We start from the raw sequence: 285496 nt of genomic DNA on the forward strand, positions 1-285496 counted from the left end.
CACAGTGGAGATAAAATAAATAAAGTTAGAGATATAAAATTATCTCTTAAAAGGTAAGTATAGGTTATGTAATCAAAACAAGATAATATTTATAATTTGTTATTTATTTATTTTTCATTATGTTTTCACATTAATAATATAATTTTTTCTTTACAGGTTCGTTGATAGAATTACCCGAGCAAACTGATTGCAATCAACTACAATTTCCTTATTGTAAAACTTGGCAAAAACGCAAGAAGAATCACTCCAACCTGCAGTTTTGCGTATAACGTCTAGGCTAACACCCAATCTGTTGGCTGTAGAAGTGGCCGAATGCCTAGTACTATGAGCAGTGAATATTTTTGTGTCTATACCGCTATTGTGAAGTGTGTCTTTAATCCAGTGACTCAATGTTTGTGATGATACTTTTGAGTGTGGTTTTTTATAACTAATAAATAAAGTGTTGTTTTCTGAACTGCGAAGTGAAGTAGTTTTATTTATATACGTTTGTAAACATCTAGCTGGACAAATTTCTGGTTTTTCATTAAAAAATGGAAGTCTTAACACCGGTTGAGAAGTATTTGGTCGAGACGTCTTTATTATCTCAGGTATTTTAATAATTATTTCAGAAGCATAACTCATATCAATATTTTGCATTTGAATCAACGAAAAAGTTTGTACACGGTGTGCGGTAGCTAAAGCCAACAGAGTGAGTGTCTTTTTAGAAAGTGTTTCTAGATTTAGACCTTCATTAGGCCACTTTTGAGCTAGAAAGTTTAACACAATGCTTGGATCCCATGTTACATTATATTTCGGTGCGGTAGGTCTCAATCTAAAAACACCCTTCATAAAACGCTTGATTTTTTCGTCATCAAGGGTTTTTCCTAGTAACAATGACAAAGCAGATCTATAATTATTAAGAGTGCCATACTTGGCACCTGAATCGAATATCTCAGTTAGAAAATTAATTACAACATCTACCGACGTATTTTCATAATCATATCCATTGTTTTTGCAAAAGATAAGCCATGACTGTATACAACCATTATATTGTTTGTAAGTGTTATCGCTTAATGATGACAACATTATTTCTACAGACCTAGGGGTCAATGACCTGTTTAATAGTGCTTTCCTGATAATTTGGCGGCAACTAGTGACAGAGTCTTGTGAAGACTGTGGGTTGTTCTGAAAGGAGATTGTAACAAATTAATATTCGGATCAAAATGTATGGATTCTGAAACGATCAATTGTTTAAACAATGGGTACCAAGGTTGTGTTGGCCAATTTGGAACAACTACAATGCCCTCTGCTCGGTCGTGTATAATTTTTTGAAGCATTTTTAAAATTAAAGCGAATGGAGGAAAAGCATAAAAATATAGTTTTCTCCAAGATATTGTAAAAGCGTCTATTTTCCAAGCATCGGGATCATTTTTCCATGTGACATATTTGTGACATTTGGCATTACATCTGCTGGCAAATAAATCTACTTCCGGTTCACCAAATAACTGTTTTATTTGATCATAAGCATAATTTCCTAATTCCCATTCAGTATCACTAAACTTTTTACGGGATAATTCATCAGCTTGAATGTTTTCCTTCGTGTTTATGTATGAAGCAAACACCACAATTTTACGATGTTCGCACCACTGCCATAATTCTCTTGCAATTAAGTTTAAATGTTCGAATTGTACACTTCCCATTCTATTTATACATGAAATGGCCGTGGTGTTGTCAATACGTAAGAGTATTTCGCAATCATACATATCATGAGCGAAAACCTTTAAGCCAAAAAATGCTGCTTTCAATTCTAGTTCATTTATGTGACATAATCTTTCAGATTGCTTCCAATACCCGTGAGCTTCATTACCATTGTTGTAAGCCCCCCATCCTGTAGTAGAAGCGTCAGAATAAATTTCAGTTTCAAATTGATTAAATCTAAAAGGGTTGAAATTACGATCTACGTGTCGTGCCCACCATAATAAATCAGATTGTAAGGTTTTTGGGATTGATATAACTGCATTGTAACTAGGGTTTTCAAGTAAACATAAATACTTGTGCCGTTCAAGTAACTTGGTGTACAACCAGGAAAATTGCAATGCAGGACAAGCTGACGTAAGAAGACCAATTAGTTTTGCAAACTCGCGTAATTTACACCTGTTAACGTTTAGGAATGAATTGACATTTTCTCTAATTTTATTTATTTTTGATGAGGGTAATTTTAATTGCATATTTTTCGAATCGAATATAAATCCTAGAAATTTGCAACTGGTGCTAGGGATCAAGCTACTTTTCTCATAGTTAATTAGAAAACCAAGCTTTGTTAATGTAGATATTGTTAAATTTACGTTCTGTTTGCATTCATCGTATGTTTTTCCTATACAGAGGGTATCATCTAAATAACAACAAGAGAGGTACTTCTCCCGTCTGAGGTATTCGTATACTGGTTTTAGAATTTTCGTAAACACAAACGGCGAGGACGATAACCCAAAGCATAAACAATTGAATTCGTATAAAACATCATCTAACATGAATCGAAGGTACTTTCTATGTGGTTTGTAAATGGGGATTAGATAATATGCATCTTTTAAATCAATCGTAGACATGTAACATTTATTCGTAATCAGTTTTGACGCTGTACGATAATCCTCCATTTTAAAATGGGATGTTTTTACAAATTCATTTAAACGTTTTAAATTTAAAATAAATCTCTTACTACCGTCAGGTTTAGGTATTAAAAATACGCTAGATAGGAACTCGTCAGGATGGTGTTCGCATATTGAAATTGCGTTTATATTTAATAGTTTTTTTAATAGCCATATTGTAATCAAATCTTTCTTGCTCTGATTTTGAATAAACTACCGGAGGATCTTGACAAATTGGAGGAGATAAAAATGGTATCTTATAACCCTGTATCCACGATAAAATAACACGATCATCAGTGATGTCAGACCAGGATTCAGTGAAGTACTGCAAGCGGCCGGCGTATTTTACCTCAGGGTCTATTGTCTCCGCTGGTATCTCCGAGGAGGCGTGCGCTCGCGCTCGCGCTGGCGCTCCCGGGCCCGGTAGCGGGTGTTGTACCTGCTGGAGGGCGCCGGCGCGGGCCGCGCCGCTGCTGCACGAGGCCGCCCCGCATCCGACTTGTTGTTGTAATTCGTCATCTTCCGATACGGGGTGTTGTAGTTTAAATTTCCTTTGTTTTGTTGATACCTGTTTTTCTTTATGAAATTTGCTTTATTAAATGGATTATATGACTTTTGTGTATTTTTTAATGTATCTCCTGATTTTTGTACAGTCTGCGCAGCTTTCAGTTTTTCGGACACGTTCTCGCCGAATAAAAATTTGTCCCTTTCTGTATTAATTAAAGTGTCCTTCAAATCAGTGTTTATAGCGGAAATCACAAAGTTTCTTCTCATTTTCGTTTCGGTAAAATGAGAATCGCATAGAATACGACATGCGTCGCTAATGGGTTTTAGTATGTCAGGCGATGAAGACTTTTGTTTTATTAGAATATCCGTAGCGTGCGAGAGTGCCGACAACGCTAACGCTATCTGTTTTTGTCTAAGCATTAAAGAGGTATCTCTTTTTATCAAGGCATCCGGTAACGCTGCTTTAGCTTCAGGGTTTAAAATGGGAGGAACTAACAAAGTGCAATTGTTAGGTATTAGGTATTCTTCAGCTAACTTGTCTTTAACTTCTTTTTGTAATCCTTTGTTTAATACCTCCTGCCATCTACAAGCTACGTCCTTGTGAATACCTTTTCCCAAGGGCGTATCCAACTTTGGAGCCTCGCCCAGTAAATTGAGGATATCCTCGTCCAATTCTATGTCCTCGATCGAGGCCGGTGCGGGCTCCGCGGTTGGCGCGGGCTGTGCGGGCTCGGCGGGTACATACTGATCTGGTGCAGACGACGGGCCTGGTTGAGGAGATGTCAGACGTACAGGATCTCGACTGGTTTGCGCTGCAGCTGTTTCCTCCTGGTGCGATGTCCCCGGCGCTGGTGAAGCAGACCTTTGACCCGACGAGGCTCGACGTGAAGCACGTGGTTCATTATCCGCCGAAACGGACCCGTCTTCGCCTGTTTCGAACAAAAAACGTGTAGGTATATAGCTAAAATCTTAGCTTGTGTTTTGTAACAGAGATAACCCAGGATAGTTTCTCGCATTACATTGAAGCTTTTTACAAAAGCCATATATATGGTTTTTTGAATTACGACAGAGACTACCCAGGATAGTAGCTCGCATCGTTTTATAGCGTGACAGTAACAGCCCAAATTTAGCAGTACGCATCACTTTTATAACACCACGTGTTCTTTATAGACTTACCGCTGCTATCATTATCCGAAGACGAGTCGGCCACTCTTATGCGGCGGCGTGACTTTTGCCAAAGTCTGCGCTCCAACTTTCTTATTTTATTCCGAATAATATATTCGTCGTCGTCGTTGTTTCTGCGTTTCCTCTTCATACTGCTGACTGATGAGTAGGTAACGTGTTGCGTGACGTGCGAAGGCTTGAGCACGGAACCGTTGAATGATTGAAAATGGCGGTTAACGGACCTACCGGGACGCCGTAGAGGGGATGGAAGTGGGAACAAGTTTTTAGTGTTGCCAGTGTATTGAAAAAAAAAAAAAAAAAGATCTTTAAAAAATCGTGCAAGGCTAATGCGTGGGGGCGTAACTACAATATGTAAACCATAAATCGCAAAGAATGAAGTTGCGAAATATAATAGTATTTCAAAGGACTGTCTCATTTCAAACATAGACAGAGACACAGACAAGACATCCTCTAAACTGAGCATAATAACGCTACCCCCTCTGCCACTTATACGGTAGTTTTACTCCATCTTCGAGTCAATCCCGTGCCGTGATTGGTCCGTGTCTTTGAACGGACCAATCACGGCACGGGACTCGCTCACCTCGTCCCCCGCACCCCAGTATTTTTGGCAGCATCGGTTTCATGAAATAATTGCTCTAAACTCCGTCTAGAGGATTCCTAGTCTATGGACAGAGAGAATCATACTATCTTTGTCTTACACTAGTACTAGCACCCAAAAAAAAGGATGAGTATAGTTTTCCTGGTTCTTACTGACTGACAAATTGGTTTGACCAACTAAATTTTTTTTTTTAATAAATGATTGGCCCTAATTATTAAATCACTATTAACCTTGGGAGAACTCCCTTTCTTTACAAAACACTAATCTAAGTCTACATTAGACAAGTCTTCTGTGATCTTCTTGATTTCCGCGTCGCTTCTCTTCTCTTTCGCCTTCTGCGTCATCTTCTTGGCTTCTTCTTTCTTCTGCCCGTATAGTCTTTGCAGTTCGTCCATTACCTGGAAGTTAAAACTAGTAAAATTAAATAAGTTTTTGGCAAAAATTTAATTTTTGGTACAAGCTTTTATCGCTGACTGTACTTTTCTTACGACAGACAACTAATACTCATCGAGGCAATTCTAAAAACCCCTAACACAATTAGGTTGCGATGTTTCATCACAGAGTTCCTATGGCCACCTCCTGTCTCCATCATCAGATCAGCTCGATGGTACCATAATATTGCATTGTCACCCGACTTACATGTGTATGCAAAACTTCAGCTCAATCGGAAACCGGGAAGTGGATCAAATTTAACTTGCTAGATTTGATTACAGACAGGCAGACAACGGGACAGGTGAAACTAAATAAAAGCTTGTAAAATAGAATACGACAACGCTTTTCGCTATAGCCTCGTAAGGCCCAATGAGCATTATAATGTACACTCTGTTTTAATCTAATTCGAACCTTTCAAAAACTACATAAGGTAGCATTTATTCTGTGTCATTGTTTTCTAAAACAAACGAAAGTCAACCTAATCTACTATACAACAAGGTTCTAATTACCCTTCGGCCACGTGTAGAGGCGCCCTGATCGGACGCTCCGAGCCTTCGGTACTAAGAAGGATTTGCGTTAGGGACGCTTGGCTTTCAACCTCAAGCTTTGCAAGAGTTTCAAAGCATCATCGACCCGCCGGTTCTCTTAACTTAGAGAGGGTTTTGACCGCATGGTCTTCGGCCTTCGGACTTGTATTCCCGGTTCTCTTATTAAGACACTTAGGGTTTTTTGACCTTCGGTCTATGAGAAGTCTTGTCTTACCTCAGCAGGTATGTGGTCTGGCCTGGGCTGGTGTATCTCGTACTCCCCCTTGCTGTTCTTGACCAGCTCCACCACGGAATCCTCCAGGCTCGGCAGCTCGGTGGATGCCTGCAGTGGTCGCCCGGGACGCCATATAGCTGACTCTAAATTGGCCAAGAACTTCAGAGCCGAAGTGATCAGAACCGAAAGAAACACCAATACTGTAGTTCTGTGTTGGAACACTAACCTGCCGCAGCTCATCCTTTGGCCACGTGTAGAGGCGCCTTATCGGACACTCCGGGCCTTCGGTACTAAGGAGGATTTGCGTTAGAGACGCTTGGCTTTCAACCTCAAGCTTTGCAAGAGTTTCAAAGCATCATCGACCCGCCGGTTCTCTTAACTTAGAGAGGGTTTTGACCGCATGGTCTTCGGCCTTCGGACTTGTATTCCCGGTTCTCTTATTAAGACACTTAGGGTTTTTTGACCTTCGGTCTATGAGAAGTCTTGTCTTACCTCAGCAGGTATGTGGTCTGGCCTGGGCTGGTGTATCTCGTACTCCCCCTTGCTGTTCTTGACCAGCTCCACGACGGAATCCTCCAGGCTCGGCAGCTCGGTGGATGCCTGTAGTGGTCGGCCTGGGCGCCGCATGGCTGACGCCCAGTTTTGGAGGTAATTGCCAGCTTCGGTTTGGAGGAGCTGAAATCATTTATAATTGAACAGTAAAGTATATTTCAGAATACATTAGTTACGTATATACAATCCCAAGTCCCACATAACCGTCCGGGTTTCTCCCCGGCCCGGCGGTATGCATAAAAGCATTCCCCATGTAATTTAAAAAAAGTTTAGAGCTGCGACCTCCTACAAAAACGAATGGCTGTCAGAAAAATACGTTAGGTTAGGTTAGAGCTGCGACCTCCTACAAAAACGAACGGCTACCAGAAAAGTAAGATCAACTACCATAAACATCACCTTTAATTAAACTTGATAGCTTTATGCCACCAAAATAGTATGCAATACATTTATCGGCGAAATCAATATTCGATTAAAATACTATTATGATCATCAACAGTATGCCAAAATATGGTTCTGGATTATAAAACTCTGCGAAGTGATTGTATGGTAAATGATACTATGCGAAAGGTAATTCTGCCGAACCACATTTCTGCCAAGTAACATTATGCAATACAAATTTATGTCAAAAAACATTCTGCAACACATTAGTAACTCTATTGGATGCTATAATACTTTGACGACTGGTCTGGCTTAGTGGGTAGACCCTGCCTGTGAAGCTGCGGTCCTGGGTTCGAATCCCAGTAAGGGCATTTATTTGTGTGACGAGTAGGTACAGATATTTGTTCCTGAGTCTTGGGTGTTTATATGTATTTATGTATTTGTATTATTATATATATCGTTGTCTGAGTACCCACAACACAAGCCTTCTTGAGCTTACCGTGGGACCTAGTCAATCTGTGTAAGAATGACCTATAATATTTATTTATTTAATATTGCGACACCTAAGCCGAGCTACGGGAGGTTAGTGCTAAAACACAGGAATATAGTAGGTAGGTACAATCGCCATCAATAATATGGGAGCGACCAAGGTGCTGAAAAGTAGGGTTTGTTACGTTATTTTAGAACACCTTTGCAGCTTTGAATAATTTTACGGTTTAGACTCACTTGTTTTAAGTCACTCGCGCGACATGTTTCGGAGAGCCTAGGTCTCCTTTCTCAAGCACTAACAGTTGACTAACAGTCGGTGCAGTGTCGTGAACGCTGCTCGCACTGTTAGTGCTTGAGAAAGGAGACCTAGGCTCTCCGAAACATGTCGCGCGAGTGACTTAAAACAAGTGAGTCTAAACCGTAAAATTATTCAATGTTAGCATGTCTCACAACAGTTTAAATTCGACCTTTGCAGCTCTGATATACTTATTTGACGACGTGTCCAACTGCCGGGAAAAGGTGTCCTATTCCTCCACCACTCATCACGGTTTGGTGCATGATCCCGCCAGTCGCTGCATAAAGGATGACCCAGGTTAGACCGGGCCGTGTCAGGGCCGGAGCTTCCGGCGCTTACTTTTCATCTGGCTGATCACGTGAAGCTTTCCGTAGAAAACGAAGCTCCGGCCCGGGCACAGCCCAGTCTAACCAATATGGCCCACGGGTCCGGATGCATCGGCAGACGTGTCCCGCCCGTCTTTAAAATGATTCTATAATTCCATCTCGGAATTGTAGTTGGTTAAAAACAAGGTTTAAACAGAGATAAAAGATATGAAAACTAATCATGGCTTTCCAGTACAGAAGAGTCCTTATGCTTGAAGTGCAATAATAAAATCCAACAGAAATTCTTGTTCAGAACGCATCCTATGTGACGTCACGGACGGCCGATTGCGTCCGAAATTCGAAGATCGGCAACGATCGGATCCGTATATAACGTCCGCCGCCAGCAGTCAACGGCAATCTTCCAAAATCTATTGAACGACATACTGTACTTGTAGTTGTACTAAATTAATTTAATTTTACAAATAAATCTCTGTACATAAGTTAAAATAATAAGTAACCTTATAGTAATAAGTAGTATCTGTTAGTTTAATATTATGTTATTACCTGTGAGTTTCTTTAATTGGCTTCCTGTATCTACCAAAATTTCTACGTTAATGTCATAGCTGTTGGATCTCCAAATAAAAAAAAAATAAAAAAAGTCTTCACTTAGGCATCCCTTCATCACTAGAAAGGAGCTATGCTTTTTATGACATTCGAGAATTCTGTGACATTTAAATTGAATTTACTTTAGTTTAATTTTTAAATTTATGGCTATTTCTTATTCTAGTTAACCTGACATTGTATAATTTGTTTCAAAGTAAACTTTGCTCATTCTGTTATCAATAATGGAAAATGTAATTAAGAATAAGTGTTAATTTAATCTTATCTCTAAGTACCTACAATGTTTTGACGTGTAATGTATCCGTGCATATACGAAATAAAGAAATATGAAATATGAAATATGAGCCTAGGCCTCAACAATTCTGATAGAAAAGTCGTTATTGCCATGAAGGATAAGGACCCTTCTCTATGGAAGGCCACAATCGTATTACCTTTTCCCTGGTTTTGGTGAGTTTGGGAGGCGTTGGCGCTTGCCGCTTCGCGTTGCTGCTGCCTGCCGATCCAGCTAAAAAAGATGTAAATAACATTTTAGAAAGTAGTTGGGCAAAAACGGCACTCACAAGATATATCGGAACAAATTGGTATTAAAATCATTTTATACGTATTTTAGCTCCCCAATTAGAGGTGTCATATGTCAGCACTCTCAGTTCTTTGCCATTGCCAGGGTTGTGGTTCACGAAAGATTTTGGATTGAGGGATTTAATGAAAATAATTCCCTTAATAAAAAGATAACTTTTTTTAGAAAAAACTAATTAATCGGCTCGACTGATCACTGATCATGTTCAAAACAATAATCGCGGAAAATATTTATCATCGTCGCGTTATCACAATTTTGCCACGGCTCATGGGAGCCTGGGGTCCTTTTGACAACTAATCCCAAGAATTGGCGTATGTATTGAAATATAGCTTATAGTTAAATTCTAGGTCCATGGGGTCCCAGCGCGCATAAGTTGTTCGCAGAAATCGCGAAGCGTCTGGTTGACGTAACTGGTGACCGAAGAGCTGGCGGCTACCTCGCACAACGTATCAGCATTGCGATACAGCGAGGAAATGTCGCCAGCATCCTTGGTACAATGCCTCAAGGGCCTATTTTAGATTTAAGCTAGTTTTTAATTTCTTTTAGTAATACACTGTATATATCTTGTTTGTAAATAAATGATTATAGCTTATAGTTTACGGGTAGGTAAAATAACTGTGACATACGGACAAACAGACCTGGCGAAGCTATAAGGGTTCCGTTTTTTGAATTTTGGCTACGGAATCCTAAAAAGTGTACCTTTACTTACTTAGCGGTGCTGTGTTGGTCTGTGGGCCTAGCTCGAACATCACCTGGAAGTCGGCATGGTTGCCGAATGCGAAGCCGAACCCGACTCGCGAGTCCGTTCCTGGAACACGACATAACCCATGAAACAAGATGGAAAACCAATATGACAGCACAAACACGGGTCGATAAATTTTGAAGACAATAAATTCCTGCTAAATTAAAGTAGGATTTGAGAATTTACAAGAACTATATGGTATTGATTTGGTCAGTTTTTATTGTTTTTATTTTACCGTTCTGTCGTTATGTATCCATGGCAAATTACAGCTTTCTAGCACTAACGACCACGGAGTAACGCCTCGGACCATAGACTAGGAATTCTCTAGACGGAGTTAAGAGCAATTATTATTTCATGAAACCGATGCTGCCAAAAATACTGGGGTGCGGGGGACGAGGTGAGCGAGTCCCGTGCCGTGATTGGTCAGTTCAAAGACACGGACGTCACACAAATACACTTTGACTCGAAGATGGAGTAAATAAAACTATCGTATATTTGTGGCAGAGGGGGTAGCGCTACTATATGCTCAGTCTGAAGGATATCTTGTCTGTGCCTCGGACAGACAGACAGACAGACGGGCATGGCGAAACTATAACTACGAAACCCTAAAATGGTTGATAGCGATTATTGAAGGAAACCTTTCTTGATTGGTGGGATGTTGGAGTACGCCACAGACAGCAGCGAGGGCAGTTCCTCCGGGATGATCACGGAGCCGTAACCTGGAATTATACAAACGTATAGTTTAGCTTTAATTCATAAATATAGGAAAAAAATATACACAGCGAATTGCTGCTAATGCTGCTATCTTGCAGTTTTATTAACCACAAATGCTTTAAGCTGAATAATGTCTGACAAACTGTGTAAGAAATAAGTCCCTGCCTAGAGCGAGACTCGAACCCGCGACTACGGGATCCAGCCCGACCGAATTCCGTTATTTTAATAAGAATAAGAAATATATAATCTTAGCACAAAAAATAACATAATACATAAAATAAATTTACTTATTTCAAAATATTAAGGTATCGTTGGCAGACGTTTCCAAATTAATTCGGTATTCGAATGTTTAGGTATATTTTTTTATATTAGCTAATTATAATATCATTGCACATTGCACCCTAACTTTAATAGGGTCATTGCGCTAGTTTTCGTCCAGCTCTAGTTTTCGTCCACTTGACTAAATTTGAATATAAACCTACATTGCTGTACAGAACTTATTGCAATCCTTGTGTTTAACAATATATGTATCTATCTACATAAAAATGATATTTTGCAATTAGCAAATTAAAAATGAAACAAATTATTTGCTAATCCGTCAAGTGGACGGACACTAGCGCAATGACACTAATATACTGTATAGGTTAATGTGCAACACCCTTCCAGCGTATTATTTAATTATTCTGTTAAGCATTATAATATTGTAAGACCTGTTTACCAACATGAAAGTAATAAAGTGTTATAGGTAAGTACGTTCTATGTTCCACCGTCTTGTTCAAAACTAAACAAAATACCAGTTTCGCACATAGTAAACGCAATTTGCACATCTTAGCGACTACCTGTACATGTAGGTACATTACACAACATGACCCGACGCTGTTGGCCAACTAGTTGGGGGCGAGGCGGCACGAAAACTACATTCCAAGTGGTTTTCCTTAAATAAAAACATTGCCAACATTTTTTACATGCTTTTATTGATGACTATACCTACTTTCTGTCCTTTGCATATCTATCAATTTCTCTTCATGCCATTTGTAATAGCGGAATGAGCCGATTGAGCCCGAATTCGATTTGTATGTATTTTATGGCCCGGAGTTCCGTTTGGCATATTTTGACTGTATATTAAATAGATCAAAACGGATCACGTATTTTAAATAAAAAAAAAATTTCGCTCCATAACGAGAAGCTTCAACAGGAGCACGCGTTGGCAGACCCACGCAGACTGAACGCACATTAGTTTGCGTCGGTCCGCGGCTTGGTCACTTTTTCTTTTGTATATGACATATATTTCAGTTCGTTAACAATAATTTTTTGGCCTTTCTCTTGAGATTCGTGCTATCGAAATTTTGACGAAATATTCATTTGCACCGATTAGTCATTAAACTTTATCTTTACGAACATACTTATTTATGTAATACTAGCTGTTGCCCGCGACTTCGTACGCGTGGATTTGTATATTGGTGGTTATATATTCTACATTAGCTTAGAACATTGTGCAGCAAGTGATTGCGGTAGGACGGTTAATCATTTGTTAATTATTAATATTATACAACGCATGAGACTTTGTCTTTCACAACCTACGAAGTTTCAAGCCCCTAACTGAATAAAATTGTCCTCGATATAATCCCTCTAAACCCCCTTAGAAGATTTTCATGTCCTCTATTTAATAAAACCTACTACCTAACTACCTATTTACGAAGTTTGAAGTTCCTAGCTTTAAATAAAATTTGAACCCTATACAAACTTTCAACCCCTTTTTAATCATTTTAGGGGATGATTTTTTAAAAGCTGAAATTATTTTTCTTGTATTCTAATAATATGCCTTCATACAACGATTCAAGTCCCGCACTCAAAAAAATGTTTGGCCTCCAAACAAATTTTCAACCCCTTTTTCACCACCTCGGGGGATGAATTATCAAAATCTCTGAAATTAGTTTTCTTCTCTTTTGATAAAATACATTTTTACGAAGTTTCAAGTTTGTAGCTTTAAATAAAATTTGAACCCTATACAAACTTTCAACCCCCTGTTTTAACCCTGTTAGAGGATGAATTTTACAAAACGCTAAAATAACTTTTCCTGTCTTCTAATAATATCCTCAAATAGAAAGATTCAAGTGACGCGTTCGAAAAAATGTTTGATATCCATACAAACTTCCAACCCCTTTTTCACCACCTTAGGGGATGAATTTTCAAAAACGCTGAAATTGGTTTTCTTGTATCTTAATTTAATACCTTTTTGCAAAGTTTCAAGTTCCTAGCTTAAAATAAAATTTGCACCCTAAGACGCACTTTCATCCTCTTTTATCCCCCTTAGGGGTTGAATTTCCAAAAACGTAGCAATTACTTTTTTTTGTAATCGGCTATTATGCCTTTCTAAGAAGTTTCAAAGCATTTGTAATGGATTAAAACTTTCAACCCCTTTTTAACCCTGTTGGGGGATGAATTTTACAAAACGCTGAAATTATTTTTCCTGTATTTTAATAATATCCCGAAATACAAAGATTAAGTCCCGCGTTCGAAAAAATGTTTGACATCCATACAAACTTTCAACCCCCTTTTTACCACCTTAGGGGATGATAATTCAAAAACGCTGAAATTAGTTTTCTTGTATTTTAATAACATATATTTTTACGAAGTTTCCAGTTCCTAACTTAAAATAAAATTTGAACTCCATACAAACTTTCAACCCCCTTTTAACCCTGTTAGGGGATGAATTTTACAAAACGCTGAAATAACTTTTCCTGTCTTCTAATAATATCCCAAAATACAAAGATTCAAGTCCCGCACTCTCAAAAATATTTGATCTCCGTACAAACTTTCAACCCCGTTTTTACCACCTCGGCGGATGAAGTTTTAAAAACGCTGAAATTAGTTTTCTTGTTTTTTTAATTAATTACCTTTTTACGAAGTTTTAAGGTCCTAGCTTAAAATAAAATTTGCACCCCACGACAAAGTTTCATCCCCTTTTTTACCCCCTTAGGGGTTGAATTACCTGAAACGTCGCAAGTCCTGTTTTTTGTCATCGGCTATTATGTCTTTCTAAGAAGTTTCAAAGCATTTGTAATGGATTCAAACTATCAACCCCTTTTTAACCCTGTTAGGGGATGAATTTTCAAAAACGCTGAAATTACTTTTCCCGTCTTATAATAATATCCCCATATACAAAGTTTCAAGTCCAACACTCTCAAAAATATTTGATCTCCATACAAACTTTCAACCCCTTTTTCACCACCTTGGGGGATGAATTTTCGAAAACGCAGAAATTAGTTTTCTTGTTTTTTAATTTAGTACCTTTTTACGAAGTTTCAAGGTCCTAGCTTAAAATAAAATTTGCACCCCAGGACAAAGTTTCATCCCCTTTTTTACCCCCTTAGGGGTTGAATTACCTGAAACGTCGCAAGTCCTGTTTTTTGTCATCGGCTATTATGTCTTTCTAAGAAGTTTCAAAGCATTTGTAATGGATTCAAACTATCAACCCCTTTTTAACCCTGTTAGGGGATGAATTTTCAAAAACGCTGAAATTACTTTTCCCGTCTTATAATAATATCCCCATATACAAAGTTTCAAGTCCAACACTCACAAAAATATTTGATCTCCATACAAACTTTCAACCCCTTTTTCACCACCTTGGGGGATGAATTTTCAAAAACGCTGAAATTACTTTTCCCGTCTTATAATAATATCCCCATATACAAAGTTTCAAGTCCAACACTCTCAAAAATATTTGATCTCCATACAAACTTTCAACCCCTTTTTCACCACCTTGGGGGATGAATTTTCGAAAACGCAGAAATTAGTTTTCTTGTTTTTTAATTTAGTACCTTTTTACGAAGTTTCAAGGTCCTAGCTTAAAATAAAATTTGCACCCCAGGATAAAGTTTCATCCCCTTTTTTACCCCCTTAGGGGTTGAATTACCTAAAACGTCGCAATTCCTTTTTTTTGTCATCGGCTATTATGTCTTTCTAAGAAGTTTCAAAGCATTTGTAATGGGTTCAAACTTTCAACCCCTTTTTAACCCTGTTAAGGGATGAATTTTCAAAAACGCTGAAATTACTTTTCCCGTCTTATAATAATATCTCCATATACAAAGTTTCAAGTCCAACACTCCCAAAAATATTTGATATCCATACAAACTTTCAACCCCTTTTTCACCACCTTGGGGGATGAATTTTCGAAAACGTAGAAATTAGTTTTCTTGTTTTTTAATATAGTACATTTTTACAAAGTTTCAAATTCCTAGCTTAAAATAAAACTTGCACCCCATACAACCTTTCATCCCCTTTTTAACCCCCTTAGGGGTTGAATTTTTCAAAATCGCTTCTTATCTCTTGTACACTTTATAAATTCAACCTAGTGTGCAAATTTCAACTTTCTAGCTTTTGTAGTTTCGGCTCTGCGTTGATGAATCAGTCAGTCAGTCGGTCAGTCAGGACACTTGCATTTATATATATAGATATACATATGTATGTTTATCTAATCTAATACCTTTAAATGAGCAATTCTTGTTTATTTATTTATTTATTTATATATATATATATATATATTTCGGGGATCTCGGGAACGGCTCTAACGATTTCGATGAAATTGGCTATATGGGGGTTTTTGGGGGCGAAAAATCGATCTAGCTAGGTTTTATCTCTGGAAAAACGCGCATTTTCGAGTTTTTATATGTTTTCCGAGCAAAGCTCGGTCTCCCAGATATTATTATATAATACTTGCATTTGTAGGTATTTACAAATGTATTTGTCAATTGCCTTTACTGGATTGTTCGTTTCTCCTTGCACCATCTTTTAGTGTTTCTCGTTGGCCCTATGGTTGACTGGTAGAGAATGCCTTTTGCAATTAAGTCCGCCATTTGTACATAATTGTATATCTTTGTGCAATAAAGTTTAAATAAACAAACACATATGTATGCAAGGCGCTTTATACCTACTCGTATAGTCGTCCATTACGTAATGTATAGTGATAATGAGTAGTTCAGGTCATGGGCATCACACACATACTAGGCACATAAGTGCACCCGCCATCAGATATATCGGCGCGGCCAAGGTGCTCACAAATATCTGAGCGCGCCTCATTGTCAGGGCGTTAGAGTGCCTGTTCAGATATTGTGAACACCTTGGCCGCTCCGATATATCTGATGGCGACTGTACCTACTTGATTGCACCTAGAGGTGGTCAAACTTTAGAAATCTATTATTAATTTGTTATTCTAATGTTATTAATAACTAATAACAATATCGGCAGCTTTCATTGATTAGTTCGGAAAGAGAAGACACATTCCACGACTCTTCTCTTTCTGCACAGACTACCTAAGTTTTTTTTATGATACAGGGGGCAAACGAGCAGACAAACCGCTAGATGGTAAGCAATGTAACGTCACCCCAGACACCCCAACACCAGAGGGGTTGTAAGTGCGTTGCCGGCGTTTAATATGGGAGTACGCTCTATGCTTGAAGGTTTGAAGGTCGTATAGGTCCGGAAATACCGCGGGCGACAGTTCATTCTACAATTTAGCTTTGAAGGCAGGAAGTTTCTGGAGAAACGCACAGTTGAGGACTGCCAACTAGCTAAATGATGAAGATGACTTACAGCAAAACAGCGATCTTCAGTAGGAAATTGAAGTAAATATTTAACATAATTATATCCTATTTACTATACTTATATTTATCCTCGGTCTCTCGGCCCATCCCACCAGATATAACGCTATTTAAAGATATGTGACGTTCCACGGCAAAAGGTACCTTATGGCACTTGGCGCTTACGTCGCATAGCGCCGCAATAATAATAGCGCGCGGCGGCGGAGCGGCGTTAATAATAGCGTAAGCGCCAACGGCCATAAGGTACCTTTATCCGTGGGACGTCACATATATCCTTTTTTGGAAGACGGTGAAAACAATACATATTTAAAACGTTACCGATTTGTTTTTTTTTTAATTGAATAGCGATTCATCATTCGATGATTTTTGGTAATAGTTGTGAACGATTTGTAACCGATTTGTAACAAAATTGTAGCGAAATTTTTACTGTGTTATTTAGATTAATTCAATTTAGGTAATTATTACGAGTAAATACTTATTTTAGATTCGTTGCAATACTTCCAATACGATTACTGGTTTTTCAAGTTTGCCTACGAGTCTGACATTATATGTACAATAGGGGAACTACATGGTTAATATATAATTATATCTTCAAATGAAGTGACTCATATAATTTCGATCGAACTTCACTTCAAGAAGTTCGTTTGAATAGTTTAATTTGAAATGTGGTTTTTCCAAAACACTAGTTGATTAAGTACCTACGCCTTCTAAATCGATTATGAGAACAAGCGATTTACCCGAACCCGTAATCAAACCAATTACGATTATTACGCGAGTACTCACCCAATGAAAGTAGACACAGAAAAAACAACGATTTCACAACCATTTTTACTTTTAAAGGAAAAAAACATAAAAATCACACAACCAAACTCATTTCTCACAAGACGTAAGTCATTAAAAAATTGAATTAAAAATCTGAACTGTCAATGCCAAGTTTTGCCGCCAAACTGAGCTCAGGAACATATGATATCCGGACTAAAACTTTCACTGCTATTAAAAGATCATAAATTAATATTTGATCCAATCAATAATGAACCTAATCACATATCATTAAAGTATACATTCCATCCATCTGAATCACTGCAGTGATTCATTTTCGACCGGCCGCGAACTCGTTCCTCGAGTTCGAATTTTAAAATCGTTTAGAAGTATCTATCAAACAAAACTCATTGCAATTTGATATCTATGGACTTTCAATAAAGTTGGAATCGCATTGCGTTTGATCTTAATTTGCTAATTGCATATGTGTGCGTTTCCATTCTCCGCGACCTAGCGTAACTTTCGAAAAGAATAAAATGACGTAATTTTGCTAATTCAAAACGAACTTCATTTTATAGTCGATAAGACACAACTTTCCTTTTTCAGAACGTGGCGTTTATGACGTTTTGCTATATAATTTGACCACCACTTTCATATTTCGAAACCGATAGTGGTTTGCACTGTGCATTTTCCAGTTATATCATGTGTGTGCCTATTGCGTCAAAAGTATGTTTACGATTTTGCACCTTGCTGCTTTGAAATAAGACGCAATTTGTGGACATATTTCTGACGCTTACTGTACAATATGAGTTTTCGTTTAGTGTTAAAATGACACAGTGTCTGTTGTGTCAAAGTGGGTAGTCATTTTAAGGTTTTCCATAGTTTGGACAAAATTACGGAGGTCATCGCAGGTCCCTGGTTACGTAAACAGCAGTGAATGCATGGGTTTAAACAATACCTACATAATATATCTATCTAATCTAATACCTTTAAACGAGCAATTCTTGTATGTATATTTATTTATTTATATGTATTTGACGACCGGTCTGGCCTAGTGGGTAGTGACCTTGCTTGTGAAGCCGCGGTCCTGGGTTCGAATCCCAGTAAGGGCATTTATTTATGTGATGAGCACAGATATTTGTTCCTGAGTCATGGTTGTTTTCTATGTATTTAAGTATTTGTATATTATATCTATCGTTTTCTGAGTACCCACAACACAAGCCTTCTTGAGCTTATTGTGGGGCTTAGTCAATTGGTGTAAAAATGTCCTAATATTTATTTATTTCATTTTTTTATTTATATGTATATATATTTCGGAGATCTCGGGAACGGCTCTAACGATTTAGATGAAATTTGCTATATAGGGGTTTTCGGGGGTGAAAAATCGATCTAGCTAGGTTTTATCTCTGGGAAAACGCGAATTTTATAGTTTTTATATGTATTCCGAGCAAAGCTCGGTCTCCCAGATATTAGGATATAATGTCGTAATTCCGATAATTGTGTAGAATATCGGCTAATTCCGAAAAGCACCAATAACTTCTTCATATGCTTTTACTCGATGCTGACGCCAATTGCCACTTTAGATGGTTCTAAAACTTGCATGCGATTTTCGTTACATTGCGATATTTGGTCGATGTACTGAATTAATTGTACCTACTCTGTAGTTAGTTATGTTTCGAGCATTGCATGCAAGTTGTGAACTGTCTAAATGAGACTTAAGACTTAAGGGGCCCACTGATTAACAGTCCGCCGAACGGTAGTCGGTATCGGCCTGTCAGTTAGAACAAAAATTTAACAGTTCCGAACAACTGACAGGCCGATACCGTCCGGCGGACTGTTAATTAGTGGGCCCCTTTAGATTGTAGATAAGGTAATAGAGGAGGCATTTTGGCCCAAGCAAACGGACTCCTTCGCTCGCGCTCGGTCAAATATTATTAGGAAAATACTACCACGTGTGATTGCCTTTTCACGAACTGTATGTTTTTTAGCTAACTTGTTAATTGCTAAGATAATTATAAAGTCCCTTCGCAAACTCGTGAGAATTTCTCTCAATTGCCAACAATAGGTTTTTTATGAACTTAGCAATATAGTCGCGACATTGTATAGTCAGTAGGTGAAATAGCTGGTCCTGTCTAAATTAATAATTATTGAAAAATTGTATAGGTAGTAAAATGAAGTTTTGTGTGTGCATTTACGTTATGATTTTTGCATGTAAGTTTTATCACAATCAACGTTTTAATTCAGTTTTTTTTAATACCTAAGATACGTCGGTTTTCCATTAAGGAAAACATCCTATAATAAACGTTTAAAAGCGCCTTAAAACTGCAAGTACCTACTGCAAGCACTCAAGTGCCAATTCTACCTACGTCTATGAGGTCTACTTTCACTATCCCACTAACCCGGGGTTAACCCGTTAAATCGTTAACCCAGTGTCAATTTGTACTGGTAACCATGGTAACTCCAGTTTTAACCGGTTAACCCCGGGTTAGTGGGATAGTGCAAGTGGCGCTAAGAGTCGATACCTACTTAAATGTATGTGTATGTAGAGACTCTTACCTCCGGGCAAAGTGTAAATACAGTTTTGCAGTGATCTGTTTTAGATTTAAGTTCTATTTAATAATAAAAAAAATGAGATTACCGTGTGTGAGCCCCAGGATTTCCAAGTGAGCCGTGTTAAAATACCGCCAACGCTAGGAAGATGATGATTTATCAAATGGAAAAGTTAGAAAAGATTTGATGTTTAAATTCTACCCCTCAAGGTATTGGGGTTGGGTTGGGGGCTGAAAAATGATGGTCCTTCGATAAATACATATAGTTGGTAAATAAGAACAAAAAAAACCGGCCAAGTGCGAGTCGGACTCGCGCACGGAGGGTTCCGCACCATCAACAAAAAATAGAGCAAAACAAGCAAAAAAACAAGCAAAAATACGGTCACCCATCCAAGTACTGACCCCGCCCGATGTTGCTTAACTTCGGTCAAAAATCACGTTTGTTGTATGGGAGCCCCACTTAATCTTTATTTTATTCTGTTTTTAGTATTTGTTGTTATAGCAGCAACAGAAATACATCATCTGTGAAAATGTCAACTGTCTAGCTATCACGGTTCGTGAGATACAGCCTGGTGACAGATGGACGGACGGACGGACAGCGGAGTCTTAGTAATAGGGTCCCGTTTTTACCCTTTGGGTAAGGAACCCTTAAAACTATATCATCCTTTTCTTTTGGGTGCTAGAACTAGTAAGACAAATATAGTATGATTCTCTCTGTCTATGTTTAAAATGAGATAGTCCTTTGACAAACTATATTTACTTTGTTGACAGGTGTAATAGGCGCTGAAGACACATTCCTGATAGTGCCCGAAGACGTGCCGATGGCGCTCATCGGCATCTACGGGTTCTCACCACCGATTCGTACTGGTAAGACCAACATTTTTATCGCGTCTTCGGGGTTTTTAGGGTTCCGTAGCCAAATGGCAAAAAACGGAACCCTTATAGATTCGTCATGTCTGTCTGTCTGTCTGTCCGTCTGTCCGTCTGTCCGTCCGTATGTCACAGCCACTTTTCTCCGAAACTATAAGAACTATACTGTTGAAACTTGGTAAGTAGATGTATTCTGTGAACCGCATTAACATTTTCACACAAAAATAGAAAAAAACAATAAATTTTTGGGGTTGTCCATACTTCGAACTGAAACTCAAAAAATTTTTTTTCATCAAACCCATACGTGTGGGGTATCTAGGGATAGGTCTTCAAAAATGATATTGAGGTTTCTAATCTCATTTTTTTCTAAACTGAATAGTTTGCGCGAGAGACACTTCCAAAGTGGTAAAATGTGTCCCCCCCCCTGTAACTTCTAAAATAAGAGAATGATAAAACTAAAAAAAAATATATGATGTACATTGCCATGTAAACTTCCACCGAAAATTGGTTTGAACGAGATCTAGTAAGTAGTTTTTTTTTTTAATACGTCATAAATCGCCTAAATACGGAACCCTTCATGGGCGAGTCCGACTCGCACTTGGCCGCTTTTTTAATTTATTATTTTATAGGGCCTTTATTTATACTGTTGTATATATATCTTCTTATAAGTAGTTTAAAAACATGCAAAATTTATATTTATATAGGTACCTACTTAACCTTTTCGACGCCGTGTCAAACACAAAATCTGTCACGCTGACGCCACGTCACCGAAGTGTTAAAACTGAAATTGAACTTTATGCATATGCACGTAGGTCTATGTTGCTCTGTGGTCTGTGACCGGTAATCGGTCTTTGGCGTTGAACCTACGGTGCGGATATATCGGTCATTGGCGTCCAAAAGGTTAAGTGAATATTTGTTTTCGGGGTTGATATTAATTAAAAGTTGCGCAGTATTACCGATTATATTTAACTCGCAAAATACAGGGTGTTTTGTTTTCTCTGACCAAACTCTGAGAGGTGAATGTTTTACTATGGGGCCGACCCCAATATCACAAAAAAAAAGAACTGTCCTATAGAAAAAAAAATACTTTCACCGAAGTCACGCCATTTAGGGTTGGTTCCAGCTAAATTGTACATTCCATAGCGTAAGTATAAATGACCAATTCAGGTAGGACCCTAAATGGCGTAACAATCCCGTGTGGTGACTGTACATAAGATCAGAGGGCCTACCGCGAACTACGTTCGACGTGTTGCCTCCCTGTCACACTTACGTACGAATTTACAAGAGCGACAGAGAGGTAACACGTCGAACGTGTTTCGCGGTAGACCCTCAGAGGTAGACAATAGGCGTCCTTATCGCAGTTATCGTTGAGAAATTAAAATAAGTAAACGTAGCTCCTAGTTAAGACTAGGAGCTTCATATAGTTATTGTTGTTGATAGAGTAGGGGAGGTAGGGGACCATTGGCCAGTCGGGAGGCTCGGACACTCCCTTGTAAATCGACCTCATCGTCTAGCATGAGTTGCGTTCTCGCGCGCGAGTCCATACTTGAAGTCGCGCATGTATGGAGTCGCGCGCGAGCGCGAGAACGCAACTCATGCTAGCAGGTCTGATTTACAAGGAGGTGCCCGAGCCTCCCGACTGCCCAAGTCCCCTACCTCCCCTACACATAGGTATTGTTTCCAGGTAAGGACCACCGCGTGGGCTTTGGGTTCCGATTCGGGAGCCACGCCGATTTTCAGGTCATGTACGAGTTTGGACCGCAGATGCGCACCAAACCCCTTCAGCCTATCAGTAAGTACATATACTTATTAGGTACTAGACTTATATTATATCGACCGGGAGATGGACCATCGACCATGATTACCTTTTCGATGTTTGTTGTTGTGTCCCGGCCGATATAAGCACAGAATAAATAATAGTACTAAGTACAGAAGACTCACTCTCTAACAAAACGCGTCTGTTACGAGAGCACAGATATGGCCGCTAGGTGGCGACAGCGCCACGCGCGGCTTATGGCTTTCCCCAAAGTTGGGGCGAAACGGATGTACTTTTAGCTACATGTAGCAAAGCGACGAAATCGCGGAGTGAGCCACGCCTGATATAAGTCTTGTGAAACTAACCATGAAAGATAGTATGATTCTCTCTGTCTATGTTTGAAATGAGACAGTCCTTTGACAAACTATAATTTAATATTTTTATTTTGTGTCATTGCAGAAATCCGTTCGGCAGCGTACAGACAACGCGTGACGCGGCGGCGCCCTCTGTTGGAGCTGTTACTGCGAGCTGGCTTGCTGCAAGTAGCCGAGGCAGAGGCTGAAGTCACGTATGATGAGGACTTAGATCAGCCTAGATAGCCTGGTAATAGGTTAAAACTTTTCAGAATTAGAAAAAAGTAAAAAAAAAAAGTGTTTTTCTTTTAGGTCTTTTACAGTTTCCTTATTTTTCCTTAACGTCTTTACCATCTCGCTGCCAGTCGAAACAACATTTTTGCTTGGAAATAGTTACCTATTTACGATACAAGTGCGGAAAGTAGGAAATGCGCAACGAGTGGCGATAAATTAAAACACGACTGAAGGGAATGTATTAAATCGACAGGAGTTGCGAATTACCTATTCGCACGTGTATCGTACGTTTTACAGTAGGTACGACATATGGCATATTACACTTTAGACATAGGCTCGGAAAATGCTCATTCCCCCACTAGTGTGGAAAAGTAGCACCATATGTACCGTACAATTATTCTAACGGCTCCTGATATGAATGAAAATTAGTAAATTTGTTGTATCCTTTCAACAGGACGATGGGTTTTTTATTGCCACCAAGGGTATAATAAATAATAAAACACAAAATTGTTGAATAATTATAATATCGTATTCATTAATATATAACATTAGTCTTTTCCGCAAATGGCATTACACTTTTGAACATTAAATAAAAAAAATATCTACAAGATCCGACCGTACAATGTAAAATTATCAGGGCAATGTTACAACTCGACTTATTTCAGTTTATTATTAAAAAAAAAAAAAACAGTTTATATTTGTTTTTCAAACATATTTTACGCACCCAGAATGGAAGACTGTTTTGGCACTCGCCTAGTAGGGTCAAGGAGGGTACAGTGGCTCACTCAACCTAATTTCAACAGGAGAGGCGATATTTGGGCGACAGAGCCACTGTTTCCGCCTATACCCTACACAGACTTCCTTTCACTTTAAGTAGTTTCCTACAATAGGAAATGAATTATACTTGCAGCGACCTTATAGGCGAGGAGGCGAACTTTTGTAGTCTAAAAGGGTCTAATGCATAGCTGACCTCCTAATTGCCATTTGAATTTGAAATTAATAATGAAAGAAATAAGTATGGATGGTTGTATTTATATTGTATTGAAATCGAACGAAACAAAACAAATGCAACTCTTTTCCAATTGAATATGGTTTAAATTACAATAGTACTAATTGTAATGGTGGTAACTGGTAGGACAGTGGGCCTTACGAGGATAAAGGGATTGTTTCATTATAAAGGTTAATTTTTAAGTGTTTACATGCAATGAAATATATCAAATTGTAACGTCACCCTGAAAACATTCACGCACGCAAGCTACTCTCCATTTTATAAATACCAGATCAAAATACTATATCTCAAAAAGTGTGTGTATATTCCAGAAATTATCCGAATTCATAGTCACACACAATTCATAAAGTGTCATTCAATAGAACTGGCTAACTATGTAAACAAAAGTTACTAGTAATTTGACATTCAGTGTCAATTTTAGTATGGCGATTTGTTTACATGGTTATCAAGTTCTATTGAATGACACTTTACATGTTTGATTTACAAAATGTTTTGAGGGTACATATTTTGAAATCTCTGGTATGAATAAAACGAAGCAACTACCCACTACAGCTTATACTAAAAATTGTGACGAAAATTGCAAAAAAACACTTATGAACTACGATAACATTGACCCAACGGACGTTAATCGATACTTAGAGTTAATTACCAAGTAATTAATGTTAATAATTAGATTATAACTATGCCCTTTATACAAAAGTTAGTATGGAAATCGCGTCGCTTGCACTGTCTTAACTCGTTCCATAGATCCGTAGGTCCGTAATATAATGTACTAATTATAGTACGAATCTAAAATGACTTTTAAACCTTATGAAGGAATAAGGATTGTAATGGTGAATCAACTTTTTCTTGTCAGTCGTTGCCATGGTTACGTTCTCCTGGGTCACTCTTTAAAACCTGATTTTTAGGCATTTCAATTCACCAAACATGCTTTTTTGTGATACTTATAAACCCTTTCCATTGAGGGTCGTCTACCAAGCGTGTAAGAAGAACGTGGTGTACAATGTCTTCTAACAAACTATGCTAATATTGTCTCTTGGCTGACCAGACAGAATAACAACAAGAAATAGTTGATCCACCCAATATAAACTGAAATAAATGTCATATATGTACTAAGAAAATGTGACCCAGGCCTCCAGTGCCCCAGGCTGGAATCGAACCAGCGTCCTCTGCTATCGCGGCAGGTGCCTGTTGCCATTCGGCCACCGGGCCACAGCATATATGTATAGTAGTGTTTCTACTTGAATTAAAAACATATTAAAATATTTTCTGAAAATAATTTAATTTGTTCCAATACGTATGAATAAGGATTAATTTTGAAATTAGAACGTTCGTAATAGAACGAGATTCAGATTAGATTTGTACTATATTTAGTACTGTGTTAGGATAAAACAGATTTAGTTCAATTATGAACTCTCTGATCTTTACAGTATTACCTTTACTAGGTCTATGAAGCGAATAGGACTTATTCCCACTTCTATAAGTTACAGCGAAATCTGCGCTCATGAAAGTTTTGTTTAAAAAAGCTATTAAATGGGCCCGTACGCTTGTTTACCATTTTCCTGCATTTCTGAACTTAACCTTCTAATTAATGAAAAATCCAAAATTTGTCACTGCAATTTAAACCTATTATGTAAGAAATAGAGTTGTTTGCTTTGTATAAAAATTGAACAATACAAAACAAATGCAACTCTGTTCCAATTGGATATGATTTAAATTCCATCAAACTGAATAAGTACTATATGTGGGACCTTGGGCCTTACGAGGTTAAACTATTACGACTGTCTATTTCATGTTTCAATCCGAATGAACGCTTATTTAATTTCACAAACGGGTCTAACGCGATATATTTTCATTGTTTTCAGTCTTTCCGTGACCACAGCTGGTGCAACTCAGCTGAAACGTCGGAATTTAAGGTAAAAACAATGAAAATATATCGCGTTAGACCCGTTTGTGAAATTAAATGTGTACAAATCGCGAGAGTTTAAAGTGTTATATTGCAAACCGATACGAATGAACGCTGCCAGTTTTTGTGTAACTTATATGAGTGGTTTGTTTCGACATTTTGCAAGAAGGGCGTTGCAAGATACAAGAAATGTGCATTGTAGGCTAATTCAGACGACTCACAGCCACCAGGTGGCGCGGCTTGAAACGTGAACACCAGCACAGAATAAATAATAGTACTAGGTACAGAAGATTCACTCTCTAACAAAACCCGTTTATTGCGACAGATATGACCGCTAGGTGGCGCAAGCGCGAGAAGGCGTCCGTTCCGTAGCGGTGCGCGGCAACTACTATGGCTAGACCGCATGTACTTGTGTACATGTGGGCCGCATGTACTTGTAGCGACGCGACGAAATCGCGGAGTGAGCCACGCCTGACACCAGTCAAATGTGAAATGGGTTATGACAAAAATCATTCCGTTTGTAATTTTAATTTCAAATGGATACACATACATTAGATATGTTTATTTAGACTTTTAGGGCTGATTTAATATTCGTTTTATTTATTATCATTTATTGTAAATGTAGCCGGTGAATCGTATGTTTGGTGTAAGAGATATGTTATTAGTTCAATTTAGTGTTAAAGATAAAAAAAACTTTACTTCGAAAAGCAACTTAAATATAATACAAACAACAACAAAGTAGGAAAAAAGATATGTCTTATTTATTGTCAAATATGAATATGTCAACAGATATTCGTATATTTTTGATGATAATATTAAGATGTTTTTACATGTTACAATTTTGAGAACTAAACATAAAACTAGTTCAGAACTATTCTGTCATATTAAAAGATGAATAAAACTATTATTTGTCATATTTTAACCTTTTAACCGCCATAGAATACGTCATCGAGCGTGCTCGTGTCGCCGGGAGGTATGAAGTTACACGATGTTTTGTCTTATTTATCAGACAGCGGCGAAATGAGCCCGATTTTGTATGTCTTATATATCAGTCTACGGCGGAGAAAAGGTTAATAATTGATAATCATAACCCCATTTCCTACATCTCAGTCGGTAAAATCACGTTTCACGCTCCGCCATTGACACTAGTTCTACACACATGCAATTTAACAATAAGTTTGACAATTCACTCCTAGTACTTGGACGCAAGAAACAGATTGCGATCGTTACAAATTGAGCTCTATGGCTCGGTATTAAGATTATATTTTACAATTCAATGTTCTGATACATATAACCTTTATTATAGCAATATTGCCGATGTAAAGAAACCATTTCAGAAGTGGACTTGAAAAGCTTGACTTTAGTGAAATTAAACCTTATTAATGGGGTTGGAAGGTTCAATTTAGGGTACACAAGGCGTAGATCTTGCTATTTGTTAATATTAAAAGAGAAAAATGAAATAGTGCTAGTTATTCGACAAAAGATGGCGCTAGTGAATATAACAAAAGTAAGATAAGACAGAAGACGTACGTACAAAAAATACACATGTAAATAATTATATTATTGCGTAAAATAAAATACATCATAGTGGCAGCTGAAAGAGTTTAAAAAACAAAAACACTAGCGCCATCTAGTGACTAAACTAAGCATTATTTATAAAATTATCAACCTATTTGAGCGCATTTCTAAAACACGCTCAAATAAATATGAAATGGGCATTAGTGTCATAATTTAAGTTTCGTGAAGCGGCTGAAATGTACAGTTGTCACTTATTTTTAATATTTACACCCTTACAGTAGGAGGTTTAAAATTCACAATTCCGTTATTTCTCTAAATAGGACACACATGTAGACATATAACATGTAGTTTACATTCATAATATGTATTGATCTTAGACCATATATGTACATATACATATGTACCTCTTTGTCGTTTGTCATAAAGATAATCACTACACCTTATAAAACAAAGTTCCCCGCCGCGTCTGTCTGTTTGTGTGTTTGTTTGTTGGCGATAAACTCAAAAACTACTGAACGGATTTTCATGCCGTTTTTAGAGAGTGATTCCTGAGGAAGGTTTGTTTATAATTTGTTAACCCGTGCAAAGCCGGGGCGGGTCGCTAGTACTGGCATAAGATGCAGTTATAATAGATCTTATTGACAAACACGAGAGGTAATATGTATCGACGGTACCTTTTACTTCAAACTTTTCTTAAATCTTGATTTTTAAAAGCTAAAATCGCAAAAAAATATTTTTTCTTACCTGGTTTTGTGCATTTGTAAAATTACTTAATAAAAACATAATTGGAATGATAAATAAATGCAAAATATAAATACTATCTAAAAATGGCGACGGATTTTCCTTTTTTTTAATAACTCTGATTAAATTCGTTATTTAAAAACAATTTAGAAACCAATGTAAAATATACAATTTAACAACGAATGGAATAAATAACATTTACAAACAATAAAGTTTATCAAATAATACCTTAAGCTTTTTAAAATGTCTTTTTAGTTTATCTCACATGGTTATACCGGGCTAAGCCTAGATGGCGCCACCATTTCAATTAATTATACTTAAATTCAAATGAAGATATCTCTACGGCTATCAAAAAATGATATGACAGTTTTACAGCTAGAAATATCTTATTGAGTCTTACAGAAAAGGGATTGGCTATTGTTACCCGTCACTTAAAAGTCAATTTTGAGCGTAATTTCCACACATTTAATGTCAAAAAGGTCACCTTGACACAAAATGTGACATTTAGCGTCTGTACTCTGTAGTATCAAACGGATTCGAATACAATCGTTTAAAAACATGCATTTTGTGTAATAATCAGGGGTCGGACAAAAAGTGCGGATGACGTAAAAATGACGTAATCTTGCACACAGGATGATGTTTGAGTTTGTATTTAAACTTCCGTGTGACATGTAGTAACAAAGTAGTATTAATGAAGTAACAAAATAATCGTAAATAAATCCATGGAATTAATAATACAGGTGGTAGGGTGATGTAGTGAATAAAATAAATTTCACGAAACTTGCCACAATATTCGAGTAAAGATGACATTTTAGAGCGTTTTCTTATACATTAGTAAATATAAATTTTAGCTAAATATAATCGTGAAGATACAATAGCTAAACAATAACGAAGTCAATTTATTGTTCATCTGATTGACAATGTGTCAGTCAAAAACGTACTTACTCATTTCAAGTGGCGATATCGTTTAATAAAGAGGTTGATAAATGATAAGTGATAATTGTTTATGAAAATCAAAAATACTATTTGAAATCATCCTATAAGTGGTTTGACGTCATCCGCACTTTTTGTCCGACCCCTGGTAATTTGTCATTGTTTATTTGAAAAATATTTATTAGGTTACGTTATTTAAGAGAATTGTTACAAAATTACCACAAATTACGGAAATAATGTTAATTTGTTTCGAACAAATAAACATCTTAGGTACACATCAAATTTTAGGCTTATTATTCCTTGTACAATAAATAAAGTGGTGGCGTCATTGTCCTACAAATCTCCTTGTTATGCTGTTAAAAAAAAAGTTAGTATTTCACTCTTGTAAAACTTACAATTTTATCGCAGAATAAAATCAGAGTTTCACAAATTTCTGCTACTCAATCACATGACGAATAATCTTCCATATTTGTCATGTGGTAAGGCAGCGTCCAATGTTTTTAACAATTTAAAATTTATTTACACCAGTCATAATGTCCAGTTAAGTACAGTCAGCAGCAGAAGTTGCTAAGCGGGCGAGGTGTTCAAAATTACCTTGACGCGCTCTTATTCTCTTAAAAATAAAGTCGCGTCAAGATCATTTTGAACACCTGGCCCGCTTAGCAACTATTGCTGCCGACTGTACTATGCTTGCGAGAATAAATGAATAATCTCTAGCAATGCGTGATGCAGGTTTCTCAATTTTATTGCCCTGGTAGGGCAATAAATATCAACACATTAAGAGTTATTTTGACTGGCGTTGTATTGTAAATAATATTAAAAAAACAAACAGTTTCTAATAAAAATCTTAAAAAGGCCAATACTGGAAAGAATAAAATAAAATTCAATAAATATATAATGTCAAATGTAAACTAAATAATGGACGCCGCACAATCACAATATTAGTCTTAAGTTCTTAACATATTTTTAGCAAAATAGACATACAATGCCCTGGTTACAACTAAAACATTATTAGGACGACTTTCATAATCAAATCACTAGATGGCGTTGCAATATAATTCCTTAACCAAACCAATAGATGGCGTTGCGGTCCAAGTATACAAACATTCTTATCGATTTAGATATAATACTTAATACGTCATTTCTAATTCAAGGCTGAGTAACCCGAAAATACTCTAGGCCGATTTCTATTGACATTCTAAGACCACCGTGACCAGTGTAATTTCGTGTAAAAAGGGACCTTGGGGACTTTTCACACGAAGCGACACAAAAGTTCTAAACAAACATAGTTTAAATTCCATCACAGGCTAAAACACACTTATAATTGTCCTACTACTCACCACCAGATGGCGTCCTCTCAGTTGTATCACCTTCACACTCTGTAACACTTTAATTCAAACTATTCACCACTAGATGGCATTGCTGACTTTAAACATCTTAACATAATCTTACATACTTTTAATTCGAATCCACTAGATGGCGTGACCTGTCTTGAAAAGTTTAGTATCGACTCATCAGATGGCGCGAGCTGTCCTGAAAAGTTTAGTACTAACTTTCGACAGTAGGTGGCGTTTTGAACGTCGTTTTTACACGTTTCTTGGTATATTATGTCACGTGTTATGTCGCCACATATACTAGCTGCTTGCCCCGGGTTCGCGCGGTGGTAGGGACTGAGGACTCTGCGAGAACTGGTTCACCATCTTGCTTTGCATCATGTTCAGGAGTATGTCACTGTATTGTTCCATTAGGGACATGTTGTTGGATTCTGTGGAGAGAAAATTGAGTTGATAATAGATATATCACCTAAAACACAAGATACAAAGTAGATCTTTGCAACATTCCAATAAAACGATTGCTCGAAACGATTAGTATTGTCATAGAGAAATATAAGTAAAAAGACAGTGGTAACTCCATACATCAGTTTTCTTACCAAAACGCGAGTTATTTCGTAGTCGACATCTAGCGTCAAGTAGCGGACATTATCAGTTCTGCTAGTTGACAATGGATGTCGCGGCAAACAAAAACTCTAATGCTCAAAAAATTTCAGCTAATATTATAACCGGAAACTCTATTTTCACTTCCTTGTGCTTATAATATTAGTTGGAAATTGTTTTAGTAGTACATTTTTCGGCAGTAGCGACAGGTGTGACATCTGGTGTCAAGTAGCGGTACTGATAGTTCTACTACTTACCGTTAGATGTCGACTACGAAATAACTCGCGTTTTGGTAAGAAAACTAATGTATGGAGTTACCACTCTTTCTTTACTAATATTTCTCTATGGTATAAGTTACTCTGTGGTTTACGAATGTTTACGATGGGTGCTAGTGCTGCACTCTGGCGGCAGAACATTGCAGTAATACCTATTGCCTTTAACGTACCTTTAGACACGAGGTGCTCAAGTTTCTGCCTCGCACTATCCACGTTCATGCCCCTATACTCCCCCTCAGTGAAAGACAGGCTGCTCGGGGCATCGCCGTTCTATGCGACGGCGCCGCGGAGGACTTTCTGCGTATCTAGAATTACTGCTTCTAGATCTAATGACAGACACAATAAATAGTTATTTGCCTTAACATACCTTTAGACACGAGGTGCTCAAGTTTCTGCCTCGCACTATCCACGTTCATCCCCCTATACTCCCCCTCAGTGGACGACAGGCTGCTCGGGGCATCGCCGTTCTGTGCGATGGCGCCGCAGAGGACTTTCTGCGTTTCTAGAATTGCTGCTTCTAGACCTAATGCTAGACACAATAAATAGTTATTTGCCTTAACGTACCTTTAGACACGAGGTGCTCAAGTTTCTGCCTCGCACTATCCACGTTCATGCCCCTATACTCCCCCTCAGTGGAAGACAGGCTGCTCGGGGCATCGCCGTTCTGCGCGACGGCGCCGCGGAGGACTTTCTGCGTTTCTAGAATTGCTGCTTCTAGACCTAATGACAGACAAAAAAAAATTATCATCATCATGTAATGTAAGTAATAGTATTGTTTCCCAAAAGCATATTAGTATTAGAAATAAGAAAATTAACAAATTTACATTAAAAATACATTAAAGTTAACTATAAACTAAATTAAAACTAAACTCAACAAGGCTAACTCAGTCAAACAACTCGTCCCGCGCCCTTCCAGACGCAAAGGTGCCCATCACGCTCGCCGCATTGCCACGCTGAACCGCGATGGACAGCCTCTGCATCAGGAAAGACCCGGAACGAGGGTCATGACCTCTCTCCCTTAAACGCTGCCCCAATTCACCCAAGAATATTTTGGCCTCAGCACACCAACACCCGGACGTCTCCACTGCCAACGGGACAAAAATATACTTGGTCAGCAGCACTGACAATCCAACCTCTAGACTGAGCTTAGGCCAATTCTTTCATGAAACCGATGCTGCCAAAAATACGGGGGTGCGGGGGGACCAGGTGGGCGAATCCCGTGCCGTGATTGGTCCGTTCAAAGGCACGGACCAATCACGGCACGGGATTGACTCGAAGATGGAGTAACGCTACCGTATGTGTGGCAGAGGGGGTAGCGCGACTATGCTATGTCTAGAGGTTGGATTGTCTGTGGTCAGCAGCGCCGAGTACTTATCGCGCTTCCGAAGTGCCGCAAATTCAGCCGCCGCTCCTGCCGTCCGGGACGTTCGGCCAATGTGCGAGGCGGCAAAAGTGCTAACACACGTGGCATCCCAAATTAGACACTTTTTTTTTTTACACTTACCCGTCTCCCACGGAATAAGCGTCAACCCGTCAGGTCTTTTGCCGTCGGACAACCTAAGGCCTGGAGGATCCAACATGCAAGGCACATTTGCTGATAAAAGTGCCCTCCGCACAATATCATTCAGGGCATGGTGGCGTGGAAACCTCCCCACACACCGACAACAACTCAACGCATGATGACCATTACTCTCAACCAAAAAAGTTTTAATTCATAAAGTATTGTTTGTCCGCATTTTCGTTAGTCATCATTTGTTTGGTTGAGAAACGCGTTACTTTTCAGGATTGCCATAAAACAAACCTAACCTAACCAATCTATCCTTACGAAAATCCTGAAAAGTTAACGGTATTAGTTTTAGGACTAATGATTATATGATATACAATACATTATGACTTAAAATTTTATGTGAAACAAAGAAATTACATACATACTAGGGCAGTAAAGTAAATGTCTCAGATGTCATGTGGTCACGAGGTCGATAAATATGTGATCTGAGGCTTTCTTATTTCCTAGCCGAGGTGTGCCGCAGACGAAATCGCGGGCAAAAGCTAGTATAATATAATACGAAATGGCCTCATCTCAGCATGTTGCTGGTGGCTTCCAGCGCTGGTCTTCCGATGAGACCATCAAGTGGGAAGAATCACGGTAACAGACAAGATGAAAAAGACATAAAATAACACACAGTGAACAAATAGTTAAATAAGAATAAGATACAACATATCGATGTATCACAGCGGGATGAAAGTTGACGTTTTCCGGTCAGAAGGCAGAAAAGGGTTGTTAATGTGTTTTCTTACCGCTAATATCAGCGGCGGCGCCCGGCTCTTGCCTAAGGCTCCGGTACAACTGAACGACCTTGCTGGCTGTGCGCGTCAACTGCTCAGTCAAAGCTGAGCATAGCTGGGACGATGACACTGAAATTAAATAAATACATACATACAGGTGATAAATATACATACATTCTTTTCGGGGCGGTCGTCTACTTTCCTTCACTTAAGAGGGAAGTATACATATTTAATTACACAAACGGGTCTACCGCGATATAGTTTCATTGTTTTTACCTTAAATTCCGACGTTTCAGCTGAGTTGCACCAGCTGCGGTCACGGAAAGACTGACGTCCCAGCAAATGTCAACGGAGACATAAATAAAACAACACTGAACTACCCGAAACTAGTTTATAAAAATATTAGGGGCAGACAAAGAAATTCAGCTTTTTTTATATTATAAATGGGCTTACTCATGGCCACAGACTAGTCGAGGCGAAGACGTGGCCTACGATGGAGCGAGCCTGCCCAGAAGGTGTCTACGCTACTCTAAAGGGTAGCTACGTTAAAGTTTAATGTTTAGTTTAATGTGTAGACCCGTTTGTGTAATTAGATTATGTGTAAAAAACGCAAGTTTAGAGGGCAGTATAGCTCAGTCAGTACAAAAGGTAATTTTTTTTTACAATTTCCATTTCTGGAGGAAACGGTTTCCACTAACTAAATCACAACAAATCACTTTGATTTTGATGTCGATCGCTTCAGCATAATATGTTATAGATTTATAGGTTTCGCTTTAAAAAAACAGGAAAACCTTATAAACCTCATTGTCTCAATAACATACTAAAAAAATATGGAGAATGGAAAATATGTAGAAGTGGAAAAACGTTTTCTCTTTTTTGTATGGACGACAGTGTTGGCCGAAACGTGCAATGCAATTGAAAATGTTGGCCATTAACCATTATAAATTGAATCGTAAACTGTAATCGTCCGTTACGGTTTAAGGTTCAACTTATAATGGTTAATCACCAACATTTTTAATTGCATTAACGTTTCGGCCAACACTGATTGACGATCACGTGCTTATACTTCCCTCTTAAGGTAATAATATACAACTAGGTCAAACCAAATTGGCAGCAAATAAGAACAAAAAAAACTATATTCATCCTTTTCTTTTGGGTGCTAGTACTAGTGTAAGACAAAGCTAGTATGATTCTCTCTGTCTACGTTTGAAAAGAGACAGTCCTTTGACAAACTATAAATGAACTCGCGCTGCGGGTCTGGGGTAGGTGGGTCCGTTTTGCCGCGCGGCCGGCTCGAGGGCTGAGTGAGCCGCGCCGTCACTTCTCGCGCCTTCGCGGACAGGTCGCGCTCCGAGCCACTCCGACCTGAATAGTACATCTTAATAAATGAACTCACGCTGCGGGTCTGGGGTAGGTGGGTCCGTTTTGCCGCGCGGCCGGCTCGAGGGCTGAGTGAGCCGCGCCGTCACTTCTCGCGCCTTCGCGGACAGGTCGCGCTCCGAGCCGCTCCGACCTGAATAGTGCATCTTAATTAGCATGTGCTCCAGATGATGTTACTCTGTGTTGCACTCTTTTACTTATCGCCACTTGCACCATCCCACTAACCCGGGGTTAACCGGTCAAACCGTTTACCCGGTGTCAAATTGTACTGGTAACCATGGTAACTACAGGTTAAAGCGGTTAACCCCGGGTTAGTGGGATGGTGCAAGTGGCACACATCGTATTTTTTTATTAACAATAACAGGCTAAAATGGAGCTAATGATACAAACGGAGCCAATATCCGATAGGAAATGCTCCATAGAAAACGCAAGTAAAAGCAAGTAGCCATAGTCAACCGTATTACTTATAGGTTGATTTTCCTTTTTTTAGTAATTAATGAGTTTTGGTAGTCACTTGACGATGTATCCTGGTCACGGCACCAAATTGTAATGTATGCTTTAGACAGTCATCATGTTGAATGTGTGAGCGGTACATCGCTCTATACGTGCATAACGCTGTCTCGCTCACACATCGGAGCAGCGTGCGAATACGCATCAGTGTGAAAACCGCATAGTACTTTTGGTTACTGAGATGCTTTTAGCTTCACCAACCAAAATTAAACGAATACCTTTTAACATTAGGTCTACACGACTGCAAAAGTGCATACTCACTTTATGAATGGAATTCATTCATAAAGTGGGTATGGACATTAACAGCTCGCTGTACCTGTACCAAAGAAGGCTTGGTTTTTAACACATTCTGTGCCGAAAATCCGACTATCGGGTATTTTATGATTTCGTTCCCAGGCCGGACGACCCGATAGCCGGGATGGTGGTACAGCTTTATAGGACGAAATTGTTGTGGCCTGGCGCGGATGTCTTGTTTGGCTGGGTGGCAATGAATGTGTTAAGAATCATCTTCAATATAAAACCAACTTACCAATACGTCGAGCATCGACGCTGCCCGCTCTCGGCCGGGGCTGCCCAGGCTTGTCTTCGGCCTCGGAGCTGGACTCCTCTTGCGCGGCCGTCGACAGCGACACTGTTAGTAAATGTGTACGTCTACTTAGCTGTGGGTTATTTGGGCTGGCACTAAGGTACAGTGTAAAAAAGGTTTAGTTGCGGTACACCGAAAAATGATACGTACTTTATTTAGTCTACATTGTACTGGATCCGTTGACGACTGACGGGGTGTCTAACTTTATATATAATTAATTAATCTTTATTTTATTTTTAAGTTACATACTATGTTACTAACCATAGTTTTGATAAGTCTTGTAAATATGTAATTACTAACAATTTTATGGTTGTATGTCTGAATTAAATAAATGAATTGAATTATAAATCAAAGATTCATTGACTGTGTAAAAATGTAAGATATGTGATTGTCACTGTCCCGATACAAAATGATATGACTAAGTCTCACGTCCAAGTGTGCTTCCACTTTGCTTTGAAGTTGGGTACACATAGTGAAAGCACTCCTGAATAAGTTTTTGGCAAAAATTTAATTTTTGGTACAAGCTTTTATCGCTGACTTTACTTTTCTTACGACAGACAACTAATACTCATCGAGACAATTCTAAAAACCCCTAACACAATTAGGTTGCGTTGTTTCATCACAGAGTTCCTATGGCCACCTCCTGTCTCCATCATCAGATCAGCTCGATGGTACCATAATATTGCATTGTCACCCGACTTACATGTGTGTGCAAAATTTCAGCTCAATCGGAAACCGGGAAGTGGATCAAATTTAACTTGCAAGATTTGATTACAGACAGACAACGGGACAGGTGAAACTAAATAAAAGCTTGTAAAAAATGCTACTACCGCGACTGAACCTATTTTTATACTGTATAATCGGTAGAATTCTATTTGTTAATAATTTTATAGTTGTCATTTGGGACGCTGCGCTGCTAAAGTAAGAACGCACAGCACAAAAAACACTTACATTGATCCGCCTGTTCCTATCTCTATCGTACGCGCGTAATTATATTGCTTATTATGCGCGATAGAGATAGTAACATGTACGAAATTCTACGAAATTTCGAATTAATACGAAACTATGAAATAATATCTCACTTTCAAGTTATGACAAATTACAAAAAGAATTCAAACCTAATTACTACTCATGTTGTTCCTGTCTCGCGTCATCTGTCCCTTACAAAATGACACTAGATAGAAAGAGACAGGTGCCGCAGGGTTAGGTAGGTACTAAGCAGTGGCTGTTGCACTACTGTGCATTATTTATCAATTATTTTGACAAATATTTATCACATACACTATAGGGAGCTAAAGAGTTGCTTTGAGAAACAAAAACATTTTAACGTCACAATTAATCCCCAGCTTATAATGAATTTAGACGGAAAAAATACAAGATGTACTTAACAAAAATAGTGAGAATCCGTGTAATTTAACGTCGAAAACGTTTTTCTTCTACTTTTTCTTAAGGGGCTATTCATAAATTACGTCATTTCAAATATACTATTATTACGTAAATTATATTTTACGTTCATAAATTACGGAAATTATATTTATATATAATACATAATTTACGTAATTTATGAACAGCCCCTAATCAGAAGATGATACCTACCAAATATGCCCTTAAGCGGGTCCAACTATTTTTGTTACCCCCTGTAACTGAATGCGCAACAACTTGTAACTGAAGTCTTATGGACTGGCATGCTATGGTAGGACATTTAAAACGTATTTAGACAGGATAAAATCATTACAGATACGCTTTATGAAACTACTAGTGGACAAAAAAACCAAAAATCGCTGTAAAAAAAGTAATTATGAGGAATTATTTGCGGAATGCCGTATGTTGCCGGTTCATGAGGAAGTAGGGATGTTGCTGGCAATAGAGCAGTTCAATAAGGATGAATTTAAAAACTATGTAAATCACCCCAGGTTCACGAGAACAATCAGTAAAAAAATGTTAGAGGTTCCGTCTTGTGGTAAAAATTATTATGGAAAAAGATGTAGGAAGTACGAGGGGTGTTCAAAATATTCTCGGTATGAGAATGAAAACAAACAAGTACGAAAAGTTTGATATTTTTATTTTTCAATATACTCCCCCCCTATGTTCATACACTTAAAAGATCGATCAATTATTTTTTTTAATCCTGCATAAAAATATTTTTTATCTTTGGTGTAAAAATGCTCCTCCACTGCCGCCTTCAATGCTTCATCATCGGAAAATTTATTTCCACGCAGATCCTTTTTAAGATTGGGGAACAAAAAGAAGTCGCTGGGGGCTAAGTCCGGACTATACGGTGGGTGAGTAACAGTTTCAAACCCACATTCAACAATAGCTGCCTTGGCAATATGAGCAGTATGGACGGGGGCGTTGTCATGCAGAAGCATAACACCTTTGGTTAACTTTCCTCGCCTCTTTTCTTTGATTGCATCCTTTAATTGACGTAGAATGTTAGCGTAGTACTGTCCTGTGATATTTACACCTTTTTCTTTATAATCGATCAGTAATACTCCTTCACAATCCCAAAATATCGTGGCCATGACCTTGCCAGCTGAAGGGATGACCTTGAACTTCTTGGGATGAGCTGAACCCTTAATGTGCCACTGCATGGACTCTTGTTTACTCTCTGGGTCATAATGATGAACCCAGGTTTCATCTCCAGTAACTATTCTTTGCAGCACCTCATCAGGATTTTCACCGCACAGGTCAATAAAATCGGAACAACAAGCTACACGCATGTCTTTTTGAAGCCGAGTCAGCATTCGCGGAACCCATCTTGCACTTACTTTTGACATATTAAGATGGTCATGGATAATATCATGTACGGTACCAATAGAGAGATTGGTTACTTGTGCTATAGATTTTACCTTCACTCGACCATCTTCCAATATAAGTTTTTCCACTTTATCAATATTTTCTTGTGAAGTAGCTACTACAGGCCGGCCAGGTCTAGGGTCGTCTTCAACACTCTCCCTTCCACGTTTAAACTCGCTTGACCACTTTTGAATGGTAGATAAAGAAGGAGCAGACTCACGGTAAACACAATCCATTTCCTCTTTTATGGTTTTTTGATTTTTACCCTGTTTTGTCAAGAATTTTATCACGCATCGATGTTCTAATTTAGTTAACATTGTCAATTCCCACATGATGTTCATGTTTGTTCAGCAATTGCAGAAAAACAAAAGAACATCTCGGTTCGAATTATACTTTTTTTTAATGTCAATGAATAAACCTTAGCGGCCAGTAACGAAAGAAATTTTAGAAGAGGTTGTAAGATATCAATACCGAGAATATTTTGAACGCCCCTCGTACTTGATCCCAAAATTGTATAACGAAGTACCGTATGATATAAGGGAATGTAAATCATTTAGGATGTTTAAATTTAAAATGAAAATGTTTCTATTAGACAAAATTAAATTAAAGTTACCGTCATAAGCAATAAGATGTACCTACTGTTAACAATTAATTAAGCAATTGCCTAAGTAGCTAAGTTTACCCATCTATGTTTTAAGGGAGTTCCCTCTGCCAACAAACTGTCCTGCAGTTTGGCAGAAGAAAAAAATATGTATGTTAGGGTTTATTTCATCTGAATAAACGATTATTTATTTATTTATTTATTATATTTTTTTTTTGTTCTTGACATTCGACAATACCTAGGTTCTTTTTATTATGACATTGTTTAATTTGTAAATTTTATATTCTTCTATTTTTTTTTTCTGTTTTTAATGTTAAATTGACGATCTTTTAATGAAAGCCTTTGTTTTATCCTGTTGTGTAAAATACTGTGTCTTTTTCTTTAAGAAATAAATATATCTAATCTAATCTAATCATAGAAAACACCCAAGACTCAGGAACTATCTGTGCTCTTCGCAGAAATAAATGCCCTTACCGGGATTCGAACCTAGGACCGCGGCTTCACAGGCAGGGTCACCCACTAGGCCAGACCAGTGGTCAAAAGTAATCTGACAGTTTACTCTTTCTTATTATTACATGTATAATTTATTTCTAGGAAACTATTATTGACTACAAATATGTCATGAAAACTACACTAACCTGAGCTATAGGCGTTGGGTAACAGCCTCCGTCGGCTGTTGCTAGCCTGCTTGTTCATGGAGCTGATCGTGGGTCGCATGAGACCCGCGCCGCGGGTCCGAGACGGGGCAGGGTCTGACTCCGAGTCACTCTGGAAACGTCATTATTATCAAGTTTTGAATGTAATATTTAAAACCTTCGCGTTTTGAACACATAACTCACATTTATAGACCAGTGATACAGAAGTTAAAGCCAAAGGATCTATCTTCGGACGTGTGCGTGGATATTGTGAGTGTTGCGTGTCGGACTATTGACAATAATTAACATTATGTGTAGTGGGTGGTTTGAAAATGTGATGTCTACCCCAAACTTTTGCATACACTTTTCGTCGGGTAGTTGCACAAAACATTTTGCTGGGACATCAGTTGGCCGCGACCATGACCAGTGAAACCTGTGTCGAAACGTCGGTAAATAAAGGTAATTGAATAAATTTCGCGTTAGACCCGTCTATAAATGTGAGTTAATAAGTTTTGAATGATTCACGGTTAGTTTCACTAGACGTATATCTAGCGGGATATGGACTTGGGATTTTTGGGATTAATTGTCAAGCGGACCCCAGGCTCCCATGAGCCGTGGCAAACTGCCGGGATAACGCGAGGAAGAAGAAACGTAAACACCTCAAGAATAATGCCATAAATTAAAATTCAATCAACGCCAGGCGTGGCTCACTCCGCGGTTTCGTCGCTTTGTAGCTAGCTAAAAGTACATCCGTTCCACACCAATTTTGGTGGCTAGCCATAAGCCGCGCGTGGCGCTGTCGCCACCTAGCGGCCATATCTGTGCTGATCGTATCAGACGCGTTTTGTTAGAGAGTGAGTCTTCTGTACCTAGTACTATTATTTATTCTGTGTCAACGCACCTGATTCAATACTCCTACGCTGCTGCTCCTCGTCATGTTAGATTTGGCGGTATACCGCGGCGCAGGCCTGGCGAAGCCACTAGGGCTCTTCACCGGACTAGCGGATGCTGCGGGTTTGCTTGCCGCTGCTACAAAAAATTCAAACATTTACCTCGTGCGGCCCAATGTACATTAGGATGTACACTCAGTTTCGATGGAATGTCAACCTTAATTAAAAGCAAAGTAGGTAGCGTTTCAAGTCTCGTAAAATTTTCGAACAAATGAAATTCAACCTAATTGAAAATACAACAAGGTTCTAACTTCCTTGGCTATAATTTTGTATGGCGGGAGGTTAATGGCGTTATACATAAACGTCTGGTTTTCCCTATCAGTCATTTAGTCATTTTGCGTTTGTTATAGAGAGAAAAAAAATACAAAGATTTGTTAAGTTTTACGAATAACAATCGTTCAGTATATACTTATTTAACATCAAGGGAATTTATATAAAAACACATATTGTATGGTTAACAAGAGTTTAAAGTTATGTTAGCAGCGCCATCTTTTTTACGAGTACATATGTATATCAATACCACACTAGGGTTCTAACACTTCTAAAGGGGCCCACTGATTAACAGTCCGCCGGACGGTATCGGCCTGTCAGTTAGAACAAAAATTTGACAGTTCCGAACAACTGACAGGCCGATACCGTCCGGCGGACTGTTAATGAGTGGGCCCCTTAAGAAACATGCCTATCTACAAATTATACCTACTCCATTTAATTAAATACTAAAAATACTACAGTGCAGTAAAGTGCTTTCTAATTACAATAACTTATAAGAAGCGTGAAAGCTTAATGACAGCAGTTAGTAAAAAGCAATGAACAAGCTAACAAACTGCTACTGAAAATCATGCAAACAAATAGGGAATATTACGCGAAAGTCTGCGTAGGGGGGGCGCCACTCCCACAATAAGTGACAATCTAGGGGTCTACCGCTAACGAGAGTCGACATTTAGTTATCTAACCTCAATGTCACTCTTGCATATTCGAGCGGTAAAGAGGCAGATAGCCGAGTCTCGATTTCGCGTTTCCCGGTAGGCCCTTTGTAAACAAACCGCCTTGATGTATCAATGTCATATTTGCCTGACTGTGAAAACTGGTCAAAAAACAGTTTAAGGTACAGTATGTATAAGTTTATGGCAGTGGTTCCTAACCTGGGGGTAATTACCCCCGTGGGAGTAAAACTGGTATTTTACGGGGGTAATAAGCTAACCTAATATAACAATACAACAAACGTACACGTTTTATTTTTTATTACCATTGGGAGGAGGGGTAAAATCAGGTTTCCTAGTTAGTCATAGGGGTGACCGGACTGAAAAGGTTAGGAACCACTGCTCTATGGTATACTTAAGTCACTAGTGCTGCACTCTGGCGGCAAAACATTGCAGTAATACTCCCTAGTCACGAAAATATAGAGGTTGGGGAAAACGATTACATGTAATGCATAAAACACTTTGAAAGAGTATGTTGTGTGCACCCATATATTTTACTAACTTACCTTCCAACGTTAGTTTATACCGATTAGCTTTCCTCTAAAATAAACCGCCACCAAGCAAATATAAATCCCTTCACCACAACTTACACGACCAATCTTGAAATTAAGTATTAATATACAGTCAGCAGCAGAATAAGTTGCTAAGCCGGCGAGGTGTTCAAAATGATTTTGACGCGACATTGAATGAATGAATTTATTTATTACAGACAACATTAGGTCCACATACATCTCTAGACATTAAAGTTAAGAGTTAATTAGAACGTGTCAAGGTTGTTAAGCGGGCGAGCTGTTCAAAATTACCTTGACACGCCCTTATTCTCTTAACAATAAAGTCGCGTCAAGATCATTTTGAACACCTCACCCGCTTAACAACTTCTGCTGCTGACTGTACGATACTGTACATTATGTGACAATTCTAGTTGTCAAAAGTTGTCGTTTGTTTATTCAAGAACCAATAGCGCTATCTAGTTCAGCTGTCACATAAGATATTTAGCACCACCACCACCGTGTATCAACGCACACAGACCTTGCGTCCTAGGGGCCGGTAGCGGCTTAGCGGCCAGGTCCGAGAGCGAGATGGCACGCCTCATGCCGGAATCTTCTTCTGGTGCGTACGGTGATAGATGCGTTCGGTTCGCTGGTGGACAGTTCTAACCTTAAATAATCTTGCAAGGCAAATAGGTCTTACCTTACAGAACCTTACGGATTCCTCAAAGCTGATCATGGTACCTGACGAACCTAATAAGTAACTTAGCCCGGGAAATAAGCCCACGTAAATCGGTGTGAGTTTTGAAGACTAAGTACCAATCTACATCTATATTTGAATTAAAGATACATTTGATTTTAATAAGTTTTCGTTCTAAACTCTATAAAGAGCAAAATAATAATAACCAAATGCGTTGCTTGTAAATTGTCTAGTTCAATGTTTTAAAATAGATATAAATAAATTCGTATCAATAAATCTACGACAACCAACAAGACAACAAGACATTCATGGATACCAAATATATGCTTTTAGATATAAAAACAACAATATTCAAAGTAAAAAAGACATGCAGAAAAGATTATGGCCAAAAGACACCAACACTGTACAGTTTTAGAATAACTAGATTGTTGATATTATACAATATTAGCATAAAATTATTATTGACTAGCTGTTGCCCGCGACTTCGTACGCGTGGATTTACATATTGGTGGTTATATATTCTACATTAGCTTAGAACAATATGCAGCAAAATATTGCAGTAGGACGGTTAATCATTTGTTAATTATTAATATTATACAACGCATGAGACTTGTCTTTCACGACCTACGAAGTTTCTAGCCCCTAACTAAATAAAATTGTTCTCGACATAATCCATCTAAACCCCCTTTAGAAGATTTTCATGTCATCTATTTAATAAAACCTACTAGAGTCGCACCAAGAAAAGTCTGCAGCAGATTTGATAGCCCACGCAGTGTAAGTGTTATTTATACGTCATAATTTCATAGAAGTTTGACGTTTAAAATGACACTTGCACTGCGTGGGCTATCAAAATCGCTGCAGACTTTTCACGGTCTGACTCTACCTAACTACCTATTTACGAAGTTTGAAGTAAATAAAATTTGAACCCTATATAAACTTTCAACCCCTTTTTGACCATTTTAGGGAATGAATTTTTAAAAACGCTTAAATTACTTTTCTTGTATTCTAATAATATGCCTCTGTACAAAGATTCAAGCCCCGTTCTCACAAAAATGTTTGAACTCCATACAAACTTTCAACCCTTTTTTCACCACCTTAGGGGATGAATTTTCAAAACGCTGAAATAGATTTCTTGTATTTAAATTTAATATCTATTTGCAAAGTTTCAAGTTCCTAGCTTAAAATGAAATTTGCACCTCAAGACGAACTTTCATCCCCTTTTTAACCCCCTTAGGGGTTGAATTTCCAAAAACGTCGCAATCACTTTATTTTGTGATTGGCTATTATGCCTTTCAAAGAAGTTTCAAAGCATTTGTAATGGATTCAAACTTTCAACACCTTTTTAACCCTGTTACGGGATGAATTTTCAAAAACGCTGAAATTACTTTTCCTGTCTTTTAATAATATCCCCAAATACAAAGATTCAAGTCCCGCGCTCGAAAAAATGTTTGATATCCATACAAACTTTCAACCCTTTTTTCACCACCTTAGGGGATGAATTTTCATAAACGCTGAAATTAGTTTTCTTGTATTTAAATTTAATATCTATTTGCAAAGTTTCAAGTTCCTAGCTTAAAATGAAATATGCACCCCAAGACGAACTTTCATCCCCTTTTTAACCCCCTTAGGGGTTGAATTTCCAAAAACGTCGCAATTACTTTATTTTGTAATCGGCTATTATGCCTTTCTAAGAAGTTTCAAAGCATTTGTAATGGATTCAAACTTTCAACCCCTTTTTAACCCTGTTAGGGGATGAATTTTCAAAAACGCTGAAATTACTTTTCCTGTCTTATAATAATATCCCCATATACAAAGTTTCAAGTCCCACACTCACAAAAATATTTGATCTCCATACAAATTTTCAACCCCTTTTTCACCACCTTGGGGGATGAATTTTCACAAACGCTGAAATTAGTTTTCTTGTTTTTTAATATAATACATTTTTAGAAAGTTTCAAATTCCTAGCTTAAAATAAAACTTGTACCCCATACAACCTTTCATCCCCTTTTTAACCCCCTTAGGGGTTGAATTTTTCAAAATCGCTCCTTATCTCTTGTACACTTTATAAATGCAACCTAGTGTGCAAATTTCAACTTTCTAGCTTTTGTAGTTTCGGCTCTGCGTTGATGAATCAGTCAGTCAGTCAGTCAGTCAGGACACTTGCATTTATATATATAGATTTATTGTATGGCTTACATATGGCATAGGTACGATAAATCAATAATAATTTTATGCTAATATTCGCCTTTCCCAGGTAGCGACTGCATAATTGACATATATTTATAGAAAACTCTATCGAGTATACCAATTTTCATGTCAAAGTATCACCAATTGTGCCAAAAAACTTACAGTATTGCTGTCACGTAACATCACTATGAAAAGCATGCGAAAACGACGAAAATCTGAACATGCTCCCAACCTTGAGGGACAAAATGCGACGGCAGGAGGGGGGAGTGGAGGGGAACTCTTTTGGCTAACGAAGACAGCCTTACACCACCCCCTGAATGTAACACTGGCCTGAATTTAGCTGGCGGCATCATTCTATTCTCCATACAAAGTCTTGGAGTCGGCACACGAATTATCTTCCTAAACGGAGGTTTAGGTTTATTGAAATATAACGATAGTCTTTTTGGAGAGTTCGTGCAACTTGAACTTGTTGTTGAGGATTCGTAGTTTTCGCTGTCCAAGTGTACGTCAGTTTTAGGTATAACCATTTCGTTGTACACTCTCTGTTTTAGCATTTTAGGCGGTTCAGTTTCGATAGTGTTGTTTAGTTTTTCTTCAGGCTCGTTGCCTGCTTCGCAGCTAACTTCTATAGCTTCTGTGACTATTCCTCCTATCTGGTCTGTATCTAAAATGTCCGGAAGACTTAGATTACGTTTGATTTCTTTCCCATCTGAATTGGTTTCTGTGTCTGTATCCGCTTCTTCTAAAGTCAGCGATGCGAAGTTAGGGACAGTTTGTTTCGATGCTAACTTCTCAAATTTTCTGGAAAGTACTTTGACGACGCCTTTTCCATCGTTTATGTTAGCTTTGAGCGGTTTCATTCTATATTCTTTTAGGATTTTCTCTTGTAGGATTTTCCGTTCCTCCATTTCAACTAATTTATTAATGATTTCTATCTTTCTCTCGATGTATTTGTATTTCTTTATTTCATCGCTCATCGCTTTTGGGTCTATGTTTTCTTTTGTTTCTCTAATCCTAGACGAGCAAGCGTTGTCGATTATAGACGTCATCTGATTGCTTTGGTCTTTAATAAACTTTCCATAACATATTTTATTGTTTTGTTCCGCGTAGTAATCTAAAGAGTCTTTGGCAAAATCATTATTGTCTTCAAGGACATCTAGGGAATCCATGCTAACTTGATCCATCCTTTCCATTCTTTGCATTGCGTATATTTCAAGACTATCCATTTGCATTTCAGATTTATTTTCATTTACATCTTTTTCTTTAACAAAAACGTCAAACGATTTCTCGGCTGAGTCATTTGTGTCCTCAATTTGATTTGAATTATTATCTTCAAGCGGCTTTTTATTTGATATAAAGTTTTTGTTCTGCAATCCGTCTAATTTAGCTTTATATTGAGACGATATTGAGGAACTTAATCCAGACTTCTCTAAGCCTGCTTTTAGTCTATTATTAAGTTTGACTGAAGACGTTCTTTTGATAGGTTTCGGAGGTTTATGTGGAACAAACTCCATAGTAATCTTAACGTTGTTATTTTTCTGTCCAGAGCCTCTCTCCAAACTCTTCGTAGTATTGTTACACTTAGCTCCATTGGCCTTTTCTTTATTAATCTGATTTTTACTCATTTTCGTTTGCGTGTTCTTTCTTATCTGTTCTTCGAATTTCTCTAAATTCTTTTGCACGTGAGAGTTGCGTTTTTCCATCAAATTCTTAAGAGGATTTGGCTTCGAAGCTGGTTCTAGTACAACTTCGAAACTGCAGCTTTTAGATTTGACCATAGCCTTTGTTTCACATCCTTGCATCTCACTTTTATACTTCTGGTTCTCAGAAAACTTTGGCTGTAGAGACTTGCTTGTACTAGCCATATAATCTTGCTTATTTAGCCTTGGTATTTCATCTGTTGATTTCTTATCTTTAGTGTATTGCTGTACATTATTTCCATCGAAATAATACGCAATATTCTTAGCTGGAGGAGGTGGTGCATCTTTAGAAGTTGAATCGTACAGACTTTTTGATCTAGTCACAGTTTTATGACCGGAAAATTCGGAAACGGGTATTTCAAATCCATATACTTTAGCAGCAGGTGGCTTAGCTGGGGGTTTCGGTGGTGCTTCAACGTATTTAGGACTAGCCTCTCCCAAGTAATTATTATACATGTAGCCACCGAAATATGGAACGTTGTTAGGACTGGAACCATAACTTTTCGATGCATTATCGAATTCATAGCAACTCTTACTGTTCCTAGGTATACCGACAGCTTGTTTTGACATTTGTTTCATAGGTTTAGTGCCTTCGAAGAGCATTTCTAAAGGCGCACTCTTAGTACATTCAGAATCATCTGACAAGACACTTTCTAGAGAGTTACAGTTGGTTCTAGATAGATGATTATCATTGTCTAAGTACATTTCATCGGAAAGCACTGATTCTTGACTGCAACTTGTTTTCATGTATTTATTCTGATTTAAGAAGAAACTAGCGCTGCTGTGTCTGTGTTTATCTAAATAATTTTCATCAGGTTCATTTAGATTTTCAAAGGAACAATTTTGCGAGTTCAAATTGTATCTACTATCATTTAGTTTGCCTTGTTGAAAAGCTACTTCGTTACCGTATTTCAAGAATATTTCATTAGAAACACTGGATCCATTGGAATTGTCACTTAGAACAGATTCATTAGATCTAGTAACACATCTCTTAGTTAAAACGCTTTGGCATCTGTACATGTTAGAATAGTTAGCATTCATGGCTTCCTCGTCCATGATATCGTCTAAATTGGAAGGCATATTCCGCGGCAAAGTCGAGCTTTTCTGTCCGACTATGTACGAAGGTTTCGCTGGTACTACAGGCTTATCCATAGATCCGTATATCTCATAGTTTGAAACGGCACGTCTTGGCATTCTAGCTTTATTATGTTTCTTGCAAACTTTTTTAGAATACAGCTTATTTTTGCAACTAGCATCCTGACTCAAACTACAATCTTCTAGAGAATCAGACGAAAAATTGCCATCGTCTTTTTCTTCTTTCGTAGGTTGTAAATCTAAATCGCTCCTATTAGGTTCATATTCATCCAAATCTCCATATTTCCTAGTGATTTCTGCTATCATCTTTTCAGTGTCACTTTTAATACTATCAACAATACTTTTACCGTTATCTTTCATAGTTTTATCAATACCTACGAAGAAGCTTAATGAATTCCTTTTCTTAGCATCTAAAGAGCTATTTGCCTGATTAGCGTGATTTTGAGTTACTTTATCAGCCCACTTACATTCTTCTGACACTGGTGACACTGGACAAGATTTATAATTCTTGAAAATGCTTCTAGCATTAGGTTTCAACTTCTTATTATCCTCTTGGTGCTTATTCAAACTTAAATGGAAGTTTCTAGGCTTAGGCGGTTCTTTTTCTTCTGCAGAAGGAAACAGTCTATTAAAGACTTTTGAAACAGGTTTTTTAGACATATCTATAGTGAAAACTAATGGTTGTTTCTGTTGTTCTTTAAATACCATAGGCCGAGCTCCTTGTACGGTGAAATTCGTTCTCCTATCGTTTGTAACGTTTTGTAAATTTGAATGTGGGGGTACATAAGGAGGCATGTCATATTCAGGTATGTATTTGTTGACGTTAGCGGGGATGGCGTAAGGGTTCTTCTGACGGTAGTCTAGGTTCTGAGGGTTTAGGCTGTCGTAGAAGTTTAGGCTGTCTAGGGTCTCCTCGGGGCAGGGGGGGACTCCTGGCAGCGTGGGGCAGATAGTTAATGAGTCGATGGTGTTAGTGTCGCGTAGCTTGATGTCACCGTACAGTTAGCAACACAAGTACCCAAAGTTGCTTAAAATTCCCAGCCTTAGGGCTCATTTAGACGGTGCGAGAACTCGCATGCGAGTTTCATTACATTGCGTCATTTGATCGGTCGGCTAAATTGACGTAACCTCAAGGGTCCGCAATGTAACTAAAATCGTATACGAGTTCGCGCGCCGTCGAAATGGGGCCTTATTCATTTGAGATGAGATGTGAAAGTCATTTTAAGCTTTTTTTTGCGTAGCTACTTTTGTTGCTCGCTGTACATCGTTTGCAAACATGTCAGTGCAAACGGTTTTAGTAATAAGTAATATTTTCGAAGGGTATTTTGAAATTGTTACTTATTACTAAATAAAAAATCACACATTTGAGCGTTTTTCAAAAAAAGTGTACATTTCATTCATGTCTTCAAAATATTGACTTCTTGGGCTCATTTTACTCAGAATCATTTGTACATTCACGCCTCATACATAAAAAAATGTGTCCAAAAGTTTCCTTTCCTGATCGTCACATTCATGTATGAATTTTTTTTTATTTGTATGAACGTGACGCACTGAAAAAAAAAATGTTCATACAACATTTTGGGACACATTTTTTCATGTATGAGGCGTGAATGTACAAATGATTCTGAGTAAAATGAGCCCAAGAAGTCAATATTTTGAAGACATGAATGAAATGTACACTTTTTTTGGAAAACGCTCATTTGTATTAATAGGTAAATAGTAAAATATAAAAAATTATATAGTCAACGGTCAAAAATTGTTAATAAGGCGTTATTTATTAAAATCCTTCTCATAGTTAGACATTATTATATATTTATGTTCATGTTTTATGAACAGTATGACTATACTTAGGTAATTTGTGGCAACTAATAGAATAATTGTAGTATCCACTAATTTCCACATAAACTTGAACCAGGCGCCTATCCCCACAAATAATCTTATTACACAGGAAAATAAATCTGAATTACGCTTAGCAGAGGTTTTTTAAGAAACACAGTATATGAAAAATTAAATTCAAAGATTTTTTTTAAATTTGGGGATTTGTTCGGAAAACCTTCTAGATTGGTACAACCTAGAAAAGGGTTAAGGGTGGTATTCCACCTGTCCAATTTCTTTGTCCAATGTGTATTTTGTCTCACATTTTGCTTAACCTGTCGAATCCCACGATATGACGTCACCATAAGCGTTCTGGCTCATATATGAGCCGTGGGAGCTGACAGATTAATGAGAGAGTGAGATGCAATGACATTGGACAGATAGAATACCTCCCTAAGAAACACTCTGCACAACATTTCTAGACATCGGCTGATGAGAAGTTATGTGTCTTCAACAATTTCCAACTACATCCATCATTAAATTAAACCTTATTCCCCTTACCGTATGGTCTGGAATTGCTCGGCACGGCCATGGAGACGGGTCGATTTCGGTTCCTGTCCTTTTCGGGGATGTATGAGAGGTCCGTCGTTGATTGGCTGGATTTGAGGTTCGAGCGGAACGCCACCTGGTGGAAAGACAATACATTTTTTAAAATATAAATTTGATTAGATGATCAATTTAATGAAAGACAATTACATAATAAGTTTGCATTGATGTCAAAAATATAAGAATTTCTGTCATGATCGTCAAAATAAAAATGAAAATAATAACAATACTAATGAAATAAAATTATAGCTCCAATAAGGATTGTCAACACAATTAGAATAAGTGTAAGGCCTGAGTGGACGCTCGCTCGGCGACGCGTGCAGCGTGGCTGTGGGCTCGCGCGTGATGTGAGCAGCGTGCACTAAGGCCGCTCCTATACGTGCGCATTTGTTTAACATGCACGCCGCACGCCCCGCCCCGCCGCACGCACAACAAGAGCGTCCACTCAGGCCTTACACTAAGAGTAAGTAGGTAAATACTTACAAATCCAAAATATAAATTAACAATGTCAAAACTACAAAACAACAATAATACAAATGCAACAATATAAATACAAGAACAACAAAAATAAAACATTTGCCTATCGCAGCTATACGAATATTTTATAAACTCGTAATTCAATTGGTATTTTTATTTCCTGTAAATAATATCGCTATACGCAAAGAAAAATTGTTTAAAATTTAAACTATAAATGTTCGCGCCAAAAAGGCATCAGCCATTCTTGTGAGCTTGTGACGTCATAATAGCAATGCAGTAACAAAGACACGTCAAATGTGAAGTGCAATTTGAACACCGGTTTCTGCTACGGTGACGTCACGCATGAGACTAAAACTAAAATGGTGGTCGGCGTTTGTGGTCACGTGACATATAGATAATAAAAAACCGGCCAAGTGCGAGTCGGACTCGCGCACGAAGGGTTCCATATCATTACGCAAAAAACAGCATGGCGGAGCCCCACTTAAATATTTAATTTTATTCTGTTTTTAGTATTTGTTGTTATAGCGGCAACAGAAATACACCAACAGTGAAAATTTCAACTGCCTTAGCTATGACGGTTCATGAGATACAGCCTGGTGACAGACAGACAGACAGAGAGGGTCCCGTTTTACCCTTTGGGTACTACTTACGCTCTCCAGTTGGCGCCACATCCAGTATCCGGCGATGTGCGGTTAGTCCAGGGCAGTCCTAAAGGTACCAGGTACCAGGCTGACATAAGCATGTGACAGTACTCGCGCTCTCGAGCTGACACCTTATCTCCAGTATCCGGGGGTGTGCGGTTAATCCACTTAATCTAGGGCAGTCCTAAAGGTACCAGGCTGACATAACCATGTGACAGTACTCGCGCTCTCGAGCTGACGCCTTGTCTCCAGTATCCGGGGGTGTGCGGTTAATCCACTTAATCCAGGGCAGTCCTAAAGGTACCAGGCTGACATAACCATGTGACAGTACTCGCGCTCTCGAGCTGACGCCTTGTCTCCAGTATCCGGGGGTGTGCGGTTAATCCACTTAATCCAGGGCAGTCCTGAGGTACCAGGCTGACATAACCATGTGACAGTACTCACGCTCTCGAGCTGACGCCTTGTCTCCAGTATCCGGGGGTGTGCGGTTAATTCACTTAATCCAGGGCAGTCCTGAGGTACCAGGCTGACATAACCATGTGACAGTACTCACGCTCTCGAGCTGACGCCTTGTCTTCAGTATCCGGGGGTGAGCGGTTAATCCACCTAATCCAGGGCAGTCCTGAGGTACCAGGCTGACATAACCATGTGACAGTACTCACGCTCTCGAGCTGACGCCTTGTCTCCAGTATCCGGGGGTGTGCGGTTAATTCACTTAATCCAGGGCAGTCCTGAGGTACCAGGCTGACATAACCATGTGACAGTACTCACGCTCTCGAGCTGACGCCTTGTCTTCAGTATCCGGGGGGGAGCGGTTAATCCACCTAATCCAGGGCAGTCCTGAGGTACCAGGCTGACATAACCATGTGACAGTACTCACGCTCTCGAGCTGACGCCTTGTCTTCAGTATCCGGGGGTGAGCGGTTAATCCACCTAATCCAGGGCAGTCCTGAGGTACCAGGGTGACATAACCATGTGACAGTACTCACGCTCTCGAGCTGTCGCCTCGTCTCTAGTATGCGGCGGTGGAGCTCCTCGCGCCGACGTGCCGCTTCAGGGTCGGTCGGCTTGGCCGGCGTGCGCGGCGCGGGCGTGGGCGCTGTGCGAGGCGCGCGGGACAGGTGCTGCGCCGATAGCGATGTGTGACCTGGGGGACATTTCATGTCATTATAGAGATTACGTCACGGTGCCTTTTTAGTTTAGAACTTTCTACAAACGCTTTGCCTGAAACGAAAGCATATACAAATACACGTCAGTACTATAAGGCAATGTCAGTAAAAGATCTGTAACCGTAATCACTAGGTAGATTACATTTTTTTCTCAAATATGCAATGAAATGTCGTCGCTCCGGGCGTTATATCAGGCTTCGAAGTATCACGTTTAGGGCGGAGCAACTCCAGAGAACTGGCGGTCTAGCATGAGTTGCGTTCTCGCGCGCGACTGCATACTTGAAGTCGCGCAAAATGTATGGAGTTGCGCGCTCAACTCATGCTAGACCGTCTGAAGGAGAGGTGAGGAAACCGGACTAATCCCAATACGGGCCTAGTTTACCCTCTGGGTTGGAAGGGCAGATGGCAGTCGCTTTCGTAAAAACTAGTGCCCACGTCAATTACTGGGATTAGTTGCCAAGCGGACCCCAGGCTCCCATGAGCCGTGGCAAAATGCCGGGACAACGCGAGGAAGATGATGATTGAGATTACTGAAGGTAGACATACTCAATATATTTTCTCTCTGCACCAATTGTAGGTATCTTGTTTGGCCCTATGGTTGACTGGTAGAGAATGCCATTTGGCATTAAGTCCGCCATTTGTACATTGTTGTACATTTGTCTTCCGATTCTATTTCAAACCTGCCACTTCGCTGACATTTCGTCAATATTTTCTCGACAACACATAATCACATGCGAAATTCTCGTTAAGTACATCGATCTGACCAAACCTTTTGACTAAGTAGACTGATAAATAACGCTACGCACATTACAAAATATAAAGATTAAATAAATTCTACATTCCATAATAAATGCATTTTATGCTGATGTACCTAGTATCGATCCAAAAGCCACTAAACCTAGTCACAAAATTATTTAACTTGAGAAGAGAAACGTTAAAAGGTGTACCCCAAGGAAGTAACCTAGGTCCATTATTATTTTTAATTATACATAAACAATTACAGTAATTAGACATACCTCCAGGGCTAGTATCCAACTCGGCGCCGCTGAGGCTGTCAAAGGCGGACTTAAGGTACTTCTCCCGTCTGACGGCTGTGTCTATGCTCTCACAAGAGCCTGAGAGAGGATTGCGCTCCGCATTATCTCCCGATGGCGTTGAGACCTGAATATAAGGATACTTAATAATAAGCATTTTAAAGATATTTAACGAGGTACAATGCAAAGGGAGAGTAGAATGTTTTGAAGGTATAGTCGCCATCAGATATACCGGAGCGGCCGAGGTGCTCAAAATACCTGAACACGCACCCTAACGCCTTGATAATACAAGCGTGTTCAGATATTTGTGAGCACTTTGGCCGCTTTAATATATATGTGGGCGACTGTACAGTAACTTTTACTGATGAAAGTAAAGTATCCGTCTTTGAAATAGGACGTTCGTTGCTCTTTTATGTAAAAACAGCTGAACGGATTACGATAAAATTAAGCACGCAAATAATTCATAATCTAGAAAACAATCTTGGATACTTTTTATCCCGGAATTCCTCCACTAAGGGGGTGCAATAGGGTGCAATTTAGTACGAGAGCACTAAGATGGAGGGGGTAAATATATATGAAACTAACCTCATCCTCATCCTCTTCGTGTCCAGAGCCGCTAAGCGAGGCCCCGGTCGCTGGGGGCGCTAATCTGTCTCCAGACCACTGTTTTGAGCGCCGCATCGACTGCCGCAGTTCCTCAGCGTCCATCGCGTTCACCATGAACTCTCTGTGAAACAAAATGCTAAGTTAACCTTTTGGATGCCAATGATCGATATATGCGCACCGTAGGTTCAACGCCAAAGACCGATTAATCGGTCACAGACCACAGAGCAACATCGACCTACGTGCATATACATAAAGTTCAACTTCAGTTTTGACACTTCAATAATGTGGCGTCTGAGTGACAGCTTTTTTGTTTGACACGGCGTGAAAAAAGGTTATAGTTGCCAAAAATCATGACAGAACTGGAGTCAAAAGACAGAGACAAAGGAGAAACTAGGTCCTATTGGCATTAATCCGGTTTCCTCGCGATTTTTTTTACCGATAAGCAACTCGTAAATAAGCGCTACATATTTAGTACTTGTTTTATGAAACTCACGGCGCCGGGCACTTTTTGAGGTGGGGAAAAAATTATAAACTCGAGACAGCGTAAGGCGATCACGTGACCGTAAGGGGCGTAAGGCGATCACGTGACCGTAAGCCCCGTAAGGTGGCCACTCGTAATTTAAATGGCATTTAAATCAATAAAGAAAAACTCAATGTTATTTGGTATTTATGTTGCGGACTCCTTTTCAAGACTCTTTACCTATGTTCAAATAATTTGACGTTGTCATGGCAGTATGTAAATAAACATGTCAATGAAAAAGTGTGATCTTATTTGAGAATGATAATAATATATAAATTATATAATAAATAAATAGAATACCTCCGCTAAACGTATGTATCGTGTTACCGGGCGTCGGTAACATAGTGAGGTGAGTTTTCACTTATATCGGCACTCCCGGAGTGCAAGCGTTGTTGCTTGTTTTTAAAGACTACATCTCTTCTACCATCAATAACTTTGGATATACAGTAGAACCCGCTTAAGACGATTCTGAAGGGACCTAGCAAAAAAATCGTCTTAAACGGGAAATCGTATTAAACGTGAACAAATAAAACTATAATAATGGTGATAATGAGCGAATGAAATCTAAGTGTAGGAGGGTATAAGTACACACGCGGTTAAATAATCTAGGAACACAAACGATAAGCTCAACTAGAAAGTCGTGGTACTCCACGACACTGACTGCAAATAAATCTGCGAGTGATAGCTTGCACTCCGTGCTCCATAACGGTCAAGCAGATGGCATCACATTCTCACGCTGATAAGGACCCGATCACCCGACAAAAGATATAAGACGAAACAAAAAACCAAAAAAGGTTGCATAACATTACGACGGTTGTCAAAAACACAAACGTGCAGATGGTGCGTAACGGGACAGATGGCGTATTAAGCGGGACGCGAGTCGTATTAACCGTGAAAAAATGTATGAAAACAGGCCTAAAGATGCAGGGACCGGCGTAAAATGTCGTATTATGCGGGAAATCGTATTAAACGTGATCGTATTAAGCGGGTTTTACTGTAACAAAATGTCAATCTTACCCAGGCGTATCGTCATCATTGTTTCCAGGATAGTAAGTCGGTCGGTTTCTCTCAGAGGACGACGTTCTTTCCCCATCCGATATGTCCTCAATATCGCCATCGTGTTCCGTCGACTCTTGTTCCTATAACAAACATAGTCATTATTAGACCTAGCATACGAAGTACATAATGATTTTGGTTTCAGTGTCCTGAAAATTCATCATCTTCCTCGCGTTGTCCCGGCCTTTTGCCACGGCTCATGGGAGCCTGGGGTCCGCTTGGCAGCTTAATCCCAGTAATTGGCGTGGGCACTAGTTTTTACGTAAGCGACTGCCACGGTGCCATCTGACCTTCCAACCCAGAGGATAAACTAGGCCCGTATTGGGATTAGTCCAGTTTACTCACGATGTTTTCCTTCACCGAAAAGCGACTGGTAAATATCAAATGATATTTCGTACATAAGTTCCGAAACCTCATTGGTACGAGCCGGGGTTCGAACCCGGGACCTCCGGATTGCAAGTCGCACGCTCTTACCGCTAGACCACTAGCGCTTTTTTTTCTGAAAATTCAATAATTAATTTAAAATGAATATACCTACTCGAATCATAATGGTAATTTATATAGATAAGGTCAATGTGACTAATTCCGTCATAGAGGCAATTCCGTCCGCGAGCGTATATATTTCTTTGGTTTTTTAATCGTAAAAAAAAACATTTGCTTTTGATTGCTGAAAGTAAAAACAATCGCTGCTTTGTCGATGAGTTCATCAATTTTGTTTATTGTTCAAGAAAAACGCAAGTGGACGGAATAGACCATATGACGGAATTAGCCACATTGACCTTAACCCAAATTATAGACAACTTAAAGTTTTAAAAACGAAATTAGCCAAATTAAAACACAACATTGTGTTTATTTCGCGCGTTTATAAACAATTCCTTTTTAACGTGATATAAATTTAGTTACGGATTGTTTATTTCAGCAAGCAATAGTAAATACCTACTTTTTAGTTTACTCCTAAAATTGTATAAGGTAAACGTACTAATGCTCGACATGCTAGTGCCCAATAGATGACACCCTGCTGTCACCTCTATTGACAATGACTTAAGAGGCTACAGGAGTGGTCATTTCGCCATACAAACGTACTCGACTGTTTCCTCCGTGGGTTTTGAAGCTAGAGCAGTGATTTTTTCAACAAAGATTAATATTGTCAATATCTGTGTCGGACCGTTTTGCTTTTTTTGATATTTTTGTTTTTTAAGGCGCTAGAGCCCTTAAAAAATGGCCAAAATGGCCTAATTGACTATGCCGCAATGAGAGGCGTAGTATTCAAAACTGATATCAATTAGCCAAAAAAGCAAAACTGTCCGACACAGATAATTTCATAATCATTTAGATTTCCAAATTTGGTTACGATTGGTTAAGTTTTGGAGGAGGAAACAGTCGAGTACAAAACCTCGATTTTTGAGATTTTTACGCAGGATTTTTCGCCTTGTCCTTATCGCACTAGTTTTAGGAGCCGCTTCCGTTAGCGAGACGGGTATATTTACCTAAAATATTTAAATCTCAGCTCCTGTTTCGTCTTAAGTTTCAAGATGACATGTACTGGGACTGCGTCGAGTACCAGTACGTTTACCTTACTACCATTACATTTCCGAACGTTCAAAGGTCAAAGGCGCAAAAGCATAACAACCGTATGCGCATTTAGTTCAATAAGAACTAGTTTAAGAGCCCATCAACGTGACACTAGCGCCACTGCTAAATAATCGTGATTATTTAAATTTAACGAAATATATTTAAAAAAGGTGGCCGCTACGTACTGTATCTTGTATTAAAGTACCTTTTGGAATACATCAAACTAGTTTCTATGTTGCTGGATTCGTCAATCTATGCGTCCAAAGTTAAAACGGCCGTTTTTGTTTTGAGTTTATAGATTGACGAATCCAGCAACATAGAGGTTTGATGTATTCAAAAGGTACTTTAATACAAGATACAGTACGTAGCGGCCCCCTTTTTTAGGGTTCCGTAGCCAAATGGCAAAAAACGGAACCCTTATAGATTCGTCATGTCTGTCTGTCTGTCTGTCTGTCTGTCCGTCTGTCCGTCTGTCCGTCTGTCCGTCTGTCCGTCTGTCTGTCCGTCCGTATGTCACAGCCACTTTTCTCCGAAACTATAAGAACTATACTGTTGAAACTTGGTAAGTAGATGTATTCTGTGAACCGCATTAAGATTTTCACACAAAAATAGAAAAAAAACAATAAATTTTTGGGGTTCCCCATACTTCGAACTGAAACTCAAAATTTTTTTTTTCATCAAACCCATACGTGTGGGGTATCTATGGATAGGTCTTCAAAAATGATATTGAGGTTTCTAATATCATTTTTTTCTAAACTGAATAGTTTGCGCGAGAGACACTTCCAAAGTGGTAAAATGTGTGTCCCCCCCCCCCCTGTAACTTCTAAAATAAGAGAATGATAAAACTAAAAAAAATATATGATGTACATTACCATGTAAACTTCCACCGAAAATTGGTTTGAACGAGATCTAGTAAGTAGTTTTTTTTTTATACATCATAAATCGCCTAAATACGGAACCCTTCATGGGCGAGTCCGACTCGCACTTGGCCGCTTTTTTAAAATATATTTCGTTAAATTGAAATAATCACGATTATTTAGCAGTGGCGCTAGTGTGCACGTTGATGGGCTCTTAAACTAGTAATTTATTGTGCGTCAAGCACCCTGTACACCAAACCAACCAAAAAACCAAAAAGTAAATTTAAAAAAAACCTCATATTTAAAACTGCCCAGCGACGAGTCGTCGGTGTGGTGGCGCGTGCGCGCCGTTGGCGGGGGCAGCTGCAGCGACACCTAGCGGCACGATAACGCAACTTAAATGTGAGAACTAAATGTAAAACTCCATCTAGCGCCGAGTAGATGCATTATTGTGAAACATGCCGAATGTGAACGTATAAAGTAATCATATGCGAATGCGACAGGAACTGTTTTACTATGGAAAATGGTGACTGCCATCTAGCGAGAAAATCGTCAACTAAATTTACATTTTATGTTTGTTTCTATGATTTTTTTGTAAATTGGTAGTAAAATGTTAAGCTCTGTAAAAACCAAAAAAACTGCAGTCATGCAGACACTTCTTCCTTGTAAAATGGCAGATATTTATCCGTAAATGTATGAATGATATGAAAAAAAAAAACAAAAAGATACTAAAGCAACATAACATAAGCATGAAGCAACAATACAATGTACACTTTAAGAAATATTCTTTCAATCCCTCCTTTTACAAGATCAATAAGTAATTCACCTTATATTATACTCCAGGGGCCTGTTACTCAAAAGCTTGTAACTTGTAATACAAGCGGATGTCACTTCTTGACAGCTTTTGTTAGAAAGGGACTTCCGCTTGTATTACAAGTTACAAGCTTTTGAGAAACGGGCCCCAATTCTTTTTAAACTGCGGCATCATAACAAAGCGTATGAAATAATAGTTATTTACAATACAAGTGCGAATTACCTATTCGCACGTGTATCCTACATCATTTTACAGTAAATATGGCCCTTTAATTTTCGACATAGTTACGTAATGTGCTTATTATAGCACAGGGTGTCGAAATAAAGCACCAGATGTACTGTAGATACAAGTCCGAAAAATAGTAAATTCGCACATGTGTCGTACAACGTTTTACAGTAAATATGGCCCTTTAAATTATCGACGTAGTAACGTAATGTAATGTAATTATCGCACTAGTGTGGTAAAGTAGCGCCATATGTACTGTAAAAGTGTGAAAATGATATGTACACATAGCATAACAAAAAGCACAAATGAAAATGCCGCCAATAATTAATATGGGTAAAAAAAAAACGTAAATTGTGTTTCGTCGAAATTCGAAAATGCGACTTATACAACGTGTACCTCGTCGCTGAGCAAACTTTTAAAATACCTGTACGGTTACCATCAGTTTGTCACTGATATAAACGCCGTCGAGAACGTAACTTACTTTCTATACATCTCGCTCGCACTCGCATATTCGTGCAAACGGGAAGTATAGAAAGTAAATTACGTTCTCGACGGCGTTTATGTCAGTGACAAACTGATGGTAACCGTACAGATTGTTAATTAAGCTAGCTTTAGCCGTCCGCTCGATAGGGATATTTTTGATGACTGGTGTCCGATCATTAATGATTATCTATTGAGTACGAGCATAGAGAAATAAAGACAAGAGTGCTCACTCCATACATCAGTTCAGACTATTAATTTCAGTGTCTACATCTAGCATCGAGTAGCGGAACTATCATTACTGCTACTTGACAATAGATGTAGCACCGGCCGGAAAGTCTTATCTCAACAGCATAAGACTTTCCGGTCGGTGCTACATCTATCGTCAAGTAGCAGTACTGATAGTTCCGCTACTCGATGCTAGATGCTAATAGTCTTTTTGGTACTAAAACTGATGTATAGAGTGAGCAATCTATGTATTTTTTTCTCAATGGTACGAGTATGCCAATACTCAAATGGCCGGTATTAGACCAAATTTTGGTCTATATACATAGTTTTAACGACAGCCACTATTAATAACAAAGAAATGAGCTACATTTTATTACTAAATAAGAACTTTCGGCTTTCCTTTCATGCCTTAGGGCTCATTTAGACGGCTCGCATGCGAGTTTCATTACATTACGTCAATTGATCGGTCGGCTGAATTGATGTAACCTCAATGGTCCGCAATGTAACTAAAATCGTATACGAGTTCACGCACCGTCTAAATGAGTCCTTATAAATTATCACTTTTTGATTCTTATTTAAATAAAGAACGAAAAAAGACAAAAGGCTTATGATAACGATGCATAACAATGAAAGACATCACATTCTAGCAACATAACAAAGAAGCCAAAAACAAAATGCCGCGAAAATAAGTAAAAAAACCTTCTCCAATCTCGGCGAAATGGTCAAAATGTCGTATGTTTTACGCATGGTCGCGTCGAAGTTGCGAAACAGCGCTTCCACGCGCGGCAGCTGCGACAGGTTGAGGGATTTCGGCCTCTATTGTCAGGGAATAACCACAACCAAGTGTACTAAGGCAGGATATACAGGTTTAACATCCTGGGGCCCTGTGTCATATATACAAGATGCTTCTTGTAACAGGAGCAATAAATTAAACTAAAGACTGAACTCCTCAAAATGACCAACATTTGTTAAACAACTTTTAAAAATTCTGAATCCTTTAGTGTTACTCCTTTTCATACAAAATAAATATTGCCTTCAATGTGCGCTGACATCAGTGTGTTTGACGTTGCTTGTCACGCTTTAAACGTAACAAAATATGCAATACATTGCTTCTTAGAATTAACTTTAAAGTGTAATAAAAATCAAACATGAGTTATTTTCAAAAGTTACTGAACAAATGTTGGTCAGTTTGAGGAGTATAGCCTACAGTTTAATTTATTGCTTCTGTTACAGGAAACACCCTGTATATTACGTAGACTTTGGACTCTATACATATAGTGCTAAGGTTGAAATTGGTCTAAATTTGATGTGACCAGGCCCCAGGAGGTTAAAGTGGGTTGTTTCATATTAATCTGTTTAAACGCGCATGTGTATTATGTTTGTATATTTACATTTACCCAGTGCTCAGTAAAAAAAGTATACTTAAAACTAACTGAAAAAAAATATATTTGATCGAAGAACAGAGACACGATGTATACTTTTCTTAATACATCAACCCAGTGCTTTCAATCACATGCGCGTTTACCCTAATTTTTCAAAATGCCATGGACGCATATATGTGTTTTTCGGCAGTATGAAAAAAACATAATTAGCAGAAAATTATGTGAACTCGTTAAAATTACCATAAATATTTGTTAATAATATTAATTAAACTAGAAACAACCCACTTTGCGTAAAAAATAATTAAAACCACATCCAAGTAAAATAATAAAAATAGGCAAAAAATAAACCATCACCTCAATAATTGAGTGAGTGAACAAAATAAAAGTGACTCATGCATTAATTTAAAGTATTAATTGAGGAGAATATTTACAAATACAACTATACAAAATTAATATGTGCTCTTGTGAGAACATAGTTCATATGAGGTAACCATCATCAACTTGTAGTATAATATTGGGTATAGTGTTAGGCCCAAGATACACTTTTAAGCTTTACTTACGGAAGTAGGGACAAAGCTGTACTACAAATAAGAGACGAATATCGTTATCTCACTCTAACAAATAGCTTTGTCCCTACTTACGTAAGTAAAACTTAGAAATGTAGCTGAGGCCCACGGATTTAGAGTTAAACTGGATCGAGTACATTGACCAAAAAGTGTGTCCACATGAGAAGTCAAACTAGAGCCCTGCATCTCGTTCTAATTAGGGTGACCATAAGACATCTGTATGTGGGATATTAGGATAACATGAAATATATCAGTAGGGTGTGACATTTTCTAAATAAAGTGAAATTTTAAGTAGTCGGGTTTTTTCTTTCATTTGTAGTCGGCCTCTTTAGCACTCACTCATGGTATGTTCATAAAGGTAGGCTTCCCTTTTGTCCACTTCAGCTTTTTTTAAGTGTAAGCGTCATTGAAGATCTGTTTAGCAAATATGACGTTTTTTTAAAAGTTGGTGCCTTTTTTCTATTGACGGAAATGTGTCCTACCTATAAAGAATCGATTGCATATATATAAACAGTTTGACACACCTTTTCCGTAACAAAATATTATGTATAAATGAGAGTCTGTAATGTTTAAGGAGTTAAGCACTTTGGTTTTTAATTTTGGCAATTGAAGGGATGTTTACAAAAACAACATAACTGACTACACTGGTTGACACCTGAAACGATTAACATGTTCTTAAAAAAAATGACAACCGCTCTAATCAGTTATGTTGTTTTTGTAAACATCCCTTCAATTAGGTATTCTATAACAAATCTTAAATTAAACATGCCGAAATAAAGACATACCTATTAAGTTAAACTTACTTTTACATTACCTACGTTAATTATAAGAATTCTGTGAGACCGATTCACAACGTGCCGACATCATAGTCACCCTAATGAGTTTGACAATGTTGTCTTGTATTTTTATAGTAAAATGTAATAATTGTGGCTTTCTTGTGAAACAATATTCCACAATTAGCAATTATTTCACTCCAACAACCTTTAACATACATTTCTTCACAATTTTTAAGAAATTTCGCATTCACGTGTTTTGAAGAAATGTCATCAAGTTGGGGATACCAATTAATATTTAAAGTTACTACAAATCCTACCATACTAAAATTTAGGTTTTTTTTTGCTGTGTATGCGCTTGGTTTAATCAGTTAATAATATTGGCATCATAATTATTTACAAATTACTTAAAATATATCAGAACTGTAATCTGAATATAGCACTAAAATTGTATAAGAAGGTAATTAAATTCAGTAGTTTAATGATATAATTTCTACCACAATGGTATCTTTTTAACATTGGCAACATGTGCGAGTGAGACACAGGGCTCGGGTTTTTCTATCTCAAGTGGACCGTTTTCTCTAGTCTGGTACGAACAACTTTCTGTCTCGGTGATAAGGTTCAAATTAGTATGGCAAAAAAAGTGACAACACGCTCCAGTTTAAAAAATATAACTTCATGCTGAGGCCTTACGACCCCATTGCCGGGAGACAGTGGGCCAAGTGAACATGTCTCGCGTCATGACGTCATCAAAATGGCTTCCGCCACGGTGCAAAAAGTTAAAATTGCGTCCAAACTATGTATCAAATGAAAGCAGATTAAATAAGCTACATTTGGTTAATATACTCGGGCAAACTCACTTTGTCAGTAGGAAAAGCCGCGAAATTCAAATTTTCTATGGGAGGTCAACCCTTCCCGCGTACATTTTTAAATTTGCCGCCGTTTTCTACTGACGGAAATGGCTTGCCAAACTATATATAATATCTCAAAAATAATATATATGTATTGCCAAAAGTCGGTGACTATTACCGCATTTTAACTATCTCTTCGACCGTTTCCCTTAAGGCACAAGATTAATAAGACTGTAATATCCAACATATGTGATGTTATCTATAAAAGGGACCTTATTGTCGATGGCGCTTACGCCATTATTAACGATGCTCCGATATAAATACAATGCCGCGCGCCGCTGTGCGGCGTAAGCGCCATCGACAATAAGGTCCCTTTTCATAGATAATGCCCTATTTTTTAAGGTGTACCTGTTTGTTGACGATGTCGCGTCGCTTGTCGCCGTAGCGTGTGTCGGTGCCGCTGTCGAGCGAACTGTCTTTTGACCCGTCCGAGTCGCCACGTTTGTCTGTACAGAAAAAATATTTTCACCTCAGCAGCTCAAACAAGGGTACTTTGCTACTTAAAAACAGTGAGCAAAATCGCATTTTGCTTACTGAGTGAGACAAAATGAGCAAAATGCGATTTTGCTCACTCAGTGAGACTAAATGAGCAAAATGCGATTTTGCTCACTCAGTGAGCAAAGTGCGATTTTGCTCACTGTTTTTAAGTAGCAAAGTACCCTTGTTCGAGCTGCTGAGGTGAAAATTTAATTGTTGATATATCTTAAGAAAACATGAGTGAATAGAGGTAAGTGATGAAGAAGGAATACATTTTTCGGGTTCTCTAATATGTTCTCACTGCTGAGGTGAAAAGTTTTGTGAACTACACGAGATCAAAGTTATTTACATCTCGTGCACTTTTGAGTCCCTTACTACGCTCAAGATCTTGCGCGTAGTAAGGGAGCTTGCACGGGACTCAAAATAAGCACTCGAAGAAATATCAAACTTTGATCTCTTGTTGTACAAATAACTACGAGTATTATAATGAGCGCCGGCGAGTCGATGCTACAGAACCAGTCTAAAATGTGTCATCGAGATGCGTATCAAAGACGCGTTATCGGAGAGCGCACCTACACTGGTTTGTTGAGCGTCGGACTAGCCAGCGCTCTGGTGCCAATAGGCTACATGACTAATTTTCATTTATGGTATCAATCGATCGGGTTTGTTTTTAGGATCAAATGTCTATATCTATGTAGTCAAAGGCCGACAGTCGCACTTCACTCGCGAAACGCCCTATACAAAACGACAAGGGAACGTGACGTCAAGGTCTCTGGGAGCCCATCTTGTAGTATGGACAAAACAAGAAAATTGCGTTTTTGTCGGTGAAATATTGCGTTTATGTATATAGTTGCTGTACAATATTTTTTTGGATGAAATGTAAGGAATCGAATGGTACCCTTACTTTTATCGTTTTTGGAAGTTAAAAAAAAAACTAAAATTTTGAAACTTTCAGGTCCTGTATTTTTGTAATATGTATTTCATATTTTATTTTAATATCCACATTATTGTGATAAATTGCTCGTTTGCCATCTATTTTACTAGATTTTGTTATAAAATTCAACATGTGTCATCATCCCTATTAGAATTACACGACCCTTTTTTCTTAGGTAGCGGCACGTGCGGTTTTACTTAACACAATAGACAAAGGATTAGCCGTTCGGGGCCAATGATATTATATAACCATAGATAGGTTATACTCATACTTGAGGAGCACAAAAAATACTTCCATATTTATTTCTGTGCCTACGAAGAAATCTGTTATTTTTGATTAATTTTCTTATTCCATCCATCTTTGTCACACTTGTTGTTAAACATAAGGTCGTCTCTTTCTCTTTCGGTGTGCGGGAGCTCGTTAGCACGTGCACATTTCTCGCTTGTCCAGCCGCGTCTAAAGGAAACTTGTCCAATTTGTCACAAGTTAAGCGCTTCAATTTTGAAACGCCTATAACCTATCTTTAGTTATAAATCATTGTTCGGGGCCAGCTTCTAATCTACGCACTATACACCACTATATACCATAGACTAGGAATCCTCTAGACTGAGCATAGTAACGCTACCCCCTCTGCCACTTATACGGTAGTTTTACTCCATCTTCGAGTCAATCCCGTGCCGTGATTGGTCCGTGTCTTTGAACGGACCAATCACGGCACGGGATTCGCCCACCTGGTCCCCCCGCACCCCCGTATTTTTGGCAGCATCGGTTTCATGAAAGAATTGGCCTAAGCTCAGTCTAGAGGTTGGATTGTCAGTGCTGCTGACCAAGTATATTTTTGTCCCGTTGGCAGTGGAGACGTCCGGGTGTTGGTGTGCTGAGGCCAAAATTTTCTTGCTCTAAACTCAGTCTAGAGGATTCGTAGTCTATGCTATATACATACCGTGGGGATGTATCCGCCTCGCCCACTTGCCCCTGGCGGGGGGCTCGGGCGCGGGGGACTCGGGTACTAACTCGTCGCCGAGGCTCTTCTTGGCCCAAGAGGGCAGCCGACCAATACGGAGCCTGGAAATAACACACATAGTTAGTGAAACCAATTTGTCAGTCAGCAAGAACCAGTAACACGAACTATCCTTTTATTTTGGGTGCTAGTACTAGTGCTATGTTTGGAATGAGACAGTCCTTTGATACACTATACATTCATATGTATTTATAATCACATCACCTATTCGAAAAAGGGCTTTGTCTTCCCTGCTAGGAGATATTAAAGTGCCACTTTTCTGTTCTAAAACACTATATTTTTGCATAATAAAATGATAATGAAAGATAAAATGAAAATAATTCTCTCATAGATCAAACGCAGTATATGGTATATAGTAGCAAAATTATTTCCATCTTCAGCGTTATCTCTCAATACGCACGGAATTCTATTATAGAATCCATCGCTTCGTTCAAGATTAAATGTACGCCCTCGCCATAAATGTCATTTTGCTCTCTTGTGACACAATCTGCTACATATTAGCAAATAGATCTGCTACTCCTTATCGCAAAATTTACGAACACTCAGTTAACTAAGCCATTTTATTTAAAGTTGTCCCCTACACTTTTTTTTGTGAATTTCTATATTATTACTACTCAGGACCCGAGCTCTTTCTATCCTAATAGGAGAAAAAAAGAGTCCCAAGGTTATTTTCCCAATCCGTTACCATTTTTCATTTTTAGTAGTAGTAGTAGGGGACAACTTTATATAAAAATGACCCAACTATGTCTTTATCTAGAATCATACTTACGTATAGTCAGGTACGACGGGTGTAGTGAATTTGTCATCCAATAACTCCCGTGGAGGCGAGCCGAGATGTGAATCTGTTTCACTTTCTACACCGCTCACTCCGTTAGATGGCGCCACTCGTCTGAAAAAGAAAAACACTTGTATAAGAGTTCATCATGTATTAGGGTAGATCAACTATTTCTTGTTGTTATTCTGTCCGGTCAGCCAAGAGACAATAGTAGCATAGTTTGTTAGAAGACATTATACACCACCTTCTTCTGACACGCTTGGTAGACGACCTTCAATGGAAAGGGCATAGGGAAAAAAGCGTGTTTGGTGAATTTAAATGCCTAAAAATCAGGTTTTAAAAAGTGACCCAGGAGAACGTAACCATTGGCAACGAGTGACAAGAAAAAGTTGATTCACCCATTAATAATATTGGTATGGATAGTTCACTAGTCATATATTTCACGGTAACTCTTTACTAATGTTTGAATTTTAACTCACACTAAATATGCTACAACTAGTTGCTCTGTAAACTATAGACCTCACGGGTCCAAAAACATAATCAACAAAAAAACGTCGCCTCACAAAATTTTAAGAAAGAGACTTGTAGAGAAATTTTGCCGAGGGAAACAGCTGGAGAGATATAGAAACGGAGACCTTCGGTCTCGCTCGGTCAAATATTTATAGGTTACTTACTTGCCCTGCCTTATAGCCTGCTGAGCTAATCTAGCTCGCATGGTGACCACCATATCATGAGGTACTCGCCATACAAACACACAACCATCACCAGAGGCTGATATTAGATGCTGGCAATCCGGTGTGAACCTGAAAGAAGATTAGACTGTATTATTAGGAAATAAGGGCCAGTATTCTATGATGTGAACTTCACTACATAGTATAGAACAAAGTCGCTTCCCTGTCTGTCTGTCTGTATGGTTAGAACTTTAAAACTACGCAACGGATTTTGATGCGGGTTTTTTTAATAGGTAGAATTATTCAAGAGTAAGGTTTATGTATAATTTGTTAACCCGTGCGAAGCCGGGGCGGGTCGCTAGTAAAATAATCGTAGATAAATGTTCTTTCTCACCTAAGTCCAGTGACTATTTCGGAATGGCCATACATGGTCGCCATACACTCCCCAGAGTAGTAGTCGTAAACGCTTAGCACTTTGTCCGTACACGAAGTAGCGAGATATATACCGCTATTGTCTAACGCCACCTGAAATAAAAAGGTTAAAAATGTTAGCATTTCATTTCTTTTCGATTTATTCTCTGGCTAAACCTTTTTAGGGACTCATGCGTCTGTCTGACCGTCCGTCTGTCACAGCCTATTTTCTCCGAAACTACTGGACCAATTAAGTTGAAATTTGGCACACATATGTAAGTTTGTGACCCAAAGATGGACATGTAACTTAAACAAATGAATTTTAAATATGGAGGCCATTTTTCGGGGGTAAATGAGAAAATTAAAAAATAAAGTTTTTTAAACTATATCGTGTTACATATCAAATGAAAGAGCTCATTGTAAGAATCTCAAATATATATTTTTTATAATTTTAGGATACATAGTTTAGCAGTTATTCAAGAAAATAGGCAAAAAATGACCATCCCCCCTTTATCTCCGAAACTACTGTCTAAAATTTTGAAAAAAATACACAAAATAGTTCTTTACCTATAGATGACAGGAAAACCTATTATAAATGTGCAGTCAAGTGTGAGTCGTACATAATGTACGGAACCCTTGGAACGCGAGTCCGACTCGCACTTGGCCGGTTCTTTTATCATAAGTTACATTTTTGATACAAGCTTTTATCGCCGACTGTACTTTTCTTTCAACAGTCCTCACTGACAATCCAACCTCTAGACTGAGCTTAGGCCAATAATTTCATGAAACCAATGCTGCCAAAAATACGGGGGTGCGGGGGGACGATGTGAGCGAATCCCGTGCCGTGATTGGTCCGTTCAAAGACACGGACCAATCACGGCACGGGATTGACTCGAAGATGGAGTAACGCTACCGTATGTGTGGCAGAGGGGGTAGCGCGACTATGCTATGTCTAGAGGTTGGATTGTCTGTGACAGTCCTCTACTCATAGAGACTGTTGGGTATAGGGTCTCGCCGCGGCGAAATGGTGAACACGGTAGAACTTTTAACAGCTTATATTTGCGAAACACACACAAATAGGTACACAAAATAGAAAGCTCGAAATGACAGTTATGCGTACGTGCGCTCGCGCGGATAGTATGGACCGACTGACTTGTCATACGGCGCACATACAAAACTAGAATTGCGGCTCGCGGCCACTGTTACAACTACCCTTAAGTTTAGGTTTCTTGATCTACCTAATTATATATTAAACAACATTTAGCAATACAAAATAACAAAATATGAGCACGTCGCTAACAGAGACGATTCTAACAAACAAAAACTTTCTATTCATTGAGATTGCTATATTTTATCACTTAGTATCTGTCGCCAACCCAAGTTTCAATGTCATCATAATATGTATTGCATTGTCACCAGTTTTTAGGGTTCCGTACACAAAGGGTAAAAACGAGACCCTGTCACTAAGACTCCTCTGCCCGTCTGTCTGTCTGTCACCAGGCTGTACCTCATGGACCGTGATAGCTAGTTTAAAATCACGATGAGATACAGCCTGGTGAGAGACAGACAGACGGACGGACAGCGGAGTCTTAGTAACAGGGTCCCGTTTTCCTGGTACAGAACCCTAAACACAATAAATCAATTTCACAATTGGGTATTTGACTACTAGTCAAAACGATTTTACTACTATGAAATTTATATGAAACACTAGCATGTGAAGTCTCAATCAAATTACCTACTCTTTACAGTTTTATACGGGTTTTAAAATAGAAATTGTGTCTAAAAATAACTGCTGTCTACGTGTTTCTATTAATCTCCTGGTGCTTAATTTCATGCATCGTGTAAAATAATTTATTTCAAATACCCTATTTAAAAAGGATAATATGTATTATCTTACCTTGATTAGGGTTCCGTCATCGGCCGTGGTACCTCTGAACGTCTTCGTGTGTCGGCCGTTGGAAGCGCTGTATACCCTCACGTTACGGTCCTGAAACATATTTTTAAGGGAAACTTCAGTGTAAGAATAGGAAAAGTCAAAAGTTAATAATTATTTTCTATTCTCCGTGCCAAAAGCGTTAACTATCGGCATAGAGAAATATAGTAAGAGAATAGTTGTAACCCGGCCGAAAAGTCTTATGTTGTTGAGCTATTGTCAAGTATCAGTACTGATAGTTCCGCTACTCGATGCTAAATGGAGACTATGAAAATAATAGTCTTTTTGGTACAGTGGGCCAAGAAAGTGGTATACCAGTTTTAACAAAAGTTTCTGCGAGATCTAACGATCGCTAAGGTTGACAATTGTCACTGACATAATATCATTGCAAGGGGAAATCAACCTTGTTGCCTCATGACGTTCAAACGAACCTCAACCGTAGGATGGTAGACCACATTTTTGGCCGACTGTACCAAAACTGATGTATGGAGTGAGCAATCTATGTATTTATTTCTCTATGACTAAACGAAGTTGCCGTTTTCCGGGTTCATTGAACAGAAAAATAGTCTACATACCTCGACCAGTAAATAAGCCTCATATCACATGGAATTGTCGGCCGAGGCGAAGCCGAGACGTTACTTATTTTACTACCCTAGGTATACTATTGCTTTAGGTTAAATAATAATTGAGTTTCTTACTTCATTGATATTATTGATAAGCTATGATGGGTCTCTATTGTTTCCCAAATAGTTTTAAGCCATAATGTATTGTTTGCCCGAATTTTCGTTAGTCATAATTCATTTGGTTCAGAAACGCGTCACTTTTCAGGATTGCCATTAAAACAAACCTAACCTAACCTATCTATAGGATAACTTAACGAAAATCCTGAAAAATTAACGGTTTCAGTTTTATGACTAATGATAATATGACAAACAATACATTATATTAAACAAAACCGTAACAAATTATACACCTAAACCTTCTTAAAAAATCGCTATATTTTCAGGTGAAAACCACATGAAAATCCGTTTAGTCGTTTTTGAGTTTATCGCGAACATACATACACTCAAACAGACAGACGCGTCGCGGGACTTTGTTTTATAAGGTGTTAGTGATCATGCATATATTGAGAGGAAGGGATGGGAGATTATACACCGCGTTTTTTTTTCTGTTAATTTCAAGGGTGCATTCCTGAGCTTAAATCAAGTAACTTTCTCAAAGACACCGATATTCTAATTAACTCCATTTCGGAGACTACAATAATTTATTTTTTCCTATAAGGCCTCTACAAGCGTGTACACTTGCCTTAGGGCCGGTTTACATATTGGTTAGTGTTTAGAATGAGTTCATACATTTGCTACTAAACTTAAGTACAATCTCGGTCGATCGATGTTCGAAATGACATTGATATGTCACAGATTTCAATTGTTTGGTTGAGTTAAATGTAATGCCCGTGTTACAACGCTATATGCTACATTTAATTACTTTTTAAACTTTTTTTAAAGCAATTTTTTTTTATTAACTATGCCATTTAGTTCTCTTAAACGTACTTAACCATACCCCGAAGTTAACGGAATTCAATAAAAACACGGTGTATAGAAGTTATCTGACATTCTTACCTGACAGGCTGTCAAGACGTGTCGCCCGCCGGCATCCACCTCCATGTCGTACAACGTCGTCCGACCGGACACGTTCTGACCGCGTTCGAACCTGTACCCGCCGTCCGGAGTCTGAAACACAACAAGCAAAAAAACGGTCACCCATCCAAGTACTGACCCCGCCCGACGTTGCTTAACTTCGGTCAAAAATCACGTTTCTTGTATGGGAGCCCCACTTAAATCTTTATTTTATTCTGTTTTTAGTATTTGTTGTTATAGCGGCAACAGAAATACATCATCTGTGAAAATTTCAAGTGTCTAGCTATCACGGTTCGTGAGATACAGCCCGGTGACAGACGGACGGACGGACGGACAGCGGAGTCTTAGTAATAGGGTCCCGTTTTTACCCTTTGGGTACGGAACCCTAAAAATGGAAGGAAAGTTTTAGCACTGATGAATTTCAATAAGATTTAGTATTACATGCTATACACGGTCGGTGTTATTTGATCCACTGAAAACCTGAGACACCCCAACTGTTTTATTTTATTTTGACCTCATGAGTATTTATTCTTTAATCCGATAATTATTTAAGATTAAATAAAATCTTTGTTTAGTTTTCTTCCAATTCCAATCCAATTCGATTTGTTGTTTTAGTGACGTAAAACAATTGCTATTAACTGACCATTTGCATACCTTACTGCAAGGAGATAAAGTTTACCAATGGCCAGTTAAGGGTGTTGCCATAGAGAAAAAAATACATAGAGTGCTCACTCCATACATCAGTTTTAGTACCAAAAAGACTATTAGCATCTAGCATCGAGTAGCGGAACTATCAGTACTGCTACTTGACAATACATGTAGCACCGACCGGAAAGTCTTATGCTGTTGGGATAAGACTTTCCGGTCGGTGCTACATCTATTGTCAAGTAGCAGTACTGATAGTTCCGCTACTCGATGCTAGATGTAAACACTGAAATTAATAGTCTGAACTGATGTATGGAGTGAGCACTCTATGTATTTTTTTCTCTATGGTGTTGCTAATTGACAAATAACGTGTCAAATGCTAGTTATTGATATTGTTGCATTACAAACTTGTAGACTAGGCATGTGAAAAAAAGTAGTATTGCCATAATAGTAGATACGCAGAAACTGATGTCGCATAAATATATGTCCCAGAATGCTATTACGCATATCTAAACTAAGCCGAATGGTTGGTACGCATAATTTGGAAAGACCTAATTGTGCTGAGACAGAATATTATTTACGCATAAATTCATTAAACAGAAACTTACCATCGCATAACATAAAATCGCAGAATTAATAAAAAAGTGTTGTTGTCTCTTTTAGTCTACATCGCGAACGGTGTACAACGCAAAATGCCAACATTATTTTTTTCGCTGTATCTTTACGTTAGCGATGTCGCCGGAGCCCCGCTGCCGCGGGGCCCCTATTCTGTACTGTTTGGCCTTCGGCCATCTAAAAGTAACTAACGAACCTAATCTACTTAGTAATATACAAAAATTGGTCATTTTGCGTTCTAGACCCTTTTTTTGCATAAAAAACCTAACATAGAGTGCCTTACCATTGATTATTGCAATAATCAAAAATAATAATCATATAATCATTTATTTGTCGCAATCCATGGTGTTACAGATGTTTATTGTTATTTAATACGTATATTGTTGTTTCGGACATACATTCGGACATGATTTCGGCGTTTCAAAAATCTGCTAAATTAGAGATATGCTACACAACAGTATGCATGTTAAAATTCGGCCATGCCGATATTATGCTAACAGCATTTTCGGGTAAGTAACCATTCGGCTAATTACTAATTATGCTCAATACATTTTCGGCAAGATAAACATTCGTCATGAATAAATTATGCGAAACTTGGTATGCATAATACGTTTCGGACATAAAAAACTATGCCAAATGGATGGCACCCTTCAGTGGGTCATGAAACCCCGTGTATATTCTTTCGCCACGGTTAACAAGTTCTAATATAGATATGGCCGTTAAATGCATCAAATTAAATATTATCCTCTCGTAATAATATTATAAATGTAGACTTCAATAACTACTAACGCGAATCCACGTTCCATCATATAAAATATGTCTGATACCTTAACACACAGGATAAGCTTTGGATTCCTCCGAAAACGGTGCCGTCATATTACGGTCGCTATATAGCGTTGACTGACGTCACTAGAACGTTGTCTATGTAAACAAGATGGCGCGGTTTCCTAGACGGCGTTACGTTACGTTGATTGTCAACGTAACGTAAGATGACGGCCGTCATGACCTTGTCGATAGTTTCGTGAACGTTTTATTAGATAGCGGTGACGCCATTTTGAATAAATGACACGAGATTTGAATAAATGATTCCGTATTACGATTATTTTCCTCTTCTGATGATATTTCATCCTCCAAGTAAATTATAGATGATCAAGCAAATCTTGTCAGTAGGAAAAGGCGCGAAATTCAAATTTTCTATGGGACGTTATCCCATCGCGCCTACATTTTTCAAATTTGCCGCTTTGACCTTGGTGGATGACGGTGTGTTATGACGCCGTGGTACTTTCCACATGTCGCCACCGTAAAGACGGTCGTCTTTTGCTGCCGCTATATGACGGCCGTCATATGACGGCACCGTTTTCGGAGGAATCCAAAGCTATAGAGGGTGCTTAGCCACTTTACTTACCACTATAAGTTGTCTAAACAGCACAGTCTTGTCGGCCCCACAGGATACTAGTTGAAGAGTGGCGGGAGCGGCCGCGGGGATCAGTCGAACCGCTGTTATACTGGACGAGTGCTCGTCTAGAGTTTGCAGAATCTGGTAGTCCTGGGGATGGAAATGTTTTATTTTATCTCAAGAAATGATAGACCAGTAACTGGCCACCGTTAGTAACTGGCCACCCTAAACTAAAAAAAACCGGCCAAGTGCGAGTCGGACTCGCGCACGGAGGGTTCCGCGCCATCAACAAAAAATAGAGCAAAACAAGCAAAAAAACGGTCACCCATCCAAGTACTGACCCCGCCCGACGTTGCTTAACTTCGGTCAAAAATGCCGTTTGTTGTATGGGAGCCCCACTTAAATCTTTATTTTATTCTGTTTTCAGTATTTGTTGTTATAGCGGCAACAGAAATACATCATCTGTGAAAATTTCAACTGTCTCTATCACGGTTCGTGAGATACAGCCTGGTGACAGACGGACGGACGGACGGACGGACAGCGGAGTCTTAGTAATAGGGTCCCGTGTGGTAAACTTTAGGTACGGAACTCTAATGAATTCTATTCACATATAAACAGAATTCATTTTAGTGTAAGGTGGGTAGTTATTGAAGGCTGGCCAGTTATTGAGCCCTTATACTAAAATGAATTCTGTTTATAGGTCAATAGAATTCATTTATAGTTAAGGGTGGCTAGTTATTGGCCGGTGGCCAGTTACTGGCGAATTACCCTAATGAAAACAATTGAAAATTGATATTACGCTCGTTTTGTACACTTAGCGCCACTTGCACTATCCCACTAACCCGGGGTTATCCCGTTAAACCTTGCCAGTGTCAAATTGTACTGGTTACCATGGTAATTCCAGGTTTAACCGGTTAACCCGGGGCTAGTGGGATGGTGCAAGAGGCGCTTACTCACTCTCAAACTCAAAATAGCATAGTAGGCATTTGTTTAGAATAAACAAATAACAGACATATTCAAAACTAAATCATTTTAAACAGTATAAACGGGTCAATCAACTATTTCTTGTTGTTATTCTGTCCCATCAGCGAGGAGACAATAGTAGCATAGATTGTTAGAATAACTGCTGTACCGTGTTCTACTAACATGCTCAGTAGATGTCCCATTATCGAAAGGTCTTAGTAACTACCATAAAATGCAAGTTTGGTTCATTTAAATACGAATAACCTGGAATTTTAAGAGTGACTCAGGAGACCGTAACCATAGCAACGTGTGACAAGAAAAAGTTGATTAACCCAAACATACCCGATCGACCATGAACACGTGAATGAGACGGTCTCTCGAAGCCGAAGCCAAGAGTCTTGGTTTCGCCGAGTACTCCAGGCATAATACCTCGGCGTTGTGAGCTTCCAACCTGAATTCACAAAACAAAGTTTTCGATATGTTGCTCACCACATGCTAAAATTATTTAAGAGCCAACAGGAGTGGTCATTTCTCCATACAAACGTACTCGACTGTTTCCTCCGTGGGTTTTGAAGCTAGAGCAATGATTTTTTCAACACAGATTAATATTGTCAATATCTGTGTCGGACCGTTTTGCTTTTTTTGATATTTTTGTTTTTTAAGGCGCTAGAGCCCTTCAAAAATGGCCAAAATGGCCTAATTGACTATGCCGCAATGAGAGGCGTGCTATTCAAAACTGATATCAATTAGCCAAAAAGCAAAACGGTCCGACACAGATAATTTTATAATCATTTAGATTTCCAAATTTGGTTACGATTGGTTAAGTTTTGGAGGAGGAAACAGTCGAGTACGAAACCTCGATTTTTGAGATTTTTACGCAGGATTTTTCGCCTTGTCCTTATCGCACTAGTTTCAGGAGCCGCTTCCGTTAGCGAGACGGGTATATTTACCTAAAATATTTAAATCTCAGCTCCTGTTGGCTCTTAATATTTGCTCTGTGTATGACTGTGGTCACAGAATAAATAATAGTACTAAGTACAGAAGACTCACTCTCTAACAAAACGCGTCTGTTACGATCAGCCCAGATATGGCCGCTAGGTGGCGACAGCGCCACGCGCGGCTTATGGCTTTCCCCAAAATTGGGGCCGAACGGATGTACTTTTAGCTACCTGTAGCAAAGCGACGAAATCGCGGAGTGAGACACGCCTGCTGTGGTGCTTATTATGTAGTGATTATTATATTATACAGGGTGCTTCCTGTAACAGGAGCAATAAATTAAACTAAAGGCTGTACTCCTCAAACTGACCAACATTTGTTCAGCAACTTTTGAAAATTATGAATCCTTTAGACTTCCTCTTTTTCATACAAAATAAATATTGCCTTCAATGTACGCTGACATCAGTGTGTTTGACGTTGCTTGTCACGCTTTAAACATAACAAATTTTGCAATACATTGCGTCTTTAAAGTGTAATAAAAATCAAAACATGAGTTATTTTCAAAAGTTGCTGAACAAATGTTGGTCAGTTTGAGGAGTACAGCCTACAGTTTAATTTATTGCTCCTGTTACAGGAAGCATCCTGTATATATTTACCTGTGCAACAGTGAGCCGGTGGCTGAATGTATCCACACGTCGCCAGCTCGGTCGCCGGACGCTATGTGAGCGCCGTCAGGACTTATCCGCACACATCTGAAAATTATGAACTATGTCGCAATATTTTCTCTAGAAATAAAATTATGTCTAATAAATCTTACATAATCTATTGGCGTAATAAAACCACTTTAGTTCATTTACAGATTTTACCGAATACGACTCACGGTTGTAAAGTAGTTATTTTTGAAATCTTTGAAAGTTTTTCTTTTTCATCTTGTTAAAAACCAATTTCGTAGATCTAAAAGAATGGCCTTTTTGCCCTATTTTGATTAAAATTATCCGGTAGTATAAAGATGTACGTAAACTAACCGCACACCAGTCTTCTCATCATACGACTTCGCTTTGTCCTTATCGGCCGCGCTGAGGTCCGCGTCTTTCAGGAATTTCAACTCTGGGTCGATGTACACCACTTTGTTCAGTTCCTGAAAAACAACTGGTGGTTAGCACATACCAGGGTGTCTTAGACATGATAGACATGCTAAGAACGACTCGGAATACCCAAGCACACCTCGGCATGCCTGAGTACGCCTCGGCAATATGCCGAAGGATCTCTTGCCGATAGTAGGCGCCTGGCCTCATTGTTACTTCTTGTATCTAAATATTTAGATACAATGAATGAATCCTGGTGTTTCCCATAAAGTTTTAAGTCATAATTTATTGTTTGTCATATTATCATTAGTCATAAAACTGAAACCACAGTTAACATTTCAGGATTTTCGTTTGGTTATCCTATAGATAGGTTAGGTTAGGTTTGTTTTTTGGCAATCCCGAAAAGTGACGCGTTTCCGAACCAAATCAATTATGACTAACGAAAATTCGGGCAAACAATACATTATGGCTTAAATCTACTTGGGAAACAATAGAGACCCCTAAGTTTAATTTACCTCTGCCTTTGTCCACTAGCCATTGCATTAGTTATCTCTCGCCACTTATGACCCTTTTTGCCCCAGTCGCCATCGGTCTTAAAAGTAATAGTACTTTTGAGCCCGCTCCTGCCCTGCAGGGTCCACATCCTGACCGTATCGTCACTGGAACAGGTGAGGAAGGTCCCTGCAGGAAGGGTGCCAGCTCCTGTCTGTCTGTCTACTCACGTTGCTGTAGATGTTGGGGCCGCTTCTGCCCTGCAGGGTCCACATCCTGACCGTGTCGTCACTGGAACAGGTGAGGAAGGTCCCGGCAGGAAGGGTGCCAGCTCCTGTCTGTCTGTCTACTCACGTTGCTGTAGATGTTGGGGCCGCTCCTGCCCTGCAGGGTCCACATCCTGACCGTGTCGTCACTGGAACAGGTGAGGAAGGTCCCTGCAGGAAGGGTGCCAGCTCCTGTCTGTCTGTCTACTCACGTTGCTGTAGATGTTGGGACCGCTCCTGCCCTGCAGGGTCCACATCCTGACCGTATCGTCACTGGAACAGGTGAGGAAGATCCCTGCAGGAAGGGTGCCAGCTCCTGTCTGTCTGTCTACTCACGTTGCTGTAGATGTTGGGGCCGCTCCTGCCCTGCAGGGTCCACATCCTGACCGTGTCGTCACTGGAACAGGTGAGGAAGGTCCCGGCAGGAAGGGTGCCAGCTCCTGTCTGTCTGTCTACTCACGTTGCTGTAGATGTTGGGGCCGCTCCTGCCCTGCAGGGTCCACATCCTGACCGTGTCGTCACTGGAACAGGTGAGGAAGGTCCCTGCAGGAAGGGTGCCAGCTCCTGTCTGTCTGTCTACTCACGTTGCTGTAGATGTTGGGACCGCTCCTGCCCTGCAGGGTCCACATCCTGACCGTATCGTCACTGGAACAGGTGAGGAAGGTCCCTGCAGGAAGGGTGCCAGCTCCTGTCTGTCTGTCTGTCTACTCACGTTGCTGTAGATGTTGGGGCCGCTCCTGCCCTGCAGGGTCCACATCCTGACCGTGTCGTCACTGGAACAGGTGAGGAAGGTCCCTGCAGGAAGGGTGCCAGCTCCTGTCTGTCTGTCTACTCACGTTGCTGTAGATGTTGGGGCCGCTCCTGCCCTGCAGGGTCCACATCCTGACCGTGTCGTCACTGGAACAGGTGAGGAAGGTCCCTGCAGGAAAGGTGCCTCCTGTCTGTCTGTCTACTCACGTTTCTGTAGATGTTGGGGCCGCTCCTGCCCTGCAGGGTCCACATCCTGACCGTGTCGTCACTGGAACAGGTGAGGAAGGTGCCGGCAGGAAGGGTGCCAGCTCCTGTCTGTCTGTCTACTCACGTTGCTGTAGATGTTGGGGCCGCTCCTGCCCTGCAGGGTCCACATCCTGACCGTGTCGTCACTGGAACAGGTGAGGAAAGTCCCTGCAGGAAGGGTGCCAGCTCCGTTGGCCATGTCCACGCCCCATATGCAAGCGGAGTGGTAGAGGGCGGAGTGGGATTTGCCCACCTGTGGGAAAGGAAAAATATGATATGACAATTAGAGCATACCGTCATGAATTTTTTTAATTCAATGCAATGTCGACTACGAAATAACTCGCGTTTTGGTAAGAAAACTGATGTATGGAGTTGCCACTCTTTCTTTACTTATATTTCTCTATGTTAACACATTGATAGCCGGGAAACCACTCCGGCGAATGCTCTGTTCGCAGTCGCTTTCCTCTACAAAGAGGGAAAACGCTGGGATCGGCTACGAGCGTAGCGCTACGAAAACGTTGGCAACTTGGCAGTAAATGTGTTCATACGACCGGTCTGGCCTAGTTGGTAGTGACCCTGCCTGTGAAGCCGTGGTCCTGGGTTCGAATCCCGGTAAGGGCATTTATTTGTGTGATGAGCACAGATATTTGTTCCTGGGTCACTGTTGTTTTCTATGTATTTATGTATTTGTATATTATATATATATCGTTGTCTGAGTACCCACAACACAAGCCTTCATGAGCTTACCGTGGGGCTTAGTCAATTTGTGTAAAAAAAATGTCCTATAATATTTATTTATTGATTTTTATACGAACCCTTTTAATATCTCTGACGTCCCACACGTAGAGACTGTGATCGTTGTAAACGCAGGTGAGCTTGTGGTTTCTGTCATCGTATGTTAGAGCGATGGCGTCCGGATACCGCGCGTTCGGCGGCACGGTGAACATGTGACTGTGAACATAAGTTTTTGGCAAAAATTTAATTTTTGGTACAAGCTTTTATCGCTGACCGTACTTTTCTTACGACAGACAACTAATACTCATCGAGACAATTCTAAAAACCCCTAACACAATTAGGTTGCGTTGTTTCATCACAGAGTTCCTATGGCCACCTCCTGTCTCCATCATCAGATCAGCTCGATGGTACCATAATATTGCATTGTCACCCGACTTACATGTGTATGCAAAATTTCAGCTCAATCGGAAACCGAGAAGTGGATCAAATTTAACTTGCAAGATTTGATTACAGACAGACAGACAACGGGACAGGTGAAACTAAATAAAAGCTTGTAAAAAGAAAGAACGCATTCAACTGATTTGCAAGACCGAAGTAATCCCATAAGTGTTCCGTGAACAAAATTTTGCACGGAACAATATGAAGCCTTGATGGGGCATTTTAATAGGGAGTATTACTGCAATGTTCCTGATGGCGACTGTGCAAGTGTACACTGTACTTTTTAGGGTTCCGTAGCCAAATGGCAAAAAACGGAACCCTTATAGATTCGTCATGTCTGTCTGTCTGTCCGTCTGTCCGTCCGTATGTCACAGTCACTTTTCTCCGAAACTATAAGAACTATACTGTTGAAACTACTTGGTAAGTAGATGTATTCTGTGAACCGCATTAAGATTTTCACACAAAAATAGAAAAAAAACAATAAATTTTTGGGGTTTCCCATACTTAGAGCTGAAACTCAAAATTTTTTTTTTCATCAAACCCATACGTGTGGGGCATCTATGGATAGGTCTTCAAAAATGATATTGAGGTTTCTAATATCATTTTTTTCTAAACTGAATAGTTTGCGCGAGACACTTCCAAAGTGGTAAAATGTGTGTCCCCCCCCCCCCCCGTAACTTCTAAAATAACAGAATGATAAAACTAAAAAAAATATATGATGTACATTACCTTGTAAACTTCCACCAAAAATTGATTTGAACGAGATCTAGTAAGTAGTTTTTTTTTATACGTCATAAATCGCCTAAATACGGAACCCTTCATGGGCGAGTCCGACTCGCACTTGGCCGCTTTTTTTAACTCAGAATCACGATCTCTCATGATCCTAATAGAAGAAAAAAAGGCGCCAGCCCACAAAGATGTACCCGGTCGTTATATATACACACATTGTTATACGTATGCTGTACTGTTTGTTTATCTACCTTATATTGAGTCCCTGAGCCACATCCACTCCTAAATAATGCGTCCTCGGTAAAGTGGTCACATATCGCAGGGAGTCAGGAGCGAAGTACCGCACTAGGCCCTCACACCACTAAGATGTAACCGGTCGTTATTTATACACACATTGTTATACGTATGCAGTACTGTTTGTTTATCTATCTTATATTGAGTCCCTGCGTCACATCCACTCCCAAATAATGCGTCCTCGGTAATGTGGTCACATATCGCAGGGAGTCAGGAGCGAAGCACCGCACTAGACCCTCACAGCCCACAAAGATGTAGCCGGTCGTTATATACACACATTATTATACGTATGCAGTGCTGTTTGTTTATCTACCTTATATTGAGTCCCTGAGCCACATCTACACCCAGATAATGCGTCCTCGGTAACGTGGTCACATATCGCAGGGAGTCAGGAGCGAAGTACCGCACTAGGCCCTCACACCGCTAAGATGTAACCGGTCGTTATATATACACACATTGTTATACGTATGCAGTACTGTTTGTTTATCTACCTTATATTGAGTCCCTGAGACACGTCAACTCCCAAATAATGCGTCCTCGGTAAAGTAGTCACATATCGCAGGGAGTCAGGAGCGAAGCACCGCACTAGACCCTCACAGCCCACAAAGATGTAGCCGGTCGTTATATATACACACATTATTATACGTATGCAGTGCTGTTTGTTTATCTACCTTATATTGAGTCCCTGAGCGACATCCACTCCCAAATAATGCGTCCTCGGTAACGTGGTCACATATCGCAGGGAGTCAGGAGCGAAGTACCGCACTAGGCCCTCACACCACTAAGATGTAACCGGTCGTTATATATACACACATTATTATACGTATGCAGTACTGTTTATCTACCTTATATTGAGTCCCTGAGACACGTCAACTCCCAGATAGTGCGTCCTCGGTAAAGTGGTCACATATCGCAGGGAGTCGGGAGCGGAGCACCGCACTAGACCCTCATACCCACAAAGATGTAGCCGGTCGTTATATACACACATTATTATACGTATGCAGTGCTGTTTATGTATCTACCTTATATTGAGTCCCTGAGCCACGTCTACTCCCAGATAGTGCGTCCTCGGTAACGTGGTCACATATCGCAGGGAGTCAGGAGCGAAGTACCGCACTAGGCCCTCACACCACTAAGATGTAACCGGTCGTTATATATACACACATTGTTATACGTATGCAGTACTGTTTGTTTATCTACCTTATATTGAGTCCCTGAGCCACGTCAACTCCCAGATAGTGCGTCCTCGGTAACGTGGTCACATATCGCAGGGAGTCAGGAGCGAAGTACCGCACTAGGCCCTCACACCACTAAGATGTAGCCGGTCGTTATATACACACATTATTATACGTATGCAGTGCTGTTTATGTATCTACCTTATATTGAGTCCCTGAGCCACGTCAACTCCCAGATAGTGCGTCCTCGGTAACGTGGTCACATATCGCAGGGAGTCAGGAGCGAAGCACCGCACCAGGCCCTCGGCGCAGCCCACAAAGATGTAGCCGGTCGTTATATATACACACATTGTTATACGTACGCAGTGCTGTTAGTTTATCTACCTTATATTGAGTCCCTGAGCCACGTCTACTCCCAGATAGTGCGTCCTCGGTAACGTGGTCACATATCGCAGGGAGTCAGGAGCGAAGCACCGCACTAGGCCTTCGGCGCAGCCCACAAAGATGTACCCGGCACCGATTGACATGCAGTTCGCTGATGTCGTCTGTGGAAATAGAGGTGGTTAGGGAGTTTTCTTCTACTCGCCGCTAGATGGCGCTGTCGTAAAATTATCTAATACCTTTAAACGAGCAATTCTTGTTTATTTATTTATTTATATATATATATATTTCGGGGATCTCGGAAACGGCTCTAACGATTTCGATGAAATTTGCTATACGGGGGTTTTCGGGGGCGAAAAATCGATCTAGCTAGGTCTTATCTCTGGGAAAACTCGCATTTTCGAGTTTTTATATGTTTTCCGAGCGAAGCTCGGTCACCCAGATATTAAATTATAAATCGCGATTTCATTCTTATGGCGATGCTGAATAGCACAATCCGTGTAAGCCTGTTTTTAGTGTTGTATAAATAAAGAATGACTGAGAATTTTGTTCCACTCGCCGCTAGGTGGCGCTGTTCGTAATATTCTGAGTTCTACATTGTAGCTTCATTAGGGAGGGATGAATGATACATAACAATTTAGCATATTTTGGCTGATGTTGTCTGTGCAAAATAAAGAATGACTGAGAAGTTTGTATTGTTCGCCGCTAGGTGGCGCTGTTCGTAATAGTCTAAGTTCTACACCTTTATTTACATATGGGATGAATGATACATGAAAATTTAGCATATTTTGGCTGATGCTGTCTGTGGGATAGAGAATTGGTTAGGGAGTTTGTTCTATCGCCGCTAGGTGGCGCTGTTCGTAATATTCTGAGTTCTACATCGAACCTTCATGTATGGGAACCTTCACATAATAATGATTCATTGTCTTTCTGCTCGCCTAGTATCACCGATAACTAATGCGTCCTATAAGCTGATATTCAGGCGACCGTACAGCGCCAGAACAAATCAATTTTGTCAGAAGAAAGAGGCGAAATTCTGCAATAACTATTGGAGATGGAAACTCCGCGCTTAAATTTGATTTTTCTACTGACAAATACGTTTGCCAGACTATTATCTGGTAATAAAGTGTACTTACCCGTAGTTCAACCCATTTATCGAGCAACCTCCTACTATTGAATTCGCACAGCAGTCCGCTCCTGGTAATAGCATACGTGCTGTCAGCCGAATCGCCTCTCCCACATACTACGTCGCAGAATTCATTGTCTTTCTGCTCGCCTAGTATCGCCGAGCGACCCATTAAGGGTACTGGCTCTTTGAACTGAAAGAAAAAAATAGATTTGTTAAAAAAAAATGCGTGTATACAGGTGGAAGGCATAATACTCCTTACAGTACATATGGTGCTAATTTACCGCCCTAGTGCGGTATACGTGCGTATGCCGAAAATTTAAAGGGCCATCCATACGTACTGTAGAACGTTGTACGTGCGAAAACGTAATTCGCAAATTCCTACTTTTCGCACTTGTATCGTAATGTACTATTACAGTACATCATTACAACACCCTATGCTATGCTATAATAAGCACATTACGTAACTACGTCGAAAATTTAAATGGCCATATCTACTGTAAAACGTTATACGATACGAGGCGCCGGGCTAGCACATGATTGGCGCGACAGTATCTCGCGGCGAGAGACTACCCGTCCCTTCTTTTATTAACATAGTTAGAAAAAGACGGATAGTCTATCTCGCCGCGAGATATTGTCGCGCCAATCATGTGCTAGGGGTGCTGAGCTGACAGTTTGTGATAAAAGTTTTTACATAAACAAATAAATAAATAATTTGAGCCTATATACGTCCCACTGCTGGGCACAGGCCTCCTCTCATGCGCGAGAGGGCTCGGGCTATAGTCCCCACGCTAGCCCAATGCGGATTGGGGACTTCACATACACCTTTGAATTTCTTCGCAGATGTATGCAGGTTTCCTCACGATGTTTCCCTTCACCGAAAAGCGACTGGTAAATATCAAATGATATTTCGTACATAAGTTCCGAAAAACTCATTGGTACGAGCCAGGATTTGAACTCGCGACCTCCGGATTGAAAGTCGGACGTCATATCCACTCGGCCACCACCGCTTCAAAAAAATATAGTACATCAAATTTGACGATTATAAGTATTATAACTCACCTTAGCATTTCTAGAATACTCCAGATACCAGAACTTGACATGCCTAAAGCCGACCGTGACGAAGTAATTGCCATTTTCAGCGAAGCTCACCGCTTTCACGCGTGACGATACCTGTCGGGGAATAGAAAAATGAATTCACGATGACGCACCGCGGCACGATAAGGGTTAAAAAACATCAGAGGGCCAGAGGATATAAAATATAAACCTAATTTTTAGGGTTTCGTACCCAGAGGGTAAAAACGGGACCCTATTACTAAGGCTGGTTTTAGTGTCACGCGGACCAATGTGTATTTTCAGGGAGCGTTTTAGAGTGGTCCGCACCAGGGATGTTGCGAACATCCGCATCCGCATCCGCAACCGCGGAACTTCCGCATTATTTTCAACATCCGCATCTGCATCCGCAACCGCATAAAATTGATGCGGAGCTTATGCGGATGTCGAACAAGTCGGTACAGGAACGTCTTAACGGCGGCGTAAGTGCTAGGTATATAATTTCGTCATTATTACCTATAACCAAATCGTCTAGATCCAGAAAAGTCGGCCAAGTTACTGTTTATTAAACGTTTCGTTTATTTTAAATAAAAAAAAATATTAAAAAGGTAATATTTGACGTTTTTTAAGTACCTAATCTTGACATCCGCATCCGCAACCGCGGATGTGAGCCTTTAAATATCCGCATCCGCATCCGCGGATGTCAAAAAATCTGCATCCGCAACATCCCTGGTCCGCACGGACGACAGCTTTCTCATACAATTTTACGGTGCAGAGCGATCCGCACGGACGGTCCGCGTGACACTAAAACCAGCCTAAGACTCCACTGTCCGTCCGTCTGTCTGGCACCAGGCTATATCTCATGAACCGTGACAGCTAGACAGTTGAAATTTTCACAGACGATGTATTTCTGTTGCCGCTATAACAACAAATACTAAAAACAGAATCATCATCATCATTGGCCTAATGCTACGGAATCCTTCGTGCGCGAGTCCGACTCGCACTTGGCCGCTTTTTACACTGGGTTAATCAACTTTTTCTTGTCACACGTTGCTACGGGTCACTCTTAAAATTCTAGGTTTTTTGTATTTATATGAACCAAACTTGCATTTTATGGTTAGTTATAAGACCTTTCCATAATGGGACACCTACTGAGCATGTTAGCAGAACATGGTGCAGCAGTTCTTCTAACAATCTATGCTACTATTGTCTCCTCGCTGATGGGACAGAATAACAACAAGAAATAGTTGATTGACCCAACATGACCCAACTAAACGTTTTTATTCCTCACCTTGTTGCTAGCGAGTTTCAGATTCGCCCTCCAATCCCACACGTTAACGATCATGTCATGCTGAGACCCCACAGACACGAGGTATTTCGACGACGTCGAGAACGCCTGGAAAAGATGGTTTAGTTACAACGCCATCTGTTGACAATTATATACAACTAACTACAGATGTAGTGCATTATTGTTTTCCATAGATGGTAGGATAGGATAGATGTGGTATACGCGTGCCTCCGTGAGGGACAAAACATAGGCAATGCGACACTATGATTTGGTCGAATTTATTTGTTGCCAACCATCATCCATACTAATTTATGGTGGGGAATAAAAAAAATTCGAGACTAACAATGACAAACAATAATAGCGCTTTCGCTGGTACTCCTACCGAAAGATACAAAAGACTATCCCGTTCGGTCATTTCCCCCACCCCTCATGCCTGATCCAGTTAAAATACTAGATTCATGTTGTTTTCCATCGTATTTTCTCGGAAACGTTAGTATGTCATGCTAGTTCAGTCAACCTAAGTACTTTTTGTACCGACACTGACTGAAATAGCAAGACGCGTTCGTACGTGTCCGTGAAAACACTGTTATTAGAATTTGAGTATTCTTGCTCAGACTTTAAGGTTCATAATTACTTACAACGCAGTTGACCCCATGCGTGTGCCCGGGGAACTCTGCAATCTGAACCGCACCTGAAGCCGTCGGGTCCTGAAAGTGATTTTTTATTAATTAAAAACATATTGATACCACTTGATATTAGATAGTTTCCATTTTTATTCGCTAGATGACGTTCACAAGAACCATCGAAGTCGCAGTTCATGAAGACGTTAGTACAACTATTCACCGCAAGATGGTGCTATTATCAGACAATTCGGCCAGTTTCTAAATTAAAGTATGTACATACGAGTATAACCTCTAGCGACCCACCATACAAGGAAAATTGGCAATCTCATTTGAATCAACGGTATTAGAAAATAGAGTTTAATTTGTTTTGTTTTAAAATCGAACGAAACAAATAAAAGCAACTCTGTTCCATTTAATGGGGTTGGCAACTGTCAAAGGTTTGCATAGATGGCGCCATCATAGCTTGCCCCTTTTTCTATGAGATTTGGCTTAAAGGGCATCTAAGGCATTAAAAAAAAAAGCGGCCAAGTGCGAGTCGGACTCGCCCATGAAGGGTTCCGTATTTAGGCGATTTATGACGTATTAAAAAAAAACTACTTGCTAGATCTCGTTCAAACCAATTTTCGGTGGAAGTTTACATGGTAATGTACATCATATATTTTTTTTAGTTTTATCATTCTCTTATTTTAGAAGTTAGGGGGGGGGGGGGGGGGGGACACACATTTTACCACTTTGGAAGTGTCTCTCGCGCAAACTATTCAGTTTAGAAAAAAATGATATTAGGAACCTCAATATCATTTTTGAAGACCTATCCATAGATACTATTGGGATTTAGATTAAATTTTACATTCCTAGACGTCAAGCCTGTCTTGCTTTAAAAAAAAAATAGTTTCTAGTTTTACTCACCTAGCGCCACTGTCAATGTAATTTACTTCGTGTATCTTTGGTTAGAAATACCAGTCGAATAAATAAGTGTTATCAGAATTTCTTGCATTTTTATTAAATGGGCTACCGATTTCCTATAAACTATAATAGGTTATGGGCCCAGCCATTTGATAAAAGTACAAAGAGCAGTGAGCAGGACTCGGTACAGTGAAAATTACGAAGTCATTGTTAACATAACCTCAAAGTATGGATCTCGGCGGACTCAAAATGAATGTGGAACGTTTTGATGGAAATAACTTCCGTCAATGGAAATTTCAAATTAAGTGTGCGCTAAGAGCGAAAGGCATTGATATATCCAAGCCGGAACCAGAGGACAAGAAAGAATCATGGTTAAAAAACGACGGCATGGCGATGTTCATTATGACGTCCACCATGGATTACCGGCAAATCGCGCTTATTGAAAACTGTAACAGTGCGTCGCAGATTATGGAGAAACTTGAGTCAATATATGAAAAGAAGTCAGAATTTAACAAAATGTTAGTTCATGAGCAATTTTACCAATATAAAATGAACCCGTCAGATAGTATGGCGCAACACATATCTAAAGTGGAGAGTTTAGCGCAACAACTGAAAGATTGTGACGAGAAGATTAGTGACACGGCCATAATAACAAAAATCATAAGTACTTTGCCGTCTCAGTATCGCTCTGTAAGACAGGCCTGGCTGTCACTGTCTTCAACTCAGCAAACCTTGCAGAACCTGACGGCTCGGTTGATGGACGAGGAAGCCAGCTTAACGGTAGAAGAAAAGACTGACGTAGCACTTGTAACCTCGCAAGATAAAGCGAAACCGAAAAAGAATTCCAGTTCTCACAATGATGAAGATAAGCGTCATCGCTTCATTTGTTATCACTGCAACAAGCGGGGGCATTTCGCCAGAGATTGTAGATCTAAAAAGAAATCATACAACAAACCAAATGGTAATATGTTGGCATTTCATGTGGAAGAGTGTTTAAATTTATCAGAAGAATCTGAAGATGTTTTTCTGCTTGATAGCGGCGCTTCAGTACATACAACTTTTAGAAAAGATTTCTTTTTGAAACTGGATCTATACAGTGATAATGACAACAGATATGTGAAACTAGGAAACAAACAGAACCTGAAAGTGTATGGAATAGGTACCATAATTATAAAGAAGTGCTTGAACGGCCAGTGGGAGGAAAATATGCTCAAAGATGTTTTATGGGTACCTGAGTTAAAGAGGAATTTGTTTTCAGAGGGTGCAATAATGAAATATAATTATGTGATAATTAAGAAGAATGATTCTGCCCTTATCTACAAAGACGATGAAGTTGTTCTAACTGCAACTAAAAAGTATAATAACTTGTATGAGATGAACTTTAAAGTTGTGACAAGTGCAAGTTGTAATGCAGTGCATGTGCCAGTGAACAATCTTAAGGTTTGGCACGAGAGACTTGGACATTTGAATGTGAAAGAAATACAAAAAATGGTGAAAAGTGAACTTATACAGTGTAAAGACATAAGTGATGAAAAATTTGTATGTGAAGGCTGCATGTATGGGAAACAAAGTCGCCTTGGTAGCAGAGCGTGGTGCCCTCAACATATGAGGAAGCAATGAACAGCTCTGATGCAATGAAATGGAGGGAAGCAATCAATGAAGAGCTTAAGGCACACGCGGATAACAATACGTGGACGATAGTTGATAAAGAAGCTGGTAAGAAGCCTATAACATCAAAGTGGGTGTTCAATATCAAACAGGACCGAGAAGGCAATATTGAAAGGTATAAAGCTCGACTATGTGCTCGAGGTTTCACACAAATTAAAAATGTTGACTACACAGAGACCTTCTCCCCGACTACTCGATATGATTCAATTAGAGTCTTACTAAGCTTGGCTGCAAAGCATAATTATAAAATTGTTCAATTTGATGTTAAAACAGCTTTTTTGTATGGGGAGCTTGAAGAAGAAATTTTTATGGAAATTCCACTAGGCGTGCATGTAGAAAATAAAAGTAAAGTTTGCAAACTGAATAGGTCTCTGTATGGACTGAAGCAGGCGTCCCGGTGTTGGAATGCAAAGTTTACCAATTTCCTTAAGTCCTATGGATTTACACAAACAGAATCTGACCATTGTGTATTTACAGGTTGCACAAATGGTGTTAAAATATTGTTAATTATATATGTTGATGATGGTCTCATGTTTTGTTGTTGTGAAGAGACTTTGGGCTTGATTATTGAAGCTCTAAAAACCAATTTTTGTGTAAGAATCTTAGATCTTAATTATTTTGTTGGACTAGAAATAGTTAAGAGTGAGTATTCCATTCGCATCACTCAAAAGAAATATATAGAACGGATCATTCAAAGATTTAATATGTCAGATGCTCATTCCTGCTCTACGCCAGCAGACCCAAATGTGCTATTAACAAATTGCAGTAATGATGGCGAGGCAGTAAGTTTTCCTTTTAGAGAGGCAGTAGGCTCATTGTTATTTTTGGCCTCAGTGTCTCGTCCGGACATTTCATTTGCAGTAAATATTGTATGTCGTTATGTCAATAATCCAAGCATAGAGCATGTAAAAGCTGTAAAACGTATTTTAAGATACCTAATAGCAACCAAACACATTGGTATAGAGTATAAAGGAAACTCAGGCCTGGTTGGTTACTGCGATTCAGACTATGCAAGTGACACTGAATCAAGGAAATCCACCAGTGGATATATTTTCTTATTGAATAACGGTCCAATTATATGGGCCAGTAGAAAACAACAAACCATTGCCTTGTCTACAATGGAAGCTGAATTTATGGCTGCCTGTGAAGCCACAAAACAATTTTTATGGATAAGACAATTATTGATTGACTTAGGTGAATCTCTTAATAATATGACTCTGTTAGTGGATAACCAAGCTGCTATTAAATTAATAAGCAACCCGGTGTTTCATCAACGATCGAAACACATTGATGTAAAGTACAAGTTTATTCGTGAGAAGGTAGAGCAAGGATTGTTAAAAATCCAATATGTTCAAAGCTCAAACCAGTTAGCTGATTTTACACACGTATGGGTTTGATGAAAAAAAAAATTTTGAGTTTCAGAAGTATGGGGAACCCCAAAAATTAATTGTTTTTTTCTATTTTTGTGTGAAAATCTTAATGCGGTTCACAGAATACATCTACTTACCAAGTTTCAACAGTATAGTTCTTATAGTTTCGGAGAAAAGTGGCTGTGACATACGGACGGACAGACAGACGGACAGACAGACGGACAGACAGACAGACATGACGAATCTATAAGGGTTCCGTTTTTTGCCATTTGGCTACGGAACCCTAAAAAACACAATTCTAGGGATTGACAAGGCAAGTTATGATGGCGCCATCTGCTAAATACTTCGACTGGCCAACCCCATTACGATTTAAATTTAATTGGAGGTAATTTGTACTAGTATTAGGACTATGAACCCACTTGGGTATAAACACAAATACGAGTGAACCTCGAACATACCTGTAAGTCCCACACCCGCACGGCGGGCGCGTGCCCGCACTCCCCGGTGGCGAGGTATCTGCCGTCGGGGCCGAAGGCGACGCATGTGACACTCTTCCTTGACGCGTTCAGCACGTGCGTCTGACGGTTCTTGCGCACGTTGTATACATTGAACCCCGAGAGAATAAACACAAATACGAGTGAACCTCGAACATACCTGTAGGTCCCACACCCGCACGGCGGGCGCGTGCCCGCACTCCCCGGTGGCGAGGTATCTGCCGTCGGGGCCGAAGGCGACGCATGTGACACTCTTCCTTGACGCGTTCAGCACGTGCGTCTGACGGTTCTTGCGCACGTTGTATACATTGAACCCCGAGAGAATAAACACAAATACGAGTGAACCTCGAACATACCTGTAGGTCCCACACCCGCACGGCGGGCGCGTGCCCGCACTCCCCGGTGGCGAGGTATCTGCCGTCGGGGCTGAAGGCGACGCATGTGACGCTCTTCCTTGACGCGTTCAGCACGTGCGTCTGACGGTTCTTGCGCACGTTATATACATTGAACCCCGAGAGAATAAACACAAATACGAGTGAACCTCGAACATACCTGTAGGTCCCACACCCGCACGGCGGGCGCGTGCCCGCACTCCCCGGTGGCGAGGTATCTGCCGTCGGGGCTGAAGGCGACACATGTGACGCTCTTCCTTGACGCGTTCAGCACGTGCGTCTGACGGTTCTTGCGCACGTTATATACATTGAACCCCGAGAGAATAAACACAAATACGAGTGAACCTCGAACATACCTGTAGGTCCCACACCCGCACGGCGGGCGCGTGCCCGCACTCCCCGGTGGCGAGGTATCTGCCGTCGGGGCTGAAGGCGACACATGTGACGCTCTTCCTTGACGCGTTCAGCACGTGCGTCTGACGGTTCTTGCGCACGTTGTAGAGGACCACCGTGCATCTGTAATAGGAAAAGGTTCACCTTATATATAGGCCAGATCAAGGGCCCTAAGCCGGCGAGCGTGTATGTGGAATGTTATGAAAGTAACGGAAGCGAAATAGGTATGTCAGGATCGTAGCAAATGGAAATCCGTGGTCTCTGCCTACCCCTCTGGGAAATAGGCGTGATTATATGTATGTATGTATGTTATATTTAGGCTGTTTTCATCAACAATCAATACATAACAATGAAACTAATATTTCCATCGCTTTCACCTAATAGGTAACCTTAGATTGTAGATTCCATCAACTCTCAATAGTCTTTGCACCCTGGTGGGTGCTGCCTCTGCGTGCGTCCCTAAATACGGGCAAGTGCAGCATGCGCTTACATCTCATTAAATTGTCAAGGGCCTCTACGTGTTGGCTTTGGCAAAATGTCTGGAGGTGTAGAATATATAAGTTTTCGGAATCGCACAGTTTGCAGGATCCAGCTTGTGTACCTTTGACTGTTCTCAAGATAGAGACCGCTGACAAACAGACGGACATAGTAAGCTTATATACCTAGTAATTCGAATAGGGTACCAACACACCTACGGAACCCTAAAAAGAATATTAATATAGCAAGTCGCAAATAAATACTCAAGATACGCGGGAAGATTACATATTTATTTCCACAAAGTACAGGTAAACCCCGAACAAGTCGAGCGAAATGCCCTCTAGCCCGCAAATTTGTATTTCAATTTCGTATAATCCATATCAAATTCTCTGGCACGGGGCTTTAGGTACTCCGGCATCCGACTACTGAAACGTGTAGCTCATAATGTATAAGAATGTTGGGATTTTATTCTTTATTTTGTATGCCATGTTACTAGTAAACGTATGTTCCTTACGCACCTTAGATCAAACTGATGTACAGATGACTACATCTGCACTACTGACTATCTACACTACGATGGCATTCAAACCTTTTGTCGTTGCTTAAAAACTTTAAAGACAAAATATTGTGTAAAACGGAATACTTAAATACTTAATACAACATTTTATTTGCATCTAGTAAATACAATGTCAAAATACCTACTACTATACTGATCTGACTAAACACTCTTATAAATTATAAGGCTTTGCTAATTGCTAATCCAACCTACCTAACCCTTTCGGCAAGCGACCCTCTCGTTAAACATTAATATCATGTAACATCAACAACTCATAAATATCCCTTGGGATATACCAGGCCCATAATTACTTAGGTATGCTTAATTAAAACTGTGACTCCAGCGGGCGCAGCATGTTTCCATTTTTAACGCCTGTCACTATGCCCGTCACTTTCGCACTTACATACTTGTTAGAACGTGACAGGCATGGTGACAATCGATAAAAATGTAACCGTGCCACCGCCGCAGTATTCTATGGGGTTGGATATACGCGACCGGACGCAGGTCTACGCCATTTCGCGGCGCATTAGGTACCTTCCGCAAGCTAGCGAGATGAGATGATCCACCTGCGACATTTCACGTTGCAGATGCATTTTAATATTAGGTCAAGAGTTTGGTATCTTATCTTATACCTTTAAACGAGCAATTCTTGTAATATTTATTTATATGTATATATATTTCGGGTATCTCGGAAACGGCTCTTAACGATTTCGATGAAATTTGCTACGCTCTGTAATCCGGCGTTTGGCTGTGTTACTGCCGGATTACTGGACGTGCCGGATTTGCAAGCGCCGGATTACCGTATGTACCTACTCGTAAGTCTCGTAACGTAACGCTCTTTTCCTCGACATCGCCTACGCTAACTGATGATTTCTGTCATAAAAACTATCTTATATCCTTCGCTAGGATTGAGACTAATATTTGCAACTCTTCATCACAAACTTTCATCTAACTCTAGGGATATTAGTAGCGATTTTTGGCACCCAATATACGTATTTAGGTAGCTACCTTAATTCGGATTTGTTAGTGATGTGTGTTTTTCATGTTATTATCCAAAGAATAGACCTCAGTTTTTATGAAAACAACTGCCACCATACTTTCCAACCCACAGGACAAACTAGGCTAGGCCTCATTGGGATTAGTAAAAGATAGTTTCCTTCAAGTAATAGTAAATATCCTGGCTGGCGGGTTCAAATCCTGGCTCGAACCAATGAGTTTTTCGGAACTTATGTACGAAATATCATTTGATATTTACCACTAGCTTTTCGGTGAAGGAAAACATCGTGAGGAAACCTGCATACATCTGCGAAGAAATTCAAAGGTCTATGGGAAGTCCCCAATCCGCATTGGGCTAGCGTGGGGACTATAGCCCAAACCCTATCGCGCATGAGAGGAGGCCTGTGCCCAGCAGTGGGACGTTTATAGGCTCACGTTATTAGTATTTATTATTAATGGTAAATATTAAATGATAATTCATACATTTACACATTGGTATGAGCCGAGATTCAAACCAGGGATGTTGCGAATATCCGCATCCGCAACCGCGGAACTTCCGCATTATTATCAACATCCGCATCTGCATCCGCATCCGCATAAAAGCGATGCGGATTTAATGCGGATGCGGATGTGGAACAGGTCGGTACAGGAACGTCTTAGCATCGGCGTAAGTGCTAGACTGCTAGGTAATTTAGTCATTAGCCAAAAAAACCTATTAGAAATTAGCAGTCAAGCGTGAGTGGGACTTAATGTACGGAACCCTTGGAACGCGAGTCCGACTCGCACTTGGCCGGTTTTTTGATATAAAAATTACTAAAATTTAATATTTTACGTTTTTTATGTACCTATCTTGACATCCGCATCCGCATCCGCATCCGCGATGTCAAAAAATCGGCATCCGCAACATCCCTGAATCAAACCTACGATATTAGGTAAGTTTAGCAAGATGAAATGATTTTCCTGCTGCTTTGCGGATATACTGACTGCATTTTAATATGGGTCAAGAGATTGCCGTATCGTTTGACATATATATAGTAAACCACTCATTTCTTGGCATCGCAGCCAATATATTCCCGGGCCGAACAAAGATATACTCATATCATATCCAGAATTAAAAAGAGTAAAATGAAAGCAGTACCCGTACCATGAGTCCCTGACAGTGTCAAAACTGACATGTAGGTACGCATAACTTACTTTCTATACATCTCGCTCGCTCGCTCAAAACCCTTTAGCTAAGGAGATACTTCTGCGGAAATGGCGCTAGATAGGACATGTTTCACGAAGGCCAAACAACCACCTATCCAAGCAGGGGCTGACTTGGAAAATTCCCGGAAACATGGGGCAAGGTCGCCCATATACCACCTGGAGGCGCACAGTGGACATGAAGGCTGCACCAGTTGGCCTCGGCTGGGCGGAGCTGGAGGAGGCCGCGCTGGACCGCGAAAAATGGAAATCCCTTCTGAGACCCATGTCTCTGATGAGGGATAACAGGATACCATCATCATCGTCATCATCATCACATCTCGCTCGCACTAATATGCGAGTACGAGCGAGATGCATAGAAAGTAAGTTGCGTTCTCGATAGCGTTTATGTCAGTGCCAAACTGGTGGTAGCCACTAGCCACACAGTTGGGGTTATTCGATTAGGCGTCACCATGTAAAATTATTAGGATTAACAAGGCGTCACTAAATAAATGCATGTAACTATTATATGGGGCACTATCTATGAAAAGGGACCATATTGTCGATGGCACTTACGCCGCACAGCGTCGCGCGGCATTGTATTTATATCGGAGCATCGTTAATAATAACGGCGTAAGCGCCATCGACAATAAGGTCCCTTTTCATAGATAACGTCACATATTGACTTCTCGGTCTATTTCTGGTAATAGGTATTTTAAATGCGAAAGTAATGCGAATTCGAATGCGATCACGACGTGACAACAATGTGAAATTCGGAGACCCAAATTTTTCTAGTATTGGTCTGTCAACTGCCAAACGATCGTCCAAGCCGCCAGCAGGCGCCACTGTCGCGCACACAGCCGGTCAGGTTTCCCATCGGCGCACACGCACCGGGAATAGTTATCGATGAATCCGTGACGGTATGGAATGGTGAGACCACGGTGGCGATGATAGCGGATTTACAATTATAATGATTTATTTATTTAAACTTTATTACACAAAATATATACAACAATGTACAAATGGCGGACTTAATGCCAAACGGCGTTCGCTACCAGTCAACCATAGGGCCAAACAGAGATACCTACAATTAGTGCGCAGAGAGAAACATATATATATCCCATTGTGTGTAGGATCAGAAACACAGTTGTACAGTCACCTGCAATAATATGTTATACAACGAAGGCCGCAAAAATATCTGACACGATCTTATTTGTAGAGCCATAAGAGCGTGTCAAATATTTTTGCGGTTTTCAAATAGTAACATACTATTGCTGGTGACTGTAGTACTACATACAAGGTTACATATACTTAAAACTGGCTTGCCAACAGCCTGTCAAGCGCTGTGTTTTACTTCCTAATCCGCTCTGCTTGTCGCCCCGCTAATCGCTTCGCTCGCACCTAAACCCCCTACCTAACCGCGTCTGTATGACGGACGCGACGTCCTCTCTCACGGTCGCACAGACAAACATACATATACATTGTAACATACGTGTTAACACTCGTATGTCAATCGGTTGATGTTTTCTTACTACAAATGATGTACAAGTTACCGTTAGTGGTGTTCTGGTCTCATTTTGTTCATCTTAAGAGTACACGAACTTGGACGCCGCCATACAATTTAAGTATTTATTTAAGCGTATGGCGTAACATTGTAGGCAATATATGCTAATACAGTCGACTCTTGTTATTTCAAACCTGCGATAATTCGAACCTCTCTATAATTCGAAGTTATCACGAGTTCCCTAGAATATCTCTTTATATATCGAAATAAATCAATACATTTTTAAGCTCTTGGTAATTCGAACAAAAATAATCAACGCTAAGTAACAAAACGACGCATTAATTCGAACTCATAGGCGTCAAACACTCTACAATTCGAAGTTATCAGATTGCAGACCTCACAGAGGTAATAATAGACCGCACATTTTGAGACAAGTTCAAGATCGTCGTTGCACTGTTTCGTTGGTTATGTGTACATATTAAAAGTTAGTGTTAGTTACGAGTCCTAAAAGTATGAATGCTTGACGATTGCTGAAAAGAAGGAGTTAATCGAAAAAGTGGAGGTAGGTGGGAAGACAAGTGATGTTGCAAAAGAATTTTCAGATCAGTCTCAGCAATGTGCATTGAGGTAGGTAAACTCATGTTTCAGACTTCTTCCGAAACTAACCTTTTATGTATATAGTAAAAAAAATTGCAGTTAATCAGTATTTGAAACTACCTACTCAATAATTCGAACTTTCATATTTTTTCTCTCAAAAATTTCGAACTATTTGATATTTCAAACTCTCGATAATTCGTAATATTTTAAAAGTCCTTTGAGTTTCGAATTAACGAGAGTCGACTGTAGTATAACTTATTATAAGTCGACATCGAGGCTACGCAGCCATGCGATCGCGTCAGGTGTCAGATTGGTATAGAGGTCCTCCGGGTCGCCTTGGAAACGTCTCTTTGGGCATCGCTCAATAATGTGCTGGGTAGTTTGATCTTCAAAGCCACAGTCACACAACGAACTCTCGTTCCATCCCCATTTGTGTCGCATATAATTGCACCTAAGTTACGCTATCATTTTAAAACGACATAAATTATGTTCAAACATGTTTCAGTTATTTATGTTACACGTTGTATATTACGTTTAAACTAATAAACACCCCTTCCGTGGCTAAACATTGCAATTACCGCCATAACCGTCACTCATTAAGGTCGCATTTACCTTGGCATTCGCGGTTGCATGTCACGGTCGCAGGTGAACGACCTATTTAAGGCGCGGCGCGGGCGCGGCCGCGCGGTGTGGTCAAGCCCTTAATCGATAGTTAGTCGAGATCGTTTGAATTTAGAGTTTGCATGAACGGTTTAAAAGAGTAAATATTTTTATAATTGTATATTTAACACCTGACAAAATGATAACAGCGTCATTGTCTGATGTCTCCAGTAAACTACTGAATTCCTGCGTAAGTAGAAGGCGTTATGTAGCTAATTTGAGTAATTGGGAATATCCATTTATGTGCACAAATACACGTGTATTAAAAAAAACGATTGTGGCCGATATTTTTGCACGCTTCGCTGTGTAAGTTATTATTGCAGGTGTCTGTAATGTAATAAAGCAAATCCTTGATTTCTCCATAACTCCCTCAAATATTAAAAAAAACCATAGCAATACTAGTATAAATATTTGACATATAGCATTGTTAGTTGTATTATGTTAGCCCTTTTATGGCTCTCAGTCGATGACCCCTCGCACATGTGATGTAAATGTGACATAACGACCGTTTAGTATGCACGGTGACATGCTATCGCCAAATGTATGTAATTTATGCATAAGTTCTATATCAACGCCTGTATTTTGTAAAGAGTGAACAAAATAGGGCTTAGCACTGATCCCTGTGGAACTCTTAACAATCCTACAAGGGATTTCTCCTGGAAAAGGAATATTACTAGTGGCTCTGTGAGCTGTAGACCTCGCGAGCATAGCTTATTAGGACCGTGCACGATGACAGCGCCACACAGCGGTTTGATCAATCAACAATACAAAGCTTTTAATTTATTTTAAAAAAAATACGAAGTTTAAGTGAAAAAAAAAAACAAAAAGTTATGTCTTACTGGGGATCGAACCCAGACTTCCTGTGTGCAAACAAAAAAAGCGATTGTTTACAAAATGCGCCAAGATAGTTCTTAGCTAAGCTGACGAAATTCGGCTACTCATTCTCGAGTACAAACTAAATATCTAAATATCGCCTAAACCTGCAATACAATTTTTCTGCATTTTTTGCCATTTACTATGTAAATATGTCTCAAAAAGAAAATACTCTTATGATATCGATACGACTATTTGTTTAAGCGCGAGGTATCATAACTCTTCCATTTTTGAAAATTTCCATAAACGGGATCGACAAAAAAAAAATATTTACTCATAGAATCTGGTCACAAAATTTCACAAGAATCGGTTGAGAATTGTGACCTGTAGAGGAGAACATCCGGACATACAAAAGCAAAATCCCCGAGTCAAAACGTAGACCTTCGCTACGCTTCGGTCAATTAAGAACTAGAAATAATTCTTTAAGATTCCAAGATTGGCAATCTTTTCTGTCGATGACCGTTCAAGCATTTGATGTAAATATTGCATAATGACCGTTTAGTATGCACGGCGACATCGACAGGCTATCGTCAAATATATGTTAATGTAACCAATGGTACCTTGTTAACGGTACGTACGTCAATGAGGACGTATTAGATTTTTGCGAACGCCAAGCGTCTTGTTTTTGGTTGCTGAATTAAATTTATGTTGTTTTAAAATGAATACTCGCAGCGTAGCATTTTTGAAATTAATGTATGGTAACCGCATGGCAAGGAAGCGTAGGGATGGACGTATGGCCATGCGTTGGGCGGACAGAATAACGTCAGAGACAAACGGCGCACTGCAGACTAGCATGCACTGGGCCCAGGAAAGAGCGGCTTGGAGAGTGCCCACAATCGTCACGTCCCTCAGCCATGAGGTTACGACAAGGAAGAGAGGTAATAAACTGTTTAATCTGGCGGTCTAGCCAAGGTGACGAACGCTATCGCTTCGCCATCGAATCGCTTGGTGTCTCTCCATCACTCTTCCATATTAGTGTGACAGTGACAGTTGCGTTTCGTTCGCTATGTAGCGTGAGATATTGGCATGTTGTCTACGGGGCCTGTACCGTCAACTCAAGGGCCTCAAGGACTATAAATGTGAGTTATTAGGAAGGGCTAGTAATAAAAGCTTTCAACGGAACTCACCCTGCTGGGTACGCGACGAGCTCGGTGTTGGGATCACAATCTAGAGCAGCGTTGGAGGACACTGTCAGCCCGAGCACGCTCTCCAACTTGATCTGTTGACAAAAAAAAACAATATTAGTACCTACAAGAATTGCTCGTTTAAAGGTATAAGAATATGAATCGTTCGTGGTAGAGTGAGCCATCTATAGGGACAGTAGGCTCATGTAATGTGAAATGACGTCTTGTATTCTTCTTCTTTATACCTATTTAAGAGCTGTGCTCTTGTCGGTGGAGCAATCTCCAACTCGTCCGGTAGTCTGCCAACTCCTTAATCTTCTGGTCTGGTATGACACGACCTGAACCTTTTCTTTCATTTGACTAACGACGATATTTTCTTTTATTCGATTGTAATGTCGTAAGCCCCAAAATTAAAAAAAGTGGAATGTACGGAACATTCTTACGACGACATCCCATTTTTTTCTAAACTACGGTAACTACGAAGCAAAGATAGGTCATGTATTGCGTGGTCTTCACATTAACTGAATAACCATATCCCAGTAGCACACAATTTTGGAATCTAAATCTTACTTAACCGGTTTCTTATAAACTGGTAAACATTACTAAAGATAGCAACAAGGCCTGTCTATTTCAATATTTACTAACTTATTAACTAATAACGATAAGTTTTGGAGGCCCAAGGTGACAAATAAAGGTAAGGTTGGGTTTGAAGTATTTTAATTAACATTTTTCTTGCCGGTTAATTAATATGGAAATTAGTTCTTGAACACGTTTGATTTGGCAAAGAATTTGCAGCAACTTGTCATAAATTAGAAACCATGTCTATAGGGAGATCAACTTCTTGTAACTTGTTGCCAACTTCCAGTGGCTCCCGTGCCCGTGGGTTACTTAAAAATTGATTTTTACTCGCTTTTACTCTTAATATTTATATTTTTCTCCGCCCCGCATATTTGTCACCACACCCGCTCGTAAAGACTTTCTTTATTCAGTGAAATGAGTTTGCAATGTTGCATTTTATCCTCTAAAGAGATCGTATGTAACATTCGTACACCTTAAAAAACAATTATAACTGACTGTACCCAACAATAAAAACAAAACTACTAACAGTTCTAATTACTCGATATTTCGACCACTCGATCACACTATATAACAGTGAAAGCGAATTATCGATACGCTATCGTTATTAATTTTAGCCGTTAGAAAGTTTTTTTATCACCACAAAATAATCAAAAACCAATCTTCTCTTAAATACCGTAAAGTTTAATTTCGAGTAACAGAAGACTGATAGGATTTTAGATATAAAAGTGGCATATTTATACGAGTATGTCCATTATAATGTAAATGTATGCGCTATTAATAGTATTTGGAATTATATCAAATTAGTTAAGATAGAAATAGAAAATTAAGATTTATTGCCAATGATTTGGCGAAAATATATGTTTAGAAGAAAACGATAAGAACCTCTGTTGTCATTAAGGAAGATTTATTATTGCATATTTACATAGATTTTCCTAAAGAAGAAGTAGAGCAGATATATTTTAAGCAGTCCATACACTGTCAGAATTAATGTCATAACACTCATAACTTGTAAGTAATTGACATGACAAATGATAAAAGATTGCAGTGAAATGAAATTATACGAAAATTAGAATAGCCAGACACCATCAGTACTTAATCACATGAATACTAAAGAAATAATTAAAATTATAGTCTTCTCTAAATTTTATTCGAATTTCATATCATTTCATTTCATTCACTGCACTGTTTTGACTGTTTGTCACTAGTAATGTCATTCTTGCGGATAGATCAGGATTTGTGGCTTTCCATAGAGCATATTAAGGATGTCGTACGAGCTACGAGGAGACTAACTCCACAAACGAAGCAAGAAGCTATTTCGTCACAGGGGAGATGGTCCTCTTAGCATTGTTTAGCAATCCATCTAGGAGAAGGATACTCCAAAATAAAACGTTTCCGTAAGGCGCGAGTAGGGTCAAACCTGAAATAAGCGGCAGATTACTGCAGTCCACCTGTCTCCACACGTATTGGCTCGCCTTTCCTGTGGGATAAGACAGTGAAGCCGAGAGGGTAATGCAGGTGCTGCGGGGCATCCCTGCATTTCTTAATTCCGTCCCGGGCGGTATAATGGGGTGTCTCTCCGGTTTTACACCATAAATCGTCTGCAATAGACGCTAAGACCAATGATGATGATGAGGATAAAAACCTATCCTATATCCTTCCCGGGACTCAAACTGTCTAATCTCAATCTCAGGTTTAAGTTAAGCGTGCATTGATTTATAATATTAAGTATGGCTTTGTCTACAATATGTACTTAATCCAATAAACACGACCGAACATGCTGTCAGATCAGTGTTATTAGATATAATAACGAAAGACAACCACAAAGCTTTTAAGAAGCTGATACAACTTGCTACTTAATGTTGTCAAGTCGGCCAAATGTGGATCCACACACACAGACACACCGCTCCGGCATGCGAGAGAGACAGCACCATCTAAATATATAAGCGTTGTCTCGCTGTCAACATCAAGAAAAGCCACATATGTATAGTTTGTCAAAGGACTGTCTCATTTCAAACATACACATAGAGACTCATACTATCTTTGACTTACACTAGTACTAGCACCCAAAAGAAAAGGATGAGTATAGTTTTTTTTTGTTCTTATTTACTGACAAATTGGTTTGATCAACTATAAGCTTTCAAGAAGCTGATACTACTTGCTACTTAATGTTCTCTCAAATCAACTCTATCACTTAGTGTAAGGCCTGAGTGGACGCTCGGAGCGGAGCGTTCGGCGGGGCGTGCAGCGGGGCGTCGGGCTCACAAGTGATTTGAGCAGCGTGCACTAAGGCCGCTCCTAAGGTCAAAGTGGTCCGCCCACGCCGTCAGCTGATCCACATTTGACCGACTTACACTAAGTGTAAGGCCTGAGTGGACGCTCTTGTTGGGCGTGCAGCGGGGCGGGGCGTGCGGCGTGCATGTTAAACAAATGCAAGCGCATAGGAGCGGCCTTAGTGCACGCTGCTCACATCACTTGTGAACCCGACGCCACGCTGCACGCCCCGCCGAACGCTCCGCTTCGAGCGTCCACTCAGACCTTAAACTTAGTGTAAGTCGGTCAAATGTGGATCAGCTGACGGCGTGGGCGAACCACTTTGACCAGAATTCACTAAGCCAGTCCTAAAATGACGTAACTACATGTGTCATTCTGTATGAAAAGGGTTCTTAAAATTACTAGCACTTGTGTAAGTAAACGTTCTTTTTCATTGTGCGTTTACGTAGATTTGCAGGCTTTAAACGTCCTTAACTTGAATGTCTTTATGTAGGAGAAAAGAACGTATTGGCGTTTACAACTTTACACCATCAATAAAATACCATATTTTTATACAGTTTTGTTACTTAGACACCTACTGACAAACATGCCTAAACCGATGAAAGGTCTTGACATTTGAAACATATAATCTTCAAATTCTCAACCCCATGGGAATTTTTTTTTTTTTTTTTTTTTTTTTATTCTATACTAAAATCTTATAATAAATCAAACAGAAAAGTGCCGTGAAACCCTATCGGGTTTGTACCGACACGACATTCGTGGATACATTTTACGTTAAGCATTGTTGTGATACATGGGATAATCGATATTTATATAAAATTACAAGTGAGATTACTTAAATTCTACAAGAGATAAATTAGCGGGTATAACTAATACACTCGAGTACACAATCGGCCGTGCATTCCTTATCGCTGTGCGGTTTACGTGTCAAGAAAGTCTTAAGCGGCTCAGGTTTTCCTTAAGGCGTATGCCATTAATTGAGTACCGAGTTTGAGTATGCACCGGGTGGGGCGTGCAGCGGTTACAGGATGATCTAATTTATTCAGTTAAAAACTTCGGGTAAGAGTATTTCAATTATTGATGGATATATTAATTATGTAGTTATTATAAAGCTTTTTTATTATTATAACGTTTTAACATTGATTATTTACCTATATTTATTACATTGATATGGAGAACAGATTGAGAAATATATGAATAGGTATATATATATATATATATATATATATATATATATATATATATATATATATATATATATACATACATACATATGTATGTATGCTTTATGTAGATAAGTTTATGTTGAAAATAGGGTTAACAAATCTATGCGAAATAATAAGTCCAGGGTATTATAGGTAGGGCTATCCTACACTAGCGTCTTTTGAGCGTCGGCGTCTAGTCAGCGCTATGAAAAATGGCGTCGTTACGCAGTTGCGCCAACGTTGCCTCCAGCAGCCATAGAGTTGACTAGACGCACACGCTCGGGAGACGCTACTGACGCTAGTGTGGAGTGGCCCTTAAATATTCATCCAACGATGCCGCAACGTAAATGCCCGAAGGTCCCTTTTCCTGCGAAACGTCACAATTTTCGTCAGTTAAGTCTCTCTTCCATTGATGATATATGCTATGAATGGAATACGTTTCGACATTCATAGACCCGTCTCGATAATGTTGTGTCTATTGTCCTTGACTTTTTTGCAATTCAATTCAATTCAATTCAATTCAATACTTTATTTCCAAGAATATGGTACATACAAAGTTGGTTAGTAAAAGGTGTTAGGTCAGCATATTCTGCCGGCATGCATCGGCGTAGAAATATTTACATAACTATGTACATGTGGAGTCAAATTAAATATTAAAATTATAATTCAGTCAGTTTAACATTAACAAAAAATTAATTAAGAATTCATAATAAATATCAATTAAAAAATTCATCTATAGAGTAAAAACATTTTTCAAGTAACCACTGAAACATTTTTTTTTCAAATTTACATGTCGGTAGAGTTTTGAGGTCATCTGGCACTCTATTAAATATCTTTACAGCCATATTATAGACATTTGACTGGGACACTTTCAGCTTCTGCGCAGGTTGATATAGCTGTAGTGGCTTCCTGCTGGGCCTTTGCTTATTTACCACTTCATCGTGAAGTGGAAAAAGCTGGGGCTGTTTTTTGACAAATTTAGTAATTTCTAAAATGTACTGACAAGGCAATGGTAGAATTTTAAGTTCTTGAAATATTGGTGTACAGTGGGCGAGATATTCGCTTCCGCTTACAGCTCTGATGCAAGCTTTTTGGGTCACGAATGCTCTTTGGATATCAGTACTATTACCCCAAATAATAAGTCCGTAACGCAAAATTGAGGCGACATAACCATGATAGGCGGACATTGCAGCTTCTCTTGATGCTATAGATCTAAGCCGCCGCAATGCAAAAACAAATCTATCCAATCTGGAACATACATTTTCAACGTGTGCTCTCCAATTTAAATGTTCATCTAGAGTAATACCAAGAAACGTGGTTGAATCAACAAGTTCTACATTAGAATTGTTACAATTAACATTTAGGTTAGTATTAGTAGAGTTACGAGTTTTAAACTTAATAATTTTAGTCTTAGCCAAGTTTAATTTAAGACAATTATTTTCCAACCATCTAGTCGTATTATGCAGTTCGTTAATTGCTTCATTTTCTAGGTCACTATTATTGCTAGACTTTATGATTAGGGTAGCATCATCAGCAAACAAAATGCATGTATGTTTTAGTATGTTCGGCAGGTCATTAATATATGCTAAAAATAACAGAGGACCGAGTATGCTTCCCTGTGGGACGCCATAATTACTTGTTTTTGATAGAGACTTGTAGGTGATTTTCTTTTTCTGGACTATTTTAGTAATTTCTGTGTATTGTTTTCGCTCAGACAGATAGCTCTTGAGCCAGTCATTAGCCTTTCCCCTAATGCCATATTTTTCTAGTTTTGTTAATAAAATTTTGTGGCAGACGCTATCAAAGGCTTTGTTCATATCTAGGAAAACTGCTAAGATAGGTTGGTTGTCATTAAGTGATTGGGTAATATGTCTAACTAAAGCAAAGCAAGCATGAGATGTAGAAGTACCCTTTCTAAAACCAAACTGATTTGGATGGTTAACATTAGCACTGTCGAAGAAATTATTAATTTTATTGTACAAAGCTTTTTCGAAGACTTTAGATAGGACCGGTATTAGTGCGATTGGGCGATAGTTATTTATTAAACTCGGGTCACCCTTTTTGAAGAGGGGTTTGATAATGGTTAATTTTAAGCGATCAGGAAAGCAGCCTTGCTCAAAAGATAAGTTAATCAAGTAGCTGAGAGGTGATGCTATTTGGTCTGCACATTGTTTTAATAACTTAGTTGGAATTTCATCATAACCGGTTGAGTTAGTGTCATTTAAAGATTTTATTATTTTTATTACGTCATACTGATCTAAGGGAGAAAGAAAAAAGCGGCCAAGTGCGAGTCGGACTCGCCCATGAAGGGTTCCGTATTTAGGCGATTTATGACGTATAAAAAAAAAACTACTTACTAGATCTCGTTCAAACCAATTTTCGGTGGAAGTTTACATGGTAATGTACATCATATATTTTTTTTAGTTTTATCATTCTCTTATTTTAGAAGTTACGGGGGGGGGGACACACATTTTACCACTTTGGAAGTGTCTCTCGCGCAAACTATTCAGTTTAGAAAAAAATGATATTAGAAACCTCAATATCATTTTTGAAGACCTATCCATAGATACCCCACACGTATGGGTTTGATGAAAAAAAAAATTTGAGTTTCAGTTCGAAGTATGGGGAACCCCAAAAATTTATTGTTTTTTTTCTATTTTTGTGTGAAAATCTTAATGCGGTTCACAGAATACATCTACTTACCAAGTTTCAACAGTATAGTTCTTATAGTTTCGGAGAAAAGTGGCTGTGACATACGGACGGACAGACGGACAGACGGACAGACGGACAGACGGACAGACAGACAGACATGACGAATCTATAAGGGTTCCGTTTTTTGCCATTTGGCTACGGAACCCTAAAAATGCTATTATTAACAGTTTTTATGCCTGGAATTTCATTATAAGTATTTGCATTTACATAGGAGTTATTGATGTAAAAGTCGTTAAATATCTCACACATTTTCAAAGGGTCATCTAATACTTTGTCATCAATTTTAATGTTTATAATTTCAGATTTGTTAATATTTAAGTTAAGATTATCTTTTATTACATTCCATGCTGCTTTACCCTTATTTTTGGAATTATTTATATAAGAAACATTATTAAGTTGCTGGGCCTTGTGAATACACTTTTTTAGTAACTTCGAATATGCTAAATATTTGTGTTTGTTATACTTTTTGTTTGTGTGCTCTTTATGGTATTTAAAGTATAAATTTCTTTTTTTGACACATGATTGCTTTAGCCCTTTCGTAATCCATTTATTTTTTATAGGTTTATTTCTTACTAGTTTATTTATAATTGGAAAGCATAAGTTGAAAAACAAGATGATTAAGTCATGAAACTCTTCAAATGCAATATTTAGATCCAATGCCTCAAAAACTTGGTTGAAAGAAAGGCATGAAATGTACTCATAAAATTTGTCTACATTTTCTTGACTATAGTCTCTCCTTTGTTCAGTATATTCTACAGACTGTCTGGGTTTCGAGTGTTCAGATATCTGAAAGGATATAGATTGTCCAGTATCGTGGTCAGACAGGCCTAAGTTATGTATGTTACATGATACATTCAACATATCCAAGTTAGAGGCTATTAAATCAATACAAGACTTTTTTCGGGTTGGCGACTTTACATGAATGTTCAATCCAAATTTCGTTAAGAGAGATATTAGTTCTTTTGTTTGGTTACTATTTTTTAAAACATCGATATTTCAATCTCCGCAAAGTATCATTTTTTTATTCTTTTTACGTACAAGACTATTTAACAATTGTTTAAACTTATGAATAAACAGCCCTATGTTATGACTAGGTATTCTATATATGCATACTATTATTAAATTAAAATCAGTTAACTCGACACCACAACATTCAAAATAGTATGGAGTACATAGTTTAGCAGTGATTTTTAGTGGTATATATTCTAGACCGTGCTTTAGTAATATACTTTATATTGTTTGGGTTATAAAAGCAGATAGATATATTACTATTATGGGATTGTGGTCGAATTAGTTTTAAGATGTTTATACAAATTAAAAGATCATAGCATGCCATGCTAGAAATTTGCTTGTAGAAGTTGATAATGGCCACATCAATGAACAGAATTTTCCAAACAGATCTCGATAAGTAATAAGTGTATTCTAGAAGCAATTTGTATGCCTTGCATAACATAACAGAGTCACCGACGCCCACGCAGATGCCTTCGCCATATCGGCATCGCATTTGAATTTGTGACGGACGCGCCTTTTTTGCTGAAGGTCTGTGGTCATGACGTACATCGCCTTTATATTTATTTATTTAGAAATTTAAATCAGGCAACAAGGCCCATACAAATACCTTACAGACTAACATACGTATACGTATGGTATAAGTATATGCATAAACTAAACACTATTTAGGCGACAAAACGGCGTGGCTCTATTGAATCGTCTGGTCTTGTGACTTGTGACAGATTCGGCAGTTTGCCCCGGAACCTCCGAAACACGACACCCTTCGGCCAGAAGGCGCACTCGATGGTCCCCGCGGTCGCGGCACGCGCACCACAAAAGTTGAAGTGCACGTAGTGGCGCGATCGAAGCTGGAACACCCTCGGCGTGTAGCCGGTCTTCTGGTGTACGTACTCCACCACTTCGGAAGCTTTTTTTTTTATAGATGATAGGACCTCATGTAACTGTATAGCCTTAGCATTTCTAGCAATCAATGAATCTACATTAGTGACACCATAAACGTTTCTCTTACATTGAATAGGTAAACCTACGCATGTAAGTAAACAGCCGTTGTCCCATTGACATTAAACGCAAAGGACGTGATTCACGTGATGAAAAACTTATACCAAACCAACGTGTATTACCATCATCACAGTTTGATCATTCCCAAGCCTTAATACTAAGAGATAAGGTATACTTTAGGTCAGTAAACTTCTTAAGGACCCGCCAAACAGGTGGGCGGCCTTGGCTGACCTTGCCAAGGCTATGGCATCCTTGCGTGTAAATGTAGTTCTTTGTAGAACTTGTAGACTATATGTACTATGAATGGCTATTCCGTGTCTGTAATCGTATCTGCCACGGTGTCCTGCTTTCTGCGTTGACGTAGTATTAGAGCATCGTCAGAAAAACTGGCCAAGTGTGAGTCGGACTCGCGCACGAAAGGTTCCGTGCCATTACGTCAAAACGGCAAAAAAAAACACGTTTATTGTATGGGAGGGGAGCCCCCCTTAAATATTTATTATATTCAGATTTTTATAGTATTTGTTGTTATAGCGGCTAGTAATACAATTTTCCGTTCGGTCGTTGTGTGTGTGTTCTGTGAAAATTTCAACTGTCTAGAACTCTAGAGTATCACGGTTCATGAGATACAGGCTGGTGACAGACAGACAGACGGACGGACGGACAGAGAGCGGAGTCTTAGTAATAGGGTCCAGTTTTTACCCTTCGGGTAGGGAACCCTAAAAAGGACTCGTCAAACAGGTCGGCGGCCTTGTCTGACCTTGTCCAGGTCGTCACGGCATGCCACCATAACCTCGTTTGCACGCCACCATAACAAAACTGGATTTTGTGTACGAAATCTTATCTTTGCTACGGTCTTTATGTTTTCGTATAAAGCGGAGTCCAGACGGGATGATCAAATCGACCGATTTGATCAGAAAAGAAATTGGAGTCTATCTCCAATTTAATCACCAATTCCAGTTTTATGGCGATATTGAAGAGTTCTAAATTAAAAAAGTAATTAATTAAATTTTTATTTTTATTTAATTTAAGTTAAATTAATTTTAATTGAATTTAATTTAATTTAAAAATGTAAAAATATGGACTGTTTAATTGTCTGAAATAAATTTATTTTATTTTATTTATTTTTATTTTTTATTTATTTAAATTAAAAAAGTGTCCCAAAGGCGAATACTGGAGGCACAAATTGGTATTCTTGCGTCCGCACCTCCATTTTATCGGTAATATTGGTCATAATCGGCGATTGAAATCAGCGAGCCAAATTGGTGTTTGCGTCCGCACGTCCTGATTTGATCGGACAATTTCATCAGATTGGCGAAAAATCGTCCTCGTCTGGAGTCCAGACTCTGGACACGCCTTAAAGTAGTTGTAGGTAGATTTTTCCGTTCTCACAGACCATCGGCCCAATTCGAACAGAGGTCACTGCGGTACGATACCGATCTGCCAGTGACAAAAGTGACGTTTTTGGTTGAAGAAATGTCACTTTTGACACTGACAGCTCAGTATCGTACCGTAATTATCTCTTAGAAGCATTGTTCAAATTGGGCCACATTCCGAGCCTTGTCATTCGGCATTTTGTGGTAAAAAAGTGTTACAAAAGGGTTTAGATCACTATAGTATAAAATACTATGTATAGTATAAAGTAAAGTCGCTTCACGCTGTCTGTCTGTCTGTATGTATGCTTAGATCTTTAAAACTACGCAACGGATTTTGATGCGGTTTTTTTTAATAGACAGAGTGATTCAAGAGGAAGGTTTATGTATAATTTGTTAACCCGTGCGAAGCCGGGGCGGGTCGCTAGTAATAAATAAATACCCTAGACGGCGCGATTTCGCGATCCGATCCGCATATGTTGATTTCTGTTACCAACTGTACGTTTACTTAAACAAATGACTATGTAATTACCATTGTGCCCGAGGCATGCATTTTAATTATCCAACGTTTATGTAACGATGGAGTAACGTTACTAGATACAGTCGCCATCAGATATATCGGAGCGGCCAAGGTGTTCACAATGTCTGAACACGCACTCTAACGCCCTGACAATAGAGGTGTGTTCAGATATTTGAGAGCGCCTTGGTCGCTCCGATATATCTGATGGCGACTATACAACGCTGTTGCGAGATGGCACGGTATTCTAATTTCGTGTAACAAAACGTTGGCTTGTTTTATTTTCATACACGTTTATATATCATTAATAATTGAAAAAAAAAACGATTGACAGGATCGAAAGTAAAAAGAGCCTTGCCTTAGGCCCAAGATACACTTGTAAGTTCTACTTACGTAAGTAGGGACACAGCTATACTACAGAAAGAAAGATGAATATCGTTATCTCTTTCTAACAAATAGCTTTGTCCCTACTTACGTAAGTAAAACATACAAGTGTATCTCAGGCCTTAAAGCATTGATGTAGTAGTTTCGGAGATAAAGGGGGGGAATATGGTCGGACAGACAGACAGACACACGAGTGTTCCTATAAGGCAGCGGACGGCAACCTGCGGCCCGCGGGCCGCATGCGGCCCATAAACCTGTCACTTGCGGCCCGCGAGCCTCCCTGGCTATTTTATATGTAATATTGACAAACGACAATGTCTGATAAAGTCATAAATATTAACAAAGTCAACTACTATGTGGCCCTTGTCTGCTAAAAGGTTGCCGACCGCTGCTATAAGGGTTCCGTATTTTTCCTTTTGAGGTACGGAACCCTAAAAATCGAAGTATGTGGGATTATGGACACTGTAGGTACTTGGTACGAATCCAGCTACTTACTCGTATAGCGTTATGGTAAAAAGCATAACAAAAACATAGCCCCCGCCGTCGGTACGAAGGCCCATATTAATATTATTAAATCATATAAAACATTCAATAAGAAATATGCCGTCTCATAACCTTCTTATAAAAAAACTTTGTAGTAGCTATATAAGAATATTCAGACCATTCTGGGCTGTAAGCTAATAACAATAAGAAGTATATTCCTATGAAACAGATATTGAATAACTACATATATAAATGTGCCTCTTAGGCATCTAATAAGTCTATTCTGGCATTTTTATGAAGGTTGAATCTACGTTTAATACCTACATTACTAAAACACGAGGCACTTTTCTTTGATTATGAAGATAATCTTGCGAAATAAGGTCGAGATAAGGTTACAAATTACTGAATAGAAAGCTTTTTGACGTGATAACGTCTTATAAATCGATGAACACCGGTAGCATGCACGAAAAAGTGTCACGTTATGGACATATCTCCATGGTAACGTTGTGGACAGACCTCCATGGTAACGTATAAAAGTATGCAAATTTTCATCAATGCTTTCTTATGACGTTATCACGCAAAATTATCGTCCGTAAACCGAGTTTACAGACAACCATTTTTTTCACACAGAAAGTTTTTTCTTTTCGTTAATTTATGCACTTCTTATAGAGGGACATTAGTTATCACAAAAATACAGACAATACGGACCAAGTGCATGTAACTAATGGTATTGTATTTGTTTAGTATACTTTTATACCGCGTGAAAAATCTAAAGGGGCCCACTAATTACCTATTCGCCGGACGATATCAGCCTCTCAGATGTTCGGAACTGTCACCTTTTGCGTTTAACTGACAGGCTGATATCGTCCGGTGAACTGGTAATCAGTGGGCCCCTTTACACCTTCGAGAGTTAGGGGAAAAATGACAAGAACATAATTATATCTCCTAAACCAACAAATTATCTTGTAAAAAAAACAACGGGTTGCACTCCGAAAACTCAATGACTATTGCAAAATGTCTGTGTATAATTGAGGTTAACGCCATCTAGCGTTATTTCGTCGCATTACTTGAAACCCCTAAGCACATCACTGTTAGTACTCGAGTTATATTAATACCAGTTAGAGGGAAACTCACTAGATGGCATTTAAATCAATAAAGAAAAACTCAATGACATTAAGGTAACAGGTTTTCGATCAGTTCATGTGTCCGTCTTACGTCTTACGGTCACGTGACACCTGTTACGAGTTTAACATTTTTTCCCCATCACAAAAAGTGCATAGCGCTGCTAAAGAAGTTTTCACTTCAAAACTTGAAGTGTACAAAGGTGTAGGAAGTTCAATCCCATCATTCCCATCATTCGGCCTCTTATTACCATTATCGTAAGTCCATTATTGGAACATTATTAGAGTTATTACCACCATGATTCGCACTTCTGTCATCATTAAGGTCGAGTTATATCACCATCTACCGGCAATCTATTATCGACCATATTTCTATATGATTAGAGCTAATATTTAAATGCAGGGTTCTGTATAACACCGTAAGACCTTTATTATAGAGATCGACTAAGGGCCTTTACACAAGACTTTTTGCAGCGTACAAACACACATTTGACAGAAGCGCGATTGCATCACGACACTGGTATTATTTAACAATATACATAGTAAGTGTACCCCTTACATTTAATTAAAGTGGGCAAAGTATTTATAGTTTTAAAACGAAGCTTAAACAGTACATGCTTAGCCACCAACTTAGCCAGGAAACCTGCTTACACGATACAAGCTGCCTGTAGTTTCTGCTTGTACTTACTACTTAGATTACGTTCCCTCTGCATTGCCATGGCACATTACTTTAGAAATCGCCATCACTTGTCTGTTTGTACGTAGTTAAATCTGTGAGATCGATAAAATATTGATGTTGCTCATAAAATCGACCTGTCTTCTTCATTTAGTTTTTAGTTTAGTCTGCATAGTTGCCGCATGGCGCTAGCTGTCAGGCGCAATGTACGGCCAAGACGGGTTCGACCCAACATTGTACATAGTAATTTATTGTAATGTATTTTTATCTTTTTGCTGTCTTTGTCTTTTGTATGTTATATATTAATTTTGTTTTGTATTCATGTTACCTGTCGTGATTGTTTCACCGGATGGTCTCATCGGAAGATCAGCGCTGGAAGTCGCCAGCAACATGCTGAGATGAGACCATTTCGTGGCACTTTATCCTTTTATTCTCTGTTATATCTCTTGTCATCTCTTGTTATATCTCTATTATATCTGTTACATCTGTTTCTATTTTGTGTTTGTGCTCACGAATAAAATTATTTCTATTCTATTCTATTCTATTCTAAAAGGGGCTCTATGTGTTAGCTTCGGCTCCACGCACGCCTCCCAAATGTCTGAAACACTATTGTTCCGTGATGGGCAAGACATACATAATAATGTTGTTTCGCATAGAGTGAATACCGACTGTAAAAACTCGTATAATCTTATTGTAAAGTACTTACCTAATTTGAAGTAATTTGAACCAAGCTAAACTATCGTGTACTTCGACTTCGACTCCCACCGAGATTAGACTCGATTCTCATATAGGTAGGTAGTAGGTGCATAAATTTAAAAGTTGTCTGAATAGGGACATTATTTCGTAGGCAATGAGCCAATGAGGCATTTTGTGGTCAACTGTAAGCCCACAAGAGTTTTTATTACGAATAAACAAAAGAACTCAAAAGTCTATAAATATACAACAGTATCGAGTCTTATACATACATAGTTGTGGATTCGAAAAACTCGAGTCTTAACCAGCATTATCGAGCCGATCTGTCCAGTTCCAGTTCAGAGTAATTTTAAACTTTGCAACTATAGTGATAGAGTACAGTTTCGTTTGCGATTCATTCAAAAGTAGTTGACTTTAGCAATTATTATAAGCTTTTGTGTACCATCGTAATGGGCCATTTTAAACTCTGCCGCTATAACAGTAGAGTACATTTTTGTTTGTATCGTAGTGGAGTTCATTTTCCGTTATGCAATAGTTTCGATTCATTAATAATCTGTTGTTTGATTAAAACTGAGCGTTGGTAGCAGCTGATATTGTTTGGATTAACTTGTGTAATGATGTTAATGATAAACATTTTATACAAACATTTAACAAAGCATGATAAATGTTTTAAGCATTTTCACTATAGAAGGCAGTGACAATTGTCCATATAACTTGCTTCCCACCGGCTTACCTACCTAACTAATAACTTTAAATAATTGCATCAGCCCCTTGCAGCCCCTACAGGGGCCCGTTTCTCAAAAGCTTGTAACTTGTAATACAAGCGGATGTCACTTTTTGACAGCTTTTGTTAGAAAGGGACTTCCACTTGTATTACAAGTTACAAGCTTTTGAGAAACGGGCCCCAGATATCTAAAAAGCATGGTATAATTAGCTCCGACTTGCACAATTGGTATAGGGACCGTGCGCGCTGGAAGGTCTGCCATATTTTACCCAAATCGATAACATAAACATGTACATTGCGAAAGCAAATGCTTCCATACGCCGATCTCGTACGTTTTCTTGTGCATAGTAGGTTCTGCCATCATCATCGTCATATCCTGCCCCCTATAGTTCATCCATGCTCCCTATATGTATGTATTACCTCAATAACGTACATAAACTGGTAGGTAGTGATAAACAATGTTCATCAATGTGCAGGTAATACTTATGACCATAGCCCACTATAAAAAAAAACTGAAATTTTCAATTTAGCACAAATTGGTTTGCAATACAATAGAAAGGGCGATGATACTTACAAGCCCTACAAGAGCTATAATCCAATAGATAATCCTAATAGGCTTTGTCAATGTTAAAGCAATTGACAACTTATGTGTCACCGGGCAAGGCAGAAAGCTGTTGTTTTTTAGCACGTGAGGCCATGCTGCAGTCAGGATGGCCAATTGTTAGGGTACGTTTCGACCAGAGACACAGAATAAATTATAGTACTAGGTACAGAATGTTCACTCTCTAACAAAACGCGTCTATTACAGATATGACCGCTAGGTGGCGCAAGCGCGAGCAGGCGTCCGTTCCGTAGCGGTGCGCGGCAACTACTACTGCTAGACACCAAAAATGGTGTGGGCCGCATGTACTTGTAGCGACGCGACGAAATCACGGAGTGAGCCACGCCTGCCAGAGATGAGCGAGGATGTGTAGCGAGAGCGAGGGATGTGTTTGTTATACGGACCAATAAAATCACTTCATTTGTTTTCATCGCTCAGCGTGCAGTGATTCTATTGGTACTTAAAAACACGTCCCACGCTACGCATCCTCTCAGATCTCTGTGACACCCAGCAAAGTTTTGAAACAAAAAAGCCTTAGTGTAAGGCCCGAGTGGACGCTCGAAGCGGAGCGTTGGGCGGGGCGTGCAGCGTGGCGTCGGGCTCACAAGTGATTTGAGCAGCGTGCACTAAGGCCGCTCCTATACGTTTGCATTTGTTTAACATGCACGCCGCACGCCCCGCCCCGCTGCACGCCCAACTCGAGCATCCACTCAGGCCTTACACTTACAAGAAGCTAGAATCCAAGAGTTAATTTAGGCATTGTCAATGTTAAAACAATTGACACCGACATAAACATGTATTGTGTCATCGGTTAAGACAGAAAGCTGTTATTTTGATGCGTGAGGTCATGCTGCAGTCAGGATAGCCAATTGGTGTGGGTTGAGGCTCATTTTCAAATTATGAATATAGTGAGCTATTGTATGTATTATGTCTAATAAGAATAAGCAAACGTCAGTTTTTTAATAGCTCAAGAATGTAACATCAATAACATCATAGAATTGACGACCGGTCTGGCCTAGTGGGTAGTGACCCTGCCTGTGAAGCAGTCCTGGGTTCGAATTCCGGTAAGGGCATTTATTAGTGTGATGAGCACAGATGTTTGTTCCTTGAGTCATGGGTGTTTTCTATGTATATAAGTATGTATTTATCTATATGAGTATGTATATCGTCGCCTAGCAGGCTAGCACCCATAGTACAAGCTTTGCTTAAGGATTCGTCACACAGGCACGTTTTCCGGCGGCGCGTGAGCGGGGCGGGGCGCGGCGCGTTTACGTATAAAACGCTCACGCGCCGCCCGGAAAACGCGCCTGTGTGACGAAGCCTTTAGTTAGGTTGATCTGTGTAAGATGTCCCCTAATATTTATTTATTTTTTTATTTATAATTAGCTTATTTCCGTATCAACAATGAGACCTCAAAATGAGTAAGCCTAAAAGTTTATATTAACATATATATTAAAGATCAGGAACCCTAATCTCTCCATATGCAACTTACGTAGAGCCTGAGCCAAGGCATTTACATACATACATTTTTCTGGAATAACATACTAAATTAACTTCGGGCGTCTGTAGAACTTGATTCAACCCGGCTTGTTTTGAGAGAATTTGGCTGATTTGCTCATAAGAGGCATATAAGGTAGCTGATTACATAAGTAGGGCAAAATTTTAAATTTTAAGAGTCAGACAATGCTAAGTTGGCAGCGATTTTGATAGCACAGACTGTGCAGAAAAGAAAGGTGTTTGTATGTTCGCGATAAACTCAAAAAGTACTGAAAGGATTTTCATGCGGTTTTCACCTATCGATAGAGTGATTCTTGAGGAAGGTTTGTGTATAATTTGATAACCCGTGCGAAGCCGGGGCGGGTCGCTAGTGCCTAACTAGTGGTTATTACCTATTATCACAATATTTATGTAATAAACATGCCTTTAAATGACCTAACTAGTCGTCACCGTTATGTTTTTACGATCCACGATAAAACATATCAGCTGTGCTATTAACGCATTTTTTTAAATACATCAACACTCTTAAATAACCCAATGTAGACCTTACGGCTTTACGATACGGTTCACGAATTGCGAAACTGTTTGGACGATTGCACATTTTACGCCGTCACGCTACTTGGCTTTATTTTTACCGGGCATCTTATTTCGCGAACTAAATCAACACACTTCGCAAACTCTTATCTCCGAAAATATCTACATGCTAATCTAGACTTTATACTGTCACTTTAAAGCTCAATTTTAAATGATCCATAAAACATAATACCTATAGTGTTTTAGTGCAGTTTCGAATAATTTTCGCATACTCGTATTTTTCATATCGCTATGCTTGAAATGAGACTCTATTGCAAAACACTTAAAGCTCAATATTCATTGACTAAGTAAAGATTAAAGTGAGTTTTGTACAGTTTTATAAATCCGTTCTATTTGGCATGTGGTTATGTGAAGCGATAATACTTTTCAATTGTAAAAGAGCTTAACTACTTATATTTTTAAGACGGATTAGTCGTTTCCAGCTGGTTGAAATATTGGATAGATAATTGGAAATGGAAGTTAGTGATTAGTTTGACCAACATTCGAATAAAAGATCGCACATGTAGATTGTTCACATTTTCTTGCATTAGTGATTGGCATGTTGAAATACTTCATGGCGGGAAGAAATACTTTACACCTCCATAGATTTCACACCGACAAGATTCCTTAAGGTTCCGTCACACAGGCCCGTTTGCCGGGCGGGGCGTGAGCGTTTTATATGTAAAAGCAGCGCGCCCCGCTCACGCTTCGCCCGGAAAACACGCCTGTGTGACGGAACCTTTACTCAATAAAATACATGTGTGTTTAAAGACATCTCTCTCTATCTTACCTCGTACGCGGGAGCGAGCAGGCTGTCCCGCACGGCGGGCGCGCTGTTCCTTGGACCGATGTACGCCATGTTGGCATTTTACGCAATTACACTGCACATCCAATACACTGAATGCACTTATTTTTGTATCACTATATTATATACACTATATCACTGTTTTTGATTTCACTTACATACGGTTATTACATCTTGTCATCTATATTTATTATCACTCGTATAAAATTATCACCTTTGTAGTTTTCCGAGACTTGGCTGTAGCATGTGGGTACACAAAAATTTTACCTTAGTTATGAAATGACTTCAATTCAATTTATGCTATTTTTTATTTGAACTTGGCTGGACACACTTTCGTGCGTCTAGCTAGAACAAACCTAAATGTCAACTACATAGGATATATTTATGATATTGTAGGTAAAGAAAGGCAAACTATAGATGGTCAACCAAATCTTGTCAGTAGAAAAAGGCGCGAAATTCAAATTTTCTATGAGACAATATCCCTTCGCTCCTACATTTTTCAAATTTGCCGCCTTTTTCTACTGACAAGATCTGGTTGACCAAGTATAATTACAAAGGCATTTTTGGTACTGGCCATAAGGTTTTCCTCGTGATATATTTCTTCACTTGAAAACTGCGGGCTCAGCACGGTTCCATTTTTATCGACTATCACTATGCCCGTCACTTTCGCACTTACATACTTGTTAGAACGTGACAGGCATGGTGATAAACGATAAAAATGCGACCGTGCTACTAGGGCTGAGGGATTTTTGTATAAAATTATAGTTAGTATATAGTTTTGATGGGTAGATGTCTATGGGTACCTAGTCTGATCCGTTACTTTTGATGCTGACTGTACTCGAAATCGAACTATATATTAGATGACCCTCTGGCATTGACGATCGTTATCGGGGCTCGAAATACGCCGGTGGCATATGAAAGTCGACAGACCTCATATCGAGTATGAATGTCGCGGCGACATTCGCTTTCTAGAGCGACTGCGTTAGTTTAACTATCTCACGGTTTTTGTCGCGCGCGAGATTTCGATCTCCGACATCGCACCGAAACGAAATATGTAAAGCTGTGGTCACATTAGCGGAGTACTTCGTTTTTTGTATTTTGCCATAAGATTAACACGTATTAAGTACGTCGACGTCAAATAGTATTTTATACAATCGTGATATAATGGAGAGCTTATCAGTCGAGTACCGTGTTTAGGCAACGAAGCTTGCTGAGTTGCCTAAGTAAAGGTTCGAGATTGAAAAGCTTGATTATATCACTATTGTATACAATACTTTTTCTACGAGTCAACAAAAAAATACTTAAAACTAGTAGAAGAACCAAAAGTATACAGCTAAGATGCGCGAGCAGCCGCGATACCTTCATACTCGTACGCGACCCGGCCCCCGCGCCCCGCGCCACCGGCCGGTTGGTCAACGACACCTCGTAACTCATGAGGCCCTGTCAATTTCATTATAGTTGACTAAACTGTATCGAAATGAATATTATAGTTGACTAAACGGTATCGAAATTAATATTATAGTTGACTAAACTGTATCGAAATAAATATTATAGTTGAGTTGGGGTCCCATAGTGAAAAAAGTATGCGATTTCACTTTGGTATACGAAGTCTTAATTCAAGCATTGCAGTCGACGAGTAGAAAAGATATGTTTACATGTTTTGCCTTATTCCAAAGGCGTATAATAGGTGCCACGCTTATTATTCATAAGCTTTTTTTTATAAGCTTATTATTTATAATTACAAGCTATTATTTTTATAAGTTGTGACCGTAATGGACAAATAAGTTATATGTAAATAATGTCTTATTTATAATAATTGAATAATATGTAAATTGTCACCTGTAATTTATCATTACCAATAAAGGATGTCTATGTCTATGTCTATAAGTTTATTTTATTTTATACAGTTTAATGAGTTAATTTTACGTTAGTAATTTTCATATCCTTGTTTTCATTTAAAATAATTGTATTTTCGCTCTAAGTATGTTGTTTACAAAATATTACAAGGTACATATTTACATACTTCGCAAGTTTTGCACGGCACGTTTTACATAATGTTACGTTTATGCTTAAGCTAAGCTATGTGTGTATAATAAATAACTCTTGTTTAACCCCATATTTTTAATACTGAGGGTCGTATGTTACGTCCCTTAACATTATGTACCTATAACAATATTAGTGATATAAATGATTCCCTTACACAGTATATCCATCATAAGTGTTCTATTTTAGCACAATATATCTATTATTCTTTGCAACTTGGCGGCTCCGATATAGATATATCGGAGCCGCCAAGTTGCAAAGAATAATACAGATGTTGGCGACTGTACTGAGGGCGGCAGTTTACCGACTTACACGCAGCCGAAGTCGTAGGCTAAGGCTAGTTCGAAATAAAGTCGTTCATCCGTAGACCAATACAAGTAACCATCAAAAAATGTTTTTGATACACACTTTTATTGCCGACTGTACTTTCTCAAATTTGCATGTCTATAGACCTTTCAAATGAGTCTAAACTCATGTATTTATGTTTTTCCATCGAAGGGTTCCTTTGGCTATCTTCCGACTGCATCATCAGATCAACTCCATGTTATCATATATTTTTTTAATATTATAAATGGGCTTACTCATTGCCACAGACTAGCCGAGGCGAAGACGTGGCCTACGATGGAGCGAGCCTGCCCAGAAGGTGCCTGTTCACCCTTGATTTGAAGGTTGCCGCGTTAAATGAGCTCGGAAATATAGACGCCGGCAAGGAATTCCATTCCTTGGCAGTGCGCATAAGAAACGAGGAAGCAAAGCGCTTCGTGCGATATGGTGGAATATCTACCAAGTAAGAATATATAGAAGTAGGTGGAATATTATTTCACTATCATTGGAAATATAGAAGTATGCGAAATTTGAACTGAATCGGACATAAATAAAAGTGTGTAATAAACATACCTCGCAACCGAGCTAGCAAATCTGTAGCAGTTGTACGTCAGGGTTATCACTACTACGCATAAACTAAAGTACAAAAAATATTTTTTCTTTGTTTTCAAACACACCAATATTTTCAAGCAGTGAAAATTCCACGTTAATATTTGAAAGAAATGCGTAAAAAAACGTGATTTTATAAACAAAATAACAGATACATTGAAACGCATCTAATATTGACATTGACCTGTTAATTTATATTATTTTGACACTAAATTAAACCGGGTTATATCGGAAGAGGGTCAACAAGGTTCTCGATCAATTTTATTAATCTTACATACAATAAAGTAAAGCAAAATGGTTCATCAGAATCGCCAACCCTGACACAAAACTGTCATATGCTACGGTTTTGCTAGCTCCGTTGTGGGGTATGGACTAATAAAAATCCAATAAAACAATAAATCTGACAGTACACCGATCTGCGACGTATCGACGACGCGTGCGCAATAGAAAGTCAATTAGAGCGGAGAAAGTGCAGGGCCTGCCCTGCGCCGGCGCGGGGGCACGCTACATCTCGTGCTAGGAGCTAGTTTTAGACGACTCCATAGACGCCTAAGTGTAAGGCCTGAGTGGACGCTCGAAGCGGAGCGTTCGGCAGGGCGTGCAGCGTGGCTGTGGGCTCACGCGTGATGCTTGCATTTCGCCGCACGCCCCGCCCCGCTGCACGCCCAACTCGAGCGTCCACTCAGGCCTTACACTAAAGTCTCAAGACTCTCAAGTTGAACCAGCTACAGAATATTATATTTATTTCTATATAATCACTACATAGTATAAAACAAAGTCGCTTCCCGCTGTCTGTCTGTCCCTATGTATGCTTAGATCTTTAAAAGTACGCAACGGATCTTGATGCGGTTTTTTTAATAGATAGAGTGATTCAAGAGGAAGGTTTATGTATAATTTGTTAACCCGTGCGAAGCCGGGGCAGGTCGCTAGATATATAAAGCTGTTTTATCATGATTAGAGCAAATTTTCCGTCGAACCTACCGTTTTTGAACTACAAGCAAAAAACTGAAAAAGAGCAAACAAAAATTCCACAACTCCTGGAATGGAGCAAACTTGGATTACACTAATTTCGAACCAAATGAAGGTGTTGACGATTTCCAGCTTGCTGGGAATTAATTCGTGGAAAAAATCTAAATTGACTGGCCTATATGTTTTTAAGTCAGGTACATATGTAGTATGTACGTACCATATCTACGAGTATATCTACAGCTATTATTCCTTAGACAAAATCCTAGTCCTATTGTATTACAGTCGCCATCAGTTATATCGCGCGGCCAAGGTGTTCACAACATCTGAACACGCACTCTAACGCCCTGACAATAGAGGCGTGTTCAGATATTTGTGAGCGCCTTAGTCGCTCCGATATATCTGATGGCGACTGTACTTACACTGTTATCGCATATTTTCGCTCCAGCGAGCGCCGGTACTCCACCATTGTTTCTGAAGAATCGAAATGTTCGCTAAAACTGAGGGGCTACCGCGAAAACCGAAATTCGCAAATTGCGGGCATCTTTCTCTTTTACTCCAATGAAGGCGTAATAAGAGTGACAGAGAAAGATGCCCGCAATTTGCCAACTTCGATTTTCGCGGTTATAGCCCTGTTTCACGCCGTTGACTTTGCTTTGTCGTACAAACAACTTACAACTGATCATATATAGACCTTATGCTTTTACAATAGGGTTCACGGCTAGTCACAGAGTTTGTGACAATGGTACGCTTTCAGGCTTTTGACCTGTTTGACTCCCGGTTAATGAGTTTCAGCTGAGTTTAGAATGCTTTGGTTCTTGACGAGAAATACATTTTGGGGGCTTAGGAAAGTACTGGAAGTGAATTAAAATATCATTAGGGCTGCCTTATAAAAGCTAATATATCTGGGTGACCGAGCTTTGCTCGGAAAACACATGAAAACTCGAAAATGCGCGTTTTCCCAGAGATAAGACCCAGCTTGATCGATTTTTCGACCCCGAAAACCCCCATACAGATTTCATCGAAAACGTTAGAGCCGTTTCCGAGATCCCAAATATATATAAATAAATATACATATTAAAGTGTCATTCAATAGAATTTGCTAACTATGTAAACAAAAGTTACTATTAGATTAGTATAGTAAATTGACATTCAGTGACAATTTTAGTATGGCGATCTGTTTACATTACATAGTTAGCAAGTTCTATTGAATGACACTTTATACAAAAATTGCTCGCTTAAAGGTATAAGATATAGATTGTAGAAGTACCGATTTTGAAAAACTATTTTGTTATGTTGTTCCCGAATTTTCAGAAACAATATTTTCAGGATGCAACATGCAAAAGCGAAATTACAATTTCTATTGAGACATAATTTTATAATCTAGCTTTTCGGTGTATGTAGGTAAATGTAAAGGCATCGTAAGATCGTAACTCGTAAGGAAAACCCTAGAGGCTAAGATGCTCAGCGGATATGCCGATAATAAATAGGATAGTACGCGAAAACGTTTGTCATACAGTCGCCATCAGATATATCGGAGCGGCCAAGGTGTTACAAAATCTGAACACGCACTCTAACGCCTTGCAATAGAGGCGTGTTCAGAGATTTGTGAGCAGCTTGGCCGCCCCGATATATGTATATGATGGCGACTGTACCAATCCGATTCGCATTTACCAAGTTTTTCTACAAAACCGAGAGTGCGATCGAACGCACATCCAACGCTAATCTACTTACGCCAAACAACCAATCAATCCAATTATCTCTTTCAAACATTATCTCTATTACCCTCGTAATAAGATCAGTTATTCAATGACATACAGGTTGATTTATTAGAGATGTAAGAAATATAATGGCATTGCATTACACAACTTTCCACGTATAGCGTTTCCGAGGAAGACATTTTCTCCACGCGAATCGGTAATTGCCCGTAATTACCGGATGTTACCGGTATTTGTGGGATTTTTGTAACATAAGGCGTCAAATATGTGATAGTAAGGGGTCTGTACTTTTAAGGTTCCGTCACACAGGTGCGTTTTTCGGGCGGGTCCCTCACGCCCCGCTCACGCCCCGCCCGGAAAACGTGCCTGTGTGACGGAACCTTTACATTACACCATGCAGATTTCCTTGTATTTCCTAAGAAGCGAAATACCTGACATCTATGTAATATATAGAATTGAGTTGAGATTTTAATCCACGATTCTCTCAATTGAACACCAGCACTTATTGTCACACAAATCACAAAAGTAAAATCGAACAGAGTCACTACTACACTATGTATCGTAATTTACTATTAACTATGCATCATAATTGTTATTCTTAATGACATAATCACGCCTCTCTCGATGTATGTCACACGTCTCTATTGTATAATTGTATATCCCTTGTCAACAAAAACCTAACCGCCATTGAATATCGTAAAATTTTACACTCATTGACTTAGCTGTTTGGCATATTTCGTTAGGAAAGAGCTTAAGTCAATGCTTTACATTTTCAAACAAATTGAACCGTATATCACACGCATAAGAGTCAAAATGTATACGCACTATATGACTATGCACAGTTCAATCTCCATTAAGCGTAACGGGTTATTGTGTGGGGCACAATAGTGTTATGTCTTCATCTAAATTCTAACATATGCAAGGTGAAGAAAGTTTGCTAATAGGCGTAAGAAGGTGTTGGTGGTAAACCTAATAGTAAGTTGAAAGGACATAATGACAATGACGAATAAAGCACTAAGAAAATAATCTAGAACATGGATCTAAAACGCATCATTAAAAATTTGTAACTATTTTTGCACAAAAGCTATAAACATGGAACTTGATTCTAAAAATGCAATGCAAAAAAAAAAAGTAATCGATGAGTTCGATTAGAAGTAACATACCTAGATGTTACTTCTAATCGAACTCATCGATTACTTTTTTTGTTAAAGAATTTCTAAGTATCTGTCTAATTGTCTATGTCTATGATATCCGCGGTCCTGGGCACGCTCGGCTGTCCGCTCAGTGCTCAGCTAGCTCGGAGAAGGATCTGGCCTCACTGTAGGTACCTTAACTAATGTGAATATGTGAACACCACACCACCAGGCCCACAAAGACGGACATTAATACCTAAAATATCAGGCGCAGCCTGCAGGTAGCCCGCTGCATAAGTAAACTTCAGGAATTATTTCAAGCGCACGCCGTGTCACATCTATTATTCCTCGATAGAAACAGTTACAAGGCGGCGGAAGGCGGCCATCTTTGCCGGAAATACCGCCCGTTCGACGCCATATTCGGTTTGACGTAAAGAGGTAAAGTGTGAACTTATATGGTGTGGCAAATTGCACATGAACTGACTGATTTTAGGGTTCCGTTAACCTTTTACTAAGCTGTAACTCTACAGTGCCTCCAGCAACTTTAAGACGAAAGTGGAAGACCCGCGCAATGTCGCCTTTTCATACAAACGTAATCCTCATTTTCCTCTCTGGATAAACATTATTGAAAATACTTTGACACAATTTATTGTACAAGTTTAAATATGAACCACATCAGCTATGCCCCTAAATTAGATTGATTTCGAATTTTTAATGAATAATAAGAATTAGAAGCTTTTAAAAATTTGTATGAAATCTGTTTACGGCCGAGCCACTGGGTGGTATGGTATAATATATATTTCGATCTGAATTGGTCGTGGCCGGCAAACCGGCAGACATTTCGCCGCGAAAGTGCATTGTTTTACCTAGAAACCGAACCGCCACAAGATCTAGAATGCGGCGAGATCTGAGCGAATTACGTTCCGGCCGCATTTATCCTCTAGCGCCCAGAAATCTATAAAAAGGTCTCCTGTTCCATTCTAATTTGAACTTTGTGTTGACAAAATAAAATTTCATTTTGCTTGGCAAGGTTTGACGTATGGGCGGCTAGAGGTTAAAACGCGATTATTGTGATAACATATAAGGTGTACTGGTGCTCGACGCGGTCCCAGTACATGCCATCTTGAAACTTAAGTCATTGTCAATAGAGGTGATACCAGGGTGTCATCTATTCGGCACTAGCATGTCGAGCACTAGTACGTTCATGGCATTTGGTGGATCGATTAAATTCTTTCTCCTACATACTTATTAGCCAGCAATGATCTAAATAAGTTTTTGGCAAAAAAATCATTTTTGGCACAAGCTTTTATCGCTGACTGTACTTTTCTTACAACAGACAACTAATACTCATCGAGACAATTCTAAAAACCCCTACCACAATTAGGTTGCGTTGTTTCATCTCAGAGTTCCTATGGCCACCTCCTATCTCCATCATCAGATCAGCTCTATGTCATAATAATATTGCATTGTCATCCGATTTATACATGCATGCGAAATTTCAGCTCAATCGGAAACCGGGAAGTGGATCAAATTTAACTTGCAAGATTTGATTACAGACCGACAGACAACGGGACAGGTGAAACTAAAATAAAAGCTTGTAAAATCGCATGCCATGTGTTGCAACGCAAATTCACGAGAGGACCAGCCCAGCAAGATGTACCTATAGTATAGAGCATAATTTATTATTATGTTATATCGCCGATTGTCACGGATGATTGAATAAAAAATTGAATAATAGCCACTTTACTGGTTATTCCAATAATTATGCAAAATATGCATTGAATAAATAGTTCTCAATTGCTTCTGCCTACGGCGGTAGCTGTTATGGCGTGGTTATAGATGGCGTATAAATTAATAATTAATAAAATATTGAATTAAATAATGCCTGAGGCACGTTGGTGGATTCAAAGGTTCGTAAGGTATCCATAATTGAATTAATTGACTACTGTGTGAGTGTGACGGAACCTTAAGAGTAAGAAACCCACAAAAGTCGACGCAGATGAGGATACGTTATTTATCTTTTTCAGGGAAAAACGGGACCCTATTACTAAGACTCCGCTATCCGTCTGTCTGTCTGTCTGTCTGTCCGTCTATCTGTCTGTCTATTACTCATGAACCGTGATAGCTAGACAGTTGAAATTTGTTGTTACAGCGACAACAGATTATGTATTTCTGTTGTCGCTCACTGAGTCGCTGTAACAACAAATACTAAAAACAAAATTAAATATTTAAGTGGGGCTCCCATAGAACAAACGTAATTTTATTGCCGTTTTTTGCGTAATGGTACGTAACCCTTGGTGCGCGAGCCCGGCTCGCACATGGCCGGTTTTTTTCTTTTCTTTTTATTGCGTCGACTATATTTTCATAATAATTAATTAATTATCATGATGCACCTGTCGGAAAGTATTAATTTTTAATTTACATTGCTATCGTATAAGCTCTCTTTACGTGGGCGATAGTTTTAGATAAACCCTCCAGCGATAACTGTGGGCACACTTCAGCCACCCCAACTACAAAACATCCTAACTCACATGAATAACTATACAAGATAAGCTCTCTGTCTAACCGACTATGTACACCCATGACCTGTGTCACAGTTTAACCAACTTACCTAATTACATTCAAATTTATACCTTATTTCATCAGAATACAGTATAAAGTACAAGCTTCGTAGCTATTGCAGAAGGTCGTCTTATCTATGCACATAGCAAACCTGTCCTACGATAATGTTGAAATATCTTCAACGGCAAAGCTCATTGAAATTTCAATCTTATGCTTCGGTGTTAAACTTTAAATTCTTTAGAAGTTTCCGATTCAGGGTCGTGAAATATTTGTACTACTAGTTCCGAACAATTTTGAATTTAGAATGACATTCTTCGCATTGTTCGAGCTAACCGGCTCACCTGTGGTACTTGCTAAACAAGAATGGACTTTATGTTAAAGGGATAGAGTTTTAATTTATGTAAATTGATTGATTAGTAAAGCTTCGATGCATGGAGTGTTTTGCAAAATTAAATAATGTAAGCGATAAGTTGCGTGTTTCGTTTGTTTTAATTGAAAAACTTCTTGTTTGTTTTGGGTTTAAGTTTAAATTCGTATAGAATACAAAAGGTGTTAAGCTATGTATTAAATTAAGAAATTCTGTTTTTAAATACTTCATTCGTTGTGTTGGTAACACCATTTTGTTCGGATTGTTAAGATTGGACATGAATTACAAAACCGAATGTGAAATATAAACAATAGGAGAATAATTTAGTTTTTCATCTATCCTAAATCCAAAGCATTGAAAGTTGAAGTAAACTAAATTGAAGAACTTTTATTAGGTATTTCAATTTTTTCTGGTGCAAAAGCTGTCCATGGTTGTCCAGCGTCGAAACGTCGCAAGCATTATGGGCGCCTTTGCACCGGAAACGGCAGTAGTATAAGACCAAGTCATTTTAAGTAAGTATGAAAAATAAAGATAAAGTCCGTCAACCAAATCTTGTCAGTAGTAAAAGGCGGCAAATTTGAAAAATCGCGGGTTAGCAACACTGTGTTCGAATAATTCCAAAATGCGTGTCATCTGTGTTTTATCTGTGGATCGTGAAATTCGTGAACGACAGCCGTCACCTTATTTGTTTTCATTTGGTTTTCATTCTGAATCGTTTCTGTTTCAAGAGATATTTCTGCTGTCACCATTAAATACCAATACATTAAATGAGAATAAGCAAAGCTAAGGGGCCTACAATGTACAATCATGCTCGTTGATGGTAAACATTACTAAAAATTGAGGTTATGACAAGTACATGGAAGAACTCTTTCGAACTTTTAAGATTATGTTCAGTTTTTTTGTTTTAGGGTTAAAAGGCATAAATAAAATTAAAACGTATGCCTAAATCTATCCAACAAGACCATAAATTGTGTCCTGGAAACCGTCCATAGGCCCACATGTCTAATATTTTCAGCAATCAGTTGTGACTATTTACAAAGATGCAATAGAATACTACAGAGTATTATGCTTGGTTGAAGTGACCCGGTAACATTGGTAACTTCATTATATTTTTTCAAATAATGACCTGAATTATAGTGTAAGCTAAAGTGACCCTTATCTTATTTACCTTTAAATTAAATAAACACCCAAATATCAGTTGTTTTATTTTCAATATGTAATCCTATTTTACAATATAATTATACCAATCAAAAAAATTACACAGGTATGTCATATTCATCCAGAAGAGTACACTAATTTACATTAACAAGTGGCATATTATATTGTAAATAACAAATATATGCACTATCTAATTATCTGCATTTTGATATGATTTTATTTTAGTAAACTTAGAAGACATAGATAGGGAACAAAGAGAATATAAGCACTACGATAGGGAGTTGTTTTTGATATCTTCAAATTTGTTCATCATTTTGATTAACATTGTTTTAACATCGCTTTTAAATTGTCCGTCCGTTTCAAATTTTTTCAATAAACCGCGAGTGACAATTTGAATTGACGTACGCACGGCGCGCTCAGCGGAAAAAAAAATTCTTTTGGTTCGACGTACATTGCTGCTTTTCTTAGCGCAATACTGCTCTTTGAGTGTTGCCCTACTTTAGTTTGCTTTACATTGCTACTGACAAGATTTGGTTGACGGACTATATCTATCCTCCTGCTGAGACCCAGAAGCCTTTGTTTTGTTTTTGAATTTGGAACCCTTAGTTACTCAATAAAAATCCAGAAAAATATTTTTTGGAATATGTACAAAAATTTGTACGCAGGGACTTAGGAAGCTATAATATGTACATATTGAGACGGTTTTATAATAAGCAAGTCGGTGGAATAATATTCGAAGGCCGCAAAAATATGTGACACGCTCTTATGGCTATGGCTCTACAAATACGATCGTGTCAGATTTTTTTAAATACAAAATTATTTATTTGCGGCCTTCGTTGTGTAACATATTACCTATTGCACGTGACTGTACTCAGTACTGACTAAAGGAACCGAGTTGGTTTAACAATTCATCTTGAAACTATTTTGTAGTAGAAGAATTGCGTTACAAAACTTGTATCTTATTCTTGTTAGGTACATGTAATTATTTTTCTTACATACATGATGATGATGATGAGCAAAGAAAAAGAAGCAGAATGAGATACATATATCAAAATGTTACAGAATCATTTGAGGTCAACCGTACACACAGACATATTTATTAGAGCAAATCTAGGTCTTATCCCATAGCAATAAAGTCTATATCTTCTAACGACACAATTATCTTCTCGCAGTGTGCCTAAGCTATCTTATTATTTGTAGTGTCTAATGCATGACATCACTAAATTAATAGCATGCTTGAATTGCTTGAACGTGCGCAGTTGACTGCCCACTGCCTAGGATAAAACTATTGTCTTTCAAAGTTTAAATACATACAGCCACGCGATGATTTTTTGCAGAAGAGATTAGTCGAAGAGAAAAGTGGTGCGCGTGACCATAATTTCAAGAATACTTGACAACACATATATGTATCTGACGCAGTTAACACGTAGAGGATTAAATCTGCTGAAATCACCGACCAATACGACCTTCCAAAAAAAGACCGTACCCCCATCAGAAACGCTGGCAACGTACTTGCAACCCCTCTGCCAGGCTAGCACATGATTGGCGCGACAGTATCTCGCCCGCGAGATAAACTATGCAGGTAGAAACAAGCTGGGTAGTCTATCTCGCTGGCCAGATATTGTCGCGCCCCTCCTGTGCTAGGCCTACTGGTGTGGCAGGGTGTCCTTCTTTTTTGAAGTGGGAAAGAGCAAAAAAACTTTAAAAAAGTAAAACCGACTTCAAAAAGGATAAAATAAAATATTATCCCGTTTTAAATGCGCTAACTGAAACGTTTGAAGTCGGTGCCAAGCCAAATTTTAATAGCGGCAACAGTGTCAACACCCCGTCAAATCGAATGCCGACCCTGGTGTAGTATTTTATAAGAAAGAAAGACCCAGTATATATTATAACCAGTATTCGGCTTGGCATCGACTTCAAACGTTCCAGTTGCTCGTGCATATAAAACGGGATAATATTTTATTTTATCTTTTTTGAAGTCGGTTTTACTTTCTTTTTAATTTTTTATTTTATTTTGCTCCATATCCCACTGTGTGTGTCCATGGGCGGTAATTGCTAAGTATCAGGCGATTCGTCTCCTATATCATGTCATTGAATAATATCTTTGGTCTAAGACTTTACCAACAAATCTCACAAAGCATATAAATCCTTGGATAACATTAAGATTTACGCGCTCAGTTAGCTAAACGACACACTGACTTAATATAAAAGAAATAGACACACAAAGCGGAACAAAAACGTCAACAAATGTGGAGCAGAATGACATTTCGCACCATTTGCATTGATGATAAAAACGCTTACGTAAATTTTGAGTCAAGATAAATGTTTCGTACAGAAAAGAGTTTAATGTCGTAAGCATTAAGTGTCAAATTTGCAAACATAAGTACCAACACTGTTAAAAAATTTAGTCCGATGGCACTAAACGTAACGTGTTTACGTCAAACAAGTCAAACGAGAATAATGAACGAATGGAGTCACTTTGGTACACTTTAATAGGTATTACTGTACAGAAAAACCAATTGAAGTAATAAATAAAACAAATTTAATTTAATCGGGAGCTCAAATAAAATTAATTCGTGGTTCAAATTAAAAAAATAATAATAATTAAGTAAGTACCTATACGTCTTTAAATACTAATTTCCTTGAAATAAATTCAACTTATTAAATAAAATAACTGTGTATTTTAGATCTACGAGGGGTGTTCAAAATATTCTCGGTATGAGAATGAAAACAAACAAGTACGAAAAGTTTGATATTTTTATTTTTCAATATACTCCCCCCCCTATGTTCATACACTTAAAAGATCGATCAATTATTTTTTTTAATCCCTCGTAAAAATATTTTTTATCTTTCGTGTAAAAATGCTCCTCCACTGCCGCCTTCAATGCTTCATCGTCAGAAAATTTATTTCCACGCAGATCCTTTTTAAGATTGGGGAGCAAAAAGAAGTCGCTGGGGGCTAAGTCCGGACTATACGGTGGGTGAGTAATAGTTTTAAACCCACATTCAACAATAGCTGCCTTGGCAATATGAGCAGTATGGACGGGGGCGTTGTCATGCAGAAGCAGAATACCTTTGGTTAACTTTCCTCGCCTCTTTTCTTTAATTACATCCTTTAATTGACGTAGAATGTTAGCGTAGTACTGTCCTGTGATATTTACACCTTTTTCTTTATAATTGATTAGTAATACTCCTTCATAATCCCAAAATATCGTGGCCATGACCTTGCCAGCTGAAGGGATGACCTTGAACTTCTTGGGATGAGCTGAACCCTTAATGTGCCACTGCATGGACTCTTGTTTACTCTCTGGGTCATAATGATGAACCCAGGTTTCATCTCCAGTAACTATTCTTTGCAGCACCTCATCAGGATTTTCACCGCACAGGTCAATAAAATCGGAACAACAAGCTACACGCATGTCTTTTTGAAGCCGAGTCAGCATTCGCGGAACCCATCTTGCACTTACTTTTGACATATTAAGATGGTCATGTATAATATCATGTACGGTACCAATAGAGAGATTGGTTACTTGTGCTATAGATTTTACCTTCACTCGACCATCTTCCAATATAAGTTTTTCCACTTTATCAATATTTTCTTGTGAAGTAGCTACTACAGGCCGGCCAGGTCTAGGGTCATCTTCAATACTCTCCCTTCCGCGTTTAAACTCGCTTGACCACTTTTGAATGGTAGATAAAGAAGGAGCAGACTCACGGTAAACACAATCCATTTCCTCTTTTATGGTTTTTTGATTTTTACCCTGTTTTGTCAAGAATTTTATCACGCATCGATGTTCTAATTTAGTTAACATTGTCAATTCGCACATGATGTTCATGTTTGTTCAGCAATTGCAGAAAAACAAAAGACTATCTCGGTTCGAATTATACTTTTTTTTAATGTCAATGAATAAACCTTAGCGGCCAGTAACGAAAGAAATTTTAGAAGAGGTCGTAAGATATCAATACCGACGCACGGGTTACGCACGGGCACGGGTGCACGGGGACATTTAGGTACTGATTGGATTTTTTTTATAAAGTCCATACTTTATAAAATCCTGTGGTTGTCACTGTGTTCAGACAGGTTTAGCATTTACAGTTAGTCGATATAAGCCCTTATTGGTGGATATGTCGGAAACAGGGAAATGGGCCGAACACACAAGTGCAGTTTTGCCTTGTTTAAATCTGCATCACCCCTATCTCTTGCTATAATTAAATAGCAGTCCACTTTGCACGTCGCATAGGTTTTCTTGGAAATCTTGAATATAAACATAATATTATTCCTTACGAATTCCATATAAAAATATAAAAAAATATTGACCTCACATCGACTCATTAGATTTTTGTTCCTTGACATCCCTTCTTTGGTACTAACAAATTAATTTATTCAAAACCATAAAATTACCACCAGATTACATAAATTATGTAGTGCTATCCAAAGAACTAACCGAAAGAAATACATTCCATCATTTTCCCTTGTTTTATCATTGTTATTTTTACATATTTTAACGGCACATTTCGTAATTGTTGACAACTTCACATTTGAGCGTTCCAAACAAGACTAAACGAAAAAGTAACGCGTGATCTGTTTTAACGTTACTTTTGTGGGGCCATTTTTTGCGGCTGATTGGGTATCCAGTTCTTTATTCTATATCAATGAAACGACATGCCGAGCCCGGTCTTACCATACAAGGGTTTCAGGAAGCTGTATAGGAAGCATAGCTACGGCAAGTACGGAAGGCAGATTTACTAGTTTGTTTTGTATGCATGTACTACTCTTTTGTACAAAACCACAGAATAAATAATAGTACTAGGTACAGAAGACTCACTCGGTTACAAAACGCGTCTGTTACGATCAGCACAGATATGGCCGCTAGGTGGCGACAGCGTCACGCGCTGCTTATAGCCACCAAAATTGGTATGGCACGGATGTACTTTTAGCTACCTGTAACAAAGCGACGAAATCGCGGAGTGAGCCACGCCTGACAAAACACAAAATTATGGCACCGGTTTATTTTTACCGACTTCAAAAAAAGGAGGAGATTATCAATTCGTCGGATTTTTTTAATGCATATAAGGTAATTCGCCAGTAACTGGCCACCCTAAACTAAAAATGATTCTATTCACCTATTATAAACAGAATTTATTTAGTATAAGGTGGTTAGTTATTGAAGGCTGCTTTATACTAAAATGAATTCTGTTTATAGGTGAATAGAATCATTTTTAGTTTATTAGGGTGTTAATTACTGGCGAATTACCCTAATATTAGTAGAAGACAATTAGACTGATCTGAGTGTTCTGTCCTGATGAAAAATAAAACAAGCAACAACGGTTGCACTCCGGGAGTGCCGATAGAAGTGAAAACTCACCTCACTATGTTACCGACGCCCGGTAACACGATACATACGTTTAGCGGAGGTATTCTATTTATTTATTATATGTATATTATTATCATTCTCAAATAAGATCACACTTTTTCATTGACATGTTTATTTACATACTGCCATGACAACGTCAAATTATTTGAAAAGGAGTCCGCAACATAAATGTCAAATAACATTGAGTTTTTCTTGATTGATTTAAATGCCATTTAAATTATGAGTGGCCACCTTACGGGGCTTACGGTCACGTGATCGCTTTACGCCCCTTACGGTCACGTGATCGACTTACGCTGTCTCGAGTTTATAATTTTTTCCCTACCTCAAAAAATGCCCAGCGCCGTTAAAGAAGTTTTCACTTCAAAAAGTAGTCATTGATAAATCAAAAATGCTTGTAATTAAATTGAAATTTTTGACAAAAGACTTATTTATTACTATAACACTTGACCCACTAAATTATTAAATTATCAGGTGAATTATAATGAACTAATTAAAACCCTATACTGACAAATAATTATTAACACATAGTTTATAGTAGTTTATGCAACAGTGATATAATAAGGGTTCTTAAAATTCAAGGGTCGAAGTTACAAAACGAGACGTAGTCGAGTTTTGTAAAAAAAGACCCGAGAATTTTAAGAACCAATTATGAGCTGTTGCATACATTACTTTTTCTATGACAGCTGCAGCAAAAAAAAAAAAAAAAAAAAAAAAAAAAAAAAAAAAAAAAAGTTATTATTAAAAAAAAGAGTTATTATTAAAAAAAAGAGTTATTATTAAAAAAAAGAGTTATTATTGAAAAAAAAAGTTATTATTTAAAAAAAATTGAGTTATTATTAAAAAAAAAAAGAGTTATTATTTAAAAAAAAAAAGAGTTATTATTGTAAATGAAAACATACCTCTTTCAATCAAGATGATCGGAACTTGTATCTTTAAAAAAAATAAAGCAGTTGTATTATACTCATAAGATGACTGCTAGCAGTCATCTTATGAGCCTATAGACAAAGCATTCAAATGACATTGCTTTAGATATCACTGTCAGTCATTTAATTGACACATTTAAGTGCTGGAGTAGAAAAACATAATTATAAGCTTACATTGGACTCAATAGGCGATGACCAAAAACCGCGCTCGTGGGTCGGAAAGGTCGTTCCAAGGTCGGGGAATACATTGCGTAATAACATGTGAGAATGTAAACAAAAAATTTAATATATGGATCTCATTAATACTCTAATGCAGTGCCTGCAGTGGTTCCCAAAGTTGACTGGGCTCCGACTGACATAACAAAAAAAACCGGCCAAGTGCGAGTCGGACTCGCGCACGGAGGGTTCCGCACCATCAACAAAAAATAGAGCAAAACAAGCACAAAAACAAGCAAAAAAACGGTCACCCATCCAAGTACTGACCCCGCCCGATGTTGCTTAACTTCGGTCAAAAATCACGTTTGTTGTATGGGTGCCCCACTTAAATTTTTATTTTATTCTGTTTTTAATATTTGTTGTTATAGCGGCAACAGAAATACATCATCTGTGAAAATTTGAACTGTCTAGCTATCACGGTTCGTGAGATACAGCTTGGTGACAGACGGACGGACGGACGGACGGACGGACAGCGGAGTCTTAGTAATAGGGTCCCGTTTTCACCCTTTGGGTACGGAACCCTAAAAACTGCCAAATTCGGGACCCACCTCTTGACCGTCTTAAACACCGGAATGAAATGTACCCGCTGTTCACCTGATCGGTCGGCATACCATCTTATGTTTCAGGGCCCACTCAGAATTCGCTCGCGACCCACCATGGGCCGCGACCCATGACTTCACCGACGAAATGCTGCTGCAATGATTTCACCGACTTCTTTGAATGCAAGGATAATACAATACCTATAGCTTATAAGTACAACTACAAACAGTAGCGATGTAGCTAAAACAGAGACTGACCAAAAATATCTGTATCTGTACACACACGGCCCTATCTTTCTCTGCTGAGTCAACAAAGAAAGACAGGGCCGTCTGCTGTCAGTGCGGTGCGGACTAGGTATCACTACATAGTATAAAACAAAGCTCCCCGCTGTCTGGCAGCTCTCTGTATGTATGCTTAGATCTTTAAAACTACGCAACGGATTTTGATGCGGTTTTTTTAACAGATAGAGTGAATCAAGAGGAAGGAAGCCGGGGTGGGTCGCTAGTATAGAATAAAGGCCATCTCACACCACATGCACACAGAGCTGGGGCCGTGCTGTATTACCTAACCTAGCTACAACTTATTACTTTGACACTTTTGATAGTTCTAAACGTAATTTTACTAATAAGTTCTTTGGAAACCATTAAACTAGTTTAGTACCCAGTAAGTACGTTTTTACGGCAGTTAATAATAGCTCTGACAAGTGACCTAACATAAGATTTAACGCCTCTTTACCGTTTTATTACAGTAGTGTTAAACTTTACGACTCTTCCATAACTAGATGTTATCTCATGCTAGAGACGATCATAAATAAAGACTGCTAGTTCCCTTCAACCTATATACCACTTACATGGGCACATGGGTTTTGTAAAACATGCCATACGACTGAATAAATACCGATGGGTACAGAAGGCCTTCAACCGCGAAAAGTAGTATAGGGCATCAGGCCCTATCTCTATAGGCTTGGGCTATAGTCCCCAAACTGACCCAATGCGTGTTGGCGGCTACACATATACACCTTTGATTTTCTTCGCATATTTATGCAGGTATTTCTCACGACGTTTTCCTTCACCGAAAAACTAGTGGTAAAAATCTAATTTCATTAGTTTGGAAAAACTTCACCCATTCACCAATCAAATTGTGTTGCTCATCAATTTTGTAAAGTCAGATTCGCTCATCGCTTATCGCTGCCTCACATTTCCCTTTTTTTTAAATCAATGAGTCTTTGATTTGAATATTTAATGCTTTTATATTCGAACATTTGTTCAACGGGACGGGCGTCACTTCTATTCTACTTTTCTTTTCAAAAGCTTACTAGAAGACGTCACAAAGGCGAGTAGGTTAGAGACATTCTTTATTATTTTATGGTCTTTGCGCACACTCATACGGTTTAGCAAGTGACGTTATTGTTTGTCTTTATCTGTGTCACTTCCATACAAATATTACAAATTCTCTAGAGTTTTACTATGTGTTTACTATGAAATGAGATATTTCCATCCATAGTATGGATGCGGTATCTGACGACTGGTCTGGCCTAGTGGGTAGTGACCCTGCCTGTGAAGCCGCGGTCCTGGGTTAGAATCCCGGTAAGGGCATTTATTTGTCTGATGAGCACAGATATTTGTTCCAGGAGTCTTGGGTGTTTTCTATGTATTTATAAAATAAAATAAAAATAAATATTATAGGACATTATTACACAAATTGACTAAGCCCCACGTTAAGTTCAAGAAAGCTTGTGTTGTGGGTACTCAGCAACGATATATATAATGTACAAATACGAGTACTTAAATACATAGAAATTTATGTATTTGTATATTATATATATCGTTATTTAAGTACCCACGACACAAGTGGAAGAAATTTCGGTTACTTCAAGGGCACTATTTGTTCATTTAAGCGCGTCAAACACATACATAAACACATTCTACTAATAGTAACCAGTACTTAATAAGTTTATCTTCGGCTTGCCAAGGTCGAAAAACATTCCGTTAAGTACATTAAGATTCTGCGGCAGAACGTGGTTGGTTACATACGGAGATATCTGATCACTTATTAATAGTATAGTAAAAAAGGCTGTGATTATTTATTTGATTACCTAAGTAATTTGTAAAACTGACAGCAACTGGCCTGTGTGTCTTAACAATAAATTAATTTTATTTTGAAGTGAAGCGATACTGTAATGGTGTGCGTGGTAAAGATATATAACTGAACTTTAATGAAAATATAGACAACTTTTGGAAAAATAGAAACATTTTGCGTGAGCCTCCTTTTAAATTGTTTATATTTTATTACATAGTATAAAACAAAGTCGTTTCCCGCTGTCTGTCCCTATGTATGCTTAGATCTTTAAAACTACGCAACGGATATTGATGCGGTTTTTTTTTAATGATAAGAGTGATTCAAGAGGAAGCTTTATGTATAATTTGTTAACCCGTGTGTAGCCGGGGCGGGTCGCTAGTAATATATAACCCTGTATAACCTAAAGTACGGTCGACTTCACAGTTCATCTTTGCAAGCCAACGTTCCAAAAATATATTTACACGACCTTATTGCCAGTGTCTTAGAGGCGTACAAAAATATTTTTGGCACTTTAGCTTGTAAAACTGTTTGTGATCACGACTGTACCTACAAAATTCTACCAGCTTAGCCTACAGAATCGTTTTGACATTTGACAAGTAAGATACTTCGCAAGATTGACGAAATAACAACCTTGGATATAGCGAGTTCTATCTTCTGTCAGGTCAAATGGGAATATAATGCATGTCATTTCAAGCACATTTTATATTATTGAATTGACAGTCAAGTATGCGCTTACTAAAATGCTGAGGACTCTTAGAACCGAGTGAATATTAAAAAAAGTTTGGTTAGTATATAAGTGAGTATGTCTGAAAGAAATGAGATTCTTGTTGTTTTTCACCTTGTACAAAAGTAGTTTGTATAAGATTTGGGCAAAATCTGGGGCTCCTTCCTCAAAAGCTTGTAACTTGTAATACAAGTGGAAGTCCCTTTCTAACAAAAGCTGTCAAAAGGTGAAATCCGCTTGTATTACAAGTTACAAGCTTTTGAGAAACGGGCCCCTGGTATGAGGTTTGTTATTTAGACTGACTTTGTGAGATTTATATATTTTTTTAAATCTATACTGGAAGCATCAAACTTACGATTCAAATTTTTGTAAACAAAACAGTACAGTCAGCAGCAGAAGTTGGTAAACGGGCGAGGTGTTCAAAATTACCTTGACGCGCTCTTATTCTCTCAACAATAAAGTCGCGTCAAGATCATTTTGCACCGCTGGGCCGCTTAGCAACTTCTGCTGCTGACTGTACCTACTCAAGTTACTTGTTATTGTAACTTTCGCAGCATCCTAATTATACTAATCTCACCACCCTGTCATTTTTGCAACAAACTCATAGACAATTTTCACAAATTTGATTGAAGACCTCAAACAAAAATACGTACACAGTTAAAATGATCCATGCAGCCAAGTCACAAAAAAACCTCCATACAGCGAAATCACAAACTCAATATGGCCATAGACACTTCACAATAAGTTTTTAAACACACACTGGCACTAGCGATGAACGCGACCGCTGCGAATGGCGCGGAGCGACTGACTGAGTGGGGAGGATGTAGGAATAGGAAGTTCATAGTTTAAGCTGTGATTAGTTGGTATATCGTTTACTTTTTTTGACGTGATAACGTCTGATGGGAGTCGCTTTCGTAAAAACTAGTGCCCACGCTAATTACTGGGATTAGCTGCCAAGCGGACCCCAGGCTCCCATGAGCCGTGGCAAAAATGCCGGGATAACGCGAGGAAGATGATGATCGTTTACTCTTTTAGACGTGATAATAAATGTGTCTTATTAATCGACGAACACCGGTAGCATGCACGAAGTGTCACGTTGTGGACAGATCTCCATGGTAACGTTGTGGACGGATCTCCATGGTAACGTATAAAAGTATCTGGGGGCACGGCAGTGCCCCCGCCAAGTCGCGCAAAACAAAGAGGCACGGCCGTACCATCCTTTTCTGGAAGCGATTCAGGCCATTTTCGACGTCCTGTAATTTTGTGCTAGCTGAAGCTAGAACCCTGAATTTTCAGTGATGCAATTTTTCATCAATGTTTTCTGATGACATTATCACGCAAAATTATCGTTCGTAAACCGACTTTACAGACAACCATATTTTTTTACAAGCTTTTATTTAACTTGCAATGCACCTATGGGTGTAACATGCTAATATGTATGCAACTATGTTTCTTAGGGTCGAATCTATGGTACCATGCAATACTATGGTACCATAGAGCTGATCTGATGATGGAGACAGGAGATGGTAAATGAGGACTGTTTGTATGAAAAGGCAATTTCAGGCTTTCGTCGCCCTAAAAATCCTACAACTTAAATTACTTACTTTAAACACATGTTATTATAATTCTCGCTTATGTAGAATTTCCAAAGGGCCCTTGTACGTCTCGGGCGACACTCGCTTTGCCGCCGTAAGTACACTCCACGTTATATAAGCTTCAGATTCAATTTGGACGTGTTTACACGCTATGAGGACGCTAAACGTATGTGGCCTTGTTTGTACAGTCGCCATCAGATATATCGGAGCGGCCAAGGTGTTCACAATATCTGAACACGCACTCTAACGCCCTGACAATAGAGGCGTGTTCAGATATTTGTGAGAGCCTTAGCCGCTCCGATATATCTGAAGGCGACTGTACAGTCAGCTGTTATTATAAACTAGCTTTAACGTCACGGCGAAAAATGTACTACTAAAACAATTTACAACTAAATTACAAGCAAAAGGAGTTGAAAATAGAGTTCCGGCTAATCCGGTTATAATATTAGCTGAAAATTGTCGAGCATTAGAGTTTTTCTTAGCCGTGACATCTATTGTCAACTAGCAGTACTGATAATGTCCGCTACTTGACGCTAGATGTCGACTACGAAATAACTCGCGTTTTGCTAAGAAAACTGATGTATGGAGTTACCACTCTTTCTTTGCTTATTTTTCTCTATGGTCGCGAGTAACACACAAGCCTCTTAAATCGGTAGCGCCATCTACCGAAACTAGAACGAATACTACAGCTAAAACTCACCCGGTCCGATATCGCCTCCTCCGTCTTGCCCCGCTTCAGGCCCGGCGCGCGCACCACACTCGCAGACGCGGGGGGCGCCCCGCCCGCGCTCGCCCTTATAAACCCCGCCTCCATCACCGCATAGTTCCGACACTGACACACAGATGGCGCTCGTAATATCACTTCACGAAGCTAGTTTCATCTACACATAGTTCCGCTACTCGAACACAGAAGGCGCTGTTGTAAATGCAAACTATTTTAAAACGGACGTATTTCGATCACTTTAAGGAACTGATTTATTTGAGCATTTTTGAACGGAATAAAATACACTTTGACACTGCGAGTTTACATTGTTTAAACACTAACGGCGGGTGTGCTGTTTCACTCGGTCGCCATACCTGCGAAAGAGAGAGATGATCAATTAATTTTAATTAATAACAAGGTGAGTTGAATGGAACGGGTTATGTTAGTTAAAATAATATCGCAACTAAAGTATAGTGACCAGTACTTCGACTTCATACAGAGGGAATAATCTGATAATGGGGTTTTTCAATGGATATTGGCGGAACCCCTGTCTTAAAACTGCGAAATTTGTGTACAGTTTTTTTGATGTCTAGTTGTCTAGTAAGAGAGAATAGGTGACACACAAATTGTTTATTAGGTACTCGAGTGTGTAACTGTGTATAAACAGTGAAATTAAACGCAACAATGGATTTTTAAGCAACATGGCAACCCTCGTGTTATTCAGCTTGCTGTCCATTTGGATTATTTCCTGAATGGTTTGGAATTTGGAGTACTGAAATTGTATAGTGAGTTCACGTTATAGTGATGGTTCTTTTACACAGATATATGTTAAACAGGGTGTACTTCCGTTTGGCCCAAATACATTTCGCCAAATTTCACTTCCCAACAAACTTATCGCAATAGTTTCATTTCCCAAAGGAACCTTTAGCAAAGTTACACTTCGCATATAACTTATTTGGTCAAATTATCATTTGGCATGATTTTACTTTGTCAAATGTTATTAGGACAAAAACTTATTTAGCAAACGTTTTTTATTGGCTAATATTATATTCCAAAAAGATGTTTGCTCAAATTGTCACTTCGCAAATTTGGCAAATAAGCATCTCTATTTAAATTTGAACCTAAATTCGTTCTGTTAGAATTTTGAATTTATATAATATTTCTACTCAGGATCAGTAGCTTTCTCCATTCCTACTGAGAAAAAACGTCCACAAGTTTTTGGTGCATTTGTATGAAATTTTGGGGCCACTTTTTACTCGTATTAGGGTCGAAAGAGCTCGTGATTCTGACTGGAAATAATACAAAAAATCACAGTTCTGTGTAATGCAGATTGGGGGTAGTCTTCATAAATTAAGTTATAGTAGATACAATGCAGTACCAAAAAAATTACTATGTTTATTACATTTTTAATCATCAAAATGTCAAAATCAAGTCAATTTCATTTCTGATCAAGTCGATCGATTTGATCATCCCGTCTGGATACCGCTTTACCAGTTACACTACACTGAATGGGATTGGCAACTGTCAATGGTTTGCATAGATGGCACCATCATAGCTTGCCGGGGCTTGCCCCTTCTCTAGTTGAGTTCTATGAGATTTGGCATTTGGCTTAAAGGGCTGGCATCTAGGGCATAAAATTCTATATAAAAAACAAGAATTTGACACAATTCTAGGGATTGACAGAGCAATCTATGCTGGCGCCATCTGCTAAATACTTTGACCGGCCAATCACATTGATTACCGAATCTTAATTCCTTAATTAATATTTTAGGTACTTATATAATTCTAAAATATTATTGCAGATATGTTCATGGTTCAACAAATTACATCCGTTTGCGTAAAACATAACCAAAATGATAAAGTATTTCAAATGAAAGCAAAAATAAAAATACTGCAGGCCCTCTATGGCCTCTATTGGTATGTAAATTGTATGCCATGTAATATTTTGGGACATGTAAGTTATGCTTAATGATACATTTGACTAAATAATACTTGGTAAAATGAAACTTGACCAAGTAATTATTTGCTAAACAATAACTTGCCAAAAAAGACTATTGCTAAGTGAAAAATTGCGATAAGTTGTTTTGCCAAACATTTTTTTGGGAAATGATAATTTGGGAAACATAGTTTGGGATGTGATACTTTGGGAAACGTTTTTGGCCCATTCATTAGTAAACCGTTAAACAGGCTATACCTACTTCAATTCAATACTATTAATTAAACATAGATAGTAAGCAACTTTGGGAACAAATCAAATTATTTTATTAAATATTCCGTTTGGTCACTTTTTCTTTAGTATAATATGACATCTGTTTCAGTTTATAGATAGCTTAATTGTATCACTCTTGGTCTTTTATTCTTTTGAAACTATACCATGCAATTATATTCATCAACATCATCATATCAGCCCTTTATCGCCCACTGCTGAGCATAGGCCTCTCTTCTAGCAATTATATTACCCACAGTTAAGATTTGCTGCATATACCTAATTCTAAGTGTCATTCTTCAGATCCAATGTATCAGTCAACATACTGTCTTAAACTTTTAACTGTGATTTCAACTGGTTAAATGTCGCAGTCTGACGAGCTGAGACAGTTTACGCTTCACGATCCCGAGTACGTTCTACAAGACATACCTACATCTTGTAAAACGTTCTACAAGACAGCACATTTTAGAACTATAGTTTGTCAAAGGACTGTCTCATTTCAAACATAGACAGAGAGAATCATACTATTTTTGTCTTACACTAGTACTAGCACTCAAAAGAAAAGGATGAGTAAGTATAGTTTTCCTGGTTCTTACTAACTGACAAATTGGTTTGACCAACTATAGGTATTAGAAGGGCTCGAGACCAGGGATACCACACCGGTCCGGACCTCCGAAGATAGAAAACCCCGTCAACTTTCCCAAGTGGGCGTGGTTTCGCCATACGTTTGTCTGTATGTAAATGCTGGCCTACGCTACGCAACTTATGTTACTTATGCAACATATGCCACTAGTTTACACACAAACGGTGACACACGAGAGCATTGGCATTGTTTGCCTCAGCGGAAATGGAATGCCTGCCTTGTCTCTTAGCAGAACTCGGCAAGCTTCGGCCTGCCAACTAGCACGTCTGTAATCATTATCCGCCGAAGTCTAATCTATCTAATGCTGGAATAGGCTTTTCTCGAGGACTAGGATATTCACAAGGACCAGTCTTGGCCTGGTCCTGGCCTGAACCTAACCTTACGATCATCGTAACCAAATCGTGGGTCCTATTTGGGGGCTGGCTTTCTCATATTTCGTCCGCCAGTGAACTAGAGCGTTTAGGGGGACATATGTCCAAGTGTCAGAAAGGTTTGGTGTCATAATGTCCATGGTCATTAGTCCGATTGTAATAACGCCATGATGACGAGAAGTCCAGATGGAACAATACCTATTTGTCAATAAGTCCGGATGTTATGATACCCTAATGTCCACATGCCACTTTTGTGTGGCATTCTAACAGTTTGCCTAAATTACAAAAGGACATCACGACACCTGGACTTTCTGGCAATATGGCAACAAACAATACATATGGACTTATTGGCAGTAGGGCATTGTGACTCTGGCGTTTTGACTGTTGGACATATATGCCCCTAAACGTAAAAGTCTAGTGTACTTTGTCGGGAAAGTTACGCGTTTCGAGCTATTACCTGTAGAAATCCCGTTCAATTTACACACTATTTTTCACTACTTTACGTGCAAGTCGTACTTACTAGGTAACCTCTGTATGTGTATACCCTTGCCTATGGTCTGAACACAAGTTATGCCCTTTAGCAACCAATAACACAGCTTATTCGACAAAACGGTACAAAGAGGCCATTTTCTCCGCAATTTCGCATTATTGACATTAAGGCGAAACATTCTGATAGACTGGCTTTGTTCGCCAATTTCGCTTGGTATACGTTTTGGGAAACCATTTTTCATTGTAGAATAATAGCGAGGTACAATGGGAGAGGTTGTGAACGCTTGTAAATAAAAGCGGCCAAGTGCGAGTCGGACTCGCCCATGAAGGGTTCCGTATTCAAGGAATTTATGACGTATTAAAAAAACTACTTACTAGATCTCGTTCAAACCAATTTTCGGTGGAAGTTTGCATGGTAATGTACATCATATATTTTTTTTAGTTTTATCATTCTCTTATTTTAGAAGTTACAGGGGGGGGGGGGGGACACACACACATTTTACCACTTTGGAAGTGTCTCTCGCGCAAACTATTCAGTTTAGAAAAAAATGATATTAGAAACCTCAATATCATTTTTGAAGACCTATCCATAGATACCCCACACGTATGGGTTTGATGAAAAAAAATATTTTGAGTTTCAGTTCTAAGTATGGGGAACCCCCAAAATTTATTGTTTTTTTTCTATTTTTGTGTGAAAATCTTAATGCGGTTCACATAATACATCTACTTACCAAGTTTCAACAGTATAGTTCTTATAGTTTCGGAAAAAAGTGGCTGTGACATACGGACGGACAGACAGACGGACAGACGGACGGACAGACAGACAGACAGACATGACGAATCTATAAGGGTTCCGTTTTTTGCCATTTGGCTACGGAACCCTAAAAATGGGCTGATTTTTAACCGACTTTGAAAGAGAACATTTTTTATATGCGGAGGCCAATATAGGCTAGGTAACAGTCAGAAATACTTATAGCTTAGCAGTTTAGCACCCCTGCATACATTGTTATATGCAGGGGTGCTGAGCTAATAGTTATGCTGACTGTAAATACAGTAAGGTGCATTGGGGTAACTTCGAACGCGGGATAATTTAAAAAAGCGGCCAAGTGCGAGTCGGACTCGCCCATGAAGGGTTCCGTATTCAGGGGATTTATGACGTATTAAAAAAAAACTACTTACTAGATCTCGTTCAAACCAATTTTCGGTGGAAGTTTGCATGATAAAGTACATCATATATTTTTTTAGTTTTATCATTCTCTTATTTTAGAAGTTACAGGGGGGGACACACATTTTACCACTTTGGAAGTGTCTCTCTCGCAAACTATTCAGTTTAGACAAAAATGATATTAGAAACCTCAATATCATTTTTGAAGACCTATCCATAGATACCCCACACGTATGGGTTCGATGAAAAAAATTTTTTTGAGTTTCAGTTCACAGTATGGGGAACCCCCAAACATTATTGTTTTTTTTTTCTATTATTGTGTGAAAATCTTAATGCGGTTCACAGAATACATCTACTTACCAAGTTTCAACAGTATAGTTCTTATAGTTTCGGAAAAAAGTGGCTGTGACATACGGACGGACAGACAGACGGACGGACAGACAGACAGACAGACAGACATGACGAATCTATAAGGGTTCCGTTTTTTGCCATTTGGCTACGGAACCCTAAAAATGGTAAATATCTAATAAACTAGAAACACTGTAGCAACAGAAAGCATGATGCCTAGATGGTACCTAAGCGTTGCAGCAGCGTAAGTGTTGTTTATTTTGTGTAAGTTACTTTAAGTATGAAGTGCCTCTCTGTTGCACCAATAGCGAGCGAGTGACTGCGATTGAGTTTACGCATTCTCTAACGTAAACGTCAAGTGTCAACTCGTGGTACGGCTACTATAGTGGGCTAAATCACAAAGGGTAATTGTATGAAAGTAATAGCATATCCGCCTTAAGAACTGGGCCTTGTTTTACAAATCGTGACTCCCTTACATTACTTACATAATTTGGTCACGACAGCATATTGGTGAACTTTATATAACCTAACCTTACGGTTCAAACACTTTCTATACTTATGTTCAATTTCGAACATATCAATTGGAATTGTAGGTAAATTGCATGCCTGCATTCAAAATCGAAAATAAATTGACTTTTGCGTCTTACCACACATACCCTGTGTGGTAGGTACGGAAATCTTTTCACGCGATTTTCGAACAATTCAAATGTAGTGTTGCCAGTGGGGAGACACTCCTGACTTCGTTCAAACTCGGCTCCGTTCGGCTCAGCATTGCTCCGAGCAATTATTAGGGTTGACACAACTTGACGTCCCTTTGCGTGCACGACCACAGATAAAATATTGACTTGAATTTTGACAACCCTAAATAGCCGAAAGGGATAGTGCCATAAGTTAGAAAGGAATATCATAATTTAACCCTGAATCGCTGTCTACTTCGGTTTTGTAGGAAGTGTCCTTTCTGTACGGTAGTACTACTACTTATTCTGCGGTGTTGCTAACCCGCGATTTTTCAAATTTGCCGCCTTTTTCTACTGACAAGATTTGCTTGACCAAGTATAAAAACTAGAATTATGCATTAACCCCTCTTAATCTGCCGCCGAGGGGTGAATTAATCCCGTTCGGGGTGGGAAGGTTCGAACTGTTCCTATCCATTCTCTATATGAAGTACTAGCGAGTCTAGTCTAGCGACACGCCCCGGCTTCACACGGGTCAACAAATAATACATAAACCTTCCTCTTGAATCACTCTATCTATTAAAAAAACCCGCATCAAAATCCGTTGCGTAGTTTTAAAGATCTAAGCATATGTACAGACAGACAGACAGCGGGAAGCGACTTTGTTTTATACTATGTAGTGATTATGCCATGCCCTAGGCACCAACATGAAGTAGGCAAAAACTGTCTCCAAAGTAGAGTCCATTATCTGCCCACAGCTGAACCCGTGACGCATTCGTTGCGCATACGCAAGCGAGTCTAGTTGCCAATATAACCAGCGCTCAAAGACCCCGCCTGTGAACTCCGACTCGGTGGAAACTTGGAAAGGCAGCGATAGGCCCTTACACACTTGTAAGTTTTATTTACGCAAATAGGGACAAAGCTATTTGTTAGAATGAGATGATGATATTCATCTCTCATTCTGTAGTATAGCTGTGTCCCTACTTACGTAAGTAAAACTTACAAGTGTACCTAATGCCCGAGATACACTTGTAAGTTTTACTTACGTAAATAGCATTTGTTAGAATGAAATAACGATATTCATCTCTCATTCTGTAGTATACCTGTGTCCCTACTTACGAGTACGTATGTATAGCTTACAAGTATATCTTGGGCCATACAGAGGGCCTACCGCGAAAAATTGCGGGCATTTTTCTCTGTCACTCTAATCTTCTTCTCTGTTACTTCATTGGAGTAAAAGTAAAACAGAAAGATCCCCGCAATTTGCAAAATTCCGTTTTCGCGGTAGCTCTGGTTCTTACAAGCTTTTGACTCACTTCGCTGTTCAGTCGAGAATACCCGAGGTCGTTGTTGCGAAAAACTGTGATGCAACTAATACAAGGAGGCGTTATGCCAAGGGTAAGCGGATTACGATCTAATCTTCTAGAAGCGAAAGAAAGTAACTGCATATGTGTCTATAGTCCGTTTTTTTAACATTAGAAATAACTTACGTCGTGATGACGGACATGGAAGGGAACAATCTCACAACTGAGGATGCCGAAGACCGGGCAAAGTGGAGAAGACTGGGCTATTACCGTGAAAATCGAATTTCGGAAATTGCGGGCACATTTCTCTGTCACTCTAAGTACGCCTTCATAAGAGGAAAAGAGAAAGATGCTCGCAATTTTCGAATTTCTGTTTTGGCGGTAGCCCCTCTGAGCAGGAAAGCGGACCCTGGCGCTAGGCCCGGAAAACTAGGTCGAAGAAGAAGAAAGAAGGTAAGCGATCTTGACGTGTCTTTTCATTTCATTTCATTTCATTTATTCATGCTAAACAACATAAGTATACACAAATACACGTCATATTATGAAACCCGGGTGGGGCATAGCAGATAACTTATTTTCTAGAACTTAAATGCTAAATAATTGAAAATAATTGAAACCTCTTCTTCTTCCGGCCTTATCCCACTTTTATTTGGGGTCGGCTCTCGTAATCTATTTTCTCCAGTTATATCTGTCCCGGGTCGTCGTTGGGTCTATGTTCTTATTCTCTAGGTCTCTCTCTAGGTCTCTATCAGGGATGTTGCGAATATCCGCATCCGCATCCGCAACCGCGGAACTTCCGCATGATTTTCAACATCCGCATCCGCATCCGCATAAAATCGATGCGGATTTAATGCGGATGCGGATATGGAAACAGGTCGGTACAGGAACGTCTTAGCATTGGCGTAAGTGCTAGACTGCTAGGTAATTTAGTCATTAACCAAAAAAACCTATTAGAAATGAGCAGTCAAGCGTGAGTGGGATTTAATGTACGGAACCCTTGGAACGCGAGTCCGACTCGCACTTGGCCGGTTTTTTGAAATAAAAATTACTAAAATGTAATATTTGACGTTTTTTATGGTACTATCTTGACATCCGCATCCGCATCCGCATCCGCGGATGTGAGCCTTTAAAAATCCGCATCCGCGGATGTCAAAAAATCGGCATCCGCAACATCCCTGGTCTCTATAGTTCGTTTTTTTAGCATTAGAAAGAACTTGAAAGAAGGTAAGCGATTTTGACATGTCTTTTAATTGAAAAACTTTTTAAAAATCGATAACTATTACTTATGAAAGCAGAAGACTATAAAAGATCGTATTAGATTCATAATTGTTACATATTTACCGTAACTTATTTTTAAAATGTGTTTTTCAATTAAAAGACACATCAAGATTGTTTACCTTATTTCTAATGCTAAAAAAACGAACTATAGGTCTAGATGAAAACCGCTTTATAAAAATCACTACATAGTATAAAACAAAGTCGCTTCCCGCTGTCTGTCTGTCCCTACGTATGCTTAGATCTTTAAAACTACGCAACGGATTTTGAATATTTTGATGCAAAGTTTTTATAGATAGAGTCAAAGAGAATTAAATCACTACGTTACTTATGAAAGCAAAAGAATGTAAATAATCGTATATGATTCATAATTGTTACATATTTTCCGTGACTTATTTTTCAAAAGTGTTTTTCAATAAAAATACACATCAAGATTGTTTACCTTTTTTCTAATGCTAAAAAACTAACTATAAGGTTCCTTTTCCACTAATTTACTATACCGCATAAGTCTATTCTTTCGAAAGCTACCAAAATTATAAAATGCGGTCGGTAAAAGGTTAAACTGTACGAATTTGCGTGTTAAATAGAGTTAACGAACGGTAAATGTAAGTTAGTAAATCGAAAGAGGATTATTGTGATATTAACCGCTATGGAAGCCTTTGACATTCGCGGTGTAGTAATTTTGGCCTTGGATATACATATAGGTACATATGTTTATTATTGATTTATATTAAGCCATACTCCACAAAATGAATAAGTACTTAGGTCCTAGGTCATGAGGCCATAGGACTAAAATCGAGAAAATGTGGTTTTCCCATATAAACGGGGTCCCGTTGTTTCCCATAAAGTTTTAATTCATAATGTATTGTTTGTCATATTTGTAATGTGGTAAATGTCCACTTTTAGTGTTTAGCAGTAACGCTTTGGTTTACTGCGACATAAACGCATATTGCTTGTGTCAGCGCAACCTAACGTGTATAAAACAATAGGCATTTAGAGAATAAAGGTTCAGAATGTTCTTATACTATCACACATAAGGTGTTTGACTTCCACTAACTCCTCACCCGACTCTGCTCGTCAATATAGCTACCATAGAAGAAACTTATAATATCTGATCATTAGTCATAGAACTGGAACCGTTAACTTTTCAGGATTTTCGTAACGTTATCCTATAGAGAGGTTAGGTTTGTTTTATGGCAATTCTGAAAAGTGACGCGTTTCTGAACTAAATGAATTATTACTAACGGAAATGCGGGCAAAATAATACATTATGAATTATGACTTAAAACTTTTTAGGAAACAATAGAGACCCACCTATATGTTTATTGTTTATATTATACACAGGTACTTAACGCTTTTTTATAGCTTATACATACTCCACAAAATAAATATGTACTTAGGTAGGTCATGAGGCCATAGGACTAAAATCGAGAAAAATGCGGTTGTCCCATACAAACACATTTAATTTTTTTCGCGAATTCGGGTACTAGTCTCATGGAAAGTGTGGTATAAATGTCGATTCTATCTTCGTCGTAATATCCCTGGTAAAACGACGAGGCATAAAAGGTATAAAACACTCATAAAAGCATTGTTTGCACGTTGGCAAGTTGGCAACCCGCCAGGGCAACCCTCGCTGAGTCATATCGTGTTATTTCAGAGTTTATAAAATAACCAAATTAAAGAGGTAGAGAAGTAAATTAAAAAACTGTTAACCTCCATACATATGTACCTATCTATATATATATACATTATATATACATCTTATAAAACATAGTCCCCCGCCGCGCCGCGTCTGTCTGTACCTTAAGTAGGTATAAACTCGAAAACTACTGAACAGATTTTCATGCGGTTTTCACCTATCGATAAACTGATTCTTGAGGAAGGTTTAGGTGTATAGTTTGTTAAGGTTGACCCGTGTGAAGCCGGGGCGGGTCGCTAGTACATCTTATAATACAAAGTCCTCCGCCGCGTCTGTCTGTACTTTAAGTATGTATGTTCGCGATAAACTCAAAAACTGCTGAACGGATTTGCATGCGGTTTTCACGTTTTCACCTATCAATAGAGTGATTCTTGAGGAAGGTTTAGGTGTATAGTTTGTTAAAGTTGACCCGTGCGAGGCCGGGGCGAGTAGCTTGTATATAAATAAAAGGGATTCAAATCCATGAATGGTTTACATTATTTATTTTCTTTTTCCTTACTTTAAATAGCGAAATTCTACGTAGAGGGTGCCATTTCCACAGTCCATCACAATCTGAGGGTCTACCGCAAACGTAAGAGTCGAAATTTTGTTATCTAACTTCTTTATCACTCTTGCATATTCGAGCGATAAAGAGGCAGATAGCTGAGTTACGATTTCTAGTTTCCCGGTAGACCCTTTGTAAACAAACCGCCTTGATGTATTAATGTCATATTTTGTCTGTGATAACTTGTCAAAAAACAGTTCAAGGCAAAGTACGTATAAGTTACTCCATGGTTTACGAATGTTTCCGATGGTTGCTAGTGCTGCACTCTGGCGGCAGAACATTGCAGTAATACCCCCTATTAATATAGCAATGCCAATTGTGACCTTAAGTCGATGAGTAAATGTACCGTCTACATAGTAAGTGGTCTGTGAGCATCTAAATCGAGCCAGCAATTAAAACTGTACCGATTCTGAATCGATTATTAATCTCAAATCGATCGTGGCGTGACATTGTTTCTGTCACGCTCCAGTTTGTCTATGGCATGCAACGGGAACGTCCCGAAGGACAATAGATCATCATCTTCCTCGCGTTGTCCCGGCATTTTGCCACGGCTCATGAGAGCCTAGGGTCCGCTTGGCAACTAATCCCAGTAATTGGCGTGGGCGCTAGTTTTTACGAAAGCGACTGCCATCTGACCTTCCAACCCAGAGGGTAAACTAGGCCCGTATTGGGATTAGTCCGGTTTCCTCACGATGTTTTCCTTCACCGAAAAGCGACTGGTAAATATCAAATGACATTTCGTACATAAGTTCCGAAAAACTCATTGGTACGAGCCGGGGTTCGAACCCGCGACCTCCAGATTGCAAGTCGCACGCTCTTACCGCTAGGCCACCAGCGCTTCGAAACAAGACAATAGATATGTTACAATAATTCATAGCCTCGCGCCGCCCAATGTACATTATAATGTACACTCAAGTTTCGATGGAATGTCAACCTTAATTGAAAACAAAGTAGGTAGCGTTTCATTTGACTCGTAAAATTTTCGAACAAATGAAATTCAACCCAATTGACAATACAACAAGATTCTAACTTCCTTGGCTATACTTTTGTATGGTGGGCAGGATAGACACAGTACACTCAGAACCTGAATGTCAGAGGGCCTACCGCGAACCAAGTTCGACGTGTTGCCTCCCTGTCGCACTTACGTACAAATTTACACGTGCGACAGAGAAGCAACTCGTGGAACGTCGCAGGAACCTAGCCGCCGAAGTAGCGCTATCTTGAAACAAAAAATAGGGGGTATTACTGCAACGTTCTGCCGCCAGAGTGCAGCACTAGCACCCATCATAAATATCATCTATAGTAAACCATAGAGTAACTTACACTAGTTTTCACAGACAATAAACTATGACATTGATACATCAAGGCGGTTTGTTTACAAAGGGCCTACCGGGAAACGCGAATATCGTAACTCAGCTATCTGCCTCTTTATCGCTCGAATATGCAAGAGTGATAGTGATAGAGAAGTTAGATAACAAAATGTATACTCTCTCGATTGCGATAGACCCTCAGATTGGACGGATTGTGGAAGTGGCGCCCCCTACGCAGAGTTTAGCATAATATTCCCTATTCTAAAATATAGCTGGTCAACCAAATCTTGTCAGTAAAAAAAGTCGCGAAATTCAAATTTTCTATGGGACGATATCTCTTCGCGCCTACATTTTTCAAATTTGCCGCCTTTTTCTACTGTCAAAGATCTGGTTGACCAAGTATAACATGAAATATGACATGGACGTTCAATGTGTGTTACATGGTAGCAAAAATAAATTAGAGCGAAATATAAATGTACAGTCGCCATCAGATATATCGGAGCGGCCAAGGTGCTCACAAATATCTGAACACGACTCTATTGTCAAGGCGCTAAAGTGCATGTTCAGATAGGGTCAATGTGCTAGTTTCCGTCCATGCTCTGGTTTTCGTCCACTTAACAGATTAGCAAATAACATATTTGATACATATTTAATTCGCTACTTGCGAAATATCATTTTTATGTAGATAAGTAGATTTATATTGTTTCAACATTAAGGATTGCAATAAGTGCAAATTTGTGCAGCAATGTAGGTTTATATTCAAATTTCGTCAAGTGGTCGAAAACTAACGCACCTACCCTATTTTGAGCACCTCGGCCGCTCCGATATATCTGACGGCGACTGTGCACTTGCAATACTCGGCTTCTTCCCAAATCTCGAGTTATTATCCTACTAGCTTTTGCCCGCGACTTCGTCTGCGTGGAGTTAGTAATTTGGGTAGCTTATTTTTACCCAATCTGCTTTTTAACGATTCCCCATACAAACTTCCACCCCCCTTTTTACTCCCTTAAAGGGAGATTTTTGGTATAAAAACTACCCTATGTCCTTCCCCGGGTCTCAAACTATCTCCATACCTTTCAACTAAATCGGTTCAGCGGTTATTGATTGCCCATAGAAATTTCCACCCCCCTTTTCACCCACTTAAGGGGTGAGTTCTAAGATAAAAAGTATCCTATGTCCTTCCCCGGGACTCAAACTATCTTCATACCAAATTTCAACTAAATTGGTTCAGCGGTTTAAGCGTGAAGAGGTAACAGACAGACAGACAGACACACTTTCGCATTTATAATATTACTATGGATTAGTATGGGAACTGCACGCCAACTGCACGCCAACTGCAATGTCGCCGTGTAGTTCCCATGCAAGTTGCAGTCGGTTTGCAGTCCGTCTGTGCCGGCCCTAACCATACATTTTATCAATAGGGGAGCATAATCAAAGTGCTGTATTTTATTTACCATCGTCAGAGACCAGTTAATGATCAAGACTGCTAATATAAGAACTTGGGCTTTTTCGAAATGCGAAAAAATTTCGTTCCCAGGCCGGACGACCCGATAGTCGGGTACGGCTTTACATGACGACATTGTTGTGGCCTGGCGCGGATGTCTTGTTTGGCTGGGTGGCAATAGATGTGTTAATGCAGTTAACTAACCAACTCGAGATTCGACCTTTTTGAAACGGTGTCCGTCACATCGCCACAACAGATATTTTCTGTGATTGTGATAGGGATAGTTTCCGTCCACTTGACGAAATTTGAATAAAAACCTACATCGGGTCGCACGCTCTTACTGCTAGACTACTAGGGCTCTATTCATTATTCTTTACGATAATTTCTTTGTGTTATAACTATAGCAGCTGTCTAGGAATCAACTGCGCAACATGGTGAGGGTGCTTTAGTTACAGGATTGGATCGAGAGTTGTAGGTTGTAGTAGGTGGCGATCGAAATAGATCAGGGATAGTCGCAGTGATACATAGGCTGTGGAGCCTTATATAGCCCCTACCAAGAAGAAGAACTATAGCAGTGTTTACTATTAACAAATCTCTGCCATGATACCGGGTCGGGCGTCGCGCGCCACCGAGCGCGCACAATCGAGTCGTTGATAATCGATTAATAGGCATTATTCGATAATAATCGAATAATGCTTTTTTATGTTATGATAGCTGGCCTACAACATAATATGTGGCATTATCCATGAAAAGGGACCTTATTGTCTATGGCGCTTCCGCCGCACAGCGTCGCGCGGCATTTTATTTATATCGGAGCATCGTTCATAATGGCGTAAGCGCCATCGACAATAAGGTCCCTTTTCATAGATAACGTCACATATAAAGTTGTTTCATATGACTGAGCTTTTTAATTAAAAAAAAACGGCCAAGTGCGAGTCGGATTCGCGTTCCAAGGGTTCCGTATTCCCAATTTTTAAAATGTATTTTTTTATGTGGAACTTGAATGATATGTCTTTAAAAGCCCGTAGGGGTCGGATCAAAAACTACGTAATTAAGTCCGACTCACGCTTGACTGCACATTTGTAATAGGTTTTCCTGTCATCTATAGACAATGAACTATCTTGTTTTTTCTTTTTTTTAAATTTTAGACATAGTAGTTTTGGAGATAAAGGGGGGGGGGGAATGGTCGGACAGACAGACAGACGCACGAGTGAGTGAGGAGAATCTTTTTTTATGTTCACTGATTACTACAAATTAGACAGTATTAAAGGGACTTAATCGCATATCTAAGTTTTCAGATTTAGAGTCTTCTCCGAGACCACGGGGACAACGCCGTCCTTGAAACGTCGTGGTAAATCTTAAAACTTAGATACACGATTTAAAAAGGGTATTATGTTTTCTAGTTTGTACCATTGTCATCGAGTCACGATCTGATAGCCCGGTATTTCAGGGGAAAATGTACCAGTGCTAGCAATTAATTAAATATCAACACAAGTATTATCAATATTGATATGAAGCAATTTCTAAATAATAATAACAAATGTGACTCATCCATGAAGTAAACATAATTATTTTAAGACTGTTAGTTTCCTTTCATATTATAGCATTAAATAAAACTGGCTAAGTGCGGGACTCGCACACGAAGGGTTCCATAACATTACGCAAAAAACAGCAAATAAATCACGTTTGTTTTATGGGAGCCCCACTTAAATATTTATCTCCACTGAAAATTTATTTTTATTATATGTTATACCGGCAACAGAAATACATCATCTGTGAAAATTTCAACTATCTAGCTATCATGTTTCATAAGTTAGAGTTAGTTTCAGATGGACAGACAGACGGCGGAGTCTTAGTAATAGGGTCCCGTTTTTACCCTTTGGGTACTGAACCCTAAAAAGTTAAGCACAGCTTTTTAGAATATTTGTGCATATATATATTATTTTAAATGAAATAAAGTTATTTTTATTTTCATGTTCTCCTTGATAGCAACCTGGTTTTAAAATGCACAATAAATAACATTGAAGGAAGAAGTTATTTAATTGTGAACCTATGATATATATACATATTTATTTTAATTAATTTTAGATTAAATTTTTTATTTTCCCTTTAGGTCATAGGCTATACTGTATTATCCTCTATTTTAAAATGTATGATAACTAAAACAAGCAAAGACTATTTTCTTATTTTTTTTAAATTATTTCATTCATCAAAAAATGTCAAGGTGTCACAATGGAACGGTACCTGAATGAAAAACTAATAAACAATGGGGACTAAAAGCGATTACAACTAATAATCACGATTAAATACTTTCACCTGCTGTGAGAGCACGTCTGATTTATCTCGCAAATCGCTCGCGTCCAAATTATGCGAATATCAACGCCAGGTACAACAACGTAAATAACCAATAAAATATACAAATATGACTCAAATTGTCACTCACCTGATGACGCTACGTGTTTACGAAAGTAAATGAAGCGTTGTAATCCATTTACACTACGCTAAAACGATAAGAATGTGTGGTAAATACGTGTTATTCCAGACACCACTCCACAACACAACACAGAACTCGGGTCACAAAACGTTGTCACGGTGTAGTGGTAATTAACGACGACATACGCCAAACAGACAAAACGCCTCCGCGACGAGATTTGAGGACATTCAACTAAATATCACAGTGTTTTAAAATTATATCGTTTGATCGGTTGGCATTGGCAATCAGCGACAATATTCCATTTGATTGATTGAATTGAATGAACTTGAATGATTAATGCAAATTCCATTCCTTAATCCGTTCCGTTAGCAGGTGTATTGAATGAATGAATCATTTATTATTTTATTATAATAAACCTATTGTAACATACTCAAATATAATTTTTTTAGATGCATTTTACTCAATTTAATATTATTTTATAATTTATTATTTTAGTTATTTGATGGATAGCTATAATTATCTGTGCTGTGCCAAAAGAAAAAAAACAAGCCTTGTCAATGACTCATTACGTTTCGTTCACAATGTGTGATAGCATCTCCTTATTAAACTTTTATAAATTATATGAATATAATAGTAGGGCAGTGTAATATGTATTACACCTACCATTACATGTAGTATTATAAAGCCTTTTTCTACTCCAGCACTTAAATGTGTCAATTAAATGACTGACAGTGATATCTAAAGCAATGTCATTTGAATGCTTTGTCTATAGGCTCATAAGATGACTGCTAGCAGTCATCATATGAGTATAATACAACTGCTTTATTTTTTTTAAAGATACAAGTTCCGATCATCTTGATTGAAAGAGGTATGTTTTCATTTACAATAATAACTTTTTTTTTTTTAAATAATAACTCTTTTTTTTTTAAATAATAACTCAATTTTTTTTAAATAATAATTTTTTTTTTTTTTTTTTTGCTGCAGCTGTCATAGAAAAAGTAATGTATGCAACAGCTCATAATTGGTTCTTAAAATTCTCGGGTCTTTTTTTACAAAACTCGACTACGTCTCGTTTTGTAACTTCGACCCTTGAATTTTAAGAACCCTTATTATATCACTGTTGCATTAAAATACTATTAAAATAGTTTCGAATATAATCAAGTTTTACTTTATACTTGAACAACATTTTTTCACAAGTTGTATCTAAACGCAATATCATGTCATGTCAAACTTCACAAACTTGTCAAAAGGAAAACAAAAATGAAATCGTGAAGTCGATTTATTTCCATTAAACTGAATTAAGAGACTAAATAAAAATTGTTATTGAACTACAAACTGCGTGGACAATTACAGCTAATAATAAGGGCCACACTATTTGTTAGGAATCGACAATACAAACCGAAGTATAAGTATTACATTATGTCGGACTCGGTCCAAATAAAGGAAGAGCCTCATTCAGACGATGACAACGCAGCCGAGAGAGCAGAGTTCGGCGAGAAAGTAGTTAAATGCGAGTCGCTAGAGATTGAGATTACGCCTGATGTGCCGGGCGATGTAGACGGTAAGTTATATTGTGTAAAACCTGTCTAGGTTCCTACACGGCCACAGGTGTTCCTTACACCTGGCTCCGAGCTCTAGCGGCCAGCCGTGTCCCGCTGTCGCAGAGTATAAGTGCCAGATTTAAGGTTTCAGATAAAAACTCTTAACAATCAATATTAATTAACTACCAGACCCGATGTGTTAGTGACAAAAGGGCATTCCACATAAAGGTCTACTTTGCCGGGGACGTAACGAGTGGCAGCTACCTTAATAACCTGCAGTATCAAGTGTTATATACCGTAATCTGTATTATACACCTGTATACAAAAGGTAATCATAATCACGGTTCATATCCCGGTCGATATAAGTCTAGTGTCAAATATTGCCTTAGATTTACCAGAAGTGTCACATACCTGACGCTTTTCTAGAATGTCTCGAATTTTTAATTTAATTAAACTTAACCTGTGTTCAGTCTTTGGATCATTGTTACAGTCAATTTGGTTTAGGGCTGTATGGCTCTATCACTATCAGTCTAGGTTTCCCTGGGTCTAAGTTTTATGTTTAGAACCTGTCTAGGAATCTGGGTGGGTTTTTAAAAACATCTGGGTAACAAGACTTTTTGGTTTCCATAAAATAAATATTAAGCCCCCTCCACACTCGTGCGCGAATCGCGGTGTAAAGCCGCAAACGCGAATTTGGAGTCGATTTTTGCAGTCAGCGAAATTGACTCCACACTTTGTCACTGATATTTGAGTAAAAAACATTGTTTTAAAACTTTTGTATTTGTATAATTTAACTATAAACCCTCTTTGCTGCACTTATAAATTCCCCTTATAAGGTTGGTGGTGTGAAAGTTCTGTATTCAAAGCAATAAAGTTTAATAAAAGTAAAGAAGGTGCAAGATCTTGTTTCATGATCATAGTTCAGGGTTTTTGGTGCGGGAATGATTTTGTGCATTTATGGCTTTGTGTATTGTAATAAGTATAATTACCAAACCAAATGCCAAATTCGATAGTATGTAATAGTACATTCGGAGGTAAATTCGTGAATGCTCCTGATCGTAGGTGTTTGTGGCCCGAACCGAAGGTGAGGGCCATAAATATGCGATCTGCGGCTTTACGAATTACCGCCCGTGGTCTGTCTAAAGTTTTACGTCTTGCTTAGACCAGGACGTAAGGCAAGGCAAGGACGTGAGGCAACACGTCACACTTGTTGTCACACTTTTTGTACGTAGATAGGAAAAAGCTACGCGAGGATAAAATCCCACTTACAAAAAGTGTGACAAGGGTTCCAAAAAATTGAAATTTTATGTGATAATCAGTGATTGGGGATTTCTATGCCACACCGTGGGATATCAAGTCGAAATGGTAATATGGATACGCCACTTGGCCCGCGATAGGAACAAAACTGTTCGAAAAGTAAACGCTATTTCAGTGTTGGTAATTCGTTTATATAATAAAGGACTGTAAAAAACATGGGTCTCGACTCGGTCGTTGAAAGGCAATGCAAAACTGATAAGGTAATGCGAGCTTAGTGGTTTTATTGATAATATATTCAATTGATCTGTAATCAAATTTTCAATTATTAATATTAATAATATATGCAATGCATGATTAATTGATTAACAGTAACATGCCAAAACACTCTCCTATATCGCACATGAATCCCGGAATCCCGCGACATATCCATACTATCATAATGATTGAGGTCATTCACCCCAAGTGGCATAGAAATCCCCGATCACTGGTGATAATAAATGGATAACCTGCAAGGTGAATAAATATTTTGTCAGGATTCTTATCCATTGGTCTTTTCTACTCGTACGGGCGGCGACCGTATGATCTGCTACGTCATCTGATACCCTAATAAGCCCCATGGCACACATTCATAAAATTAATGCTAAGTAATTGTAGATAAAGCATTGTATGTAACTGTACATAATTAGGCATTAAAACACTCGTGTGAAACATACTTTAACGCCTTTCATCATGCAGTTGCATAAACTACTATGTCTACTATAATAACTAATATCATTAAAACTATATTTCAGATCCACTGGGCACAGATGACACATGCCACCAAGAATCTACATCTGCAACTGCAACCAATGAAGAACCGGAAAAAACGTGGAACATAGAAATATCCTCAGCAAAGCTATACACTTGCACCATTTGCAAAAAAACCTTCGATATTCTAGATCACTTAATATCACACAGGCGAGCTGAACACGTGACGGATGTGAAAGAAAAATCTGTCTCCTGTGACTGGTGTGATAAGAAGTTTAGAAGAAACTGTGAATTAAACAAACACATCCGTGTTCACACTAGAGAGAGACGCTTCGGTTGTGACTTATGCGAGAAAAGATTCATCCGTAAAGAAGAATTACAACTTCATAGACAATTACACTCTGGAGAGAAGCCTTTTTCATGCGACGAATGTGATAAACAATTTGCTGTCAAACAATATCTAACGAGACATAAACTGACGCATAAACAAGTAAATTATCCTTGCGATGAATGTGGAAAAGTTTTTACTGTTAAAAAGTATCTAAACGTCCATAAACGTACTCATAGTGGTGAAAAACCGTTTGCGTGCGATATATGTGATAAACAGTTTACGTTGAAAGTTAATTTAAATAATCATAGAAATATACACACTGGGGACCGGCCGTTCTTTTGTGAAGTATGTCAGAAACAATTTGCGCAGTTAAGTTGCTTGATCACGCATAGAAAGATACACACTGGGGAAAAGCCATATGCTTGTGATATATGCGGGAAGCAGTTCGCTTTGAAGTGGCTGCTGGGTAGGCATAAAGATGTACACGCGCAGATTACGTACCCTTGTGATGTTTGTCAAAAGACTTTTACACAAAAGCGTAGTTTGGCCGTTCATCAAAAATTGCGTTGTGATAAATCTTGAGAGATGTTTCGAGGCGGCACAGAATAAATAATAGTACTAGGTACAGAAGACTCACTCTCTAACAAAACGCGTCTGTTACGATCAGGACAGATACGGCCGCTAGGTGGCGACAGCGCCACGCGCGGCTTATGGAGCCACCAAAATTGGTGTAGAACAGATGTACCTGTTGCAAAGCGACGAAATCGCGGAGTGAGCCACGCCTGGCGGCGGCCCAAGTGGCCATATATATAACAGTCTTTGTTACAACAAGAAAGTAAGTGTTGCAAGATTTTTGGTCACTATGGCTGTGACAATCTATTTGATGCTGACTGCATGTATAGACTAATTTTAACTGTTTTAATATAAAAGGACGGGTAGTCTGTAACGCGCGCGAGATATTCTCGCGGCGGTCTTGTGCTAGCCTAATGGTAGCATTGTGCCCAGAATGAGTTGCAGCTGTTAGGCTGATAAAGCGAGCGTATGTACTAAGCGGGTACAAAATACTTATTTACGCACGGAAGAATTACTTAAAAGCTTGCTTGCACATTTCTTAAGAAAGCATTAGCATTTTTTCGTCAGACTGATAAAATTCGGAGCGGAGATAAGAGTTCCCTATACTATAATATAAGCTCGAATGAACGTTTAAATGTGTATAATTACTTAAGGATTGTTTTTAATTACTACATTAATAAATTATGTTATTATTGTATAAAATGACTTTATTTTTCGCAAACTGGGATGGGGCATGCGTAAATAAATACATATACATTTACATAAGTAATCTACCTACCTACAGTACAGTATTGGAACTGGTACTATTAGTTAATAGTTTATAGTTAGTTTCTAGTGCTCTCAATAAATGTGTATGGGGTAAGGTCCAAATATCAACTCATATATACCTTTACTAACTGTAATATTAATATTTATTCATAAATCTAAAATTTGCTACACGTGGCGTTGTTATAATAGAGAAAAGGTACTTATTCAATACGGTATCGTCTTGGGTCGTCCCATTCGTTTTTCGTCAAGTTCTTAAATTAGTCCTATTCTGCTTTCGTCACTCATTCTATTCTACATTCGTCACAATCGCTGTGGCTTTCAATGTAGAGTGACGAAAGCAGAATATTTCAGAGTATACCTTCAATACCTATCTCAAAATTTGCATTCCAGCATTCAGCAGGACTTGCATTATAATAATGGAGCTTGCACACTGTGCATGTAGCTAGAAAATTACTAATCAAGGTTGATTATAGTTTTTATTAAAGTCTGTTAAATAAATTGGTCAGTAGAAAAAGGCGCGAAATTAAATTTTTCTATGGGACAATAACTGACGATAACTCTTCGCGCCTACATGTTTTACTTTTGCCGCTTTTTCCTACTGACGGAAATTACTTATGAATTTCGCGCCTATTTCTACTGACAAAGTGGTTTGACAGACTATATTTAGTATTTCATAAAAAAAAGTCTCGGATTACAATGCCATAAATATCTGCGTGAAACGGAACAAAAACTTCTGACACTGACATTTAAGCAATCATGGCGGATCGCATCGCATGACAAGCGACGGCGGCGACGCGGAATGACCAACGGAACTTAAACAACATCGATTTTTGTGCTCTAAACCTATTTAAAATGTGCACACAATATTAAAGACAAAGGGATTTATTCTCGAAATATTCTTTAGCAAATCAAAGTTGTTACTTGGTCTTGAAACCAAGTAGCATGTTTTGAATCTGGAAGCCGCTAACATCGTCCGATGTTTGTTGTATTTTCAACACAATGAGCAAAGAAAGAATGTCAGACCAAGTACGTGTAAAAGAAGAAGTGGCCGTGAAAGAGGAGCCGGAATGGTCCGACGGCGAGTCGGCAGAAGTGAAGCCTGTGATTAAATATGAGATTGAAATTAAAACGGAGGTGCTACCGCCTGATGAGATTCCCCCAGCTGAGGGTAAGTGAAAAATACAACTTTAACCAGTCTTTCCGTGACCACAGCTGGTGCAACTCAGCTGAAACGTCGGAATTAAAGGTAAAAACAATGAAATTATATCGCGCTAGACCCGTTTGTGTAATTAAACTTTAACCAGTTCAGTTAGGGTGAAGCCAGACGCGTAACTTTTTGAGTTGTGAGTCGCGAAATTTCTGCTACATTTGGTTTCATACAAAACTCCTGTTTCGTTCATACGGCGACGTAAAATTAGTTGTCTGTATTACCTCTAAGTTGAACTGACGCAATTTCATACAAAATGTATGAAAAGTTAAAAACCCTTGAACTTGGAGGTTTATGACATATGATAGTCACTCAAAAAACGCATTTAACTGATTTTCAAAACCAAAGTGATTCCATGAGAACTAAAAATTAAATTGACAATGACAGGTCAATATGGAGGCAAGAACTCTCGTGTTTGTATATGTACTCCGCTCAGACATAGTCAGAAAGGAAGAGCTTCACTACTCTCTCTCTTCATTCGAACCAGACATTATTATAATGACAAGTAGGGAGTTCCTATATTATCATACCTATTCCCCAAGTTTTGCTTGTAAACATAAATAATATGTTTGGAGAACAACTATAAAGTAAAAAGTAACTATATAATACATAAAATAATTTAACCAACAGTTTTTTTGTTTCATTTTTGTTTGTATTTTTTTTTTCTGCAGCTTGTAACACCTAATAGACTTAGGGCCAGTTGCACCAACCACATTTGACAGACTGATCAACATCAGCCCATGCGCCCCAGCGCTTTACTATGAAACTTTCCATACATATAAATTTAGCAAACTACTTAACGATACAAACAGTTTGGTGCAACCGACCCTTAATGTACGTACGTAACGTAATAATTGTACGTATTGTTACATTAAATGAACAAATAATTCATTCATAGGTGATAATACTTAAGTGACTGTGAGTTGTATTAACAAGCAGGATAAAATTATGACGTAAAACTGCAGTAATTTATAAATATTATAATCACTTTACCAATAAAATGAACTGAATTATTATTCAATGTAATTTCAATTATTGTTGCAATAAGAATAAATCAAAGAGGTTTGCAAATAAATAATAAAAGTACTAACACTCTCAAAAAATAACCAGGTACTAAATAAATACAAAGAGGCACATTTGTTATTTTCAATTTCAGTTTCATTTTATTCAGAAACCAACAGAGATCATTATTTTGTACAGGAAAAGCTTAAATACATATATGGTTATTATGATTAACAAATGTTTCCTGTCTATAACAATGATAATCTCCAAAGGGTCTCTATGTGTTGGATCTAGATCTATATTCCCACACAAGCCTATCAAAAGACCAGGATTTATAGGCCCGTGAAATCCAAAATGGATAATATTAATAAATAATGAATCAACTAGTAATACAGAATACAGAATACAGATCTTTATTGGTAAAAGCAGATTTTACAGGTCACATTCAATAATTCAATATAATGGAATAAGTGAAGATACCAAATTAAAAACTGCAGAAATGACTCTGGGACTGGGGGGGGGGTTAGGTACCTGTTTTATTAAAATCACATAGTTTTTTTTTAAATTTGTTTTTTAGTAATTCGGATTTTGGAGGTATGTTTTTAATAGTAGGTCTGTTAACTTTGAACGAAATTATACTTCACGAAACCTTCTCATTGTTTCAGACACAACTACAACTGAGACATGCACAGCATCCCAAAATATAACAGATGTCAGCACTACACCACAGTCAAACGAACCTCAAAGTTATTACAAAAGAATGAAATCAAAAAAGACATTCTTTTGTCACACCTGCAACCAATATTTCTCTAGCAAAACCGTCTTAAACACGCACATTAGAATTCATCTCGACATAAAGCCATACTCCTGCGCAATATGCGACAAAAAGTTCAGGAGTGCGTCGTGTTTAACGATCCATAAGAGAGTACACACTGGTGAGAAACCGTATAAGTGCGAAGTATGTAAGAAACGGTTCACGAAGCGTGTTAATTTGAAGAGACATTTGCGGACGCATGTTGCTGCAGGTATTATTTATTGTTTCTATATTTTTTTGTATTTTCATGTATCCTTTTGTGCTCTATGTTGTACATTTTGTTGTCTCATATAGCTTCAGAAAAACACACAGAAAAACCCCCAGCGGGTCGCAGACATTTGATGTGTTAATAAATTTATTTTTTACCACTTTCCCTAAGGTCACAAAATAAAATGTCTAGGTTTCATTTCTATAAAAATCGATTAGAACAGGAAAAGTCCATTAGAAGCAGAATACTTCTACAGTCATCTGAACTTCGAAGGTTGAGAATTAAATTGCTGGGTATGACAGAGATGTGTCTCTCATACAAGTTCACACTCCTCTTTCTTTCCTATTCTTATGTTTAGTATAATTATAAATATTATAATAGGTAACTCGTGATGACCTAGCTAGACCCTGCGATACAGGCCATGCCTAGTGCGGGGTTCACTGCAATGTGCCTGTTAAACTTTTATTGTTATATAAAGATATTTTCTTCTTCCACGCGTTATCCCGGGCCTAGCATTTTACCACGGCTCATGGGAGCCTGGGGTCCGCTTGACAACTAATCCCAAGAATTGACGTAGGCTCTAGTTTTTACGAAAGCGACTGCCATTTGACCTTCCGACCCAGAGGGGAAACTAGGCCTTATTGCAGTGGTTCCTAACCTTTTCAGTCCGGTCACCCCCATGACCAACTAGGGAACCTGATTTTATCCCTCCTCCCAATGGTAATAAAAAATAAAACGTGTACGTTTGTTGTATTGTTATATTATAGGTTAGCTTATTACCCCCGTAAAATACCAGTTTTACCCCCACGGGGGTAATTACCCCCAGGTTAGGAACCACTGCCTTGTTGGGATTAGTCCGGTTTCCTTACGATGTTTTCCATCACCGAAAAGCAACTGGTAAATATCAAATGATATTTCGTACATAAGTTCCGACTCATTGGTACGAGCCGGGGTTTGAACCCGCGACCTCCGGATTGAAAGTCGCACGCTCTTACCGTTAGGCCACCAGCGCTTATAAATATATTGTTATTGTTAAATACTGAAGGCCTCTTAAAGACCCAATCCTGAGTACTTTAACAATTTTATTCGACATTTCAGTCAATTATGAAAGAATGTACTGTAATTCTAATTATATAAATTGTTCACGTTTCAGGCTTGATCGACGGCCCGGCTATCATGGGTAGGTAAAAGCCTTAAATTATGACCTTCCGCGTCGAATTTTGTTGAAATACATTTTTACTGTACATATGTTTATTATTTAAACATTATATTTCTTAATAAATTATTGTATATACAAATATTTTACGTCACAGCTACTCCATAAAAAAGTAAACATTTGACGCGTTTGATATAGTGTATGTTATACGTTTAAACATCGATATTAAAATTTCAAATTTTATTTAGCTACCAAATTTTAGCAACTGCAGTCCACAAAGTACATACAACGAACCTTATGAAAGTTCTTTTGCCTGGGCTATTTTTTACCGTATTTTTATAACCTAAATAAATAATAATATTTAAGTTCTAGAGGATTTGCCTCCTATATCACAAAATATACGACTTCCGTTGCAGACGCAGGTTCTCCTGCTCCGGCGTTAGCATGGTCGCGTTTTTATCGCATGTCGTGTCATGTCACTTTCGCACTTACATACGTGTTAGAACGTGGCAGACTATATAGAGGCAATCGTGCCAAAGCCGCCGAACTGTATTTAACGTACCTAATATTTTTTGTAGGCGTCAAGCTATTCGAATGCGAAATATGCCACAAGCAGCTCACCAACAAGCGCAACTTAATCGATCACATCCGCATACACACAGGAGAGAAGCCCTTCAAATGCGATATCTGCTCAAAACAGTTCGCCGACAAACGTAACTTAACCTGCCATTTAAGAATCCACACCGGTGAAAAACCTTATTCGTGCCATATCTGTCAGCGCCAGTTTGTGCAAAAAGGACAGCTAAACTCTCATTTACTAAGTCACTCTGCAGAAAAACCTTACCCGTGCGATCTTTGTGATAGACAATTTACACGAAAAGATCTCCTAGCACATCATAAGAAAGCTCACGATGGGGAAAAACCGTACACCTGCGAAACGTGCCAAAAGAAATTCGCCCGCAAAATGCATTTAAACAGACATATGATCACGCATTCTGATACAAAGCCGTATCCTTGCGAAATTTGCCCTAGACAGTTTACTAATAAACGTAACTTTATTAGTCATAACAAGATTCACGCGGGTGAGGTGCCGTTTTCCTGCATGACGTGTGTGAAACCGTTTAAAGATGAGAAGGCGTTGTCTAGACATAAAAGACTCGTGTGCGAGAGAGATCCTAGTTTGGGGCCTTTAAAACCTAGGAAAAGGAGTAAAAGGAAAGCGCCTGAGAAAAAAAAAGAGATTGAACCAACACAGGCTCTGAATTTGACAGTTAGTATTAAGGAAGAACCTGAGTCTTAGATGTGTTCTATTTTCGATCAGTAAGACTGACATTCCATTGTCATTTATGAACTGTCAGCCTGGCCCCTATTTCACCACGGTGACAGGTGCGACAATTGTCGACATCACTGCTACTGACGTCACAGGCCTCCATAGACTACGGTAACCGCTTACCATCGGACGGGCGGTGTGCTTGTATGCCACCAACATATTATAATTGAAAAAAAAAACTCCATTATATCGCCAATAAATAAGTACTTATTTGCGAAGCTGATGACAATTGTCACAAGAAACACGGCAATTGTCACGAAATTCCGACACAGAACTCATTTCCAAGTTCTATTAAATCGTGTGACAATTGTCATCATCATCATCATAAACTTCGAAAGAGAAATAGCTGTTTTTTGCCGATATAATAAAGTTTTTTTAAATAATACAATGATGGTGGCAAACAGGAATACGGCCCGCCCGATGGTAAGCGGTAACCGTAGCCCGTGGATGTATGTGACGACAATTCGACAAATGTCACTGTTGCACATTTGTCGAATTGTCGCACCTGTCGCCGTGGTGAAATAGGGGCCTGGTAAAGGGTTAAAATACGAAGGGATCCTTAGGGCCACTTGCACCATCCCACAAACCCAGGGTTAAGCGATTAAACCGTTAACCAAGTGTCAAATTGTACTCGTAACCATGGTAACTCCAGGTTTAACCTTTTAACCCCGGGTTAGTGAAATGGTGCAAGTGGGCCTTAGTGTTTATCGTATTGGAGTGTATTATAGTGTGAAATGTGAGTGTAAATACCTATAGATGGATAAATAAACTGAACGCATCACACAACTATTGTTTGAATATACGTATGTATTTCATAACAAAATAAAAGTGCCTTTTCTTTTAATGTTTATGATAATGTATTTAGTACATTGTTCTGGTTTTTCCATAATGTTTTAGATAGTTGCCATACCGCCGAAGATAAGCAGGGAGTAGTATTGATGAGCGAGTTTATTTTTACTGTTTTGAAACACTACATTTGCATGTAAATTTCTTGAGCAACAAAGTCGATATAGTTGGTCAAACCAAATTGACAGTAAATAAGAACAAAAAAAACTACACCCATCCTTTTCTTTTGGGTGCTAGTACTAGTGTAAGACATAGGTCTATGTTTGAAATGAGACAGTCCTTTGACAAACTATAGCTAGTTTATTGTTGACGGTTTCACGTTCCAAATACGAAATTCAAACTGCTTACATCTCAGTTGCATAATAGTAGTTTGTGTTACAAGAGATCAAAATGATATATTTCCATCAAGGGTTCCATCACCATTGAATCCTGAATGAAGCGATGGATTCTACAATAGAATCCCGAACGTAGTGAGGGATTCTAAAGTAGAATCCTGAGCGTAATGAGGGATTCAAGTGTTAACGCCCAAGTCGAAATAATTTTGATACCGTGTGACACATACTTACTGCTTTTCACATCAACTATGAGGAAAATAAAAAAATCTTAGTGTTGACACGATCTGATGCTTATTTAAGCTAAGAAAATAATGTACAAAAAAATTTAAAAATAGTGTGCTAGAACAGAAAAGTGTTACTTTGATCCCTCCTAGCAGGGAGGAAAAGTGCCACTTTGATCCCTCCTAGCCGGGAAGGAAAAGCTCTTTTCCGAATAGGTGGTGTGAAAAAAGTTTTTCCAGCTACAGAGAACTACTAGATTCTTTAATCCTCTTAGTCTCATAATCTGATTCGTTTGAAGAAGAATAAACTGTCGCCCGCGGCATATGTAACAGCTCCACTTCCTCGCTCCCAGGCCCTGATAACGGCCCTATCTTCTGCGACAGCAACGAAAGAACCTTGTCTAAATTACTCTTAGAAGTCCCACTAGATCCCGATATTGAATTAGACTGTGTGTGACATCGTTCTGATAAAAAATCATCTATAGAATCTTTCGGGAAACTAGCTTGTGCGCAATTGTCTGCCAATGAATGAGTCCTCTGAAGTTCTGTTACATATCTCGTGTAGAAATTATGAGGTTCATATTCAAAACACTTCACTTGCTGCTCTGATGATATTGCCGGTAACATATCCTGTTTTGTGCTAGTTTTTTCGATTCCCGATTTCTCTGTATCACAAACTTGTATGCCAAATTCTTTACTTTTTATAAGTTCTGAAGATTTAGGCTTCGCTATCCAGTCGCGTCTTTTAAGACATCTTGATAGAATATCGTCTGACATGCTGGCTTTAGCTCTCTTGTCTTGGCACGCTTTATAAAATTGTATCTTCCTGTCAATGTTGGATGAAGAATCAGTTTGGAATTGACACGTAGTTACAGTTCCACGGCTTACGCTTATTAAAGGCGTAGTTATAGATTCCTCTTGTTTGTAGTTATAAAACTTATTCAAAACCTCTTTATCTTTACTAACACACCAACATCTGTCTCTAACATAATAAGCTAACAAAAGAACGAAACAGCATTGCATGCATATTACACAAAGCAATATATTTGGCGATTTCAAACAGGCTAAAAACTTTATTGGTAATTTGTGCACGTCATAATCCTCTATGATATTCTGTGATATATCCAAATCCCTTTTCTCTTTAATAACGTCTAAATTTAAAGTTTTCGTATTATTTGCAACCACAATTTTGTTTTGACTACTCATCATATTTTCATTACTTAAGGACTCGATTTCTTTAATATCCTCATCAGTGATTGGACTAACACATCTGTTCAAATCCTCATTGTAAATATAATCTTCGGAGCAGGCGACTGCTGCGAGACATCGTTTTAGGCGCTTGCTAAAATGAGGCTTGTGCCCGTTGTAATAAGTTTCACAGTTGACTGGCTGGCAGTCGTTGAGTGCATCTTGGTCGTCGCGCGCGCAGGGTGTGACGTCAGAGGGTCGGCCGGTGTCGAAAAGTATGGTCACTGTGTCTCGGTATAGTGGGTGATCTGTGGACAAGACACATGGTTGTGTGAGGTGAATGTTTAGGTCATGTATTAGGGTAATTCGCCAGTAACAGGCCACTTTTAGTAACTGGCCGCCCTAAACTAAAAATTAATTCTATTCACCTATAAATATAATTCATTTTAGTATAAGGCGGCTAGTAGTAGTAGTTGTAAAGACTTTATTGTACAAAACAAGTACATAACACAGAGAGAATACAGTAAATGTGTACAAAGGCGAACTTATCCCGTTAAGGGATCTCTTCCAGCTAACCTTTAAGTAACTGAGAGATACATGAAATGGTAGTCAAACTAAGATAAAATGTACCTACATGACGGCGGTTAGTTATTGAAGGCTGGCCAGTTATTGAAACCTTTTATACTAAAATGAATTCTATTTATAGGTGAATAGAATTCATTTGGTGGCCAATTACTAACAGTGGCTAGTTACCTACTGGCGAATTACCCTACCTACCTAATGGATTTTGACTATGGGGCCAACACTGAAAAGGCGAAAAAATCGTTTCATAGGTTTTCGTACATCATCGTCTCTTTGCCACGGCTCACTTAGGGACCCTGGGGTCCGAACGGCAACCTTAATCAAGAATTGGCATAGTAATACTTTTCCTGCGGCTGCTGAATTGCTGATGTAAAGACTCGTAAAGACAACAGCAGACATTTCTAAGTAGGCGAGATGTTCAAAACTGCAATTTAGATGAGTCATCATCTTCCTCGCGTTGCCACGGCTCATGGTAGCCTGGGTCCGCTTGGCAACTAATCCCAGGAATTGGCGTAAATAAATTAGATAAATAGGTACCTACGACATAATATTTATAGTTAACCTTTTGGACGCCAATGACGGATATATCAGCACCGCAGGTCCAACGCCAAAGACGTATTAATCGGTCACATACCACAGAGCAACATAGACCTACGTGCACATGCATAAAGTTCAATTTCAGTTTTGACGTGGCGTCCGACTGACAGCTTTTGTGATTGACACGGCGTCGAAAAGGTTAAGGAAGTAAGAGCGATAGTGAGGCATTTTGAGTACCTCGCCCGGTTTACTTATATAGTTGGTCGAACCAATTTGTCAGTCAGTGAGAACCACTAGTACTAGCAAAGGATGAGTATAGTTTTCCATACTCATCCTTTGCTAGTACTAGTGTAAGACAATAAAGATAGTATGATTCTCTCTGTCTATGTTTGAAATGAGACAGTCTTTTGACAAACTATACTTTTGTTGCTGACTGTACCGGACTTACCTTTGAGTTTTGAATTCACGTGTACGACGCAGAAGCCACGCCTCTCGAAAGGTTCGAGAAGAGGCGCAGCTAATCGCACTGTCCTGCTCTCACCTAGAGAAAAATGAATAATTACGATTAATTATATGGACGCCAAACGTCGCATTGGTTATCGTTGGCGTAGTCAGACAACAACCTTTTCCACGCCGTGTCAAACACAAAATCGTCACTCAGACGCCACATCATTGAAGTGTCATAACTGAAGTTGAACTTTATGTATATGCACGTAGGTCGATGTTACTCTGTGGTCTGTGACCGATTAATCGGTCTTTGGCGTTGAACCTACGGTGCAGATATATCGGTCATTGGCGTCCAAAAGGTTAAGGGCGGCAGCAAGACAGGAGTCTATATCATGGGCACAGAATAAGTAATAGTATTATCTTACAGAACGGCCACGCACCGCCCCGCCCCGACTGGCATTACCTCGCCCCGCGACCATCCCGCGACATGAATCTGGCGGACTTCTGGCGTCCTCTCAGTAAAGCGACTTACCCACACATACACAAAGACGCGTGTACAGACATGCCGCGCACACATATAAACGCAAATGATTTTTGATGTATGGCGTGTCCGCCCTGTGTCATGGGTGCTGAGAATATAGGCGGTTAGTAGGTAGTTACTACAGGGACAGTCCCGTGCAAGCAGTTAACAAATTCCTACCACTCGTAAAGTCGTACCTAACTAACATCATCTTGTCGAAATAATGCAATAAATGAAATATGAAATAAAGAGTTCAGGAATAGCACATTAAAATACAAGTGCGAAAAATGGCGATTAATGAAAACACGAACATAGGGAGTGTTTTAAATCGCCACGAGTTGCGAAATACCTATTCGCACATGTATCGTACAACGTTTTACAGTAATATATATGGCACTTTAAACTTTCGACATACGCACGCAAAGTGCCATTTCCCGCACTAGTTCGGGAAAGTAGCACCATATGTACCTACTGCAAAGGTACTTACTACTATGTAGACTAACCTGAGGGAACATTCTGTAGGCAGCCTCCAAACAACTTCAGTACGTCGCAATTCTCCTCATCCCCCTGCTCTGTGCAGCATCTGCCTGGGATGCATTCCACCTTGCAGTCATTACCTGAAACAGGGTTAGAATATTATAATAATAGTTATTCACGATACACGTGGGGAAAGTGGGAAATTCGCAACGGGTGGTGATACATTAAAATTAAAACACGACCCAAGGGAGTGTTTTAACACATTCAGTGCCGAAAACCCGATCGGGTATTTTATGATTTCGTTCCCAGGCCGGAGGACTATATATATATATATATATTTTTTTTTTTTATACCACATAGGTGGCAAACAAGCATACGGGCCGCCTGATGGTAAGCAGTCACCGTAGCCTATGGACGCCTGCAACTCCAGAGGTGTTACATGCGCGTTGCCGACCTTTTTTTAAAAACCTGTACACTCCTTTTTTGAAGAACCCCATATCGTAGACCCTCGGGAAAACCTCGGAAGGGAGCTCATTCCACAGCCGGAGCGTCCGCGGGAGGAAATTCCTCTTAAACCGCACAGTACGCGACCATTTAGGTTCTAGGGTGTGTGGATGAACACCCTGCCGATGGCGAGCGGTGCGGTGATAGAAAGCTGCCGTTGGCATCATGTCAAACAATTCTTCAGAGCACTGCCCATTGTACAAGCGGTAGAACACACATAAGGAGGCAAGGTCTCTCCTCAGACTTAAAGGTTCAATACCGCTTGTGAGTTTGGGATCATCGACGATTCGTACAGCGCGCCTTTGGATTGAGTCGAAGGGTCCAAGCTGGCATCCAGGTGCTCCTGCCCAAAGGTGACAGCAGTACTCCATATGGGGTCTGACTTGCGATTTATAAAGCAGCAGTCTTTGCCCCGGAGTAAAGTATCGCCTCGCTTTATTGAGCACACCGAGTTTTTTCGATGCCAGCTTAGCCTTACCTTCCAGGTGGCTACGGAATTGGACGTCACTGGAGATGTCGACACCAAGGATCCCAATACTCCCTGACATGGTAAGGGCTGTGCCTTGGAACTGTGGAACCACAGTAAATGGGGTTTTCTTAGCGGTGAAGGCGCAAACTTGTGTCTTGGTGGTGTATATATATCGACTACAGCTTTATATGACGAAATTTATGTGGCCTGGCGCGGATGGCTTGTTTGGATGGGTGGAAATGAATGCGCTAAATCGACAAGGGTTGCGAATTATCCATTCGTAACGTATCTTGTTCAACGTTTTACAGCCTACATATGGCCCTTTAAATTTTCGAGATAGGCACGGAAAGTGCTTATTCCCTAGTGCGGGAAGTAGCACCATAGAATAAGTTATTACAGGTCACAATTTTCAAACTTATGTACAGTAAAACTCATTCAAGACGTTTAAAAACAACTAAAACTTAACCATTTACATGTCATTAACTCCTTAACCTTTACAACGCCGCGCCTTTCTTGCGCGGCACGCACGAGTTATGCTATAAGGGTTACGTATTTTCCTTTTGAGATACGGAACCCTAAAAGCACACGGAAAATAGATTATATTGTCTATAGTTTCCGTGTTAATTTGTTCATGGCATTTCCCTTTCATTAAACTACAATTTGCAATCTCTTAACATTGTTCAATAACAATTAGACAGACAGTATAGGTGATAAACAAATACTTAAATAGACAGATAGTAGGCAATAAATAATTAGACAATCAGCGGATAAAGTAACGAAACAAAACATGCAAAGTTACAATTAATTACTTAATAGATAAGTAGTTATTGGCTCTGGACACGCTAACATTGCACAATCTAGAGTAGGTATCTAGACAGTAAGAATGCATACGAGTGCCTATATAGGTGTCGCTTCCCGCTGTCTGTCTGTCTGTATGTATGCTTAAATCTTTAGCCTTTTCGACGCCGTGTCAAACACAAAAGCTGTCACGCTGACGCCACGTCACCGAAGTGTCAAAACTGAAATTGAACTTTATGCATAGGCACGTAGGTCTATGTTGCTCTGTGGTCTGTGACCGATTAATCGGTCTTTGGCGTTGAACCTACGGTGCGGATATATCGGTCATTGGCGTCCAAAAGGTAAACACTACGCAACGGATTTGGATGCGGTTTTTTAAATAGATAGAGTATTCAAGAGGAAGGTTTATGTATACTTTGTTAACCCGTGCGAAGCCGGGGCGGGTCGCTAGTATCCCTATAAGCGGGTCTCTGTTGTTTCTCTAAATTTATTGACGCTACAGTGTACTCGAATTAAAAGTTTGAAGAGCCCTGGGTGCCTCGCCAAGACGACAAAAACTCAAAAACACGTCTAAGGATTCTATGCACAGATTTTATAAGTATATCAACATATTCTAGGAAGATTTCTATAGATGCACTCTGGTAATAATCCTGAAATAGATGGTGAAATATGTTTGTGTTGAATGCTAATATTTAAATCATACCTGTGTTTTCAATTTGTACATAAAACCTCATTGCTACAGAATCTCTTGTAACTTCGTCCAAGCCACACGATATTTTTAAATTCTTATTGACCCTGCTCGTTGTAAAATGTAATAAAAAACTTAATAAATAAATAAGAAATAACATGATCAGCTTATAAAATTGACAGAAGAGTTGACGTGACAGCTAAGTATTAGCATTAAGTTTTTGAACGAAAAAGTTCACAATGCAAATTTTTTGTGAGTACATATTAGAGTTAGACCAAGAAAAGTCTGCAGAGATTTTGACAGCCCACGCAGGGCAAGTGTTAGGTATTTATACGTCATAATTTCATAGAAGTTTGACGTTTAAAATAACACTTGCACTGCGTGGGCTATCAAAATAGCTGCAGACTTTTCTTGGTCAACTCTATAGTTGTTAAAACCAAATTGTCAGTAAATAATAACCAAAAAAACTATACTCATCCTTTTATTTTGGGTACTAGTACTTAAGGCAAAGACAGTATGATTCTCTCTGTCTATGTTTGAAATGAGACATGCCTTCGATGAACTATAACATTGCGAAAATAAGGAACAATACTTAGGTAAGTACTTTTATTCTTTGCTTGGCAGTATAAGCTCGGATAAGTACTTCTCGGACTCTAGATATATTATAAGATAATTGTTTCTATGACCCAAGTACGTTACCAATAAATATTATTTTAAAGAAGCGTTAACTATGTTGACATTAAATATTTATGAATTGGATCGATAGGTTTTTAATCAGTTATTGTGCCCTTTGTCATTGACAGCAAATATCACTTATATTGCTAGGTCTATAACGTGATGAGACGCAATGAGACTTGCGACGTTAGTGATGCACTGAAGTGCTTGTTCATTCATAAAATCTTTATCACTGTTTATCAGTTTGTCTACTCGTATGCTTGTTTATTATTTGGTTAATTGTGACATTTGGGACAAACGTGATCAAATGGAAACCATACAAACTTTAGCGTATTCCCAGTTGTCCCTGACCCACGTGACCGCCGCCAATGAGGCCTACAAATGGGAATGAATTATATGAAAACACCTATTCCCATCCGTGCCCGGCCGGGACACATCTGTGGATTAATGTACCTACAGCAAACTGCATGGACACGTTATGAATGGAATTAGGCACAGTCGCCATCAGATATATCGGAGCGGCCAAGGTGCTCACAAATATCTGACCACGCCTCTATTGTTTCAAGGTGATAGAGTGCGTGTTCAGATATTTTTGAGCACCTCGGCCGCTCCGATATATCTGATGGCGACTGTACTAATGGATGTACAGTCAGCAGCAGAAGTTGCTAAGCGGGCGGGGTGTTCAAAATGATCTTGACGCGAATTTATTGTTAAGGGAATAAGAGCGCGTCAAGGTAATTGTGAACACCTCGCTTGCTTAGACTGTTGGTTCCTAATTGTATTATGTCAACATCTTTGTACACAGTTATACAATAAATAATATCTTATCTTATCTTAGCAACTTCTGCTGCTGACTGTACCAAGAAATATTTGCTACACAGTTTCTACATTAAATACCTAATACATTACTAGAATAGTGTGGTATAGTGTATTTTTATGGGACTTTGAGTTTCCAAAACGTCCCGCTTGGCGCGCTGTTCTAAATCTCATACAAAAATATACATTTAACGCGAACGCTCGTCAGCACGTCACGCTATCGAATGAAATTTACACTTCCACTTTGGCACTGACATAAACGCTATCAAGAACGTAAGTTACTTTCTATGTATCTCGCTCGTACTCGCATATTAGTGCGAGCGAGATGTATAGAAAGTATATTACGCAAACGTGAACTGGAAAAAAGGCGTAAGTGTGTATGGCACAAACACTTCGAATTGGGACAACGCCCTGATAAAAAAACATAATATATGTTTATTTTGTATGTAAATTGATGCCTTTATTTACTGGAAACAATTGTAGCGATGAAGTACCTAATTATAATTAGAAAAGTTATACTTATAAATGTATACATACGTGCCATTGTTTGGGTTAGTTTAATTAGTCTAGCGACCCGCCCCGGCTTCGCACGGGTTACAGATAACCTTAACCAATTATTCATCTAAACCTTCCTCAAAAATCACTCTATTGACAATCAAAAAACTGGCCAAGTGCGAGTCGGACTCGCGCACGGAGGGTTCCGCACCATCAACAAAAAATAGAGCAAAAAAATCGTGTTTGTTATATGGGAGCCCCCCTTAAATATTTATTTTATTTTATTTTTAGTATTTGTTGTTATAGCGGCAACAGAGATACATCATTTGTGAAAATTTCAACTGTCTAGCTATCGCGGTCCATGAGATACAGCCTGGTGACAGACGGGCGGACGGACGGACGGACACCGAAGTCTTAGTAATAGGGTCCCGTTTTTTACCCTTTGGGTACGGAACCCTAAAAATCACTCTATTGATAGGTGAAACCCGCATGACAATCCGTTTTCGTAGTGTTAGAGTTTATCGCGAACATAGAATATAATAAAATATAAATTTATTCGTAAGCATAAACAAACGAGACAATACGTGATATAAAAGAAAACACAAAATAAGATTAAAGTGCCACGACATGGCCTCATGTCAGCATGTTGCTGGTGGCTTCCAGCGCTGGTCTTCCGATGAGACCATGAAGAATCACGGAAGGTAACAGACAAGAAGAAAAAGAAACTAACATACACATACACAGACAGATGCGGCGGGGGACTTTGTTTTATGAATGAATGAATTTATAAGGTGTACGATACAACAAGATCGTTCTCGCTTGTTGGTGCATGCGAAATGAAGTTATAGTGCGTGAGATGCGCGCCAATCACTAAGACGATTGTCAAGGTCGTGTCAAAACCATAATAAATTGATAAGTTAGAATCTACCTCCAGAAACGCCTAACGTAAGACGTATTAGACACGGCCGCGTAGCCAACGTGACAATCGTTAACGCTCCGTAGCGTATCGTAGTGATCTCTCTCTATCCGATAGCGCCGAGTTTCTGGCACCAAAACACTTTACAGGGTGGACCTACTACCTACATACTATATACCTACCTACCTACCTACATAGGCGCCGTAGGCGGCTCGGAGGAAAATGAAAAAATCTCCAGTACAGCCGAGTCGGCTAGCGGATACCGGGCCGGCAGTATCGAATGAGGATTACCTTCACATCTGACAAAAAAAAGGCTACGGAGCGTGCGTGCCCAGCCCTAAATATTGTTATGATAGGCCACTTCCGATGGCCCTATCTTATCAGAAGCCCATCCTGAGGGCGACCCGTCATGTTTGGGCTAATTACAGCCATTCAACTTTGAAAATAAATAAAACTGTAAACTTTTTTACTTGTAAACATAACTATCTACTTACTTATTATCTTTAGTTATAGTTAGGTAAGTAAGTACCTAAGTATTGTAAGGCTGATATTGCAAAAAAAGTAGGTGCATATTTGAGCGTTTCTTTTAGTTTTTGCCATTTTATATATTGTGACCTTTTTTGCCACTTTAGTGTTATTTCTAGTCAGGATCGCGAGCCCTTTTCATCCTTATAGGAGACATATTTTTCCTAAAATTTACATACATTTTCAAACTTTCCTTTTTGTTCCCGCCATACAAAGTATATGGGAAAATGGCAACACTATAGGAAAAATACTCTGGGATTTTTTTTTATCCCAACTATTGATGCTGAGTGAAGTACAATACATACAGTATATGCGGATGATGATAATGATGATGAGAGACCGTATTGTCAAGTTACTTGCATTCGTGAGGCGCTCATTAATATATCGCGTCGTATCAACATTTTCCTTAAAATGCATTTGGGTATTATATGAGAACATTATGTTTTAAACGTCCATCATTAGGGGGAGGAAAACCCGCGTTAAAACACCACACTGTTTTGATGTTTACGGTATTTTGATTTCATACGTAGGTATTGCGTAGGTATACGAGTTTATAAGTAAAAACAAAAATTCTAAAATTTAATCTTAAAAAAAAAAAAAAACTGCCTACAAAAAGGATAAAATATAATATTATTCCGCTTTATATGCGCTAGCAGCTGAAACGTTTGAAATCAGTGCCAAGCCAAATCGTTACTGAGATTAGAAAACGGTGTATGTAACCGATCATCGCCAAAGCAATTTTTGACTGAGCGAGGGCGAACAGTCTCTGTTTCAGCTTGGATTAAAATTAGTGTCCGACCGAAACATGTTTTTTTGCCGAAACCGAAACCGAAACCGAATGTTCGGCTTTGGCTCTAGTTTCGGCCGAAACCGAAACCGAAACTTTTGTAGACTTGTTAAAATCGTTGAAAAAATGTCATAAAACCGCTTTTACACACATATTATGGGGCTGTCAACACCCAATGTCCTTGAAATTGATGTTACTTAAGCAGTTTTTTATGAAAATTACTAGAGTTAGACCAAGATAATTCTGCAACGATTTTGATAATTTGATAACACACGCAGTGCAAGTGTTCTTTTAAACGTCAAAACTTGTATGAAATTATGACGTATAAATAACATTTGCACTAGTTGCACTGCGTATGCTATCAAAATCATTGCAGAATTTTCTTGGTCTAACTCTATTCATTCACCAGTCAAGCTAACATGTAGACACAGGGTCAACCAAAAACGCGAGCGCAGCGAGCGTGAAATTTTTTGTTAACAATATCGCAAGGCCGGGTACCGATCTTCACCTGGGCCAAAAAGTCCGAAGTGCCCCATTGAGGCGAACTTTCATGCGAAGTCAAAGCCGTGCTTCAGGATAAGTAGTTGAGCACAGACTCCATCCCGGATATTGTATTCAAAAGCGAGACCGCAGGCCGAGCATGGCGCAGCGAGGCCAAAGGCTAAGCTGAAGTAGAGGACATGTGGAACACAAACCAATGGTAAATTGAGGTAAAAAGTGAGGCTAGTTTTCTTATTATTATCTTGCCCAGGGCCCAGTAACATGCGACAGTGCTATCTCATTCACTTATAGGTATTGACAGCCTCTTAAGACTGCGTCAACCGTCCAGTGGCGCCCTCATTAGTGGAATTGTGTTTTATAATTGGAAATTAAACGAACTTACCTGTAAGTGAAGTTCATTTCAATTATATTAGCTGCACAAACTTCGAAATGATAATTTTAACTTGTAGTACGTGCTTTATCATGTAGCCTGTTCCATGAATGTTACAGAGAGGCAAAGCCAAAATTAAAAATATGTATCTGATTTATGAACATAACTCCTACGTTGAACGATTCCCGCGCTGTCAACTGTCAATGTCATTTAGTTTAGAGTAACAAGCCAAGACATAACACTTTCACTGCCAGTAGCCCGCTAGGATTCTCTATTCTTAGGTACTTATCGCTACAAAGCGGAAAAAACATATGGTATCCGCTATGCTTTTAGCTCACGCTGGCAGTGAATATGCCAATAGATGGAACAACTTGGCCCCCAATTCAGCAAAGCCAATATTGCCATAACTTTGACAGGGATTATAGGTACACGAATCCCTGGTTGTCTCAGGACAACGTGGGTACTGGGTGGGATGGGTTATCATTTCGAAGTTTGTGCAGCTAATATAATTGAAATGAACTTCACTTACAGGTAAGTTCGTTTAATTTCCAATTATTATTACGCTGCACAAACTTCTTCAATGATAATTTTAACTTGTAGATGTTTAGAGATAAGTATTCAAAGTTTGTTTTGGCTTTGTATTACAACAATGAAATCATTGATTAACAATGATTTATTATTTCATTTTAAATTAGGTACCTTTTTAGTTATCATTAACTATTTTCAAAATATAGGTATGTATATTTAGTTTACAACATTATTTAGAGATCTAGTGATATCATTTCATCAAACTGTCTATCGTATAGTATAGATAGTTGAAACAAAAATAATTTGATCCTTATTTATTAATAGGTAAGTATTTTCATTTATACCACCAAATACCACATACAACTTAATTATTATAGGAAAGAAATCAAAGGATAGCATGAGATGCATCTGTTGGCGAATACAACAACTATAAGCAACTCTTGGCAGTGTGTTATTGTTGGTTACACCTTTAAGTAACACTTATTTTCTCATTTATCATAGTAAGGATTTACCAAAATTATTGGATGGAACCATGATTATGAAATTGAGAAAAATCATTACAAGAATCACTCCACCTTGATGTTTTTCTTCCACCAACTCCTAAACGATTTACGGTTGACACAACACATAACAGGTTAAATAGGTGATGAAAATAAAAATATATCAATACAAATCTTTAAGAGTTGACTTATGTAATCCCTCTACAAATCGTTTGGGAAGTGATTTTTTCATGATTCTGAGGGCAATAAATAATCACTAACAAGTTAACTACCATCACGAATATTATTGTTCGTTATTTATATATACAGGTAATCAATGTTTTACACCTCATTCAATTTGAAATTAGTGTTTTCCCTGAAAAAATTAATGCTATGGATAGCAAGGGTTGCTGAAATTTATCAATCAGAATAACAGTAAAGTTTGATATTTTTTCAAGGACAGGGTTTGCACGTTGTATAGGTACAATCACAACAGCTAATAAAAGTGATAAAGTAATTTTTTACTTTTTCTTAATCCTGTAATGAATGATTTTCATTAGTTGGTGACATTGTTAATAAATAATTTAAGACCGATTAAGGGTACTAGGTCACACTTTAAGGTTGAGTTTGGTGTAATCGAAAAAACGTTCTTCATAAAGTGTTCAATTCTATCATTTGAGGAGAGCCTATTCCCCAATAAAAGCACAAGAGCAGATTTACAATTATTTACACATCTATACCCTCATTACATAATGCTATTAAAAACGGCAAGCACTTCTGAAACAGATGCCATAAAATAATTAATGTAATTATTTTTACATAACATACACCAGTATTTCAAGTGTGTACTGTGTGTGTGTGTGTGCTTGACGGTGTTGGGCGCAAGGGATTACACCGTACTGTACTCCTTTCTCCTCTTCCTCTTCTCCTTCAGTGATGGCTGATGGCACTTCCTGGATAACACTGGGGTAACCAGGATAATGGATAATGGGGTAACCGCTGTTGAAACTTGAAACCAGTTAATAAAATATGTTTTTATAAATGAGAGTTGGGGCGCAAATCTTATACAATTATATGTACATATGCGTGTAAATATTTTGTAAACTGAGTAGTTACAATGACCGTGCCTTGATGCCTTCTACTTTTCCTAAATTTTAATACCTTAGATTTCGTTTCAGTTGGAAGGAAAACATAGATAAAATATTTTTTGCAAAAGCATCTACTTATGTAGAAAAAACATCTGGGTTACTTCACCAGGATATTTATATAATAACCAATAACTCGTGAGGTATATGGATTTCCAAAATGTTGTAAGAATTTCAAATTTAATTTGCGTTAAATCTGAAATCTTACATTATTTTCTCTCAATCAGCTTATGACACTTAAAGCACATATAGCATTTAAGTAGAATATTGTAATTTCTCTTTTCACACCACTGCTAATGTTCCTAGACATAAAAAATACTGTATTTCATTTCACCGGTTTATAAATAATTGCGATAGCTGTGTTGTCTTCTCTCAGATGTATCTCAGTGTGGTAAACCGGAAAAGAGGGTCTTTAAACATAAACAAGACCACCATAACCTGAACAAAATTAATGTACCTAATTCATTCTATTAGGCTTATTTAATAATTTCCACACGGGTGTAAGTATTACCGTAAGTAATTAAATATCTGGAAAAAATATATATTTATAACCCTTTATTTTAATTAGCCACCAAATTATGTCACACTAGGTGATATATTGGCATTGTATTTCTTTAAAATATACGAAATTCAGTATAGGTACTTTTATCTATTCAGCTCTTTAAATACACACATAACCATATTCATTAGCCAAACTTAAATATCTATAACTTGTAGTTATAGGTACCTATAACTTGTAGTTATAGGTACAACAACCCATTTATATGAGCAAAGTTCATTAAAACTAATTACAATGTGACCAATATATAAAGGACTTTATCTGTTGTTTAAGTTTGTATTTATCCTTATCGGCTAAAGAAATAATTGTAGTATTACCCAGCTTTCTGAGGTAAGTACTAAGGAGCTAATTTCATTTGATTATAGCTCCATATAGGTAATGGTATCAAGACTAATTAAGTGTATCTTGTATATGTATGCACCTACATGGTATAAATAACATTTATAATAATAAGCTTCAACAATAGATATATAATCTAAACAATTGCTCATTATGTGACCTCTAGATCTTAGACACTTCATGAAAGGTCTGACACATATCGACACCTAGTCTAATAGTCTAATAAAAGGACTTATGTCATTACTTCATTAGTTTCATAACAGTTCCAATTCCCTGTTGACTTAAACTGCTTAGTTGCAATAAATTTACTTCTTCTATAGGTATCTGTATTTATTTCTCTTAGGATTTGGTAGAGAAAATATTGAAGTCAATATTAAACTGTATAAAGTGTACATTATTTTATAAGGACATCATAGGCATATACACACAGTATATATCACAGTCACATAGTTTTCTAGTATTTGACTATCAATTTTACAGAATTGATCATATTTCGGAATACCTCTAGGTATTAGCACAGACAAAAATTTAATTTTGTATGACAGAATCCTTGTAAATATGATGTCACTGCAATTAAAGAAGTGTATTTAAATAAACCACAGCTTTTGAGAATTTGTTCTAAATGAACACAGGCTGTTGTAATGTCACTTGAGTGCGACCACATTGTGACTGCAGAGAGGAAAGTGTTGCTCCGCTTCCTTATCGCTGCTTTTGACCAGGGTTTTTTGTATGTTGTAATGTTAAATGAACACTTTATTATATGAAACAAATAGTAACAGCAAAACATACATTGGAAAATATGATTGATAATCGAGCCCTTGAAGTTGAAGTACCGGGCCGTAAGCTATTAGTTTTTCTGTTAGATTTTCTTATAATATCACTTGTCGACAGCATGTTTTAAAGAAATCTCTAATGCCATTTATTGTGCTTTAATAGTATTTAAAGGACCGCTGCCTTAGCGAAGATTCTCAGTGATGATAGTCACACAAATGAAAGTCAGTCACTTAAAAGCGACAGCCGGTTGCAGCACAAAATTGATTGAGAGCTAAATCATCACAGTTAGCAAACAAATACTTAGCCTTATTCATTACTGACAAGCATCTCACCAGCCGCAGTTCAAGTCGCTGCCAATAAAATTTTACAGCGCAGATTATTTTTGCATAATCTTGTTTGGGTCATACTGGTTTTGTAATGTTCTTAATTATACATCTGAAAAAACAAACAACGAGGTTGTCTTATTAGGATTTTTCCATATCCAGATTTCTGGTGCCTCCGTCTCACGATGTCAAGATTTACTCGCTTAATTCCTTGCTTGCTGAAATAAGAATAATTATTTTAATTCACCTACTTGAAGATGAGTACATATCAAGAGACGGCCTAATTTGGCATACCACATTGATTAACTCATGGGGCCACAAAACCCAGTTCTAGCAAGACTTGTGGCCTTAAGTCCACTGCCATTGGCAGGTAGGATATGAGCCATATCTCAGTGCTGTTAGTAAGGAATAAGTGACAACACCACAATGTCCCAAATATACTGGCATTGAACACACCTAGTATTAGTATGTGAAAGATTGCCAAGTTCAAATATCATCAGAGATACCTAGGTTAGTACTCCAAAAAGCTTAGTATAGCCATTTTACAAACAGATGCACCTAGAATAGTGCTCCAGATTGCAGTGCATAGCTCAGTCACCATGTGCAGTTAGCAGACAGACACACCTATAATAGTGGCCCAGAATGCACAGTGCACAGCACAACCACCGTGTGCAGTTAGCAGACAGAGGCACCTAGAATAGTGCTCCAGAATGCACAGTGCACAGCGCAACCACCGTGTGCGGTTAGCAGACAGATGCACCTAGAATAGTGCTCCAGAATGCACAGTGCACAGCACAACCACCGTGTGCAGTTAGCAGACAGACGCACCTAGAATAGTGCTCCAGAATGCAGTGCACAGCTCAGTCACCATGTGCAGTTAGCGGACAGATATACACCTAGCTAGAATAGTGTTCCAAAAAATCCAGAATGCACAAGTAGCACAAACGTCGAAAATCATGAACAAATAAGCACTTGATACTGGGTCCACTGTATTTCCTACTTTGCGTTTATTTCCCTTTCGGAATTTTAGATACGTATTAAACATTCGGTCGCTGGCGAGCGAGGAGGGCACAGATTGCTTTTTATACGCCACGCGAAAATCGCTTTTTTCTCTACGCCGCTGGCGGAGATGGAGATGATGATGCAGACCTAAAATAAAAAGTAGGTACCTACGTCCATGCCCTGCTAGATTCTTATTTTGATATGCAACATGTCCGGGTGGATAGTCATGCTATCCACGAAACGACGCCGCCTTTGACCTTGGTCGCGAAAGTAGCATTTTCTTCTTAAGTCTTCTTGTATTTTCTTCCAATTTTGTAATTGGTCGGACTGTCGTACACTAATATTTTATTTTTTCACATATTTATTATATATTTACTATTATTTCCTGTTAAAAAAGTTATATTTTATTAAGCCCTAATGGTCTAGGCTAACATGAATAAACACAATGACATTGACAGTTGACAGCGCGGGAATCGTTCAACGTAGGAGTTATGTTCATAAATCAGATACATATTTTTAATTTTGGCTTTGCCTCTCTGTAACATTCATGGAACAGGCTACATGATAAAGCACGTACTACAAGTTAAAATTATCATTGAAGAAGTTTGTGCAGCGTAATAATAATAAACTAATTAATGTCTATACCTAATATACATGAATCAGTATATGTAGGTATTAATATTGTTGTCCTACTTATTCCCCAACTTTTGGTCTTTGTCCGAAGTACCATTTCGTAAGTTTCGTTTTATAATAAACCAATTAATGTCTGTACCTAATATACATGAATCAGTATATGTAGGTATTAATATTGTTGTCCTACTTATTCCCCAACTTTTGGTCTTTGTCCGAAGTACCATTTCGTAAGTTTCGGCCCGGCCGAAAGGTTCGGCCGTTTTTTGGACGAAACCGAAACTACAGCCGAAACATGATTTTTTGGCCGAAACTGGCCGAAACCGAAACCGAAACCGAACCTTCGGTCGGACACTAATTAAAATACTTTCGTACGTCCGGTCAGGCGTGGCTCACTCCACGATTTCGTCGCGTCGCTACAAGTACATGCGGCCACACCAATTTTGGTGGTAATTGCCGCGCGCCGATGGAAAGGACGGCTCGGCTGCTCGCGCTTGCGCCACCTAGCGGTCATATCTGTCGCAACGCGTTTTGTTAGAGAGTGAATTTCTGTACCTAATACTATTATTTATTCTGTGGTCCGGCTCTGCTCCTCTACAGGGTCGCATATCTCATGATTTTTAGGGTTCCGTACCTCAAAAGGAAAAAACGGAACCCTTATTAAAATAGGTGATGCGAAGTCATCACTCATCAACCACTCGAGTTGTGGTGTGGCGTGCACGATTGGCTCGATATCGATGCCTTATGGCATTAAGTCCGCCTTTTGTACTGTAAGGTTTTTAAATAAATTAATTAATTCGTGTGCGTGACAATGTCTCTACTGGCCCCAGTCTTATTGCCCGTAAGGCCCGTCTACATAGTATAAAACAAAATCCCTTCCCGCTGTCTGTCTGTATGTATGCTTAGATTTATAAAACTACGCAACGGATTTTGATGCGTTTTTTTTTTATAGATAGAGTGATTCAGGAGGAAGGTTTATGTATAATTTCAAATTTGTTAACCCGTGCGAAGCCGGGGCGGGTCGCTAGTTAGATGTATATTTCAATTGTTTATTTAAACGAGCAATTCTTGTTTATTTATTTATATATATATATATATATATATATTTCGGGGATCTCGGAAACGGCTCTAACGATTTCGATGAAATTTGCTATACGGGGGTTTTCGGGGGCGAAAAATCGATCTAGCTAGGTCTTATCTCTGGGAAAACTCGCATTTTCGAGTTTTTCTATGTTTTCCGAGCGAAGCTCGGTCACCCAGATATTTTCAATGTTTAAATGTCAAACTGTGAAGACATCTAAAGGGCCCCACTGATTAACAGTCCGCCGGACGGTACCGGCCTGTCAGTTGTTCGGAGCTGTCAACTTTATGTTCTAACTGACAGGCCGATACCGTCCGGCGGACTGGGCTCCTTTATTGATAACCTATTTAAATGCAAGCACTAGTTTCAGCGACTTATCGAACGAGCGAGCGAAGCGAAGTGAAGTTCTTACATTCAACTTGGAGCACACCGCTGGCTAGGGGCACGTCCCGGCGGCATTTCGATGTTTTTAAGCTGAACTGTCAGAGGATAGTTTGATACACAATAACTTAAGTAAATTTGTTCTAATTTAAATGAAATTGGGTAAACGTGTAGTTGAGAGCATTATATTTTAGCCATTAAATTATGAGCAGACTCGATCAAGCGGTTATTGAGCTAGAAGAGCTTAGAAGGCTAAAAGCTATTTGTGAGGGGTCTTGCTATTCTGGTCATCTTTTTTGCAAGAAAGTATGGTCGAGTTTGGTATAAAATTAAAGTGCTCGGCTTACAGTTACGAGTACACATTTATAATATATACTTGGTCAACCCGATCTTGACAGTAGAAAAAGGCGGCAAATTTGAAAAATGTAGGCGCGAAGGGATATCGTCCCATAGAAAATTTGAATTTCGCGCCTTTTTTTACTGACAAGATTTGGTTGACCAGCTTTAGTTTTTAAATTTACAATTTTAAAATAATGATCTAACATTTTGGCGAACCGCGAGTTCTCAGTTCGGGCGAACTACTAGTGATAATATATAATTTATCGGTAAACTCAAGCATTATTTTATCATAGCGTCCCACGGTCCTAAATGTCCTAACTCCGAATACAAGTAGGTACCTACGAATTCCCAAGGAAAAAAACATCATTAATTGGCACTTTTGTTTTTCGTTTAATTTTAAAACAAAACAAATTAAATTTTGATTCCTAAAAAACCACTAGGTAAATCAAATTTGATTGCCAATTTTTCCAGTGAGCCGCTTGTAGACGTCATTTTTGTGAGATAAATATGATAATCGTATTAGTTCAATGACTGTGGTATTATAGTTGGTCAAACCAAATTGTCAGTAAATAAAAAAAACTATACTCATCCTTTTCTTTTGGGTGCTAGTACTAGCGTAAGACAAAGACAGTATGATTCTCTCTGTCTATGTTTGAAATGAGACAGTCCTTTGACAAACTACACATTACGAAAATAAGGAAATCATGGGCTAAAAACCTCCTAAAAGGGTAGGTACTTACCTATCAAAATTTGTTGACGAAAACACGTGCAAGTTGCAACGAATGTTTCTTAAATTTTTTACATGTTTTGTCTTATGCGTTATAACATAGATGCGGATCTACACTCCGCCTTAAATAAAACTGTATCGACATCGACTTGGCGATTGCAATGAGATAAGGGATGTTATTACCACCGCTTGCACGTAATCTCCTCTGAAATAAGCATACCTATGGGTAATTGGAGCCCTGTCCGCGTAGCCAACGTGTCAATCGCTTACGCTCCGTAGCGATCGAAACGCAACTGTCACTGTCGCACTAATATGGAAGAGTGATAGAGAGACACAAAGCGATTCGATGGCGAAGCGATAGCGATTGTCACCTTGGCTAGACCGCCAGGTCTACCGCGGACAGGGACACCAATGTTCGCGGGCATTTTTCTCTGTCACTCTAATTACGCCTTAATTGGAGTAAAAGAGAAAGATGCCCGCAAAATGCGAACTTCGGTGATCGCGGTAGGCCCTCTGGGTTTTTCAAATAAGTAAAACACTTAGAAACTTTTATCTAAACACGTATCATAAACCTTTATATTGTGCGTACCGAAACTGCAAAAGTATAAGGATAATCTGTTTTGTTACAAGTGTTACAACTTACAACAAATATTTTAGGTACCTACCTGTGAAAATGTTATTAATGCGTTACTAAAATAATGTTGTTATCAGTACGTAATCAGTAATTTATTGTATTCACAGACTGCCTATACAGTATAGGTGCCATAGGTGGTACCTGCATTTAAATAAAACCTAAAATAGTTATTTTTTGTAAAACAACAGATTATTTCACAAGGGGGCAAAGTTGTTGTTTAACCGCTCGTGCTAATATTGATACCCGAGCAAGCGAAAGATTCCAAAATTGAACCACGAGCGTAGCGTGTGGTTCGAGAAATGGAATCTTGAGCGTTGCGAGGGTTTCGAAACACGAGGGTTAAACAAAATTTGCCCCCGAGTGAAACACAACATTTTTCACCACACCAACCCGAAGCAAATATTAAATGGAGAATATCAAACAAAATCAAACCAAATCAAATCCAAATTAATGTTATTAAATATTTATCATCCAAAATCATCATTTAAAAGTCAATCCTACCAGAAAACATAGGAACACAACTCAAAATTTGCATTTGATTAGGTACTTTGCCTCACATGTGAATAAAATGCAACTTTGCTATCAGTTTTTGAAGTGCTCAAAACTCAATCACTATTGCAAAATGGCTGCAGCACTATGTATAATTGAGGTTAACGCCATCTAGCGTTATTTCGTCGCATTACTTGAAACCCCTAAGCCAGTGGTTCCTAACCTGGGGGTAATTACCCCCGTGGGGGTAAAACTGGTATTTTACGGGGGTAATAAGCTAACCTAATATAACAATACAACAAACGCAGTGTTGGCCGAAACGTTAATGCAATTGAAAATGTTGGCCATTAACCATTATAAATTGAACCTTAAACCGTAACGGACGATTACAGTTTACGGTTCAATTTATAATGGTTAATGGCCAACATTTTCAATTGCATAAACGTTTCGGCCAACACTGAACAAACGTACACGTTTTATTTTTTATTACCATTGGGAGGGGTAAAATCAGGTTCCCTAGTTAGTCATAGGGGTGACCGGACTGAAAAGGTTAGGAACCACTGCCCTAAGCACATCACTGTTAGTACTCGAGTTAAAATAATACCAATTAGAGCGAACTAATAGAATAGAATACTCACTAGATGGCATTTAAATCAATAAAGAAAAACTCAATGACATTGAAGTAACAGTTTTTCGATCAGGTCACGTGTCCGTCTTACGTCTTCCCCATCACAAAAAGTGCACAGCGCCGCTAAAGAAGTTTTCACTTCAAAAACCATAATATCAATATCCAGAGAGGAAAACTACGTTTGTATGGAGAAACGGCCTTCCCGTGCGAAGCCGGGCGGGTCGCTAGTACCCTATAATTCTCAACCGATGCGTTGCGCCTACACTATACCTACTTAGTAATAAGAACAACACTGTTGCATCTCACATATCAGTCAACTCGTAGTTCGTCAATTCAGTCTTCTCCTAACATCGGGCGCGGACGGACGCGTACGCCTATTTCATAGGTTTCATACCCACATGTCATTTCAGTTCATATTTCTTTACTAAAAAAAGTTTTGTGTTAAAAATGGGTGAAAAAATAGCACCAATTCTCGAAGAATGTCCTGATCATCAGGCACTTGGAAAAATGTCATCATCAGCACCAATGTTGGAAGAGAGGGGTCCTAGAATCCTGATTAGGGAGGATACAGTCCTGGCAGGGCTGAAGGGGTGTGCCGGGTGCGGAGGGGCCCATTTCACTTGCGCAGGAGTCACGAAACAGTGGTCGGCGTTGTGCTGGGGTAGACGAAGCGAGAAGAAATACTATTGTTGTGAGTACAGAGCTTTTTTATACAATACTAGCGACCCGCCCCGGCTTCGCACGGGTTAGCAAATTATACATAAACCTTCCTCTTGAATCGCTTTATCTATTAAAAAAACACCGCATCAAAATCCGTTGCGTAGTTTTAAAGAACTAAGCATACATACAGACAGACAGACAGCGGGAAGCGACTTCGTTTTATACTATGTAGTTATGAAGCAGCTTGCTTAGTAGTAGTATTAGTAGTAGTAAACTCTTATTTATTGTACAAAAAAACATATTAAAAATAACATACAATTAGTAAGAAGTACAAAGGCGAACTTATCCCTTTGAGGGATCTCTTCCAGTTAACCTTTGAGTAGAAATCTCTCTAATCGCAATCGGATCGGGGATCGTCTGAGTAATCGGTTACTTACTGTGGAATGTAGGCTATGGGCTATGGACTATGGAGTAGTGGCGGCGCGTCCGTAAAAGCCGATTCCCACCGACTTGCCTGTTTTTGGACGTTTGAGCAGAGTTGTAAAGGAAATATGTAAGCCAAAATTAAGCCAAATTAGCCCCGGCTTGCCCATGGATATGTTTGACGCGCCGCCACTGCTATGGACGCTTGGACCTTAAGAGTGTGTAAGGATGCGTTTCCACCAGAGATTTGCGAGGATGCGTTAGCGAGGGATGTGATTGCTAAGAATCAGTATAATCAGTTCATTTGTTTTCCTCGCTCAGCTTCTCTTTTTTAGCTAGGGTTCCGTACCTCAAAAGGAAAAAGCGGAACCCTAATAGGATCACTCGTGTGTCTGTCTGTGCGTCCGTCTGTCACAGCCTATTTTCTCCGAAACTACTGGACCAATCAAGTTGAAATTTGGCACACATATGTAAGTTTGTGACCCAAAGGTGGACGTATAACGTAAATAAATGAATTTTAAATATGGAGGATTTCAAATATATATTTTTTATAATTTTAGGATAAATAGTTTAGCAGATATTCAACAAAATAGGCAAAAAATGACCATTCCCCCCCCCCCTCCCCCTTATCTCCGAAACTAAAAACTTAAAAAATTAAAATTAAAATTTTGAAAACAATATACAAAATAGTTCTTTAGATTACAGGAAAACCTATTTATTAGAAATATACAGTCAAGCGTGAGTCGGACTTAATGTACAGAACCCTTGGAACGCGAGTCCGACTCGCACTTGGCCGGTTTTTTTTATTTTATTTCATCGCACATACCTGGTGAGAAGCGCGGTAAGCGCGTGCGACTTGCGGTCCGGAGGTCGCGGGTTCGAACCCCGGCTCGTACCAATGAGTCTTTCGGAACTTATGTACAAAATATCATTCGATATTTACCAGTCGCTTTTCAGTGAAGGAAAACATCGTGAGGAAACCGGACTAATCCCAATACGGGCCTAGTTTACCCTCTGAGTTGGAAGGTCAGATGGCTGTCGCTTTCGTAAAAACTAGTGCCCACGCCAATTACTGGGATTAGTTGCCAAGCGGACCCCAGGCTCCCATGAGCCGTGGCAAAATGCCGGGACAACGCGTGGAAGATGATGATCGCACATCCCTGGTGAAAAGTGTGGAAAAGTAGCCTTAGCGTGTTGCTGACCCTTTGTAAATTTTCAAAGGTTCGTTCTTTTTTGTCTTAACTTTTATACATTCTTCAAACAAATGCAGATCCCTCGCCTCAAACAGGTATATTTCTTTCTTAGGGCCACGTGCACTATTCCGCTAACCCGGGGTTAAACGGTTAAACCCGGAGTTACCAGTACAATTTGACACTGGGTTAGTGGTATGGTGCAAGGGCGCTTAGGGGTTAACCAGAACTTGCGATCAACAACATCTACTTACCTTACCCTAATTTAAATTATTTTCATCTGTACCACTATTATCAAAAATCTTGTTTGAACACGTCATACAATCGATTCTCAAGCGATGACTACATGATAAGGAAAATGAATGCTTTGAAAAATACTTTGTAAAATACCTAACCACGAAAACACATATATAGGCCTATGTACCTACTAATATATGTAATAAACGCGAAGTAACTCTGTCTGTCTGTTACCTCTTCACACTTAAACCGCTGAACCATTTAAAATGTAACTGGATATAGAGATATACCTATCTACCTAGCTAGCTATGATATATGGTAACTACCGTTTGGGGCCCGGGTAATCATCATTCCAACGCACACCAAGTCGCGGGTAAAAGCTAGTAATATATATTTCAACAGAAGAATACGTGTGAAATTCAATCTGATATATTAAATGGTGTGGTATATATATACTTTAGGTACGAGTGGTATGCGATGCGCCGAGTGTCAAAAGTCAACTGATTGCAGAGATATTTAGTCCGCGGTCTTATTACGTAGGTATATATGTATCTACATTACAAGCGGGATATATGTTCAGGAGAATTATTTAATTCGCAGTGTATTTACTCCAATTTAACTTTATATGCTGGAAATATATAAATTTAATAACAACACTTATGTGAGACACAAACATATTAAGAGCGCTCCCACAAGGAAAGTCGAAATAATGCAAAATTGATGATATTCCTCGATGACATTCAGTACTTTACGCTCATTATTAGAAATAATGAGTACTTGTTCCAGTAAAAGCGTCTTCTTATCTTTAGGAATTACTTTGTAAATATTAGAAAAAGGACTTATTAAATTAGTAATGATTTTTTTTCTGATGGTCGTTTCCAGAAAACCACGTCTAGTACTGAATTGTCAGCTCGTATTTGTAAATGTTGAGAAGTTTACTCTGGTAAAGCTGGCTATTTTGTATTACTAATACCCTGTACTTTAGGAATTACTTTTGACATCTTTCCTAAATACCTTTGAGAAAGAGAAAATCGAAGAAAAACAAACTCAATTTTCTCTCCGAAACAAGTGTCAATTCCTACGAAATTCTACTTAATATCGAAGTCATTTTCATACTCAAGCAATCTGCAGCGTTTGCTTATACTGTTGGTATACATTAGTGTTTATGAAATTCTACTATAATTTTTTGGCGATTTTTTGAAAACCTCTCTAATATTACCGATGACGCGCGGTCGTGAGCTCAGTGCCGCGGCAGAGCTTGTAGAGGTAGGACGTGTGTCGGTCGGCTCCGCACGTTTACAACGGCGTCGACGAGGTTTTTTATAGTTGTGTGCGGCAGGCGCCGTGTAAAATGCTATACTGTGTGCGTGACGCTGCGTGTAAACGGCGACTGAGAAACTTTGATCCTACTACTGTGTATTTGGTTTTATATAGTATAGTAATGCAACCGGACCGCATTAAAAATATTTGTAATGACCTGATATTTTATAGGTACTAAATGAAAAAAATGGCTGAATACAAATGTTTTTGATGACATCTCAGAATATACATATATAGGTCCACATCCACAGTATAGGAGTATAGGTCTGATGATGGAGCTGGAAGGTGGTCACCGGTACTAATCAAACATGTAACTAAACCACTTTGCGTTTGGGTTCGTTTGATTCCTCTCAACGAGATTTTTGACACAAGATAGAACTCAGGGTCTGATGATGGAGCTGGAAGGTGGTCAACGGTACCAGTCAACCACGCAACTAAACCACTTCGTGTTTCGGCTCGTTTGATTCGTCTCAACAAGACCTTTGACACAAGATAGGACTCAGGGTCTGATGATGGAGCTGGAAGGTGGTCACCGGTACCAGTCAACCACGCAACTAAACCACTACGTGTTTGGGTTCGTTTGATTCCTCTCAACGAGATCTTTGACACAAGATAGAACTCAGGGTCTGATGATTGAGCTGGAAGGTGGTCAACGGTACCAGTCAACCACGCAACTAAACCACTTCGTGTTTGGGCTCGTTTGATTCCTCTCAACGAGATCTTTGACACAAGATAGAACTCAGGGTCTGATGATGGAGCTGGAAGGTGGTCAACGGTACTAGTCAACCACGCAACTAAACCACTTCGTGTTTGGGCTCGTTTGATTCCTCTCAACGAGATCTTTGACACAAGATAGAACTCAGGGTCTGATGATGGAGCTGGAAGGTGGTCAACGGTACCAGTCAACCACGCAACTAAACCACTACGTGTTTGGGTTCGTTTGATTCCTCTCAACGAGATCTTTGACACAAGATAGAACTCAGGGTCTGATGATGGAGCTGGAAGGTGGTCAACGGTACCAGTCAACCACGCAACTAAACCACTTCGTGTTTGGGCTCGTTTGATTCCTCTCAACGAGATCTTTGACACAAGATAGAACTCAGGGTCTGATGATGGAGCTGGAAGGTGGTCAACGGTACTAGTCAACCACGCAACTAAACCACTTCTTGTTTGGGCTCGTTTGATTCCTCTCAACGAGATCTTTGACACAAGATAGAACTCAGGGTCTGATGATGGAGCTGGAAGGTGGTCAACGGTACCAGTCAACCACGCAACTAAACCACTTCGAGTTTGGGCTCGTTTGATTACTCATAACGAGATCTTAGACACAAGATAGAAGTCAGGGTCTGATGATGGAGCTGGAAGATGGTCAACGGTACCAGTCAACCACGCAATTAACTAAACCACTTCGTGTTTGGGCTCGTTTGATTACTCTCAACGAGATCTTTGACACAAGATAGAACTCAAGGTCTGATGATGGAGCTGGAAGGTGGTCAACGGTACCAGTCAACCATGCAACTAAACCACTTCGTGTTTGGGCTCGTTTGATTCGTCTCAACAAGATCTTTGACACAAGATAGTACTGAGGGTCTGATGATAGAGCTGGAAGGTGGTCACCGGTACCAGTCAACCACGCAACTAAACCACTTCGTGTTTGGGCTCGTTTGATTACTCTCAACGAGATCTTTGACACAAGATAGAACTCAGGGTCTGATGATGGAGCTTGAAGTTGGTGACCGGTACCAGTCAACCATGTAACTAAACCAATTCGTGTTTGGGCTCGTTCGATTCGTCTCAACAAGATCTTTGACACAAGATAATAGTGAGGGTCTGATGATGGAGCTGGAAGGTGGTCAACGGTACCAGTCAACCACGCAACTAAACCACTTCGTGCTTGGGCTCGTTTGATTACTCTCAACGAGATCTTTGACACAAGATAGAAGTCAGGGTCTGATGACGGAGCTGGAAGGTGGTCAACGGTACCAGTCAACCACGCAACTAAACCACTTCGTGTTTGGGCTCGTTTGATTACTCTCAACGAGATCTTTGACACAAGATAGAACTCAAGGTCTGATGATGGAGCTGGAAGGTGGTCAACGGTTCCAGTCAACCATGCAACTAAACCACTTCGTGTTTGGGCTCGTTTGATTCGTCTCAACAAGATCTTTGACACAAGATAGTACTGAGGGTCTGATGATGGAGCTGGAAGGTGGTCAACGGTACCAGTCAACCACGCAACTAAACCACTTCGTGTTTGGGCTCGTTTGATTACTCTCAACGAGATCTTTGACACAAGATAGAACTCAGGGTCTGATGATGGAGCTGGAAGGTGGTCAACGGTACCAGTCAACCACGCAACTAAACCACTTCGTGTTTGGGCTCGTTTGATTACTCTCAACGAGATCTTTAACACAAGATAGAAGTCAGGGTCTGATGACGGAGCTGGAAGGTGGTCAACGGTACCAGTCAACCACGCAACTAAACCACTTCGTGTTTGGGCTCGTTTGATTCCTCTCAACGAGATCTTTGACACAAGATAGAACTCAGGGTCTGATGATGGAGCTGGAAGGTGGTCAACGGTACCAGTCAACCATGCAACTAAACCACATCGTGTTTGGGCTCGTTTGATTCGTCTCAACAAGATCTTTGACACAAGATAGTACTGAGGGTCTGATAATATAAATTTATATATCAAAAATATTTTTTTATTAAAAAAATTATGCCGACTTAATATTGTCGATTTTGTTGAAAACAAAATTGCCTAAAATGTGACGTCACACCAGGGGGGTGGGGTTTGCAAAATGTGACCAAGTGTAACAAGGACGGGAGGGGTAAAAAAACCTAGAAATTCGTGTGACGTAATTAATGGATGATCCCTTAGTTGCATGGTTGACTGGTACCGGTGACCACCTTCCAGCTCCATCAGCAGACCCTGAGTCATATCTTGTGCCAAAGATCTTGTTGAAATGAATAAAACGAGCCCAAACACGAAGTGGTTTAGTTGCATGGTTTACTGGTACCGGTGACCACCTTCCAGCTCCATCATCAGACCCTGAGTATCACCTAGTGTCCAAGATCTTGTTGAGACGAATAAAACGAGCTCAAACACGAAGTGGTTTAGTTGCATGGTTGACTGGTACCGGTGCCCACCTTCCAGCTCCATCATCAGACCCTGAGTCATATCTTGTGTCAAAGATCTTGTTGAAATGAATCAAACGAGCCCAAACACGAAGTGGTTTAGTTGCATGGTTGACTGGTACCGGTGACTACCTTCCAGCTCCATCATCAGACCCTGAGTATCACCTAGTGCCAAAGATCTTGTTGAGACGAATCAAACGAGCCTAATCATGTTACTACATGGTTGATTGGTATCCGTGACCACCTTCATCATCATCATCAGGCTTCATCATCAGATGCTTAGTACCAGCTCGTTTCTAAACCCTCGTTGATACAAATTAAAGGTTTTATTATATAGCTAAAATAGTTTCACAATACAATATATGCAATGACGAAAAATGAAAATAAGCGAGTACCTAAGTAAGTACTTACGTATGATTTCTTTTTAGTAATAATGACCTACATAAGTATGTATATTTGCACTAGATTTAGTATTTTCGTACCAAATAACATTTTTAGGACTTTGATATTAAAGTACAGTTAGTGTTGTTATGGTTGATTTCAATATGCTTCACGATCGGATCAAGAATGTTTAATCCATCATTGTAGTGCGACCGAGGGAAAATGCGGTGGAACGGATCGGCGTACTGAGCTCGCGGGGCCTGCCGCAGCACGTAAAATACCTAAACTCGCTCATCCCCGAAATGTAATAGCACTCTTAAATTAAGGCGCAGACTGGCGCTGATGTCTGTGACGGAGAGTCTGTGCCGATCCGCCAACGTGAGGTCCCGATGATGCTACATGTCGAGCGATTTTCGACTTATAATATGCGAGTGACCTGTGACCCGTTTTAATATATATATTTTTTTATTTTTTTATTTATTTAGTAATTAAAACTTAAATCTAGGTTTTACCTAATGCGATAGATAAGCGACACACCAATAATCAAGAGTTATTGACAATATAAATAAAACTTTTAACTTGAAACTTAACATATCTAATATGCAAATATATGAGTTGCATAAAAAGGTCAAACGCAATTCACATCTGAATAAAATAAATACCAAAATCGACGATTTTGGTGCCAACTGTAGTTAGGTAGCTGAATAAATTTCCTCCAAGATAAGGAAGGTCTCCTAAGATAAGACCATATATTTTGACACCGCAACGTAGGACCTTTTTAATTTCTAACAATCGATTTCGTGTGCCTCCCTTCAATACATCTCCACTATTACGCATTTAAATTCTACTAGGTACTAGAATTGAAACCGAGTGGTCAAGTCACTAATAGTCACTATGAGAAATAGAAATTGGGAATCAATTTCTATTTCTCATAGTTCAAAAATATCTTAATTCGCCGTTTTCCACAGATTTTCGAGTGACAAAAAATCGAGCGCTCGAAATTCAAAATTCGGCCACAGGTATTCGGCGCCCAGTGCCATATTTAAAAAAACCGGCCAAGTGCGAGTCGCGTTCCAAGGCTTCCGTACATTAAGTCCGACTCACGCTTGACTGCACATTTCTAATAGATTTTCCTGTCATTTATAGGTAAAGAACTATTTTGTGTATTTTTTTCAAAATTTTAGACTCAGTAGTTTTGGAGATAAAGGGGGGAATGGTAATTTTTGCCTATTTTCTTAAATAACTGCTAAACTATTTATCCTAAAATTATAAAAAAAATATTTCAGATTCTTACATTTAATATGTAACACAATATAGTTTGAAAAACTTTTTTATTTTTATTTTCTCTTAGCCCCCAAAAATGGCCTCCATATTTAAAATTCATTTATTTACGTTCCACGTCCGTCTTTGGGTCACAAACTTACATGTGTGCCAAATTTTTACTTAATTGGTCCAGTAGTTTCGGAGAAAATAGGCTGTGACAGACGGACAGACAGACGCACGAGTGATCCTATAAGGGTTCCGATTTTTCCTTTTGAGGTACGGACCCCTAAAAACATCCTATATGTCCGGCCACGAAAGACATTTGAGGTTATGTCAATTTTATTATTGAATTCATGTTAACGGAGTCACTGAACTTGTTTTTTCTTCTTTATTGGTAAGGTTATTGACCCGAAAACGTGCTCGTATCAAGATCATACTATCCGCGTAATCTACAAACTTAGTTTAAAAAAACAGCAATAATCTTAAACTAACGCAAAAAAGCACTTAACCCTATAGGCAAAATTATAGCTAATTTAATTTTTTCGAAAACGGATACGATTTCGTAAACATTAAAAATTGTATTTTTTAGGGCATGAATTATTTAGTATTTAAAAAATGCAGCCATTATTTTTAGCTGATATTTAGTTGTATCTAGATATGAGCGCCGCGCCGGCGCGCCGCCGCCGCCGACAAAATTTTCGCGCCGCCGCCGCCGACGCTGCGCTATCGGCGTGGCATCGGCGTGACCTTGGTAGTTACTACTACTTTCAGAATCAGATAATATATTTTTAATCGAGTTTAGATCATTAACGGCGCCACTTCGAATAGTTTATAGGCATTCAAAAGGTATTTTAGGCCCGTATAATTCAAAAATATCGAAGGCAAATGCAAACTTATCTATCTAGTAACCGCGCTACTAGTCTTGGAGAAACGAAATTATTTAATATCAATTTTAACATCAATATACTTGTAATAGATATACTGATTTCCTTCCATTTTTATTGTGGAACGTTCCACATTACAATTTATAGGTTATATATATACACTAGATATATGTCAATCATAATGAAAAAATTAACTGTGATCAACTCTGGCTAACGTGAGACACGAACCCACATCTTTGGATTACCGATCCAATGCATAACTAATTTTGCCAGCTAACCATTCGTCATTTACCGCTACTTTAACCATTGCAAGCATTACCATCTTTAAAAGGTATAAAATGGGGTTAATTTTGAGATATTAAGCGTTTCCACGTTCAAACGTCCGGCCGTTGGCTTCGCACGGAAGGGCGCGGAATCGGGTCTCAATTAAACTTGGTCACTGTTCAAATTTCAAGCTTTGCTCTCTCGCAGCTCAATCTTTGGCCTTGCATCGCTCGCATGGAATTAAGCCGCTATCTGAACCTGCAAGTTTTTGGCCCTGTTTGGAGCTCAACTTTCGGCCTGTTTTAAAACGCTTGAGCATTGGTCCTTATCCGATCTTAGTTCCATTGCAGCTCGCCCTTTGGCGTCGCACGGATGCGCCTGCAGGAAAGCTCCAGATCTTTAACACTATGGCTTCAGTCTTTATCGGCCTTCACCCTCGCTCTGCTCTCTTGCAGCTCGGCCTCGCACAGAAGCGCGCCGCAATCGGAGCTCCGGGCGTTCGGCCGTTAGCCAAGCTTACACTTGGCGTTCGATTCTTAGCTGTATACTTACCTGCAGCTCATCCTCTGGCCTCGCATTGGGAGGCGTCGAAATCAAGTCTTTGGTGTTCGGCACATGGAGCTCGGCGTTGGACCTCACTTTTTGACATAAATCGGTTTTGTTGGGTCGATATTGGTTAATGACTCGATCGAAGGAGCTCGATTTTCTTTGGACTGTCGACAAGACGTTTCTCTGATACAGTCAATCCGCAATTTTTAACTTAGCACAAAAGATAAGGGCCTCGCTAAGATCTTCCGGACAGAGCCTCGCCAAGATTAAGACCGCCTCTGATGCCGCGCGATACCGCTTATCCACAGTTTATACGATATCAATTTTTTTCGTACCATTATTCAATAAATTATCCTTGAAAATAAAGAATGCATTTATTTCATCAATTTCTTACAGCAAAAACATGTTTATTCGGTAAAATTTTGGTTTGGATTCTGTTTTCATTAATCGAAGGTGTTTCAAGGTCACGCCGCCGATTCGCCGCCGCCGCCGACCAATTTTGACCGGCGCGCCGCCGCCGGCTATATGCCCATCGGCGCTCATATCTAGTTGTATCACGAGTCGATTATCACTACCTCGTTCCTTATACATACTACCTGGATATTCACGAATTTAAAATACAATAATATAATAATCACTGATTATGTACCTACCTTATACATACTTAACTTTTTTTTAAATGTTTGTTTTTAACTTACATCTCTGTGTCTTTAAATAATAAATGTTCTTATTATGCATTATGCGTAAATGCATGCGCGTGCTGCATCGCCTACAACATTGTAGGGTATTTATCCCTAACTTGTAGAGACAAATTCGACTTGATTTAATTACAACTCCCGACATGGCCAATATTTATAGAAACTTATAATGTGAGGATAAAACATCCTGTATATCATACATAAAAGTAGTCTTATTCCGTACAGCTAATATGATTGCTGGTATCCATTGTTCGTGCAGGCGCACGTTGCACGTGCATGCTAAAAAAGTGACGATACCTACTCATAATGTGACCTAACTCGAAAGTGACCTCCTAAGAAAGTGACATACTCCGCCTAAACTCCACAAAGGCCATAAGCGATCAAGATTATCTTGGAAATTGTTCTAGAAAGTAGCTATTGTATTACTATTTTTCAAATTTTATTGCGTTCGATTTACAAACCTTCAAGAATAGAGCGTACACCGACTTTAAAAGCCGGCAACGCACTTTCAACCGTTTGCAGGTGTGCATGGGGGATGGTATCGCTTACCATCAGGCGATTCGTCTACTCGTTTACCTTGATATCATACAAAAATATTTGTTATGTCATGAATTCTCAAGAAAGAATGTGCAATTACGTCTCAGATAGTACAAGTGCCAGATTTTTTGCTATCCGTAGTGACCTTGAGTACAAATTTAGACCTAAATGAAATGAAATTGTTTCATTTCATTTTAGCTATATTTTTAATACTTTGTCATATTAGTACTATATCTTATTTATTTACAATAGAGTTCCCAAAAGAGTTGATAACATGCATAACATGAACTATGTCTAGCATGATTAAGAATCCATACGACAGTAACAGTATGCACACTTACGGCTCACCTTATACTAAACTGAATTCTGTTTATATATTAGGTGAATATAATTCATTTTTAGTTTAGGGTGGCCCTTTATGGAATTACCCTAGTACCAAATAAAAAATATGATATCCGCGGTCGAGAGGACGCACAGTCGCACATATCCATCTCGATCACGCTAACGCTCAGTGAGAGTGAGAGAAGCACACAAACCTACTGGGCCTTAACTATGGCAAGTAAACAACGACGATGTGTACTAGCAATTTTCAATTTCGGAATTGTCAATGTCAGACGACAATTGGCAGTGAAACAGGGGCCAGGTGCCATTCACCCCATCACCTACCAATTGAATTTTTATTTTAAACTGTTCATACATACAAACATACATACATATAATCACGCCTATTTCCCGGAGGGGTAGGCAGAGACCACGGATTTCCACTTGCTACGATCCTGACATACCTCTTTCGCTTCCGTTACTTTCATAACATTCCTCATACACGGTCGCCGGTTTAAGGTGCTCTTGACCTGGCCTTTCTTCAGGATTTCCCCGATCTGATCGGAGAAAGTCCGCAGAGATCTACCCCTTCCAACTCCCTCTTCTACTTCTCCCTTATACACTCTCTTTGTTAGCCTCCTTTCACTCATTCTTTCCACGTGTCCAAACCATCTCAAAGTACCTTTCTCAATTGTTGTCACTACATCTTCGTTCAGCGGCGGTAGCACGGTTGCATTTTTATCGCTTGTCACCATACCTGTCACGTTCTAACAAGTATGTAAGGGGTCATCCATTAATTACGTCACACGTTTAGGGGGAGGGAGGGGGTCAAGAAAATGTGACATGGGGGAGGGGGGAGTCACAAACATTGTGATGTCACTTTAACTTCATCAGTAACCGAAAATTAATTTATATTTTTTTATTCGCTGTACAGTTAAATAATGAGATTTTGGATGTAACTTTCGTTGTGTTATAAAATTACTAATATTTATATGTATATCAAAAATATTTTAGTATTAATAAAATAATGCCGAGTTAATATTGTCGATTTCGTTGAAAACAAAATTGCCTAAAATGTGACGTCACACCAGGGGGGGAGGGGTTTGCAAAATGAGACCAAGTGTGACAAGGAGGGGGGAGGGGTAAAAAAACTAGGGCTCGCGGTCGTGTCCGTGATTCGTGAACCCGTAGCCGTGCGCCCGGTTTCGTGAATCACGGCAACGGTTTTCTGGTCCGTTCCGCACGTGACATTCGGTTACGTGAAATTAGGGTACGTGAATCCGTGTAGGCGTGATCACGGCTTCACGTATCTTAAGAACACGCCGGTTCGGTCCGCCCGCAACATTGAGTGAAGATACGATGCGGTCTCTAAAAAAATACCACGAATTTGTAAAACAAAACATCGCGGTCACTTCTTTCAACTTCACAAACAAAAGGTAAAGCCCACAAGTACTTATGTATATTGTTTGTTACATTTTAATAAGTCGCTCGCAAATCTTATTATCTTTGTCTGCACGTGCAACTGCACTTCTTATCTACAAAAAAAAAACCCGGTAGGTTAATTGGCTTAGCTTGTTAGTCATACAATAAATAACAATAATATGTCATTATTACCTTCAATCTAGAAATAAACAGTACTCTTTAATGTGCCGAAAGTTCGAAACTGATAAGAACTGCAGCTGCGTACTTTTTTTTCCGTGGCCCCGTACATGTGTTTTTGTTGAATTTGTTTACCTGTATTACCTTTATCATACCTACCGAAGATTTGCAGAAATTTACCCTTTTGTTTCTTTGAATTAGGATTGCCTTGTTTATATGTGACGTTCCACGGCAAAAGGTACCTTATGGTACTTGGCGCTTACGTCGCATAGCGCCCCAATGATAATAGCGCGCGGCGGCGGAGCAGCGTTAATAATAGCGTAAGCGCCAACGGCCATAAGGTACCTTTATCCGTGGGACGTCACATATTTAGGCTACGTTATATTCTTTGATAGTAGCAAGCTTTTACAAGTATGTTTCATTCATTTAATTAATACTTAACAGAAAAAATGTCTTCTCTTGATTTAATAATAACAACCAGTAGCATAGCGTTGCTTAAGTTCATAATTATAATGATACTTACTAGGGAGTTTTACACCTTATATTTATATTAGTGCAATGCAACGGGCAGGTGGCTAGTTTTGACTAAAATCAATAGCTGATTATACAGAAAACAGAATAACCCCATAAATTATTTAGATATACCTAACCATTATATTCAAATCGATGCAAAAAATACAATTTAAGTTTAATTCACACGTAAATGTTTGTCCGACGAACGTCCCTTATTCAATATACTAAGTGGTAACTCAATTCAATAGTACTTAGTCCTTATTTATTTTTCTCCCGGGCGTGTCGAACCTACGAGACGTGCGATAAGTATCCAACGGAACCGAGCCCGAAGCTCCGCACACGAACGCAGGTACGGGCTACGTATGATGGCGTGTCACGGCGTGTCACGTGAATCCGGACGCGAACGCAGGTACGAGGTACGTACCTTGCCATGTTCGTGAAATTCGTGATCTTAGTACCGCCGGGCTTAAGAACCCGTAGCTACGGATCGGCGTGTATCACGGATATCAGGAGCCCTAAAAAAAACCTAGAAATTCGTGTGACGTAATTAATGGATGATCCCTAAGTGCGAAAGTGACGGGCATAGTGACAGGCGATAAAAATGGAACCATGCTGAGGGCCTACCGCGAACCTCGTTCGACGTGTTGGCTCTATGTCGCACTTGTAAATTCGTACGTATGTGTGACAGGGAGGTAGCACGTCGAACGTTGGTCGCGGTAGGCCCTCTGCGCCCGCAGTCCACACTTTTCCTTGTCACACTGTTCTTAATTCTACCTTGTAATCTCACTACACACACACACACACACACACACACACTTCTCAACGCTCTCATTTCCACTGCATTAACTTGGCTTTGCTTAACACAGCCAAACAGGCCACAAATTTCCATCATATAAAGCTGGTAGTACCATCTCGACTATATCGGGTCGTCCGCGGCCTGGGAACGAAAACATAAAATACCCGATAGTCGGGGTTTCGGCACTGAATGTGTTAAACTGTTCACAGCTAGGTACAATAGTCAAAAAAATACTTTATCACGAATTTGACTTAATTAAGTGGATGACAAATGATAATAGTGGGGTCAGTTAAAAGTGTTATTAATACATTAATACGGATGAATTGGTTATATCTATCTATATATATAAATGCAAGTGTCCTGACTGACTGACTGACTGACTGACTGACTGACTGATTCATCAACGCAGAGCCGAAACTACAAAAGCTAGAAAGTTGAAATTTGCACACTAGGTTGAATTTGTAAAGTGTACAAGAGATAAGAAGCGATTTTGAAAAATTCAACCCCTAAGGGGGTTAAAAAGGGGATGAAAGGTTGTATGGGGTGCAAGTTTTATTTCAAGCGAGGAATTTGAAACTTTGTAAAAATGTACTATATTAAAAAACAAGAAAATTAATTTCTGCGTTTTCGAAAATTCATCCCCCAAGGTGGTGAAAAAGGGGTTGAAAGTTTGTATGGAGATCAAATATTTTTGTGAGTGTTGGACTTGAAACTTTGTATATGGGGATATTATTATAAGACGGGAAAAGTAATTTCAGCGTTTTTGAAAATTCATCCCCTAACAGGGTTAAAAAGGGGTTGAAAGTTTGAATCCATTACAAATGCTTTGAAACTTCTTAGAAAGGCATAATAGCCGATGACAAAAAAAAGTAATTGCGACGTTTTAGGTAATTCAACCTCTAAGGGGGTAAAAAAGGGGATGAAACTTTGTCCTGGGGTGCAAATTTTATTTTAAGCTAGGACATTGAAACTTCGTAAAAATGTACTATATTAAAAAACAAGAAAATTAATTTCTGCGTTTTCGAAAATTCATCCCCCAAGGTGGTGAAAAAGGGGTTGAAAGTTTGTATGGAGATCAAATATTTTTGTGAGTGTTGGACTTGAAACTTTGTATATGGGGATATTATTATAAGACGGGAAAAGTAATTTCAGCGTTTTTGAAAATTCATCCCCTAACAGGGTTAAAAAGGGGTTGAAAGTTTGAATCCATTACAAATGCTTTGAAACTTCTTAGAAAGGCATAATAGCCGATGACAAAAAAAAAGTAATTGCGACGTTTTAGGTAATTCAACCTCTAAGGGGGTAAAAAAGGGGGTGAAACTTTGTCCTGGGGTGCAAATTTTATTTTAAGCTAGGACCTTGAAACTTCGTAGAAATGTACTATATTAAAAAACAAGAAAATTAATTTCTGCGTTTTCGAAAATTCATCCCCCAAGGTGGTGAAAAAGGGGTTGAAAGTTTGTATGGAGATCAAATATTTTTGTGAGTGTTAGACTTGAAACTTTGTATATGGGGATATTATTATAAGACGGGAAAAGTAATTTCAGCGTTTTTGAAAATTCATCCCCTAACAGGGTTAAAAAGGGGTTGAAAGTTTGAATCCATTACAAATGCTTTGAAACTTCTTAGAAAGGCATAATAGCCGATGACAAAAAAAAGTAATTGCGACGTTTTAGGTAATTCAACCTCTAAGGGGGTAAAAAAGGGGATGAAACTTTGTCCTGGGGTGCAAATTTTATTTTAAGCTAGGACATTGAAACTTCGTAAAAATGTACTATATTAAAAAACAAGAAAATTAATTTCTGCGTTTTCGAAAATTCATCCCCCAAGGTGGTGAAAAAGGGGTTGAAAGTTTGTATGGAGATCAAATATTTTTGTGAGTGTTGGACTTGAAACTTTGTATGTGGGGATATTATTATAAGACGGGAAAAGTAATTTCAGCGTTTTTGAAAATTCATCCCCTAACAGGGTTAAAAAGGGGTTGAAAGTTTGAATCCATTACAAATGCTTTGAAACTTCTTAGAAAGGCATAATAGCCGATGACAAAAAAAAAGTAATTGCGATGTTTTAGGTAATTCAACCTCTAAGGGGGTAAAAAAGGGGATGAAACTTTGTCCTGGGGTGCAAATTTTATTTTAAGCTAGGACCTTGAAACTTCGTAAAAATGTACTATATTAAAAAACAAGAAAATTAATTTCTGCCTTTTCGAAAATTCATCCCCCAAGGTGGTGAAAAAGGGGTTGAAAGTTTGTATGGAGATCAAATATTTTTGTGAGTGTTAGACTTGAAACTTTGTATATGGGGATATTATTATAAGACGGGAAAAGTAATTTCAGTGTTTTTGAAAATTCATCCCCTAACAGGGTTAAAAAGGGGTTGAAAGTTTGAATCCAATACAAATGCTTTGAAACTTCTTAGAAAGGCGTAATAGCCGATTACAAAAAAAAGTAATTGCGACGTTTTAGGTAATTCAACCTCTAAGGGGGTAAAAAAGGGGATGAAACTTTGTCCTGGGGTGCAAATTTTATTTGAAGCTAGGACCTTGAAACTTCGTAAAAAGGTATTAAATTAAAAAACAAGAAAACTAATTTCAGCGTTTTTAAAAATTCATCCCCCAAGGTGGTAAAAAAGGGGTTGAAAATTTGTACGGAGATTTTTTGAGAGTACGGGACTTAAATCTTTGTATTTGGGGATATTATTAAAATACAGGAAAAGTAATTTCAGCGTTTTGTAAAATTCATCCCCTAACAGGGTTAAACAGGGGTTGAAAGTTTGAATCCATTACAAATGCTTTAAAACTTCTTAGAAAGGCATAATAGCCGATAACAAAAAAAAGTAATTGCAACGTTTTTGGAAATTCAACCCCTAAGGGGGTTAAAAAGGGGATGAAAGTTCGTCTTAGGGTGCAAATTTTATTTTAAGCTAGGAACTTGAACCTTTGCAAATAGGTATTGAATTAAGATACAAGAAAACAAATTTCAGCGTTTTTAAAAATTCATCCCCCAAGGTGATAAAACATGGGGTTGAAAATTTGTACGGATATCAAATATTTTTGAGAGTGCGGGACTTGAATCTTTGTATTTGGGAATATTATTAGAAGAAAGGAAAAGTTATTTCAGCGTCTGGTAAAATTCATCCCCTAACAGGGTTAAAAAGGGGTTGAAAATTTGTATGGCGTTCAAATTTTATTTTAAGCTAGGAACATGAAACTTCAAAAAAATATATGTTATTAAAATACAAGAAAACTAATTTCAGCGTTTTTGAATATTCATCCCCTAAAGTGGTGAAAAAGGGGTTGAAAATGTGTATGGATATCAAACATTTTTTCGAACGCGGGACTTGAATCTTTGTATTTCGGGATATTATTAAAATACAGGAAAAGTAATTTCAGCGTTTTGTAAAATTCATCCACTAACAGGGTTAAACAGGGGTTGAAAGTTTGAATCCATTACAAATGCTTTGAAACTTCTTAGAAAGGCATAATAGCCGATTACAAAAAAAAGTAATTGCAACGTGTTTGGAAATTCAACCCCTAAGGGGGTTAAAAAGGGGATAAAAGTTCGTCTTAGGGTGCAAATTTTATTTTAAGCTAGGAACTTGAAACTTTGCAAAAAGGTATTGAATTAAGATACAAGAAAACAAATTTCAGCGTTTTTAAAAATTCATCCCCCAAGGTGGTAATACATGGGGTTGAAAATTTGTACGGATATCAAATATTTTTGAGAGTGTGGGACTTGAATCTTTGTATTTTGGGATATTATTAGAAGACAGGGAAAGTTATTTCAGCGTTTTGTAAAATTCATCCCCTAACAGGGTTAAAAAGGGGTTGAAAGTTTGTATGGAGTTCAAATTTTATTTTAAGCTAGGAACTTGAAACTTCGTAAAAATATATGTTATTAAAATACAAGAAAAGTAATTTCAGCGTTTTTGAATATTCATCCCCTAAAGTGGTGAAAAAGGGGTTGAAAGTTTGTATGGATATCAAACATTTTTTCGAACGCGGGACTTGAATCTTTGTATTTCGGGATATTATTAAAATACAGGAAAAGTAATTTCAGCGTTTTGTATAATTCATCCCCTAACAGGGTTAAACAGGGGTTGAAAGTTTGAATCCATTACAAATCCTTTGAAACTTCTTAGAAAGGCATAATAGCCGATTACAAAAAAAAGTAATTGCAACGCTTTTGGAAATTCAACCCCTAAGGGGGTTAAAAAGGCGATGAAAGTTCGTTTTAAGGTACAAATTTTATTTTAAGTTAGGAACTTGTAACTTTGCAAAAAGGTATTGAATTAAGATACAAGAAAACAAATTTCAGCGTTTTTAAAAATTCATTCCCCAAGGTGGTAAAACATGGGGTTGAAAATTTGTACGGATATCAAATATTTTTGAAAGTGCGGGACTTGAATCTTTGTATTTGGGGATATTATTAGAAGACAGGAAAAGTTATTTCAGCGTTTTGTAAATCCCCTAACAGGGTTAAAAAGGGGTTGAAAATTTGTATGGATATCAAACATTTTTTCGAACGCGGGACTTGAATCTTTGTATTTCGGGATATTATTAAAATACAGGAAAAGTAATTTCAGCGTTTTGTAAAATTCATCCACTAACAGGGTTAAACAGGGGTTGAAAGTTTGAATCCATTACAAATGCTTTGAAACTTCTTAGAAAGGCATAATAGCCGATTACAAAAAAAAGTAATTGCAACGTGTTTGGAAATTCAACCCCTAAGGGGGTTAAAAAGGGGATGAAAGTTCGTCTTAAGGTGCAAATTTTATTTTAAGCTAGGAACTTGAAACTTTGCAAAAAGGTATTGAATTAAGATACAAGAAAACAAATTTCAGCGTTTTTATAAATTCATCCCCCAAGGTGGTAAAACATGGGGTTGAAAATTTGTACGTATATCAAATATTTTTGAAAGTGCGGGACTTGAATCTTTGTATTTGGGGATATTATTAGAAGACAGGGAAAGTTATTTCAGCGTTTTGTAAATCCCCTAACAGGGTTAAAAAGGGGTTGAAATTTTGTATGGAGTTCAAATTTTATTTTAAGCTAGGAACTTGAAACTTCGTAAATATATATGTTATTAAAATACAAGAAAACTAATTTCAGCGTTATTGAATATTCATCCCCTAAAGTGGTGAAAAAGGGGTTGAAAGTTTGTATGGATATCAAATATTTTTTCGAACGCGGGACTTGAATCTTTGTTTTTCGGGATATTATTAAAATACAGGAAAAGAAATTTCAGCGTTTTGTATAATTCATCCCCTAACAGGGTTAAACAGGGGTTGAATGTTTGAATCCATTACAAATGCTTTGAAACTTCTTAGAAAGGCATAATAGCCGATTACAAAAAAAGTAATTGCAACGTTTTTGGAAATTCAACCCCTAAGGGGGTTAAAAAGGGGATGAAAGTTCGTCTTAGGGTGCAAATTGTATTTAAAGCTAGGAACTTGAAACTTCGTAAATAGGTAGTTAGGTAGTAGGTTTTATTACTGAAAATCTTCTAAGGGGGTTTAGAGGGATTATATCGAGGACAATTTTATTCAGTTAGGGGCTTGAAACTTAGTAGGTTGTGAAAGACAAGTCTCATGCATTGTATAATATTAATAATTAAGAAATGATTAACCGTCCTACCGCAATCTCTTGCTGCATAATGTTCTAAGCTAATGTAGAATATATAACCACCAATATACAAATCCACGCGTACGAAGTCGCGGGCAACAGCTAGTACTTATAATAATTTTATTTACTTAAGCTAAATTTTTTCACCACGCCATTTTATCCACATGTGTGGTAAAGTAATCAAATGCAAATTTTGAGTTGTTTCCTTATGGTGGCTGGTAGAATTGACCTTTAAAAGAAAAAAACCGGACAATTGCGCGTCGGATTTGCCCACCGAGGGTTCCGTACTTTTTAGTATTTGTTGTTATACCGGCAACAGAAATACGTCTACTGTGAAAATTTCAACTGTCTAGCTATCACGGTTCATGAGATACAGCCTGGTGACAGACAGACGGACAGTGGAGTCTTATTAGTAATAGGGTCCCGTGTTTACCCTTTGGGTACGGAACCCTAAAAAAGTAGCTGATTCGACTTATCGGTCTAACACCCTATTAAATATCTAGACACATTTCTAGGAGCCTGCACTAAACTTTTAATTGCCACTTCAGCTTGGCTAATTGTTGACCGCTGTAACCCACTTAATTAAACACCTTATATCATTAAAATAAGGTCTAAACTGCCAGTTCACGTTTGCATATCGCAAGTCATATAGTACCTACGCGTCAACATGGGAACAGTGAATGATTAGTCGTTAGGAGACTGAGTATGAAACGTGACTTCAAAACGACGGATACTTACTTTTAAAAAACAACGGGTTGCACTCAGGGAGTGCCGGCAGAAGTGAAAACTCAATGACTAGTGCAAAATGCACTATGCTGTATAATGGAGGTTAACGCTATCTAGCGTTAGCTTTAATTACTTGAATCCACTAAGCACATCACTCTTATTACTCGAGTTATATTAATACCAGTTAGAGCGAAACTCACTAGAATCACTAGAAAGGCTTGGAAATGTAACTTTATAACACCTGTATGTAAAACCCTTTTTATGTGCAAATAAATGATTATGATTATGATGGCATTTAAATCAATAAAGAAAAACTCAATGACATTACATGTAACTGTTTTTCGATCACGTGACGGTCACGTGATCGTCTTACGCTGTCTCGAGTTTATATTAATAAAACATTTTTTTCCCCACCTCAAAAAGTGCATCATCAGATCAGCTCGATGGTACCATAATATTGCATTGTCACCTGACTTACATGTGTATGCAAAATTTCAGCTCAATCGGAAACCGGGAAGTGGATCAAATTTAACTTGCAAGATTCCATTACATTTTAGTTACATACAGGTCGAGTTCCTATGGCCACCTCCTGTCTCCATCATCAGATCAGCTCGATGGTACCATAATATTGCATTGTAACCCGACTTACAAGTGTATGCAAAGTTTCAGCTCAATCGGAAACCGGGAAGTGGATCAAATTTAACTTGCAAGATTCCATTACATAGTTACATACAGGTCGACCTAATAAAAGCTTGTTAAAAACAGAGCATAACAAGTGTAACGCTGTGCTGTTTACCGCCTGATACCTAATAATACCTGCCTATAGCTATAGATAATTATAATACATCCGAACAATTACATCTTCAGTAATCTTCACTAAGACATTGATGCTAATAAGGTACTATCAACAAAATTAACCCTTACACTTTCAATTGAACCCTATCACATTGAAATAAAGTTCAAATTCATTGTGGGAGATATTCGAGTATTCCTTCTGCCTTGTCTTATAAAGGCTCAATTTTAATTGACAACTTTTAAACCTTATTTCAAAAGAATAAGGTCTACAGATGATCAGTTAAGTATCTGTTACAGTACTGCAGTTAGTGTATGACTGGACTTCCTCGTGTCTGCGGGTAATTATAGATCGCCGCTGTAGAGTTGCTAGCCAAGTTTTTGAAAAAATCTTTTTAAACTTTTAAATGGGTCGATCGCAGATTTTAATAGGTATGTACCACGGGCGACAGTTCATTCCACAGTTTATTATTGACGTGATAACGTCTCATAAATCGATGAACTCCGGTAGCATGCACGAAAAAGTGTCACGTTGTGGACAGATCTCCATGGTAACGTTGTGGACGGATCTCCATGGTAACGTTGTGGACAGATCTCCATGGTAACGTATAAAAGTATGCAATTTTTCATCAATGTTTTCTTATGACGTTATCACGCAAAATAATCGTCCGTAAACCGACTTTACAGACAACCATATTTTTTTAAATTTCAAATTCTAGTTAAAGTAAACGTACTAGTGCTCGACATGCTAATTCCCAATAGATGACACCCTGCTGTCACCTCTATTGACAATGACTTAAGTTTCAAGATTACGTGTACTGGGACCGCGTCGAGGACCAGTACGTTTACCTTACTACCACTAGGTCGAGTGGGGTATCATTTCAAAGAGCTTAAGCTGTACAATTTGTCGATAGATGGCATTGTACACAATTAAACTTTCGTGTTTATAGTTACATGGGATAAAAGTTTGCACGGAATCCTCATTTGTGACGTTCCAAGGGAAAAGGTACCTTATGGCACTTGGCGCTTACGTCGCATAGCACCGCAATTGTATTGGAGCGGCGTTAATAATAGCGTAGGCGCCAACCGCCATAAGGTACCTTTACCCGTGGGACGTCACATTTATTTTTGATATTAATACCTTTCATCGAACAGGGCCCAGGGGCCCGTTTCTCAAAAGCTTGTAACTTGTAATACAAGTGGAAGTCTCTTTCTAACAAAAGCTGTCAAAAAGGGACTTCCACTTGTATTACAAGTTACAAGCTTTTGAGAAACGGGCCCCAGGTCAGAATAAAAGTTATGCCACTTTCATTACATTTAAACAGAACTTGGCGGCATTTTCCACTAGAAAATTTTATTCAGTAAATATGGGGCATTATCTATGAAAAGGGACCTTATTGTCGATGGCGCTTACGCCGCACAGCGTCGCGCGGCATTATATTTATATCGGAGCATCGTTAATAATGGCGTGACCGCCATCGACAATAAGGTCCCTTTTCATAGATAACGTCATATATAATCACATGGTGTTAAGAACAGTTTCTCATGATTAAAGGGTTTCGTGTGACTCGGACACTGTTTTCCATCTCAAGGAAGGATAATAATATGAGAATTTTGCACAGTCGCCATCAGATATATCTGAGCGGCCAAGGTGTTCACAATATCTGAACACGCACTCTAACGCCCTGACAATAGAGGCGTGTTCAGGTTCAGATATTTGTGAGCGCCTCAGCCGCTCCGATATATCTGATGGCGACTGTAACATCGCCCAACTGACAGTTCGTAAACCTTATTACAAAAGGCATAAGGCCCACCGATGGACAGTAAAGGGGCTCACTGATTACCGTAAAATGGGGTGAGTAGGATTAGCGGGGAGAATTGGGTTATGAATGGGGAGAGAAGGGATGAAAGGGGGGTGAGATGGGATTTTAAAGCTACAGCTACAAAAATAATGTATTCCAATTTAAAAAGGAGCTATAGTAATATTCATAATAAAAAAATCGATCCAACAATTTTCCAAAATCACCTTTGTATGAAATCCCATCTCACCCCAATTACGAGGGACTACGGGGTGAGGTGGGATTTCCTGTTCGTCAAAGTTATGAAATGGAACTACCCACAATAAAATAAAAAATAAAATACAAACGTCCGAAACACTTATTATACAGGGTGGCCAAAAAGTCGTGGATCAAACGAAACAGGGAGATAAAGGAGGTAATTTCCAACAAAAAATCTTTCTACAGCATGGCCATAACTTCATTGCACGAAAAGTTATGATTTTTTTTTATGAAACTACCGAGTTTTTTTTACAATTTACTCAATAAAAAATAAATTGATTAATATGAGCCAGAACGCTTATGGTGACGTCACATCGTGGGATTTGACAGGTTAAAAGCAATAAAACAAAAGATGTTGAATTGTGACTAGATGATGTATCAATACTACAAAAATTGTATTCATTGAAGAAAAAACTAAAATTCATAACTTTTCGTGCAATGAAGTTAGTTTTATTTCGTTTGATCCACGACTTTTTGGCCACCCTGTATACACCATTCAGTTTGCATATGTAAAAATAAAATGTTATCGAGGTTTACATGTCAGTTTTGACCCTACTCACCCCATTTTACGGTACCAGTCCGCCGTACGATAGTTCCCATCAACTGATAGGCCGATATCGTCTGGCGGACTGTTAATCAGTGGGCCCCTAAGAGTGTTGCTTTTTGTACCTCTTGCCTTGAAAAGTAATTAACTTAAACTAACTTAAAAAAAAAATTAGGTACCTACTCGTACCTTCTATAATGATGGCCCCTATGACAGTTCCTACAAGTCTCTTGGTTAAGCTTAATTTAAAAAATAGATTCAAAAGCAATATGTTTAACCATATTTTTATTAATTAAATGTTACATTTCTAAATAAATTAATGTGTGAACATAAAAAAATGTCTATAAACTTTTTACGTGACAGCTACTCCATATAATAATTAACTGTCATAGGGACCTCCATTCGACGTATGTACCTACAAATGTAGTGCATAATTATTTGCCATCATATTTTCACGAAAACGTACGAACGTGTCTTGCTATTTCAGTCAGTCGCGGTACAAAAAGTACTGAGGTTGACTGAAGTAGCATGACATACTAACAAACAAACGTTTCCGAGAAAATACGATGGTAAATAATTATTACATGTGTAACTGTTACATATTATATTCTGTGCTTAAACTCTGTAGGTACGCCCATGGTTATAAATATTAGCATGTTCCATGGTACTGTTATCCGAAGCCACTTTTGTAGGGTTTTCTGGGATTTTTACTTATTTACATACCCTACATTAGCTTGCTATGTCATGGTTATTATTATTAACATATGCAGACTATATACATACAAAATGCCACAAATATGTCTTATATATCGAATACGTATATCCCAACTATCCCAAGCTTCTTAGGACGCAAGTGACATCCAAACTTATGCCTTATGCCTTTTGTAATAAGGTGTTGTCGATGATACTTAAGCCCCTTTTACACGGTGCGAGAAATTGCATGCAATATTCGATACATTGTTAACTACACAGAGTATGTACAGTCGCCATCAGATATATCGGAGCGGCCGAGGTGCTCAAAAATATCTGAACACGCACTTAACGCATTGACAATAGATAGAGGCGTGTTCAGATATTTGTAAGCACCTTGGCCGCTCTGATATATCTGATGGCGATTGTAATTGTACAATAAAATCAGTCGATCGGCCAAATGCCGCAATGTACCTAACAAAAATCGCATGCTACGTAGTTCTTGATTCGTCTAAGCTAAATTTTTAACCGACTTTGAAAGGTATTTTTTTACGAAAAACTTAATCGGGTTAAAGTTTTTAAGACATTTTCAATTTAGTTCGTTTAGGACTTCATTCAATTTTGTTAAATCGCTAACAATATAACGCAATAAAAAAGTTTACATTTAATTAAGTAATTAGGTATAAGAAATCAGAAGACATTGATAATAGATACATACGTAATTACATATTAATCACAAATAGTAATAATTCTTACTAGACATGCAGACATTGAATAAAAAGTTACGGCATGTTTACGATTGGTATCAATTTGTATTGTTAATGAGTGTAAGCATCATAAAATATAATTGGAAATTAAACGAACTTACCTGTAAGTGAAGTTCATTTCAATTATATTAGCTGCACAAACTTCGAAATGATAATTTTAACTTGTAGTACGTGCTTTATCATGTAGCCTGTTCCATGAATGTTACAGAGAGGCAAAGCCAAAATTAAAAATATGTATCTGATTTATGAACATAACTCCTACGTTGAACGATTCCCGCGCTGTCAACTGTCAATGTCATTTAGTTTAGAGTAACAAGCCAAGACATAACACTTTCACTGCCAGTAGCCCGCTAGGATTCTCTATTCTTAGGTACTTATCGCTACAAAGCGGAAAAAACATATGGTATCCGCTATGCTTTTAGCTCACGCTGGCAGTGAATATGCCAATAGATGGAACAACTTGGCCCCCAATTCAGCAAAGCCAATATTGCCATAACTTTGACAGGGATTATAGGTACACGAATCCCTGGTTGTCTCAGGACAACGTGGGTACTGGGTGGGATGGGTTATCATTTCGAAGTTTGTGCAGCTAATATAATTGAAATGAACTTCACTTACAGGTAAGTTCGTTTAATTTCCAATTATTATTACGCTGCACAAACTTCTTCAATGATAATTTTAACTTGTAGATGTTTAGAGATAAGTATTCAAAGTTTGTTTTGGCTTTGTATTACAACAATGAAATCATTGATTAACAATGATTTATTATTTCATTTTAAATTAGGTACCTTTTTAGTTATCATTAACTATTTTCAAAATATAGGTATGTATATTTAGTTTACAACATTATTTAGAGATCTAGTGATATCATTTCATCAAACTGTCTATCGTATAGTATAGATAGTTGAAACAAAAATAATTTGATCCTTATTTATTAATAGGTAAGTATTTTCATTTATACCACCAAATACCACATACAACTTAATTATTATAGGAAAGAAATCAAAGGATAGCATGAGATGCATCTGTTGGCGAATACAACAACTATAAGCAACTCTTGGCAGTGTGTTATTGTTGGTTACACCTTTAAGTAACACTTATTTTCTCATTTATCATAGTAAGGATTTACCAAAATTATTGGATGGAACCATGATTATGAAATTGAGAAAAATCATTACAAGAATCACTCCACCTTGATGTTTTTCTTCCACCAACTCCTAAACGATTTACGGTTGACACAACACATAACAGGTTAAATAGGTGATGAAAATAAAAATATATCAATACAAATCTTTAAGAGTTGACTTATGTAATCCCTCTACAAATCGTTTGGGAAGTGATTTTTTCATGATTCTGAGGGCAATAAATAATCACTAACAAGTTAACTACCATCACGAATATTATTGTTCGTTATTTATATATACAGGTAATCAATGTTTTACACCTCATTCAATTTGAAATTAGTGTTTTCCCTGAAAAAATTAATGCTATGGATAGCAAGGGTTGCTGAAATTTATCAATCAGAATAACAGTAAAGTTTGATATTTTTTCAAGGACAGGGTTTGCACGTTGTATAGGTACAATCACAACAGCTAATAAAAGTGATAAAGTAATTTTTTACTTTTTCTTAATCCTGTAATGAATGATTTTCATTAGTTGGTGACATTGTTAATAAATAATTTAAGACCGATTAAGGGTACTAGGTCACACTTTAAGGTTGAGTTTGGTGTAATCGAAAAAACGTTCTTCATAAAGTGTTCAATTCTATCATTTGAGGAGAGCCTATTCCCCAATAAAAGCACAAGAGCAGATTTACAATTATTTACACATCTATACCCTCATTACATAATGCTATTAAAAACGGCAAGCACTTCTGAAACAGATGCCATAAAATAATTAATGTAATTATTTTTACATAACATACACCAGTATTTCAAGTGTGTACTGTGTGTGTGTGTGTGCTTGACGGTGTTGGGCGCAAGGGATTACACCGTACTGTACTCCTTTCTCCTCTTCCTCTTCTCCTTCAGTGATGGCTGATGGCACTTCCTGGATAACACTGGGGTAACCAGGATAATGGATAATGGGGTAACCGCTGTTGAAACTTGAAACCAGTTAATAAAATATGTTTTTATAAATGAGAGTTGGGGCGCAAATCTTATACAATTATATGTACATATGCGTGTAAATATTTTGTAAACTGAGTAGTTACAATGACCGTGCCTTGATGCCTTCTACTTTTCCTAAATTTTAATACCTTAGATTTCGTTTCAGTTGGAAGGAAAACATAGATAAAATATTTTTTGCAAAAGCATCTACTTATGTAGAAAAAACATCTGGGTTACTTCACCAGGATATTTATATAATAACCAATAACTCGTGAGGTATATGGATTTCCAAAATGTTGTAAGAATTTCAAATTTAATTTGCGTTAAATCTGAAATCTTACATTATTTTCTCTCAATCAGCTTATGACACTTAAAGCACATATAGCATTTAAGTAGAATATTGTAATTTCTCTTTTCACACCACTGCTAATGTTCCTAGACATAAAAAATACTGTATTTCATTTCACCGGTTTATAAATAATTGCGATAGCTGTGTTGTCTTCTCTCAGATGTATCTCAGTGTGGTAAACCGGAAAAGAGGGTCTTTAAACATAAACAAGACCACCATAACCTGAACAAAATTAATGTACCTAATTCATTCTATTAGGCTTATTTAATAATTTCCACACGGGTGTAAGTATTACCGTAAGTAATTAAATATCTGGAAAAAATATATATTTATAACCCTTTATTTTAATTAGCCACCAAATTATGTCACACTAGGTGATATATTGGCATTGTATTTCTTTAAAATATACGAAATTCAGTATAGGTACTTTTATCTATTCAGCTCTTTAAATACACACATAACCATATTCATTAGCCAAACTTAAATATCTATAACTTGTAGTTATAGGTACCTATAACTTGTAGTTATAGGTACAACAACCCATTTATATGAGCAAAGTTCATTAAAACTAATTACAATGTGACCAATATATAAAGGACTTTATCTGTTGTTTAAGTTTGTATTTATCCTTATCGGCTAAAGAAATAATTGTAGTATTACCCAGCTTTCTGAGGTAAGTACTAAGGAGCTAATTTCATTTGATTATAGCTCCATATAGGTAATGGTATCAAGACTAATTAAGTGTATCTTGTATATGTATGCACCTACATGGTATAAATAACATTTATAATAATAAGCTTCAACAATAGATATATAATCTAAACAATTGCTCATTATGTGACCTCTAGATCTTAGACACTTCATGAAAGGTCTGACACATATCGACACCTAGTCTAATAGTCTAATAAAAGGACTTATGTCATTACTTCATTAGTTTCATAACAGTTCCAATTCCCTGTTGACTTAAACTGCTTAGTTGCAATAAATTTACTTCTTCTATAGGTATCTGTATTTATTTCTCTTAGGATTTGGTAGAGAAAATATTGAAGTCAATATTAAACTGTATAAAGTGTACATTATTTTATAAGGACATCATAGGCATATACACACAGTATATATCACAGTCACATAGTTTTCTAGTATTTGACTATCAATTTTACAGAATTGATCATATTTCGGAATACCTCTAGGTATTAGCACAGACAAAAATTTAATTTTGTATGACAGAATCCTTGTAAATATGATGTCACTGCAATTAAAGAAGTGTATTTAAATAAACCACAGCTTTTGAGAATTTGTTCTAAATGAACACAGGCTGTTGTAATGTCACTTGAGTGCGACCACATTGTGACTGCAGAGAGGAAAGTGTTGCTCCGCTTCCTTATCGCTGCTTTTGACCAGGGTTTTTTGTATGTTGTAATGTTAAATGAACACTTTATTATATGAAACAAATAGTAACAGCAAAACATACATTGGAAAATATGATTGATAATCGAGCCCTTGAAGTTGAAGTACCGGGCCGTAAGCTATTAGTTTTTCTGTTAGATTTTCTTATAATATCACTTGTCGACAGCATGTTTTAAAGAAATCTCTAATGCCATTTATTGTGCTTTAATAGTATTTAAAGGACCGCTGCCTTAGCGAAGATTCTCAGTGATGATAGTCACACAAATGAAAGTCAGTCACTTAAAAGCGACAGCCGGTTGCAGCACAAAATTGATTGAGAGCTAAATCATCACAGTTAGCAAACAAATACTTAGCCTTATTCATTACTGACAAGCATCTCACCAGCCGCAGTTCAAGTCGCTGCCAATAAAATTTTACAGCGCAGATTATTTTTGCATAATCTTGTTTGGGTCATACTGGTTTTGTAATGTTCTTAATTATACATCTGAAAAAACAAACAACGAGGTTGTCTTATTAGGATTTTTCCATATCCAGATTTCTGGTGCCTCCGTCTCACGATGTCAAGATTTACTCGCTTAATTCCTTGCTTGCTGAAATAAGAATAATTATTTTAATTCACCTACTTGAAGATGAGTACATATCAAGAGACGGCCTAATTTGGCATACCACATTGATTAACTCATGGGGCCACAAAACCCAGTTCTAGCAAGACTTGTGGCCTTAAGTCCACTGCCATTGGCAGGTAGGATATGAGCCATATCTCAGTGCTGTTAGTAAGGAATAAGTGACAACACCACAATGTCCCAAATATACTGGCATTGAACACACCTAGTATTAGTATGTGAAAGATTGCCAAGTTCAAATATCATCAGAGATACCTAGGTTAGTACTCCAAAAAGCTTAGTATAGCCATTTTACAAACAGATGCACCTAGAATAGTGCTCCAGATTGCAGTGCATAGCTCAGTCACCATGTGCAGTTAGCAGACAGACACACCTATAATAGTGGCCCAGAATGCACAGTGCACAGCACAACCACCGTGTGCAGTTAGCAGACAGAGGCACCTAGAATAGTGCTCCAGAATGCACAGTGCACAGCGCAACCACCGTGTGCGGTTAGCAGACAGATGCACCTAGAATAGTGCTCCAGAATGCACAGTGCACAGCACAACCACCGTGTGCAGTTAGCAGACAGACGCACCTAGAATAGTGCTCCAGAATGCAGTGCACAGCTCAGTCACCATGTGCAGTTAGCGGACAGATATACACCTAGCTAGAATAGTGTTCCAAAAAATCCAGAATGCACAAGTAGCACAAACGTCGAAAATCATGAACAAATAAGCACTTGATACTGGGTCCACTGTATTTCCTACTTTGCGTTTATTTCCCTTTCGGAATTTTAGATACGTATTAAACATTCGGTCGCTGGCGAGCGAGGAGGGCACAGATTGCTTTTTATACGCCACGCGAAAATCGCTTTTTTCTCTACGCCGCTGGCGGAGATGGAGATGATGATGCAGACCTAAAATAAAAAGTAGGTACCTACGTCCATGCCCTGCTAGATTCTTATTTTGATATGCAACATGTCCGGGTGGATAGTCATGCTATCCACGAAACGACGCCGCCTTTGACCTTGGTCGCGAAAGTAGCATTTTCTTCTTAAGTCTTCTTGTATTTTCTTCCAATTTTGTAATTGGTCGGACTGTCGTACACTAATATTTTATTTTTTCACATATTTATTATATATTTACTATTATTTCCTGTTAAAAAAGTTATATTTTATTAAGCCCTAATGGTCTAGGCTAACATGAATAAACACAATGACATTGACAGTTGACAGCGCGGGAATCGTTCAACGTAGGAGTTATGTTCATAAATCAGATACATATTTTTAATTTTGGCTTTGCCTCTCTGTAACATTCATGGAACAGGCTACATGATAAAGCACGTACTACAAGTTAAAATTATCATTGAAGAAGTTTGTGCAGCGTAATAATAATGATACTGATTGAATTAAGTAATTAACAGTTACAAAGGATATCTGAATTAAGTCGGTCTATAGAAGTATAAAAACTAAGTTACCTATGTTATAGTTTTATTTAAACAATAGAATGTTGACTGATTTATTTGAAACACGGGCTTGTGATTATAGATTCCCATAGAAGGTAGCATCCTATAGAAGTGGTCTACGCGTGCCTCCGTGAGGGACAAAACATATAAATTCGACCAATCACCGTACTAATTTATGGTGGGAAATAAAGAAAAATGTGAGACTGTGACAAGGACAAACAATAATAGCGCTTTCGCTGCTACTCCTACTGAAAGATACATAAGACTATCTTTTTCTGTCAGTTATCCCCACCACTCATGCACAATCCAGTTTAATACTAGATTCATGTAGATTCCGGAATAAAAAACTACTTTGACAATAAAGCTGACAGCATTCTCGTTCAACGTATCAGCCTAACAATACAGCGAGAAAATGCTGCCAGTGTCTTCAGTTTCAGTCAAATTAAAATGGACGTTATTTTAGTTTTTTTTGTTTAAATGAATAGTATGAAGCCAATATTTAATAAAAAATACTTTTACATTCGTAAAGACAAATCGCTATAGGCAAATCTCGCCTTGATAACGGGTTCCGAGAACTGGGCACAGATAACTAATATAACAAAGCCTGTTATCATGTGAACGCCACCAAAACTTAAAATCAGTAAGTCACAACAACCATCGTACGATCTGTTATCGGTGTCAGTGGTCAAACTGTCAAGTTCGTAAACGAAGTGATGTTGAAATGTAGAAAAATTGAGGCGAAATAGTTTGTACAATTGTATTGAGAATTTAACAGAAATGGCAAAGAAAGAACAAACCGGCATAGGGCAAGAATTTCGTAGGTCGCTCAAGACAAGCTGTGTCCAGACGAGACAAATGTTTCGCCAATCTAATGAAATTGTCCGATCAAATCAGGACGTGCGGGCGCAAACGCCAATTTGGCTCGCCGAATTCGTCCGCCGATTATGACCGATATTACCGATAAAATGGGGCGTGGACGCATGAATACCAATTTGTGACGCTAGTATTTTCCTTTTGGGGCATTTTTTTAACTTGGAGGGCTCAAATATCGCCATAAATCTTAAATTAGTGATTAAATTGGAGATTGACGCCAATTTCATTTCTGATCAAATCGACCGATCCCGTCTGGACACCGCTACAGTCAGAGAAGAACAGCTTCACTCCTTCTGCTCTGCTCTGCCGACCTGTTATATTTGCGGAGTACCCGTGGATGTATTGGGAGTACCTACCTATGTTATGTACTACCTATGTGGACAAATAACGCGCTATAAAACGCGCCTGTGTGACGGAACCTTATTAAATACTGAATCTAATTAATATTTCATTAGTCATGCCGCCTATCTATCGGATCATTTATTTACATAATTAAATATACAGAAGTCCTACACAAATAAACTAAATTTAATTACATTGGTTAATTACATTGATAATTTACAAACATAGATTTAATATAGAAGAATACCTATCTCTTAACCGCCCGACATCAAACTTGCAACTAAAGATATAAACGCAATTTTGTAATGTCAAAATAAAAATTCAAACTCGAATGGAACGGCAGACTTTTTTTGGCCTTTGGGCGGCTAGAGGTTAAGCTAGCCCTTGTTAGACACGTTCTACTCGCACTTATCCATTTTTGAAGTGAAAACTTCTTTAGCGGCGCTGTGCACTTTTTGAGGTGGGGAAAAAATGTTAAACTCGAGACAGCGTAAGACGACCGTAAGACGGACATGTGATCTGATCGAAAAACTGTTAGAGTCTGTGCGGAAAAAGAAGAGTCGTGGATTGTATTGGGCCCCATACATTCCCCGACTCTTCTCTTTCCGCACAGACTCTAGATGTAATGTCATTGAGTTTTTCTTTATTGATTTAAATGCCATCTAGTGAGTTTCGCTCTAACTGGTATTAATATAATATAACTTGAGTACTAACAGTGATGCGCTTAGGGGTTTCAAGTAATTATAACGCTAACGCTAACGATGGCGTTAACCTCAATTATACATAGTGCATTTTTCACTAGTCATTGAGTTTTCACTTCTGCCGGCACTCTCTGAGTGCAACCCGTTGTTTCTTAACTTGTTTGTTCGTTTGTTTCAGTGCTAGTGAGCCTGTCTGCGACATTCGTACTGAGCCTCATCGGGACGGTTTTCTTCTGTTTCACAAATACCCTCAACAATGCAATATTATCTGTAAGTATAAGTTATAGTTATATTTTTTTTTTCAACCTGAGATACAGGATTTTCCTAGTTCAGGTAGAAGTCACTAAAAAGCCTTACTATTACTGTATTTATAAGATATTATTAACCTAATGTTAAATGTATGACTATGTTTTTCTGAATAAAGTCTTATTTATTTATTATTTTTATTTTATATACTAGCGTTTGCCCGCGACTTCGTCTGCGTGGAATTAGTTCCAGCAGTTAAAGTATAACCTGCTTGGATAAAATCTAATGGCAATAATTTTGAGAATAATGCTTTATTGCTTACACCAATTAACAGGCAATTCATTTATTTTCTCACTTCCACACCCTCTTTATGATGACTTCCAACATAAAAACTATCCTATGTCCTTCCCCGGGGCTCAAACTATCTTTATGCCAAATTTCAACACCACGCGAGCGGGACAGTTCCTATCGACAAAGTTTGTTGTGCAGTTGTTGTTAAGTCCCCATACAAAATTTCACCCCATTAAGGGATGATTTCTGGGATAAAAACTATCCTATGTCCTTCCTCGAGACTCAAACAATCTCTATGCCAATTTTCATCTAAATCGGTTCAGCGGTTTAAGCGTGAAGAGGTAACAGACAGACAGACAGACTTCCTTTTATAAAATTTTTAACAAGCAGAAACGTCTGCGTACGTTGCTATTAAGCTTAGAATAAATTTAAAAGTGGAATAACTACTGTCTTGGGTGAGACTTGAACTCACGGCCTCTGGATCGATACTCCAGCGCTCTGCCATCGGAGCCACCAAGACCTTATCCATAGCCAGCAAATCTTTCCACCATATGGGTCCATCTTCATCTCTGACTTTTAAAGCCTCTTTTTGGTAGAAGAATGATTAATTTGTTGCTAAAACAGTTTTCAAGATTATTTCAACTGGTGTTATACTTAATAAAATTTGATGAAGTCAAACTTTAAAATACAAGTTCTAGTGACCTCCAGACCTCTAATAGCAAGAATATTATTTATACTTTTTTTATTACATATGTACATGGTAAACCAACAACTAAGTTACAATATTATAATTATAGAGCCAATTACAGGTTTTCACTTATAAAAAATAAATATATGTACAGCTGCAGAGAAAAGGTACCACCCCTGCATACAAACTTCTATGTAGCGGTGGTACCTTTTCTCTGCAGCTGACTGTACCACGATCCACGATTGTTACCCCATTTAGGGTTCAAGCTAAATTGGACATTCCAAAGCGTAAGTATGGCACAACCAATTTAGCTAGGACCCTAAATGTGTACATAGAAAGATCAAATATTTATACAAACTATACAAAGATTTCTGTTCACAGAACATGGTAATAAGAAACAACTCAATGGCCTTCTCGCTCTGGCGCGCTCCGACCGTGCAGCCCCTAATGAAGGTCCACCTCTTCAACTACACCAACTGGGAGCGGGTCAGGGACGGCTACGACAGGAAACTGCATGTGGAAGACGTCGGACCATTCGTATATTCGTAAGTTTTCAATCACTTTGGCAATAGTTATGGACCTAATATAGGACCTTGAGGTACTCCTCATTTTTAATTGACGGTATCTCTTCAACTACACTAACTGGCAGCGGGTCAGGGACGGCTACGGCAGGAAGCTACATGTGGAGGCCGTCGGACCATTTGTCTTTTCGTAAGTTCTTACCGTTACCGTTACCGTTAAGTGACTGCGCCAGCCAGCAGTTCTGCTGCAAGGACGCAGAAGCGTTGGTCACACAATAGAGGGAGGGACGGAGAGGCTCATCGAGCTTGCTCAAATGCACGCGCTGGCACGATCCAGGCCGTCAGTCAGAGGCGTATGCTACGGTATGCTAACAACCACCGTCCAGACAAACCTGTTCCGAGCTAAAGTGTCATTCAATAGAACTTGCTAACTATGTAAACAAAAGTTACTAGTAAATTGACATTCAGTATCAATTTTAGTATGGCGGTTTGTTTCATAGAATTAATATGACTAGAACAACTGTCAATCTTCAAAAGTGCGACCAAAAATGAAATGCAAGTGTGTGCGTAAATTGTCTATGTGAGATCAAAAATAGTGATGTCATGTTACAACATATTAATAATCTGTCGATGTTTGATTGGTTTATCGACTACTTTTTCAAATGTGTTATTTGAAACGTTACAATTCTACGACATTATGACGTATAAATAACACTTGCACTGCGTGTGCTATCAAAATCGTTGCAGACTTATCATAATGTAACTCTTACTGTGTTGGAAAGTGAAGTTTAAATTTACCGCTAAACATGAGCACCTTCAAAAAGGTATAACATGCATGCGTTATTATTTGAAGTCGGTTATAAAAGCTAATATCTTAATGATGTCTTGTGAAGAAATAATTACATAGCTATTAATATACCGACAAGTTATCGATACTGTCATATGAACATTTTGTCAAGCCCTAGCGTAAAGTAACAGGTTATGTTTTTACACAAAATATTTTAAATTATAGACTAATATGATAAAATATTAGCATACAAAGGAAGAAAAACTTATAATGAACTTTATAAACCGGCTTCTTACACCTTTTACGCTGTTAATTTGACAAAATATCGTTATGAAAATTTCGCTCGGAATATCATAAATCCTCTGAAATGAGTACATATTTGCTTGGATTATTTGGCACTGTAACACTGAAATCCGGCACACTACAAGACACCATCTTCACTGAATTAATTTATTTAATACTTTTCGTCCTAATCCGTGTATATTTTTCAATTAGAAAATTACCGTGATACGCTCTTGGCCGTCCGCGGCCGTCGTCAAAGTCAAAAGTGGTTACGTTTTCTCATTGGTAGTCTGACTTTTTCGCACTCATGGGATGTTCATATACGTGATGGCTTCCCTTTCGCACACTTAAGCTGTCTGTCAAGCGCGAGCGGGAATTGTATGTCTGTGGTTTGTTTACATAGTTAGCAAATTCTATTGAATGACACTTTAGGGCGTGTATTCGGGCCTACTCGTGTATTCCTCCCATTATCTGCCGCCCCGGCATGCTCAACTGACCTTCCTGCCCGAGACACCGGCGAGCCAATAATACAGGTGGGGAGTGTGGGGCTGGTGCAGTCGAGGATAGGAGTTGACGGGAGTAGAAGAACCAGACCGAATACCAGCATCGTGCCCAGTGTAAGGGATATAGATAAATACTAGTGTAAATATATAGGTAAGAAGGGATGGTGACTGCGATTAATTTGCGTTCATTGCTCTTAGGTTTTTTTGTGAAGCCGATTGTAATTTTCACGTGGGTTGTTCAATCACTGGTCCGTCGTTCTCGTCAGGCTGGGACTTCGGTATTAACAGTTTTCGTGAGTTCGTGATTGACTTTCTTCAAGGACTTTTTCTCATATATGGCTTTCGTATTTTCTTAGTTTTTTTTTACCCGCCACTGTCCGTTGCCACTTTGAGGATGCAGAAGGTATTTTCTACCGTGGCCTTGCTAGTCTCCATACAATATGTTTCTTCTGTAAAGTAGGGGTTTTGTATGACAGCGGGATGATGGCAGCAATGGCGACGCCTCGCTATGTAAATATTCGAGTTTGCACGGAGATTGTCCTTAGCGTTTCGTGAGCTCGTGATCGTCCGGTTTGGTTTCAATCAGTAACATTTATCTCAGTGTGTTGATGGCGAAATTACGAAATTTTAACTATACCCACCCATTTTTGCCATTTCAGGCGCGATCGTTGTGTTTAATTCCGCTTTCATGTGTTATGGGTTGTTCCTAACGGACGACGTTCAGTGGCTCGCTTGTCCTGAAATGATTGTCTCAAGGTTCTTTTCTTCAGATAACCTTGTCTTGCCGTTGTTATTTGACGTCTAGGGGTTACTAAGATTTTTTGGAGTGGCGCAATGCCGATGTACCTATAGTGTGTGTGTATTAATACAACTACATACTACAACACTAAGAAATAATCACGCTTATCAATCAACACTGCAAGATAGCGACAAAACAAAAGGCAACTTGACTCTTAGAGGTTAAACACAAAATACAATCACACAAAATTGAATCACCACCAAATATTATTCATACTTATTATGCACTAAACACTGTCAACGGTAGGTATGTTCCCTTTTGTTCCGTTCATGTTCATAAATATCCGTATTGTTCATAAATAACCGATTTATGGGTGCGCCAAAACTTAGTACTTAGATACGACTTGGATTTGTAAGGTGTCATCAGGCTCAGGTCCCGCTTGGAAAAGTGATCATTTATTTCTGTTCTTGTGCTAATCCAGTTTTTCATGTAGCAGTAGAAATAATTTGGGCAATTCCGAAATAACACTTCGATGATTGTTTATGTTTGACCACACTAGGCACAGACACTTTTAATTAGCACAAATAAAAACACAAAGACACTGTCACTTTAATAAACAAATCACTAATTTAAAAGTGTAAGAGATATTATGGGTTCAAAGATTGTACAGATTTAAACAAACATTAGGCTTGGTTGCTTTTGTCCGGGAATGCTAACAAAATATCTTTTGGTTCATCTCATCTGTGCAATTTAGCGGCCTGTACTTTTTATGGTTATATGGTCAGCAGATGCGTTTAAGAGAAGCGTAGTTGTTTTTTTCTAAACTAGGCCTTTATTTTAAAACTGTGTACCTATTGCACCATAGTTTAAAATTGTTTCCCGTAATTCAAAGCCTCCGAGCGATGTCTGAGCACCAGATGGCCAAAGCTGTAGGCTGCTTTCTCCTGGTTTTATTGACTTGATATTCTCAGGATCGTAGATAAAAAGAAACTTACGAAAATAACACTCTGAATACTCATAATGTATAGTAAATTAACTATTAAGTACGTTTACCTTAGTACGGTGCGTACTGCATATACGAGATGCCTATTTGATACATCGCTGGAGAAACTTGGGTTCACCCGTGACCACTTTTGGTGCTGCCCGGGTAATGCCGATACATATATTCACATTATAGGTGCCAGTGGTTTGAAACATTTGTCTAATCTAATGATCCCTGTTATTTGCTGCCAGCATCGTCACAAATTCCAAGTTATTGGCCCTTAAATATGTACCTAGTATGTGTGTGACTAGGCGCAAATGACGCAATTAGGCAATCCTTACGGAACACGGTGCGTATGCGCAAATCATCTCGCATCAGACTCCAAGGGTGATTCGGTGGGGAAGTATGTAGAACGCGAGTGCGGCGATCTTTACTGTAAAACTCAAGTAAAGGGCACTGCTACCTTAACCCTTACGCAATATTCATGCATGATTATAGTAGGTATCTGCAAATTGGAACAATCTCACCGGGGCCACCCGCCAAGTTACTGCACATGTTGTTGCAAATGTCAGCCTGTGTCGCACGCACTGATGATAGATACACACTGCACACACACACGTGGAAAAATACCTATATATATGTAAACACACTGCACAGTACACACTCGTCAAGATTGATAAAAATCGCGAAAATGAGTACATAGTTATAAAGCGGCTAGGTCGCGTCAAGGAACATAGACCGTCGCGTCGGCGTGAGTCGGTCAACTCGGTCAGTTGCACATCTGCGCGATCAGGGGATCTATTGTTTCGTCCCGGGGTTTTACAATTTTAAGGGATAAATGGGCCCGCACAGATGCGTCCGTCTTCCACGGCGTGTCAAACGAGACTCCATTTGTCTTTTCGTAAGTTCTTGTATCAAATTATAAAGCAATAGTAATGGACCTAATATAGGACCCTGAGGTACTCCGCATTTTTAATTGACGGTATCTCTTCAACTACACCAACTGGGAGAGAGTCAGAGACGGCTACGACAGGAAGCTGCATGTGGAGGACGTTGAACCTTTTGTCTATTCGTAAGTTCTTGTAATATAAAGCAATTGTAATGGACCTAATATAGGACCCTGAGGAAACCCTCATTTTTAATTAAGCTTTGATCGACGGCTCTTTAACCACACCAACTGGAAGCGGGTCAGGGACGGCTACGACAGGAAGCTACATGTGGAGGACATCGGACCATTTGTCTGTTCTTGTATCAAATTATAAAGCAATAGTAATGGACCTAATATAGGACCCTGAGGTACTCCTCATTTTTAATTAAGCTTTGTTTGACGGCTCTTCAACCACACCAACTGGGAGCGGGTCAGGGACGGCTACGGCAGGAAGCTACATGTGGAGGCCGTCGGACCATTAGTATTTTCGTAAGTTCTTGTATGACTTTATAAAGTAATTGTAACGGACCTAATATAGGACCCTGAGGTACTCCTCATTTTTAATTGACGGTATCTCTTCAACTACACCAACTGGGAGCGGATCAGGGGCGGCTACGGCAGGAAGCTACATGTGGAGGCCGTCGGACCATTTGTCTATTCGTAAGTTCTTGTAATATAAAGCAATTGTAATGGACCTAATATAGGACCCTGAGGAACCCCTCATTTTAAGGGTTCCGTACCCAAAGGGTAAAAACGGGACCCTATTACTAAGACTCCGCTGTTCGTCCGTCCGTCCGTCCGTCTGTCACCAGGCTGTATCTCACGAACCGTGATAGCTAGACAGTTGAAATTTTCACAGATGATGTATTTCTGTTGCCGCTATAACAACAAATACTAAAAACAGAATAAAATAAAGATTTAAGTGGGGCTCCCATACAACAAACGTGATTTTTGACCGAAGTTAAGCAACGTCGGGCGGGGTCAGTACTTGGATGGGTGACCGTTTTTTTGCTTGTTTTGCTCTATTTTTTGTTGATGGTGCGGAACCCTCCGTGCGCGAGTCCGACTCGCACTTGGCCGGTTTTTTAATTAAGCTTTGATCGACGGCATCTCTTCAACTACACCAACTGGGAGAGGGTCAGAGACGGTTTCTTTATTCGTAAGTTCTTGTATGAAAATATAAAGCAATTGTAATGGACCTAATATACTCCTCCCCTGAGGTACTCCTCCTTTTAAGAGGGTTAGAAACGGCTAGGTAACTTTCCTGCCGATGCAACATCGTTGACACGTGGGGTTAAATAAAAATTCAATGGGTTAACACCTGTTTATCAGTTAGGTAAATTAATAATTACTATGCTTAAGTATATTTCGCAACTTGCTTATGCCTATACTTTTGTAGGTAAGTTACATTTATCGCATTAACATAAACAATTATTGTTTTAATTAACATAATGTTAATCTAGATTTTTGGTCACCTTCAGGAGTAGGTGTGATTTGATAGATATTTTTGGAAATTAAACGAACTTACCTGTAAGTGAAGTTCATTTCAATTATATTAGCTGCACAAACTTCGAAATGATAATTTTAACTTGTAGTACGTGCTTTATCATGTAGCCTGTTCCATGAATGTTACAGAGAGGCAAAGCCAAAATTAAAAATATGTATCTGATTTATGAACATAACTCCTACGTTGAACGATTCCCGCGCTGTCAACTGTCAATGTCATTTAGTTTAGAGTAACAAGCCAAGACATAACACTTTCACTGCCAGTAGCCCGCTAGGATTCTCTATTCTTAGGTACTTATCGCTACAAAGCGGAAAAAACATATGGTATCCGCTATGCTTTTAGCTCACGCTGGCAGTGAATATGCCAATAGATGGAACAACTTGGCCCCCAATTCAGCAAAGCCAATATTGCCATAACTTTGACAGGGATTATAGGTACACGAATCCCTGGTTGTCTCAGGACAACGTGGGTACTGGGTGGGATGGGTTATCATTTCGAAGTTTGTGCAGCTAATATAATTGAAATGAACTTCACTTACAGGTAAGTTCGTTTAATTTCCAATTATTATTACGCTGCACAAACTTCTTCAATGATAATTTTAACTTGTAGATGTTTAGAGATAAGTATTCAAAGTTTGTTTTGGCTTTGTATTACAACAATGAAATCATTGATTAACAATGATTTATTATTTCATTTTAAATTAGGTACCTTTTTAGTTATCATTAACTATTTTCAAAATATAGGTATGTATATTTAGTTTACAACATTATTTAGAGATCTAGTGATATCATTTCATCAAACTGTCTATCGTATAGTATAGATAGTTGAAACAAAAATAATTTGATCCTTATTTATTAATAGGTAAGTATTTTCATTTATACCACCAAATACCACATACAACTTAATTATTATAGGAAAGAAATCAAAGGATAGCATGAGATGCATCTGTTGGCGAATACAACAACTATAAGCAACTCTTGGCAGTGTGTTATTGTTGGTTACACCTTTAAGTAACACTTATTTTCTCATTTATCATAGTAAGGATTTACCAAAATTATTGGATGGAACCATGATTATGAAATTGAGAAAAATCATTACAAGAATCACTCCACCTTGATGTTTTTCTTCCACCAACTCCTAAACGATTTACGGTTGACACAACACATAACAGGTTAAATAGGTGATGAAAATAAAAATATATCAATACAAATCTTTAAGAGTTGACTTATGTAATCCCTCTACAAATCGTTTGGGAAGTGATTTTTTCATGATTCTGAGGGCAATAAATAATCACTAACAAGTTAACTACCATCACGAATATTATTGTTCGTTATTTATATATACAGGTAATCAATGTTTTACACCTCATTCAATTTGAAATTAGTGTTTTCCCTGAAAAAATTAATGCTATGGATAGCAAGGGTTGCTGAAATTTATCAATCAGAATAACAGTAAAGTTTGATATTTTTTCAAGGACAGGGTTTGCACGTTGTATAGGTACAATCACAACAGCTAATAAAAGTGATAAAGTAATTTTTTACTTTTTCTTAATCCTGTAATGAATGATTTTCATTAGTTGGTGACATTGTTAATAAATAATTTAAGACCGATTAAGGGTACTAGGTCACACTTTAAGGTTGAGTTTGGTGTAATCGAAAAAACGTTCTTCATAAAGTGTTCAATTCTATCATTTGAGGAGAGCCTATTCCCCAATAAAAGCACAAGAGCAGATTTACAATTATTTACACATCTATACCCTCATTACATAATGCTATTAAAAACGGCAAGCACTTCTGAAACAGATGCCATAAAATAATTAATGTAATTATTTTTACATAACATACACCAGTATTTCAAGTGTGTACTGTGTGTGTGTGTGTGCTTGACGGTGTTGGGCGCAAGGGATTACACCGTACTGTACTCCTTTCTCCTCTTCCTCTTCTCCTTCAGTGATGGCTGATGGCACTTCCTGGATAACACTGGGGTAACCAGGATAATGGATAATGGGGTAACCGCTGTTGAAACTTGAAACCAGTTAATAAAATATGTTTTTATAAATGAGAGTTGGGGCGCAAATCTTATACAATTATATGTACATATGCGTGTAAATATTTTGTAAACTGAGTAGTTACAATGACCGTGCCTTGATGCCTTCTACTTTTCCTAAATTTTAATACCTTAGATTTCGTTTCAGTTGGAAGGAAAACATAGATAAAATATTTTTTGCAAAAGCATCTACTTATGTAGAAAAAACATCTGGGTTACTTCACCAGGATATTTATATAATAACCAATAACTCGTGAGGTATATGGATTTCCAAAATGTTGTAAGAATTTCAAATTTAATTTGCGTTAAATCTGAAATCTTACATTATTTTCTCTCAATCAGCTTATGACACTTAAAGCACATATAGCATTTAAGTAGAATATTGTAATTTCTCTTTTCACACCACTGCTAATGTTCCTAGACATAAAAAATACTGTATTTCATTTCACCGGTTTATAAATAATTGCGATAGCTGTGTTGTCTTCTCTCAGATGTATCTCAGTGTGGTAAACCGGAAAAGAGGGTCTTTAAACATAAACAAGACCACCATAACCTGAACAAAATTAATGTACCTAATTCATTCTATTAGGCTTATTTAATAATTTCCACACGGGTGTAAGTATTACCGTAAGTAATTAAATATCTGGAAAAAATATATATTTATAACCCTTTATTTTAATTAGCCACCAAATTATGTCACACTAGGTGATATATTGGCATTGTATTTCTTTAAAATATACGAAATTCAGTATAGGTACTTTTATCTATTCAGCTCTTTAAATACACACATAACCATATTCATTAGCCAAACTTAAATATCTATAACTTGTAGTTATAGGTACCTATAACTTGTAGTTATAGGTACAACAACCCATTTATATGAGCAAAGTTCATTAAAACTAATTACAATGTGACCAATATATAAAGGACTTTATCTGTTGTTTAAGTTTGTATTTATCCTTATCGGCTAAAGAAATAATTGTAGTATTACCCAGCTTTCTGAGGTAAGTACTAAGGAGCTAATTTCATTTGATTATAGCTCCATATAGGTAATGGTATCAAGACTAATTAAGTGTATCTTGTATATGTATGCACCTACATGGTATAAATAACATTTATAATAATAAGCTTCAACAATAGATATATAATCTAAACAATTGCTCATTATGTGACCTCTAGATCTTAGACACTTCATGAAAGGTCTGACACATATCGACACCTAGTCTAATAGTCTAATAAAAGGACTTATGTCATTACTTCATTAGTTTCATAACAGTTCCAATTCCCTGTTGACTTAAACTGCTTAGTTGCAATAAATTTACTTCTTCTATAGGTATCTGTATTTATTTCTCTTAGGATTTGGTAGAGAAAATATTGAAGTCAATATTAAACTGTATAAAGTGTACATTATTTTATAAGGACATCATAGGCATATACACACAGTATATATCACAGTCACATAGTTTTCTAGTATTTGACTATCAATTTTACAGAATTGATCATATTTCGGAATACCTCTAGGTATTAGCACAGACAAAAATTTAATTTTGTATGACAGAATCCTTGTAAATATGATGTCACTGCAATTAAAGAAGTGTATTTAAATAAACCACAGCTTTTGAGAATTTGTTCTAAATGAACACAGGCTGTTGTAATGTCACTTGAGTGCGACCACATTGTGACTGCAGAGAGGAAAGTGTTGCTCCGCTTCCTTATCGCTGCTTTTGACCAGGGTTTTTTGTATGTTGTAATGTTAAATGAACACTTTATTATATGAAACAAATAGTAACAGCAAAACATACATTGGAAAATATGATTGATAATCGAGCCCTTGAAGTTGAAGTACCGGGCCGTAAGCTATTAGTTTTTCTGTTAGATTTTCTTATAATATCACTTGTCGACAGCATGTTTTAAAGAAATCTCTAATGCCATTTATTGTGCTTTAATAGTATTTAAAGGACCGCTGCCTTAGCGAAGATTCTCAGTGATGATAGTCACACAAATGAAAGTCAGTCACTTAAAAGCGACAGCCGGTTGCAGCACAAAATTGATTGAGAGCTAAATCATCACAGTTAGCAAACAAATACTTAGCCTTATTCATTACTGACAAGCATCTCACCAGCCGCAGTTCAAGTCGCTGCCAATAAAATTTTACAGCGCAGATTATTTTTGCATAATCTTGTTTGGGTCATACTGGTTTTGTAATGTTCTTAATTATACATCTGAAAAAACAAACAACGAGGTTGTCTTATTAGGATTTTTCCATATCCAGATTTCTGGTGCCTCCGTCTCACGATGTCAAGATTTACTCGCTTAATTCCTTGCTTGCTGAAATAAGAATAATTATTTTAATTCACCTACTTGAAGATGAGTACATATCAAGAGACGGCCTAATTTGGCATACCACATTGATTAACTCATGGGGCCACAAAACCCAGTTCTAGCAAGACTTGTGGCCTTAAGTCCACTGCCATTGGCAGGTAGGATATGAGCCATATCTCAGTGCTGTTAGTAAGGAATAAGTGACAACACCACAATGTCCCAAATATACTGGCATTGAACACACCTAGTATTAGTATGTGAAAGATTGCCAAGTTCAAATATCATCAGAGATACCTAGGTTAGTACTCCAAAAAGCTTAGTATAGCCATTTTACAAACAGATGCACCTAGAATAGTGCTCCAGATTGCAGTGCATAGCTCAGTCACCATGTGCAGTTAGCAGACAGACACACCTATAATAGTGGCCCAGAATGCACAGTGCACAGCACAACCACCGTGTGCAGTTAGCAGACAGAGGCACCTAGAATAGTGCTCCAGAATGCACAGTGCACAGCGCAACCACCGTGTGCGGTTAGCAGACAGATGCACCTAGAATAGTGCTCCAGAATGCACAGTGCACAGCACAACCACCGTGTGCAGTTAGCAGACAGACGCACCTAGAATAGTGCTCCAGAATGCAGTGCACAGCTCAGTCACCATGTGCAGTTAGCGGACAGATATACACCTAGCTAGAATAGTGTTCCAAAAAATCCAGAATGCACAAGTAGCACAAACGTCGAAAATCATGAACAAATAAGCACTTGATACTGGGTCCACTGTATTTCCTACTTTGCGTTTATTTCCCTTTCGGAATTTTAGATACGTATTAAACATTCGGTCGCTGGCGAGCGAGGAGGGCACAGATTGCTTTTTATACGCCACGCGAAAATCGCTTTTTTCTCTACGCCGCTGGCGGAGATGGAGATGATGATGCAGACCTAAAATAAAAAGTAGGTACCTACGTCCATGCCCTGCTAGATTCTTATTTTGATATGCAACATGTCCGGGTGGATAGTCATGCTATCCACGAAACGACGCCGCCTTTGACCTTGGTCGCGAAAGTAGCATTTTCTTCTTAAGTCTTCTTGTATTTTCTTCCAATTTTGTAATTGGTCGGACTGTCGTACACTAATATTTTATTTTTTCACATATTTATTATATATTTACTATTATTTCCTGTTAAAAAAGTTATATTTTATTAAGCCCTAATGGTCTAGGCTAACATGAATAAACACAATGACATTGACAGTTGACAGCGCGGGAATCGTTCAACGTAGGAGTTATGTTCATAAATCAGATACATATTTTTAATTTTGGCTTTGCCTCTCTGTAACATTCATGGAACAGGCTACATGATAAAGCACGTACTACAAGTTAAAATTATCATTGAAGAAGTTTGTGCAGCGTAATAATAATTAATTAATTACTGCCATTACTGATAGTGATAAACATATGTATGTATCACTTGACTTATATCGACCGGGATATGAACCGTGATTACCTTTTGTGTTGTTTTCGAGCTCTCGATATTTCGACGCAGTTATACTACATTTCAAATACGAAAGCCCGATTGCACTTGAGACGGTCATTGGGCATTAACAATAGGATTAGTGATAACAAAAGATACCTGGCTAGACCCTTTTGCTTAAACGCCTTTTAAACAATGCAGATTGCACCGACGCGTGCCAATTTGAAGTGCTCCAAATTAGATAACAAAAGCCAAACATTATGAGCCCCATTGTTAAGTTTCAAGTGCAATCGGGCCTTGGTATTTGAAATGTAGTATACATGCATCTTGTTCACGGGTAACTGAAGATAGCGGGCGGGTGTCAAAGTTGTGTAGACCGAGCGCGGTCACTCATCATAATTATTAATACAATGTGAAAACTTACACATAATATTTTACTGAAACTTAAAGGATCATAGTTGTAAGTTGTGTACTAAAGTTTTTACGGTAAATGTTTTATCTATACAATCGGATTTACGCTCTCATTTAAAACGATATGCTCTTGCTGATGATGTGAGACAGAGTGGGCGAAACTACACCTTTTTTCCCGCTGAACAAAGATGTTGATTAGATTGGCATAATTCACGTGACCTGCACTTATAGCACATCAAGATGGCCTCATATTTGGAGTAGGGGTAGTGGGTTCAAACCAGATTCAATTGATCACACTTTAAACTCTCGGTGAATCACATTAAGGAGATTATTATACCTACGTCATGCATGTTATTGACTTTATCAGTTTAGCGCACGGAAGAAAGAAAGAGCGCGCCGCGCTCGTTTAGCGTATGATAATCATAAAGGAAAAATAAGTAAAATAGAATTATGTCTAAACTTTCACGATTTTTGACTCATTAATAATTTATTATTTACGAAAACGTTAATACTTAAAGTCTCGTTTTTGTAACTACCTGTGAGTTCCTGTAATTGGCTTCCTGTTTTTAATCTTGTTGTCTATTCTAAGTTTATAATTGTTGGTTCTCCTTAACATAAATAAATATATGATGAGAGTCACGTTTTGTTGGAGTGCGTCCAGAATTCGTACTTGAGGAAATAGTTATTTGTACAACAAGAGATCAAAGTTTGATATTTCTTCGAGTGCTTATTTTGAGTCCCGTGCAAGCGAAAGATTCTATAATAGATTCACGAGCGTAGCGAGTGAATCTAATTTAGAATCTTGAGCGTAGTAAGGGACTCAAAAGCGCACGAGATGTAAATAACTTTGATCTCGTGTAGTACACAACATTTTTCACCTCAGCAGTGAGAACATATTAGAGAACCCGAAAAATGTATTCCTTCTTCATCACTTACCTCTATTCACTCATGTTTTCTTAAGATATACCAACAATTAAATTTTCACCTCAGCAGCTCGAACAAGGGTACTTTGCTACTTAAAAACAGTGAGCAAAATGCGATTTTGCTCACTGAGTGAGCAAAATCGCATTTTGCTCATTTTGTCTCACTCAGTGAGCAAAATCGCATTTTGCTCACTGTTTTTAAGTAGCAAAGTACCCTTGTTCGAGCTGCTGAGGTGAAAAGATTTTTTGGTATTTTGGGCTCCATGCACAATGTACAGATCAATTGTTGGTTGGCTGAGCCTTTATCTGACAAAGCAATCAGTGTATACCACTTTATTGATCTCTCCCTTGAGTAGGGAACTACGAAAACACCCATGAGGCTGACATGTTCACCTATTTATAGTGTCCAAAGCCTCAATAAAAATCAGATAAATATATATATATGAAGTCCAAACTCGGGGTTTGCCAGAGAGCTATGGAGCGCAGCATATTAGGTGTAAAATTAAGGGATCGAGTCCGAAACACCACGCTGCGCTCTAAGAAGACTCGAATAATGGACGTAGCTCGGAAAGCGGCTAAGTTAAAATGGGACTGGGCTGGTCATGTCTGCCGAATGCCGGACGACTTGTGGGCCAAGTTAACCACAGAGTGGGAGCCCCACGAGTCTAACCGGGGAGCCGGCACTGCCGGCAGGCCTCGTCGGCGATGGCGAGATAATTTGGACTCCTTCTTGAGGCTGGCCAGATATTATACACTAAATAGAGACGAGTGGAGGAAGAGGGGGGAGGCCTTTGCCCAGCAGTGGGACACAGTGGGCTCTGAATAAATAAATAAACTAGTAGTTCGCCTCGAACTGAGAACTCGCGGTTCGTCAAAAAGATCAATTGAAAGCAGTGCTACTTAGTCCAAGATGGGCATTTCGTAATTGAATCCTGATTCCACGATTACTTGAAATTACTTTTTAATCTGATTACCGATTCCCAGATTAGGTACTTTGTAATGTAACAATACCGAATTACTAAGTACAATTCCATTTGAGGAATCAGGAATCAATTTCTCGAATATTACAATTACTAGTAATTGGAATCAATGTCGATTCCTCATTACAGGAATGCATTACTTGATTCCTTTCAGATTACATTTCGTACTACTACTATCAAAAGTACATTTCGATAGTAGATATAGATGTTGTTGACTTACTAGGATGCATCTATATCTTATTTGAAACAGGTGCGCAGATTTCGAATATGATGACCATGACCTATAAAACGACATCCATGACGACTTTTATGACATAGTGCATGGCCGCCATCTTGGATTCCAAAATAGTCATCATTTTCGAAATTTGCGCCGGGCCTAAACCTATAAAACGACATCCATGACGACTTTTATGACATAGTGCATGGTCGCCATCTTGGATTCCAAAATAGTCATCATTTTCGAAAACTGCGCCCCCTAAAACCTATAAAACGACATCCATCACGACTTTTATGACATAGTGCATGGCCGCCATCTTGGATTCCAAAATAGTCATCATTTTCGAAATCTGAGCCCCCTATAACATATAAAACGACATCCATGACGACTGTTATGACATACTGCATGGCAGCCATCTTGGAATTCAAAATGGTCATCATTTTCGAAATCTCCGCCCCCTAAAACCTATAAAACGACATCTATGACGACTTTTATGACATAGTGCATGGCCGTCATTTTGGATTCCAAAATGATGGTCATAATTTTCGAAATCTGCGCCCCCCAAAATCTATAAAACGACATCCATGACGACTTTTATGACGCAGTGCATGGCCGCCATCTTGGATTCCAAAATAGTCATCATTTTCGAAATCTGCGCCCCCTATAATCTATAAAACGACATCCATGACGACTTTTATAAAATACTGCAAGGCCGCCATCTTGGAATCTAAAATGGTCATCATTTTCGAAATCTGCGCCCCCTAAAACCTATAAAACGACATCCATGACGACTTTTATGAAATACTGCATGGCCGCCATCTTGGAATCCAAAATGGTCATGATTTACGAAATCTGCGCCCCCTAAAACCTATAAAACGACATCTATGACGACTTTTATGACATACTGCATGGCCGTCTTTTTGGATTTCAAAATGGTCATCATTTTCGAAATCGGGGCCTCCTAAAACCTATAAAACGACATCCATGACGACTTTTATGACATAGTGCGTGGCCGCCATTTTGGATTCCAAAATGGTCATCATTTTCGAAACTTGCGCCCCCTATAACCTATAAAACGACATCCATGACGACTGTTATGACATACTGCATGGCAGCCATCTTGGAATTCAAAATGGTCATCATTTTCGAAATCTGCGCCCCCTAAAACCTATAAAACGCCATCCATGACGACTTTTATGACATAGTGCATGGCCAATATTTTGGAATCCAAAATGGTCATAATTTTCGAAATCTGCGCCCCTCCAAAATCTATAAAACGACATCCATGACGACTTTTATGACACAGTGCATGGCCGCCATCTTGGATCCAAAATAGTCATGATTTTCGAAATCTGCGCCCCCTATAATCTATAAAACGACATCCATGACGACTTTTATAAAATACTGGATGGCCGCCATCTTGGAATCCAAAATGGTCATCATTTTCGAAATCTGCGCCCTTTAAAACCTATAAAACGACATCCATGACGACTTTTATGACATACTGCATGGCCGCCATCTTGGAATCTAAAATGGTCATCATTTTCGAAATCTGCGCCCCCTAAAACCTATAAAACGACATCCATGACGACTTTTATGTCATAGTGCAAGTCCGCCATTTTGGAATCCAAAATGGTCGTCATTTTCGAAATCTGCGCCCCCTATAATCTATAAAACGACATCCATGACGACTTTTATGAAATACTGCATGGCCGCCATCTTGGAATCCAAAATGGTCATCATTTTCGAAATCTGCGCCCCCTAAAACCTATAAAACGACATCCAAAACGACTTTTATGACATACTGCATGGCCGTCATTTTGGATTCCAAAATGGTCATCATTTTCGAAATCGGGGCCCCCTAAAACCTATAAAACGACATCCATGACGACTTTTATGGCATACTGCATGGCCGCCATTTTGGATTCCAAAATGGTCATCATTTTCGAAACCTGCGCCCCCTAAAACCTATAAAACGACATCCATGACGACTTTTATGACATACTGCATGGCCGCCATTTTGGATTTCAAAATGGTCATCTTTTTCGAAATCTGCGCCCCCTAAAACCTATAAAACGACATCCATGACGACTTTTATGACATAGTGCATGGCCACCATCTTGGATTCCAAAATAGTCATCATTTTCGAAATCTGAGCCCCCTATAACCTATAAAACGACATCCATGACGACTTTTATGACATACTGCATGGCCGCCATCTTGGAATCTAAAATGGTCATCATTTTCGAAATCTGCGCCCCCTAAAACCTATAAAACGACATCCATGACGACTTTTATGACATAGTGCATGGCCGCCATCTTGGAATCTAAAATGGTCATCATTTCCGAAATCTGTGCCCCCTAAAACATATAAAACGACATCCATGACGACTTTTATGACATAGTGCATGGCCGCCATTTTGGAATCCAAAATGGTCATCATTTTCGAAATCTGCGCCCCTCAAAACCTATAAAACGACATCCATGACGACTTTAATGACATACTGCATGGTCGCCATTTTGGAATCCAAAATGGTCATCATTTTCGGAATCTGCGCCCCCTAATACCTATAAAACGACATCCATGACGACTTTTATGACATACTGGATGGCCGCCATCTTGGAATCCAAAATGGTCATCATTTTCGAAATCTGCGCCTCCTAAAACCTATAAAACGATATCCATGACGACTTTTATGACATACTGCATGGAGTGCATGGCCGCCATTTTGGAATCCAAAATGATCATCATTTTCGAAATCTGCGCCCCCTAAAACCTATAAAATGATATCCATTACGATTTAATGACAGTGCATGGCCGCCATCTTGGATTCCAAAATTGTCATAATTTAAAAAAAAAATCTTTAAAAAAACAATATTATAAATGTGTAAACCGAGCACTTTCATTTGATACCAAACTCGACCATACTTTCTTGCAATTAACATGACCAGAATAGCAAGACCCCTCACAAATGGCTTTTTAGCATTTTAAGCTCTTCTAGCTCAATAACCTCTTGTTCAAGCCAGCTCAAAATTTAATGACTAAAATATAATGCCCTCGACTATACGTTCACCCAATTTCATTTAAATTAGAATAAATTTACTTAAGTTATTGAGTATCAAACTATCCTCTGAAAGTTCAGCTTAAAAACATTGAAATGCCGGGACGTGCCCCTAGCCAGCCGTGTGTTCAAAGTCGAATGTAAGAACTTCGCTTCGCTTCGCTCGCTCGTTCGATAAATAATATATATGATGAGACAACGATACATATTTAAATCAATCTAGCCCTACAGTAGGTAAGCAAATGGGAACACTGTCATAAAACAACGCAAACTTGCGTTTAGGGTTGTTAGAATTGTGTCGATGAGTATTAGCTGCCTATGGAAAGAAAAGTACAATCAGCGATAAAAGGCTGTACCGAAAATGTTTTTTTTTGTTAAAAACTTATTTATTAGTATGCAGGGGTGCTAAGCTAATAGTGTAGCTGACTGTACTGTGCTACTTTAGAAAATTAAAGAGCAAATTTCAGCAAATAAAAGTGTAGTAAATAAATAGAGCATACACATTGGTTGTTAAAGTCTAACGTCTACTAATAGACGGAGAGCTAGCTACGGAAATAAGTATGCAATTTATAGAGCAACGAAATCCCTCTAGTTAGCGTGCCATGTGACATGAGACAGAGTACAACAGTAGAAGACATAATATATACGACTATGCGTAAAGCAATTGGGTACTTTGCTCTACTTAAAATAAATTATTTCACACCGTGCACGAAATAAAGCACCAGATAATTATTAGAAAAACATAGATAGCAGTTATTTTGAAATACTATTTCTATTTCATAAATTGGATTGAAATATAAAAAGTAGGTGAGTTGACCGTGACGTCACTAAATACGTTTTCATATAAATTCCATATTAGAAAATCGTTTTGACAGTTCTAAAAAAGAAGCTGATTTGACTAGTAGGAAAGTAGCCAATTGTGAGTCAGGTGCAATTTGTTTTGGTCTTCATGCAGGCGCTCAAGTGGTTTGTGTACTTTCATCACCTGGCACTACTTTACCCCCAAATAAAACGCCTGGCATTGTTATATTCGAATTAAATACATAATTAGCTATTATATCACACCAAACTCAGACCTCTATAAATTGCACACCTTCAATTGATTTTACAACCCCTTTGTTGCCCATCCACTGTCACACCCACCGCTGAACAGCTGCCAGGCGCCCGGATTAATAAATAATGATAGTATGGCACACTAACTAGAGGGATTTCGTTGCTCTATAAATTGTAAACCTATTTCCGTAATAGCTCTTAGACTATAAATGTTTGTGCCATGATGTTTATTTTCAGGTCGCCGCTGCTCATAAAAATAGCTCGCAGATAAGGAGAAAATTGTGAAACGATACTGCCCATATTAGATACTATCAGACAGCAATATATTAATATCGACTAGGTGGGGCCAATCAGCGTTGACAATTCGAACTTAGATTCCGATTTCAAAACGATGTCACTTTGTTATCTCGTCTCGTCTCGATCGCGCCATTACATGTGCGTGAATGATAACAAAATCGACAGCATGTTGATAACGGAATATAAGTTCGAATTAGCCCCCTTGGTTTCTGTCGGCGGCGGCTGATTATTCAGAGGGGCTACCGCGAAAACCGAATTTCGCAAATTGCGGGTATTTTTCTCTGTCGCTCTAATTACGCCTTCATTGGAGTAAAAGAGAAAGATCCCCGCAAATTGCCAATTTCGGGGTTCGCGGTAGCCCCTCAATACAGGGTGGACCTGATCGAATAACCTGACAAAATGTTACCATAGATTTCAATGCGTAACTGAAGTAGTTTTATTGAAAGTAAGAGGTTACCATAGCCTATGGAGTCGGGAGTCGAGTAGCTTCATTCATCTTTTTTTTATTACCTACTTTATAAGGATTTTTTTTTACAATCTTGCATTATAGACATCATCGTCAATCTTACGATTTTGACTTAGACACATTAGTATAATTCTTTATCGTGTAACGTGTGGACATATGTAGTTCATAATTGTTTTCCATCGTATTTTCACGGAAACATACGAACGTATCTTGCTATTTCAGTCAGTCTCGGTACAAAACGTACTGAGGTTGACTGAAGTAGCATGACAAATACGAATGTTTGAACGTCTCCTAGAAAATACGATGGAAAACAATGCACTACATCTGTAACAGTATTGAAGGAATGTATAAGTGAAATGTGGCTTATAAGCGCACGATATTAAGCTAAAAAAAACCTTGAAGAAACTTTTAGATCCATCTTGTAGTTATAATTTCAAAAACTCCCTATCATTACATTATTTTTTTGTTGTGTGCGTGACTTCTCTCTCACACACTAATGAGATGATAATATTTGGAAATTAAACGAACTTACCTGTAAGTGAAGTTCATTTCAATTATATTAGCTGCACAAACTTCGAAATGATATATAACTATGTAGTACGCGCTTATCATTTTAGCCTATTCCATGAATGTTACAGAGAGGCAAAGCCAAAATTAAAAATATGTATCTGATTTATGAACGTAACTCCTACGTTGAACGGTTCCCGCGCTGTCAACTGTCAATGTCATTTAGTTTAGAGTAACAAGCCAAGACATAACACTTTCACTGCCAGTAGCCCGCTAGGGTTCTCTATTCTTAGGTACTTATCGCTACAAAGCGGAAAAAACATATAGTATCCGCTATGCTTGTAGCTCACGCTGGCAGTGAATATGCCAATAGATGGAACAACTTGGCCCCCAATTCAGCAAAGCCAATATTACCATAACTTTGACAGGGATTATAGGTACACGAATCCCTGGTTGTCTCAGGACAACGTGGGTACTGGGTGGGATGGGTTATCATTTCGAAGTTTGTGCAGCTAATATAATTGAAATGAACTTCACTTACAGGTAAGTTCGTTTAATTTCCAATTATTATTACGCTGCACAAACTTCTTCAATGATATATAACTATGTAGATGTTTAGAGATAAGTATTCAAAGTTTGTTTTGGCTTTGTATTATAACAATGAAATCGTTGATTAACAATGATTTATTATTTCATTTTAAATTGGGTACCTTTTTAGTTATCTGTAACTATTTTCAAAATATAGGTAGGTATGTATATTTAGTTTACAACATTATTTAGAGATCTAGTGATATCATTTCATCAAACTGTCTATCGTATAGTATATAGATAGTTGAAACAAAAATAATTTGATCCTTATTTAGTAATAGGTAAGTATTTTCATTTATACCACCAAATACCACATAAAAACTTAATTATTATAGGAATATCAAAGAAATCAAAGGATAGCATGAGATGCAATTATTGGCGAATACAACAACTAAGTATAAGCAACTCTTGGCAGTGTGTTGCTGGTTACACCTTTAAGTAACACTTATTTTCTCATTTATCATAGTAAGGATTTACCAAAATTATTGGATGGAACCATGATTATGAAATTGAGAAATATCATTAAGTACAAGAATCACTCCACCTTGATGTTTTTCTTCCACCAATATTAACTCCTAAACGATTTACGGTTGACACCAACACATAACAGGTTAAATAGGTGGTGAAAATAAAAATAAATCTTTTAAGAGTTGACTTAATCCCTCTACAAATCGTTTGGGAAGTGATTTTTTCATGATTTTGAGGGCAATAAATAATCACTAACAAGTTAATAACTACCATCACGAATATTATTGTTCATTATTTATATATAGGTAATCAATGTTTTACACCTCATTCAATTTAAAATTAGTGTTTTCCCTGAAAAAAATAATGCTATGGATAGCATGGGTTGCTGAAATTTATCAATCAGAATAACAGTAAAGTTTGATGTTTTATCAAGGACAGGGTTTTGCACGTTGTGTACAATCACAACAGCTAATAAAAGTGATAAAGTAATTTCTTACTTTTTCTTAATCCTGTAATGAATAATTTTCATTAGTTGGTGACATTGTTAATCAATAATTTAAGACCGATTAAGGGTACTAGGTCACACTTTAAGGTTGAGTTTTGTGTAATCGAAAAAACGTTCTTCATAAAGTGTTCAATTCTATCATTTGAGGAGAGCCTATTCTCCAATAAAAGCACAAGAGCAGATTTACAATTATTTACACATCTATACCTAGCTCCCTCATTACATAAGTAATGCTATTAAAACGGCAAGCACTTCTGAAACAGATGCCATAAAATAATTAATGTAATTATTTTTACATAACATACACCAGTATTTCAAGTGTGTGTGTGTGTGTGTGTGTGTGTGTGTGCTTGACGGTGTAGGGCGCAAGGGATTACACTGTACTGTACTCCTTTCTCCTCTTCCTCTTCTCCTTCAGTGATGGCTGATGGCACTTCCTGGATAACACTAGGGTAACCAGGATAAAACGCTGTTGAAACTTGAAACCAGTTAATAAAATATGCTTTTATATATGAGAGCTGGGGCGCAAATCTATACAATTATATGTAAGTACATAGGTATGCATATAAATATTTCGTAAACTGAGTAGTTACAATGACCGTGCCTTGATGCCTTCTACTTTTCCTAAATTTTAATACCTTAGATTTCGTTTCAGTTGGAAGGAAAACATAGATAAAATATTTTTTGCAAAAGCATCTAAGTACTTATGTAGAAAAAACATCTGGGTTACTTCACCAGGATATTTGTATAATATCCAATAACTCGGTAGGTATATGGATTTCCAAAATGTTGTAAGAAATTTCAAATTTAATTTTCGTTAAATCTGAAATCTTACATTATTTTCTCTCAATCAGCTTATGACACTTGAAGCACATATAGCATTTAAGTAGAATATTGTAAAGTCTCTTTTCACACCACTGCTAATGTTCCTAGACATAAAAATACTGTATTTCATTTCACCGGTTTATAAATAATTGCGATAGCTGTGTTGTCTTCTCTCAGATGTATCTCAGTGTGGTAAACCGGAAAAGAGGGTCTTTAAACATAAACAAGACCACCATAACCTGAACAAAATTAATGTACCTAATGCATTCTATTAGGCTCATTTAATAATTTCCACACGGGTGTAAGTGTTACTGTAAGTAATTAAATATCTGCAAAAAATATATATTTATAACCCTTTATTTTAATTAGCCATCAATATACGAAATTCAGTATAGGTACTTTTATCTATTCAGCTCTTTAAATACACACATAACCATATTCATTGGCCAAACTTGTAGCTATAGGTACAACAACCCATTTATATGAGCAAAGTTCATTAAAACTAATAACAATGCGACCAATATATAAAGGACTTTATCTGTTGTTTAAGTTTGTATTTGTCCTTATCGGCTAAAGAAATAATTCTAGTATTACCCAGCTTTCTGAGGTAAGTACTAAGGAGCTAGTTTCATTTGATTATAGCTGCATATAGGTAATGGTATCAAGACTAATTAAGTGTATTTTGTATATGTATGCACCTACATAGTATAAAAAACATTTATAATAATGAGCTTCAACAATAGATATATAATCTAAACAATTGCTCATTATGTGACCTCTAGATCTTAGACACTTCATGAAAGGTCTGACACATATCGACACCTAGTCTAATAGTCTAATAATTGGACTTATGTTGTCATTACTTTATTAGTTTCATAACAGTTCCAATTCCCTGTTGACAACCTGTCAGATCCCACGGCTCAGATTTGAGCCAGAACGCTTATGGGTGACGTCACACCTGGGAGTTGACGGGTTAAACTGCTTAGTTGCAATAAATTGACTTCTTAAATATATAGGTATCTGTATTTATTTCTCTTAGGATTTGGTAGAGAAAATATTAAAGTCAATATTAAACTGTATAAAGTGTACATTATTTTATAAGAACATCATAGGCATATACACACAGTATATATCACAGTCACATAGTTTTCTAGTATTTGACTATCAATTTCACAGAATTGATCATATTTCGGAATTGTAACCTTCGGTATTGGCACTGACAAAAATTTAATTTTGTATGACAAAATCCTTGTAAATATTGAATATGATGTCACTGCAATTAAAGAAGTGTATTTAAATAAACCACAGCTTTTGAGAATTTGTTCTAAATGAACACAGGCTGTTGTAATGTCACTTGAGTGCGACCACATTGTGACTGCAGAGAGGAAAGTGTTGCTCCGCTTCTTTATCGCTGCTTTTGACCAGGGTTTTTGTATGTTGTAATGTTAAATGAATACTTTATTATATGAAACAAATACAAGTAACAGCAAAACATACATTGGAAAATATGATTGATAATTGAGCCCTTGAAGTTGAAGTACCGGGCCGTAAGCCATTATTTTTTCTGCTAGATTTTCTTATAATATCACTTGTCGACAGCATGTTTAAAAATAAAATAAAAAATCTCTAATGCCATTTATTGTGCTTTAGTATTTAAAGGACCACTGCCTTAGCGAAGATTCTCAGTGATGATAATCACACAAAAGACGGTCAGTCACTTAAAAGCGACACCCGGTTTCAGCACAAAATTGATTGAGAGCTAAATCATCACAGTTAGCAAACAAATACTTAGCCTTGTTCCTTACTGACAAGCATCTCACCAATAGAGCACCAATAAAATTTTTACAGCGCAGATTATTTTGCATAATCTTGTTTGGGTCATACTGGTTTTGTAATGTTCTTAATTGTACATCTGAAAACAAACAACGAGGTTGTCCTATTAGGATTTTTCCATATCCAAATTTCTGGTGCCTCCGTCCCATGATGTCAATATTTACTCGCTTAATTCCTTGCTTGCTGAAATAAGAATAAATGTTTTAATTCACCTACTTGAAGTCATAGTACATACCAAGAGACGGCCTAATTTTTGCATACCACATTGATTAACTCATGGGGTTAAGAGCCGTGTCTAGACTACAAAACCCAGTTCTAGCAAGACTTGTGGCCTTCCACTGCCATTGGCAGGTAGGATATGAGCCATATCTCAGTGCTGTTAGTAAGGAATAAGTGACAACACCACAATGCCCCAAAGATACTGGCATTGAATGCACCTAGTATTAATATGTGAAAGATTGCCAAGTCCAAATATCATCAGAGATACCTAGGTTAGTACTCCAAAAAGCTTAGTATAGCTATTTTGCAAACAGATGCACCTAGAATAGTGCTCCAGAATGCAGTGCACAGCTCAGTCACCATGTGCAGTTAGCAGACAGACACACCTATAATAGTGGCCCAGAATGCACAGTGCACAGCACAACCACCGTGTGCAGGTAGCAGACAGATGCACCTAGAATAGTGCTCCAGAATGCACAGTGCACAGCACAACCACCGTGTGCGGTTAGCAGACAGATGCACCTAGAATAGTGCTCCAGAATGCACAGTGCACAGCACAACCACCGTGTGCAGTTAGCAGACAGATGCACCTAGAATAGTGCTCCAGAATGCAGTGCACAGCTCAGTCACCATGTGCAGTTAGCGGACAGATATACACCTAGCTAGAATAGTGTTCCAAAAAATCCAGAATGCACAGGTTAGCACAAACGTCGAAAATCATGAACAAATATTTCTTACCTTGCGTTTATTTTCTTTCGGAATTTTAGATATGTACATTCGGTCGCTGGCGAGCGAGGAGGGCACAGATTGCTTTTTATACGCCACGCGAAAATCGCTTTTTTCTCTACGCCGCTGGCGGAGATGGAGATGATGATGCTGCTAGATTCTTATTTTGATATGCAACATGTCCGGGTGGATAGTCATGCTATCCACGAAACGACGCCGCCTTTGACCTTGGTCGCGAAAGTAGCATTTTCTTCTTCAATCTTCTTGTATTTTCTTCCAATTTTGTAATTGGTCGGACTGTCGTACACTAATATTTTATTTTTTCACATATTTATTATATATTTACTATTATTTCCTATTAAAAAAGTTATATTTTATTAAGCCCTAATGGTCTAGGCTAACATGAATAAACACAATGACATTGACAGTTGACAGCGCGGGAACCGTTCAACGTAGGAGTTACGTTCATAAATCAGATACATATTTTTAATTTTGGCTTTGCCTCTCTGTAACATTCATGGAATAGGCTAAAATGATAAGCGCGTACTACATAGTTATATATCATTGAAGAAGTTTGTGCAGCGTAATAATAATTACCTATTATACTGTTTATCCTAAATCACGCATCACACTAATCTGATATACAACGCAACTATGTAAACATATATTTTCGTGTTGACAAGATTTTGAACCTTAACACATTGAAATAAGTGTTAACACGTGTACATATTTATGCCGCTTGTCATATAACGGCAGCGCCCTAATTAGGCTGACCTCTCTTATCACTTGTATGTTATTTATAATAAAAACAGCCTAAGACACGATAATAATAATGTTATATAAGCTTAATTCAAAATGGAAGCCGATTTCGAAGTCACCATGCCAGTAAGATACGAGAAATGTGTTCAATGAAACCATGTTTCATTTGTTTTGAACTAGCGACCCGCCCCGGCTTCGCACGGGTTAACAAATTATTAGTGATGTACCGACTATGGTTTTGGCCGACTAGCCGACTAATCGGCGCTCGGATGGCCGATTAGTCGGCGACTAGTCGGCTAGTCGGCCAAGTTCATAATCGTTACTTCCCGATAAAGATTACATTCGTATGGCAACTATAGTAGCTTTATTCAAGTTCGGATGCATTAGAAAAACAATTGTATTTCTCCTTGCGTCGTCGCGCTTTCAATATCAACTGAAATATGTTCCGTGCTACTGCGACGATACACCTACATAATTACCAATACATGAATTTAATATGAACACAAGCATATTTTGTACCCTAAATAAAAAAAAGTAAGTAAAATAAGAAGTAAGTAAGTAAAATGGACATGTAACATTGGACTAATATGGGCTTTTTATTTTATTTATGTCCTGCTTTCTGTAATTAATAATAGGCCGACTAATCGGCCTTTTTTGACGACTAGTCGCCGACTAATCGCCGACTACAAATGTGGCCGGATAGTCGGCTTTCCCGACTAGTCGGCGCCTAGTCTGTACATCCCTACAAATTATACATAAACCTTCCTCTTGAATCACTCTATCTACTTATTAAAAAAACCGCATCAAAATCCGTTGCGAGGTTTCAAAGATCTAAGCATACATAGGGACAGACAGACAGCGGGAAGCGACTTTGTTTTATACTATGTAGTGATACTAAGTACTGTGTTGTAGGTTTCCTTATTTCCGTACCTCAAAAGGAAAAAAACGTCCGCCCGTCTGTCCATCTGTCTGTCAAGACCCTTTATCTCGGGAACGCGTGGAGGCATCAAGGCACTGCACTGCATCAAGGTGAAACTTAAACCATATACTCAAGTCTACGGTCCCTTGAAGCTGTGAAAAAATCAAACCTCTAAGTTTACTTAGAAATATACTTGTCATACGCATGCAAAAGTACCTATAAATATGTTTTTTTTTTTAATATGTATTATAGGACATTCTTACACAAGTCCCATCACAGTAAGCTCAAGAAGGCTTGGGTTGTGGGTACTCAGACAACGATATATAATAGACAAATACATACATACATGGAAAACAGCCAAGACTCAGGAACAAATATCTGTGCTCATCACACAAATAAATGCCCTTACCGGGATTCTTGACAGGCAGGTTCACTACCCACTAGGCCAGACCAATCGTCGTTTCTAAGCATACACATTTCAGGGTCCAGATTTCATAATGCATTGTAAACTTTGCGTACGTGCTCAGTTTGTCCCTACCTTAGTTTCGTTAGATGTTTAAGTACACAAAATAACATAAATGAATGAATGCCATATGTTTGTTGCAGACAGAAAGTGGAGCGCGTGAACATACAGTTTAAGGGGGACTGGCTCTCGTACCAGGAGCGGAACACGTTCCGGTACAGACCGGACAAGACGGAAGGGGCACAGTTTGACAAGGTCTTCGTACCTAACCTGCCACTCTTGGTACGTATAAAGTTTGAGGAGGACTGGCTCTCTTACCAGGAGCGGAACACGTACGTTCCGGTACAGGCCGGACTAGACGGAAGGGGCACAGTTTGACAAGGTCTTGGTGCCTAACCTGCCACTCTTGGTACGTATAAAGTTTGAGGAGGACTGGCTATCGTACCAGAAGCGGAACACGTTCCGGTACAGGCCGGACAAGACGGAAGGGGCACAGTTTGACAAGGTCTTCGTGCCCAACCTGCCACTTTTGGTACGTATAAAGTTTGAGGGGGACCGGCTCTCGTACCAGGAGCGGAACACGTTCCGGTACAGACCGGACAAGACGGAAGGGGCACAGTTTGAGAAGGTCTTCGTGCCTAACCTGCCACTCTTGGTACGTATAAAGTTTAAGGAGGACTGGTTCTCTTACCTGGAGCGGAACACGTTCCGGTACAGACCGGACAAGACGAAAGGGGCACAGTTTGACACGGTCTTCGTGCCTAACCTACCACTCTTGGTACGTATAAAGTTTGAGGAGGACTGGCTCTCTTACCAGGAGCGGAACACGTTCCGGTACAGACCGGACAAGACGGAAGGGGCACAGTTTGAGAAGGTCTTCGTGCCTAACCTGCCACTCTTGGTACGTATAAAGTTTAAGGAGGGCTGGTTCTCTTACCTGGAGCGGAACACGTTCCGGTACAGGCCGGACTAGACGGAAGGGGCACAGTTTGACAAGGTCTTGGTGCCTAACCTGCCACTCTTGGTACGTATAAAGTTTGAGGAGGACTGGCTATCGTACCAGGAGCGGAACACGTTCCGGTACAGGCCGGACAAGACGGAAGGGGCACAGTTTGACAAGGTCTTCGTGTCCAACCTGCCACTTTTGGTACGTATAAAGTTTGAGGGAGACCGGCTCTCGTACCAGGAGCGAAACACGTTCCGGTACAGATCGGACAAGACGGAAGGGGCACAGTTTGAGAAGGTCTTCGTGCCTAACCTGCCACTCTTGGTACGTATAAAGTTTAAGGAGGACTGGTTCTCTTACCTGGAGCGGAACACGTTCCGGTACAGACCGGACAAGACGGAAGGGGCACAGTTTGACACGGTCTTCGTGCCTAACCTGCCACTCTTGGTACGTATGTCGTAGTCATAGTATTCATGAACAATACCGGATTTTGTTTGAAAATACATGAACGAACAAAAAACAAAGTATTTATCTGTCAAATATACAAGAAAGCGGCGGCGGTGACCGGGTGGAAATGACGTCCGACTTTCAATCCGGAGGTCGCGGGTTCAAATCCTGACTCATACCAATGAGTTTTTTGGAACTTGTGTACGAAATAATATTTGATATTTACCACTAGTTTTTCGGTGAAGGAAAACATCGTGATGAAACCAGTGGCCTATTTTATAAAGCTACAAGTTACAATTTACAAGCGGAAGTCTCTTTCTAACCCTATGTGTTAGAACGAGACTTCCGCTTGTAAATTGTAACTTGTAGCTTTATAAAATAGGCCACAGACTAATCCCAAAAAGGTTTAGTTAACCCTCTGAGTTGTAAGGTCAGATGGCAAGTCGCTTTGGTAAAAACTAGTGCCTACGCCAATTCTTGGGATCAGTTGCCAAGCGGACCCCAGGCTCCCATTAGCCGTGGCAAAATGCGTATAACGCGAGGAAGATGACTGTTTTTTGTAAACTTACCTACAGTTACTTTGGAGATCAAATTTATTTAACCTAGTTTTTAAGTTTTATTCGCGACGAAAACGTCTTTCAGGGTGTGGTGTCGAAAGTGAGAGAGATGAACATAAACTCCATCGGCCAGGTGGCTTTGAACGGCGCACTGTTTTACGCCAATCATAAAGACGCCCTCATCGAACTGCCAGTTCACAGGTAGGATATATATTATACTAACAACCCGCCCCAGCTTCGCACGGGTTAACAAATTATACATAAACCTTCCTCTTGAATCACTCTATCTATTATAAAAACCGCATCAAAATCCGTTGCGTAGTTTAAAAGATCTAAGCATACATAGACAGACAGCGGGAAGCGACTTTGTTTTATTCTATATATATAAATGCAAGTGTCCTGACTGACTGACTGACTGACTGACTGACTGACTGATTCATCAACGCAGAGCCGAAACTACAAAAGCTAGAAAGTTGAAATTTGCACACTAGGTTGAATTTGTAAAGTGTACAAGAGATAAGAAGCGATTTTGAAAAATTCAACCCCTAAGGGGGTTAAAAAGGGGATGAAAGGTTGTATGGGGTGCAAGTTTTATTTCAAGCGAGGAATTTGAAACTTTGTAAAAATGTACTATATTAAAAAACAAGAAAATTAATTTCTGCGTTTTCGAAAATTCATCCCCCAAGGTGGTGAAAAAGGGGTTGAAAGTTTGTATGGAGATCAAATATTTTTGTGAGTGTTGGACTTGAAACTTTGTATATGGGGATATTATTATAAGACGGGAAAAGTAATTTCAGCGTTTTTGAAAATTCATCCCCTAACAGGGTTAAAAAGGGGTTGAAAGTTTGAATCCATTACAAATGCTTTGAAACTTCTTAGAAAGGCATAATAGCCGATGACAAAAAAAAGTAATTGCGACGTTTTAGGTAATTCAACCTCTAAGGGGGTAAAAAAGGGGATGAAACTTTGTCCTGGGGTGCAAATTTTATTTTAAGCTAGGACATTGAAACTTCGTAAAAATGTACTATATTAAAAAACAAGAAAATTAATTTCTGCGTTTTCGAAAATTCATCCCCCAAGGTGGTGAAAAAGGGGTTGAAAGTTTGTATGGAGATCAAATATTTTTGTGAGTGTTGGACTTGAAACTTTGTATATGGGGATATTATTATAAGACGGGAAAAGTAATTTCAGCGTTTTTGAAAATTCATCCCCTAACAGGGTTAAAAAGGGGTTGAAAGTTTGAATCCATTACAAATGCTTTGAAACTTCTTAGAAAGGCATAATAGCCGATGACAAAAAAAAAGTAATTGCGACGTTTTAGGTAATTCAACCTCTAAGGGGGTAAAAAAGGGGATGAAACTTTGTCCTGGGGTGCAAATTTTATTTTAAGCTAGGACCTTGAAACTTCGTAGAAATGTACTATATTAAAAAACAAGAAAATTAATTTCTGCGTTTTCGAAAATTCATCCCCCAAGGTGGTGAAAAAGGGGTTGAAAGTTTGTATGGAGATCAAATATTTTTGTGAGTGTTAGACTTGAAACTTTGTATATGGGGATATTATTATAAGACGGGAAAAGTAATTTCAGCGTTTTTGAAAATTCATCCCCTAACAGGGTTAAAAAGGGGTTGAAAGTTTGAATCCATTACAAATGCTTTGAAACTTCTTAGAAAGGCATAATAGCCGATGACAAAAAAAAGTAATTGCGACGTTTTAGGTAATTCAACCTCTAAGGGGGTAAAAAAGGGGATGAAACTTTGTCCTGGGGTGCAAATTTTATTTTAAGCTAGGACATTGAAACTTCGTAAAAATGTACTATATTAAAAAACAAGAAAATTAATTTCTGCGTTTTCGAAAATTCATCCCCCAAGGTGGTGAAAAAGGGGTTGAAAGTTTGTATGGAGATCAAATATTTTTGTGAGTGTTGGACTTGAAACTTTGTATGTGGGGATATTATTATAAGACGGGAAAAGTAATTTCAGCGTTTTTGAAAATTCATCCCCTAACAGGGTTAAAAAGGGGTTGAAAGTTTGAATCCATTACAAATGCTTTGAAACTTCTTAGAAAGGCATAATAGCCGATGACAAAAAAAAAGTAATTGCGATGTTTTAGGTAATTCAACCTCTAAGGGGGTAAAAAAGGGGATGAAACTTTGTCCTGGGGTGCAAATTTTATTTTAAGCTAGGACCTTGAAACTTCGTAAAAATGTACTATATTAAAAAACAAGAAAATTAATTTCTGCCTTTTCGAAAATTCATCCCCCAAGGTGGTGAAAAAGGGGTTGAAAGTTTGTATGGAGATCAAATATTTTTGTGAGTGTTAGACTTGAAACTTTGTATATGGGGATATTATTATAAGACGGGAAAAGTAATTTCAGTGTTTTTGAAAATTCATCCCCTAACAGGGTTAAAAAGGGGTTGAAAGTTTGAATCCAATACAAATGCTTTGAAACTTCTTAGAAAGGCGTAATAGCCGATTACAAAAAAAAGTAATTGCGACGTTTTAGGTAATTCAACCTCTAAGGGGGTAAAAAAGGGGATGAAACTTTGTCCTGGGGTGCAAATTTTATTTGAAGCTAGGACCTTGAAACTTCGTAAAAAGGTATTAAATTAAAAAACAAGAAAACTAATTTCAGCGTTTTTAAAAATTCATCCCCCAAGGTGGTAAAAAAGGGGTTGAAAATTTGTACGGAGATTTTTTGAGAGTACGGGACTTGAATCTTTGTATTTGGGGATATTATTAAAATACAGGAAAAGTAATTTCAGCGTTTTGTAAAATTCATCCCCTAACAGGGTTAAACAGGGGTTGAAAGTTTGAATCCATTACAAATGCTTTAAAACTTCTTAGAAAGGCATAATAGCCGATAACAAAAAAAAGTAATTGCAACGTTTTTGGAAATTCAACCCCTAAGGGGGTTAAAAAGGGGATGAAAGTTCGTCTTAGGGTGCAAATTTTATTTTAAGCTAGGAACTTGAACCTTTGCAAATAGGTATTGAATTAAGATACAAGAAAACAAATTTCAGCGTTTTTAAAAATTCATCCCCCAAGGTGATAAAACATGGGGTTGAAAATTTGTACGGATATCAAATATTTTTGAGAGTGCGGGACTTGAATCTTTGTATTTGGGAATATTATTAGAAGAAAGGAAAAGTTATTTCAGCGTCTGGTAAAATTCATCCCCTAACAGGGTTAAAAAGGGGTTGAAAATTTGTATGGCGTTCAAATTTTATTTTAAGCTAGGAACATGAAACTTCAAAAAAATATATGTTATTAAAATACAAGAAAACTAATTTCAGCGTTTTTGAATATTCATCCCCTAAAGTGGTGAAAAAGGGGTTGAAAATGTGTATGGATATCAAACATTTTTTCGAACGCGGGACTTGAATCTTTGTATTTCGGGATATTATTAAAATACAGGAAAAGTAATTTCAGCGTTTTGTAAAATTCATCCACTAACAGGGTTAAACAGGGGTTGAAAGTTTGAATCCATTACAAATGCTTTGAAACTTCTTAGAAAGGCATAATAGCCGATTACAAAAAAAAGTAATTGCAACGTGTTTGGAAATTCAACCCCTAAGGGGGTTAAAAAGGGGATAAAAGTTCGTCTTAGGGTGCAAATTTTATTTTAAGCTAGGAACTTGAAACTTTGCAAAAAGGTATTGAATTAAGATACAAGAAAACAAATTTCAGCGTTTTTAAAAATTCATCCCCCAAGGTGGTAAAACATGGGGTTGAAAATTTGTACGGATATCAAATATTTTTGAGAGTGTGGGACTTGAATCTTTGTATTTTGGGATATTATTAGAAGACAGGGAAAGTTATTTCAGCGTTTTGTAAAATTCATCCCCTAACAGGGTTAAAAAGGGGTTGAAAGTTTGTATGGAGTTCAAATTTTATTTTAAGCTAGGAACTTGAAACTTCGTAAAAATATATGTTATTAAAATACAAGAAAAGTAATTTCAGCGTTTTTGAATATTCATCCCCTAAAGTGGTGAAAAAGGGGTTGAAAGTTTGTATGGATATCAAACATTTTTTCGAACGCGGGACTTGAATCTTTGTATTTCGGGATATTATTAAAATACAGGAAAAGTAATTTCAGCGTTTTGTATAATTCATCCCCTAACAGGGTTAAACAGGGGTTGAAAGTTTGAATCCATTACAAATCCTTTGAAACTTCTTAGAAAGGCATAATAGCCGATTACAAAAAAAAGTAATTGCAACGCTTTTGGAAATTCAACCCCTAAGGGGGTTAAAAAGGCGATGAAAGTTCGTTTTAAGGTACAAATTTTATTTTAAGTTAGGAACTTGTAACTTTGCAAAAAGGTATTGAATTAAGATACAAGAAAACAAATTTCAGCGTTTTTAAAAATTCATTCCCCAAGGTGGTAAAACATGGGGTTGAAAATTTGTACGGATATCAAATATTTTTGAAAGTGCGGGACTTGAATCTTTGTATTTGGGGATATTATTAGAAGACAGGAAAAGTTATTTCAGCGTTTTGTAAATCCCCTAACAGGGTTAAAAAGGGGTTGAAAATTTGTATGGATATCAAACATTTTTTCGAACGCGGGACTTGAATCTTTGTATTTCGGGATATTATTAAAATACAGGAAAAGTAATTTCAGCGTTTTGTAAAATTCATCCACTAACAGGGTTAAACAGGGGTTGAAAGTTTGAATCCATTACAAATGCTTTGAAACTTCTTAGAAAGGCATAATAGCCGATTACAAAAAAAAGTAATTGCAACGTGTTTGGAAATTCAACCCCTAAGGGGGTTAAAAAGGGGATGAAAGTTCGTCTTAAGGTGCAAATTTTATTTTAAGCTAGGAACTTGAAACTTTGCAAAAAGGTATTGAATTAAGATACAAGAAAATAAATTTCAGCGTTTTTATAAATTCATCCCCCAAGGTGGTAAAACATGGGGTTGAAAATTTGTACGTATATCAAATATTTTTGAAAGTGCGGGACTTGAATCTTTGTATTTGGGGATATTATTAGAAGACAGGGAAAGTTATTTCAGCGTTTTGTAAATCCCCTAACAGGGTTAAAAAGGGGTTGAAATTTTGTATGGAGTTCAAATTTTATTTTAAGCTAGGAACTTGAAACTTCGTAAATATATATGTTATTAAAATACAAGAAAACTAATTTCAGCGTTATTGAATATTCATCCCCTAAAGTGGTGAAAAAGGGGTTGAAAGTTTGTATGGATATCAAATATTTTTTCGAACGCGGGACTTGAATCTTTGTTTTTCGGGATATTATTAAAATACAGGAAAAGAAATTTCAGCGTTTTGTATAATTCATCCCCTAACAGGGTTAAACAGGGGTTGAATGTTTGAATCCATTACAAATGCTTTGAAACTTCTTAGAAAGGCATAATAGCCGATTACAAAAAAAGTAATTGCAACGTTTTTGGAAATTCAACCCCTAAGGGGGTTAAAAAGGGGATGAAAGTTCGTCTTAGGGTGCAAATTGTATTTAAAGCTAGGAACTTGAAACTTCGTAAATAGGTAGTTAGGTAGTAGGTTTTATTACTGAAAATCTTCTAAGGGGGTTTAGAGGGATTATATCGAGGACAATTTTATTCAGTTAGGGGCTTGAAACTTAGTAGGTTGTGAAAGACAAGTCTCATGCATTGTATAATATTAATAATTAAGAAATGATTAACCGTCCTACCGCAATCTCTTGCTGCATAATGTTCTAAGCTAATGTAGAATATATAACCACCAATATACAAATCCACGCGTACGAAGTCGCGGGCAACAGCTAGTACTATATATGTACCTACTATGTAGTGATGTATAAAATATCGCGGTTGGCTACCATTTAGATATTTTAGATGGTTGCATTGGCACTGGTAGTCCTCAACTGTTCATTTCTCCAGAAACTTCCTTCCTCGCACCTAAACTGTGGAATAAACTGTCGCCCGCGGTATTGCCATGACAGACACGACCTTTATAACTTCAAGAAAAGAGCGTACACGCACTTTGAATCCGGCAACGCACTTACAACTGTGTTGCAGGTGTCCATGGTCTACAGTAATTGCTTGCCATCAGGCGATTAGTCTGCTCTTTTGCCTCCTATCATAAAAAATGTTGCAATTATTTTTCATTTTGGCAGGTTCCTGTGGGGTTATGATGATTCAATCATTAACACGGCGAAGACTTATCTAAGTCTGCAAGGACAATTGAAATTTACAAATTTCGGATTGCTTGCCACGGTGAGTAGTAGTTTTAGCTGCTGCAGGAGCTATATTATAAAACGCGAAGCGTCTGGTTGACGTAACTGGTGATCGAAGAGCTGGCGGCTACCTCGCACAACGTATCAGCATTGCGATACAGCGAGGAAATGTCGCCAGCATCCTTGGTACAATGCCTCAAGGGCCTATTTTAGATTTAAGCTAGTTTTTAATTTCTTTTAGTACTGTATGTATCTTGTTTGTAAATAAATGTAAATAAATATATATAGCTAATTAATAATTACAGGCATAGGTAGATATAGGTACCTCATGTCATTGTATGTGCAAAGTTTCAATGCAAATTACAATCCAACAAGTAGTTATAAAATGAGAACGAAACTCTGTTTTTATGGTAAAATTCGGCCAAGCTTGCTGCGGACTTCTTAAGGAGAATTTAATATGATCACCTTATGTTCGCCGTGTACGCAAGTCGCTCAATGTCGTGGCCGAACCGTAAGCTAGGCTCTCCGAAACGTGTCGCGCGAGTGAAAAAAATACATGAGTCTAAACCACCTTTTTATATTACCTAGTCTGTCTCACGTCTCACGACAGTTTATATTGGAAAACTTAATTTGTGTAATTTTCCAGAAAAACGGCACCGTAGACGAGCATTTCACCATTAACACGGGCGAACGCGACATGAACAGAATGAACGTCATCGAGAGGCTCAACGGGGAAGACCATCTCACTTATTGGGGCAACCCGGAGTGCAATAGGTAATATATTATATAAAGATTACTTACCCGCCTTAGAGCAGTTTCCCACTGACGTCCAGGTTTTTGCGGGTACGGTTTTCTGCAGGATCCCGTTTTAGTAGTACACGTGCTAATATATATAGTAACGTTTACACTTCACACGAGCATGGGATACTGCACGCATACTACAGAAAACTGGATCCTGCAGAAAACCGTACCCGCAAAAAACTGTACGTCAGTGGGAAAGAGCTCTTACAAAACAGAGGGTAATGCTCACCATCAAAACGGGTATGGAGGACTATTTCACTTACCTACGGGGACAACTGTGAAATAGATAGAATACTCTTTATTGGCACATCTTAGTTAAAATCAAAATCAGTGAAATGTTGTTTATTCAACTTTAGCAACGCCACTTAAAAAACTTACACCACGACTTATGTATGCTGTGTATTTTATTCACTTTTTGAGTTGTTTTATGATATTATCGTATACTATACTATTATGCTACGTTGTATAATATTGTATTAAGTATATTTCCGGTCGCGCATCGTCTCTGGTTTTTGGATAGCTGGAATCGCCCCTTGATGCATAGCCAACGTGCCAATCCTTTACGCTCCGTACCGAACGAAACAAAGCTGTCTCTGCACTATATAGAAGAGTGATAGAGAAAGACGACTACGCTTCGCTATACGTAGCGTAGGTAAACGATTGGCTCGTTGGCTAGGCACCCTGCCTCGACACTCCCCGTTTATATGCGCGCGCGTGCCACAGTGCCTAAAGTGCCTCTTATTATTTTCATACATTTTTTAATATCCGTATTTTGACATTTGGCGCCTAGAGCGGCCGCACTCGCTTTACCCTATTAGGGCTGATATATAAGAGCACATAATCATAATTGGAAATTAAACGAACTTACCTGTAAGTGAAGTTCATTTCAATTATATTAGCTGCACAAACTTCGAAATGATAATTTTAACTTGTAGTACGTGCTTTATCATGTAGCCTGTTCCATGAATGTTACAGAGAGGCAAAGCCAAAATTAAAAATATGTATCTGATTTATGAACATAACTCCTACGTTGAACGATTCCCGCGCTGTCAACTGTCAATGTCATTTAGTTTAGAGTAACAAGCCAAGACATAACACTTTCACTGCCAGTAGCCCGCTAGGATTCTCTATTCTTAGGTACTTATCGCTACAAAGCGGAAAAAACATATGGTATCCGCTATGCTTTCAGCTCACGCTGGCAGTGAATACGCCAATAGATGGAACAACTTGGCCCCCAATTCAGCAAAGCCAATATTGCCATAACTTTGACAGGGATTATAGGTACACGAATCCCTGGCTGTCTCAGGACAACGTGGGTACTGGGCGGGATGGGTTATCATTTCGAAGTTTGTGCAGCTAATATAATTGAAATGAACTTCACTTACAGGTAAGTTCGTTTAATTTCCAATTATTATTACGCTGCACAAACTTCTTCAATGATAATTTTAACTTGTAGATGTTTAGAGATAAGTATTCAAAGTTTGTTTTGGCTTTGTATTACAACAATGAAATCATTGATTAACAATGATTTATTATTTCATTTTAAATTAGGTACCTTTTTAGTTATCATTAACTATTTTCAAAATATAGGTATGTATATTTAGTTTACAACATTATTTAGAGATCTAGTGATATCATTTCATCAAACTGTCTATCGTATAGTATAGATAGTTGAAACAAAAATAATTTGATCCTTATTTATTAATAGGTAAGTATTTTCATTTATACCACCAAATACCACATACAACTTAATTATTATAGGAAAGAAATCAAAGGATAGCATGAGATGCATCTGTTGGCGAATACAACAACTATAAGCAACTCTTGGCAGTGTGTTATTGTTGGTTACACCTTTAAGTAACACTTATTTTCTCATTTATCATAGTAAGGATTTACCAAAATTATTGGATGGAACCATGATTATGAAATTGAGAAAAATCATTACAAGAATCACTCCACCTTGATGTTTTTCTTCCACCAACTCCTAAACGATTTACGGTTGACACAACACATAACAGGTTAAATAGGTGATGAAAATAAAAATATATGAATACAAATCTTTAAGAGTTGACTTATGTAATCCCTCTACAAATCGTTTGGGAAGTGATTTTTTCATGATTCTGAGGGCAATAAATAATCACTAACAAGTTAACTACCATCACGAATATTATTGTTCGTTATTTATATATACAGGTAATCAATGTTTTACACCTCATTCAATTTGAAATTAGTGTTTTCCCTGAAAAAATTAATGCTATGGATAGCAAGGGTTGCTGAAATTTATCAATCAGAATAACAGTAAAGTTTGATATTTTTTCAAGGACAGGGTTTGCACGTTGTATAGGTACAATCACAACAGCTAATAAAAGTGATAAAGTAATTTTTTACTCTTTCTTAATCCTGTAATGAATGATTTTCATTAGTTGGTGACATTGTTAATAAATAATTTAAGACCGATTAAGGGTACTAGGTCACACTTTAAGGTTGAGTTTGGTGCAATCGAAAAAACGTTCTTCACAAAGTGTTCAATTCTATCATTTGAGGAGAGCCTATTCCCCAATAAAAGCACAAGAGCAGATTTACAATTATTTACACATCTATACCCTCATTACATAATGCTATTAAAAACGGCAAGCACTTCTGAAACAGATGCCATAAAATAATTAATGTAATTATTTTTACATAACATACACCAGTATTTCAAGTGTGTACTGTGTGTGTGTGTGTGCTTGACGGTGTTGGGCGCAAGGGATTACACCGTACTGTACTCCTTTCTCCTCTTCCTCTTCTCCTTCAGTGATGGCTGATGGCACTTCCTGGATAACACTGGGGTAACCAGGATAATGGATAATGGGGTAACCGCTGTTGAAACTTGAAACCAGTTAATAAAATATGTTTTTATAAATGAGAGTTGGGGCGCAAATCTTATACAATTATATGTACATATGCGTGTAAATATTTTGTAAACTGAGTAGTTACAATGACCGTGCCTTGATGCCTTCTACTTTTCCTAAATTTTAATACCTTAGATTTCGTTTCAGTTGGAAGGAAAACATAGATAAAATATTTTTTGCAAAAGCATCTACTTATGTAGAAAAAACATCTGGGTTACTTCACCAGGATATTTATATAATAACCAATAACTCGTGAGGTATATGGATTTCCAAAATGTTGTAAGAATTTCAAATTTAATTTGCGTTAAATCTGAAATCTTACATTATTTTCTCTCAATCAGCTTATGACACTTAAAGCACATATAGCATTTAAGTAGAATATTGTAATTTCTCTTTTCACACCACTGCTAATGTTCCTAGACATAAAAAATACTGTATTTCATTTCACCGGTTTATAAATAATTGCGATAGCTGTGTTGTCTTCTCTCAGATGTATCTCAGTGTGGTAAACCGGAAAAGAGGGTCTTTAAACATAAACAAGACCACCATAACCTGAACAAAATTAATGTACCTAATTCATTCTATTAGGCTTATTTAATAATTTCCACACGGGTGTAAGTATTACCGTAAGTAATTAAATATCTGGAAAAAATATATATTTATAACCCTTTATTTTAATTAGCCACCAAATTATGTCACACTAGGTGATATATTGGCATTGTATTTCTTTAAAATATACGAAATTCAGTATAGGTACTTTTATCTATTCAGCTCTTTAAATACACACATAACCATATTCATTAGCCAAACTTAAATATCTATAACTTGTAGTTATAGGTACCTATAACTTGTAGTTATAGGTACAACAACCCATTTATATGAGCAAAGTTCATTAAAACTAATTACAATGTGACCAATATATAAAGGACTTTATCTGTTGTTTAAGTTTGTATTTATCCTTATCGGCTAAAGAAATAATTATAGTATTACCCAGCTTTCTGAGGTAAGTACTAAGGAGCTAATTTCATTTGATTATAGCTCCATATAGGTAATGGTATCAAGACTAATTAAGTGTATCTTGTATATGTATGCACCTACATGGTATAAATAACATTTATAATAATAAGCTTCAACAATAGATATATAATCTAAACAATTGCTCATTATGTGACCTCTAGATCTTAGACACTTCATGAAAGGTCTGACACATATCGACACCTAGTCTAATAGTCTAATAAAAGGACTTATGTCATTACTTCATTAGTTTCATAACAGTTCCAATTCCCTGTTGACTTAAACTGCTTAGTTGCAATAAATTTACTTCTTCTATAGGTATCTGTATTTATTTCTCTTAGGATTTGGTAGAGAAAATATTGAAGTCAATATTAAACTGTATAAAGTGTACATTATTTTATAAGGACATCATAGGCATATACACACAGTATATATCACAGTCACATAGTTTTCTAGTATTTGACTATCAATTTTACAGAATTGATCATATTTCGGAATACCTCTAGGTATTAGCACAGACAAAATTTAATTTTGTATGACAGAATCCTTGTAAATATGATGTCACTGCAATTAAAGAAGTGTATTTAAATAAACCACAGCTTTTGAGAATTTGTTCTAAATGAACACAGGCTGTTGTAATGTCACTTGAGTGCGACCACATTGTGACTGCAGAGAGGAAAGTGTTGCTCCGCTTCCTTATCGCTGCTTTTGACCAGGGTTTTTTGTATGTTGTAATGTTAAATGAACACTTTATTATATGAAACAAATAGTAACAGCAAAACATACATTGGAAAATATGATTGATAATCGAGCCCTTGAAGTTGAAGTACCGGGCCGTAAGCTATTAGTTTTTCTGTTAGATTTTCTTATAATATCACTTGTCGACAGCATGTTTTAAAGAAATCTCTAATGCCATTTATTGTGCTTTAATAGTATTTAAAGGACCGCTGCCTTAGCGAAGATTCTCAGCGATGACAGTCACACAAATGAAAGTCAGTCACTTAAAAGCGACAGCCGGTTGCAGCACAAAATTGATTGAGAGCTAAATCATCACAGTTAGCAAACAAATACTTAGCCTTATTCATTACTGACAAGCATCTCACCAGCCGCAGTTCAAGTCGCTGCCAATAAAATTTTACAGCGCAGATTATTTTTGCATAATCTTGTTTGGGTCATACTGGTTTTGTAATGTTCTTAATTATACATCTGAAAAAACAAACAACGAGGTTGTCTTATTAGGATTTTTCCATATCCAGATTTCTGGTGCCTCCGTCTCACGATGTCAAGATTTACTCGCTTAATTCCTTGCTTGCTGAAATAAGAATAAATATTTTAATTCACCTACTTGAAGATGAGTACATATCAAGAGACGGCCTAATTTGGCATACCACATTGATTAACTCATGGGGCCACAAAACCCAGTTCTAGCAAGACTTGTGGCCTTAAGTCCACTGCCATTGGCAGGTAGGATATGAGCCATATCTCAGTGCTGTTAGTAAGGAATAAGTGACAACACCACAATGTCCCAAATATACTGGCATTGAACACACCTAGTATTAGTATGTGAAAGATTGCCAAGTTCAAATATCATCAGAGATACCTAGGTTAGTACTCCAAAAAGCTTAGTATAGCCATTTTACAAACAGATGCACCTAGAATAGTGCTCCAGATTGCAGTGCATAGCTCAGTCACCATGTGCAGTTAGCAGACAGACACACCTATAATAGTGGCCCAGAATGCACAGTGCACAGCACAACCACCGTGTGCAGTTAGCAGACAGAGGCACCTAGAATAGTGCTCCAGAATGCACAGTGCACAGCGCAACCACCGTGTGCGGTTAGCAGACAGATGCACCTAGAATAGTGCTCCAGAATGCACAGTGCACAGCACAACCACCGTGTGCAGTTAGCAGACAGACGCACCTAGAATAGTGCTCCAGAATGCAGTGCACAGCTCAGTCACCATGTGCAGTTAGCGGACAGATATACACCTAGCTAGAATAGTGTTCCAAAAAATCCAGAATGCACAAGTAGCACAAACGTCGAAAATCATGAACAAATAAGCACTTGATACTGGGTCCACTGTATTTCCTACTTTGCGTTTATTTCCCTTTCGGAATTTTAGATACGTATTAAACATTCGGTCGCTGGCGAGCGAGGAGGGCACAGATTGCTTTTTATACGCCACGCGAAAATCGCTTTTTTCTCTACGCCGCTGGCGGAGATGGAGATGATGATGCAGACCTAAAATAAAAAGTAGGTACCTACGTCCATGCCCTGCTAGATTCTTATTTTGATATGCAACATGTCCGGGTGGATAGTCATGCTATCCACGAAACGACGCCGCCTTTGACCTTGGTCGCGAAAGTAGCATTTTCTTCTTCAGTCTTCTTGTATTTTCTTCCAATTTTGTAATTGGTCGGACTGTCGTACACTAATATTTTATTTTTTCACATATTTATTATATATTTACTATTATTTCCTGTTAAAAAAGTTATATTTTATTAAGCCCTAATGGTCTAGGCTAACATGAATAAACACAATGACATTGACAGTTGACAGCGCGGGAATCGTTCAACGTAGGAGTTATGTTCATAAATCAGATACATATTTTTAATTTTGGCTTTGCCTCTCTGTAACATTCATGGAACAGGCTACATGATAAAGCACGTACTACAAGTTAAAATTATCATTGAAGAAGTTTGTGCAGCGTAATAATAATATACATATATGTATATTACATAGAATACATAATATGTAATATTACCAGGTTATCCGTGGTCACTGAGCAGATTGTGACCTCTTGGCGTACATAATTTTCTTCGTATCTTGAACGGTTTATATTGATGAATTAGGTTGCAGCCAATCGCATCAATTTGAAATGGCAACCTCAATGTACTTATCTGACTCAAATACAACAGTTGGTTGGTGGCTTTTAGTCGACGAAGCTTGAGCGAAGCGTCTCCGTTTCAAGTTGGGCAAAAATCCTTTCGTTTCGTATGTCTGTCTGTCTGTATCCTCTAGTCACATTTCTTATTCTCGTCACAATAAATACTATTATTAAATTATACAACGGGACTTAATCGCGTATCTAAGTCCCGTTGTATAATTTAATAATGTGTAAAAATCGTGAAAGTTTAAATCAGTGTTACAATAAATACTACTGGCGAATTTAAAGCTTTACTTGGTGTATGAGAACTGAACTAATAATTAAGTTACCATTTTTTTCGAGAACGTTTTTTTTTGCTGTATATATGTCGGCGGCCGATCGTAAGATCAGGCAGATTGTAATGTTCCTGTGTAATGTTTTGACGATAGTGACATTAAACCAATATATAGGTAGGATAGGTTCGTTAGGATGCTTTAGATGCCCGAAGGGCAAACTGCCCAGCACAACCAAAGGTTGAACCCATGCACGATATTTGACCACCACAGACATTTAATAAGCTTAATTAAGTTATGGCATTCTAGAGGTACCAGTCAACCATAGAGCACAAAAAAATCGAAAGGACCCACTTTCTCTTTGAAGAATATATTTCAGAAAAAAAAAACTTTAGAACAACAATCATTTAAACAGTCGAATTTACAGTAATCGCAAAATACTAGTAACTCTAGTGTTAATATTACGTGCTGTAATAAAAAAATAACTACACCCGTTTTCTGCTTATTTATTAGGTAATTATGTTGCTATGTTGCTAAAACATATGTTTCCCTGTCAATAACTTTACAGGGAAGGTTTTCTGAATGACCTATTCCATTCATCAATGAGACAAACAATTATTAATACCTACTTGATTGTAACTTCAGCAAAATAAACAAGCATTATCAAGGCAAAACCACGGCAAAATGCTAGCTTTCTTATCACAGTTCATAAGTTTATCAAAATATGTCGAGCGAGTGGAACGTGTAAAAAACATCAGCCTTTAGAGTGACTTTAAATGTTCTATCACTTTCTACTTTAAACCTTATTCTTATAGCAACAGAGTCTAAAATGGTGTAAGCGGCTTACCGTGTAAAGTTTACTTCATATGTCGGAGATATATATGTAAAATTGTAGACATAATATAGGACATTGTTTTGTAAATGGCTTGATAAAGCGGCACTGAGATATAATTCATGGATGTTACTAATGAGGACTATTAAGGTTGTCTGGAAGAATTTGCTAATTAGTGCTAATGATATGCCTGACTGTTGGGGATATAGCATAGACTATAGATACAAGTTCAGGAGACCAGCACAGGGGCGTCTTGTTTAAGAAGACTGGCAGTATCTATACAAGCTCATCTTGCTTCAACTTTCAGAGCCATCTATTGGACGGAAGTTCAGTTATTACGACAAAATGTCTAACCGATGCAAGGAGGAGGAGTAGGAACATCACGTCAGGTGACAAGCAAAAGTCACTAATTACTATAAAATATTTAAACAAAAATCAACCTTCTTTTCGTACCAATATGGTTCACTATGGCTATGAACTTGTGGTGGTACTTAGTGACTTTTGCTTGTCACCTGACGCATCAGTCGTCCTCTCAGCCAGAAAGTACCCTGAATATTTAATAAATAAACTGTTATTTGTTCACAGTATCGAAGCAACCGACGGCTCGATATTCCCCCCCTCACTACTGGATAGAAAGACGACTTTACACGTCTTTTTCCCTCAGCTCTGCCGACGACTGCCTTTCGTTTACGAAAAAGATGTCGTGGTAAGTTACTTGCAATAACACTAAGTATATAAAACCCCTGAGAAAATAAAAATAAGTTTTATTTTTAGGGTTCCGTACCCAAAGTGTAAAAACGGGACCCATTACTAAGACTCTACTGTCCGTCTGTCTGTCACCAGGCTGTATCTCATGAACCGTGACGCCATGAACTAGACAGTTGAAATTTTCACTGATGATGATGAATACAAGTCGGATGACAATGCAATATTATGGTACCATCGAGCCGATCTGATGATGGAGATAGGAGGTGGCCATAGGAACTCTGTGATGGATCAACGCAACCTACTTGTGTTAGGGGTTTTTAGAATTGTCTCGATGAGTATTAGTTGTATGTTAATGAAAAGTACAGTCAGGGATAAAAGCATGTACCAAAAATGAAATTTTTGCCAAAAACTTATTTATAGACTGCTGACGGAATCCAGTTGCTCCGCTACCGCATGCCAATGAACGTGTTCGACGACCCCACCAGCAACCCAGCCAACCAGTGCTACTGCGAAATAGATTCTGGCACTTGCCCACCGAGGGGCGTCACCAATGTCACTGCTTGTGCCATGGGTAAGTGACAGTTTTCGCAGGGAGTTGGTTTACTAGGCTAGTCCACTAGTGCTACTGCGAGATTTACCTCGGCACGGGTAACGTCACTGCTTGTGCTATGGGTAAGTGACAGCTTGGTGACAGCTTCCGCAGGTAGTAGGTTTTATAAGCTAGCCCACCGGTACTATTAGTGAGAGATCGGCTCCAGAACCAGCCCGCACAGCGGCGTCATTAAGGTCACCGCTTGTGCCATGGATAAGTGACAGCTTTCGCAGGTAGTTGGTTTTATAAGCTAGCCCACCAGTGCTACTCGTAGATCGACTCCGGCACTTGCCCGCCGAGGGGCGTCATCAACGTCACTGCTTGTGCCATGGGTAAGTGACAGCTTTTGCAGTTAGTTGATTTTCTAAGCTATAGAGTCCACTTGCGAGTATGACTCAAGACGTGCTCGCTGAGAGGTGTCATTAATGTCACCGCTTGTGCCATGGGTAAGTGACAGCTTCGCAGGTAGTTGGTTTTCTAAGCTAGTTCGTCAGCGCTACTGCGAGATCACTCCGGCATCTGCCCGCCGAGGGGCGTCATCAACGTCAGTGTTTGTGCTATGGTCAACAGCTTTCGCGGGTAGATGGTTTTATTTTACATTCGAACGGCGTTCAAGCCGCAATGATTTAAACAAACTAGTCACACCGCGGAGTGTCTTCAATTGATTATGGCTAAAACTTAACCCTTTTGAGCCAGATTAAAGACATACATACATAACTTACTTGCAAAAACTTCCTCAACTGTCCAATAGATGGCGCCTTACTACTAACGCCATCTTTTATCAAGTTGGAAAACAATTTACTCCCAATTCGGCAATATGGCACAGTTACTTAATCAAAAGCATATAGTCAACTTAAGAGAAAGATGTCTTGTTGTCGCTTTCTACCATCTTAACTGTTTTACGATCACATTCGTAAAATATTAAAGGAATTATATTTGCAATTACTCGTAGTCTCAATTTATAATTTTTCGTCAGGTGCACCCGCTTTGGCGTCTCACCCGCACTTCTACCTCGGCGACCCAGGATTGCGTGAAAACGTGACCGGTTTGAACCCCGACCCTGTGCTGCACGACTCTTATGTGGACATACATCCGACGTTGGGCATATCGCTTCATGGCAAATCCAGGTACCTAGTAATACAATACAAATACTTACTCTTTATTGCACACCGCAAGACAGAAAACCTTACGGCTCGGCCACGACATTGCGCGAATGGCGACGGCGGCGGCGGAAACCATAGGTTGGAGCGAGACAACGATTGGATGTTTCGTTGGCATACAATACAACGGTTACAATGAATACAGCAAATCAAGTAGAGGTACAGGCTATAGCGAGTTGCGCTCTGGTTGGTATAGATTTCTTTTTTACCATTTGTTGACAATATATAGTCCTACTCGCCGTGTCCGATGACGGCGACTCCTCCAACTTCTTAATCAGGAACATGGAATGCTCTAACATGACTTGCGAAGCCAAACTTGGTTTTGAAAATGCGATTACACGGTGCGCAATGGATCTGGCCGGCTGAGTTGTAGGTGTAGGTATACGAGGGCTTCGGTCGCGTCTTACGGAGTATTAATGTATTAATGAAACGGTATTACTTATAATATTAATTATCTTTCAGCATGCAGATTAACATCCAGGTGAAGAAAACGCCTATGTTCCCCGCGCTCAGCTTCCTCGAGGAAGGCACCATCCTGCCAATCGCGTGGATCGAGATGGTAAGCATGAGCAGATTTTGAATTTCATTCGCTCGAAAACGGCGTACCTAATGCTAATTTTTTTTAAATACGAGCGTGCTAATTTTTTTGAAATACGAGCGATAGAAAATAGTGGTATTGACCACTCGTTTTCAATTCTATTAGTAGAATTTAAATGCCTAGTAGTGGAGATATTACTGAACGAATGTACACGAAATCGGGCGGTCGAAATTAAAAAATCGGCGCCCAGTATTCTACTGACTTTTTCGGGCATGAACCGTAGCTTGGGCTGCTTTGAGTACTTAATGGTTCTGCATGGTTACAATTAATTGCTTCTTAGGCGAGGCAAAAACCTAAACTATACGGGCAAACTTATGAAGAGGCCTTTGAATATTAGTAATCCATGTTGGTAAGACCTACACAACTAAAGAGTCCTTAGAGATAAGCTAAGTACATTCCTAACGATTCAAGGTGTAATGTTTTGAAAAGATGTGTCCCGCCGAATGTTGCATTAATATGGGCGTTTTTAGGGTTCCGTAGCCAAGTGGCAAAAAACGGAACCCTTATAGATTCGTCATGTCTGTCTGTCTGTCTGTCCGTCTGTCCGTCTGTCTGTCCGTCCGTATGTCACAGCCACTTTTCTCCGAAACTATAAGAACTATACTGTTGAAACTTGGTAAGTAGATGTATTCTGTGAACCGCATTAAGATTTTCACACAAAAATAGAAAAAAAACAATAAATTTTTGGGGTTCCCCATACTTCGAACTGAAACTCAAAAATTTTTTTTTCATCAAACCCATACGTGTGGGTTATCTATGGATAGGTCTTCAAAAATGATATAGAGGTTTCTAATATCATTTTTTTCTAAACTGAATAGTTTGCGCGAGAGACACTTCCAAACTGGTAAAATGTGTGTCCCCCCCCCCCTGTAACTTCTAAAATAAGAGAATGATAAAACTAAAAAAAATATATGATGTACATTACCATGTAAACTTCCACCGAAAATTGGTTTGAACGAGATCTAGTAAGTAGTTTTTTTTTTTAATACGTCATAAATCGCCTAAATACGGAACCCTTCATGGGCGAGTCCGACTCGCACTTGGCCGCTTTTTTTTTGTTGTCCCCTACACTTTTTTTTCAAATTTGGGATCTTTTATGTTATTTCTACTCAGAATCACGAGCTCTTTCTATCCTAATAGGAGAAAAAAAGTGTCCTAAGGTTTTTATTTCCATTACGTCACCATTTTTCATAGACTTTGTATGGCGGTCGCGCAATGGAAAGATCGAAAAATTTATGGATATATTGGAAATTTTGGGACACTTTTTTTCTCCTATTAGGATAGACAGAGCCCGTGATTCTGAGTAGAAATAACATACAAAATCCCAAATTTGAAAAAAAAGTGTAGGGGACAACAAAAAAAACGCCCAAATACATATTAATACAAGGGGGGGATTTAAATCTTCTCGAGGCAGTGGTGTAGGGTTGGAGCCGGTGTAGCTTAATTTGACGTTCCTACATGCCTACTTGAATAATAAACTATCTTTATCTTTTAAATATATTTCTTTCACAGACTGTCGAGGAGATACCAGAATCCCTCCGCACCATGATCTACCACGGCACATTCTCGACGGCGGCAGCCCAGCTCGCGCTCACAGTCATCTGCATCATCGCCCTCGCCATCTCCTCCATCTGTCTGTCCCTCATGATCTTCAGACGGAGACAGAAACCGTGCGTGACGCTGAAGAAAGTGCTCCCGACTGAAGCTGAGCTGAAGCGCTTGAAATCCGTGTCGTGAAACGTTGGGTGACTTTTTGTGTCTCAAATTTTGCGCCGTAGGATAAGTTCTGGACGTTTGTATGAGCTTATTGGCGTTGGTAGGTTTAAAATTATACTAAAGACTCGAGTTATCCAGGAGGGTGCTATGTCCCGTCCAAAACGGTGGAGGTAGCTTTCGAATTTATTTTATACATTATTAAGTCAAGTTAAGTGGGAGATATCTATCTACTATCTTTGAGCTATATCTAGGCAGTCCTTCCTAAAATATCTAAGGTAATTTTTTTTGTTACTTTCATATAGAAGCATTGAGTGGATTGTCATTGAAGTTATCTCGACCAGTAGGATCATCATCTTTCTCGCGTTGTCCCGGCATTTTTGCCACGCTTCGTGGGAGCCTGGGGTCCGCTTGGCAACTAATCCCAGCAATTGGCGTGAACACTAGTTTTTACGAAAGCGACTGACTAGACCGACCGACCGACTATTAGACCCTTATTGGGATTAGTCCGGTTTCCTCACGATGTTTTCCTTCACCATAGAGAAAAAAATACACCTTCACCGAAAAGCGACTGGTAGGTAAATATCCAATGATATTTCGTACATAAGTTCCGAAAAACTCGTACGAGCCGGGATTTGAACCTGCGACCTCCGGATTGCAAGTCGCACGCGCTTCTCGACCAGTAAGATCACACCAGTGTTTACCCTAAGATGATATACTTATTCCTTTTTTATAGGTATGTTTCAATGCCATTCAAATACTTATATATAAAACCCAAGAGTATAAAACATCGTTCAATACATCGGTTTACAAATATAAATATTATAACGCTTTACATGTGTAATAAATGAGTGTGTATAAGATGACCCACTATGTGGCCAACAGCGGGCTACCGCGAAAAACGAAGTTTCGTTACTTATCTGCTCGTCTATAGCTATAGCGAAAGGTAGATAACAAATTTGCAATTCTAAGTTTTCAATTCAAGACAATTCAATTTCTTTATTTTTCAATTTAGGCATTAACATAATGCACTTATGAATGTCAAAAAAGTACAGTTGTACAGAATTCAAATTATGGAATTCATTTTACGGGATAGCCCCACTGGAATCAAAAATACGTCACTAAGGTTGTGTGGTTTCGCTCTTTTGGAGACTTGTCTGCATTTAAATTGTACCACATAGATGTGTGAAACCATGTGTTATTAGTTTTATATAGGTACGCTAATTAGTAGGGAATTACCTAGGGCAGCGGTTTTCAATCTTTTTTTTGACGGAACCCTTTTGGAAAGGGAAATACTTGATGGAACCCTACAATACGGTGGCGGCATAGTAAAATTTTTCGAGGCGACTAAAGCATAGTGTTCTAAATTCTTGCGGAACCCCTGCAGGGGTGTCGCGGAACTTAGAGTATGGCTGACCTAGGGAAACGATTGTTTACATTATTGGTGTTCCATTTATTTTTCATTTCTCATGCTCTGAAGGAGGGCCATTGTTGTTCTAAAAAGTGTGCTGAAAATGATGTTTCTGCACTAGAGCATTTTACTTTCCAAGTACGATTTTATTTTTACGATAACCAATTGAAATTTGGTTTTAAGTAAATGGATTTGTTATACAATTTCCATTCTGATATGAAACTACCCATTCCATAAAATAAGTTAATAAGAAAGTTATACCTATCGAACACAATTTTTTATTATATTTTTAATAATGATATAGAATATTATTAATTTGTACAACGGGACTTAATCGCGTATGAAGTATTGTAATATCGACAGTCGATAAATCGAATATCTTTAGTGTTGTGTGTCGACAGAGTGACATCCCTAGTGTGCAAAACGTTCAAGTTGATAAACAAGACCAAGTGCGGGTAGTTCGAAAAACTCGCGCGGTTAGAAGATGCTGAAGTCAACTTAAGCCAGTCTTCTCCGAGACCACGGGGACAACGCCGTCCTCGAAACGTCGGAGGTAAATCTTAAAACTTCATACGCGATTAAGTCCCGTTGTACAATTTAATTGGAAATTAAACGAACTTACCTGTAAGTGAAGTTCATTTCAATTATATTAGCTGCACAAACTTCGAAATGATATATAACTATGTAGTACGCGCTTATCATTTTAGCCTATTCCATGAATGTTACAGAGAGGCAAAGCCAAAATTAAAAATATGTATCTGATTTATGAACGTAACTCCTACGTTGAACGGTTCCCGCGCTGTCAACTGTCAATGTCATTTAGTTTAGAGTAACAAGCCAAGACATAACACTTTCACTGCCAGTAGCCCGCTAGGGTTCTCTATTCTTAGGTACTTATCGCTACAAAGCGGAAAAAACATATAGTATCCGCTATGCTTGTAGCTCACGCTGGCAGTGAATATGCCAATAGATGGAACAACTTGGCCCCCAATTCAGCAAAGCCAATATTACCATAACTTTGACAGGGATTATAGGTACACGAATCCCTGGTTGTCTCAGGACAACGTGGGTACTGGGTGGGATGGGTTATCATTTCGAAGTTTGTGCAGCTAATATAATTGAAATGAACTTCACTTACAGGTAAGTTCGTTTAATTTCCAATTATTATTACGCTGCACAAACTTCTTCAATGATATATAACTATGTAGATGTTTAGAGATAAGTATTCAAAGTTTGTTTTGGCTTTGTATTATAACAATGAAATCGTTGATTAACAATGATTTATTATTTCATTTTAAATTGGGTACCTTTTTAGTTATCTGTAACTATTTTCAAAATATAGGTAGGTATGTATATTTAGTTTACAACATTATTTAGAGATCTAGTGATATCATTTCATCAAACTGTCTATCGTATAGTATATAGATAGTTGAAACAAAAATAATTTGATCCTTATTTAGTAATAGGTAAGTATTTTCATTTATACCACCAAATACCACATAAAAACTTAATTATTATAGGAATATCAAAGAAATCAAAGGATAGCATGAGATGCAATTATTGGCGAATACAACAACTAAGTATAAGCAACTCTTGGCAGTGTGTTGCTGGTTACACCTTTAAGTAACACTTATTTTCTCATTTATCATAGTAAGGATTTACCAAAATTATTGGATGGAACCATGATTATGAAATTGAGAAATATCATTAAGTACAAGAATCACTCCACCTTGATGTTTTTCTTCCACCAATATTAACTCCTAAACGATTTACGGTTGACACCAACACATAACAGGTTAAATAGGTGGTGAAAATAAAAATAAATCTTTTAAGAGTTGACTTAATCCCTCTACAAATCGTTTGGGAAGTGATTTTTTCATGATTTTGAGGGCAATAAATAATCACTAACAAGTTAATAACTACCATCACGAATATTATTGTTCATTATTTATATATAGGTAATCAATGTTTTACACCTCATTCAATTTAAAATTAGTGTTTTCCCTGAAAAAAATAATGCTATGGATAGCATGGGTTGCTGAAATTTATCAATCAGAATAACAGTAAAGTTTGATGTTTTATCAAGGACAGGGTTTTGCACGTTGTGTACAATCACAACAGCTAATAAAAGTGATAAAGTAATTTCTTACTTTTTCTTAATCCTGTAATGAATAATTTTCATTAGTTGGTGACATTGTTAATCAATAATTTAAGACCGATTAAGGGTACTAGGTCACACTTTAAGGTTGAGTTTTGTGTAATCGAAAAAACGTTCTTCATAAAGTGTTCAATTCTATCATTTGAGGAGAGCCTATTCTCCAATAAAAGCACAAGAGCAGATTTACAATTATTTACACATCTATACCTAGCTCCCTCATTACATAAGTAATGCTATTAAAACGGCAAGCACTTCTGAAACAGATGCCATAAAATAATTAATGTAATTATTTTTACATAACATACACCAGTATTTCAAGTGTGTGTGTGTGTGTGTGTGTGTGTGTGTGTGCTTGACGGTGTAGGGCGCAAGGGATTACACTGTACTGTACTCCTTTCTCCTCTTCCTCTTCTCCTTCAGTGATGGCTGATGGCACTTCCTGGATAACACTAGGGTAACCAGGATAAAACGCTGTTGAAACTTGAAACCAGTTAATAAAATATGCTTTTATATATGAGAGCTGGGGCGCAAATCTATACAATTATATGTAAGTACATAGGTATGCATATAAATATTTCGTAAACTGAGTAGTTACAATGACCGTGCCTTGATGCCTTCTACTTTTCCTAAATTTTAATACCTTAGATTTCGTTTCAGTTGGAAGGAAAACATAGATAAAATATTTTTTGCAAAAGCATCTAAGTACTTATGTAGAAAAAACATCTGGGTTACTTCACCAGGATATTTGTATAATATCCAATAACTCGGTAGGTATATGGATTTCCAAAATGTTGTAAGAAATTTCAAATTTAATTTTCGTTAAATCTGAAATCTTACATTATTTTCTCTCAATCAGCTTATGACACTTGAAGCACATATAGCATTTAAGTAGAATATTGTAAAGTCTCTTTTCACACCACTGCTAATGTTCCTAGACATAAAAATACTGTATTTCATTTCACCGGTTTATAAATAATTGCGATAGCTGTGTTGTCTTCTCTCAGATGTATCTCAGTGTGGTAAACCGGAAAAGAGGGTCTTTAAACATAAACAAGACCACCATAACCTGAACAAAATTAATGTACCTAATGCATTCTATTAGGCTCATTTAATAATTTCCACACGGGTGTAAGTGTTACTGTAAGTAATTAAATATCTGCAAAAAATATATATTTATAACCCTTTATTTTAATTAGCCATCAATATACGAAATTCAGTATAGGTACTTTTATCTATTCAGCTCTTTAAATACACACATAACCATATTCATTGGCCAAACTTGTAGCTATAGGTACAACAACCCATTTATATGAGCAAAGTTCATTAAAACTAATAACAATGCGACCAATATATAAAGGACTTTATCTGTTGTTTAAGTTTGTATTTGTCCTTATCGGCTAAAGAAATAATTCTAGTATTACCCAGCTTTCTGAGGTAAGTACTAAGGAGCTAGTTTCATTTGATTATAGCTGCATATAGGTAATGGTATCAAGACTAATTAAGTGTATTTTGTATATGTATGCACCTACATAGTATAAAAAACATTTATAATAATGAGCTTCAACAATAGATATATAATCTAAACAATTGCTCATTATGTGACCTCTAGATCTTAGACACTTCATGAAAGGTCTGACACATATCGACACCTAGTCTAATAGTCTAATAATTGGACTTATGTTGTCATTACTTTATTAGTTTCATAACAGTTCCAATTCCCTGTTGACAACCTGTCAGATCCCACGGCTCAGATTTGAGCCAGAACGCTTATGGGTGACGTCACACCTGGGAGTTGACGGGTTAAACTGCTTAGTTGCAATAAATTGACTTCTTAAATATATAGGTATCTGTATTTATTTCTCTTAGGATTTGGTAGAGAAAATATTAAAGTCAATATTAAACTGTATAAAGTGTACATTATTTTATAAGAACATCATAGGCATATACACACAGTATATATCACAGTCACATAGTTTTCTAGTATTTGACTATCAATTTCACAGAATTGATCATATTTCGGAATTGTAACCTTCGGTATTGGCACTGACAAAAATTTAATTTTGTATGACAAAATCCTTGTAAATATTGAATATGATGTCACTGCAATTAAAGAAGTGTATTTAAATAAACCACAGCTTTTGAGAATTTGTTCTAAATGAACACAGGCTGTTGTAATGTCACTTGAGTGCGACCACATTGTGACTGCAGAGAGGAAAGTGTTGCTCCGCTTCTTTATCGCTGCTTTTGACCAGGGTTTTTGTATGTTGTAATGTTAAATGAATACTTTATTATATGAAACAAATACAAGTAACAGCAAAACATACATTGGAAAATATGATTGATAATTGAGCCCTTGAAGTTGAAGTACCGGGCCGTAAGCCATTATTTTTTCTGCTAGATTTTCTTATAATATCACTTGTCGACAGCATGTTTAAAAATAAAATAAAAAATCTCTAATGCCATTTATTGTGCTTTAGTATTTAAAGGACCACTGCCTTAGCGAAGATTCTCAGTGATGATAATCACACAAAAGACGGTCAGTCACTTAAAAGCGACACCCGGTTTCAGCACAAAATTGATTGAGAGCTAAATCATCACAGTTAGCAAACAAATACTTAGCCTTGTTCCTTACTGACAAGCATCTCACCAATAGAGCACCAATAAAATTTTTACAGCGCAGATTATTTTGCATAATCTTGTTTGGGTCATACTGGTTTTGTAATGTTCTTAATTGTACATCTGAAAACAAACAACGAGGTTGTCCTATTAGGATTTTTCCATATCCAAATTTCTGGTGCCTCCGTCCCATGATGTCAATATTTACTCGCTTAATTCCTTGCTTGCTGAAATAAGAATAAATGTTTTAATTCACCTACTTGAAGTCATAGTACATACCAAGAGACGGCCTAATTTTTGCATACCACATTGATTAACTCATGGGGTTAAGAGCCGTGTCTAGACTACAAAACCCAGTTCTAGCAAGACTTGTGGCCTTCCACTGCCATTGGCAGGTAGGATATGAGCCATATCTCAGTGCTGTTAGTAAGGAATAAGTGACAACACCACAATGCCCCAAAGATACTGGCATTGAATGCACCTAGTATTAATATGTGAAAGATTGCCAAGTCCAAATATCATCAGAGATACCTAGGTTAGTACTCCAAAAAGCTTAGTATAGCTATTTTGCAAACAGATGCACCTAGAATAGTGCTCCAGAATGCAGTGCACAGCTCAGTCACCATGTGCAGTTAGCAGACAGACACACCTATAATAGTGGCCCAGAATGCACAGTGCACAGCACAACCACCGTGTGCAGGTAGCAGACAGATGCACCTAGAATAGTGCTCCAGAATGCACAGTGCACAGCACAACCACCGTGTGCGGTTAGCAGACAGATGCACCTAGAATAGTGCTCCAGAATGCACAGTGCACAGCACAACCACCGTGTGCAGTTAGCAGACAGATGCACCTAGAATAGTGCTCCAGAATGCAGTGCACAGCTCAGTCACCATGTGCAGTTAGCGGACAGATATACACCTAGCTAGAATAGTGTTCCAAAAAATCCAGAATGCACAGGTTAGCACAAACGTCGAAAATCATGAACAAATATTTCTTACCTTGCGTTTATTTTCTTTCGGAATTTTAGATATGTACATTCGGTCGCTGGCGAGCGAGGAGGGCACAGATTGCTTTTTATACGCCACGCGAAAATCGCTTTTTTCTCTACGCCGCTGGCGGAGATGGAGATGATGATGCTGCTAGATTCTTATTTTGATATGCAACATGTCCGGGTGGATAGTCATGCTATCCACGAAACGACGCCGCCTTTGACCTTGGTCGCGAAAGTAGCATTTTCTTCTTCAATCTTCTTGTATTTTCTTCCAATTTTGTAATTGGTCGGACTGTCGTACACTAATATTTTATTTTTTCACATATTTATTATATATTTACTATTATTTCCTATTAAAAAAGTTATATTTTATTAAGCCCTAATGGTCTAGGCTAACATGAATAAACACAATGACATTGACAGTTGACAGCGCGGGAACCGTTCAACGTAGGAGTTACGTTCATAAATCAGATACATATTTTTAATTTTGGCTTTGCCTCTCTGTAACATTCATGGAATAGGCTAAAATGATAAGCGCGTACTACATAGTTATATATCATTGAAGAAGTTTGTGCAGCGTAATAATAATAATGTGTAAAAATTGTGAAAGTTTAAATCAGTAATATTTATTTAATTCTTTTTTAAATTAACGAGCCTCCCATCTTGGGGTTCTTTGATCACTGTAAAAAATGTATCGAATACGAGTCACATACGTGTTTGGTGACAAATCCTTTTTTTAGTTAGGTATTACATTTGTAAATGATAGATACAATGATACAATTGTAACTAATAATTTATGCGTTAGCTTGTGATTGATTTTAGTTTTAATAATACATAATAAATCATTTATTCCAGACAACAACGATCCATAGGTATACATTTAAGATAATATTAAGCAGCAGTCCCAATGCCGACGGTTAGTGACAAGCGAGTAGATAAGAAAAAAGTAGTTGAAAGCCTCTCTCGGTTCCTTTTTGGCGGTGGGACATATGCCTAAATATAATGAAATTTCTAAAGAATAAGTGCCACGGGGGGATCAGTACCAGAGGGCTTACCGCGAACCACGTTCGACGTGTTGCCTCCCTGTCACACTTACGTACGAATTCACAAGTGCGACAGAGAGGCAACACGTCGAACGTGGTTCGCGGTAGGCCCTCAGGCGTGTCTCACTCCGCGATTTCGTCGCTTTGCTACAGGTAGCTAAAAGTACATCCGTTTGGCCCCAATTTTGGGGAAAGCCAAGGGGGCGCGTGGCGCTGTCGCCACCTAGCGGCCATATCTGTGCTGATCGTAACAGATGCGTTTTGTTAGAGAGTGATGAGTCTTCTGTACTTAGTACTATTATTTATTCTGTGTCAGTACTCGATTATAAGGCGATGGTTAAGTTTATATATTTAGAAATAAATACTTTTTAAAGCCTGTATTAAACATTGGCAAGACGGTAGAGATACACAATATTTTTTTTGTGGAAATTACATTGAAAAGCTCTCAAATATACTACTACTTGATTGACTGGATAATACGCCATCTGTTATATAATGGGAACATTTTACTTTCCATTCTAATCGCTAGATGCCGCCACGCGCCAGTGATCCTCGTCTATCATTATTATTGTTGTTAAGCCTTTATAGTTTGTTTTTTTTTTAGCATTAGAAAGAAATTGCAAGATTGTAAGCGATCTTGACATGTCTTTTAATTGAAAAACGCTTTTTAGAAATCAAAAACTATTACTTATGAAAGCAGAAGAATATAAATGATCGTATTAGATTCATAATTGTTACATATTTGCCATAACTTATTTTTAAAATGTGTTTTTCAACTAAAAGACACGTCAAGATTGTTTACCTTATTTCTAATGCTAAAAAAAACTAGCAGAGTCCAGACGAGCTGGGCAAATTGACCGATTTGATCAGGAAAATAATTGGCGCCAATCTCATCTAGCGTCCACATGTACACACATTTAATCACCAATTTGCATTCCATAGAAACTAACTACGAAAAAAATTGGCATTTTTGTGTCCGCACCTGCTGATTTGATCGGGGAATCAAATTGGCGTTTACGTCCGCACGGCCTGATTCGATCGGACAATTTCATCAGATTGGCGAAAAATTGTCTCGTCTGGACTCCACTTTTATGATGTGAATAGATATATAGCTGGTCAACCAAATCTTGTTAGTAAAAAAAGGCGCGAAATTCAAATTTTCTATGGGACGATATCCCTTCGCGCCTACATTTTTCAAATTTGCCGCCTTTTTCTACTGTCAAGATCTGGTTGACCAAGTATAAATAAGAATTGTATGTAAAATTCCAATTTGTACTTAGACTAAGAGTAGAAATTCCGAGGTTAGGGTTTAGATAATTTTATATAAGATCTGATAGTTCTAAGGTAGCTCAAGATGTAAATATTAAATATCTCAGACACCCTGAATAAACTGTTTATTTTTATTCTCCTGACAAATAATTTGCGCTGAAAATTTAACTATTATTGTATTCAGACTAACTCTATTCCAGGACCCGTTTCTCAAAAGCTTGTAACTTGTAATACAAGCGGATATCACGTTTTGACAGCTTTTGTTAAAAAGGGACTTCCACTAGTATTACAAGTTACAAGCTTTTCAGAAACAGGCCCCAGGCCGCACCAATCTACAAGGTTTCGCCAAAAAATCAAACTGGTTCAACACATATTTAAGTATCAATACCAATCTTCTTTTTAGGGTTCCGTACCCAAAGGGTAAAAAACGGGACCCTATTACTAAGACTTCGCTGTCCGTCCGTCTGTCACCAGGCTGTATCTCATGAACCGCGATAGCTAGACAGTTGAAATTTTCACAAATGATGTATCTCTGTTGCCGCTATAACAACAAATACTAAAAATAAAATAAAATAAATATTTAAGGGGGGCTCCCATACAATAAACACGATTTTTTGCTCTATTTTTTGTTGATGGTGCGGAACCCTCCGTGCGCGAGTCCGACTCGCACTTGGCCGGTTTTTATTTGGTGTTGCCTGGGTTCTTCCTTTTATGAAAATGTTCATATTTCATATTTCCGCGGCATAATAGTCACTTCTGAACGAAGATATACTAGTTATAGTTGGTCAAACCAAATTGGCAGTAAATAAGAACAAAATAAATTACTACTCATCCTATTATTTTGGGTGCTAGTACTAGTGTAAGACAAAGCTAGTATGATTCTCTCTGTCTATGTTTGAAATGAGCAGGGTTGGGCAGTATTTCAATTACATGTATTTGAAATACGTATTTGAAATACAAATTAGTATTTTGTATTTGTATTTCAAATACTACCTCAAAAGTATTTTGTATTTGGTATTTCAAATACTGCACTCACATGTATTTAGTATTTTGTATTTCAAATACTTCAAGCTTCAA

The 285496-nt window shown here is 38.4% G+C and overlaps 8 protein-coding genes across 9 annotated transcripts; 4 read left to right on the forward strand and 4 right to left on the reverse strand.

Moving 5' to 3' along the window:
- Window positions 1-882: 882 nt before the first annotated feature.
- Window positions 883-4443, reverse strand: LOC134660411 (uncharacterized). The gene is made up of 2 exons (XM_063516150.1): window positions 4305-4443; window positions 883-4096 (listed from the first exon to the last, which is right to left on the reverse strand). The coding sequence occupies exons 1-2, from the start codon at window positions 4441-4443 to the stop codon at window positions 2979-2981; spliced, it is 1257 nt and encodes a 418-aa protein (XP_063372220.1). The 3' UTR covers window positions 883-2978.
- A 728-nt stretch (window positions 4444-5171) lies between these two features.
- LOC134660362 (uncharacterized) lies at window positions 5172-17373 on the reverse strand. The gene is made up of 6 exons (XM_063516093.1): window positions 17162-17373; window positions 10703-10783; window positions 10032-10130; window positions 9177-9250; window positions 6598-6780; window positions 5172-5309 (listed from the first exon to the last, which is right to left on the reverse strand). The coding sequence occupies exons 1-6, from the start codon at window positions 17202-17204 to the stop codon at window positions 5172-5174; spliced, it is 618 nt and encodes a 205-aa protein (XP_063372163.1). The 5' UTR covers window positions 17205-17373.
- A 1962-nt stretch (window positions 17374-19335) lies between these two features.
- LOC134660412 (uncharacterized) lies at window positions 19336-22911 on the forward strand. The gene is made up of 4 exons (XM_063516151.1): window positions 19336-19348; window positions 20458-20553; window positions 22241-22348; window positions 22772-22911. Exons 1-4 carry the CDS (start codon window positions 19336-19338, stop codon window positions 22909-22911), a joined length of 357 nt encoding a protein of 118 aa, XP_063372221.1.
- Window positions 22912-30199: 7288 nt separating this feature from the next.
- Window positions 30200-157615, reverse strand: LOC134660500 (mitogen-activated protein kinase-binding protein 1). The gene is made up of 37 exons (XM_063516271.1): window positions 157297-157615; window positions 141379-141755; window positions 100129-100220; window positions 92120-92279; window positions 86952-87020; window positions 86317-86421; window positions 85035-85145; window positions 83983-84165; window positions 82850-83010; window positions 79910-80045; window positions 79180-79347; window positions 77281-77393; window positions 76912-77007; window positions 75662-75770; window positions 74366-74506; window positions 71683-71793; window positions 70028-70117; window positions 68114-68244; window positions 67723-67851; window positions 67043-67162; window positions 66196-66317; window positions 64190-64287; window positions 60909-61025; window positions 58757-58837; window positions 55995-56116; window positions 54437-54578; window positions 53834-53978; window positions 52638-52795; window positions 50486-50609; window positions 42969-43079; window positions 40911-41038; window positions 40013-40142; window positions 35921-36022; window positions 34898-35014; window positions 33514-33630; window positions 31780-31935; window positions 30200-30771 (listed from the first exon to the last, which is right to left on the reverse strand). The coding sequence occupies exons 2-37, from the start codon at window positions 141490-141492 to the stop codon at window positions 30641-30643; spliced, it is 4440 nt and encodes a 1479-aa protein (XP_063372341.1). The 5' UTR covers window positions 141493-141755; window positions 157297-157615; the 3' UTR covers window positions 30200-30640.
- Window positions 157616-158689: 1074 nt separating this feature from the next.
- On the forward strand, window positions 158690-161745 carry LOC134660590 (zinc finger protein 239-like). The gene is made up of 2 exons (XM_063516369.1): window positions 158690-158848; window positions 160877-161745. The coding sequence occupies exons 1-2, from the start codon at window positions 158707-158709 to the stop codon at window positions 161743-161745; spliced, it is 1011 nt and encodes a 336-aa protein (XP_063372439.1). The 5' UTR covers window positions 158690-158706.
- Window positions 161746-163481: 1736 nt separating this feature from the next.
- Window positions 163482-168191, forward strand: LOC134660413 (zinc finger protein 501-like). The gene is made up of 4 exons (XM_063516152.1): window positions 163482-163672; window positions 165379-165738; window positions 166889-166915; window positions 167470-168191. The coding sequence occupies exons 1-4, from the start codon at window positions 163504-163506 to the stop codon at window positions 168189-168191; spliced, it is 1278 nt and encodes a 425-aa protein (XP_063372222.1). The 5' UTR covers window positions 163482-163503.
- Window positions 168192-169862: 1671 nt separating this feature from the next.
- LOC134660414 (uncharacterized) lies at window positions 169863-176068 on the reverse strand. Its single transcript, XM_063516153.1, has 4 exons — window positions 175849-176068; window positions 173401-173514; window positions 172379-172471; window positions 169863-171119 (listed from the first exon to the last, which is right to left on the reverse strand). The coding sequence occupies exons 1-4, from the start codon at window positions 175991-175993 to the stop codon at window positions 169864-169866; spliced, it is 1608 nt and encodes a 535-aa protein (XP_063372223.1). The 5' UTR covers window positions 175994-176068; the 3' UTR covers window position 169863.
- Window positions 176069-191456: 15388 nt separating this feature from the next.
- Window positions 191457-275013, forward strand: LOC134660584 (scavenger receptor class B member 1-like). Of its 2 annotated transcripts, XM_063516364.1 has the most exons (13): window positions 191457-191667; window positions 224976-225067; window positions 226404-226567; window positions 253471-253609; window positions 255363-255478; window positions 261396-261495; window positions 262102-262229; window positions 270743-270863; window positions 271286-271376; window positions 271730-271789; window positions 272434-272584; window positions 273080-273176; window positions 274728-275012. In XM_063516364.1, exons 1-13 carry the CDS (start codon window positions 191484-191486, stop codon window positions 274950-274952), a joined length of 1668 nt encoding a protein of 555 aa, XP_063372434.1. In that variant the 5' UTR covers window positions 191457-191483; the 3' UTR covers window positions 274953-275012. The 2 variants fall into 2 exon arrangements, with proteins under 2 accessions (XP_063372434.1, XP_063372433.1); XM_063516363.1 differs by lacking the exon at window positions 271730-271789 and having other exon boundaries at window positions 271286-271436; window positions 274728-275013.
- The last annotated feature ends 10483 nt before the right edge of the window (window positions 275014-285496 follow it).

This window comes from Cydia amplana, chromosome 27 (assembly GCF_948474715.1).
Source record: "Cydia amplana chromosome 27, ilCydAmpl1.1, whole genome shotgun sequence".
NCBI lineage: Eukaryota > Metazoa > Arthropoda > Insecta > Lepidoptera > Tortricidae > Cydia > Cydia amplana.

Bases quoted from the DNA above. Each gene is read 5' to 3' on its own strand.
- LOC134660411 (XM_063516150.1), bottom strand. From the start codon at position 4,443: ATGAAGAGGAAACGCAGAAACAACGACGACGACGAATATATTATTCGG. The intron at 4,097-4,304 runs GTAAGTCTATAA...ACACAAGCTAAG, and splicing joins TTCGGATAATGATAGCAGCG to ATTTTAGCTATATACCTACA.
- LOC134660500 (XM_063516271.1), bottom strand. From the start codon at position 141,492: ATGGAGGCGGGGTTTATAAGGGCGAGCGCGGGCGGGGCGCCCCCCGCG. The intron at 56,117-58,756 runs GTTTTTTTTAAA...TGTTTGTTATAG, and splicing joins TGGGCAGTTTTAAATATGAG to GAACAAGAGTCGACGGAACA. The intron at 54,579-55,994 runs GTAAGATTGACA...TTTGTTTCACAG, and splicing joins AATGATGACGATACGCCTGG to AGAGTTCATGGTGAACGCGA.
- LOC134660584 (XM_063516363.1), top strand. From the start codon at position 191,484: ATGTCATCATCAGCACCAATGTTGGAAGAGAGGGGTCCTAGAATCCTG. The intron at 270,864-271,285 runs GTAAGTTACTTG...ACTTATTTATAG, and splicing joins TTTACGAAAAAGATGTCGTG to ACTGCTGACGGAATCCAGTT. The intron at 272,585-273,079 runs GTACCTAGTAAT...ATTATCTTTCAG, and splicing joins TCGCTTCATGGCAAATCCAG to CATGCAGATTAACATCCAGG.
- LOC134660590 (XM_063516369.1), top strand. From the start codon at position 158,707: ATGTCGGACTCGGTCCAAATAAAGGAAGAGCCTCATTCAGACGATGAC. The intron at 158,849-160,876 runs GTAAGTTATATT...ACTATATTTCAG, and splicing joins TGTGCCGGGCGATGTAGACG to ATCCACTGGGCACAGATGAC.
- LOC134660413 (XM_063516152.1), top strand. From the start codon at position 163,504: ATGAGCAAAGAAAGAATGTCAGACCAAGTACGTGTAAAAGAAGAAGTG. The intron at 163,673-165,378 runs GTAAGTGAAAAA...TCATTGTTTCAG, and splicing joins TGAGATTCCCCCAGCTGAGG to ACACAACTACAACTGAGACA. The intron at 165,739-166,888 runs GTATTATTTATT...TTCACGTTTCAG, and splicing joins GCGGACGCATGTTGCTGCAG to GCTTGATCGACGGCCCGGCT.
- LOC134660414 (XM_063516153.1), bottom strand. From the start codon at position 175,993: ATGTTATTTCTTATTTATTTATTAAGTTTTTTATTACATTTTACAACG. The intron at 173,515-175,848 runs GTATGATTTAAA...ACCCTGTTTCAG, and splicing joins TGTACAAATTGAAAACACAG to GTAATGACTGCAAGGTGGAA. The intron at 171,120-172,378 runs GTAAGTCCGGTA...TCTTGTCCACAG, and splicing joins CGTGAATTCAAAACTCAAAG to ATCACCCACTATACCGAGAC.
- LOC134660362 (XM_063516093.1), bottom strand. From the start codon at position 17,204: ATGGTTGTGAAATCGTTGTTTTTTCTGTGTCTACTTTCATTGG. The intron at 10,131-10,702 runs GTTTCCTTCAAT...GTCGTGTTCCAG, and splicing joins CATCCCACCAATCAAGAAAG to GAACGGACTCGCGAGTCGGG. The intron at 6,781-9,176 runs GTAATACGATTG...AAATGATTTCAG, and splicing joins TCACCAAAACCAGGGAAAAG to CTCCTCCAAACCGAAGCTGG.
- LOC134660412 (XM_063516151.1), top strand. The intron at 20,554-22,240 runs GTAAGACCAACA...TATTGTTTCCAG, and splicing joins CTCACCACCGATTCGTACTG to GTAAGGACCACCGCGTGGGC. The intron at 22,349-22,771 runs GTAAGTACATAT...GTGTCATTGCAG, and splicing joins CAAACCCCTTCAGCCTATCA to AAATCCGTTCGGCAGCGTAC.